General features: G+C 37.0%; 3 protein-coding genes and 1 long non-coding RNA gene across 4 annotated transcripts in view; all 4 read right to left on the bottom strand.

Moving 5' to 3' along the window:
• The window catches only part of LOC141431087 (uncharacterized), a 99,793-nt gene extending 43,249 nt beyond the window's left edge, over nt 1–56,544 (bottom strand). The window contains exons 1-2 of the mRNA XM_074092084.1: nt 55,992–56,544; nt 54,282–54,393 (exon numbers count right to left, since the gene is read on the bottom strand). Coding sequence (XP_073948185.1) covers nt 54,282–54,393; nt 55,992–56,363 — 484 coding nt within the window. The 5' untranslated portion in view covers nt 56,364–56,544. The remainder of the gene's footprint in view (nt 1–54,281; nt 54,394–55,991) is intronic.
• An 864-nt stretch (nt 56,545–57,408) lies between these two features.
• LOC141430799 (uncharacterized) lies at nt 57,409–58,816 on the bottom strand. Its single transcript, XR_012451660.1, has 2 exons — nt 58,525–58,816; nt 57,409–57,514 (listed from the first exon to the last, which is right to left on the bottom strand). It is a non-coding gene; the product is annotated as an uncharacterized lncRNA (long non-coding RNA).
• A 35,262-nt stretch (nt 58,817–94,078) lies between these two features.
• Nucleotides 94,079–94,952, bottom strand: LOC141430800 (3-oxoacyl-[acyl-carrier-protein] reductase FabG-like). The gene has a single exon (XM_074091654.1). It carries the CDS (start codon nt 94,914–94,916, stop codon nt 94,155–94,157), a length of 762 nt encoding a protein of 253 aa, XP_073947755.1. The 5' UTR covers nt 94,917–94,952; the 3' UTR covers nt 94,079–94,154.
• Nucleotides 94,953–115,665: 20,713 nt separating this feature from the next.
• On the bottom strand, nt 115,666–239,727 carry bi (T-box transcription factor bifid). The gene is given in 10 exon segments (XM_074092099.1): nt 115,666–118,755; nt 120,295–120,351; nt 120,354–120,430; nt 125,920–125,996; nt 126,797–126,955; nt 147,510–147,605; nt 191,092–191,245; nt 192,217–192,330; nt 193,852–193,965; nt 239,209–239,727. Coding segments are annotated over 10 exon segments (1,737 nt in total). The 5' UTR covers nt 239,529–239,727; the 3' UTR covers nt 115,666–118,186.
• Between the last annotated feature and the right edge of the window lie 26,522 nt (nt 239,728–266,249).

Raw genomic sequence — 266,249 nt, forward strand, 5'->3', positions numbered from 1 at the left:
AGCTAGTAGAAATAATTAGATGTCAAGTACCTCTGATATATGAGTTTAGTTAATTATATTAAATGATATTGTAACGGATAACTCACGTCTTAAACCGAGTTTAGCTCGACATGTTTAATTAATTCATTATTCATAGACGTGATCATGTATACGACGAACTGATTTTGATGTTAGTTACCCTGGTGATTATGCTTAATCATATCAGATGGCAAATCCGAAATAGTTTGGGGTGATGAATTTTAATGTGAACTAATAGTACTTGGGGAGCATAGTTAATTGGGTAACTCATACTCCCAGTACGGTAATAGACAGTAATAGATATTTTCGAATGTATCTGTTGGAAGACTGTGTGATATTGCATGGACGGAAAACGCCCCTTATTTTAAACTATATATTGGCTATTAATACTATATACGAGGTGTTAATTATTGAACAGCTGAAAACATCAAACAACCTATCCTTTTTATTTTAGGTTAGTTTGATGCATATACTTACAAATGCCTTAATTATTTCAAAAAATATTAATTTGTTTTGCTATGTCAGTATTCTACTTGACTTCTGATTCTACACCGTAATTTGTACTAGTCGTCGCGCTTAGCAGTTTTTTTCAAGTGATTGAAAACAAAATAACATAATACAAATACTCTTCATTCAATTAAATGTATTCAGATCAAAACGTAAACATATTTTTGAGGTTCTCCTTTGATAGCCCGATTTTTTTTATCCTATTTTCAATACCCCTAATTTCACTAGCCCTAAAATCAAAAGCCGAATTTTTAATTTTTTCTTAACTATTAATTAGCCCTAATTTTAGCATTCTGAATTTACGTTGTACGTAATTTCACTAGCCCTAACATCAAACAGCCGAAACAATAATTTCCGTCAAATGTACTTATTGGAATACCTTAAATTAGCAATATATTAAATGGCATCCAACCTACTTTCTTAGTGGGAGTTATCCTGGCTGCTATAAAAAAGAGCCTTACATCTTTCTGAATCCAAAAGTATCCAAGTCGCTTCTGCTCTCGAACCATCTTGCTCGCTTGATTCGCTCGCTCGCACAAATTTTGAAGTAAAACTTTGCAATATAAAATATGCCCAAATATTATTTGACAATTTGTTACTTGCCTAAGCCAATCATTTGCTATATAATTATTTTCCACATACAACTTAGGGCTATTAGGTCTAATAATCATTCATTAAGAACAAAATGTTTCAATTATTTTGTTTTATTTAAGTCTGATAGGGACCCAAACGACCGGAATCAATGTCGACGGAGCTTCGCTGAGCGGAGCTCCTATTCCGCGTAAGTAAGGCGCTTCGCGTCTTGTCAAAAGTCTAACCTAACCTAACCCATGTGGGTACAATTTACCTAATTCAGTATTTGTTTTTATGTGTAATTATTAGGACTTATGGCTATTAGGTCTATTAATCATTGGGAATAATCATTATTAGTTTAAGTAATATTAAAGCATTTAATATTTAGTACAAGTAAACATTAGGGTTAATAACTTTAGGTCTATTAATCATTAGGAATAATCATTATTAGTTTTAGTAATATTAGAGCATTTAATGTTTAGTACAAATAAACAGTAGGATGTAAAACTTTAGGTCTAGTTATAAATTCGGACATACAAGTTTAGCGGTCATTTTATAAGGGCTAACGAAAATTATATCTAACGTTGGTATGCCTCGAGAAATTAGCTTTTATGATAATCGGTCTAGTGAGTGAGGGTGAAGCATTTTTGGTTTAATTTTACCGATGAAACTCAAGTGGTTCTTATTTTATTTCAATTAGTATATTACATGTTATATCAATAGAGTTGAAATGATGATCGTACGTAATCATCAAGGAGCGGAAATTCTTATAGCAAAAATCAAACGTCAAAGGAATTGAACATAAGTTTTATCGACTATCGATAAATATTTCAGCAATTAATAAAACAGAAAATAGTAGGTACTTTTAAAATAGCACTTTTTAAGTTAGTTACAATTAAAATATAAAGAGCTTGAGCTGCTTCAAATTAAATAAAAATTAAGAATATTCATTGTAAATAAGTAAGGGATGTTTTTTATCCATTTGTCGATCGTTTTTCTTTTAGGATTAACTATTTTAAAAACACGGGAATGACTGAGAAAAACTCAAGCGACATAAATGTCATAAGTAATATGTGATATTTTTTTTTTTTATGTAGCCTGTATTATGTCCCACTGCTGGGCAAAGGCCTCCCCTTTTCTCCGCCACTCTTCCCTGTCCTGGGCATGCACCTGCCAATCGAGCTGAAAAGCGCTCAGGTCGTCCCGCCATCTCCTCTTGGGTCTGCCTCTGCTCCTATGCCCATCCCTCGGATCCAATTCGGTTGCGATCCGTGCCCATCGGTCCGGGTGCATGCGGCAGACATGTCCGGCCCAGTCCCACTTCAGCTTGACGGTCTTGACACCCACATCTGTGATTCGAGTTTTAGAGCGCAGTATCGTGTTTCTGATTCGATCAGTTCTTCGAACACCCAGAATACTGCGCTCCATTGCTCGTTGGCAAACCCTGAGCCTGGACTTTTGAGCTTCAGTCAATGACCAAATCTGTGCGCCGTAGGTTAAAATGGGAAGAATACACATGTCGACGAGTTTACGCTTAAGTGACAGAGGAAGTTTGCCCTTCATTAGCGTCTTCATGGACCAGAAGCTCTTCCAGGCATATATGTGATATTGACGCGATTTATTTTATTTTTATATGGAGATGAAAGTCGCTTATCAAAGAGGTCAAATGTTACAAAATATTGTTAAAGGCGATAACAAGCGAAGAGTCGATTCGTTAACATCGATAACTGGAATAGTCGATAAAACTTATGTTCAATCCCTTTGATATTTGATTTTTGCTATGAGAAATTCCGCTCCTTGGTAATCATTTTTGGCACACGTACAGTACATAATTCGCATATCCGTCTACGTATGCAAATGCCTTTGTCTGGGATGATAGGGGAGCTAGTTACGCGTCGACATACGAAGTCGTCGCCGCTTAATGCACTGCGACGCTATGTAGGTTAGTATATATAGTTAGTATATAGATGCTGGGATGGCTATATGACTATGACTATGATTTTGACATGAAAAACCTGATTCAGGGTTCCGTACTCGAAGGGTGACAAACGGAACTCTATTTCACATCAAAAAATATAACATTTATTTATTACAGCTGTAAGTACTTATAACTAAATTAACCAAAAAAAAAGTTGGGAAACCCCCGACATTGTCACTTCAAAGTTCGATATCTCAAAAACAGCTGAAACGATTTTGATAAAACATGTCTAAGAACCATCGCTAGAAAACCTGTTTTCAAATAAAAAAACCGCATTCAAATCGGCGCACCCGTTTAAGAGCTACGGCTGCTACGGTGCCACAGACAGACACACATAGCGGTCAAACTTATAACACCCCTCTTTTGCGTCGGGGATTAAAAAATGGGTCTCAAAAACCCAAAATGCAATAATCTCACACTGCATACATTTTACCTATACTTAGAAGCAGGGCTTTGCTAACACCGGATTTTTATAGATACGGACGTTTATAGCGTATATTTTGATATATCTAACAAGTACGAAACCTTCGGTGCGCGAGTCCGACTCGCACTTGCCAATTTTTCAAGTTATAGAAAATCGAGAGTCCGATGTTAAATGTAGGTATACCTACCTTGAAAGAGCATTACAACGTTTTTAGGCTATATGCAAATAGGTGACCGGAGAGAAAATATTGAAATTTAGTAAAAAAACATTACCTACTATCCAAGAAGTCTACAGTCATCGACATTTATGTATAGACTGCATGTTTCTTACATCAAAACAGCACACAAAATTTGTTCACAGCGCGGATTTGTGAACCTTTAATTATAATTTGTTGACGTCCGTGCCAGCGGTTGTGTGAAAGTAATATTGATGATTGATGCGCCGCGCGTTTTGTTCCAAACAGCCAGTCTAGTCCCGTAAGTACATAGATGTCAATGTCTACAGTCAACGCTATACCATAGCGTAGACTGTATGTAGATTGTACAGATTTTATAGATATGTACGAGTAAATAGACATTTTACACTCTATATGTCACATCAGGAACATTAATGTGTGTTACATACATGCATAGGCATTGTATGAATGCTTGTGTAAGAGTACGTACACATATGTGATGCAAATGCTAACGTCTGGGCTGGGGGAGCCACGCGTCGATATACTGAGTGACAGTCACTTAGTGCGCCGCAATATTTAATTGGACGCTTAAGCTGAGCTTGCACTGGTATAGTAGAGGAAACTGAATCTCGTAACAGGGTGGAACTTTTTCATAATCCATTTTGTTATGATTTCTTTACATGACATTAGTAGCACAAAGATTTCACAAACGTTCTTGACTGTATATCAGATATTGCATGAGAATGGTTCTTAGGATTCATTGAGAGGCAAATTGCAAGGGTAAGGGTACAATAGCAGATCATTAAGACATTTACAGTAAAAGTTTGTAAAAAAGTATTTATATCATGTTGAAGTTCAATAGAAACAAAACATAACTTAGAAAAACTGAAAAACCCCCGATATTGTAATATAAAAGTTAAATATCTCAAAAACGGCTGAACCAATTTCAGTTAACCATAGCTATGAGCCAACGCAAGAAAACTCCCTTTCAAAAAAACCGCATCTAAATCGGTGCATCCGTTTGAAAGCTACGATACCTCTGATTGCGTCGGGGGTTATAAAGGCATGTATGTACCTATTTACAAATGAACCCTATAAAGAAGGTGTTAAAATTAACACTACAAAGCAGAAACATTGAACTTTGGGCGGATATAATAAATATAAAAAGTTTAACATCTTATAACTGTAACCATTACAGCTATTCTAGGCCATTCCAATCATTCAGTTACTTATTAAATTAAAAAAAAACATATTCACTCGTTTTAACTATGGTGACATTTGTCAGACGAAAAATACCGGCAGAGAACATCGACAAATACCTCCACCGCATCAAGTCAGAGCTACGACGCGCGCAATATTTTCAAGCACGTGTACATGACAAGGTACATAGAGGTATAACTGACGACATCTTTTGTTGGCGTCACTTGTCCCGCTGGAGTGCCGTTCGTAATCCTCGCGGGCTGGAGTGTTCCACATCGCTCTTCATTCGTCGCTGTGCCGCGTCACACTTCAGCTGAAGGTCGGGACTGGGTGCCACAAGCAGAGTCGTCAACTATTTAGACATCAAACCTATAACGTATCTTTGTACTATCACCAGCACCAATATAGTCTTGAAAACAATAAGGTTACTGTTTCAGCTAGCATAAACGCTCAAGCACTGTCTCACTTCTTTTAGCTTTGCAATAGCTACAGGTGTATTGGATTCAAACCAACGATGCCAATGCCACTGACAGACACAAACAAATGGATAGGCAGAATGAGACACCAAACCTATAACGTCTCTTTGTACTATCACCAGCACCAATATCTGACACAACAAGCGTGTATAAATATCTGATACAACTCTATTTCTATGGCCGGTAGGACGTGTCAGATATTTTCGCACGCTCCGCTGTGGCAGATATTAATGAGTGACTGTACAAACGAGCATTTTAGCGAAAATCATGGTTTTTATACGGTGTATTACAATGACTACTTATATTATTGTACGGGAATAAAGTTTAGTTCCTTCTTTATTACTTCGCATCGGGGATTACTAAATCAGTGCCTTGCACGCAATACTTTCAAGCATGTGTACATCACATTAGGAACATAAGTAACGACATCTTTTGTTGGCATCACTTGCCTGCTGGAGTACCGTTCGTAATACTCGGGGGCTGGAGTGTTCCACATCGCTCTTCATTCGTCGCTGGGCCCCGTCACACCTCAGCCGAAGGTCGGGACTGGGTGCCGTAAGCGAAGCAATAACTTTTTTAACGTTTAAAAAACAATTTCAGCATTTTTTAACGTAATAATTATAGCTACATGCATATTTTTATCATTGAAACATCAATAGCGATTCTTCCTTATTTTATCTGACCTACGAGTATTGTCCTTGAAGAGTCCTAGTTGCATTTGTTTGTCGGGAAATACAATCAACAGATTTAACGGATGTCTTTGTGTAAGATAATGTAATATCGACGACGTGGTTCAATTAATATGTAACTATGTATAAACCACGCTGCTTCTCGTACCGTGGCAGCACCCTGCAACTCGGCGTATCGTCGCCGTAATTGGCGCTCAAGTGGCAATTAGTCGGCTCTCGGCTGTGTCGCTCCCGCGAGCGCTTTCTCTTGTTCGAATGCTGAACACAGACCGATGTGCGCAGTAGTATAGTCGAGAATACAGAGACGAGACGAGAATACTGTACGTTGTTTTTTGTATAGATTGTTACTCTGTATGAAAATTTACTTCAACCCTTGATATCAAGTTCGAATTTATGTCGCCTAGACACAGCTTAATCAAAATATAGGCCTGTGTGAGTACTCATTAATAAATTTTATGTGACGGATAAATGTGATGCCGTCTCTGTTTGTTGTATCCGAATAAAAAGAGATCTGTCACAAGGGTTACAGTATCTGAGGGTCGTAAAAAAAACTAAATTCAGTAAGTGTGAAGATTCTTGGTATTTCTAGAAACTTTGGCATAAGTAGAGTCTATGTTTACATGCTTTTAATTTGTAATGTTTGACTTCGAGATTCCATGTCAATGCGATAAGTTTAGATGAAAAATGTAATACAGGTAATAAAAAGTACGGTTAGCAAAATGCTGACATTTTTAAATAACCTTGTGCGTATTTGTGGTTGGTTGTACTACTGTTCCTATTTTTGCCTTATGCAGGTTTTCTGATACCTAAACCACTACTTGTGCCAAGCTGCAGGTGCCTTATTTACTTTATTTAGAGTTAAAAAGTTTGTTTGAATTATACGGTTCCACCTTGTTTACAGTAGGGACACTTCTCAACTTCATCGTTTTTACAAGCTTTTATTTAGTTTCACCTGTCCCGCTGTCTGTCTGTAATCAAATCTTGCCAATAATTAGTTGGATTGACTTGAAATGTTGTGATGAAACGTCTTGGTAACGTACCTACATATATTTAACCTACCTACCTACATATACAGCCCTCGACTGTACACTAATAGCTTGCCACACAATTATTTGCAGTAGGTAGCACTGAGAATTCCATATTCGAAACTTGTACGAGTAGTTTTCTACGTCGTTTTTGTTTATATGATGTGAGATTTATGTATGGAATTGTGTACATGGATTTATGTATGGTATAAAATTGAGTTCGATAAATTCGGACTACTTTGTGGCCCTTTTATAGCAAACAACATAACTTATAAGTGAAACTAAACACGTAGAGGGGTCTACGACGCGGTGTAGCGTCGCCAAGGTTAGGACATACTAGTAAATACCTATATTTAGATACAGTTATATGAAATCATAGTACTGTTAATTAAATTACATAAAAGGAAATGCTTTTAAATACACACTGACACGGGAACATGGCAACATATACAACTGTGAAAATAGTCTTTCGTACTGATCATATCTATACGTATAATGTTAAAGGTAAAAAAATCTTGTTTTAATTTGAACAAATAGCATATTTGTACCTAATTTAAAAATATCTTAACGTGTCGACCACATTGCTGTCTATCCCACATCGTCATTATTGTCTACCCTGAATCTAAGTGTTTATATTATAAGTTTTTTGTACTGCTTTATGGTGTGCAATAAAGAATATTTGTTTTGTATTGTATTGTATCTAGGTATCTTTAAGGCTAGTGTGAAAGCCTTTACTCTATGAAGAGGTCTTTGAAAATTTATTAAAAGAAAAGCATGTTTAAAAAAAAAAATGAATCTATAAATATATATATATATATATATATATATATATGAATTATAAATTGTGCATGCTCATAAATCTAAATTATTATTATGAATTTAAATTGTATTAAGGAAATAAAAGGGCTTTATTATTATTATTATTTATTATTATTATTGTATTGTATTGTATTGCTGCAGTCGTGGTCACGAGTAGACGTGAACAAGTGAACAGTTAGGTAGGGCGTATGAATTATGACGGCAAATAGTTAAAGTTTAAAACATTTTTTTTATCTCTTTCAGTTAGAAAGAGACGTATATAAATAAGTGGCCGGTACTGCAATAGCGATAATCATCACCCACTCGTTAACGCCCAGAAAGTGACGTAAGTACCTATTTAAAAAGCGAACCACAGATTCGCGCAATGGTAACAACCTGCCACTCCTCATCGCCCACAGTCCAGTTTCCTAGCAACCGGGTAATTATGGTGCTTTTAGCGTGACTGATATTTTAGAAGACATCTCGAAATAGAAGGGTAAGTTAGGTTTCCGTTATAGTAGCTATGTTTTATAACGTCTATTTATATAAAGTAAAGAACTTTTGTAATCATTATACATATACAGCACCTGCAGTAATATCTGCTACAGCGGAGTGCACAAATATCAGATATTAATGCACGTTTTTTTGTGTCAGATATTGGTGCTGGTGATTGTACCTATCAAAACCACCAATAAAATTATAGTAAAATCACAATTAATATACCTACAGTCTATTATAAATCCATGTTTGCACTGCACTAATGTCGACCTTAACTCAGCTCAACGTCTTACGAAAAGAAGATTTAATAATTAGCTATTTTGGTAATCTGTTTTTTTATAATTTTACACCTTGGCCGTTATGCTATACAGAATAATTGTTTTATTCTAGAGTACATTGTGGACGTTAATCTGCCTAAACAGAATAAGTATCATAGGAAAGGCCTAACATCTCGCTAGTTTGTGGATTTTCGTAGCTGTAATTTTTGCTATACCTATAGACGATTCAGTAGTGAGACCTATTATTCGAGACGGGTTTTGTCCTCAAATTAACGTATTTCTATTTGATACCTTGTTCAAACCGGGCACTGCCTTTTCAGAACGTAACGTTTGGCAACCTGTTTCATTTCGCAACTTTTCATTTCGCAAACTCTAAAACTGTAAATATTTCAGGATTTATTTCAGGGCCATCGTGTGGAACTCTTTAGATTAGGTTATGTTAGTTTTATAAAAATCCTGAAATATTTACAGTTTCAGACATATTAAACAGTCGGAAAATAAAAAGGTGCGACATGAAACAGGTTGCCAAACATTATTCGCCGAAACATTAGTAAACCGTTCAAACATCTAGAAACGATCAATAAATTACTCATTAAATAAACATATTCTTAACCCCCGACACAAAAAGAGGGGTGTTATAATTTTCACGCCAATATCTGACTATCCGTAGCTCTAAAATAGATGGACCGGTTTTGATCCGGTTTTTCACATGAAAGTGTTTTCCTTGCCGTGGTTCTAAGCTTTGTTTCATGAAAATCGGTTCAGCCGTTTTGAGTTACTGAACTTTAAAATGACAGGCCGGGTTTTAAATTTTTCTATGTTGGTTAGATTAGGTTATTAGCTATTATTTGTTTTGTGATTAAAACTAAAACTATGGCCACTATTTATAATAAGCAATGGGCAGCCGATGAATGCAATGTGGTGTAGAAAGCATAAAATGGATAAGATTTTTTTCGGATAATAATTTTTGTGTAATATTTTTTTTGAAGCCGTGGTGGCCTAGTGGTTTGACCTATCGTCTCTCAAGCAGAGGGTCGTGGGTTCGAACCCCGGCTCGCACCTCTGAGTTTTTCGAAATACATGTGCGGAATTACATTTGAAATTTACCACGGGCTTTGCGGTGAAGGAAAACATCGTGAGGAAACCTGCACAAACCTGCGAAGCGATTCAATGGTGCGTGCGAAGTTCCCAATCCGCACTGGGCCCGCGTGGGAACTATGGCCCAAGCCCTCTTGTTCTGAGAGGAGGCCTGTGCCCAGCAGTGGGACGTATATAGGCTGGGATGGTGTAATATTTATGTATAAAACGTATATGCATTTTTTATATTTTGACGTAATTTGTATCCATCGGCGCCCATTCATTATAAGACTTCGTCATAAATTGAACTTCGAGATCGTCCAAACTTCAAGACTTAACAATTGCTTAGCATTTAGCAAGAAACGGTCGAAACTTATCATTAATATTCAATCGGAGTCGGATACGAGTACACAAAACAATATCCGAATTCAATTTGGCACCCTCCTAGTTATTAAACCCTCTGCCGGGGACATGACATCGACCACACAATTGGACAATGCTCGGCGAAACTCGCCGAGCATTTTAGTACCCTGTCGCATTAATATCACAGGTATTTACTCCCATATAATAAAAAATATATTTTTAATTCCAAGTTAAGTAACGCCGGCTTCGACTGCGAAGATTAATTATAAAATAAATCATTAGACTAAGACGATTTGTGATTTTTTATTATAAGATTATGCTATAATGTTGTAGGTTTATATGTGATGTTTCCAAGCAAAACTAAATGTTCCTAACAATAAAAGTTATTTTTGTAAGTAAGCAACGCAGTTGTTGTTTTTTCCCACGATTCCTTGAATAAACATCAACAAAATAAAGAAGTAGCCAGAAAACATCGCTGCAAATGACTGTTACATATACTTTAAATAGTAGTGAACAAAAATCGACACATGAAGGGTAAAAAACAACAATCATTTAATTTCTGAAAAAAAATATCTGCAGATGTTTCCAAAAAGGTCCTTAAATAAAATAAAGGCCCTTAAGAGTATATCTATCTAGACTATAACACTCATCATAAAAATGGTAAACTTATGTAATATAAATAAAATGAAATAAATAAATATAGAAATAAATCTCTGGAAATAATAAACCGATTTAAAAATAAGTTTTTGTGAAAAAAAAACATAATTAATTCAAGTTCTTTTGCTGACTATCCTTTTTGTTTACTAGACCTGGAATGTCATCCAAGCTAATTAGTCGCACCGAGTTTCAAGTCAATACCATAAACCGTTGAAGAGTTCCGTCCTGCAGAAACGATTGCGGCTAGACCACCAGTACCATGAGTTTACAGTGACCGTACTCGATAGCGACGGCGTAAATTATTTGTATGGAGAATTGTACAGTGCCTCTACAAATAATTTACGCCGTCGCTATCGAGTACGGTCACTGTAAACTCATGGTAGTGGTACAGAACTTCACTACCAGATTATTGTATTATCACATGATTTACCAAAGCATACCAATACCACAGTATATAAGTATATAGTTTCAGCTCAATCGGATACAAGGAAGTGGTCGAGCAAATTTGAAACCACTACTTAAATATATAATACCTACAACGTTGCAAGTTATACTCGTATATTTCTAGCAGTTGAATTTAAATCCTTGGATTTTACTAAATTTAAGTCACATTTAGATCAAATAACAGAGAGTTTCAGAATTTTATGGTGGATTCTGCCCTTACTCAAATCGCATACAAAAAAATAGCTACATCAACTGCAGCATTTAATAATAATTGCGCATGTCCGCACCAGTCAAGATACAAAGGTATTGAACTGAGGACATGCCTAATAATAAAGCTGAATCGGAGCCGTCAATAATTGAATTTCCCGGGGAGGTACACTTTGGAGGCTCGACCCAAAGCCCTTCATTAATTGTTGGGATTAATTCGTCCCCTCGGTTTAAGGGGCGATCGCAGATCTAATAGGGCTATGTTTAGGATTTTATAACCGACTGCAGTAAAGCGAAGGGTCATGTTTAAATCGGCACCTTCATCTTTTGATTACTAAAATTCCAATAATGTAACTGAATACAAGATGTGATGGTCTGTTGGTCTGTCTGAAGCCTTATTGCCTATCACACTCGGAATTGTAACTTTTATCCACTTCTTTCCGACAAACGGTATAGGATGCGAGTGAAAAGAAACAGTGAATGCGACCGCTAGCACCAACCCGTTAGACAATACAGCCTCAGATCTGGATCTTAAATTTGTAACGCTACTGATAGCATAATAGTTATTAAGCAACAGATTCGACACTTGCGTATGGACCACTGAAAAAAAAAAAGATTTGCTAACAGCACCGAAAAAAAAGAGTGACTTCAAAACTTACAAAATCAGTTTTGCAATATTAGCACGATTTTGGTTCCTACTTAATTAGTAAATTTTGGCTTTTGGTAGTAAAGTAGCTAAACTAGTTCAGCTGTCCTTTTTTTCAGTGTAGCCGCTATACATATTCACAAGCTGAACAGTTTAATGCCGACGGTGTTAGTAGCATAGCAGTTACATAGAAGGTACAATTACAATTTTAAAAGACACTGCCGAAGATAATATTATATCACAACGTGTCTACAATAGTGGTGGGAAAGAGGTCTATTATATATGTAGACCACACGCATAATTAAACGTTGGAAAGATTGTGTGGAAGAAGATCTGAGAAAGGTGGAAAGTTTACCAATGAAGGCTATCTCGCATGAATTCGCCGCTAGAGTCGCTAGTGTATCGTGAGGTCTCCGAAATGTCAAATCTCATAGTTTTTGGGTGAGCTACGCAGGTTTATTTATAATTAGGATAATTTTGTGAATATTTTGCGTTACCTGAAATGAATTATGGCAATTATGCGTTACGGGGCAATGAATGTCTGTGTTTTGAGACAGTTTTGTCTTTCAGAAACTTTTGTCCTCCCTTTTCTTCCGAACAAAACGGGACTACGCAACACTGTGGTTGCTCGATATTTTTAACCGATTTCAAAACAGGAGGAGGTAATCAATTCGGTTGTATGTTTTTTTATGTTTATTACCTCAGAACTCTAACTTTGTTTTCACGCCCGTAATAACAGACTTTGAAAGCCACACTTAAAAATCGCACGGAACAGTGGCGCCATCTAGAAAGACAAAAAACGATAGCCCTCATTGGAAGAACGTCGGCAGGCACTGCGATAGCTGGAAGAAGATTGTACAGGCCAATATCTACAAAGGATTGTAGCGCCAGCGGAAGAAGAAGAAGATGGGGCGCCGGTGACGCCCTCAGGGCTAATATTTACCCGAAGTGATTTTTTATTACTACATCGTGAAGTTAATTAAATAAGAAAACTGGTTTTGAAACAATAAAGAAAAGATTTTATTCTTGCACAACGTAAATTCTGTATGACATAAAGATTGTAACAAAAGCTAAGCGACCGGAAACGGAAACTTCAGTCGAACATAGAGATGCCGACCTCTGACACAAAACTACAAACAAGCAAAGAGTATTTGCATTGCTATATATTATTCTAACACCCCTTCTCAATGCAAATACATTTTAAACAAATAACAACAAAAAATCTAACAATTTTACACTAATTAGTAGTAGTGCTCATAATACCACACTTATCTAAATGCTTAGAGACCAATTCTCTGCTTAAAGACTTTGTTAACATGTCTGCCGGTTGGTCATTAGTGCCAACATAATTAACACAAATTTTATTCCCCTTAATCAGCTCTTTCACAAAATGATATCGAATATCCACATGTTTCAAACGCTTTATGGTGTCTGTCTTAGCATTTATTATAGCTGATTGGTTGTCACACAGTATATTGACTGGACAAACTTTTTCACAATTAAAATAACTTAATAAATTTATAAGCCAACATGCATCACTAGCAGCCATGCTTAATGACACATATTCTGATTCTGTAGAAGACAGACTTACAGAAGCTTGCTTCTTAGAGCACCACAAAACTAAACAGTTTGACAACATAAACATATAGCCTGAGGTGGACTTCCTGTCCTTGAGATCACCTCCCCAGTCTGCATCACAATACCCTTGCAAAACAATATCATCACATTTATAAACTAATTTATAATTCAAACTGTGCTTTACATACCGTAACACCCTTTTTAATGCAGATAGCAACTCATGGTTTGCACATGTTTGGTATCTACTTAACATGGATACTGGAAAACATAAATCAGGTCTAGTACCTGATGCAGCATACATTAAAGACCCTATCATCTGCCTGCATAACTTCTCAATATTTTTATCTATAGGAGCAGTACTATTTGTAAATATTTTTGCATTAAAGTTAGGATCCATAGGAGTTAACATGTCCTTGCAATTCTCCATATCAAACCGTTTGAGAACATTTTCCAAGTAAACTTGTTGATCTAGTTCAGTAACTCTAGTTTCTAAATTTTGCTTTACACGAATGCCTAGAAAGTTTGAAATTAGTCCCATATCCTTCATTTCAAAGTCATTACTCAATATTCCTTTAAATTTTGAAACTTCTTTCTCATTTGTACCAAAAATCAAAATATCGTCAACATAGAGTAAAACATACATTTTATCTTTATCATTACACCTTTTAAATAAACATGAATCACAGTTTGACCTTATAAAGCCCTCTCTAGTCATAACAGAATTGAATTTAGTGTTCCAACACTTTGGTGAACTCTTTAATCCATATAAAGATTTTTTTAACTTAACAATGTTGTTCTCCCCAGAATAAGCCCCTTCTGGCAATCTAATATACACATCTCTATCAATATCTCCATACAAAAATGCCCCAGTAACGTCCATTTGATAAATGGGTAAATTCAATTTAGTTGCTATAGCTACAAAGACTCTAAAAGTTGATAATTTTGCCACAGGAGCATAAATTTCACCCAAATCAAAATCACTATTCTGCTCAAACCCTCTTGCAACTAGCCTGGCTTTATATTTAATATTGTTACCATTGCCTTTTAATTTAAATACCCACTTGCTACTAATAACTTCCTCACTTACCGGTGCACTACAGAAGTCCCACGTGTTATTGTCTTTTAAGGTCTGCAGTTCTCTATTAATCGCCTCACACCACTTACTTGCATCACTTCTTTTCATAGCCTCCTTATATGTGGTAGGCTCGCTCTGCTCACTTTCAACATTGTGACACTGGTAAAATGAAGTTTGTTTTCTTACCCGCTGGCTTCTTCTTTCATTAAGGACTGGTGGCTCATTTGCCTCTGATGATTCACCCTCGGAGGGTTCATATTCAGTCTGATACTCACTTTCGCCTGAACACGAGTCTAAATTGAGACTTCCATGAGTGTCATTCAGGATATTTGACCCTTCACCTTCAGCCTCTGTCACTGTTTCAGACATATCATGTACTGGTTGGCTATTCAAGTCCAAGGTGACAGTTGCTTCACTTACTGTCTCACTCTCTTCATTTCCCTCTTGAGTTAAGAAAACTATATCTCTTTTTGTATCAACACAATTCTTCTCTGGGTAGTATATTCTGTACCCTTTGACATTTTCACCATATCCAACCATCATTCCTTTTTCACCCTTCTGGTCCCACTTTCTTCTCTTCTCCTTCGGAATGTGAACATACACTGGTGAACCAAAAGCCTTTAGCTGATGTATGTCAAAAGTTTTATTAGTCCATATTTCATATGGCGATTTTCCCTCTTTGCCTTTCCCTGTTCTGTTCAAGACAAATGCAGCAGTGTTGACTGCTTCAGCCCACAATTTCTTGGGTAAATTCTTAGCATGTAGCATTGTCCTAGCTGCTTCGACAAGCGTTCTGTTTTCGCGTTCCGATTTTCCGTTCTGTTCTGGTGAATATATAACGGTGGTTTGATGTACTATCCCCCTTCTCGAGCATAGTTCCATCATTTCTTTGTTTATAAACTCTGATCCATTATCAGTTCTAAAAGTTTTCACACTGTTTCCGGTAACATTTTCTGACTTGTTAAAGAAATCCTCCAAACAGCTCTTTATTTCGTGTTTAGCTTTCACAAAATACACGGTTCTGAAGTTCGAATAGTCATCCTTCAGTACGACAAAATATCTCGACCCGCCGATCGATTCTTCCTCCATGGGCCCACACGTGTCCCCATGTATTATTTCGCACGTCTTGGTGCTTACAGTTTCACTCTTCTTAAACGGTAATCTGTGTATTTTTCCCTTTAAACAACTTTCACATTGAGACGCGGTTTGTTTTGTTTCAATGTTATTTTTCTTCAACACTTTCCTGACGTAATCGAAGTTTTGGTGCGCTAATTTTTCATGCCACTCATATAGATCGTTCTTTACTACTTTTGCAACACTCGCAGCTTCACATTTATATCGAAAAACCATATAATAAGAGTTTTCAACTCTATTTGCGATCGCACAAACAACGCCATTTTTCAAAAATTTGCACGAATTGTCATCTGTCACAATGACATATCCGCGGTCAGCCGCGCGATTCACAGACAATAAGTTTGTTTTTAAATCGGGAACGAACAAGACGTTGTCAATCGTCGTGTCAATCCATTCACTCCCATTGCTGACTTGCACTGACATCTGTCCACGTCCCAAAACACTAATCACGGCGCCATTTCCAACTACTACGGATTTTTGCGAGGCACTTGTAAATGATGAAAATAACGATCTGTCACAACACATATGTTCGCTGGCCCCCGAGTCTACGAGCCACTTCGTATGACAATGTTCCTCACACGAATTAGATACCACAAATGCATTATTTTTATTATCTTCTTTATTTTTCTTGAAACGACACTGCGACTTATTATGTCCAATTTTACTGCAATAATAGCACCTATTATCTGAACTTGATGTACTCGGACGATTGTTATTATTATTTGACCTGCTGTCACGATAGTTCGAAGTATTGCTTCTACACTCGTTCGCATAATGTCCGAATTTATTACACTTAAAACACTTAATGTTCCGTTTGTCTACTATTTTCTTCGCAACAAATGCTGCGGACGACTGCGATGGTCCGCCTTTCTCTTTCAATCTCTCTTCCTCCACTAAAAGTCTTGCCACGAGATTGTCATAAGTTTGTTTCTCGTCCGGAGCAGACTCCCAAGCTGACACAAAGTGCTTGTATTCTTCCGGAAGCGACATTAGTACTTTCGTGATTGTGAATTTATCGGAGATTTCTTCTCCCAGCTGCTTTAACTGGTTTTGCATTTCGTGAACTCTTGATAAAAATACTGACATTTCAACCCCTTCTTCATATTTATATTGAAAGAATCTTTGCTGTGCAATATGAATACTCGTCTCAGACTTCTGTTCATAGACGCTTAAAAGCTTTTTCCACATTTCAGCTGACGTTCTGCATGATATCAGATGCACCATGACATCTTCTGACATTCTTGTCACCATTAATGTCTGAGCCTTAGCGTCGTTAGCCTCCCAAATGGGTCTTGCCACTTTATCTTCGGGTATTAAAGTTCGTCCCTCTACGATGTCCAACCATCCCTGACCTCTCAGTAGTACTGTAGTTTGAAATTTCCAGATATTCCAGTTCCTGTTTCCTTCCAGTTTCATTACGTTGTTCGTATTTACTTCCATCTTCCTTTCCTGCCTTGCCAACCGCAAGTATTACCTTCTCGACGAAAATTTGTAATGGCCGCTCGCCGGCAAACCTAACCCACTCTCCGCCGATATTCAAAATGGTCGATGTTATTTGCTGCCCATAACCTGAAGTTAATTAAATAAGAAAACTGGTTTTGAAACAATAAAGAAAAGATTTTATTCTTGCACAACGTAAATTCTGTATGACATAAAGATTGTAACAAAAGCTAAGCGACCGGAAACGGAAACTTCAGTCGAACATAGAGATGCCGACCTCTGACACAAAACTACAAACAAGCAAAGAGTATTTGCATTGCTATATATTATTCTAACACATCGATGATGAATTTATGTTCTGCCGCCATTCTGCCACTGTTTTCGCAAGCTTTCAACTAAAATTGGATAGAGAACATGAACCTTTGAATTTACTTCGCTGGTGTGTACAGTAACGACAGTTTTCCGTCGCATACGTGCTTAAACAACTAAACCCTGAAATAACTAATTGCTAACGATCAATGTCAATGAGCGATCAAGGTGATATCATTTAGCAACTTTAATGCGACTTGCGTCATTGTATTTGCGTCACTGACACGTCTTCGATGACTGTCTGAAAGATAAAGATAGAGATAGATAGATAGATAGATAGAATAGTTTATTTCTGCTAAGAGTTACATTTTTAATTTACATTTGTTGTGCCAAACTACAGAGCAGGATACGATATACGGATACTTAACAACTGGCTACGTGGCTAGCAGAAGAGACAAAGCACAATAAAATACAATACACTCTTTATTGCACACCAACACAGTAAGCAGTACAGAAAACACAGGTATATACATCACCCACACGTCAATAATCCAAAATTTCCTCTTATAATATTAGTAAGATAAGATACCTGTGTGCTGTCGGGTTAGAAATTCATAAGTGCTTGTTATAGCCTAAGTATATTGAATAAAGATATTTTGATTTTGACTTTGACTTTGAATTACACCTCTCCATTTCTTCCGTGGATGTCGTAAGAGGCGACTACAGGCTAGCAACGTCACTGTTGTAGGTATTGTTTTTGTCAAACTTAAAACCTAAAATTGCTAAAAGTGGCTCCGAAGCTGTAACGTTTCGTGTGCTCTGCCTACCCCATTTGAGCATACAGGCGTGATGTGTGTGTGTGTGTGTGTGTGTGTGTAAGATAAGATAGGACAATCTACTCTTACTCTTATCGTACTTCTTCCGCTCTCTACGGATACTCTGAGCTTTATATTGAATTGACAAGATTTCATATTTCTAAGACTATAATTTGATTCGTTCTCTGTATTCTGGTTGGAAAGAGAAAGACGCTGATATTTTTAAAATTTCGCTACCATTATTAATTAATTTATAACATTTTTTTAAGATGTGCTTATTCTCAAAGGGCATAACTCCAAAACTACCACACAATAGATCCATTACTTTTGCCTAGTCTCTATTAAAAAAAATGATCACGTAAATAGCGTAAATCTGACGTAAAAGTTGTCAAAATTATGAGAGCTCCTTTTTCTGGTAAAAAGGCAAAGGAATCATATCTATTCTGTGGTAGTGTTGGCAAATTCAGATTTATTTTTTTATTTTTTTGTATTTTTTTAAATATGGAGAAATAAAGTATACTAAATATTTTCCCATGTTCAGGAGGCAAAACTCTTTCGATTCCTGTAGTGATTTACAGGTGTTCAAAAAATGAAATTTTGTCAATTGAATTGAATATTTGCCCTGCCCGTGGGTGGCATTGTTGAATGGGCACACATGGCTGGATTTTTAAAGCTCGCCTGGAAGCGATAGCCTTTAGCGATAAAGCCGCCTATTGCTTATCTTGTATTACTCAATGCAATTATTTTCTGAATTCTTCATTAGGTGCTGTTTAATATATATATAGTCATTGTATTTCAAGCTTGTGACATCAACCAAACATAAACTCAGCTGAAGTACTTTTCTCATTGAGCGTTGAGGCTCGACCCTCCGAGGGCGGGGAGGGTCTAATCGCAATCAGGGTTACCGTATGTATATTGACTTAAACCTTCGTGATTTTCACTATAGTTATTGCTAGCTTTAGCATGCGGCTTCGCGAGACACATGCGCTGTGAGAAATATTAACGAAGACTTCAGTCGGAAAAAGTTACGGTTTTTTTAAAAAGCACAACTTATACGCTATCTTGAAGCGCTGTATCGCTGTATGACAAAACCCGTGCAGAATTTCATATTTCTAAACTAAGGTTAAGATAATTTTGCAGCTATTCGAACGCAAAATTTTCCATCAGTTTCATCCATAGCACATATTTCGTATTATTTAGACTTCAGCCTTACTTCGTGTCTAATTTCAAAGGTTTTGATTCCTACCGTTCTCCTATTGAGTATTTGACATTCATTCCAATTTGATACCCCTACGCATTGAAAAAGGATACTACTGACAGACAGTTTGACAAGTAAGTGATCCTGTAATGTAAGGGTTAATCTTTTCCTTTTAAAATAGACGAATAAAAATAACTAAAATCCGATAATATTGTTTAAGTATTATAATTAGACCTTTTTAAAACTTGGTATGTACCATCAGCCAAATATGTGGTCTACCACCTTAGAGTTGATAATCGTTTGCATGTCATAAAACAATAATGCCAATAGATGTGTCTGTCAACTTGAAAGTTCGACTTTAGCGACATATTCATTTGATAGGAACTTGTTTAAAAATTGATAGACCACTTATTTGGCTGATGTAGCATAAGTAAATTACCTATAAGAAAATCTATGACATATCTATAGTACGGAAGCCCGCCATAATAATACTGACATTGTAGAATCTCGAAGCTTGATAACCCTAATCGCAATCGATATGGTACCCAATGACGCTGACTCCCGACTCCGATACCGGCGCAAGTATTCCATTCTTTCGTGGAATTTTTCGATATTGCAAGCCGAGCGCAGCGGTATTTACTATGGAGTAAAAAAGGGGGACGTAATGACATGTTTTTTAGACGTTAGATGGTGTAAGCCGTCAATATTAAAAGGCGGGATTAAATTCTGCCAACCAACACGACCAAACGACTGGAGGACTAAAAAATTAAATGTTGAATATATGTATTTAACAAGAAACTTTTTTTGTACTTATGTACAGAAGACTAATAAGTTACAAGATGTACAAAGGTTAATTTATCGCTTGCAACGATTTCTTCCAATTAACCTCGGAACGCCACCAGTTAGAGATTAAGAGACGTAAGGAAATTTAAAAGACCCGAAGTCCTAAATTTGGCTAATGTTTATTTTTGCTTACGATATTAGAATAGGTATTGCATTGCATTATCATCGGAAGCTCTATGCTTGCACCAAAATTCAAGTAATGTTAAAAGGCGGGATTAAATTCTGCCAACCTACACGACCAAACGACTGGAAGACTAAAGAATTAAATTTTGAATACAGCGTGTATTTTTGATACTACCTCAAAATGTAACCAGACGAAGATTTCAGTGCTGTGAACCGATATCAAAACAAATTGTTAATTTAAAATTAACTACCAGAGCGTATTTAATTTTTGAAATATTTTCGAGCAGCAATGTAATGCGTACAGTAATTTGATACGAGAGAGAAACGTTCTGTGACAGCTGTCACGTCAACAAGTGCGACGTTTTGAATAAGAATGACGTAGTGATACATTGCGTGCTAATTCATTTTGTAAGGAAAATAATAAGTCAATTTTTTTTACTAAAACATAATAAAATGTGATTCACTAAGTACCCTTAAAGTTTGAGGTAGTATCAAAAATACACAGAAACTTTTTTGTACTTATGTACAAAAGACTAACAAACAAGTTACAAGATGTAAAAAGGCTAATTTCTTCCAATTAACCTCGGAACGAAACCAGTTAGAGATTAAGAGATGTAAGGAAGTTTAAAAGAATCGAAGTTCAAAATTTGGCTAACGTTTATTTTTGCTGACTATATTAGAATAGGTATTGCATTGCATTATCATCGGAAGCTCTATGCTTGCACTAAATTTCAAGCTGATCGCCTTTAGAAGTGGATAATATGGACTTGTAAGAGTTGTGTAAGTTTTTTGACAGTTAGGTACTCTCTCTCTCTTCTTCTTCAACCTTGATCTACCCAATGCTGAGTAAAGGTCTCTTCCATTTTAGACCATTCACACACACACACACACAGACAGTGACAGTTAGGTACAAGTGATGCTAATTTAAATATGTCGACAAAGGTTATTTTATGCATGCATGAATGGATCATATAGTCTACGTTGGTATGCGACACACGAATCAACGGCCAAACTTTCAATTTAGAATTCAAATTCTAATTTAGAACTGTAAATTCCGTAGATTTTTCAAGCAGAAGTTCAATTAAAACCAAACTGGCCAGTTATAAACCGAGTCTAAAACCATAGGCAATATCACTTTCTCGTATCGCGTTGCATATCCATTTCACATACAGGGTCGCACAATCGCGACACGGAGGGTGTTTTACCCACACCCTACTGCCAGTTTCATACACCCTTCACACGTTCGCTTTGCGTTTGGCGAAGCGATCAACCGTTCCAAAATGCTCCTTATACCGCAGCCCTAAGTTTTCCGTGAATGACGAATTAGTTTTTCGGTTATCTTGGTAAGTTTGCGTTTATGTACATAGAGGGTGCGCCCCTCTGTCGCAGAATAAACATGGCGGGCTAACGAGGTTTTTGCGAGAGCTCGTGAGTAATTTCGCGCCTAATTTGGACGTTACGAATGCGATATTCTGTTTAGGTAAAGTATCACACGATACTGGGATACGGTTTAACTCCTAATGGAAAAAGTGGGAAAAGTTTGAAGCATTTTTTTCAGGGTGTGTGTGCTTCTTTTCCTTTATGTAGAAATCAGTACCTTTTGCCTTTATGTAGAAATCAGTACCTACCTAGTTAGTGGTTTGTTTACGCATGCTGTCGGTTCGTCGGCGTCTGTCAAATTTGTTGCGCAGTCCCTACTTTATAACCACCCATGCAAAAACAGAGGTGTCATGAGTTTGACACCAATGTCTGTGTGTCTGTCTGTAAGATCGTAGCTCTGAAACGGATGGACTGATTTCGATGCGGTTTATTACGTGAAAGAAAGTTTCCTTTAGTTGTGCTTAATTAAAATCGGTTCAATCGGTTTTGAGATATTGACCTTTAAAATGAATTGTCATTTAAAAACACGTAAACACGTACGACGTCGTGGGTGGATTTGCGGTCCGGGACGTCCGTTATTGTGCTGTAGTATGGGAATTGGCCACTTTTAGTGTTTAGCAGTAACACAATAGTTTACTGCTACATAAACGCATATTGCTTGTATCAGCGACAATCATAGTGTATATAACCTAAGTTTGATTTAATAAAGAGGCTCTCTTTGCACACCTACAGCTATCGTCTTATTGACCACCACGTACCATCACCTTTATATTATAGTCCCACCGAGTCAATTAATACTAAAAACTACTAATATAGTGTAAGATACGGTAATAAAAATATAATATACCTACTCTCTGCCATTTGATGATACCAATTCGATAATGTTTATTCATAAATTGCAAATTAATTCATGAAATCATGGTTAAACTTTTCGTTTTTGAAATAGTACATAATTAAATATCTGTTTAGGGTATATTAATTACACCGGTTTACTTTCCTGTACCACTGACTCAAAGGCTGGCTGGCAGAGAACCCTTAAATAATATAACATAATATTAAGTTCGTCTTTCATATCTTAACGTTTGTCAATTGTTTTTTTTTGATCAGTAAAGAGTTTACATTCATAGATAAATAATATTGATAGTCTAATCCGCCTCAATAATCGACCGGCTGGACACATCTGAAATAAACACTATTTGCACAAGCTTAACTTGTGAACAAGCATGATGTAAAACTGGTAATTCATACCATGAAGATCACCTAAAAAGGTATTCACAATATATAATAGTTCATATATAATATACTTGTATTTTCATCCAACCTACGAATGTATACCAAATTTCAATTCAATCTAACCACTAGACGCGAGACAAATAAAACTTGCAAGATTTGATAAGCGAAAGCTACTAAATAAAAGCTTGTAAAAATTAATGAAATATTAATATACCTACCTACACATTCGCAGAGCATCTCAAGCTTTACCACTAAAGAAGACAATATACAAGCCAAATACAGACAATATACAAGAATAACGTAGCGAACAAAACAAACAACATCTATATAATAAAGAGGTTCACAATCCAGCAATGAATAGGCACTAGAGGAAAGCACCCAGAGCTAATGACTTTAATGCCTAAGGATTTACTGACAACAAAAACTAACTTATCAAACGGAAGGAGTTCTTCAACAACCAACCAGGGTAAAATGATCCAGTACACCTTTACCATCACACTTCTGCTGCAAGCGAATGCAAAACGAACAAGGCTCTAGGAAGGTCTCCGTAGAGTGGGCGGTTAACACAAATAAAATCGTCAAGGAGGTACGTCAAAAGAGCATTGAGTTCTAACAAAACGTTATTAAATCTTATTTCAGTGAGGATAAAGATATTTTGAGACCTATTGTACGCATTGTGTCGGTTCTCGGGTGCCTTCGCGCCTTCATTCAGATAAATTTTGCTATTGGCAGCCATTTTAAAGAGATTTGTAAGTAGGTATTTTACTTTTATACGAAAAAAGCTTATGGGCTTGTCGTAAGGTCATACTTTTCTATTTATGGTGCAAGTATTATTTGCTTTGAATCTTCTACTTATAATTAGATTGTTTTGAAGACATTATCAATCATATCAAAGAAGATCTCTTTTATAAAATCAATTTGGAACGGGCCAAAATTTTTAGAGATCAAACAGAACATAGTTGAAGATTTAGGATAGGTACACGTAGTACAACGGTGTGCTAAAATACCTACCGGTAGTGTAGCCTGACATTGCACCACACTGGAAGATATTCAAGTCTAAATAAAAAGCAATAATCTAAATTACATTAAATTAAACTTTTAAAAACATGGATAACGGCGGCATGCTAAAAGACCTAGTCCATTAAATGAAAAGATACCTATCAAAATATTTGAAAGAAACGACACTGACTGAACCCACAGCTATTGCCTTCAACGTTTAAACGCACTATTAAAATCAGATAACAATATCATGAATCGTGGAATAATTTGCGACGGTCGGTTACACATCAAAACCATGCGACATCCCAACTCATTGTCGTAGCTCTTACAAACGATTAGCCTGGAGCTAACAATCCAGCAAAATAGGATGAAAATGTCAAAATACAATCTTTGACGACAATCTTTACTTTAACAAAATGAATGCAGAAACTTTTAAAGAAGAAACTGCACCGTATCCCAAAGAACCTAAGGACAATGAAAGTGAAAAAGTAATTGTAACAATTATATAGTCAGGGAGCCAAAGAGGGTAGATATTTGAGCGAAGAATTTACTAAAGCGCGACAGATTAATATACAGGGGGATACCTTGTAACCCGGTTAAGTCCTTCCACCAACTATGAGCCCCATATACATGGCGCCCGTCAAGGATAAAGGATCAGATTAGTAAAAAAAATTCATCATCTGAAATTCCCGAGCGCGTCAGATTAAGGTAGGATGAGTTAGTCACATACTAAAAACGTGTGTATTCCACTAATCTGACAATTTGAGAGTGACGTAAAGAAGGGGTAGGGCTAGAAAGTTGTAAAAAAAAAACGTCATCTCGACATTCTCGAGCGTGGTTAAAATTTTTTTTATTTTGAAGGGAATAATTCAAGAATTACGAAAAATATATAATCTGACGGTTTCCACAAGCCGAAATAACAAACATTCATCGATAAAGTTTTATTGCATTCAGCTACGTGATGCCTATATTCCCCTCTCCGCGTTTCTATTCCTCTCTCACTCTTTCTCTATCTATTACTCTCTCGCTCCGTCCCCACTCTGGTTTCTGTTGCCAAGACGCCATCACAGCTGATCACACAGACTCGTTCGTGGCATGATATTGTTTACAACGTATTTCCAACGTTTTTGCTACCCTTGGAGTGGCAAGCGTCCGGGTCCCGGCACATCCTTGTTTGGCAGGCGATCGGCTCCCGGCACGCTGTCAAAAACCCTAGAGTGGCAAGCGACCGGCTCCCGGTCGATGGCGGGTGTCGTATTTCACTAACAAATATAAACTGGTAGACCTATATCTCGCTTGCTTATTCTTGCAGAATGCGTTCATAAATAGACAAGGATGGCATTTATTAACGGCCGCGACAACACTACGGCAGAAATTTCGTTCTTATTGTTTACTCAAGTTTCACTGTGTGGCCGCTGCCGTGCGCTGGTATTTTTGGAATCGAGTCAGAGGAAGAAGATGATTCTACCGATGACGATGATAATTGAGAAAAAATACTCAAAAAAGTTCAATTTTTTATAATTATTTTCTTATAAATACAGTATTCTACTTAAAAAAACATACACTTTTTTATTTGCATGCTATTTCCTGAGCTTTTCAATAAATTAGTTCAATGATTTAAAAAAAAATAAGAAAAAAAAATTTTTAATTGTCAGTTTAGGCGAATCCCTCCAGATAATCGTCAGATTATGAGACAGCACGTCTAGGGCATGAAGATGAACCATATATATCTTAATCTGACGCGCTTGAGGATTTCAAAATGGCGAATTTTTTATGCACATTCTAATAATGGCTACGGAATTTGCGTCACATCCAAATCGTCAGATTATTATATAAGAGCCTTTTTTTAGGATCTCTTAACATTCCCCTTAGAAAATCTGACGCGCCCGATTACATTTTTTTTTTTTTTCATTTTCAATCCTTACGTACGACCACCCCCATCATGGAAACAATCAGATTAACATACGTACATTTTTAAAAATACGTAGGACATGGATGATATCAATATCTGACGCGCTCGAGTATGTCCATGCAACAGTTTTTTTTTACATTTTTGAAAATCTATAACAATTCCCCCCACGATGAAAAGGTATATATTATATGACATTTTTCTTCTTATGATCTAAGCTTCGCAACCCAATAGGTCTCTATGACGCTCGACTAAATCCCGATTTAGCATCGTGGGCTTCCCTACTATAAAGTGTCAATCATTGACACAATAGACGTAACACTAGAACTTGTGCCAATATTATTTACATTTTTTGTGCGGAAGAATGACATTGTATAGGGCTTTGTAATATAAGCATTGTTAGGAGCAGGAAGACAAGAGTTGTGTTACGTTTTGCGCAAACTTGAGTTTTCTTATCTTGTTAAGGTTTTTGAGAACAGGGACGTGATGGCAGTAGACATTTAGCAAATTTAATTTTGGTTGTACCTAATTACATATATCGAGATACAACAAACATAAACGTTCAGCGAGTGAATAACCACAAGTACAATGCTAATATTTTTACAAGCTATTTTGACCAAAAATTAAATGATCGGTACGTAAACGTCATTAAGAGATACTGTAAATTATTCATTAAATTCTACGACAGTTAAGGGCAGTTATTTTTTTTGCAGAAGGAAAGTTTTGTGCAAATATTTATAAGTGTATCGAGCCGATATAAATATAATTCGGAGTAACAACGGTTATTTTTGTTTATAGTATAAGTTTTATACCTCAACCACTCTTACATTAACTTACGATTTTTTTTTAAATCGATGTATAATATAAAAATACGTACGTAACTGAAATTTATTCTTTCTATGTTTTTAAAATGTTCTCAAATAAATAAATAAATATCATGGGACACTTGATACCTATTGATTACCTAGTCCCAAACTAAGCAAAGCTTGTTTAATGGATACTAGGCAAGGGATAAACATACTTATATAGATAAATACATACTTGAATACATATTAAACATCTAAGACCCGAGAACAAACATTCGTATTATTCATACAAATATCTGCCCCGGCCGGGAAACGAACCCGGGACCTCAAGCTTCGTAGTCAGGATCTCTAACCACTTGGCCATCCGGTCGTCTAAACAGAATAATACACTTTTAAATAAATTATCTGCTGAACTGCATGACAGTTTGTTGGCAGAAAAAAATATATCTATACACTCTTTTCTTAATCTAAATCCTTAAAACTAAATACATGCATGTATAAAGGCATGCAAGGGGGGTTTGTATGAAAAACGAACAACTTCAAGACAGAAACAAATCTAAAATAATTAGAGACTCCACACCTTTTCCAAGACGGCAGCGCGCCTCCGAAAAACCTCTTGCCTGTCTTACCCACAAATAAATTGGCCTACAACCTCCACTTGCCCGAAGGGATTTTCGGATTAAACTTTATTACATCTCGAAAAAACTATTCGACTAGCTTTTGTCATCGCGATGGCGGATTTTGGCATTGTATAAGAAACACGGTGGGGTTTATCGAGAGTCTTTGACAACTCTTCTGTAAGTCAGATTGTTGATCTTTTGAAATTGGCGTAGTTGTCGTAATAATTGAATAGAAGTGAAGATAGAGATTAGTTTGTTGATGTTAAAGGATTATGTAACATCTTACTTAAATAAATCGCATCATATAATGTAGTGTATGAACTGTTGATTTTTAGAGGCAAGATAAAAAAAAAACTGGATCAAAATTAATACTTTAAAAACGTTTAATCCACCAGGAACCACGTCTAAATATTGGCAATGGAACCATGTATCTATTTGCCTCTCTTTTCGTTACATGATCTAAATTCGAAAAGATTATCGTCATCATCATTTCGATCATACCTCCCGCTGCAGGGCACAGGCCTCCTCTCAGAATGAGAAAATTCGTAAAGATGATCGACTTAAAATCTCCATGGGATATTATGGGATGCGTTCTAATCATTTATTTCCAGCCATGATTAAGCATTTCACGTCACCGTCAGCCATTGTCGGTATTATAAGTCCCAAGGCACTCGACGTCATTGTGGAGCTGACGTGGATCACAACAAACGACGACGCCCCAACGTTTGTGCTCCTAAATAAATAACATCCACCCATTTTACATGAAACTTCAAAGACATGTGAGGTTGACACTAAGCGCTCGTGTGACATTCCCCTTTTGTCCCTTTTACAATATCTTAATTCACACCCCTGGCTATTTGAACGTACCACCCCATTTTCAACCGAGCCCCACTGCTTTTAGATTCTAAAGAGCTTGTATGGCAATTCAAAAGGTTCCCTTTCATATGCTAATTCATTTACGACGTTCGTTCTAACCTAGACTTTATCTTAACACAGCACGTTTTATTTTGTGATGGTGGAGTTTTGTATTTATTAAACGTGTACGTAGTTAAAAGCAGTGTTGGGAGCAGGGTTGTCGGTCCGCTTTGTAATTAATAAGTACATAGGGCACCATTGATATACCAGATTGCCAAACGGCTGACAAAGGATTCGGAGGGGCACTTGGAATTATTGTGACGCTTGTACAAGATTTTTATGCTAATTATCGGGCTTTGACGGTAAGATCGGATGGTCTAAGAGCTAGCTACGGAAATACATTTGCAATTTATAGAGCAACGAAATCCGAAGTTAGTGTGTCATAGTATCATTATTAAGATCCGGGCGCCTGGCAAGCTGTTCAGCAGTGGGTGTGACAGTGGTTGGGCATCAAAGAGGTTGTAAAATCAATTGAAGGCGTGCAATTTATAGAGTTCTGCGTTTGGTGTGATACTATAGCTAATTATGTTTTTGATTCGAATATAAAATTGCCAGACGTTTTAATTGGGGGGAAAGTAGTGCCAGGTAACGTCCAAGATGCACCGGAACTCTGTAATAAAACAATGTAACTATGCCGTGTCTGGGCTTCATGGAGTCGTTATGAGATGCACTTTGACTACAAATCACTAAAATGTGCGAAATAAAGAACGACGATTTAATTACATATATGAAAAAAAAAAATGTTTGGGTCGTTTTTTTTTATTCTTTATTTCTCACTTTTTAGTGATTTGTAGTCAAAGTGCATCTCACAGCGATTCCATTAAGTCCCATTGTTTTATTACAGAGTTTCGGCTGGCACTACTTTACCACTAATTAAAACGTATGGCAATGTTATATTCGAATTAAATACATAATTAGCTATAATATCACACCAAACTCGGAGGTCTATAAATTGCACGCCTTCAATTGATTTTACAACCCCTTTGATGCCCAACCACTGTCACACCCACCGCTGAACAGCTGACAGGCGCCCGGATCTATTAATACTATGACACACTAACTAGAGGGATTTCGTTGCTCTATAAATTGCAAACGTATTCACGTAGTTAGCTCTCCGGCTAGGAGATTAGAAGATAATATAAAATCATTCGGCTTTTTTTTGTTGTCAGATTCATGCGCAATCGTGTATGCCTGGCGGGCACATAATATGTAATACCTAAAAATATTTTTTGAGTAAAAGTGAATCTTAAGAACCACCACCAGAAATTGACCAGTTTAGAAAGGAATATGTTAAATACTGATCGAAAAGGACACAACAATTGATCACTTTTTGTACTTGTCAGTTGCACGTTGCCTTTCTTATCAGAAAATCATACTGACTGAAAAATGGCATTTATGTAATTATTTCAATAATATGCAACTTCGCTACAATATTTAATTGGCGTATGTTGCATTTGTAACTATTAGATTGGGCACAGTAAAAACGAGATTTAAATAAAAAAAATACACACAACCGTCTTTATGTATAATACCTAATCGATTCCACTCACGATTCTGAGCAAATTACTTTCACGTTTTCAATTATTTAATTAACACCTTCAATTAACAGCAGTAAAGACATGTTAGCATTATTGTGAGTAACCAGGGCAAAAAAAAACAATTCAGAATGAAAAACAAAAATAATGCACGCTTTTTTGTTGACTGTACTTGCACTATCCTACTAATATAATAAAACAATATAACAAACTTCAATCAATTCCACCAATGGAAGTGGCTTAAATTCAACTTCCAAGATTTGACCCCTGACTAACATGCAGCACGACGAGACATCACGTGATTCCAACTAGTACTTGCACCCTCTAAAAGATGGCGCTGTTTACGACGAAGGAACGAACGGTACCAATAAGCACTACGTAGTTCGATATTTATGTCATAGATGGCGTGAAAGTAAGTATTCTGTTACGGCAGGATGTCACATGTGAGTTTGTTTTGACTGATTCTATCTATTTCCTACGATGTCTACTTATCTATTCAGTCTTATTACTACACTAGCTTTTACCCGCGGCTTCGCACGCGTAAACTATTCGGTGTGGTAGCTGCAATTGAAATTTTCGGGATTTTATAAAATTCCCCTGGAAATTTCCAATATTATATCGTGGTCTTCATTGAGGTTGTGTTGTGAATAACTGTACAAAATTCAAGACTCTAAACCCAGTGCTGAAGTTTCAAAATTGTTCCCTATCCAAATTCAAATGCAAAATTCAAATTCAAATCATTTACTCAGTAAATAGGCCGCAATGGGCACTTTTAACACGTCATTTTTTATACTACCAGCGCTTTCGGAAAGACCATCATTGCCAAGAAGAAATGCGCCGCAAGAAACTTGGCAGAAAGTCATTTTTTCAAAATAAAATAATACAAATAAAATACTTAAAAAACTACATTATACCTGAGCACTACCTGTCATCTTACGTATGAATGTTATAGTTAGCTTATTTATGTGTTGTTATGGTATCTATCTACCTATCTATCTGTTTAGATTTGTGTGTATGTGTTGTATGTGTTAGTTTTATGTATTCTTGATACAGCTCTAATATACTGTAAATTGCACCACCTGCTAAAATGTATTCCTATTTCTGTCCATTGTAAAGGTTGCCTGGAAGAGATCGCTATGAAGCGATAAGGCCGCCTATTGCTTACCTTAGAAAATCTCTATGTATATACTTGTGTTTTCTGTACTGTTTACTGTATTGGTGTGCAATAAAGAGTTATTGTATTGTATTGTATACAATTAAAGAAAAAAATACGAAATAATAATAATAATAATACAGGGATGTATGGGGTCCCTTAGTTACAAAACTATACCGTGGGAATATCGGGATAAAAAGTAGCGTACTTATGTGTTATTCCAGATATACGGCTACCTACATCCAAATTTCATGCCTCTAAGCCTAGCGGTTGTTATTTCGAGATTTTATCCCTAGGTATCCCGTGGGAATATCGGGTCAAAAAGTCACCTATCTGTTATTCCAAACGTCTAGCTACTACATACGAAATTTCATGACTCTAAGCCCAGCGGTTATTATTTCAAGATTTTATCCCTATCCCGTCGGAATATCGGGGTAAAAAAATAGCCTATGTGTTATTCCAGAGGTCCAGCTACCTACATACAAAAATTCATGGCTCTAAACCCAGTGGTTGTTATTTCGAGATTTTATCCCTAGGTATCCCGTGGGAATATCGAGTCAAAAAGTCCCTTACGTGTTATTCCAGACGTCCAGTTACCTACATACTAAATTTCATGACTCTAAGCCCAGCGGTTATTATTTCAAGATTATATCCCTATCCCGGGGGAATATCGGGATAAAAATAAGTAGCCTATGTGTTATTCCAGAGGTCCAGCTACCTACATACTAAATTTCATGCTCTTAAGCCCTGCGGTTGTTATTTCAAGATTTTATCCCTAGGTATCCCGTGGGAATATCGGGTCAAAAAGTCACCTATCTGTTTTTTCCAAACGTCCAACTACCTACATATCAAATTTCATGACTCTAACCCAGAGGTTGTTATTTCGAGATTTTATCCCTATCCGTGGGAATACCGGATAAAAAAGTATCCTATGTTTTAATGCAGGTTATAAACTAAACTTTTCGCCAAATTTCATCCAAATCCGTCCAGCCGTTTCAGCGTGAAAAAGTAACAAACATACTCACTCACTCACTCACTCACTCACATACTCACTCACTCACAAACTTTCAACATTTATAATATTAGTAGGATTAGTAGGATTAGCAGTTGAATATTGTTTGTTTCTCAGGTGTTCTTTTAACGAAATAGTGTAACAAATGAATAATGGGTCACCAGCAACACTAGAGAAGATAACTTGTGTTTATATTTATTTTTCAGCTGGAATAATTAATCAAGTATATTTATGTGAAGTTTTAGACATGAATAAAAATAACGTGAAACGAAAACCACACGGCCTACGGCCTCGCGGTCTAAGGGGCCTCACGCCTCGAAAATGTCTTGTTTTTTTTTCTTGTTAGGGTTCCGTACCTCAAAAGGGATAAACAGAACCCTTATAGGATCACTTTGTTGTCCGTCTGTCTGTCTGGCAAGAGACCCTTTTTCTCAGGAACGCGTGGAGGTATCAAGCTGAAATTCATATCAAATACTCAGGTCTACTGTCCCTTGGAGCTGTGAAAAAATGGGTCCATATCGGCTCGCAAACTTATTGGAAGTCCGAATATTATGTTTGTCAGAACGATCGTTTGTCATAACTCTTTTTTCTCTGAATCCAATAATTGTTCAGAATTGTTATAAAACAAACCTAACCTAACTTTTAGTTTTCTATAGGATGACCATTTAAAAGAAATAAGAAAACTGTACGGTTTTAGTGGGAAAAAAATTATGACAAACGATGATTCAGACAAAAATTACGGCATGACTAGCGGAGAGTATGCGAACTTTGGCGCTCCCTGAAAAAATCAAACTTCTAAGCCAACGCAATCAAAAGATACAGACGTTTATGCTGCAAATTTCCGACACTCGCAAGGGAATCAAACCTACAGTATTTGGTACGAAGCAACATCTTATAGCACAGATAAAAGAAATATTGGGAAAAGCATAAATTTTTAGTTAAGTACATCATATAATTAAAATATTTGTACGGAACCCTCGGTGCGTGAGTCCGACTCGCACTTTGCCGGTTTTGTTTTGCTCATTTTAAAGTCCGTCATCTAATGCAGTGTTCCGCAAACTGTTTGTGTTCAAGGTACATCTAAGAAAACGAAAATTTTCGGAGGTACCTGCGCTGTTGGCTGACGGCAGCCAATGAGGGCTATCGCGTATGAATTCGCCGCTAGAGGCGCTAGTGTAGCGTGAGGTCTCCGAAATGTCAAATCTCATAGTTTTTGGGTGAGCTACGCGGGATTATTTATAATTAGAATAATTTTGTGAATATTTTGCATTACCTGAAATTAATTATGGCAATTATGCATTACGGGGCAATGAATGTCTGTGTTTTGAGACAGTATCGTCTTTCGGAAACTTTTGTCCTCCCTTTTTTCCGAACAAAACGGGATTACGCAAAAATGGTTACTCGATATTTTTATGGTACGGTTTTAAGGTGTATTAAATGTGATTTTAATCTAAACTTTGTTCTCACGCCTGTAATAACAGACTTTCAAAGCCACACTTAAAAACCTCACGCAACAGTGGCGCCATCTAGAAAGACAAAAAACGATAGCCCGCATTAGATAGAATATTAGTTTTTAATGTATTGTCTGTGGACAAATATAATTTTGATTTAGAACACGTCAGTATTGAAAGCGAAATTGTTCTCAAAAATAATAGGTACGAAATAAATAGTTAAGTTCCGACAAAGAAAGAAAGTTAAGTTGCGCTGTTTCCTTCATTAACATTGTGGCGACCGTGAAAATATGGAAATATATCTTCGGACAAGAAAACAGTTGCGGCAATAACAATAAGAATAACCCTTGCACCATAAATGAAAACTATGTTTTTAAGTAACAATATTATGTGCAAGTATTCCGTCTGTCTATTTAGCTTTATGAGTTAACCTTATTTTTCCGAGGCACACCAAGTAATGACCACTGTACACCAGTGTGCCGCTGCACACACTTTGCAGAACACTGATCTAATGTGTGGTGTGCCATCATAGGGCCTCGCAAATCTATCTTGCCCACGTCAGAAAACCACGCAAGCACGCAAGCTGAGACGGGACCATTTCGCCATTTCGGGCACATAGTTATACTTTTTTACCCGACTGCGAAGAAGGAGGGTTATGTGTTTGACGCGTATGTATGTATGTATGTACTTATGTATATATGTATGTCTATTCCTATGTCCTCTCGTAACTACACAACGGCTGAACCGATTTTGATAAATGTTTCATCATTAATTTTGTTTGTGTATTGGTCAATCCAGAGCCGCAATGTACCTAATTGCAGGCTTTAATTTCCTTTTAATTTTTTTTCTGCCTCAACAAGTCTCCTTTTACGAAACGGATATGGCCAGAACGACTTGCAGAACACAAATCGTGGATATTATAGAAAACATACATTGTAGAAATTAGACATTATTGGAAAAACAAATAAAATACAATATAGGAAAGAGACGTTTGTTTGAAGAAAAGTAGTTCTGCTACTCAACAATAGATGGCGCCACTATGCACTGTTCCAACAAACTTACTTTTCTCTTCTCGCTACGACGCTGACGAGTGATTTGTTTACATTATTTTAATAAGTAGTCTATAATTATTATGTTATGTAAAAAATTTGAGAAGGAACCTTTTAAAGTCAAAACAAAAAGATAATCAACAAAAAATAAAACAATTTAAGTGCTGAAAGTCATTAGAATTCGAGGGTGAACCTCCTAATAGCCATTATAACGACCATAATGATCAGGATTTAAAAACAATACTTCATTAAATTTATGTTCCACGCATTTTAATACTATTTCAAAGTAACACGTCAAACCGATCATTCGAATCCACAATTTAAAACGAAATACCGAATAAAAAACATTAAGGTAACATCAATAAATCATGATTCGGTAATATTCGTTCCAAACCCCGTCCCATATTTGCATTAACGACCGTCCCAAAGCCAATTTAAAAATAAAAAAAACGACAAAGACAATACTAATTCCTATTTCGTAAACCGATCTGAATCGAGTCACGAACGTCTAAACGCCATCACATTAATAAATTGACGTGCTCAAAACTGTAAAATTACCATTCCGAATATGATTCTAGAAAAAAATCGTTTAAAAAAAGACAAATAGGCTCATTGCAATGAACGATTAGGGGCGTTAACGCCGCTGCGCACGAATGCGGTTAAAAAAAGTTACTATCTCGATACCTCCTACGTATACTGGTACAAGTGACAAATTTTCTGGTTTTTAGTTTTTTGCAATTTTGTGATTAAATATTCCTTATTTACCTACCACAAAAAATTGGACGGATATTCCTATTAGTTTTGGAATAAAGTGACGTATATGAATGCATCTAACACCGTTTTGCTAATCGGTACAACGTATACTGAGGCAACCGACATGCAGCCACTATACGCGGCACCGATATTGTCGTGGGGCCGGGGAAGTCGAGTGTAAACTGGCAGTTGCCTCAGTGTACGCGCTAGCCGTCGCTGCGTGCGGACCGTTTAAACTGTTCTACGAGCACATAATTTAATAGTATATATAAAAAAAAACATGTTTTGGTTTGGCAAGACCACAATAGCCGTATTTCTCATAGACAGTCATGGAAACTAAATCCAATGTGAAACCTTTTCGTGATCTATTTCGCTATGATTTCTTTGGCAAATGTATGGGATGTCAACATAACATTGGTAGTACAACGGTTCCATCCCCGTACCAGTACGTGATTCAGTTTCCTCGGCTATACTACATGTACGCGTGCTAGAATATAACATTGCAGTAATTACATTGCATTTTGGTAGTTAAGCATCCCAAAAAGAAGGCGAAGGCATGCATGCTTTAATTAAAATGAGAACAGTAAATTTCAATATACCTACAGGTTGATAAAAAAAATCCTGTACTATACTGTAACCCATATTAGGGCTACTGATTACTAATACGATATAAGTGGGAAAACATCGAAATTAGAAAGTCTTCTTGCGACTCCACTTCCATACAAAACTTTTTTTTTCGAATCAACAGTATTTTTCAACTTGGATCATATTAGTAATTAGTAGCCCTAATGTGGTTTAAAGTATAGTACAGGGTTTTTTAATACACCCTATACACATTTTTTTATACACACCTAAGAAATGGTACCTGGCTATGTATATGGCGAAAACGGGTAAACCGTATGAAGTTATAGAAGTTTCCAAGACTCAGAAACAGACACAAAATTTAAATCTATTGTCAAGAAGACATTAATATATAAGGCGTATTATTAAAATTAATGATTATATCATGGATAGGGAAATTTTGAAATAATTCCGATCCGCATTGGCGAGTGCTTACTCCAAATAGCGAATTGAGAACTGTTTAAATATGTAGTTGTGTTAAATACTTGTGACGTATAGAATCACTAAAATATGATTGTAAATCTGTTTACAAAATATACCTAGGTTTATTGCCAGACTCTTCTCAACAGAGGTTTTTACGAACCGGTGGTAAATTTTTTGACATTCATAAGTGCTTGTTACAATCTAATTGAATAAAGATATTTGACTTTGACTCAATATTTCATGTCAAGCTTGTCTTAAGCAAAGTGCCAATCAGACTCGCGCACGAAGGGTTCCGTACCATCTATACAACTTCATTAGGATTAGCAAAAAATGGCAAAAAAAAAACATTTGTTGTATGGGGGCCCCTTAAATATTTATTCTGATCTATTTTATGTTATATATATATTATATCGACTACAGTTATACATAATCTGTGAAAATTTCAACTGTCTAACTATCATGGTTCATGAGATACAGCCTGGTGACAGACGAACGGACAGCGAAGTAGTATAAAGTAGTAGGGTTTCCGTTTATACCTTTGGGTACGGAACCCTGAAGAGGCACAAAAAGCTAAACGTTATGTGGATACAAATGGGTGCGATGCGATATATGTATCACATGAGGAACCTTTCACAATAAAATACGAGTACACATTTGAACAGGAATACGAATCCATTGAATGTGCTTCCATTAATTTAAAGCACTTAATACAATTACTTTTCTTAATAAAACCATTTTTATTTCAAGTGAGGTTTTTTATAAAGGTATATTTCTGTATTTTGTATAGCACGTTTAAAACATTACTAGCGGTATATTGGTACAAGTGGCATGCTAATGTTAGCGTATATTGATGCAAGTGATAAAAACGTTTATAAATCAATAGATGAAGGTAAAGAGCATCTGTTTATTGTTCATTGCAAGCCATATAAGTATTTCATCTAAAAATTCATATACAATATAAAAATCGTTAGATCAGTAATTACGCATTACGCCGATACTGGAGCAAGTGGTAATTAGCTCAGTATACCGCACAACTACAAGATGTAAAATACGCGTATAGTAGTGTATCTGCAATTTTCTCAAAAACTATAAGAAATTCAAATTCCATGAATACAGGTAGAAAGCAAATATTTTCTTTGAACCAATGCAAAATTTTGAAAAGTTATATCATCAAATGAGAAAGTTACAGGTTTGGAACCTTTGAAACAGCTCTCCTGTAAATTTATGATTATGCACTTGTACAGAATACGTAGGAGGTGTCTATCTATTAGTAACAGAAAAGAAAACAACACTAAACTTTTTTGCCGTAGCAATAACGACATGGCCATAAATAAAAAATAAAGAACGTTCGAAAATCGAATTACCTACACCGAATCTTCAAACTGGCTGGTAACTGGAATTGCCACAAATAAGATGGCTAATAATTTAGCAAAAACAAAACCCGAGGTAGGAAACTTAACGAAAAGTTATGGATCACGCGACACGTCAGTTTATTTACGACTAAACCAATAGGTTTAAATCGAATTTAACTGTTCAGTTTCACTTTATAGAATCAGTATTGGGATCTTATACGATACACGCGATTATCGTGTTGTACCGCGGTGTCACATTGAATTTATCGTCATTATTCGTAAATCCTGCTGCACGGCATTTACAGCTGAAATAACGTTGTATTTTTATTACCAGTTAGCTCAATAATACAGACAATTACTAAACGGAGGTGAATCGCTGTACTTTTTTATTGCCGAGTTTTTACTAGATGGAAATCGCTAGGAAAAATCGAATAGGAATAGGAGACTAGATGTAAACTCAAGATAACAATCGAAAGTTCAAAAGATTATACGTTTTACCAGTTATCGATAAAACAGAATCGAGAAACCGGAACGGAGGTGAATTACGATAATGGAAAAGTAAACTACGAATTGATCGGATCGGGTCGTAATCGAGGTTTTTATTTTTGTTGGAAAGTAAATGGGTGTTTAAATATTCCAAATTTGCCTACCCCTTTTTTGTCACGGCAGAGACTTCCGTGCGACTTGCTACTAATCGATGTGCGACTGATAACAGTGCGCCCTTTTTTAATATATTTATTTTAGATATAGGAATACCAAAACCCAAACAGCGAAGAAACGTGTGTCAATCAAAAGATGTTTAAATAGACAAAACCAATACACGAGCTAATAATAGAACACGTTAATTCGAATAATAAAAAAATAAAACGTGATCAAAAAGTCCGTAGCGGAAACTGTATATTTTAAGCACCTTTTATTCTATCTATAACTTTCTTTATAGTTTCGTACGAGACTAAAAGAACGAACGAAAGAACGAAGTTATAGAAAGTATAAAAGGTACGCCTGGTAAAAAAGGGCAAATACTCAAAATCACCATTTCCTAGATAATGAATTCGATACAGCTACATGTAGTTCAAGTTGGCACAGTCGAGGGAACCGAATCGTGTAGGTTAGGTGCCAGGGTGGAACCGTCTCATAATCAATTTAATTTTCATTTATTTGGCAAATGTATGGGATGTCAATATGACATTAGTAGCACAAAAGTTCCAAGTTCCCTGGTACGCGATTCAGTTTATTTGACTTTACATATACAAACAACCTCGTTAAAATATTGCTTCAAAATCATAACACGATTTTCTATAGCTTTCCATAGCGATAAATAGAAATTGAAAACAAAAATATTAAAACTTTAGAAATAAACTGCGACCAAGGATACACTGCCCAGCAGTGGGCGCCGTAGATTTATTTAGAAACAACGCCCATTTCATTGTAATGCATACAATAACAAGTATCGTAACTGCATGACAAAGTTCGACATGGAACATAAAAACCCGAACCATTAGCATGTGCGCATGTAAATCCGCTGGCCCGCGTCCTTGCTTCACTTTGACAAGGGACAATGCAAAACATTTAATGAAACCAACATAGAACCCTGTACTAGTCATTGCAAAGTGCAATTCAGAACATGAGGCATGTTGTTTTATAAACGAGGACGCTTGCCTCTTGGTCAAAATGGTTTTACTGAAAAAGAAAGCAGTGTTGAACTAAGAACCGTGTTTCTGTTTAGTTCGTGTCGTCTATTACTAAGATTTGAACATGATCTCAAGGTTTCTACACACTTCACCGTATCAGACCATGGCCGTAATAGGAACGTACCAGGAATGGAATGTAACGCGACACGGACTACAACATGTCAACGGCGTGTCATAGCGTTTTTGACACTTCGTGCATGGCACGCGACGGCGACGGTTGGTTAAGAGAAGTTTCCCTGCCGGCCGCGCGGCCGCGTTAGGTATTCGTTTGGGATATTGCTGTCTTTATCGCTCGTGACATAAGCGCTCGCAGCCGTCCCCCCCATGCTCCCCCATGCCTTCCGCAACGACGTCCGTAATTTATATCGATATAGCTGCAGGTTTTTTCAAGATTTGGGCGGTTGAATTTTGGGTTTCGTTGTCCTCATATTATACGCACAGAAATCAATGATATTTTACAATCAAGATATTCATTATATTTTCTATGCCTGTGGTTTTACCGATTTTTGAAAAAATGCTTAATTAATTTTCGTGCAAATTTGACATCTGTTTTTTGTCGACTTTTGAGCTCCTGTTATTCTGATATTACACACACACACACACATATATATATATATATATTAAACATCCAAGACCCGAGAACAAACATTCGTATGATGCATACAAATATCTGCCCGGCCAGGATTCGAACCCGGGACCTCAAGCTTCGTAGTGAGGTTCTCTAACCACTTGGCCATCCGGTCGTCAATATGAAAATCTGAAAAACCACAGGCATAGATAATTACGTCTAGTCCATACTTACAAAATTTCATCTATTTCTGTTGCCTAGTTTTCAAATGAGACCGGGACTACGTTTGTATGGAGAATGGAACGAAGAGACTTCTCTTAAGAAACGTACTTAGTGGGCATAGTCTCATATACATTTCAATACAAAGAATATATTTTGCCCACCACGTTACTATACGGTCATATGAAACTGTGGTCATACGGCTGTTATGATGATGATGATGAAGCGATCCAGCTTATCATAGCCTTAAGCCCATTAATGTATCCTTTACGGTATTATGTGCAACTTGAGGAAACAAGAAAACCACAGCAGTAGCCGTGTCGCATGCAGGTGCCCAATCGATTGCCTCCCTCATCTCCCCAACTATCGGAAGCGTTGTGAACCGTCGCGGTGTATAAATTCGTATGCAAATGTACCGAAGAGCGGTAATAAGCGCCCGGGGTCGTAAATAACGTTTATAACCCTTGGAATTAGCGACGGTGCCAGGGTGCAGGGTGGATTTGAGGGCATCTTACTGCGGTGCAACGGTTAAACCTTTTACATTCTTAATCAATTAGAAGGTTAAGGCAGAGTTAAGTAGGTTAGGCTAAGTCAAGTCAAGTCAAAGACACAATATCTTTTTTCCATTTAGGCAATTTTTTCAATTTATAACAAGCACAAAAGCGTTTATACCGGCTAAGCTGGCAACGTTGCATTTTTGTTAGTTTTTCTCGATTATTCCATAAAAATTGAATGAAAATTAAAAATGTTTTTTTTGATAGAACACTTCTTAATATATAAGTTAATAGACACATTAACTTTTATATTCCTTAAAAACGAATTAATGTTTATGACCGGTTTTTAAAGAAAATAAAAGTCTATAACGAATAATTATTGGAGTAGAGACATTAACTTATATATCAAGAAGTGTTCTATCAGACAACATTATTAATTTTCATTCAATTTTTGTGGAATAATCGAGAAAAACTAACAAAAATGCAACGTTGCCAGCTCAGCAGGTATAAACGCTCTTAAGAATGTCAAAAAAAACTATTACCGGTTCGGAAAACCTCTATTGAGAAGAATTCGGCAAGAAACTCAACGAGGTATATTTATAATAATAAATGCCAATGTGTAGGGAGCTTCTAATTGGAAGATTTAAGGTACTACGAGTAGCAGCAGATGGATGATGCTCCTCTGCTATGCGGTTTAAGAGGCTAGAGGCTATGCTATGCTAGCCTAGAGGGTTTCATATTCATATTAATTTATTGCGATCATGTTCATTTGTACAATTACTGTAGATCTTAAACTAAACATGAAAGTAGATAAATGATACCCTGTTACTCCGTATGTGCGCAACTTGGGAATTAACTGGCGCCTAAGTAAGAGAGTAAGGGGCTGTTTCACCATCTATTTATTAGTGCTAACTGACGGTTAAATGTGATGCCGTCTCCGTCTATTCGAACAAAACAAATAGAGACGGCATCACATTTAACCTTCAGTTAACACTAATCAATGGATGGTGAAACAGCCCCTAAGTGTCTATGGGTGGCGGTAAAATCAGGTGAAACACATGCCCGTTTTTAGGGTTCCGTAGTCAATTAGGAACCCTTATAGTTTCGCCATGTCTGTCCGTCTGTCTGTCTGTCCGCGACTATGACTATGCTCAGAGACCGTTAGTAATAGAAAGCTGTAATTTGGCATGAATATAGATATCAGTCACGCCGACAGTGGTAAAATAAAAAAAATAAAAAAAAATATTTACGGTACCTCCCATAGACGTAAAGTGGGAGTGATTTTTTATTCTCGACCATCCCTATAGTGTTGGGTATCGTTGGATAGGTATTTAAAACCATTGGGGGGTTGTTAAGACGATTTTTTTATTCAGTGATTTGTTTGCAAAATAATCAACTTTAAAGTGCAAATTTTCATTAAAATCGAGCGTAACTCTAAAATCTAAACTGTTGGGTTGAATGGGAAAACTCAGAATGGTAGTAAATATATCAAATTTACAAGGAAAATAATAGCGGCTAAGATTGCTTGAGAATTATTAGTAGTTTAAGAGTAAAATAACAGCCTAAGGTATAAAATACCTAAACTTGGAAGATTTCGTACACAATACGAAATCCTTAGAAAAATATTACTTGATTTTTTCGTAATGGCTACGGAACCCTATCCTGGGATGTCCGACACGCTCTTGGCCAGTTTTTTTCTGCTTTTATATAGATGAAAGGTCTTGACAGACCGATAGACGGACGGACGGACGCATGGACGGATAACAAAGTGATCATAGGATCACTATAGGATAGGATAGGATGGATAACGGTTTCGTTTTTTCTTTGTAGGTACGGAACCCTAAAAACAAGGAATATTTAGTTCAGTTATATATTATTGAGGACTTGATTTTACAAGATTTTTAAAATAATTCAGAGTAAGAAACTTGAAAACTTTCTCGTATAGGTAGAAATTTCCTTAACTTGTGAATGTTAATGTACTCGTTGGCATAATTTAAGGCATACATTTTTTTTAGGCATACATTTAACAGAAACTGAATTTTTTTTTAACTCGCATCAACGTGTGGCACATAGTTCGACAGCTCTTTTGAAAAGATAGTAAGGTTTCTCAAAAACTTATTGATTAAGTGAAGATTTCCGGAAATAATCGCTCCCAAAGGAGCAAAAATTGTGTCCCCCCCCTCTATCTTGTAAACCGTTTGTCCAAAAAATATGCAAAAAATATTGAAAGGTAACACTTAATAAATAGTTCTTGCCGAAAAACTGCGCTTCTGAACAAAAGGACGTAAGTGCCGTGAAGATACGCTCTTTTTCTGGTAATACATTTTAAGACTGTAGTAAGTGTTTTAATTGTGTTATAACGCGCATAATATTACTTGATTTTTTTCGTAATGGCTACGGAACCCTATCTTGGGCGTGTCCGACACGCTCTTGGCCGTTTTTTTACATTAACTGACCGTGATTGACCCCTATCTCACCTGATGTTAAGTGCAGATGAGGCCAAAAGTGTATCTCACTGGTTCAGTAACAGCCTATTCATTCTAGCCTTGAAGAGCCCTATAGGTTGTATTTATCTGGAAATACAGAAAAATATGGTACGTACGGTTCACATTTTACTCCTCGTACAATCGAGTGATCTCTATCCTACATAAATCCATAGACATGCTTTAAATTTTAATGCCAATTAACTCAATTTTCATAGGTTGATTTGCCCGTATCAGTCGGTTTCAATCTTTCTTAACGCAGTTAAATTAGCTGTTTGAAAAGAAATCCAATTGCTTTTAGTTAGCGTCTTACTGCAAAGGTTAAAATAATTATTTTTTGTGTTAAGTTTGTATATTTGCGTTAAGTTGGTAAGACTAAAAATGGTAAATGTGTATATATATCTAACATCAAAATGTTCATCATTATTTACGTTTTGAGCCTACTTTGGCTTTGCACTAAAGAAAATATCTTATTCTTGGCTGTAGAACTACTTGGACGTTCTAGACTTAAAAATTAAATCGTTACAAGTTTTTTTTAGTCATTGCTATCATTACAATCGTTTATCACAACACGCTACGTCGGGACGCGTTGCGGATGCCAAATTCTAATTCAATTTAGCAAAGGGTTGCCATCTACGCGGAACGAAAAAAAACGGGGTAAAAGGCTAGGGAGAGATTGGAGAGAAGAATCACTAAACGCAAAAATGGGGCCAAGTTTTCTGTGCTTCAAGCAACTCTTACAAACGATATAAAATAAGTTAAAAGCTTTTTTTAAAGTTAGGTTATTCTGAATTGTCATTATATTGCCTTCAAAGTTAATAAATACCTATTAGAGGTTGTGACAACATAACTACATTTGGCTCAAGTAGTGTCAAATCATTATTCGCCATAACCAATAAATCTCGCACTGCCGTGCAGTCATATAATACAATACGACTGACGACATACTTCTTTAGCAGAACATAAAATTAGAGAAAAAGAAAATAGAGAAACTTTCTTTGTTCCCCTGCAAAGTAACGCCTAAATCTATATATTCATATATCTATAAAAACGTATATGTAACGTGATTGACAGACAAAGCACTAATTAAACCACAAAGCTACGAGCAGAGACTTAAAATTTGCAATACAAATATCTTGAAGATTATAGAGGTGTATTAAGTTAGGCATTTTTTTCCTTGGGATTGAAGCCGCGGAATAAATCTATACTTAATGCTATAAAACGGTTTCAAATTTATTTTTTACTGATCATAGCTGGCCTTAGTTAAGACTAGTTTTTGTCATGTATGACTAGTTCCGCTAAATATGCCGTAGTACCTAACGAAGTTCTACTTCTCGAACTTGGCAATCACACTTCATCGTCTACGATGGCTTCAAAGACGTGTCTAGGGGTGGCGCGTCACGTCGCGTGCGGTTTTCGGGACGTCCGGGGTAATTGATGCGTTCCCGATTAAGATAGCTTTTTTTATGTCGTGAAAGACATGCTCGAGGATATTTGATAGCGAGGAGAGTTAATTTTCCTACCTGAAAAATAGTGAGTTTGACGAAATGATGGTTTTTTCGCAGCTCTGGCAATTTTTTTTTGTCGTCTGTGCTTTTATTTAATTTGAAAACGTTCGCATGTGGTTGTCTGTAAGTATTAAAGTTGTGGTTACCAAATTTGCAAAACCTAACCGCTACCTGGTAGATCGAGCTGGTATACCTACATTTGTAAATCACTTCTGGAAATTCTGGTGGTTGGTGGTGGTGGTGGAAGCCAGGATCGTTTCGAAAGGACAGAACTCTTTGGTACGGATATGTAGCTAGTTTGGATGACAACGCACAGGTGTAGTTAACAAAAAGTACAGTCAGCAAAAAGCTCGTTTTAAAACTCAATGTTTTTAACGACAGCTTTTCTAATACCGACATTTAAATTGAAATCATTGTGCAAGCGCGTACTATCTAAGGTAAAATTTTAAATAGAAAAGCTGACTTTACAGTTCACTTGGGCCATCAGTTCGTGTTTGTCTTTTATCTTTACGTCATAATAAAGTTCAAGTTGCATTAAGCACGTCCAAAGTCAGTGGAAAGTTTGAAACGTGCAGTCAAACTTCGTCCACGATAGACTCGTCAAAATAGCTGACACAGGGAAAATTGGGCGGGAAATAATCGTGACCAATTTACTGCGCCAATTTAAAAAAGAACGTATGTCCGTAGAAGTTTTGAAAGGAATATTTTTTTTGTTTTGGCAACACAATGCTAGTGCTGTCACCCGCCAAAACCATATGTTTTCTGAATGCCATTTCTCACCAGCCAGTTAAAAAAGTTGTCCAAAAGGCGACGAAGTTTAATTAAAGTCACTGTCTGCTACAATGGTTTTTGTTGTTGCTTTGTAAGTTTGAAAGCTGGTGGAAGAGAAGCATGTTGGGTTTGCATCGAGAGTGAATAAAGTGTTTTGATGCTTATAATCACAAATTACAATTAGGTAAACAATCCGAAAGTTTTTGATTCAGAATTAGAAGAGATCCCTGTGATTTGACGGCAGAATTGACATTAGATAGAGTTAAAGTAATTTGGACCAACTCAGTAAAGCTTATTTTATTTGTTACTGACTGACTAAAGTATATATATTCACGAATGAAATTGGTGCGTTTTCTAGCAATCTTCTTTGTAATTGTGAATCTCTTTTTGCTGATAAAGGCGGGAAATTAAATATATTGGATACTACAAAAAAGTTACACAAATTAAACGGTTCCACTCACGATCAGGCCAGGAACGGTCTGACAAGTTTCGATCTTCTCGGAAGGCCTTCGGTGAGTACGTGCGTACAAGTAAATATAGTAGTATTGGATCCTTTTAAAACTTTTAACTTTTAAGTTAAATTGAATTACCCAATATTGAAAACTGCAGAACCTCGCTGTACAACGCCATTCAATGCCAACAAGGAATGGAATTTGCACCAACAGCCATGTTCTATAATCCTTGGTCAGACTCCATTACTTTTTACTGTATTGGCGATTAGTATTGTATGGAACAAGCAAAAACTAAGCAGTTTTGAGGGTGCGAAGCAATTACGATGTTTTTACGAGATTTACGTATTCATCGATACGTAATTTTAAATTATAAACAGGTTAATTTGCACGCAAGGTAAGATTAATTGGTTTTTATGGTTCCGTAGTCAAAATGGAAAACACTGGACTAAAACACCCGACTGCAGGTACGCGGCTTAGCAGTCTCTGATTTTGTTACTAGAAAGCTGTAATTTGTCAAAGGTACATACGATAATGTTATCGACATATGAGGAATATCAGCACTGTATTGATTTCAACTTTTCTAACTTCCCATTCATTAAAAACACTCTTTAAACGAGAGCTAAACCTATACCATAATATTATTTTTAGTTGTTAGCTTAGTTACTCTTAAGCTTCCAGTTTAGGAGCATACAACGTTATTTTATTACTTTTAAGTTGTTTTGTTATTTTTACCAATGTTATTTTGTGCATGCGGTGTCCTTCTATAATTAATAAGATATTTAGCCGTAAGCTGCTCATGTAAAATAACACATGTACGAGTATACTTATTATTGACGGTCTAATAAGTAAAATAAAAATAAATAAAATAAAGCAGTAGAACATTTTTTGATGAAATTTAAGAAACCTCCGCTACATTATGTTAAGCGTCATCCATGGGGTTCATTATATATAATAGGACTTTCTAAGATTTATAGGGTTACAAAAACTATTTTTATTGTGTCTGTCTGTGTTCGTCAGTAATCGATCTAAAATCATCCCACACTGCGTATATTTTGCTTAGGAGCAGGGCTCTGCTAATACTAGATATTCATTATTCATAGATACCTACAAATATGTACAGAACTCTCGTTGCGCGAGTCCGACTCGTACTTGACCGGTTTATTTTATCAGTGTCGCGTCTTGGAATTATAGTTTAATGGTGTGAAGTAGCCTATTTGAATACTTACTGTTTCTATTACAGAAAGTATTTAAAAAATCAGTTCAGTTCTTCTAGAGACTATCCCTTGTACAGTCAGCATCAAAAGTAGCTATACACTTTCGTACTTTGCCGTTTAACAGCCACGGTACTAATCGGCATGCAAGATTGTCAAGGTGTCAATTCGACAGAGTAAAAAAGTAAAGCGCTACTTTTGATGCCGACAATACGTATAAACAAACGCACAAAACTAACCCTTTTGTTGTATTCCTATAGAAGAATAGATTCTTTGCATATTGGTACGGAACCCTTCAATACGAGCCCGAAACGCACTTAGCCGGTACTTCTATTTTTTAAACTGCCTATTGTTTCTTATTTATGGTCAATTGTTTTTAAAGCTAGCTGAAAAAAAAACATGTTCGACACTTGACGACGCATAAATAAGTAAAGATGTTTTATATATAAGGTGTAATTGTAGGCGAATGCCTACGCAGAAAACATGATAGTACATGACAGGAACATGAGCATCTAACAGTGCGTGCTAAATTGAGTAGAAAGGTCAGCTCGAAATGTAAATTTTGAACCGTTAAGTCTTAATATGTGTCACAAGCTACATAAGTTAAAAAATAAAATAAAAAAATTGGTCAAGTGTGAGTCGGATTCGTACATGAAGGGTTCCGTAAACAGTTCAATAAAAGTTTATCTTCAAATTCTTCTAATATAAGTTTTTTGCTGTACTTTATGCCCCTGGTTACCAAAGTACTCGTCAAGACGACAAACGAGTCCAAACTCGATGTGGTCCTGTCGTTTATCACAGAGTTCCCATGGTCACCCGCTAGCTTTATCATCAGATCAACTCCATGTTATAATTATATTGCATTGTCATCGGATTTATACATGCGTGTAAAATTTCAGCTCAATCGGTTGAAGATATCCACTTCAAATTTGAGTTGAAAGATTCACCCGAGCAAACATAGTTACATTACACTGCAAATAAATATAATTCTTGTAATAAGTTTTTATTCAAAATTTCATATTAGTGTATCCCACTAATCCCAATAATGTTATAAATGCGAAAGTTTGTAAGTCAAGTTTGTTTGTTACTTCATCACGTCTAAACGGCTGAACCGATTTAAATGAAATTCGTTATACAGATACTTTGAGTTCCGAGGAAGGACAGGATAGTTTTTAGCCCGGAAAATTGCATGGTTATAACCGAACTCTACGCGGACGGAGTCGCGGGTAACTGCTAGTCATAACATAATGGTAGGTCTTTAGAAATGAATAAGAGATTACCTTCTTAGCAACTTTTGCTGGGAACTATGACTGCTGGCCTTCATCAAAATAATAGAATTACTAGACTTTTATCCGCGGCTACGCACGCACGCGTACCTAAACCATTGGATCCAGCAGTTCGGTAAATTCCGTGAGTATTTCCAAAAATTACATCGGGGATATAGTCGAAACATTGAACTGAGATCATTTATGTAGTCTTAAGTGGATGAGCTCAGTTCAAAATGTTTTAACTATACCATTACCATTTTGATTATAAGACATTCGAGCCAACGTATACTTGAAACGTTTAGATAATTAACTAAATGTAAACAAATTTTAGCTGCCAAATTTGGTAAATTTATGGATTTTAAACTTTCATCATCATCATCATCATCAGCCCGAAGACGTCCACTGCTGGACAAAGGCCTCCCCCTTAGAACGCCACAATGAACGACAACTCGCCACTTGCATCCACCGGTTTCCCGCTACTCTCACGATGTCGTCAGTCCACCTGGTGGGAGGCCTGCCAACGCTTCGTTTTAAACTTTACTCATCTATTATTGTAATACAAACTAGACTAGTGCATTTTAATACAGAAATGTAAATGTTTAGATAGTTTAATGGTGGAACTTCAATTGACACCAATTGACGTTTTTTTGTTTACATTTAGTTAAATACTTATTCAAACCAAGTATTTCAAGTCGAAATTTCGAGATTTTATCCCTATTATTGCATATTTGCATATGCATTTGCATATTTAGCCGGTTATCATCGGTTATTGCATACCTATATTTTAGCTAAAATCTTGCGATAATGCATATTTCGACTAAATTTTCAATATTTCTCGGTAGGATAGTTAATGATCCATAGCCAGAAGCAATAAATGCTGTAGCACTCAAATTCAAATATACCTGCCCTGTTAACTCAGTGGATGTGGAACGTTATTTTTCCACTTTTAGAATATTTTTTGGAACAGCATCTTGTTGTTAAAATAGAAATATTTATTTGTCAGTGTCGAAATTTAGTTTTTAAAATGAATAAAAACTAAGGATTTTCTTAATTTATTTAATTTATTAATGTTGCATATTTTAACAGTTTTCATGCATATTCCTAGCATATGCATATTTGAAGCTTTTTATGTCGCATATAATCCGGTCTCTAATAATTATTAATAAGATTCATGTTTTTAGAGGGCTTATTTTTCGTTTAAGCTTGGCCTACAAATACAAGATTGTATAATCATACTGTGTTGTGAAAGTAAACGAACTTTTTAGCAAAGTTCCGAAACCATCAAAAAGAAACATTTTCGGTAACGATAGATTTAGTCGTACAATAACAAAATTTATCGTACTCTGAAATTTGCACAATTTGGCATTGGCAAAAGGAAGTCTCACAAAAGTAAGAAGGGTGAAATATTGCTTCATTTTAAACTTTTTTATCAACTTTTTTGACCTTGAAAGCTAAGCATAATTACTTATTAATTTTCTTCTTAATTTTGCTTTTTAATTTTCTTCTTATAAGTGGCCAGTTCCAGAAACTTTCAGTATGCCCTAAGTATTACTTATTTTTTGTGTTGAAATATGACTATACAGTGAACTGAAAATGGACAACTTTTTGAGAAATAGTCATATAACGTTATAAAACATTTGTTTTAAACATTTTATAACAAATTATAACAAATGTTACACATTGTTATCATGTTATATAACTTTTAAAATGTTGTACAACAAATTGTTAATGCAATTTTTTATAGTGTTATATAACATTTTATACCAATGTGGGAGCGTTTAAAACATCTAACAAGTTGTATCAAAAGTTATAATATGTTAGACAATATTTTATCGTGTTTTATAACGTTATATATATAACATTTATAACAGCCAATGTGAGGTGGGAGCACCATTATATACGCGTAAATATTAAAACCCGCCAAGCGCGAGTCAGACCTGCGCACTGAGGGTTCCGTTACATCTGTAAAAAGTCGGACTGTCTGTTTAAGTTCATACAGCCGTAAAAATACGGTTCTTATTGGGATGCCCGTTATATCTTTGTCAAAGTTGAACATACATGCCTCAAAATTGGAATCATAACAAAGGTAAACACAGTGCCTAGCAAGAAATAAATACGAGTAATAACAACCGTTCAAGCGTGAGTCAGTCTTCTTTAAGTTTAATTTTTGTTTTATTTAGTTTTGTGGAGCGGCAACAAAAATACACATTATGTGTAAATTTCAGCTAACTGTCTATTACGGTTCTCTAGATACAGCGCAGAGACTCACAGACGGATAGCGAAGCGACTAGTATTCCGTTTGTAAACCTTCTGGGGGGCTACTACGAAATTCGAAAATCGAAATTCTCTCACTCTCGTATTAAATAGTATTAAACGTCAGCGGGACGGCAAGATACGAAGTTCGACTTTTGCACTTCGTAGTATAGGGCCTGGAACGGAACCCTAAAAACAGAAGAAGGAAACCTGGGAAATGAGAGATGGATGCGGGCCCTATATTTGGTAAATACCTGTTTCTTCTAATTTGGATGAATAGTCGCATCCCTGAACTGTATGAGCATCTACATGGCGTAAAAAAATCCTGTAGGTACCTACAATAATTTAATCCACATTAAGAAGTGGAAAAAAAAATATTCGAAAAAATAAATTTAAGTTTTGTATGGAACTTGAGTTACATGAAGACTTTATCACCATACAAAACATTTTTTTTTAATTGGCTATAAAGTGTTCTTGTGACTGAACTTCCATACAAAAAATATTTTTCCGATTTTTTTTTCCACTTGTATCGTATTAATAATCAGTAGTCTTAGGGGCTGTTTCACCATCCATTGATTAGTGTTAGCTGACGGTTAAATGTGATGCCGTCTCCGTCTATTCGAACAAAACAAATAGAGACGGCATCACACCTAACCGCCAGTTAACACTAAACAATGGATGGTGGAACAACCCCTATATGTGGGTAATAATTGTAGAGGATTTTATATGATAACCCTTTTCCGGGTCCCGCGAATATTAATATATACGCTACCTACCACAAAATGAATCATATTATTACTCGTATATTGATTACATTGGGATTCATTTCAAAATGAATAATTTTTTAAACGACTTGGTCGAATATTTCTGTTCATTTAATATAAATAAATAGATATGTGGTCGCTATATGCACTAACGAAATAATTCCGATCCGCATTAGCGATCCCTTCAAATAGCGAACCTACTGTGTTAAAAATAAAGTTGTGTTAAATACTTGTGATGTACCTATAGATATCATTTAATAATATTGTAAATCTGTTTAAAAAAAATATACCTCGTTGAGTTACTTGCCGGATTCTTCTCAACTGAGGTTTTTCCGAACCGGTGGTAGATTTTTTTTTGACATTCATAAGTGCTTGTTATAGCCTAAATTGAATAAAGATATTTTGACTTTAACGTTTTGACTTTGAACTATGCCTGGGAAAAGGTTTCACTAAAAATGGGTCCAGTTATTATACTTACATCCCAAAATAGTCACGCGAATGCCGAGACGTGACGTAATATACCGAGTTAGAGAACTTCTTGCGAAATATTTTACTGTACGCTGTTCGAGTGCAGTTTGGTGTAAAACTTCATTTTGAGTGCGGTTCATTTGTATAAGTTCGTATCTGAATATTTTTAACCTCCGGCGCAAAAAGAGGGGTTTTAAGTTTGACGCCAATGTCTATCTATCTGTGGCATCGTAGTTCTCAAACGGAGGTCCATGAGGGAGGCCTACGTCCGACAGTGGACGTCTTCGTTACGTACATACCTATCTACTACTGAGTAAAAGGAACAAATAGAACTTAACGTATTACACTCTGGCTGCGGTACGTGACGTATAACCAACCACAAACCTATGCGCACACAAAGGATTATACATTCTAGTAAACAATGATAATATTTAAGTCACTCGTTCTAATAAGCAACTATAATAGTGAGCTTGAATGGGTCCCTAGTGACGGATACCGTAATAGAGGCAAACCGAAGAGGAGATGGAGGGACGACTTAGATGCCTATAATGTGGGATGGCGGGAGCTCGCCTTTGATAGGCAGGAGTGGAGCAAGAGAGGAGAGGCCTTTGCCCAGCAGTGGGACACAAAAATAGGCTAATCAAAAAAAAATAGTGAGCTTAAGTGTGTAAATTATAAGGTTGTCACCAAACTAGTGTCTATCCATACCAATTACTATATGACACTATTAACCAAGAATTCTGCGATACAGGTCAAATAAGTAAAAAAGTTACGCGTGAGTCCGACTCGCACACCGAGGGTTCCATACTAACAGAACCACCCTACTTGCAAAATGTACACAGACTGGGGTCATTTTATATTGTTTGGTCGGGACTCTATTTATAAATTCATTTAATTTTTATTATTTACTTATCTAGCGGAAAAAGATATAAGTACACGTGTATATTTCAGATGTCGTGAGATACAGCCCTGGCCCTATACTACGAAGTACAAAATTCGAACTTCGTATCTTGCCGTCCCGATGACGCTAATATTATTTAATACGAGAGTGAGAGGGACGGTACGATGCGAACTTCGATTTTCGAATTTCGTAGTAGCCCCCCTGCAACGCACAGACAGTGTAGCGACATTATAAACGAAACCCTAAGAACGAATTAATTGTAACCCGGCAATTTTAAATTATCTAAGTAATGAAATTAATTTTTTATTGGCTTCAAATAAATATTAGTTAATCTCTATGTATATACTTGTGTTTTCTGTACTGCTTACTATGGTGTGCAATAAAGAGTTTTTTTTTGTTGATATGGCGTTTGCTGCGAGGCACCAATAAAGAGTTATTGTATTGTATTAGTTAGTGAATTGAGCTGGCTAACAATGTGACGTTACAGTTCAGCATAACCATAGAAAATCTATGGAGGAGTCGCGTTTTGACAGCTCTAAAGAAGTAGGTATGCCACTGTTTAGTAATTTCAAATAGCCTAATCTAAAATCAAACTAAAATTAAAACAAATCTCAATAAAATTTTATTCAAACTTTTTTAATCCTCTCTAAAATGTTAGTTCCGCTCTTATCCGCGCAAATAAAGGTTGCATTGCATGCCACGAATATATTCAGTATTGGTGAAGCGCAATTTTCGTGTTAGGCTGTTGGCGATGGTCGTGCGACAACCGCTTTATGATTTATGCGGGGGTAACGGCATGTTTGGCTTCCGGCCTGGCGCATCACGCGACCACTTGTCTTTGGTTGGTCTCTGTTTAAAAAAAAATGTATTTTGAATTTCGAATTTCGACAATCGAAAATTTGGAGCGTGTCAGCATAAGAGCCTGTTCGCACGGAGACATCCGATTCTTTACGGGAACTGTTTATTTGTAAGATCCGGTTTAATGGAAACCATATTTTAATGCACGCGTTCATACAAGCACACGGTTGCAGGGTCCAACATATCTCTCAGGGGCTCTAACATATGACTACCTGATAACTTATTGGTTTGATAACCCCAACTCTGGTACTAGGGGTCCAGTTTTCGAATCCTGAGGCTGTATAGCCTACAGCGCGGGTTCACCATCCCGTTCTGACCTCGTCATATATCATTTGATAGAAAGAAATCATGAATGCGATTGTAATTCCGAGTGTGTCAAACAAGATAGCCTCAGGCAGGGCAGGCAGGATCCCATAGTTAAAGTTTTGTTTAATTTAGCATTAAATTGATGCAGACTCTTAATTTCCATACAAAAATGCATGTATTATAATTACAAATGTAAAAAAAATTGTACTAGCCGAAAACAGCTGCAGCATTTCAAATTCGCAGGAAAGTTTTTTGTTCTGTTCCACATAGTAAATTATGACCGGAAAAAATTACATGAAAAACTTACTTCTTTGGTTCTGCTGCCATGCCAGCGCTGAACACAGGAGGGCCAGGGTCTTCCCTGATCCTGTAGGACTCTCCAACAAGCAGTTCTGCCCTTTGTTGATTGCTGTTATCACCTAAACACAAATATATATAAACATAATGGGAGAGGCATATGTCCAATAGTGGATGTCCTATGGCTGATATGATAATGATGATATAGCTACTTTCCTATGGCCTGCTGGTAATATAGACATCAGCAAACTTGAAATAGGTAGGGGTAGCCTCAAAGCACAAGACTACCTGGTCCTCTAATGCAGTGTTTTTCAATTTGTGGGTCACGACCGGGGGGTCGCGTATTAAGTATTTTTAAAATACTCCCACCATTATTGTGTATCATTATTCAACGTTTGTATTATCAACATAAAATAAAACAACTAACTGTACTTAAGTGGAGGTAAGCAGGGGGTCGCCGAATATTTTTCATACCAAGAGGGGCCACGACATGAAGATTGAAAAACTGTTCTTGCTCTAATGTCCTTACCTACTGTAATATAGCATAATACATGGTAGGGTAGCGTAATACATGGTAGTTCCCAATCCGCACTGGGCCCGCGTGGGAACTATGGCCCAAGCCCTCTTGTTCTGAGAGGAGGCCTGTGCCCAGCAGTGGGACGTATATAGGCTGGAATGATGATGATGATGATGACATGGTAGGGAGGTCAGAGATCGACAGTATCTCAACAAAAAAATGCTATAAATACATACCTAAACCTGATTGATGTGATTTTATACATATAAGTAGTGAAATCTCATAAACAACCAAGCCTAGGGTGTGGATATAAGAAAACACCAGTAACAATTTTGGGAACCTAGCAATATTATAATAATATCTTATTATATAGCGGTCTTCCAAGGTATGTTCGTTTGGCAACTTTTGTCAGATACAGTGAAATTGTGGAAACAACTTCCATCAGCAGTGTTTCCAGACAATTATGACATTGGGGCATTCACGAAAAAGGTTTATACTTCTTTTAAAGGCTGGCAACACACCAGTGATTCTCCTTGAGTTGTTGGTAATCATGAGCCATGGTGATTGTTTCCCATCTGATAATCCTCTGGCATGTTTGCCTCCTCACATAATAAAAAAAAGAAAAGAAAATATGAATGATGATGATTATGAGTGCATAACCATACCAAGCCAAGCGGCACACTGAACTGTGAAATACTCTTTAACCAGACAACTTCTTTTAATTCATTAAGTTAAATACCCTTTTTAACTCCCAACGCAAAAAGAGGGGTGTTATAAGTTTGACCGCTGTCTGGCTGTGTGTATCTGTTTGTCTATCTGTGGCAACATAGCTCTTAAACAGGTGGATCAAATTGAATGTATTTTTTTTTATTGAAAGCAGGTATTCTAGTGATGGTTCTTAGACATGTTTTATCAAAATCGATTTAGCCGTTTTTGAGATATTGAACTTTGAAGTGACAAAGTCGGGGGTTTTCCTTAGAACAAAAAACTACATTTTTGTTATTTTTAACAAGCCACATCTAAAGAGAAAGGATTGCTAAACTTATGTTTATAACATGCCCGTAATCCCTAATCCCGCCTTATTATAACAATCTCTCAATAGTGGCATGAGAGAGACTGTTGGGACTTGTCCCGGCATTAAAATAAATCTAAGTCTGACAGCCATTAAAAAAATTGATAGTAGGAAAACAATAGATCACTAACTTTGAACATCAGTGCCATTTGACTGCCGTACGGCTCCACCGGTATGTGTACTTTAACACCTGCTATCATCTTCTCAAACCCTAGTATCTTTGGCTTGTCAATATTCGTCGCAGGGATTTGCTTCCGTACATTTGTGGCAGTGGGAAACATTTTACTTATGACAGCGGTTTTTTTACTATTCATTTTGACTTCGGGAAGATAAATTTCCTCATCTGATGTCAAATTTGTGTCGCTGTAGTCTAAGGTCTTATCTGAGTCAACATCGCTGGACAAGTCCACTGTGACGTGGTCACCGGATCTCGTAACACGCTTGGAGGGTACAGGCACTTCAAAACTATCGTCATCATCAGAGATCTCTACCGGCGACGACATTTCGCGGCAATTATTCACCCGAAGTGACTCACGTTTGCAAGTTTATTCCTTAAATAACGCCTCAACGATTAATTGAGCATAGGAAATAATGTTAAAAAATTACAGAAGTCAAGTATCACTTTAGCTTTTGATGCCGTCTTTTTGTTTTTTACTTCACAACAGTTTATCAAAACAATCGCACGCTTACTGGTATACTGGTAAACATATGAATTTGACATTGACGTCTGTCTACTCTTCCTCAGCTGTCAACAAGTGCGTTTCGTTTACAACGTGCGTTTAATGTTTTTGGTCTGTCACATTCCAAATTTAGTTTAAATCTATCTTCTTCTAAAAAATGAATCGTCTATACCAGACGCAAAGATGTATCTCTTTTGAAAGTTCTTTCGCGCCTAGAAGGATCCCCCGGTTCAACTATCAACGCGTAGCTTCGTTCGGGTAAAATAACGCGTTTTATGCAATTGCTGCGCATTCTACTAATTTTCACACATGATACAGAACGCGGAATGTACGTACGCGCAATAATGTACGACGTGATAATCCGAAGCATTAATGCTTCCGATTATCATGCCGTACATTATCATGGTCGCGCATTATCAGGGCGTACAAAATATTGCGCGCGCTGTAATGTATGTATGGTGATAATGTACGACGTGATAATCTGAATCCAATCGATTCGAATGAATAGACATTTTTCGCCACGGATCGAGCGAGCGCAGCGAGCGAGATCGATATAGTAGGTGCTCTAAGTAACTACGAGTTTCGTAGTAGCCCTGCTGATCCGACCCGGCCGGGTTAGGTATTTTTTTCATTTCAATCACGGAAATGGTAAGGCATGATAATCGGAAGACAAAATGCTACGAATTATCATGTCGTAACTAGGTACATTATTGCGCGTGCATTATTGGTTCCCTGCTAGTTCGGTACGGGGTGATAATGCACGGCATGATAATTCGTGCACACAAGCACAGATTATCAGGCCGTGCATTATTTAATTTTGCATTAACAAGTCGTACATTAACTACCTACACCCAAATAAAATACCGAATAAATTAAAACATTACTTTATTAATAATGGGCATTAATTGGACAACACAAGGGTAGGTTGGTCTTGCAAATCGGTTCTGCTCTGCTCCACATTTTTATCCATTCGTCTGTAAATAACATTAAATAAACATTTGAAATATTTGTCCATAATTAAGTTTAGGATAGGATGTTAAGTTAAATCAGCATGCTGGTAACTGGCATGTTGTGAAGCCACTGGCTGGCACACCAGTTTTATACATCAGGAGAATCTTCCTCTCCACTTCCCCACCACAGTACAGAAAAAAGGAGCAGATAACGTCTCGGCAGCGTCCTCGGCTCGGTACACAAACGCGCGATAGGGCTGCCTACTCAACTGACACACTTCAGTTATGTAGGTATTTGATTTGATAAGGATTAACATGAAATTTAAAGTAGGGAAAGGATTAGGAGCTTTAGGAAATTATGGAAGCAATGGACTAAGTTAGTGTTTAACAAAAATGCATTTTACGTTATTTTATTAAACCACAAAACAAAACGTATAATGTTTTAAACGGTTTTATTTGGCTTCATTTCTTTCCTACAAATTAGCTACACCTACGGAAAAGTATTTGCGCCTCTTCTGGGATGTGCAAAAAGCTTTATTGTTGAATTTAAGAGTACGAAGTCCGATTTTCGAATTTCGTAGTAGTCGTACAGCAGGGCTACTACGAAACTCGAAACTAGAAGTTCGTGTCGTGCGGTCCCTCTGACACTTATACTATTTAATACGACAGCGATAGGGACGGTACGATACGAACTTCGAGTTTCGAGTTTCGTAGTAGCCCTGCTGCTACGGGCAGACTTTCGATACACATGCCAGTGGCTCGTTGTTACCAGTAACTGGCATGCTTTTATGCGAGTAACTAGCATGTGTTTTCTAGGCTTAACTCTTGACAAGTCTTTAGGCAGGTACAGTCAACGTCACAAATTATAATCGATGTCTTAAATAATTGATCACTTTCCGACTTTGTCGTTTTAACGTCATGTTTGAAAAACCATACGAAATTGTGTACCGACTGAAAGCGACAAGGTACAAAAGTGATCACCTTATTTATGACGTTGACTGCAACTTACAATATTATATATTTCTGGCTAATACCTGCGAGCTCTCTGCGTGTGTCCAATAGATCCCGGAATATTCAATTGCCGATAATAAGTTTTGATTAACCTAAATAATAAAATTACAGCTTTAGAAAATATTAATCTAATGTCTCTTTCATGTCGGCTTCTGCGTTTGTGGCGTCATGAATATGTACGATAACAAGGAAAACATTGCGGCCCAGCCTAACCAACACATTTTATTGGTTAACTGGTGTTTTTTTAGATTTTATTAATTTTTTTGTGTTTGGTTTTGCAGAGCAGAGCTTGACATTTAGCAAATATTCCGTCAAAAAAATTGTACCTAGGTATAGAGAAAAAATATTTCATGCCAGCACGAAATCCTTTCGAAAATTAAACCTTTTTACACTGAGAAAAAATGATCGAGTTTTATAAAGTGGCATTATGATAACCGGCTTGTAACATAATGTGAAGAAATACAATTTTTATTTTTATTGATAAACAGAGTGGGAGAGCTTAATTTATTACAACAACCAAAACATGTTGCTGCACTCGGAAATTCTAATGATTAAATGACAAAAACGTATAAAATGTGTTTTATCGTTCATCCTCCATTAACGCAGTCGCGTTAGTCGACTGGCTGTATGGCGTAGTGTTGTCATTGCCTCGCTGCAGCGCTTTCCCGCCAAAACGCGGTGCCATTACACGAGTGAGTTGTCAACGGAGGTTATGGCGCGTTATAATTTAGTTTATAACCCGACACTGCGCTGTTTAGCAGATGCAATTAACGCGATGAGATGTCGCAGTCACTTGGCAGACTCTAATGCTTTGTTATGTTTATTTTTCTTTCATTAAAAAAACTTGTATGGTCCTCTTAACCAGATTTTTATTGATTAAAAGTCATTATCTTAAGTAATTATTTTTCGTTTTCGCTTTCGTTACTGAACTACAATATTTTACCTTACAGCTAGCCGCTTTGAATGCGGCAGCGCAAGGAAAAAATATGGTACTTACCTAGTTCATCCATATGGACCTCCGCAGAGCACCTGAATCAATCAGCTTTCATTATGTTGCCTTTGAAGCAGTGTGGATGAAACTCAACTCTTAATTCTATGTAAACTTCATCAAAACAAGCATAAAATACGTTTCTGTCTTTAAGTAATTAAATATTACTTACAATGTAACAAAATAACACGAATATTTACACAAAATAAATGTACATAAGTACCTATGACAAGTTGTCAGACAAAACCGTGTTAACAAAACGGTGCATCTTTATTCAAGGATGTCACCCCATTTTTCGGGCCATTCAACAGTTTACGTCCGCCTTTTAATACGATTCCTACAAATTGGTATACGTCATAAATTACAGTGCGAAGACGCAGCCCTAGCTCCCCTCGGTTAGCTGTTCACATTCAAATACTTGAATCATTGTTTTTTTTTGTTTGGTCGAATGTTAATTACAAGTTACAACCTAGTTTTTATTACTGATTCGTCTTTCAAAGTTAACAGAAACCAAGAAACACATAGTGCATAAACATATTTTAAAATAATTATAAGAGAAAACCAATCAAGAATATCCAATGGACACTAATTACGAGGTTTTGCGTCCAAAGACTGCCTTACCCGCGCTTTTCTCACTTGCCTGGTTGCCAACTCAAAAATCTCACCCGTTGCCACTGTAAGTACTGCCTTTACTTTAACACCCAGTAGTATTTCAGTGTGGACACACCAGCTCTCGCGGCCAAACAGTGGCGCGTCCCTACCAATTATTGACATGGTTTATTGCGTTTCCTCTATCTAGCGCGCTTTTATCAGCGTATGTCGCTCCACACGACACCGCTACCCCGATGGAGATGCACCCCAGACACAGTAAAACTAACCTTCAGGCCTTTGCTCCAAGGAGTTGGGAAACGAAAGTTTTGATGGCGCTGTCCGTTTCGCATTTCTACTTAATTTGATGGCAAAAGTTTTGGTATCGAACTCATTCATACGGCTTATTATAGAACAAGTTTTTCTTATTTATAATGCTGCACATACATTGCGTTGCATATTGATATATTCGTATTTTACGTACGTATTCTATTTATGACCCAAGAACTTTACAAGACTAATCAGGATTTAGCGGTAGGTATTAATTAATCACCTATTAATAATTATAGCCAATTACCTAAATATTGAAAAACTTTTTCCATACAAAATCATACCCATCTTAGCATGTCGCCATCTCTTTTTATCTTTATCTTATACCGTGTGACAGAAAGAAGTGGTGAAAACGATTATAGAATAAGGTTTCATAATGTTTTGGATTGATTATTTTCGTATTTTTAAAGCCAGACCAGAAATATATGACTATTTGCCATGTTGCGGAATTTCATTGGAACTAATTTCTTACACTGGCAATAATTTGAATGATTGTCAGATTTGTCAGTGTCACTGTGGCGGTTTCTTTGAACAATAACAAAAAGTGCCCAAAACGATTAATAGTCAACAACGGATCATTGCAAAAAATATTTATAATAAACTACTGAAAAAGAAATACCCTTGGAGAATGAAACTATTTCACTACAAAACCTTTCCAAATTAACATCAGAGCTATCAGGTAAACGCAAAGGTAAACGTTGTAGACAAGTCAAGATGTCATTGTTCCGACTATACTGAACTATTGCCATATAAATAAGAACAATAGCGCCCTCTTGACAATAGTCATATATTTTTGGTTTACCTTTAAATTGGAAACATTCTTTGGAAACATTGATGTGACAGCCCTTGCGAACTTGTATATTGCCATAAAAAAACAACCTTATTGGTTTCCGTCAAGTTTCCGTGATCGAATGTTGCCAGTCCTAAAAATACAGATAAGAAACACCCCTGCTAGATTACATTGCAATTCGTAAGGTCATTGCTTCTTTGATCATTATCTCTGAGTAAATAATTCTGCTGTCGCAGTTTGACACTTCTATATTGCATTCGTTAACTCGGCAGTTAATCTCCGAATGAGCAACAGATAAAACAACAATTAAAAGAAATAACGGCGAATAAACTTCGTATCTAATGTTGCCACTTGTAATTTGAGTTACTTCCTGAATGAGTAGATTTATTAGGGCATTTCATATATGTGTTTTTATTACAAACCTATTTCAAACAGCTAATTAACGGACTGATTAGGTACTAACCGTGGTGGCCTAGTAGTTTGACCTATGACCTCTCAAGCATAGGATCGTGGGTTCAAACCCCGGCTCGCACCTCTGAGTTTTTCAAAATTCATGCGAGAAATTACATTTGAAATTTACCACGAGCTTTACAATGAAGGACAAACATTGTGAGGAAACCAGCACAAACCAGAGAAGCAATTCAATGGTGTGTGTGAAGTTCCCAATCCGCACTGGGCCCGCGTGGGAACTACGGCCAAGCCCTCTCATTCTGAGAGGAGGCCTGTGCCCAGTAGTGGGACGTATTATAGGCTGGGATGGAATTAACGGACTGTTAGCTATTCACGGACAAAACTACCAACCGCGATTAATTTTGTAATGTACTTAATTTTAAAAACAGAGAAATGTTAAGAACGATTTCTTAACTATAATTTTAGCAACAACAACCAAAGATAAAGCGATGTGTTTGAGTTGACTACACTGATTTTACTATATACTATACACATGAACATGATTATTTTTACCTACCTGACAAACTCTGGTATTAAATTTATAAGTACCTATATAGTACCTAATCCATACTTCAAATTATTCCCAGAAACTATAAAGTTGTCAATAAAACTCACCAACCAACATTTTTCAAGCTCACAAAAGAAAACAAAGTAATCTATTGACATCCAAAACACCTCCAGTGTTGCCAGTTGAACCGACGTCTTCACACCCGTCAGTAGCCGCGATCACTCCATTCAGTTTGACCACTCGTGCGTGGCAACCCCAGTGTGACCCGCCTAATTTCTTTGTTACTTTGTGGATTTTTAGTCTAAGTTTTCGGACCATAGGGGTTCCGTTTGATTTTGCCATGGTTGTGGAGAGATAAAAGGATTATAGGTACAGTTAGCAGCAGATTAAAACTATATTTTAATCAATATGTAACAATGAACTCAACAATTACTTTGCTCACCTGCGACCTTATGATAACTATGTCTTGTCTATGCAACAAATGTGTGTTCATACACCTCTTCTACCTAAATTTTGTAAGAACACATAAACCCAACTATCAAACAAACATGAAACAGTGTGCAGATGGAGTTGCATGAACACAATTTTTTGCATAACACCACAGCTATCATAGGGTCATAAGACTTTATGATAGCTGTGTAAAAGGGTTTCGGGTATGCCAGACTGGATTCGAACGCGTATCCGTATGTACAGTCGAGTTCATAAACTTGTGAGCAAACATTTGATCAAAAATATCTGAACACGACTCTATTGTTAACGGCGTAGAAGCGTGTTCAGATATATTTGATCAAATTTTTGCTCACAAGCTTATGAGCTCGACCGTACCTACGTATCCTAACTGGTCCACTGGGGCTCCCGGCCAGTTTCCCAAAAATCTAAATCGTTGCAAATAGTGGCGAGTGGCGAGGGTGCCATCATAAACTTACGTTTGATGGTTACTTTATTGCACTATGTCTACAGTTAAAACTTTTTTAGCCGTTTTTAGGGCACCAATTATTCAGCCTCAAGTTAAAATATTAACTACAAGCCTGTTGCCCGCGACTCCGTCCGCGTAGTATTCGTTCATCGCTATCCCGCGGGAAATATGAAATTTTCCGGAGTAAAAACTATCCTATGTCCTTCCCCGGGACTCAAACTATTTGTATGCCGTATTTCATCTAAATCGGTTCAGCGGTTTTGACGTGATTGAGTAACAAACATCCAAACATCTTCACAAACTTTCACATTTAAGTAAGTATAATATTAGTAGGAAGAATAGGATAGGATTAGTAGGATGTAAGAACACGAGTGAGTATACATAAATTGCTTAGGTACTGTGCTACTTAGGTTAGGATCTGTCGGAACTATCACGAGTCACGTTCGACTTCTATACATTCTAGTAACTTAAAAAGATAATATTTCCTATTCCTTTTATTGTTAGTTCTGTGATTGCGCTCACGTTTCGCATGGGTGCCTCGCGGCCATCTTAGGCTAAATTAAGTCGCAGTCACATTCACGCGGCCTTCTCGGACGCCCAGCTATTAGGGCTTGGCCCCTGCTGTCTCTGTGGGCGACATATGTCGGCCGCACCGACCTCTAACGAAACGTGAGTAATTCCGACGACTCGATATAGTGGGAGGAATTACATGTGCTTTATTGTAAGGGTTGCGCAGAGACGGCGTAGAAAAGGTGATAGCATGGAAAAAACAAAACAATTAGAAACAAGTTTATTTTGCAAGGAATACTTGTTGCAATTCATGCGGTACATTATCAGACTCCAAACTAGGCTGAGCCTGTATCTTGGTAGCCTGCGAGTGTCATAACAAGATTACAATAATGAATGACAGTAAGTCGCGCGACCGTATTTTAAAATACAGAGGATTGTCTGCGAGGAGAGGACGGTGATCATAAGAAAGATTACTAAATGGAAATTAATGAGTGATTCTTAAACAGACATTACATTCATATAATTGTATTTACAGCACAATAGTTGGTTTGGTAATAAACCGAGTAACGACAAAGAATAAGGTTCTTTTAACAGTATGATAGAGTTATTATTTGCACATTGCCGGTCTTCAATTCAAAACAGCCGACATTTCCCACACTTTTAGTCGTCTTCTCTTCTTTGCTCAGTAAAATTAAAGCATAGAGTATAGAGCATAGGACATAGAGCAATATTTTTGAATTTACTTCGGACCCGGGACAAAAAGAAACACCGGTTTGGTTGACATGGCAGCGACTTGAAGCTCGGTACAGACATGTAGTTTGAATGGTAGTACAATCAGCAAAAAAGGAAAGAGTAGAAAAGTTTAATTAAAACGTAATCTTGTAGGTAGTACGGTATGAACAGGGCCGTATTGAAATCGCGTAAGTGCGTATTTAGATACTTTTCAGCTCCTAAATGTGACCGATGTTTACAATGGCGACTATACTTTATTTTTTATAGCATCTTTTAAATGAACAATGAGTTGCCAGCTTGCAATTAAAAAAAATGTTGTCGCCGGCCAGTTGTAACGGCACGCGTTTCTAAGTACCCGCTAATGCGATGGAGCTATGTCGCGAGGCTCAAAGTATGTTGTTACCGACATTCTTATGGAAAATACACCCGCGTATCCTCTAAAGCTGAACCGAAGACAAGGACAACGTAATGCTAACTGTATAAGTTCGTCTCGCTCACGCAATAGCGAAGTGTATTTTTATGATAGTTCGGGTACACCTGCCGCTCCCCTGTAGGTCCCAGCGCGATTCCAATCGAAATAATATTTTTAATTAGGATTTTAACAATCTTTATTTGATCATCCCGTCGCTTGGCTTTGTGAACAGTTTTATAGTTCAACGAGACTTATTTTGGATGTTCTTAATTAAAAGTTTTTTTTTAAGAACAAGAGATAGGTATAATTATTGTATTTCAATCCAATTTATAAAAAAGTGTAAACAAAGACGCCATTAACCCGACCACAGGCAACAAAACTAGAACCTATTATAAAATAATTAATCTGTTCAGTAAATCGATTGATTTTTGCAGGTGGTAGGACCTTGTGCAAGGTCCGCCCGGATTGCTACCACCATCTTGCTCGCTAATCCTGCCGTGAAGCAGCAGTGCTTTTGTCTATTTTATTATTTACAATACTTAATTTAATTCCAAAAACTTATTCAATTACAAAAGCAGTAACATTTTTTTTAGTTTTAAGGTAAGTAAATATAAACGCTTATTCAATCGAGCATTAATGGTTTTTTTTTTAATTATTTTTTTAAACCCGTTTAATCAAATCAATCATCGTACAAATTTGTCACATTAACCCATAGGGCAAAACATTAAATAACAAGAAAACAAATTATGTACATGTCACAATTGACGATTAACTAACATCTTGTCACATCAGCCAACCTGAAAAGCATTAACACCATGTCTGAGGCCGGCTAAGCTAAAATACCCACAAATATTCCTGTGTCATACTCGCTCAGGTTGGCTGCTGAAACCAACGCCTCCCACGCAGCACGATTCCAAACACATTCCTCTGAAGGGAAATGCCCCTGGGCATCTTCTGTACTACCGCATAATTCACACTCACCAATTTTCAAGTCTGAGTTCGGTTTCAACCAAGTCTCAGAGACTTACGCTATGTCTACTTTTTCTTGTGCCAGTAATGTAACAAATTCCACGAACTTTGGTCGAAGACTTTGCGAGTTCCGTTGTATAATACTAAGCATAGATATTCTTTGCGAATGTACGGCCATAGTAAACCAGATAACAAGTTCTTTAGCATATCTCCATCTCTCAACATCTTAAAAACATAAACACATAGTTCTTCAACAACCATTTTGCATAAAACTTTAACGTTATCTTCCAAATTTCCCTACGATTTCAAAATATTCCTTACCTTCCTGAAAAAATATTGAAATGAAAACTTTTTACCTATCACGTATGTCCTGCTCTTTCCCCGAATTAAAATCTAAATCTATAGTATCCTTTGCATTATTCGAAGATTTCACTTTTGACTGCCTTCTCTTCGCTTGTTTTTTATGTCTTTTTCTTAGCTGGCTTTGTCTTGAGATTGAAATTGAGGAGTCAGATGCTACTTGCTTAAATTGATCTTCTGTTTCATTTATGAAGGAAGGACTCACCTGTCCTAGGGGGATCGGAGTCTCAGTTACTGTAGACATATTAGTGCTTTTTAATGCATCACTGTAAGAGTAGGTATAAACCTTTTCCTATTCTTATGCGGCTGGAACGTTCAGGTTTGCTGTAAGAGTGGTCATTTTTAACATAATTATGCTCATTCTTCTTTTCACTGTGTAAAAAAACAGCCTTCGGGCCCCCTTGCAATTTACACATTTAAATGTCAAATTTCCGCAATTTCCATGTCCCTGCCCACATTTAGGACAAATAATCTTCTTTGTGGGACAGAATTTAATTAAATGTCCAAATTTCCAGCAGGCCGAACACTGCGATACTGGGAATGTATAGGTTTCAACTTTGAACCTGCATCCATAGCCGTAAACATATTATGAAGGCAGAGAAGAGCTTTTAAAATAAAGACGAATTGTCCCGCAATCCACCCATTTTCCATCTTCGGACTACCGTCATAAACGTATCGCCGATATAATGTCAGCATCTGCCGTGAAAATAGATGGAATGTCTTTGACATCAACATCTAAATCTATCTGTTTGAGGATGCCAAAGCACTTATCTTCTTCGGTAAATTCACATCTGTATCCCAGTTCAGTCATTTTTTTAGAATCAATCAGCTTTTGGGCATTCTCTTTGCAATCAAAGACTAACAAAACTTTGAGAGAGCTTTGATATTTCATCTTAAGAATACGGCCAAGTTTTGCTAACGCTAGTTGCTTCGGTAACGCCATTGACCTAAACACCTATGGGCTGGAAATAACTACAAAATACGCGTGCATACCTAAACATGGCGCATAAAATCCTCATCGTTGTCGTGATTCACTTGTCCGCTATAGATCTTCGGCTGATTCTTGAAGCCCCCAGAAGTATGGCTTAGAAACTCATCATCATCGAAGTTACGTTGAGATACCTCAACTTCTACCACGCTACTTACGCTCATGGATGACGATAGCTAAGTAAAACTTCGCTCGTTCATCCCGTAGATCACATAAATTTACAATAGAATATACATCTAGTCGTTATTAAAAATATAACGTATCTTAAATATAGGTAACTGACACCGTTGACTTGACAGCCCTGCAGCACTGTATCGTAATGTGTGCTATTTCTTGGATCGATTTTTAAAATGTCAAATTTTCCACTATATCTACTCTAGTCTATGCTATATAGATTATACAAATTATGTTTCATTCAAGAAATAACGTCAGATTTTTAAGTTAAGTTAAATATTGTAAGCAAGTGAATTTTGGTGAAAAAAGTGATTTGACGTCTGGTTAAAAGACACGAATTATAGATAAATGTGTTATTAATTCGATCCAGTGGGTGTTTAAACAAGATTTTTTATGAAATCTGTTTGTTTACACTTTTTATAAATTCTATTGATATACCGTACCTATAATAATATGTTTACGATTGTCATTGATTATGTTTTATTTATTTGACTGTAATTGGTCTTCCTTCCATTTTTTAAATATAATAAAAACTTCTTGTTCTAGAATCGACTAGAAATACTACTTTTAATAACTAGAAAAATAATGATCATCATCAACGTGTAACAATGCACCACACGTTTTTATCCTTCTCTTTTGATATTAAATTGTATTAATTAGTTCTTGGATCTTAATCGTCAGTCTTTTTATAGTTTAATTGCTCTCATTTGCAGCTTTAAGGGATTAAAAAAAGGTTTAATTGTAATTTTATTCATCAACTGCGAATTTCAATCCTCGTAAAGTTACGCATGAATATTTATAGGGCACCCTTGAGCGGGAAGTAGTACCTACTTACAGGTATTTAAAAATTGTCTTTGAATTAAAAAATGCTTCCTTACACATTCGTTTTTATTAAATTTTGTTCCCAGAAAAACACTGGGGCATTACCTACCTACAGTAATAAAAAATACAACTCTACTTAGTTGTCCCAATGTTTCTAGGCCAACCTTGGTTTTTCGGTGATACTTGGTGATTCGGTGATATTGTTTTATAAACTAACGCTTTATAAGCTCACAGTGGTGAAATCTAAGTAATTTAATCGCTGCAAACCCGTTTGCAAGTATGAAAACTGACAGCTGCCATCGATTTTTAACAGACTTAAAAAAAGGAGGAGGTTATCAATTCGGTTGTATTTTTTTTTCATGTTTGTTACCTCAGAACTCCGTCATTTATGAACCGATTAGAAAAAAAAAATGCGTTCGTCTAGGAATGTCTTTAATTAGGTCCCATAAGCACCAAATTAGGATGTGATGCTTGGACCTTAAGGAAATCGAGGGCACTCTTCAAATGTTGTAGAGACACCTTTAGTAAATTGGATATATTTAGTAGTGACTCGTGCATTTGCTCTTGAAAATCTTCATTTGGTGAAGTGGAACTGATGATCAATAACAATTTATTTCACGGGTTGAATTTTAATTACTTTGACACAGTTGTTAAGCAATTTATGCTCCTCGTAATGCATATGGTAAAACGGATGGTGAAGCACCAGGACTCCTCAATAATGAACGTCTCTGCATCGGAAAATGCAATTTTTCGTAAAAGGTAACGAGCAGTTGATATTAAACTATTGTATTTTAATTTTTTTACACTAAAAAACGTGATAAAAATATAACAAAAAATTGAACCGACTACAAAAAACCATGAAAATAATTTTCTACCATTCTGAAGTCGGTCGGTGCCTCAGCACGAGCCAGCATGAATGATTGAAGCCCAATATTAATATAAGTGCGTAGGTGAGGTAGATGACTAAGTATAGGTCCACTCCTGCTGGCTCGTTCTGAGGCACCGACCGACTTCAGACTGGTAGAAAATTATTTTCATGGTTTTTTGTAGTCGGTTCAATTTTTTACTATAAAATTTTATAGCTTGCATTTCCTCATAGCGAGATTTGTGTAAGATAAAAAAGTAATATCACCGAATAATCAAATATCACCGATAGGCCAAGGTTTACCCTACTCGTATGTACTTTTTTAAGTTTTATAAGTTTGGTTGTGTGAATAGTTCTAGCTGGCCCGCAACGCAATTCCATGTGGCTCATCTATGAACAATATATTAATCGATTTTCCGAGGGCGTTCAAAACTCATTGTTTAACGCTTTAAAACTAACTCAATTACTAGTGTTGCCGTTTTAGAGCCGTATCGTAGAATATCGATACTTTTCTAATCTCACTTATATTATAAAAAATGTTTGTTACTTCTTTAAGCCGAAACTGCTGAACGAATTTGCATGAAATTTGGAACAGAAATAGTTTATGCGTTAAATTAGCACAAACCGATTACTGCATTTAAAAAATATTGCATACCCCATTGTCATCGGCGCTTTTCTACTCTGACGTTATGGGAGCGCTAGGTCTATCTTGGGTGTTGTGTTACCAATGTTGGTAGTTGTGGGAATGAATAGATATCGTTCCAACGTAGAGTTGCACCTCGGATGGTATCTAATATAATGTTGAAATATACAGTGAAAAACCTAAAATCAGAGCCATTATCGCAAGTGTATTCGCATTGTCAAATTGTGGAGAACCAAATAAAAAGACTCTTTTCTGCACATGAGATATTTTTATTTTTTATATAATAACGAATTACATGTCTGCACTCGCTAATGAACAGACGACGTAAGGGCCTGTCACTGAGCTGTCAGCTGTCAAATTAAAAGTAAATAAATTTTGTATGTATCTGTTTTGTACACGAATCACTGTATCGATATTAACCTTGCAAAATGAGCAATGGCGTCAATTTTTGTCCAAGATATCGTAAATAACGTAGTACCTACAAGTGTCGTAACCAGTATTCTCGATCCAAAATCCATTTTGTTACTTTATTTACGACGACCACTATCGATACTAAGACTGTCGGTATTTCAGCATCACTATCGATTCCCAAACCCACTGTCCACTATGTTCAGTAATACTTGCATTGTCCAGTAATGTATGGAAGCTATTCGTTACTATCGGAACTGTTAAATGCATTGAACGGCCTGTCCAAACTGTTCGATTATTGAATAATTTATGTTTATATGGTTGGTAGTTGCACTCTTTTGTTAGGGTGAGTATAAAGTTAGGGTAATTTAATTTCGAATGGTGTATTTAACGTCATCTAGTAGTTGTCGTGTAGAGTTTTTCTGTGGTTATTGTGGCTGTAGGTATGAACTTGTACACGTTCTCGTTTTATATATGTATAAATATTTAACGTAAAACGTACGAATATGCATCATATTGTATTTAAAAAAAAATACCCCAAGGGTGGGGAAAAAAGTTAAAAAAGAACCGCCGAAAAAACTGAAAAGCAAAAATAATAAAGTTAAATACTTAGGTATATGTAAGTAAAGTATACCTAGGTACCAGTTTGAAGTCGGTGCCTCAGCACTACTCAGGAGGAGTGGACCTACATACGTCTACCTGATGGGCTTATATCACTCCTCCTGGCTCGTGCTGAGGCACCGACTTCAAACTGGTACCTAGGTATACTTTATATACCTAAGTATTTAACTTTATTATTTTTTGCTTTTCAGTTTTTTCGGCGAGAGAGAGAGAGAGAGAGAGAGAGAATCAATTTATACACATATTCGATACACATAAAATACATTACATTACAGGGAAAGATTAAAAAAAAATATATATTAACATCGAATAGTATCCCACTCAGCATATTGTTACCGCTATATATATTGAGATGTTGAGATTTTATCCCTAATCCGTGGGAATATCGGGATAAAAAGCAGCCTATGTTATTCCAGATCTCCAACTAGCTACACACCAAATTTCATGTAAAGCCGTCCAGTCGTTTTAACGTGAAAGAAAAAGAAACATGCACATACACATAATCGCAAACATTTGCATACATACTCAGCAGCACATTTAACCCACTAGGTACATAAAAAATTAGGTAACTACTTACTACTGCATACAATTTTGAGGGCCAGATGTTTTGCCGCTCAGTGTATTAGTAGGAAGAATATTGTTTATTAATTTCCACAATCAACAAATGGCACCGTGAACACGTAAACAAGTTATTTTGTAGTAATCAAACAAACCTGATAAGGGGGAAGTTCACAAAAAAGTCTAAATAGTCGCGTGTGACGACACGCTTAGTATAATGAGGCTGTGATAGTTTTTGGGGATCCGCGAACATAATTATAAAAAAAAAGAAAAATAGTTCCACGTCCGTATCGCTCATCATCATCATCATATCAGCCGTATGACGTCCACTGTTATGTAATCTTACTGATATTTATATATTACTAGCTTTTGCCCGCGGTTTAGCACGCGTGGAGTTCGAATATCGCGCGCTGCCCCCTCGGAAACTGTGCATTTTTCCGGGATAAAAAGTAGCCTATGTCACTCTCTGGCCCATAAACTATCTCTATGCCAAAAATAACGTTGATCCGTCGCTCCGTTTCGACGTGAAAGACGGACAAACACACAAACACACACACTTTCGCATTTATAATATTAGTATGGATGGATTGCTAGTATTTAGTCCGCTCTTCCCATTATCTCCATTCACCTCGGTTTTATTTGAAAAGTAATATTAAAAATTTAACATACTTTTAGATATTAATAACTTATGCTACACCATCATTCCGCCCTTCAATTCTTCCTTCCTTATGCCTGCACTAAAATAGAGTAGGTACGAGTATATCCCGTCGCTATCGTTCAGATGTAGTAAGTAAGTAATGATTTGATTCTCCTTGGCACTTGTTATTCGAAATTGCAGTCTTTGACAAGCACCGTCAAAGATATTATCCGTTTTTGTTGAGTCGGTTAGTAGGGGAATTATTAGCGATCATCAAAAACCAGTGTTAAAATGGGTGTCAAAAACAAGTGTCAAAAATGAATGTCAGAAACAAGTGGCGACTGATATAAATCTTTGATACTATTCTAAACGTAAGAAAATGTGCGGAACCCGTCTAAACTTTTCACCGTCGTCATTAGCCGACTAAAACTTCTTCCACATGCTCATTAAGGATAGTTCCAAAAAAATTGAAAGCGATTATTCAAAGGAGGGTAAAGTTGTGAAAAATTCGTGTCAGGGGGTAACGAGCCGTCAGTCAGTGTCGCGGAGCGCCATTACGATAATGCGGTCGACTGTACGCGGCCGCACGCAAAAATATAAGTCAGATTATAGAATACTAAACTCTACCCGCGGCTTCGCACTGGTAACGGTAAAACTACCTATATAGATTCTGGGCAACAGAACAAATTTGGCCATAGTTCCACGCAAGTGCGGATTGGGAACTTCCATTGAATTGCTTCGCATTTTTGCAGGTTTCCTGATATTTTCCTCGGCGGCTCGCAAAAATAATACAGTCAGAACTAGAGAGGCTCTAACCGCGGCTTCGCACGGGTAAAACTTTTAGTTAGATACGGCAGTTGAATTGAATTCTTGGATTTTTCCAAATTGTCATGCGGATTCCCATGGATTCATATGATGATACATTAAAAACAGCCATTTCAATAATGCAGTTGACTGTACACGGCCGCACGCAAAAATATAAGTACCTAAGCTTATATAATACTAGATTAGATACCCGATATTCTTCGTCATGCGGATTAATTCTATCAGATACAACAGTTCAATAATGCAATAAAATATAATAATAATTATATAATACTAGATTGCCAGAATACACAGAACATAAATACAAGATATTGGTGTATTCCTGGCCTTTTCCAAATTCTCATGGGGATTCCCATGGTTTTAATTTACAATGCATTAAAGACAACCATTATGATTATGCGGTTGATTCTACGCGGCCGCACGCAAAAATACAAGTTAGTTTATTAGAATACCCGACTTTACCCGTATTTTTACATGCGTAAAGCATTAGATCTAGCAGTTGAATTGGATTCCGGGATTTGTCTACGTACCTGGGAATTTACGTATGAAATTCTGGTTATTCACAATAAGGTAATTTTTAATATAATAAGGTAATAAGGCGTTTCTGGTACTATGCGTCTGAAGGTCTTATTAGACCCCTCTTTTTGCGTCGGGGGTGGAAAAGTCTTTCCCGTTTTTCATAAGTTTCAGACAGTAGGTAGATACCTAGTTACATACAACTCCAACACTCTCCAAACTTGTGAATAAAGGCCAGATAACCCCAGCCCAAAGTGAAAGTGTGGAGCAAACATTCTGTAGTTGAAGTAGCACCAAGTTTCCGATGCGGGCGCCTTCCGAAGTTCTTGGTATTATAGGGTAAGTATATATTATGTAATATACGTATTTTGTTATGACTCTAGGGATACGAATAACGGCGAATATTTACTCATTTTGTAGCTTGTTTCTCTATTTAGGTGCGTGATAATAATTCGAGAGCGGCGTGACTGACTACAAAGCAAGCAAAAACGGCCTAGATATAGGGGTTATTTACTTGTGAACCTTTTTATAAAACTAAGCTAAAAATTAGAGTTACAATCATTTTTTAACTCTCTGTAGTTGTTCGACTCAAAGAAACTGCGACTTAAAAACACCTTCTATATACAAGGAGGTTTAAATTAATCCGGAATAGGGAATATACTGCAATTTTCTGCCGTAAACAGTTTTTTGAGTATCTGAAAGGCAAAAAAAAAGGAGAAGGGAAGGGAAAGGTAAAAAATTACTACTGATCCTGGCTCCGTGACCTGACCTGGAAGACTGGTCTTTGTTTAGGCTTTGGTCTCCTATTTTATGCTATAGGTGATAGCGTCGGCGGTCACTACGTCTACCAATAAATAACTCGTCTATTTCTTTATAAAAATACGCCATTATATATGTCGGCGGCCGATCGTAATATCCGCCAAATCACAAAATTCCTAGGCATATCGTGAAATGGCGCCATTTCATGAATTGACTAAGGGACATCCGCCATATCGTTCAAAACTCAACGTTTAACGATTTGCCTAGTGACGTTTAAGCAAATCATGAAATTCCTAGACTTATCATGAAATGCCGCCATTTCATGATTTGGCCAGTTTAGGCAGATCATGAAATTCCTAGGAATATCATGAAACGCCGCCATATCGTTTCTGGCACTTCGCCGGCCGCTGCCGCGGCACGCTGGATTCGCTCGCTTGGCGCCATTTCATGATATGCCTAAGAATTTCGTGATCTGGCGGATTTTACGATCGGCCGCCGACATAGATAAACGACGACGTGACGTTGCAATGGTTCGAAATAACTAGAGATGCGACGCAAAGAGATTGATTGAATGCCGCGTAGGACTTCAAGACGCCAACGTCCACTTGTGAAAGAGACCACCAACAGTACCTCCATCTCTATAGAAGGCAAGCATTGTGACGCAGCGTGCGACGTGAGGTTTGCCGGACACGTTCTAAATTCCTTTGGCATCTTATAGAGTGCGCTAGGACGCCGTCCGGCCCGGTCCGCTCAATGTGAATCGTACTTTAGGGTTGAGTTGATTAAAAACTCCTATAAGGTTCAACCACAATCATTACTTAACGCGTCAGACGTGGGTGATAATCGCATAGCCATTACCGATACCATGTCCCGCGTTATGGGTTCTGTCACGGAATACAACAGATAAGTTGGTTCTAGTTGCCTGCCACTTTATATCAGGAAACCCATAATAAGATTAAATTTAGAACGAAACTGCTTCCTAAAACACAGGTCGATAATATTAGTCTGTTTTTTGTACTGCATCTATAGTTCCTATACTTTATCTTCTACTTTACTATATTATACTTTATTCTATACTACTATACTAAATATTAATTGTTCATTAGAGAGTCGTTGTATTGTCAATGTGAAATACAGTTTTCATCAAATCAAACAGTCACCTAAGTAAACTATGTTCAAGTAGGTACGTATGTTAGATACTTACTTTTTGGTCCTTCGAGATTAAGTTTTGTCTATTTTTCAGGCGAAGTGTGTCTGAAAAGTGGAGCGAAGAAGGTAGGTAGGTACATCCTCGTAAGTCCTGACTTTTTTATCATACATAGTTCTACAGACCAAGCCGAGAATTCTAAGCTTAGTGATTTTGGAAATTTAAAGTTCATATTTAATTTAAAAATTTGTATGTATCCACCAAGTACATGTGGCAGTTATTCGTCCCTAAGTAAAGGTGAATGAGTACCAATTTAGCACTATAAAGAGTTGTAAGGACATTGTAAGGATCGCTAAATACTATTAGGCATCAGGTGTTGATGCAGACGTGAAACCATTATTTTTTAGGTGAAGTACTATTATTTACTAAGATTGGTTCACATGAAACTGACGTTAGAAAATGTAACTATCACTTGTGCGAGTAAAATAAGGCTGTTTTGCAAAACAAATGCGTTTTTGGTGTGTCACTGATATTGTATGTATAGTCCGACAAGTGAGTCATATCATTGGCAAAGCATCATATTTCACGGATAAAAAATATCTGTCACAAATACTAACATGGGGTACTCACATGCGCGCAAACATTCGTACAGTAGTCAAATGTTTGCACGCAAACAAAAGTGGGAATCGAAGCCAATCGAAAGCATTGTTAAAGGTTCGAGGTTTGTAGGCTTTAATAAACGCCAAATGTCGCCGTTGATCGTTTGAAAATATCCTCTTACAAAGCCTTATTGGTTCGCTTATTTTTGCAAATGTGAATATCCAGCTTTACATTTTCACAGTTCAAAAAAAGACTGCTTGCCTGGACTGATTAACATTGCTTGTCAGACTCTATACTTTTATGTTGAGGACTTTCTGGCAATGGTAGTATACCTGGAGCCGTATTGTCTAACGTCCGAGCTCCCATCTCTTTCTACCTTCATCTTATACCGTATTGAGAGAAAGAAGTGTTGAAAACAATTGTGATCCATAGTGCATTAGACAATAGGCCTCAGGTCTTGTGCAAAAATCTTTTTGAATTAATCTGCAACGGAAAAATGAGCAAGATCGAAGCAATGGCAAAGATGCGTCAATCAGGGAAGCGGTCTTCAGGGTTCGGAGAATTACGTAATCTTATTGTTGGAGTTTTCACACACCGCCTAGCCTCGCAGCTCCTGTGGATGAGCAGCCTCAGGGGAACGGTTGACTTGCTGCCTTCTTTTTATGTATTAGTATGTACGTAAATATATTATGAGAATTCAGCTATACATGATTATAATTCAAAAGTACTGTTACGTCACTTAAATTAACTCGTATTAATCGTCTAAAAGAAAGTACCCATGTCAGGAACACTTTAATACTTCATTCATGTAAGCCGACGCGAAGTGACACTCGCAGTGACCAGGTGTTGTAACACCATTAATATCAATCGAGCACTGACCGTCTGCCACTCAATAACCAGCTCAACTTGACCTTCCCCACCCCTACAACAACCTCTACCATCGACCAACAAGAGATGTCCACGTACAACAATAGGTCCCATCTAAAACTGGTCGAGAAATATTTTATGAGCCGATTTCCGTTTAAAGAGTAATGCCATTTTGTGTAACTCCCTTCCGTTTTTTTTGGCGATGTATTTTACGCTCGTGCCATGTGTTAATGACATGAAATATTAACTTACTAACGTCAAATTGGTTTAAGAAATACGACTTCTAAATTTTTGTATGGCGTGCCATTTATCTCATGGATTGTATGGATAAAGTTGGTAGCTCAAGTTGAATATCTTCCAGAAAAGTTTCGCGTTTGAAGACTCAATGCAGTGGCAATGCAATAGCAATTAAGACGATGATGTGGTCACATGTTTAAAGTACTAAACACGAAAAACGAATGAAATAAAGTAGGCTAGCTATTCGTAGTTCGTATATTTCTTTGTTTGTTGTATGTTTAAGTTGTGTTTTTCAAACCATTTTCAAGCACATTGTTTATCCAAATTCGCATTGCAGTGAAATTCTGGTGGTCAGGCCAGGATAATCTTCGCAGGACGGAACTCTTCAAGTGTCAATGGCATCGACTTCAAACTTGGTACGAATATGTATGTAGTTTGGGTAAAAATGCAAGTACAATTAGCAAAAAGTACAGTCAGCAAAAAAAGCTTGTATTGAGTTGAACAAAACGTCAGGCAACCCGAAGAATGTGAGGCATATTTGTTGGGTATATCTATGCATGCATCTCTCCTTTGCTAATGTATACAAACTTTACTGTACTTGTCATCACTAACGCTTAGTAAAAATATATGTGGTATGAATCGACTTGTCTCACATCATTACCATCATTATCATCATATCTGCCGCAGGACGTCCACTGTTAACATAGGCTCGCCCAAAGAGCCACTTTAGGTAGTTAAATAAGCATGTGCATATACCTTAATACTTAAAGAAAGAAGAAAGAAAGAAAGAAGACATTTATTCACTAATTCGGAACACACACAAAAAACAAAAAAAACACTAACTTCAAACTAAACTAACTTCTAACATCTAAACTTGAGTAATTTTGAAAGTATTCACCTCGTAGAACTAATTGCTTGAGTATTTTCAAAGTATTCACCTCGTAGAAAACAGATGCCCGTGCATTTTTTTATTAATCTCTTATTTTTATTAGACAATTACGAAGCACAATGGGCAATTAATTTCACTACCCGTTGTGCCTTTTTTGGGCGAGAACACGAAATGTCAATGTCTAACAACTATTACAAAAAAACTGGATTTCAATAACATACATTGCGCTTATCATTAAAAAGTACGTATCATTCCCATACACATTAAGAGCATCAAACCAACTGGAGCTACCTCTGCCAAAAGTATATGACCAGCGGTCGTACCCTTTATTTCATGAAACTGCGACGTGAGTAAAATTTAAATAGGTTATTTCGTGTACATTTTAACGTAAATATTATAAATATGTTCAAATGTGTATCTTAAAAAAGTTTTAAAATCAATCAGGAATATGTCAGCAGGTGGTTGACTTGGTAGGTATATTATGAGTGAACACTAATTTAACGTAAAGTTAAGGATTTTTAATTTGGTTGACAAACGTTTCCATCATCATCTTTGAAACCAAAATTTCGATGACTCTGTTCAAACAAGCTGTGTTACGTTTAAAACAACTTGTTTACGTGTAAATCTGATTGTGTATACAAAGCTTACGTCAGTATTCGACAAGTTAGTAGTTTATGTCGGCCATTCTCATTTATCTGTCTGTACACTCAGTGTACGAGTAATTACCATGTCACTACCTATATAAGCGGCACGGTAATTGGACTGGTGCACAGATAAAGGAGAATGGCCGAAGTGCATAGAGACAGGAAAATTTGTGTTGACATTTCCTATATAGATCTACATACACTGTCTCGCTTTCAATCTAAAATTTCTTAGATATAATTTATTTGTTAGTTATGTTGTGTATGAGGAGAAATTTAAGTTAAATATTGTATTTTGTTATTTTGTACCGAAATAAAATTTCCATCAATGATATTTATTGAATCAGGTGTTACTTTGCGGAGGTCCATATCAATGAAAAAACATGATGGTGAGCGAGGAAAACGAACTTAAATATAAAAAAATATATAAGTGCGCTTGTCGTCTCCGTTCAGCTAAACGCTCTAAGCACACGAAGCCATTTAAAATAAAAGAAACAATAATCATCATACAATTTATTGCGATCGATGGTGTCTTTATAGCCTGTAATCGATTCCCATGACATGTGGCGATGACAATGCAACAATGGTTTTAAAAACGTCATTATTCCGTTCAAAGCTCTATTCAAATTTGAATCGTATTTGCTGGTCAACAAAGTTGAAGTTGTCTTCAGTGGAGAATGTAGTTAATGCGTTTTGTAGGTCCAATTGTAATAGTGGGGTAAATTTTACGCCACGGCCGGCGCATACGCAGTCGTACGGAAACGTATGAATTAGCTGTTGGAATATTTTGTTGAATGTAGAGCCGTTGGCGCATGCTTTTGTAATAAAAAATAGTATTTTTGATCTGTTAGTGTGAAGATAATTATCTACATCTTTAAATTAATTATGTATTTGATAATTTCGATTAGACTTTCATAACCACATTACTAGTATAGTAAAGAGTGCAAGCAAAACCTTAGGCTTCGGAATGCGTACGGCCCCGCAATTTACTGGCACCACGATACCAACCGTACTATATAAGTATATAACGCGTACGTGCGGAGTAAACTTGAATATAATTCTCTGATATGGGATCCGGTCGAAGAGAACTACAGGTTGCTAGTTGAGAGAGTACAGCGGAAATTCGCTCGGTGGATTTACAAAAAACAGTACGGGTATTATCCACTTCTGTACCCATCACTTTTTGTAGCCGGTATGGTCGGACTTGAAACACGTCATTGTAGACGTAAGGTTCATCTCGCCGTCCATTACAGTCTCCTGCTAAGCGGCCAAATCGACAATCCTGTTGCGTTGGAAGGCATCCGGTTGTTCGTTCCCTCCCAGTACTCGCGCGCGGGCGGGCGCCACCGCGGCTTGTTCGCGGTGGTGGCGGCGGCCCGTCGCACGCGCCGCGCCGGTAACGCGCCTGGTGCCCGTGTGCCAGCAATACTCAACGCTATCGTGCTGAGCCAGAATGCCGACGTTTTTGCCGATAGCTGGCACAATCTGATAGCTAAAATAACTGCATTGTGTAATAAATATTTATAACCAATACAATTTATGATCACACACTGCGTACATTTTACTTACATGCGCAGGTCTCTGCTAAAACTGGATTTTTCTAAATACCTTACATATATTTTGACATACCTTCAAATTGATGTGGAGCCTTCGGTACGCGAGTCCGACTCGCACTTGACCGGTTATTAAGTATATCTTGACAAGTTCGTATGTGTCACTTGGTAGAACCCTGTCGCAGGGAGCCTCTGCTGCTTTTATGAAGATTTTTTTATAAGTGCGGCAAATGCTGACTGCAACAGGGCTTTACAGTGTCACATACGAACTTGCATGTTTGTAAACACTTTATTGTGCAGAAATAGAGAAACATACATACCCTTTACCTTTTTTTTTCATTTTATTTTTATTTCATTACTTGTCTTAGTATAGCATACCCTGTTAAGTCACAGCCAGACCAGATTGATTGATGCTACACTGCATCAAATTGTCGGCTACAGTGGATCAAGGCGGGACATTTAAAACAATGATAAGATCAGCGTCCGGCCTGATCCTGGAATCAATACGGGGATCAATGGGGATTGGATTGGCTACTCTGAGTATTTACTTAGAGGGGGTAAATACCCCAGTCATGGAGAAGGTAAATGTGATAGTGATAGTGGTGGAGTTCACCCACAGGCCAGACAAGAGAAGTTGAAGATGTTGGTGCAGAACCGCCTTGGTGTCGTTTCTGTCTCTTGTCTTGTCGCTCTCGCATCGGTCTAGTCAGCCACCAAAGATGTTGTGCACAGGCAACACGCCAAAATTCGTCCACTGTTGGACATAGGCCTCCCCGATTTAACAACGTATTAGAAACAATTATCTACTTTGCTCACCCGACCCTTATGCTAACTACGTCTTGTAACAAATGTGTGTCATGCAGCTCCTCCACCTCCAGATTGCAAGAACACACGCGAACTAATGAAATCCAACTGTCACCACATTGATGCGTTTCAAACTCAATCAGAGTTTATCCTCAGAGCAATCTGGTAGCATTGTGAATTGTTGGGTTGCTCTGAGGAAACTCTGGTTGAGTTCGGAACTCGAGCATTGTGGTGGTGGTGGTGGTGGAGGTACTGCATGAACACACATTTGTTTCATAGGCGTAACTATCGTAAGGTAGCAGGTGAGCAAAGTAATAATTTAAGTTTTTTTTTAATTCTAGGGTGGTTTTATTTGCACTATATACTGTCCTTATCCACCCCCGCAAGGAATCTGTCTCGGAGATAAATATGTAATCTTAATATAATTGCCGTCCGCAAACAGATCGCCGGCCGCCCTTATTGACTCTGCGCTTACGCACAGATGCAAGCAGAGGAGTCACTTTTATAGATTTTACTAGCTGTTGCCTGCGACTCCGTCCGCATTGAAGTTTGAAAAATAGTTTACGTCCTATTCTCAGACCTATTGAATATACACAAAAATTATAAAAAAGTCGGTCAAGCCGTTTCGGAAGAGTTTGGTCACAAACATTGTGACACGAGAATTTTATATTTTACACTAGCTGTTGCTCGCGACTCCGTCTGCGTTAAAGTATGAGAAATAGTTTACATCCTATTCTCAAACCTACCGAATATAGTTATACAAAAAAAAATACATAAAAATCGGTCAATACGTTTCGAAGGTGTTTGGTCACAAACATGTTTGTCCCGTGAATTTTATATAAGTATTAGAAAGAAGATATTTTTTATAAAGATTTTATTTGTAATTTATTTATATATTGAGCCGATATAAGTCGTGTTACATTAGTATCATTTAAAATTAAAATAATTAAAAGAGAAATTGTAATCCTCCAGCTCTAAAAATAACTATCACAATCCCAGTACACTTTTTAAAACTTATTTTTGAATAGGCTGTCTTGTCAATCTGTGATGTGAACGACACGCATGGAAGTGATGGCGAGGGTTGCTTGTGTCGGAGCGTCTGCGACCGGCGGCGCCGACTGTAAGGGTCACATGCTACATCGCGGCACAGCAGTCATTTGTTTTTGAAATGTAACTCATTTGTGACCAAGATTCATTCCTTTTACCTATTGGTTTCATAACAAGTGTATTATCGATAGATGGCGTTAGTATCGAGAGGTCCATTTGTCGTTACTCGTCACAGTCCTGCTTGTGATTGGCTTATTTAGTTATTCCACTAATGAGAAATGTGACAAATGTGAAAGTTGTCATGATATGAGGTTCTATCATAATACTAGCGCCAACTAGCAGCCCTCTGCCAACTAGCAGGCCTTTGCTAGTTGGCGCTAGTTGGCATAGAAACCCTCATTGACTCATGATACCTTGGTAGACAGACGATCAAACTGATGAAACATTTTTAAGATTGGTTTTTGGAATCTTTTTTGATTGGTATTTTTTATTTCAATTCAAAATTTTTACTTTTACGGTCATCCCGTAAAACCTAAATTGAAGATACAAACTGAAATATAGATGCACAGAAAAACCAGAAAAATAAGACCAGCACTGGGAATCGAACCCAGGTCCTCGGTATTCCGTACCGCGTGCTTACCGCTACAGCTTGATTGTTTCTTATTTAGCCACTTAAGCAGTGACGCTAGCGACATCTATACCGTAGCCCTCATCGAGAAACTTTCGGCACTCCATTGGAACCAACCGCTGTTTAGCTGTCATTCAAGTACTCGTAGCAGCATCGTGCATCGCTGCCAGAGACAGGTCGACTCGACATCGTCTATTTCTTAATTGTCAGCATTAATTTGTCCATCTATTCTATACCTACTATTTTGTATACGTCTTATACGCTGGAATTTATAAAAAAAATGTCTAAGCTTCTAAAGGTGTTAATATTAATAGCAGATCGCTGCTTTGCTCGCGTGGAATAATAAAAAATTGGTTGGCACTTCATCCTGATAGAATAACAAAAAATATATATTAATGCACCTTTAAGAGCCTGAAAGAATATGTCGTGTCGTTAGCTCCAATTTCTTTGGTTGTGCTTTGTCTGTCAGTCAACATCTCAGCTTCTATTGGGTTTTGGTTTAAATATGTGCAGAACGAAAGTTACTTAGAAAACGAATATAATATATCAAGATGTTTTCGTGGTTCATTGTTAACCTACCCTAATTAATTAGAACACCCTTTACAGGAAATCGTCCATACTAAGAACTAGGGACAAGTACAAAATGACAGGTGTATCAGCCACAGAGTGTGACCGAGGTGTCGTTGCGCCGGTCATGGTGTGTTATTTAACTAACTAGTTTAACTAATATACGATTTGACGCAATTACGCCATTCAGTCATTATCAGCGGAAACGTTTAGATTTAGGTCGTTGGCCTGCATGTGGGAATAAAAAAACTTTGCTTGCTGCACTGCCGAGCACACTGTACCAATTATTAAATTAAATGTAACTACGGCTGATGCCGACACTAGAGGTCCTTTTTAGGGTTCCGTAGCCAAATGGCAAAAAACGGAACCCTTATGGATTCGTCATGTCTGTCTGTCCGTCCGTATGTCACAGCCACTTTTTTCCGAAACTATAAGAACTATATTGTTGAAACTTGGTAAGTAGATGTATTCTGTGAACCGCATTAAGATATTCACACAAAACTAGAAAACAAAACAATAAATTTTGGGGGTTCCCCATACTTAGATGTTAAACTCAAAAATTTTTTTTTCATCGAACCCATACATGGATAGATCTTCAAAAATGATATTGAGGTTTCTAATATATATTTTTTCTAAACTGAATAGTTCGCGCGAGAGACATTTCCAAACTGGTAAAATGTGTCCCCCCCCTGTAACTTCTAAAATAAGAGAATGATAAAACAAAAAATGATGTACATTACCATGCAAACTTCCACCGAAAATTGGTTTGAACTAGATCTAGTTAGTACTTTTTTTTAATACGTATAATAATAGTATAGTAAAGGAAACTTTTATATTATGTTACTTGCTGCTACGGAACCCTTCATGGGCGAGTCCGACTCGCACCTGGCCGCTTTTTAATTTACGCCCTATACATGTCATGTCGCCCGATGCTGGGCACAGGCCTCCTCTTAGAATACGATGGCTTAGGGTTGTAGTCCTAGTGCAGATCGCGTACTTCATACGTACTCGTACACACCTTTGTTTTGCAGCTCTCACACTTTATACACATTAAATTTTGGTTTGTGTGTTTTGGGTGTGTTCTTACAGTGAGAAGATGGAGTTATCTTGTTCTATAAACGTAGGTATTGTAAGGTCGTAAGGGTCGTAAGGGTGAACAAAATAATTGTTTTTAGTTCATTGATCCGCAAAGTAACGCTTGATTCAACAAATTTAAACAAATCCCAAAACTCGCTTTGCTATAAACAATAAATAAAATGTATATTTGAACAAAAAAAAAATTATAACAAAAATTTAACCGAAATTTTTCCTATTTGTATTGTATTGTATAACTCTTTATTGTTCATAAAACACATGAAAAAAACATAACACAGGATAATAAGATGTACAAAGGCGAACTTATCCCTTAAAGGGATCTCTTCCAGTTAACCTTTGAACGATTGACAGGATATCAGACACAAGAGTAGACACTACAAGTACAATGAAAAGGTAAAAGAACCGAAATTTAAATTAACTCAAAAAAAAAACATTTCAAATACACATACATATATAAGTACACAAACTAATACATAATAATAATACATAATATTTTTTTCACGCTTTTTAGTTTAAATAATCTGAGATACAATAGTTTAATATCAACTGTTCGTCACCTTTCACGAAAGGTTGCTTTTCCGATGCAGAGACGTTCATTATTGAGGAGTCCTGGTGCTTCACCACCCGTTTTACCATATGCATAAAGAAAAACAAATCGGTTCATAAATAACGGAGTCCTGAGGTAACAAACATAAAAATAAATACAACCAAATTGATAACCTCCTTTTTTGAAGTCGGTTAAAAAATGCTTGTAGGTACACATTCCCTGTTCAGTTAGACAGCACTTATAAAGTAGCTTAGTACAACACTAGCTATAGTTAGTAAGGACAAAAGATAATTTCAAATCGCCATATAATGGTCGAACAAAACGTAACAATTTAATAATAAGCACAAAAGATGGTGGCACACAGGAAGCGATATTTATTTATTGGCGACTGATTTATGCGGCCGCCGTCAATGGTGCAAAGGCGCGGCGGGTCGCGCTCCGCCACCCGCGCAGCTATGGCTCTAGAAGCGACAAGTTTGAAACATTTTCAACAACATACTTTAGGCAGTAGTCCCACCACCAGCGAGTAGCGAGGAGAGTTTTTAGTATGACAAATGTGTCGCTCGGTGATAAAAGCGATAAAATTATGATATTAAATCACTCACTACTAGCTACTCGCTGGTGCTGGGACTAGTGCCTTAAGGCCGGCCACAGACCTACCGATTCTGTTCTGTTATACATAGAATAGCAATGCAATGGCAATGGGCAGGCCATATAGTACGGAGAACAGACGGCTGCTGGGGCCCAAAAGTTCTCAAATGGAGACCCAGATCCGCGTAGCGTAGGACGTCCACCAATGACACAACGGAAGTAACAGAGTTCTATAGAGGATGCGCCTATGTCCAACAGTGGACGTCCTACGACTGATATGATGATGATAATAGTCAGAATGCCGACTCGGGTCGGCAAGAATGCTCACTCAGTAAGCAATCTGCATCATCGAACGAACAAAACGTTCTAGTTAGCTAGCCGCCGCGTGTGTAACGACAACAAGGATACTGTTATGTTCTTGTAGACCATCTTTTTTGAGGCGAATGTTATGCTTAGAACAAATATTCAAAAGACCCCGACCCCTGCACTAGTCTCTTCCAGTAACTCTGCGAAGCTCGCGTCAGTTTTCACGCGCCGCTGCAACTATTAATATTCAAATTGGTGCGATCTGTCGCCGGCCCCGGTGTGGCCGCGGCCTATAATTTGTGAATCCGGCCTGGCTGTTGCATTGTCGTGTGTGGAATACGTTAAACGTTCTACAATATTCGATTTAAATCGTCAATATCATCATTACAGAGTAGTGCATAATGGTCTTCCGTCTTATTTCATCGGAAAAGTTCGTTCGTGCTCTCTTAATTAGCTTCAGTACCCATTGTATCGGCGTCTTGAAATTTGACACTGAATAATAAAGTTCCACCAGCAGGCAGCAGGTGGTAGGACCTTGTGTGGCTACCACCATCTTGCTCGCTAATCCTGCTGTGAAGCAGCAGTGCTTGCATTGTTGTGTTTCGGCGTGGAGAGTACGACAGCCGGTGAAATTACTGGCACTTGAGGTATCCCATCTTAAGCCTCTAGGTTGGCAACGCATCTGCATACCGGTATTGCAGATGTTTATGGGCGGTGGTGATCTCTTACCATCAGGAGACCCACTTGCTCGTTTGCCAACCGGTCGAATAAAAAAAAAATTCCATATTAGGGTGAACCAATAAAGTTTTTTTCCGTTAACCCAAATTTTAAGAAACGACCCAACTTTTTTAAACTAATAAGAGTATAATAAGTTCGTAGCTATCATAAGGTCGCGGGTGAGCAAAGTAATTGTTTTAATAGGTTTTAGTTCATTAATTTGGACCTCCGCAAATTAACGCCTGATTCAATAAATTATTTAATAACAGTAATGTTCAGATAACTGTTGATCATAAGTATAGTAACATGAATGCTAGGCTATGAAGCATTGAGTCCTTGTTGTCGGTTACTGGGTACCACTGTGCTTATCATGTCCATGACTGCTGCCGTCACCCTAATGGATATAAAAATGACACTGAGGGGCTGTTTCACCATCCATTGATTAGTGTTAACTGACGGTTAAATGTGATGCCGTCTCTATTTGTTTTGTTCGAATAGACGAAGACGGCATCACATTTAACCGTCAGTTAACACTAATCAATGGATGGTGAAACAGCCCCTTATTTAATTTGCATTTCTATTGAAAGGCGACTTTTTCCGATGCCGATGGAAATACACTATCTACATCTGTAATTATTTGTGTGTAACATACCTACGTAACTTATTTATTAAGATCTACTAGTGACGCGCCCCAGCTTCGCACGCGTGCAATAAAAAAAACCGGCCAAGAGCGAGTCGGACTCGCGCACGAAAGGCTCCGTACCATTATATCTATACAACATTAGACATTTGCAAAAAAAAACTGCTACATTAAATCAAGTTTGTTGCATGGAAGCCCCCTTAAATACTTTATTTCAATTTAATTATTTATTTTTAAAGCGATTATGCAACTAAAGATTCTGTGAATATTTTAGGCGTCTACCGGTTGCCTTTTTTATCAAGCAAAAAACGGCAAAACAATCACGTTTGTTGTATGGGAGTCCCCCCTTAAATATTTATTTTATTCTGTTTTTAATATTTGTCGTTATAGCACAGTAATACATAATCTGTGAAAATTTCAAGTGTAGCTATTACGACTCAATGAGGGCTATCGTTTTTTGTCTCACTAGATGCCACACTGTTGCGTGAGGTTTTTAAGTATGGCTTTCAAAGTCTGTTATTACGGGCGTGAAAACGAAGTTTAGATTAAAATCATATTTAATACACCTTAAAACCGTACCATAAAAATATCGAGCATGCCACACTGTTGCATAGTCCCCGTTTTGTTCGGAAAAAAGGGAGGACAAAGGTTTCTGAAAGACAAAAGTGTCTCAAAACACAGACATTCATTGCCAGGGAACGCATATTTGCCATAATTAATTTCAGATATTGCAAAATATTCACAAAATCATTGTAATTATAAATAAACCCGCGTAGCGCACCCAAAAACTATGAGATTTGACATTTCGGAGACCTCACGCTACACTAGCGCCTCTAGTGGCGCATTCATACGCGATAGCCCTCATTCATACAAATATCTGCCTCTACCGGGAAACGGACCCGGAACCTCAAGCTTCATAATCAGGTTCTCTAACCACTTGCCTATCCGGTCGTTTATAAGTACTTACTACTGCTCGTATTACTATGTAAAGATAAAGATACAGTGCTTTCGACCACCGCTGAGTATTGTAGTTAGTTGCGAGGGCTAAAAAGAGTAGACTGAAAGAAAACATTGAGTTACTTTTGGGCCTGGCCACATCAACACAGCGCGGTGTAAAAACTTGCAATGGAAATAGTGACGTATTACGAAATTAATAAGGTTCAGTTCCCAACTCAATGCAAATGGTCGCTAAATCGTCTCTACCTACCTTATAAACCTGCGCTCGATTGACCACTTCAAACTCGTTCCCTTTACGACCTCGCGATGTAATACAACTTGCACGATTTTTCTTGCAAGTCCAAACTGGGCTTTAGTCTTCCTATTAGAAATCTCCATACTAACTAACATGTAATTTAAAAAAAAATCCTCAACCGAGTAATCCCTTTTAATACCACTGTTATCAAATTTCATTACTTTTCATCACCTTTTTAGGGGTCCCTGTTGAGGCCTCCCAGGGTCCATGGACGTTTACCAGCGACAGTGGTGGGCAGTAATAACAGTGTATCAGCATAATGCGGGAACCGACTGCTGTGCGAACTCGACGCTTTGAAGGGTTTGGGGTCCACCTACCGTAACTCACTGGTAACTCGCTTTACCTGTCATTTAGTTTAATCCACTTTTGATAGAATCAGGATTGAGTCAGAATTTTAGGGCTAGGTGTGAAATTAAACTACATTGTAACTAATTTGTAAACAAATAATACTTATGTGATTCTGTTTTAACTATTTAGCATTATTTTTTTGTGAAAATCTAATCTGAGAACAATGCAATAGTTAAAAACGTTAAAAATTAAAAGAAAAATACAATTATCATGGTTTTTAACGATATGAATATGCCAGCCGAAAGACGTCCACTGCCTCCCCCAAGGCTCTCCACTCAAAACGATAACGAACGAACTTTAACGATATTGAACCATATAAATAAACCGAAACTCGTGCACCATGTATACGTACTTGTGTACACATTTTCATTTTCAGAGAGTGAAGTGATTTAAGATTTGTATTCATTCTTTTTAATATATACCTATTGATGGAATTTCATAAAAAACAATAAATCTATTAAGTATAGATTAATTTTTGTGTCAGGAATATTTTATTTTCAGTACGCGTTTTTATTAATAAAACTAGTGCTTTTGTTCACTTTTCTAATTATTTTTAAACATACTTACACACAAAAAAATTTGACGATTAAAAAAATGTGCTTTTGTTGTATAATTCCTGCGTGAGTTTTACACACGCTAAGTACCTAGTCAGCTCCCTTAGTAGCGCAGTAGGTTTTTGTTGATCCCCATTTAACGCTAACCGACAGAGAGAACGTTTTATAACCTCTAATTGTACTGTATTTATTGCCCTCGAGTGGAACATGGCACTCTATGGAGAGGAAGAACTGAAATTAAAAAAATAAAATAAATGAACTTTCTTGGCTCCACTTATTTTCTTGTTTTGGGTTTAGTTCTAGGTAAACCATTAAAGTGAAAAAGTGAAAAATAACCTTAAGGGGGCTAAAAATAACATTGATGAGTGATTTGCAACAAACTTTACTAATTTATCTTGCTTTTCCGCTAAAACCATTAAAGTTTGAACCTCCAAAAATACCGTAAGGCGTAGATCGATCAGTATGGGAAAGTCTGAAACTATAAGACATACGAAAATCTGTTCTTAGGAACCATGACATCGATTTTAGTAACAAAAAAAAACTGCATTCATACATTAGAAAAAAACATGTACTCAGTTTCGGAATCGAACCCGGTCATTTAAAAAAAATCCCGGACTGAGAGCAAGTTTTTTAAATGTGCGAATGCATTTTTTCTTGTTAATAAAATCGATGACATGGTTCCTAAGAACAGATCTTTTGTCTTACAGTTTCAGACTTTCCCATACTGACCGATCTAAATGAGCCACTCTGTATAACGAGCCTAGGTACTCCTTTCTCAAATAGCTGGAAACGCATGGCCGTAACCCAACTTATGTCATGAGTCTGCTCATTTCCCCCCTGCCCCTGCCCCCCATCATATAATAAGAGACATATTTATTAAACAGATACAAGGGCTACTTACGTATTGATAGTCGGTATTCTTTTATTTAATTATGAAACGGGTAGTATTAATAGCCCTTAAACCGCTATCAGTGTCAGGCCCTGTGTTCTACGAAGTGCAAAATTCGAACTTTGTATCTTGCCTTGCCTTGCGCTTTGTTTAGTTTAGTTTATTTATTCATTCAATATGTAATATATCATAAATTACAAAAATGTCAGTTACAAGTATCTGTATTGACGTCGTCAATGGTAATATTAAACAGGATTATCACTAATATAAAAAAATGCTAAGAATGTCAAGTATTAAGATAAAAAAAAAAAGATAAAAAGATCCGATTTATTCTCCACGAGGGATCGTCATACCAAAAAATAGTAAAATTATAATTAAAAACAATTATAATTATTATTTAATACGAGAGTGAGAGCAATGGAACGACACGAACTTCGATTTTCGAATTTCGTAGTAGCCACACCGAGAGGAAAATTTTTATAAAATTATTTTATAAGCTTGGACTCATATTTAAGATAGTTTTATTGCTTTGTTAGGTTAATAATACTAAGCTTATAAAATAACCTTTTAAAATTAGGAAACTAAAACCTTTCTACTATTTAATCTCGTACTATATGGGAGTGTTTGATGTCAAAGATGGATATTTCTCTTAAAAAAAAAGTTAATGATGTCGTTTTACTCATTAGGTAACGTACTTCGATATCAGTTCACAGTTTTTTGATATCTGTATTAGTTACGGCAGTGTTTTTCAACCTTTTTCATGACACGACCCCTTTAGTATGAAGAAATATTTCGCGACCCCCTTACCCGTCGCTTTATTTTATTGTATTTTATTTTGTGACAAATATTACTATTTAACATTTTCTTAATAAATATTTTTATGCATATTTTTTTTTACTGAAGTGTTTTCCTAGCAATTAATAGGGGCTTCGAGACCCCCTAAAGTTGAAAAACACTGAGTTACGGAATAACCGCCTGCGGGCACACTTAACGATAACAGCCTGTATATGCGACAGGTAACTGATAGCAGTAGGAATGCCAGTAGAACTACCCAAACATTAATTTGGGCGATTTCAATGAAAAAAAAAAAAGAATTGAGAATCTTTTACAAGTTTATTCAGTTCATCCAATCAAATTGCTGGCTTAATGTACATGTACATAAGTACAGTGCTATGTCTTGTATGCCGATGTTGTGTCTTGTACGGTGACAGTTAAATATAGATGAATCGAGCTTTGTTCGTATGCGCGGGCGCTGTAAATCCGTCACTCTCCCACGGCGGGACTTAGGGCCTGTCTTACCACTCTTTGATAAGTCCCTGACACTTTATGTGGCAGATTTCTGTGATGCCGTCTCACTTTATTTCGTACGAAATAATAAAGACAGCATCATACAGGTGGTTAAACAGAACCTTAGAGGATTTACACACCAATAATAAAGGATAATTTTATAAATAAACCTTTAACTAGTGGCAGGAGAAGAATAGTTTAAATTGATGCATATGTGCGATTTACGTTATTATGAAGAATAACTGTTGCAGTTGTTTTCAACGTTTATTTTTCCAAACCAACCTATATTACAGGATAAGTACCTAAGTGGTGAACAAAAATTATAGTTTCTAAGGCAGCATTTCTAGGCAAATTCAATTCAGTGTATTAGTTTAAAGCAAACAATTAAGCTTTAATTAACGAACGTTATTTCGTATGGTCACTCTATTCTACATGATTACGTTCGAAGGTTAAAGTACAGTCGAGGGCATACATATCTATAAACATCGACCTTATGGTTAATGGCACAAAGGTGTATAGATACGAGTATTCACGGAAATCATGGTAAGGTATGGGCATGGTGGGGTATGGTGGTGTGTACGTTAGTACACATATTTAAGATTATGATCCTGACTAAGCATAGGTACCTACTCAGATTTGACATAGCCAATGTCAGTTTTTTTATGTTTCCAGCCAGCAAATACGAAGAGGTTGATTAAAAACATGCTGTGTCTATGACCGTTCAACGTAAGAAGTAAAATCGTCAAATAAGATTTACATAAGTTTTTTCTCTGTTGATATTTTTTTAATTCAATATTATACTACAGCTCTATCGCTTCGCATCACAAAGTAACACTAATGTGGTAAAAACGTGGAACTGTCTGTATCAATGGCCATTAGTACAATTTGCCGTACTGACAATTGCGATTGCGCCGCGATTGTTAACACATTACCACACGGCATTGACATGATGCGTAATGTAATGACGTGTAAACTTTATGCCAGACTAGTCTTTACCTTATTACTTACCTTTACAGTTGAATGAAATAAGTTTTTGTTAAAAATTTCATTTTGAATACAAGCTTATTTTGCTGACTGTACTTTTTGTCGATTGTATTTGCATTTTGATCTAAACTACATTTTCCTATCAAATTTCAAATCGATGCCATTAACCGTTGAGGAGTTCCGTCCTGCGGAGACTATCCTGGCTTGAACTCCAGGATGTCACTACCAGATTATTACATTGTCACCAAATTTACATAAGTCAAATTCAACTTGCAAGATTTGACCCGCACGCACATACATACATCATCATCATCCCAGCCTATATAATGTCACTGCTGGGCACAGGCCTCCTCTCAGAACAAGAGGGCTTGAGCCATAGTTCCCACGCGGGCCCAGTGCGGATTGGGAACTTCACACGCACCATTGAACTGCTTCGCAGGTTGTGCAGGTTTCCTCACGATGTTTTCCTTCACCGCAAAGCTCGTACATACATAGCATAGCATAAGTTAAATAAAATCTCGTAATAACTTGTAAAACTCGCTTTTGCCAATTCCCATGGTAATTCTTCATCTTAATCGTGGTCTTCATTTCCTATATGAAGAACAGCAGATATACAGCTGCTGTCAAAGCTACATAGGAGCTCTCTTCTTCTAAGTCTCTAATCTTGACGGAGTGGCCGTGGCCGTCGGTAGTGAACCTTTCATGACGACTAACTTGAGAAAGTGCTGTGGTGGTTTCTCCATGCCTTTCACACCGCAATCCGGAGTTCGTAGTTGGCAGTAGAGAGCGCTGCTGCCCATTCTCAAATCAGGTACTTACTTATACTTGGTTTGAATAAGTATTTAACTAAATGTAAACAAACTTCAGCTGCCAGATTTGGTGCATTTAAGGATTTTTCATCACACTTGCTCGTAAACAGTGTCATAACATGCAGGCTACCTTGGTTGCAACCCCCCAAATAAAACCCTCGACCTTAATGTGCTTGTCATGAAACCCGTGGTCGGTAAATGAGTCATTGTGCGTACAAATTTTCTTGTCTTGAAGCCCAAGGTCGGTAAATGAGTCCGTGCCCGTACTGATGGTGCTGCGCGCGCTGCTGCAGGACCACATGCACACGCGGCTCAGGCACATGCTGAGGGAGGGGGAGGGCATGCAGCGCTGCCAAGAGCGCAGCCTAAGGTATCGCCAATATTTGGAACAATTATATTTTTTCTTTTAGAAATAAAAAAATTACTCGCAAATGTGATGAAAAACATTGTATGTCGCACGGGCGGTACTAGAATTATGAACATCGACTCACTTCGGGCTTCTAATAGACTCTCGTTCGTAATTCCTTATTTACCACCCTTAAGACACAATGTACTATTAAACATTTTACTTATCTATCATTGTAATACATACTAGTGTATTTCAATATAGAAATGTAAATGTTTAGATAGTTCAATGGGGGAATTTCAATATTTAAGACACCGATTGACGTTTTGTTTACATTTAGTTAAATACCTATCTGAACCAAGTATAGGTACGGTGGCGGAATGAAAAGGTTGACCAGTTTTCAAATAAATTCGTTTATACGTGGCATGTACATGTTACCTTTTTGAATGACATTATGAAGGAATATGTCATACTCGGTCGATAAAGTAGTTATACTGAGCAAGCAAAAACAGACCTTAAGGTGGTCAACCTTTTAATTCCGCGACTTTACCTTTGTCGCCTTTTACGACACCCGTGGGAAGCGACGGATCCGTCCTATTCTAAAACCGGGTACGGAGAGAGGAGTTAAGAGACTTCAAATTTGGCAGACATAATTTTTGAGGCCATAAAAGTACACAAAGACTAAGAAGCTTTTTTTTAATTCCCAAGGGATCGAAAACTATCTAATTAAATTCTTTTACGGGAGCAAAGCAGCGGATAAAGCTAATTTAATATTCAGGACTATGATGCAGTGATGTAGTTAAGACAAGATAAGCACTGGACCTAAATAGTAGGTAGCACATTGATAATAATTTCAATTCAGGTACAAATGTTTAAGTATTTTTATTAATATGTATTATATTATTATATATAATTTTAATGTACCTACCTATTTTTATTTTATTTTAGTAGGTAACCGTTGTCAATAAGATAGTTAGAACCAGTGACGCTCTTTGCTTTATCACTGGCAAGGAATAAGATTACTCCTGCTATCTCCTCATCAGTGGCCATGTAACCAAGAGCCGTGCCGTCTATCAATCCTTGTTTGTACTTGTCGACAGCACCAAAGCCGCTGTGATCCAGAAAAGCATTATCGACTGGTCCAGGATTTACGCTGTTCACTCTGACTCCGGAAGATGCTAATTCTAAGGCTGCACATCGCGTGAAGTGATCCAAAGCAGCCTTAGACACGTAGTATGAAATCAATGTAGGCGTTCGACAAGTTGTAAAAGCGGCTGCGCTGGACACATTCACCACGTTACCTTTGGTCTTGATGAGGTGTGGTGCGGCTAGCATAGCTAGTTGGAGCACTGCTCTAACATTAGTCTTCATTACTTCATCATAAGCTTGTAACACTTTGCCGTTCAGAATGGAGCCCTCGACAGCTATTCCAGCATTGTTGATTAATATATTTAGCTGTCCAAAGTGATTTACAGTTTGTGAAACTACTGAAGATACTTCGTCTTCCTTGGATAGGTCTGCTTTGATGATGAGGGGTGTCTTGCCATATTCTTGAATTTGTTTAGCAACTGCTTCCAACTTGCTTTGGTTGCGGGCGACGATGGCCACGTCAGCCCCTTCCTTGGCGAAGAGAACTGCTGTAGCGGCGCCGATGCCGGAGCTAGCTCCCGTTACGATCACTACTTTGTTAGTTAAACTCATACTTTTTAAGCGCCTCAAACAAGCGAGAATATCGTAAAGACTGAGCAAAGACTGTTTTATCAGTATCTATAGAAACGATATCAATGATTTGATTAGATATCGTGAATCTAATGAACTATTAAGTTTTACATTCAACAATATTTTTATTACTCGTAAAGCGACAATGTTATTTTAGGTTTTTAAAACAGATTTACAATATTATTAATTCAATTATTAACTAACTTAATACCTAGGTAGCTTTATTTTATAAGGCAAACACATCGTCAAGAGACGTCACTGGCATGGACCCCAGAACGCAGGACGCATTACCTCTTTTTGTATATATATAGCTATCCCTATTCTTTGCGCGAGATAACCGCCAGCTCTAGAGACCCCCGAGGCCAAAACTAACCTCCTAGACAAGTATTTTAAAACTTTTTTGTCTGTTGACCACGGCCCCATCGTTTCAAAAGCAAGCGCCCCAAATTCATGGTAGTCAGTCAAACCAGAATATTTGCGGCGCTTGCTTACCTAAAATAAAGATTATTTATAAAGTTGTTGCTTCCTTTCATTAACATTGAACTTTGTTTTTATGACTAGTCTTCTTGGGTTCTTCAACTGCTAGCATTATCTTTTCACTTATAATGCCGTCATCCTTCATTAGGATCAATTTATTCCACTTGTTGTCATGATCTGCGTTTATTAGGACCACCGTGATGTCTTCGGATTCTTTGAACTGATTTGTGATGATGAGATCCGAGTCTTTTGGCCGAATAAGATTGATGGCTGGGTCCAGCTTGGGTGTTTTGACTACCTATAAAGCTTGAGGGGCCATCTTTAATTAAAGGTATAGCCCAGGAGGCGCCAAAACCGGTGCTCGCTCCCTTAGTGACAGCTTTATTATCAAAAGTCATGTTTTTTGGAAGACTACCTCTTTTAAATACTTTTTTTACTTCTCATGCTCTTAAAATGTTACTTTAGTCTCTGCATATCGGGACTAAAGCTCCTTTTTATTCTCTAGGGCTCAAAGTAGTTTTTTTTTCAATTTACGTTGGAAACCCCTAAACAGCCAATACGGTGCTTATGAATGGAGGATTTTTAGGGCGTGGAAATAACCTCAAAATGTCAACTGTGCAAAAATATAAAAAAAACACGATTTTCGTCAAACACAATAAATGATTACGAATATAAATCTATTAAATTATTAATATACTATAATATAATATAATAGGATTAATTCATTTTATTATACATAGTCCAATTAGTTTTGAAATAGTTTTCATTTTTTAAGCTGTTGGCTAAATATGCAAGCATTTAAAACGTCACTTTATAAGCAATAAAAGAAAAGAAAAAAAACGCGCTACAATTTTATTTTCTATTTGAATTTTGAACAGATGGCCTGTCCATTAGTCGAGCGTACGTTTTTAAAAAGTAATATTTCTATCTTCCAATGTACTATCACATTTATCGTTACTATCTTTTGGTGATAAGCAGACTACCTACACTTAAAAGCGTGCCAAAGTTTAGATTGCGATTCTTTCTCGAATGGATAACTCGAAAAGAGTAAAGATAAAATTCTACCTCCAGATTGTTGGTAAAAAAAAAATTGTGGGTAAATGACCATTTCGCCCGCTTTACGAATGTCAATTTAGTTTTTGTAAAGTGTATGGTGGCAACCATTGCCGAGATTTACGTTTCACTAATTCATGGCAGTTTCAGGAAGATATTGAGGTTTATTTGATAGTACATATTTATAACAATATTAAGAAAAAAAAATAACAATAACAAAGAAAGTAAGAAAGGACTTATAGCTAAAAACTTGAAAAAGAGTGTATTTTTTCAAGAAAAGACAAAAATTCTTAGCGTCTGTAATATTATGGTTTCACTTTTACTAAACGTAAATTGACGTTTTTAGAGATCAGATAAAATAAATATCACGGGACAATTCACACCAATAGACCTAGTCCCAAAGTAAGCTTAGCAAAGCTTGTGTTATGGGTACTAAGCAACGGATAAATATAATTATATAGATAGATACATACTTAAATACATATTAAACATCTAAGATCTGAGAACAAACATTCGTATTTTTCATACAAATATCTGCCCCGACACGGGAATCGAACCCGGGACCTCAAGCTTTGTAGTCAGGTTCTCTAACCACTATGCCATCTGGTCGTCAAAAGATACTTAGGGGCTGTTTCACCACCCATTGATTAGTGTCAACTGACGATTAAATGTGATGCCGTCTCCGTCTATTCGAACGAAACAAATAGAGACGGCATCACATTTAACCGTCAGTTAACACTAATCAATGGGTGGTGAAACAGCCCTTAGAGTCAGAGACTATCTGCTATTTACCTAGAAGACTTAATTCCAATCCGTCTCCAGAATCAACGAGTATGTTTTTAAGTTCGTATTCTGCACATTCCTATTTCAATACTAGCCACTAAGCATTGCTTCTACATCATTGTCGCGAAAACCCTAATAGATCGGTCGTCAATGAAGTGTCGGTGGGAGCGACGCCTGCGCCACTGGTGCGTGAAACCGTCGCATTGTCGCGCGGCGCCGGCGCGTGACCGGCCGCGCCTCGCGGTTCACCTCTACGAAGATGAGTCCATATTAATATTATTGTTTCATAATTATTGTTAAAAATAGCCTTCGTCGTTTTGTAGTGATTTCAACAATCAGTCAGGGGGCGCTTTGCCGTATTGAAATTTTGTCGGAGCTTCACGATTGGGGAAGTTTCCCAGACAAAAAATATGTTATTCTATTTAGTTGAATACGTGCGCCATACGTAATTGAAGGAAATATATACCATTTTTTTTACTGTCATTTTGACGGGTTCCCTTTATCTTGCATAATATCGATTCTCCGAAATACACTTCACATGACCGGTATCACATAATGTTTTTTAGCCGAATGATACTTTTGCATAATCATTAGGTACTTTGCATAATTATCAGTTCGAATAACAGTCATTTGTCAGAATATTAAATGGCAGAACATTGTTATTGCCGAATATACTTCTGTAGAATATTAAAAAGCAGAACAATAGTATCGCCGATTTTTATATGGCATAATGGCATAGCAAAATAGTAGTCTGGACAATACAATAGTATTGTCATGGAATTTCAAATAGTACTGACCTTAACATGACATAATGACATGTTTAAAGGAAGGAACAGGTACAATAAAAATGGGTTAAGGTTAAAATAAGGCCAGCAAAGTAAGCGTGCTGTAACAGCAGCAGGCGTAGCGCCAAAACAGAACAGCAGCTCCATAAGTAGGTTGGGTTAGGTTCATCGACTTTATAATGGTTAGGTTAGAACTGCGGCCACAACAGCGCGCGAGCTGAGCGAGCTAGAAATCTTAGGTAGGTACTGCTCCCAATAAATGTTTAGTAAGTTTTTATTCTGCTTTGTATTCTTATGCAAACTAATTACTATGAGAAATATCTTTCTGCGTAAAAACTATTAGGGCATAAATATTATTTTCATCGATATTATGCCATGTTAATATTCTGCTTTCCAAAATTATGAGAAATGATAGTATGCAAAAAAATATACTTATGCAAAAAGCATTTCAGTGATATGATGATTCTGGTAAAGGTTGTTATGTGAAACGAAATTATGACATTCGATTTTCCGCAACATATTAGTGAGCCCATTTTGACATTCGTTAAGAAATTTACACTTTATACTATTTACTACTTACTATTTATTCTGTGGTTGCGATTGAAGCTTGTTTAGTTTGTATGAAAGTAAGGTAAGCATCCCAGTGCTTGACACGCTAATGCCCAATAGACGACACCCTGCTGTCATCTCTATTGCTAATGACATAAGATTAAAGATGCCAACTATTGGGACAGTTACGAGCACTCGTAAATTTACCGAATGTTTGTAAAGATGAAGCGATTCAAAGTTCGAAAGTGGGGCCCGTGACGTCACGCCGTGCGACACTTTTTTTGTGAGACGCGGAACATTATCATAATTATTTTTTGTTTAGTTGGCAAAAGAAAAAATACGTGTTCAATATTTTGTGGTAGGTACTTAGGGGCTGTTTCATCATCCATTGATTAATTTAATTTGACGGATAAATTTAATCAATGGAAGGTGAAACGGGGGGTTAATCTAACCGACGGACTAGGTAATTAGAACTTTTTAAGGGCCCATTCGTTTAGAAATACATTTGTGATTCTTGTACCTACTATTATTTATTCTGTAATTGTGATTGAAGCTTGTCTAGTTTCGATTAAAGTAAATATGTTTGTATATTTCCTTCAATTACGTATGGCGACCAGCTTCCATCTTTCGAGTCATTCCAGCCTATATACGTCCCACTGCTGGACACAGGCCTCCTCTCAGAATTAGAGGGCTTGGGCAGTAGTTCCCACGCGGGCCCATTGCGGATTAGGAACTTCACACACACCATTGAATTACTTCGCAGGTTCGTCCAGGTTTCCTCACGGTGTCCGTTAAGCTCGTGGTAAATTTCAAATGTAATGAATTTCGAAAAACTCAGAGGTGCGAGCCGGGGTTTGAACCCACGATCGACGATCATCTTTGAAGTAATAGCAAAATATTTCCGTAGCGAATTTGGTTTTCCCGTCTCCCGAACTTATTACAAGCTTAAGTGTCAATCGCGAAAAGCACTGCACTTCTAGTTGGCCTTCTCCCCTCCAGATATTTAATTTTGATATGAAACCCACCGTGACGCCTCCAATAAATCTTATCCGGCATCTACTAGCCAATATAACCGCGAAATATTAGCCGTTGCGAATGCTAACATACAGAATTGTCCACTTGGGCTGCAATTCATCCACTGGCAACCCAAAGGCAAGGGAAGAGAATCCATTTTGGATAACCGAAAAGTAGGTGTCTATGAATTTGCGGTAGGGAAAAGTATCCCCTATAGTGGTAGAGTAAGATTTGAGTTTAGCTCTTTCGGTTCCGCAGTCAGGAAGTTTGAATTATTTTGCAATACTTGCTTCGGTTTTAGCAGCTTTATGTAGGGTCCTAAAGGTTCACATTCAAACTGGAGTTGGGGGTGATATTGCTTGACCCATCTCCAGGGATTTACTAAGGCTCTTTAGTTACGGTTTTATTTGAATTTACCAAAATGCTTTGTGACAAATATTTGTACGTTTATAGCGATTGCGGGTGGTGTGGAATATTAAACGTTGTTTTTATTTGATAGCGGACTGTGATTGGTCATGGTCGGTGCTGGATTTGGGTGAATTGATTGGGTTGATATCATTTTGATGCCCCTGCTTTAGGACGATACCTTGTGGTTAAGTGGTCATTATATTCTCTAGATCTTCTATTTAGTGCCGGTCATTTGATCTCTATGATTTAAGGAAATTATTAAGACGGTGAAGTACCAAGACCTCCTAACTGATAAATCTTGAACATGCAACTTAGGAGGTTTAGCTAGGGGGTGCTAAGGTCCTCAATCGCATGTCAAAGGTCACTCAGTTAGGAGGTGTTGGTACTACGCCGTCGATTACTATTTTATAATCATTCTGTTTAAAATGTGAAAATTAAAAGGTTTTAAGAGATCTATATATAATATATAAGTATGTTTATCCGTTGCCTAGTATCCATAGTACAAGCTTTGGTTAGTTTGGAACTAGGTCAATTGGTGTCAAGTGTCCCATGATATAAAAAAAAATAGATTTGGGCGTTAATCCTGATTTATCTATACATTTTGACATTATACATATTAAACGGATAATAAAACTAAATATAAATCTATTTTTCCAACTTGTGGTCATATGATATATATCGTGGTATATTTGACACAGTTTTGTAAAATATTTCGAACTGGCTAGCTTTACTTCCTTTTTAAGAGAACACTTGTCAGCGATGTTGCAGAGTAGTGTTTTCATGTGGCTAAACTAGCAAATTACAGATAAGTAATTGCAGGTCTCCAACCGACAGAACGCTACAAAGTCAGTTTGTAATTTGCTCTCGGAATACGGTTAAATTTTATAACCAGCGCTGGCTTATTTGCCAAATAAACGGTTAGGTTCAAGGCACTAGCGGAGAAGCGAAGGCGTTGGTGGCGTGACAATTTTATGGCCGTCCCGCGCCTGCGCGACGCCGTCTTCCCAGGCCGTCAGCCAAAACGAGCAAAACAGTGACAATTGGTGCATATCCCCGACGAATTATCCCCCTTCGGCGCCTTTGTCCAATTGAAGCTTCCTTTATTTCACCATTTTTGCCCTTTTTCCATTCTCATTTGGTTATTTATCTCGTCTTTTTAGGCGCGGACAATGAGTCGGCCTCGCCTCATTATATCGCTACTGGTTTAGCACTCCTGGCGGTAGTAAATCTCCCGTGGAATTCTAGCGAATTACCCCGATGGGCAAGGCCGTTTTTTCTGGTGATTGATCGGAGTAAAAATTACTTTCTGTTTTTTCGCCGACACGGAGTCGTCGTGCTGTCGCCGCGTGTGATAAATCGAACTTTGATCCTCCATTTGTTTAAAGAACGATTTCGCATGAACGTCTTTCTTGAAGCCATCGTGCAGTACAGTACAGATTTCACATAGTGCATTTGGATAAATAACGGCAGCTTTTATAAATGTGATGCCGTAAATGTCATAATTTTTTTTCTACATCTGGCAAACTGGAAAAGAGGGTTGTACTAGAATATGTGAGCGTTTAGCATATCTATAGTAGGTATCTAATAGAGTTAAAATGTTTTTTTAATATTGTGAATATTAAAGAACCATCTGGTTTTCAAATTAAATATGGTTTATCTCTATCTACAAAGGGCAAAGTGGCGTGAAAATAAAAATGTGTGCTGATTTGATTGATGGATTATCTCTACACGGTTGTATAACTTGTCGTAATGATCTACAGTTGCAATTGGTTTATCCCAAACCGAGTTTTCTTCCATAAAACATTTGTTTAACTATCTTTACTCGCTTCGGTCGGGTGAACCAATGAGGTCTGGCAGTTGAAATGAAATTTCACCATTCTCTTTCTAAATTCCCGCGGGAATTCTCAATAATTTATTTCATATCGTTCAAGATATTCCATACTATAGCCTGATTCCGTAAGAATAGTAAGATAATAAGAAACCTATGTTCCTATAATTTCGTGAGATTCAGCTATCTACATTCTGATTTTCATTTCAATCCATTTTAGCAAACAAATTAACACACACCACACACGGACGCACACACATACACACACAAACTTTGGTTTTAAACTAATGAGCAGGATTTAGATCTATTGGATTATTATTGGACTTACATTATACTCGTTACTAGTAGAGATTTATGCGACTGAATCTCAATCTATCGTTTAATTCCATTTTAACCTGCTAACAGTTTCTATCGATATTTTTACCGTTATCTAGTCCTTAGTAATTTAAAGACGCACTAACATATTAAAGCAGTGCCATCAATCCAGTGAGCTATCATGGCGTATAATCTTGAAGACAGAAGCTCGGCTGTTCTCGGAAGTAGTCGGGATTGCTCGGAAATAGATCATGCCACCCGCGCGTCCACTCTCACGCATGGTGCTTAACAAAGTTGCTTCTTTAACTTTGTTACTTCTCAACTTTCTTACTTCGCAGTTATCGTTCAGTTTTTTATTCTACGTACTAAGGAATCCGCGTTGTTTATCGTTCAGTTTTTTTTAGTCTACGTACTGAGGTATCCACGTTGTATCACTTGTTCTTGATTCTATGCAGCGCAGGCTGACAATCCTGGGAAGAAATGGCGGATTATAAATTTCTATGTATGTCAAAATAAACGCTATATTAAAAGTATGAATGGCCGTATCTACAAAAATCTAGTGTTAGCAGAGCCCTGTTTCTACGTAAAATAAAATAAACGTGTTATTTTATATACCTATCCCAATGACCCCACATCAATATAATTGTTTGATTTTTGACCACAATCATGCGACTGGCAACATCACCATTAGACACTTTAGGAGTCAGAATGCGGTCTGCATATTTCTTAAGTGGATCACCCCACTTAGGTTTAGGTTAGAATTAATTTTGGTAGTACCTAATTAACACAAGTAGCAGTTTTACCTTTACATAATTTCAACTCCTAACTTATCAATGACACAGCTGTCCAAAACTAAAGTCCTGCCAGAAAAACCCCGTAAGTTACATTACATTGCACGCTCGATTGACCACTTCAGATTCTTTCGCCTTACTACGCCGCAATGTAAAGCAATTCGCACAATTTTTCTTGCAGATCTAAAGTTAGCATAAGAGCTCGAGATTCCGCCGGTGGTCGTATTTCTTCTTATTTCCCAAAAACCAATAAATAATGCATGTTGCATCAACTATTGTTCTCACAGGATGTCTATCTAAATTACGCACCGATTAGATTCCAAGTACCTGTTTGATATGCGATTGTGCAACACAATTTGGGAGACAAAAAATATGCAATTCTTTGAAGTAAGCGGAATCATGAAGCTTGTCAGGATGTAAATATTTGAGTAGAATTTTCATACATTTGTGACCTTACCTTGCCACAAAAAATTAATCGTCCTAGACCTGCTTTAAACGTTTGTTCAACGAGTCATCGTTTTTCCACAATTATGCCTCTTGTAACGTTTTCTAGAATTATTAACGACATGTTTTAAAGATTTTATTACACATTGGTAATTGCTAATACCTAATCCTCCGATGGGCAGAACCATTTTTAAACTGACTAAAAACAGTGACGTGGAGTGAACCATTTTCTAGCATCGCGGGGAGTGAGAGGAACGCTACTATGGTATGTCTTCAAAAGCAACAACTAAAATTATGTCGCATTCTCCTGTGTTGTAGATGGTCGTAGTCACAGGGGATAGTCTTGCACCCGTTTGACAAGGAAGACTGGCGTTCGTAATATTTAGGTACATGTCCTACGGCCATTTTTGGCAGATGGGAAAGTGCACTATGTGCTTTGTGACTATACCAAACAGTTTGTAACTCGCTTACTGGGTAATTTAAGATAGGATCGTCCCTTCCCACTGCATACCAAGTTTGTCGAGGATGCTTTAATAACTTCTTAGCGTTAAAAAAGTCGTGACTGCCCGAAGCGGTGAGGTGCTAGCGAGTTATCCGAGTTGTCACTCGTACGCCGACCAGATGTACCTATGTACCTTGAGTCAATAAAAAAGGTTGTATTGTAATTGTAGTCAGATTTGATTTCTTGTTATTGTTTTCGACTAGATATAGTTACACCTTACTTACGCTTTGTCTGAGTCTGGCAAAGACACCTAAACATTCAGTATAATCTAACATCGTTTTATGCATGTAGCTTTATGATGTGAGATCGCACCCATCGGCTCGGCTCGTCACGTGCGTCGTGACGACGTCGTCACGATCCCCGGACGGACGTGACGTGAGCTATCTCGCGAGATGACATCTGGGTGAGATTGTGCGGTTTCGAAAGGGATTTAGTTTTGAATGGGTGCTGTATGAACAATGTAAAAGGAAACTAATAAATTTATAATAAATTTTGCGGGATGATTTTTAATCTACGTACTATTTTACTACTCGCCATTGCACCGAATTTTTTTCTTACCATATCTATACTAGTTTTAGTCAAATGAAAAAAAAATGTTGAGTACTCTACTCACCAGCAGCAGCAGCAGCTGCTGGGGTAGCAGTTTACATTTTTATAGATGATCCGGAAAATGAGAAAAGCGTGTCTGTAAGTTTTATAAAATGTATGACGTCATGCAAAAAAATTTAGGCAACCCGGTATGGGAATCGACTTGTTACGGTGCCATCACGATCACGACCTATATTATTTAGGCAATTAATATTTATTTGTTATTCCACTAACTTTTTACAACTGAAAATCATCTATGGTTTTAAGGCGGTCTGGTCATCCACCAGAGATTTAAGCGAAGCTTACTCGTACTATCACTTAGACTTACACACAGATCTAGTGCAGGCAAAGCCTGCCTTATAGATGTAGGTAAAGGAGTTTATTTATTTACAAGAAGATTAGTTTTAAGAATTTCTCGGCCAAAGAAGTTTATGTAGGTATATTTCGTGTTTTGTTTCTACTTGACTCATTCAGAAAAACGACAATATCATTCCGTTCAACATCATCCACCGGCAAATGACCCGTAAATGATAAAAACCCGAGCGGCAAAAACCCGACACCTGGCCCTATAGGTACTATGGCCAGCAAAAGTCGATGGACAATTCCCAAACATAATCGTCTGACACGTGAAACGGCGCCATCTATGTGTTTGAAGTGTATTAGCGGTATTTACTTATTTACTAACTTAGTTAGTTTATTAAGATGCCACTAGATGGCGCTGGCGCTGACCTTAAAAAAATATTTTATATTCATGTTAGAAATTTGATATTTCACTGCCGTAGTAACTAAATTATGTCCCTGCCTGCGAAGCGCGTAACGACATTTTCTGTCTCTTTCGTACTTGTCGTAAGAGAAGGAGAATATTATTCGCATTACTATCATTTCTTGTCCTTCAAATATTCCAACGATAAATTCTTTGGTGTGTGTGAAGTTCCCAATCCGCACTGGGCCTGCGTGGGAACTACGGCCAAGCCCTCTCATTCTGAGAGAAGGCCTGTGACCAGCAGTGGGACGTGTATCTATAGGCTGGGATGCTGATGATAGATAAATTCTTTATTTACGAAGACTCATGTTGCGAATTAGTGTCAACTTTAGTAGTAATCTCCAAATCTAGCAGTAAATTTACAAAAACACAAACTCAATATTATCGCCTGGTGGGATTTGAACTTGTGACATACGAACGAAGAACGAAGTTCACAACCACTTGACCATCGTACTGTTATCTTAAGCGATGAAAATCGGATCTATATCGGGTCGTCTTAAAATTAATCGGTAAGTCATGCGTGTTTAACGAAACTTAAAGAGGGTAGACTGAAGATCTTCAAACTACCAGGCTAAGTTTTTATTACAAAGATTTTGCTACTTGTTCAGCTGCTTGCAACATCGTTTGATCGTCTCTTTCAAGTTGAATCTGCTTATTATCGTAATTATTCTTTAAAATGAGTTCTCATCGCAATATTGAAATGGTTAAAACATGTGAAATTATTAATTTATATGAAGAAGGAAAAAATATGTCGGAAATTTCTAGAGAAATTGGAGTTAATAATGTGAGTTTTTTTTGTTTACGTTCATCCTACCAACTTCTTCATTAAAATTATATCTACGTTATATTATTTTATGTTTATTTATATTGTTACAGATAAAAACAGTTATATTATGGGTACGACGATATCAAGACGAAGGATCTTTGCTGCATCGTCAAAGATCGGGTAGACCACGACTCATAGATGCCCCGCTATGATGTTGCCCACTGTTAGAATTGTCTATCCAGAAGAACAAGTGCCGTGCATAACGTTCGTGCAAGATAACTGCCCAATACACGGGTCGCGTATTGTGCAAGACTGGTTTGATCAACACAAAAATAATATTAAAGTCGTTCCTTGGCCTGCCAGATCACCGGATTTAAATCCCATTGAAAATGTATGGGGTGTTATAACCATGTCCAACGTTGGGATAACCAAAATAAGCGAACTCTGTTACGTTAGAAGCCCACTGTGTAAAAATAAGGGACAGTTATTCGCGGCTCTAATATGTGTGAAAATCTAGTTGCATCGATGCGATTCTTTTTGCAAGCAGTTATCGACAATCATGGTGGTTACACCAGTTATTAAAATAAAATTGATAGTTACGTGTAGACCGGTTATATACTGAAACAATTATGTTATAATAAATATATAAGGTGCAGATATTTTCAGGGTATGTAATTAATAACCTAAGAATCATAATTGACGCATAAATTATTTAAGTATTGTGTGGTAATATTTTTTTGCTTCATACAAAAATACCATTCCGTCCAAAAATAATCATCCTCGCATTAACATTAACTGTATTTTTTTAATTTAATTTAAGTAATTGAAACCAATTAACGACGATGCAAATAATCGATCCTCAAAATATCCGCATCTGATTTTCTAGCACACTGTATTATATCAAAATATTTATCTTTATTTATGATCCTGTAGGTATCACTTTGTTATGAAAAGTAATTATTTTATTATTATAAACAAAACATTTAATTATACCTTGATAGTTTTGTTTACTTATTTATATGAGATAAGTGTGAAAGTGCAATACTGTAATCTTATTATAACTGTCAGTAAAATATTACACACTACAGTGGATCTACGCCATCAACTATTGATAAGTAAATGTTTAAAACTGGAAAACTTCAATTATTATAATTTATAACGCTTTCGAGTCTTATGATAACCCGATCTCAGGTATAATACTTTCAAATACTATTTTTTTATTGTGGTTCAGCTTCAATCCTCTTTCCAGAATCGGAAATGAATACTTAAGCTAATACCTCAATAAAATGTTAAAATACAACTTTTGGTCAGGTGCTAATAAATAACTGAAAACCTCACACGACACCCAGTAAATATTTTTTCATTTTATTTTAAGTTAGTTGTTTGCGTTTATTTTCGAATACCTTCATTATTTCCTAAAGTAATTGTATGTTTTACGTAATCAGTAAGTAATTCTATTTCATTTCTAACTTTACAGTTGTAATTTTTAATGCCAGATTTAGAAGAAAGCGAAACTGACGCAAAACGGCCAGTAGGTAGGTATTAAATTATCTAAGGGGTATGAAACATCCCTAAAACATTTAATTGGTGTATGCATTCGTAATATTTAGACTGGGCACAATAAAAAAAGGATTTAAAACTCAAAAACAACCTGATTTAAAACATAGTGTAATCGATTCTACTCTGGATTCTGAACAAACTACTTTCTGGTTTCAGTTATTTAATTAAATATAGTATAACATTAATAACTGCGTCAATATTTAATGAATAGAAATATTGTTTTAGGAATAAAATTTTTATGTTTTAAACTTCAAAACGTGTATTATTTCTGTTACAACGTTATCCTTTTTTCAGAGTATTTTTTTTTAATTTCCATATCAGTTATCTACAAAATTAAAATATAAACTTATAAAATATAAAAATAAGAACAAAAAAAACAATTCTGATATGTAGGATACGAACTCATGATCATTAACGAGTTTATCTAAGCAGCCGATCAACTCAGCTATCAACACATTACTGTTACGGGATAAAATATCGATCATATCATAATAACTGTTTAACAGCGCCATCTAGTTCATTTCTTGTGAACACTTAACAAAATCGCCAACTCTCGTGTTCAAGCGATTATAGAACGTAAGGTGTCCATCCACTTATGCAGGCCATTGTACATACACTACGAAGTGCTAAATTCGAATTTCGTATCTTGCCGTCTCCCTGACGCTAATATTATTTAACACGAGAGTGAGAGGGACGGTACGATACGAACATCGTTTTTCGAATTTCATAGTAGCTCCCCTGACGTCATTCGACGTCAATGAACATTCGTTAAAATTCTACGGCGCCTCGACTGGCGACGAAAATGCCCAAAAATTTATAAGTTTTTGCGTAATTCGTTGTGCCAAAACGTTCAAATAACTGTCATTTTTTTGCAGGAGCCGCAATTGAACCGGAGCGAGAGGCTGGCTTATTCTGGAAAATTAGGTACGACGAACGTGCGAATCGAGGAGTGTTAGGTACAATTGCAATTACAACGAGACAATGCCGCGGCAGCGGGTGGTGAAGCGCCAGAACCTACTTAATTTTGGAAATCATTTGGCTCTACCAGAGCTGGTTATGTACCGGGAATCATCATCCCAGCCTTTATACGTCCCACTGCTGGACACAGGCCTCCTCTCAGAATGAGAGGGCTTGGGCCGTAGTTCCCACGCGGGCCCAGTGCGGATTGAGAACTTGACACAAACCATTGAATTGCTTCGCAGGTTTGTGCAGGTTTCCTCACGAAGTTTTCCTTAACCGTAAAGCTTGTGGTAAATTATGTATGTACCGGGAATAAGGTTTTTTTGCTATCCGCAAGCGATGGTTTTGACTTTCCGCGATCTTTTTTCTTTTTTTTCCGTTCATCGACTGAACTGCAGTATTCAACAACACTTCGCTCTCCTGGACGAGGTCGCCAGCTAAGATCAGAACCTCACGGCAAAGTTACAGCACATCAAACTCTTCAGAATAAGACGCCCGTGGTAAAAACGCAACATACGAGACACTACCTGATATATTGAGGAGGAACTTCTGTTATCAGTCGCGGAGGTATTCTGAGTTTCTTTCGTTTCCTTCAGCGATTCGACTTTATTTCGGCAATTAGACGGGTGCTGTTAAATTATGCTCGAGTTTACAGTTTTTGCGAGCCTGGGACCTTACCTTTGGGAATCAATTGTCTGTCGATAGAAATAAAGTAGCTTACTTTTAGCTCCTTTTTTTGCGCACATTTAAAACTACCTCACTGGTTTAGGTAATTAATTAAAGCAACGGGGTGATACATTTTAAAAAAGCATTTTTCTTTTTTTCTGCGTCTTTTTTTTAAATTCCTACTGAAGTTTTTGCGCATAACCTCAATCTGTCAATTCAATCAAAATTATTTGTCTTGTGTGTGAGCTTGATGAAAAACAATTATGATAATTTAAAAAGTGAACAGAGTATTTCCCTTTATCATAACTAGTTACTCACGATCGCTAAAAATAGCAAAACATAAAAATTCGCCAAATTCACAAAATTCAAAATCAATTCCGCCGCAGTCGGTCTCATTGTCTCAAGTGATTTGTGTGATGACTATGCTCAGGGAAAAAGGGACTTCTATATAACTCACTAAGCGTTAAACAGAGACAGGAAGATAAACTAAGTCAAACCAATTAATATAATGGATTCTATAGCTTGTTAGACGATTCTTTTTCCCTTTTGCGCGGCGTGGTCGGGATGCCGCGAATTCGAGTTCACGCTGAATTTTAAATTGACAACTGAGTTAAGTCGTAAATAAGGAGCTGGCGACAAATTCTTAAAGGTATTTGGGAAAATAATACGGCGTATAATTGGATTGGTTTTGTAGTCCAGGAGAGGGGGAGTTTGAGCGTTTGGTAAATAAATTACTGCGAAATGTGACCAGATATAGCCGAACTGTGTCTTGTTAAGCAGATAGTGGTGAGTTCAAACCCAAGCTCGTACCTCTGAAGCTTGCAAAATTTATGCGCGAAAACCTATTTTGAAATTTAACACAAGAGGTGAAGGAAAACCATAAAAGTAAACCCGCCCTTAATTAATACATGGTATGAGCAAACCATACATTTCGCTGTACTACGCTATACCTACTACACTGATGGCGCCGCTTGCAAAAGAACCTTACCCTTTATACCTTTACCCTACCCTTACCCTACCTTTACCCTTAGCATTGGAGTGCAAGGGTAAGCAGCGTTAGCAGTAGTACTGTACGCTCACGCACTCGCCACCAGCAGCAGCAGGCCAGGCAGTACTACCGCTGCCTACCCTCACTACACACCTTAGCTCTACTTACCTTTACCCTATTTAACCCATATTTATACCCTTGTTTACGTTGCTCATTGTTAACGTTCTTTTCAAATATCGAATTCGTCAGCCACCTAACTAAAGACTAAACATCCAGCCCCCAAAAATATTTTAAAAATACCTTGACTCAAGTCACTGTAGCTGAAAACGGTGAGCGGTGAAAATTATTATTAGGTATAGCTGTGAAAATATGCAAGTTGAAGGTGGCAATGAGCGGGCCACATCGCTCGAAGAACAGATACTTAACCGTCGAGGGAGAAAAGTCCTCGGATGGCAACCACAAAGAGGGAGACAAAGCGTTAGCAGGCCCCCCCGCTAGGTGGACTGACAACAACGTGAGATTTGTGGGCAAACCGTGGATGCAAGTGGGGAGTCATCACTGAGGGGGAGGCCTTTGTCCAGCAGAGAACGTCTTTTGCTGATGATGATCATGATGATGATTATTAAGGTAGTAAGCTCGGATTACGGCTGACATCATTTTAAAATAACATCTCTAGTAGTGATACTCAGGTCGCGGTAGTAAGTCAAACTGTAGCATATATACCTACTAGCTTATGCCCGCGACTTCGTCGGCGCGGACCTAGGTTATCGCGCGGTGGCGCCTTCTACCGGCATAAAAAGTATCCTATGTTGATCCTTGGAGCTTAAGCTATCTCTATACCAAATTTCATCAAAATTTCGACGTCAAAGCGTAACAGACAGACAGACAGACAGAGTTACTTTCGCATTTATAATATTAGTAGGGATTTCACGGCAAACTCGTGCCCATATTCATTTGTTTGCATTGATCAGTGTCAGCCGGCTAGGCGGCTGTTGTTACTGTAGGGCGCGCGATCCAGTGGCGAAGCTAAGCTTTTAACTTAATAAATCCACGGAATATAAAATACACAAGTAGTTGCAATGAGCGTGACGTAAACGGTAAGTAGTCGTACATTTTATCTCGATCCTGTGGGAATATCGGGGTAAAAAGTAGCCTATGTGTTATTGAAGATGTTCTGCTATCTGCATACCTACCAAATTTCATCCAAGTCCGTTCAAGTTTTGGCGTGAAGGAGTAACAAAGAAGTTAGTCAGTTTTAGCTCGCACTACGGTTAAACGCGAGCGGTTTTAGCGCACCGTCTCTAGCGATGATCTGAATAAGGATGGTGCGTTAAAACCGCTCGTCAACGCAGTGCGTGCTAAGCTTTAGTCAGCCAGTATCGTTGTAGCTTAGCTCAGTACTGGACGACAGCTCACCAGCTGACTGACAATAACAGATGGCACATGCCGCCGCGCTGCAGGTCTCAAGATTAAGCTACTTTTTAACCTCCACTGCAGGCGCAGGTTTTTCAATTGTCAGCTGTCAATTGTTTTTGAGCAGACAATTATTGAGAGGGAGGAGTAATTGTGATAAATGGCAGGTAAATTTAAATCGTTGAAAAGTAAGAAAATATTATAATTAGGTACCTAATTTGTTTTAGAGAGTTATTACAGAATATACCTCAGCAGTTAGTTATATACATATATTGTTATTTAATAGTTAGTTATTTATATGATAGGGGGCAAACAAGCAGGTGGATCACTTGATGAAAGGCAATCACCGCTACCCATGGCCATCCAAAACACCTACCTACTAGTATATATGTTGAATTATAGATGCGTTGAGAGTAAGATTTAAATAAATAAATAAGCCCTCTTGCTCTGAGAGGAGGCTTCTGCCCAGCAGTGGGACGTATATAGGCTGGGATGGAAATAAATAAATATCATGGGACACTTGACACCAGTTAACCTAGTCCCATACTAAGCAAAGCTTGTACTATAGATACTAGGCAACAGATAAACATACTTATAAAGATAAATACTACATACTTAAACGTATTACACATCTAAGACCCGAGAACAAACATTCGTATTATTCATACAAATATCTGCCCCGGCCGGGAATCGAACCCGGAACCTTAAGCTTCGTAGTCAGGTTCTCTAACCACTTGGCCATCCGCATCGTCATTTGATTTCGATTTTTGTTTTATAGCCAGTAAGTGCTGGGTCTATACTAGTACAATTACCCGCATTAATATCTACCACAGCAAAGCGTGCAAAAATATCTGGCACGTCCTACCAGCCCCAGAAATAGAGTCGTATCAGATAATTCTACAGTATTTTTACTTGTCTATTTCTAATAACATGACACTTGAAATATGTTTAAGTGCCTAATCTGTTAAACACACTCTTAGGGTCCCGAGATGCAGGCTCCTGCCTAGTTCGGGGTCCGCCGGATATCTCACTGTGCGAATATTTTCAATGATGGATTATAAATACATTTAGGGCCTGTTTCACCATCCATTGATTAGTGTTAACTGGCGGTTAGGTGTGATGCCGTCTCTATTTGTTTTGAACATGAAACTACCGTGAGACTCACTCATATTAAATTATATTGTAATGGATAACTCACGTCTTAAACCGAGTTTAGCTCGACATGTTTCGGGCTATTTCGTAGCCCATCTTCTCAGGAGCACGCGAACGCGACTCGGCGGCTGCCTCAACACGCACACTACGCGCCACCGCTCTGCCCGCGCGACTGCCCGACGAAGCTAACACCGGCGCACAACTACCCGCATTTTTATCGTCATTTTTATTGTCAATGTCTAATGTAGGGTAGCACACAAAACTAACAACATCGCTCCGTAAAGGCACGTTCACACCAACCGATGACGTAGCAAGAGTATTTAAAACTGTTTTCCAACTCGGAGGTACCGACCAACCGCAATCCGCAATTTGTTTTGTTCGAGTAGACGGAGACGGCATCACATTTAACCGTCGTCGGTTAACGCTAATCAATGGATGGTGAAACAGCCCCTTATTCTTATTCTATTCTTAATTATGTACGCTTTGTTGCTGCAAATATTGGTGATATTGACTGTACGAAACTGTAGTGCAACCATACAGCAACTTTAATTGGTGCTAACAGTTTGCCGGATTGGTGAGCTCACTATCTTGGAGTCGCATTCCGCGAAAGATGTCCGATAAGCCGGTGTCGCGGTGGTGCTAGCGTGATTAAGTGCGCTGATACCGGCGGCCATTCATACGGGGCCTGGGTGTGGAATGAGATTGACCTGCCTGACCCAAGGTTGAAGATTTGTTAAGGTCTCCCCACATCTATCAACGCGGAAATCGCGGATTTGGCTTAAGCCGACCAAAAAACGCTTTATGTCCTCGCAATAAGAGCGAAAAAGACTTATCGAAAATACAAACTGAGACATGGATGCACAGAAAAACCAGAAAAAAGAGACCAGCTCTGGGAATCGAACCCAGGTCCTCAGCAATCCGTGCTGCGTGCTATAACCGAGTCTAGACACGAATTTCTGCTATGCACACATATCTGAATAAAGAAGTTTAAACATTGTGCAAATATTTTCATAATTGCATAACTGGTAACTCTCATCTCAGTCTCGAGCACTACATCTGTTAGAAATCTCTATTTTTTTAACACAGACGACATGTCTCTGTACAATGTAGTTGTGTCCACATCCCATAGTAATTGCTCGCGCTGCCACTGATAGCATCAGCGGAGGTGTCACGTACGTAATTGCCACCACTATCTGATGAGCGTTACTCACCCACTTCGTTTATGCTAAACTAGTTTTTGTGACGACTAGGATGGTGTAGTTGCTTTTTATTCTTATCTGGCCATACGAACAGCTTCATTGTCTATTGGAGATGGAAATGAGCGAAAATAGTTGTTTTAGAGAAGGGCGAAAACATGTTTTTTGAAATCAATGTCCCAGCTTGTTGCTGATTATTTTTAGAAAACCAAAATATCTAATTATTTGGCGTATGTAGGAGCTGAAATAAGCATATTTATGATATTAATAATGTTTTCAGCCCTTACTGTTTGTTAAAAGGAGAGGTAAATGTCAAGAAAACAAGATTATTTCTTCAATAGATTTATCTATTATATTTTAATGAATAATTTCTCAATTACAGCTGTAATTACAAACTGCGCTTGCAGCTCAGCAAGCTTGTTTTGTAGAAAAATTGCAAAATTAATAGATTGTATTGCAATTCAAATCTTTGCACTCTTGTTATAATAATTTACAGAATTCAAACTCGAAAAAATAAATCACAGTACATGTAGTGGTTGCTGAGTGAGATGGGAAATGTAACGAAGCCATGTGATTGGTTGTAGATCATAGCTTTGAATTTCCTGATTGGTCAACTACGTAGTAATGTAAAAATACAGTACAGCTTTTCGTCGCCTCGCTTCACATCATTACAGTGATTTATTTCAACAGTCTAGAAGTAGGTATAGAAAGAAAACAGCTGTCTCCAAATAAAACTCTTAATGCTTAATTGTAATGAATTCCATGGAAAATTATGTTCATTTATAGATAATATATTTTGTATTTTAATTAACTACAATAGTTATCAACTATATATTACAAACTTTCTTAACTTACAAGTTTAGATTTTATCAATCGTTTTTGCGAGCGTTCAATTGTTGAAGGCCGGAGACAATTATTAATTCTTACTTACAACAAGTAATAAACAACAAATTTATTTATCTAAAAGGTGGCCAAAAGACAATTCGAATAAATAACACATTTCGACTGACAAGTTTTAGTAGCTACCGTTGCATACAACATACAACGCTTAAAATGTTGTAAATTTATTAATGTGGACATATCATTGCAAAATATCTTTGTACCTTCATCTTTTGTACAGATTTTGGTATAACCCAACTAACATTCAAGCCACATTAGAAGCTGGTAAGAGTAACGTGTACGCGCATCTACTAAACAATATATGGGTACTAAAAATATGTCCTAAAATTAACCCGAAATATTTCAACTGGTGGATCCGAGTTTGACTGAACACCGCGTAAATGTTTTTAAGGATTATTTTTAACTATTGATTTATATTATATTGATTCATATGGTCCAAGTATAACGCGTCAACGGCGTGACCATATTTTGAATCAAATATGAATCCCGATGGAAACTTTAAAAGGGGTGTTCAATCAAACGGACGTATTTATGCAAACAGGAACCAACCTACACCTCCCCCCAAAATTGAGGTAAGTATGCAACAAGTTACTAAAATGCACTCTATCGAGTTGATAGAAGGTGCATTTTATTAACTACTTGCACACTTATCTGAACTTTGGGGGGAGGTGTGGGTTGGTTCCTGTTTGCATAACTACGTCCACTAACCAAACTGTCTGCAGAAATTATCCGGCCTAATTTTAGGACACCTTGATGTATCGTGTAAAGGCTTTCTAAGTAATTAATTTGCTAGTTGGGGTGTCTAGCACGTGGTTATTAAAAAGTTACAAATAGAATTAAAAAAAAATAAGTGCAATAATGACATTCCTTTTAGTACAGCATTACAAGTTAGTGATGTCGTGTATACATTATAATTTCTCATTTTGCAACAATTAAACACAAGCTAATCTCACAGCACAATTGACAAACATATTTTCAAAATATGTCTATTAGTAAACACGCATATATACCTTACAAATTGTATTTACAAAATAAAGCGATGTTTTTAATATTAATCTACATTAGGGTGAGTTTAATGAACCGATGACCTGCGATATTATAGACTGCGTTGTGACCTTTATACAGAAAGAAGTAGTTTTATAGTGATACAATGCAGTAAATTAAATATCTATTATTTTGACGTTACATAAATGAAATATAAAAAAAAAGCCTGTTACAACGCTCATTGATAAATTTCGATGTAACGATAAATGTGATACCGTCTTTATCTATTTGAAGAAAACAAACAGAGGCGGCACCAACCACAGATATCTGTCGCATAAAATGTATCAATAAGTGGTGAAACAGGGGTACATGATTTAAGTAAGTCAAGTGTTAAACTTGGAATCACATTTTTAACAGTTAATCGCGTGCATGTTTCGCGCGTCTCCTGGGTAACATTTATAGTTGGTGCTAGTACCGAGAGGACTGTTTGAAATTTTTGACATTTGTGTCACTTTTGGTTTTGGTTTAAAACGGACATCACTATACTAATACCATCTAAACATATTTTTAGACTCGGCAAAGATAACGGCACGGCCAAAGTTACAAAAATATGTATACACGACTTTATGCACTTGACATTAAGGCCGTGTATACATATTTTTGCAACTTTGGCCGTGTCGATATCTTTGCCCTTGACTGTACAAGCTTTTGCTGACTGTATGTATACTTTTGTTGACTGGCATTGTCATTCATCCAAACTATATTTGTACCAATTTTTAAGTCAATCAGATCAATAAAGTGTCAGAAAAATCATTTGCAAATTTTAAACATTATAAGTTAAGTATATAAAAGCTTGTAATAGTTATATAAAAATTTGGAGTCACAATCGACAGTTCGATCTTATCGCGAAAATGTATATAATTATAACCTATTGCTATTGCAGTGGAAAAACTATTAGTGATTACTATTGTGTCGCCGTATAAACTACGTGTGGTGTTCGATGTTAAATGTATGAAACATAAATAATTATGTATGCTTCTAAGATACCTATAACAATAACTAAGAAACACATACCTATACATAAAGCAAAAAGTCAAGTAGGTATGTGTCGTACAGACGTAACTGTCTTGGGCGTTTAGTTGTGAAAGGTCAAAGGGGTAGTACATTGATATGAAGACATTTTGATTCCTTTTTTTTCATAAGTACATTATGCTTCAGAAAAAATTGTGCATGAGAGATACTTAATTTAAGGAAAAAAAAGATTATTTTTGTAATTTTTTTGTTCTTTTACATTTCTTTACTAGTATAGCGGAGTAAGTATTAAATACGACCCCGTCGATTCATCATATCTGTGATTCATTAGTCATGTCATGACATGTAGTATCGTCTCTCGGTAGTAAAAATTGGACTAAGTATCTTGATCTTATTACAACAGTGTTTTCAAATGTTTAGATAAATTTATTCATCGAAAATATACTCTGAGATTTACAAAGAATTTTGACTCAGTTTTAGTATCTCGTCATAAAAAAGTCTTGTCTCTAGTAGAATAATATATAACGTAATAACGCTGGACTATAAATATTATTTTGAGAACTTTTACAAGCGTATTGCACTTTGTTTTTAATAATAAATTCAGTTTAAGTGTCCTTAGAGTTACAGCTATCTTAGAAGCACACTCAATGATCACTCAGTTCACGTTGAACTGCCTTACAGGAGTCTAACAAACCTCAGGACCTAACTTAACTATTTACAATTAGTATACGAATATCGGCCCGATAAGAACGACAGAAAAAAATAGGAACGATACAAAATTTACCCGCCAATTCCGCGAACACTTGGTCAACCACTGGTGCTCTCAGATTTAACAATTATAATTAACTATTATTAGATCATTCAATTTCTTCATTACATCAAAATTAAATCAGCTTAGCTGACAACTTGCCATTTCAGTTATCTGCTGGCATGCCCATTGCAAATGCGAAGGTAATACCAACCGGTGTTGCAAAAATGAAATTTGGGTAAATAATTTGTTACCGTGTCTGCATTGTTTTAAAACTGTCAGGTAAAGTTACGTTATAACCTCAAATAAATGTGCTGTTTTAGTACTTTCTACCCATTAAATGGGTCAAAAGTTGCAGTAGTTTCAACGCATTTGCATCAAGACAGCAGCATCAATTGCATAAACTTTTATGCCAAAGTAAATAAATACAAAACTTATTGTTTCAAGGACGTACGTATTGCACTATAACACGACAAAGTTGCCAGCTTTGTCTTGAAACATTTGTAGTGGTAGAGCACGACTGGCGGCATGCACGGAAAGGCGGCTAACATCGATATAAATACACGGTATTTACAACGCTACGCGAGTCAGTCCTGCGTCTCCACGTCCAAGCCGTTGACCATGCGCTCGATGCTCTTCAGGTCAGAAGGGGGGGTGGGGGCCGTGGCCGCCGACGTGGGAGGGTCCGGAGGAGGGTCCGCGGAAGCTGCCCTCGCAGGCGGCGACCCCACTCTAACCCTCGCTGGCGAAGAACTCAAACTCCTCGCTCTAGGAGCAACTTGCTCAAACGCAGACCCTAACCCTGGCAACGCGTATGGAGCGAACCTATGCGTCTTACCCAGAGGCGACGGGGCCGGCAACGACGGAGGAGGAGGCAGCGCGTACTGCTGCAGTAGTGGATGGAGATTAAAGAGGAGACCTGGCGGCATTTGATGCGGCGGGAAGAAAGGTGGTGGGTATAGTGATGGCGGGTAGAGGTAAGGTAGTAAGGGAGGGTGGACGGGCGGACCAAGGGAGACGTCGGGCGCGGGGGAGGGGCGCGACGGGCCCGGGGGAGGGGAGGAGGCGCGCGCGCCACCCGAGCATGATGAGTCTGAGCCCGCCTCGATGCCTTCTTCGGCGCCTGAGTCGCCGCCACCGCCAGAACTGAACCAAGCTGAAACAAAAGAACATATTTCATAGTCTATTCATTAACGTGGTGCAAATGATATAATCATTGACACAGTGAGACTTCTGCTTGTCTATAAGGTATTATGAACATGCTAATACATAAATGCTCGATTTCAACGCTGCTGCTCGACCTTTGCATGGCTGATATGTTATGGTCCCTGTCTTATAGCCTAGCTTCTTTATATGAAAATGGTAAATGATTATCTAAGGATAGTGGCACAAACTAATGCTTTCTTTTTCGAAAATTTCTCAACAAATTAGTACGATAAAGTGGCAACGGGCAGGTCATATGAGCTACAGAACTGATGGCGGTTGGGGTAGGTAGACTGGTTATTGAGTGGAGAACATGTGTCGGTGGACATAGTGTAGGTCGCCCTGTAGCGAGGAGGAGCAATGATATTCGTAAAGTATTATTGGACAGGGATTAGAGGAGTGGAACAGAAGATAAAAGTAGAAAAAAAGCAGCATAAAAGTAGAGGCTTATAGGTCCAGATGTGAACTGACACGAGCTAACGATGAGCCTAAGAATGAGAATATCTTCGTATCATTCAGTTCATGTTTTTTCAGAATCAATGCCTCACTGCTAAATATCGTGATGCCACCGAAAAACTTTTTTAAATATCATCTTTCCACTTATCCCCATAGGTTGCTCTGTGGGAACATTGTTCAAAGGGATATGCAGATGACTGGATACATGTCCACACCATCAGATTGGACTTCTATCCCTTGATAATGTCAAGCATGTTTGGTTTTCTATAGCTATAAACCCAGTTTAGACGTGCAAGAAAAATCGTGCATGTTGCATTACATTGCGGAGCTCGATTGACCACTACAGATTCGTTGGCGTTACGTCCTCGAAATGTAATACAACTTGCTCGTTTTTTGCATGTCTAAACAAAGTTTTAAGTCTCTTCAAGTTAACAGGGTCCTAAAGCTTAGTTTAGACTTATAAGAAACAAGTTGTATTACGTTGCGAGGCCGTACAGTGAACGAGTTTAAATTGCTCATTCGCACGCCGCAATGTAATGTAATTCGGACGACTTTTCTTGCAGGTCTAAACTAAGCTTTACAAACACAGATATCCTATAATACCTGATTACCTGCCTATGATTTCTTAACTATTCCATAATGCGTTTCCCAAGTATCCATTTTCCGCGTCGTTTATAACTTGCAAAATGGCTAAGGGCAACATTTTAAGCCCAAGTCCAGTCAATAAAAAAAAAGCGGGTTCTGCCTTTTCGCAAAATGATTGTTTGCCAAATGTTTTATTGTTCAAACTATTCTATTTCCCAACTCTCAATTTTCTCCTAAACCAATTTTTCTCAGTGTATTTTCTTATGGTTTTATAAAACACAGTAGGTTAAAGTTTGTTTTAAGATAGTTCCAAAAATAATATGCTGTCAGAAAAAATCGTGAGTTGGGAAATTAAACATTTGGGAATCATATTTTGGCAAAAAGTCAGAATACGAGTGGCACTTTGAGAAGAAGAAGCTGCGGTAACAGTTGTGTTAATGGTGTTACTCACAAGTATTGGTGTGGTGCGTGCTGGAGGGCGGCGCGGGGGGGCTGGAAGGGCCCCCACGTCCAGCGGCCGCTCGTCGTCGTCGTCCCGGGGCTCCGAGCGCGCCGTCAGCAGCGCCTGCCTGCGGTACACGGACAAACTACTCGTGTTATCATTGCGAATTTTACTAACATATATGTGGGATTGGCGTGCATTGGGTCGATACCAGGGTAGGAATTTTGTAGTTGGCACCGCAGCAGCGCTCCACCAGCACTAGTACTTACTCAATGCACGCCATAGGGTTGGTAGGAACAACCTCACAAAAAGTCACAAAGAAATACTATTTAAACATAATTGCAACAAAGGTTATTTTATTTTTATGGTTCGCTCTGATACTGAAAACGATATGAAAATCTTAAATCTTGGTTTAAATTACATCCATAATTAAACTAATGTACTTATTTAAAGTCAAATTAATTAACTATTATTATTGCTACATAATACGCTGGTAATTAATTAATTAATTATTATGACTGCTTATTTTTTTGTAAGTCATTCATTTCGAATCTAAATATTCATTTACAAAAAAAAAACAACATTTCAACCTATTTCAACAGTCTTATGGTAACTATTCTTGGATTAAATGTAAAATCTTCAGTTAAAATATGTAGGGCGACTGTAGGAACAACATATAATTTTTCAAAGACCTAAGCCTCGCAAGATAAAGGAATACGTAACCTGTCCGTTAATGTTCCAAAAAAACAATAAACTAAAACCTTAATGCATTTTAATTTAATAAAAAGTCTTCCTTAACCCTAAAGAGCGTAAAGGGCAAATTGATAGGCGCGTTTGGGTCAAATTTCGTCGGTATCATTAGGAGATGATTAACCTTTCAGCGGTCGGGGGCCGTTGCGGCCCATTATCCCAAATGTCAACCGTTTGACACCCGCGCAAAGTGCAAACACTGTCATTTTAATTTTAATGTGGTGTTTAGTGATGCGCGTAAGTTTTATGTTCACCTCGTCGTAGTGCTGGCACTTTGCTTTCACATATTCACCGAAATATTTGCATGTATGAAACAGATGTTTCGTACATGTAAATTTATATTTCGGTGAACATTGTCTAGCAATATGCCTACCTACTATTTCATTTCTACCATGAGCGATGGAGATATCAATAGTTCAATGCGAATACACAACGCTAGTGCCACCATACGAGTAAAACCCGCGTCAAAGTTCGAGTACCTATCGTAACTGAAACTTAAAATCAATCAGGAAAAAGTTGATATTGTCGGACGTTTTTTTCTAAATTTGGTACGCTGGGTATTATCGGCGGTTACTCTCCTACAGATATGTATTCAAAGGATGATTTTTTTGAGGATAGTTGGTTACGAAAAGAATACTTCAGCAAAACACAAAACAAGTTAAATTGTCCTACTGAAATTCAAAATGTCAAATTTATTATGTAGTGTTCACAGAAACTATTTTTCCTTGATGATAAAATATTTAATTTCATTTGTAATGTTGACATCAGATATTCACTTTTTTGAATTTTTAAAGTAGGTAAGTAAATTGGATTTTTTATAATAACAAAACGTAACAACAAAACATTGAACTCACTTATTCAAATTTAACTTGCAAATTTTGAACTACCTAAACATACACACCTTTCTATACGACCTACATGTGAATCAAACAAAAGCTTTGCGGAAAAACTTCGGTAAAACCGGGTTCAAATGAATAAAACAGATTCTTTCAAACAAATTGTCATTTTAAAGCATTCTGCATGACAATGCACGCAGTTATTTGCCGGCAGTTGGGCAAAGGTTCACATGGTTTTAGGGGCCGTGGTTCCGCGGTAAATTATATTAAATCATCTCATTGTCGGCTGATAGAATTTAATTTGTGCCACCCTTAGCGTGTAGGGTTGGCGACGATCTAATATTTTAATTGGATTAAAATTCGTAGTTTTTATTTTGTTTATTTTGGGTCGGCGAGTCCTTATTGAGATTGTTATTGAAAAGTTGCGGAATCAAATTGTCGTTGGGATTCGGTATAGTAGGAAAGAAAGAAATCACATTTACTCACAACGACACAAAGCACAACAATATTATTAGAAATATTAGTAGTAGTAGTAGTAGTTGTAGTACTTTATATAGGAAACATGTAAAAAAACGAAAACGAAAACCCCATTGCGACCAGGTCAGTAGTATATTTGGTTAAAAAGAAAACTTCTTTTCTTAAGCCGTAATAAAAAGCCAGAACTAGGTATTAGTAGGCGAGAACCAGCATTTCGAATACTGTTTTTTTTATTCATTATTGTGTGGCAACCCTAAGTTAAACTGACAGCATTAGGGTGTTCGCGTTACAATGTAAACTCCACTCTGGCAGGGGTGGCTCGCCTTGTAATTTCACCGAATTTTTATCCCCGTTTAGTTCCCCTCTCTTTTTATTGATGCTCTGTAGTTCATCCCTAAAGCTCGGATGATGAATTTAAGGGATTCGATTATCTGTGGTTAGTAGAGTTGGGAATCAGGGGATCTTGAGATTTCATCCTGGCTGGAAAGTTCGTTGTTCAATTATTTAAAAAAACTTAGGGTTAGGTACTAAAGTCAGTAAACATGAAAACGTGTGCGTTGAGTTCTAATGATCCTAGAATAAACGAATCACTCAAGTAACTAACGGTTTGCAAACCTAAATTTGGTCTAAACCGAAATGGGAGGAAGGATAAATGAATGCTTACATTATATAGACGTACGTACCGTAAACTATATGCATACTAAATAGATCAGTCTGCTAACAGGAAGGTGATTATGTAAATATCAATTACTAGATTTGATCCACCACAAAAGAAAACACCCAAACATGGAAAATTAAATAAAAACATGTAAAAAGACTTCTGTTGGGTGGACCAGCCAGAGCACGTAACAAAAAAATATGACGAAAGTACCAAAATTTATTCAGCCAGCTCAAACATCATTTCACGTTAACGCATCCATTTTAATCCACACCGCGTATTCCACATGTGGAGCAAAATCTTTAATTCCCTCGCAAAACATTAAATTTTGCACCGGACGCGCTCGCCGCAGCCTCCGAATTAGAACGGATGAGCTAGATGCCGGAAGTTCTTTTTTCCAAAATGGCCGCTCCGGAAACGCGGGAAACGTGAGCGTTTTGACAAACGCCGCGCTCCGGGAAGGACACATGCCGCGCATATTTCATCATCCCTTTGTGTCTGTGGTCGCCGTGACGCGTTACGCTAACGGGCCGTGAACGGCCTTTGCCAAGATGTTGGTAATTAGGGACTGGATTCGAGCTTTGGATTTGTTGACGTGAGAATCATGAGGTGGACTTTCACTTGATTCTATTAAGGAACGACGCCATAAAAAACAGCATCTATTAATACAAAACATGTTTAATAAGTCGGGAATAAATATCAAGTCTCAAATAGTATAGGTACTTAACTAATTTCTCTGTCTAATAAAGTGCAATTAAGTTACCTTCTCAAACTATGTAGGTATCAATATCTGTTTTCAACTAATTGAACAGAATATGCTCTACCTAATTAGAAGATTTCTGGTGCTATATACTTTTGTCAGTATCCTGTAAGTGTAATGTGACTTGTGAAAAGTCTTTAACAGTCGAGTAGTACTATTTAACGTCTCGAAAACAGAGGATATTATAAAGTCTTTGCTACGATATGGATGGCTCTGGTCCTTCCCATAGGTAACGCACAAGGTAACTGAGGCCTGTTGTGAGAGGGCATCAAAACGTTGTCAACTACGAAATTCGGTTTCTAGCACCGCGATAACGAAGGCAAAGGGAATAAGCCACTATTCGCAAGTCGTCTAGTTTTACTGTCAATCCTCATACCACGTTCCACTCAGTCAGTTATAGGCATGCTATAAATCTGTGGCTGCATGGCCGCAGATTAGCAATATAATTTGTTCTAGTTCATTGATATGGACCACCGAGAAGTAAGGTCGCTTACCGCGGTGTGAAAGGCAAAGAGAAGCTACCACACTATTCGTAAGTCGTTGTAAAATTTCGCTGCCAATTGTCTACCCACGATCGCGAAACTCAATGTAGCGACGTATAGACTCTTGCACTAGTAATAGTCAATTTGTGCTGTATGGCCGATTAGCAGCAATATAATTTGTTTATAGTTCATTGATATGGACCTCCGAGTAGTAAGCTGGATTTCATAAATTTGTTACCTAGTTATTTCACTTAATATGTATGGCTGACTAGGGAAAATTGTCGTCTTGGTTGGTTTACGTGGGTGGGTGGTACCTACAGTGAGTTACTAAGTTTACCAACAGGTTTAGTCGCAAGCTTATAAACTTTAACCACCTCCCGCGTGCTATCGTAATTTGCGAGACAATGTTTGCAGCGAATTTAATAATTAGACTTAGAGTTAGTGCGGTAAACGTGAGCAAATCTGAACTTTTTGAAGTATTTCATACGGATATCGAATTGTTGCCAGTATTTTATGCTTCACCGTATTTAGAAATGTTTCAGACGTGGATTTGTTGTCTTTAGAATAACCAATAAGTTACAAAAAGTAGACTACGACGAACCGTTGCAAATCTTAAAGCTTGTTATAATTTTAGTTTAGGCACAAAAGTAAAATATTTAAGCATAACATTTGACATTATCATGCAGAAACGGCCACTTATGTATAATTAAGTAAATGAATCATTTTAATTCGCCATTCAATCATTATTTTTAAATACTGTAACTTAATAAAATATTTGTTAACGACTCATTGACATCAAACCAGAGACGTTATAATTAAAACAGCTTCAATTGTTATCAATGGCTCAATAAGTCCCGTTCACCAGATCCGCAAGCCAAAGAACCCATAATTCGATTTACCTATTCATCAAAAGAGCGGTTAATCGAGTTCGCTCGAATTTAAAATACGTTCGCGGAAGCAACCTATCCTACGGCGAGTAAATTACACCGTGAAAAAAAGCAGAGCTGATTTTATCGCGGAAATCCAATTTTCTCCCTTGCACGCTAAAGACGGAAAAAAAGCGCCAAGTCGAATGACTCCACCATTTTGAGCCGTTACCCGCTATGTTTAAACTCGGTACACGAATAAGGAGGCGCCGGATTGGTTTAATTTGAATTTCGAACGGCGCCGGGCGTGTTGGCGGCGCAGCGTTCGGAAATGGCGGCACTCTTGCTCTAATTAATTCGAGAGATTCCCGGATAGGACGCTAATTTCGTTAGTGTTAACTTTAGTTTAACAGCCGGCGGTTTTTGCCTTCATTAATCTTACACTTGGCTTTTAGTTGCGGGCGCCACCTACCGAGTGAATTATAATTGAATTGCTATTACGGTAAATGTGTTTTCTAATTCGGAGCCCCTCGTTTAGTATCTAATCTATGCGTGGCGTATATCTTTATCTTATAAATTATCCTATTTACTCTTTTTCACGACCAACAGTCGTCTATAGTGGCTTAGCGTGATTATGTCAGTCTCATCAAAAAGGTTCTTCTTTTTCTAAATTTTTTTGTTTGTTAATTATAATAAAATAATGGAACGGAGTGGTTGATCATCCACCTTTTGCAACGTTATTTTTATAATTGTATTGTATTAAATTATATTAGTTAATTACAAGAAGTTAGGGTTAGATACTTACTTTTTCTCTCGTTTCCCCGCTCCAGTATCCCTGAAGCCTTTGGCAAACGGGTTGTTGTCGATTTTCAACTGCGTTATCTGAAAATAATTAATTATTTAAAGCACAATGAAGTGCAGTATTTACAACTTAAAACTTAACTTATACATTAGTAAAATGTTAATGTCGCTCGGTTTTCTTCGTTTTCCTGAACATTCAAATCAGAAAGAAGAAAAAGAAAACCGTTATTTTGTTTCGAGTGCCGAACGACATATTAGCAAACTAGTTTAAGGTAGGTACTTAGTAAATGTAGAATATAATAAATGATTGTCCGAATTGCCTGGGTGGTAAAGGAAGTTGAGTGAATTCACAATTTCACATTCAGTTCATAAACTTGACTTAAAAGTTCTTAAACTATCAATTCGATTGATTTTTAATATCACATCACTCGAAAATACCATTCCAAAATAGCGTGGTAGCACACGCAATGAACACATAAAATGTTCGCCACGCTTCTGACCGCCTTACAGTCCGCTTGCATCACAGATGTTTGCCATTTTTCCATGTATTGTTGAGTAATTTAGTTTCAAAAACATGTACTCAAATCAGTTTTATTTCAGAAAAGTGTTTTTTGTTAGTGATAACTTATTCGATGTTAGTTACGATCAATAATAGAAAACTATATTGAACAGTTAATACAAACTTCATTAGGTGACTAAGACTAACATGCTTCTCTTCTCTCCGTTTCGCCAGAGATATGCGGAGCGAAGCTCAGAACATGTATGATATCCACTATCCACCAGTTGAAATCTTTTATTTTCATAGCTTAACTTGGATTTGGTGGTTTATCTACTTTGCATATCTCTGGAGAAAGGTCTTATGCATCTTTTAACGAACTAACCTTTTCATTCTGATAGGCAGTGACAGCGATGAACTCCGTCTCTTTGAACACGTAGGTCCTGAAGGTGGAGTACGGCAGCTTCAAGATGTCGTTGGCACGGACCAGATGGAACCGCGGCTGGTACTTGTGCATCGAGTTCAGGATCGTCTGCGTGACACACTTCAAACAGCTTAGGAACTTGATCGGAAGCCTTATGATCGCCAGCTTTTGGTGGCATTAGGGAAGTTGGTGTTAAAAGAGTAAGGTGAAAGCAATGAATGGAACAATACAAAGTTATATGTATTGTGTAAATACAATGTTCCCCAGTTTATGTAAAATGGAGAAAAAAGTTTGTATCGTGGGTGATTTTGTGTGAAGTATAAGTTAGCACTTAGTAATTTTAGCGTTTATTACATTATCCAATTTTTAGAATTTCTAACTTGGAACAGTTAGGATCCTAAATTGGTAGCTAGTGATCATATCACACTAAATTGAATCCTAAATCGTATAAAATCTGTACGTACTATAGACGATGCAGTGTTGAAAAAGTATCGTATTGGGATGCACGTTTTGATCAATGGTTTTTAGGTTGTCAAATTTTTTTCTTTAATGTTTTCAGAGTTGCGTTAGTATCGTATTTTTTATATATTTTTAATAATACTTTAAATCCCTCATCCCGCATGGGCTTGTTAAAATATTTTTTATCACTTTTGTTGCATAGATAAGGCATTTCTCGGTACATTTCTATAATCTGTATTAATATTAATAGCAATGTTATTGCTTCTTTCTCGGTGGACAATGCTGCCGCTTCCAAAATAGACGGCAATTTGTAGGACGCACCGCGCGTAGATCTGACGTCCACCTCGTTCAAAGCGGTGGTGCCGACTGGGTATTGTTCTGAAATTGCAGTGCCGCGATTACACTATCCTAAATCGTAAACAATTTAGGAAGCAGAGAGATTGGAATCTCAATTTTAGGTAAATCGGATCCGATCTGTTCTAACTGTGATTACATCTTCCTATGTCCTAATTAGAGTTCCTAAAAATCGGATAGTGTAATAAGCCCTTTATATATAGTTAAATTGATACGATTTTGATCAGGTCAGTTTAGAGGTACTCGTAATGTCTTATACTTAAAATAATAATGTTATCACGAAAGCCATAGTGGCTTCTTAATGCACATCCGAATAAAAAAAAATTGAGGTTTTCTCGTCAAGACGGCATCGCAATAACACTCGAAAACCCAATCGCTCCAAAATAAGCTGTTTCTGTGTGGCATACTTGCATCATAGGATTCGAAATATCAAGATGAAAAGTTGTCTTATTAACATGCATTCATTCAATTTATAAAATTAAAGATATCCTCCAATTACGGCTTGTGATTGATTGCTCGCACAAGAAGTTAAAGCTGTGCCATTAACCGGTGACCGGTATGGCAGAGGGCGTGTACTGTAATTGCCATACAACCTGTTTGCAGGTCTCTATATACTATAAGTATATAAGGTGCTCACAAATTAGGTACCAATATTTTTACAGCTGATAGTACTCGTCTCTAGGAGTAGACTTAAGTATAAAATATGTAAAAGTTTATGTTACTTTTTTAAAATAATTAGAGAATCAACTTTACTGCGTAAAAACACCCTGTTAATGAGATAATTAATAGTCAGTGTATAAAACTTCTTTGACTGTCTTGACTGTCACGAGTAACTGGCCACTTCACTTAGATACATAAATGTCAAAGTCACGTAATGCTTACTATAAGTTTTCCCGCCAATCGTTGACGGTTATGACAAACGACGGTTCACTTGACAGAATGTGTTCTAATATCTTCTTTGATCTAATTTAACGTCTCTTAAAATATTGGTAAGTACTTAATTTGCTAGCACCCTGTATAACCAAGTTTATTGGCAATGGCGGGTCAAGACGCAAATTAGACAGCAAGATCGATTTAACTTGGATCTCTTCTCGCACCTGGCATGAAAGATCATTGGGAAAGACAAATTAAAACAGTACTTAAATGTTTTATTTGGTGACGCCGTAGGTATAATTCGCATCGCTCTCTTTCGGTTACTTTCATTAGCTAATATACCTACCTCAAGAAAATAATTGTGAATTTAGTTTATTGTCACCATCGATAGTCAAAGAACCCAGGGTGGAACCTTTTCGCTACAAATGCTGTGTTGATGTTCTATACATCTGCCATAGAAATCATCGCGATTATGATTGTAAAAAAGATTGTGAACACAGTCTTCTTAATCGCTTATTAATTACTGTTAATTATTTTTCTCATTATTGTGTTTACTTTTAGTGTGCTGTTCTTACTGTGTTGGTGTGCAATAAAGAGTTATTGTATTGTATTGACAGCAGGAAAACTTAAAAAAAGGACGCAAGAAGCGATCTAATTTGAATACTGAATACAATATTATGTGATGAGTACTGATCTACCGCGTGACCTTGAATCGTTGAACAACTCAAGTCTGCACCTACTTAGTTGTTATTAGAACAAGTGACGATAATACTTAGTTATTGTCCTCAGCAAAAACCCGAAGAGGGTAAGAGGGTGACAAAAAATCGAAACCGTCGAACAAAAAAGTGAGAAACGATGTGTTAACCGAACAAAAACGATGTGTTGAAGTACTGTGTTCTATTAAACCTTTCAATTTTTATCGACTGCCTATCAATAAAAAACGAAAGAGCAACAGTCGCTGTTAACATGACGACTCTATCCACACGCTCTACTGGACTGCACATGAAAAAAATGCGAAAAAAGCCAACTCCACACCTTTTTCAAGTGCACAATTACACGATACTTTTTTTAAATTAATTACAGTGTTTAAGGCCGGCCATTCATCATGGAAAGGTGAAGGGAGGACCAATTATTTTGACGTACGGCGTAATCGGCGGTGTCAGGGAATGGCAGGGTGGTAATTGAAATATCGTGGTTAATTTGGTTTTGCTGTTCTTTACATTGATGGTATTGTCATGAGAGAATTATTCGGGGTTCTGAGCATTTTTTTGCATCCTCCTAAGTCTTGGCTTTTATTAATCAGGATATAGAGTATTTAAACTATCTGATCAATACAAAAAAAGGGATTGCTTAAAAACAGTTTTTTTATTTAGAAAATTTTTAGACTGTTATTTCCATAGTTTAGTTAGAGCTAAACAATTTCAGACACACATGCATTAAAAAAAAACCAGATCGCCAACTGCTAGGCACCCCGCACCCACCCCACATTATCATTAAAGGTCATTATCGCGTACCCTGTTGAATGTTACATGAGCCGATCGCGATCTCATTGCAATGCAGCGTTCATAGGAAACTAGCCCTAATTGCCTCATAACAACTGCAATTTGCTATCGAATTACTTGAATTTCTAATTTTATTGATCGAGTTTTATTGTCACTTTTTTCTATGGATGCCTTTAATTTGTGCTAAAGCTATGTTTTTTGCACATTGAGGGCAAAAACTCATCTAATTCAACAACTTTTTAGAAAAGTTTTTCATTAACATTGTTAGGTTAGGGTAGAGTTGCGTCAATTTAATTTACTTAGAATAGGAGCTCCGCGAAGTGAAGCTCCGTCGGCTCACACTCATAACCGGTGGTTTACTAACTTTTTTTGATCATTACCATCCCATCATAACGTATTAAAATACCGCTTAACCTCAAACTTTTCTTATAAAATATTCAACCCTAGGTAAGAATATGAAAGAAATTGTCCAAACTCCCTGGTTTTCGTGGTAATGATCGGGAAGGGTCACAATTGCCGAATATTAGCCGACCCCGGGAAATTAGGGTTCACGTAATCCTTGTCATGTATATGTTATGATATCGTGCGGTTTTAGGGTTACCCAATGCAAGGGTGAGAGGACTTAAGTTGGGCAGTTTTTTAACAAGCTTTTATTTAACTTGTGTAAGTTTGCTTGTTTGCATAGTAAAACTGCACCTGGATAGATTTTTTTGAAAAAAAAATGCTTCTATTAGCATAAAATACCTGCCTAAAATTTACGGCTGTCCCTATCTCTTAAGTAAAAACACAAATCGACCGTTAAGCCTTTCAACTTTTTTTTTGAGAATTATTTACTAGTGGGTACATATTCTACCCAAATTCCAAAGAAATTACTTGGCAAAATAATTACAGCCAGGGCTAGTTTTACTATAGTAGACCAATCAGACCCTTTGTAAACTATATTTTGACCAACTCCTGTTATCGAATTAAGCTGTAATTAGTAGTAAAAATCTGGTAGCCTGTTTTTCTACCCTTGAATATTTTTCTTGTGTCCGGATGATTTAGTCTTAATATTTCGTATAACTTTGCAATCAAAATCTCAAATTCAAAAGTCCACCATGGCTCATAAACCTAGTCCATATATTTCAACAAACCAGTCCACATTGTACGAACCAACATTCGAATACAATCCCTATCTAGAACATCTAGACACATTGTAGTCCTAGGTCTCTCGCATTCTTGTTGCAAAAATGCGTTTGTATGCAAAATATATATTAATATTCAGTTACGCTTCCTCTCGTGCATAACAAGTAAAACTATCCTAATTGTTTTGCATGAGGTCGTGATAAATCAATATTCAGCAAGCTTTTCATTTTGTTGCACATTATATAGAATTAATTAGGTTAGTTTTAGGTAAAAGATACTCATACTCGTACGTTTTAGTACTAAATATTTGTACTAATCTCACATTTACTATACCTACATCGTTAAATATGGTTATGCAAAAGAATTATAAGTTTTTGTTAAAAATTAGATTTTGAACACGTTTTCTGCTGACTGTACTTATGTTGACTGTAGGTACTTGCATTGTCATCTTACCTACATAATTATTCGCTATCTATCAAACTTAGTCACGAAATTCGACTTAGAAGGTTTTAAATACAAAAGTTCGTAACATTGCAGATTAATAGAAGCTTGTATATTTAGAAAAATATTCTAAATAAATTCAGATTTGTGTTCTAATTTAAAATTAACTGAAGCTTCAGAAGGTCAATTTAATATGCGTTTGAAAGGAGAGCCAAAGTGATTGTAACTAAACAAATGTTTTATTGACTAATTGTATCTCCCCCATACAAATCACGGCGCTTGATTACTTTAAATTGTTTTTAATTTTGTTAAATGATTTGATTACGGCTTCCTGTAATTTGAGTCGCTTATATTTTTTCAGCATGTGTTTGGAATAGAGCGTTTCTAGCCACTGATAAAACACGAATTTTGAATGGACCCATACAGATTGTGAGTGCAGATCCTTTCTATCAATTGAAGGTTTCCTATGTGCTTTGCGGGAACATCAAAACAAGTGACTAAAGAGAGTTGAAAAACCACTACCTTTTTAGTTAGAATTGGATCCTAACTTTTGGCCGAAAATATTTTCCCCAAATTATTCTTTTCCAGCTATTTCCTATGGAGGAACGATTTTTATTCTTAAACCAACTAAAAGAGCACATTGCAGATTTAGAAGTAGGTACCTACTTTAAGGTTGATATTACAAAAAAACGAGAGATATTTAAAGAAAGAAAGAAACAAACTTTACATCTCTACAGCGACGAAAAGCCTCATGTCTATTTTATATTATCACAGATAATCAAACATAAACACGTTATAATAACTCTATCGGACACGAAACACGTCACAACACCATAGACCACCGTCTAAATGACATAACTTTTTTTTTCACTAACGAAGCGGCGAGACTCTGACGATACCATTCCAGCCAGTTACATTAAAATATAAATAATTACAGTTGTATCGAGTCGAGTTTAATTGTTGGACTTTTATTCATCCGTCCAATTTCTTTATTTTACGGCAAGACAACATATTAAAATGTAAATCGGACGGTGTGGTGGTCCGGCGGCGTTATCGATGCTAGTGTATCGATTAATTAAAAAAACATTCGATACTTGCGGATAACGGACTGGGTCTTGTTGATTAACAGTGTTTGTTGATTAATGATTTATCACATTAGCTGTTTTCGAAGTTTCACTAACTTAACTTCGCCGATAAACTAAGGTTACCAACATAGCTCGAAGAATATGCATTTTGAAGTGGCAATGAGCGGGCCATATCACTTGATGAGCAGACCCTTGGGGGCGAAAGATTCTCGTGTGACGACCTCGAACCGGAAAGCGAGGCGGGCGTGGTAGTAGGTGGACTGACGATAATCCGAGAGTTGAGTCGTCCATTGTGGCGTTCTAAGGGGGAGGCATTTGTTTAACAGTAGAAGCTTCCTGCTGATGATGATGATGGTGGTGGTGGTGGTCACCGTTGCAAATAAATTATAGAGATAAATGAAGAAAAAAATAATTCTGACAGTTTTTCCAGTTAGCCGCTTTTCGCAATTATCAACATAACCTAAAATCCTTATACTTCTTCTAATGGTTGATATCGATAGCAAATCTCGACACCCTTCCAGCCCTACGCCCATTAGTTAGATTACAATAACAAGCGAGAGATGGCGCCAGTCGGCGCTTCACTCGCCGATACTTTCGATACGCTCGGTCCATAAACGAATTAGAAGTTTTTTTTTTAATTAAGATGACGTGAGGTAAGTCAGATGTTCTGATGAGATCAGCTTCTCTAGAATAAAGTTGATGTGGGATTAAAAATTGCTTCTTTTTACTGAAGAAGTTAGTACTTAATTAAAGTCTTGCAAAAAATACATCATTGTTTTCTTACAATCAGTCTGTTTGTTTCTGTGACACGTTTAATATTTCTATGAAGTGTGTGCTCTTGTAGTTTTAATTTATTCGGTGGGTATGTTCACAGTAAAGCTTCTAAGGTGATATTCCAATTCCGCGAAATTTCGATATACCTACGAGGTCAGAAACCTATCGGAATTCCTGTTTAAAGTCAGTAATTGCACATTATGTCAACTAAAAACCTCCGAAACACTTGTACATAAGCTTTAGACATTTAAGTTTTTGAAAAAATCATTTTACTTTCTTTAAAAGTTGGTCACAAGTTTTTAAATATTTCATTACTTCTTTACTAGTCCCCGTTAGTTCCGCTATCGCCCGATAGATGGCGCTACTCGTCTTGAAAGTCTTGTCTTGAAAGATCGCAAATTTCTAGTAGCACTGTTCGAGTATACCTATAATCATCCCCCATTTAATCTAATTAAAAGCTTTGTCAGCGTCGAAATTCATACTCCTCGACTAGCAGTCGCACCACACTATCAGTTCAGCGTTAAATACATCCAAAGAATTGCAAAATTTCTGATTTAAATGTCATGCTGACACCCCATTAAAATACATATAATCATCTCCCCCCCCCTTAATCTAATTAAAGCTTTGTCGGCGTAGAAAATCGCACTCAAGTGCGGTATCAGATCTGACTTGAGTGTGCCTATGAACAACCGATCGCCACCGATACACGCGCCGCCCCACATTCGCTAATTCTCGCCATAACTTCATATCTCGGCGGCGGTCCCGACGGAAATGCAACCCTCTCGCTCTCACCTAGAGAAACCACTGTTTGTTTTTCCTTTTAGATCCTTTCAAATCTTATTTTGGATTTATTCCATGGGCGGGGTGCAGTTGTCGCATGCTCTCTCTCCCACTTGCACTTGCAGCGCACCGCTTGCTTTTTTAAATTTAATTCGCGGAACAGCATCGAAACGTGATTCGAGTGTGTAGGAAAAGTTTTTATTGCAATTGAGAATTCGGAGAAGCTACGACAGGATTTTAGCAAAGCGAGGTCGAAATTCGAATCGAATTCGAATATGAGCAATTGTAATGGCGCTCCGGAGCGTCTGTTTCGAAGTTTAAAAGAAACGGCTTGTAAAGAATCCGCTCTTATTGGAATCAGTTTATTTTCTACTAAGTAAAGCACAGAATGCAGGAGTATTTGAAGTTGTTTTTATGACTTCTAACTGGACCCTGTTATGCAATAGTGTGTCAACCCTGATTAATTCTGCAATACAATGTCAACCCTTAGAAAATAATTTTATCAGTTGACATTGTATTTCAAAATGACAGTGGGTTGATTCAGTACTTATTGCAAAACAACGTCCACTGTAGTTTAACAATAGTGCGAAATTTGATTATCGAAATGAAACATAGATGGCGCCTCTATCCTTAGATAGGTACCGGTCGGTACCGATACCGATGTTTTGTTTGTCTTATAAACTTTTTGTAAAACATTGTATCTCTGATTAACTTGTACTGCAAATTATTGCAAAAATTATTTTATCTTAATATACCTGGGACTTCGTCACGAAGATTTATTAGTTTAATTAGTTCAGAGCCTTCGGATACGGAACTCTAAAAACACACGGCCCTAGAGTAAAATTAAAAACAATAAATAAAACAGAGGAAGCCGCCGTTAGCCTACTTCAGTTAAAGTGTAAAAGAACAAAAACCAGTGAGCCGTTTGCCGACAGATTACGTTGGGCAGAGGAGCCGCTCGGCTAATATTTGCGCTCACTGTTGACACGCAAACCGCCTTAGCTGGAGTCAACAGAAGGGTTCACTAATGCCCTTTTTACCACAAAAAAGGTTAGGCAAATATTGGGGCAAAAGCGAGTCAAATCATCGACTCTTAATCAACGGTTTTAAATTGAAGAACACTATAATCCTGTCAAGCCCACAGAACTAATGAGAGAACTAAAAACTTCACACGAGATAAAATCGCGAGGCAACTACACTATATAGCTTAAAAGCCAGCTATTTATTTTCCTACCTCAGTTTGAAACAAAGTTGAAGAGAATCTACTTAAAAAATAATTACAACTGTACTGGCGAGTAAAATCTCTGCAAACATCAAATTTCATGGAAATTTCGCAAAATTTGCTCGTACTCCTTATCTACTTCATAAAGAGAGCTTTAATGTAACATTTCAGCGTCGGAAGGTTTGGGCTGAGCGTTGAAGAATTACTTAAACTAGGGAAATGCTTTAAGCTCAAACTGCTGTCAGCGATAAATAATACATTCCCTAGCTGGACAAAATCCTGCTAGCTTAAACGCTGCAACTCGAGTTAGATTATTTTGTTCAGATCATCTCAGACCTTACGCGCTACTCGCACAAACCTTACAACAGCTCACTTGACATAGCCAGATGCCGATTTACTTAGCAATATGTCCTTCATTTGGCTGTGAAAATAGTGTAGTTCATTGATGTAGATTCTGTAGTAACGCCTGAACCAATCAATTAGGTATGTACTTTATTTAGGAATAAGCAATACTTTTACCTCGTATTATACTGGAATCTTTTGAAATCTGTTTCTGTTTTTCTGTTTTGAAAAAACCTTAAATGTCATGCATAAATGTTGCACTTTCTTTCTTACAAATGTAAAAGATATCACAACCTTTAGGTACACGGATTTTTTTTACCTATTGACCGTTAAATTTCTAGAAAGTAACTATGACGTCACAAATTGTATCATCCATCTATCTAGTGACGTCACACCGCTGGAACAATCGCAAGTGCACAAACCATTAGCGATTAACGAGCGATCGGCCAGCGGGCGGGCACTAAATTAAAATAAATATTTGCAGCGCCCGCGCAGGCTTTTAAGTCGCCGACACAGGTGCCGCGGTACAGGCACGCACGACACTTTTAAATGCTGAGAAGATTTAGATGTACTCGTACTGTTATAATTTTCTAAGGTACACGTCAAAAAAAATCTATGAACTTGAGCTTGATGTGACTATGAGTTCATGGCACACTGTAGCAATTCTTGTTTACAAGAAGTTGGGCTTTATGAGGTTATAAAAGAGGATGATGGATAAGTCAATGAGTACCAGAAGAAGCAACACCAGAGAATGACAGATGCGTAAACCTAGATAGCTAACATGGAATACCTACGATATTTCACTAGCGGAGATAAGAGATAGATTATGATTACAGAGAATGAAATTTACGTGTGTGTGCTGCTCGAAGCGTTTGGCTACGTATGTTTTTCGCTCGTTTTGTGCGCATACGATGTATCCCTTTACTCATAAAATGATTGCGTGGAATTAATTTAATCATTTTTTAAGCTTAAAGTCACTCAGAGGGCTATGGAGAGGTCTATGCTCGGGGTTTCTCTGCGGTATAGAATCAGAAATGATGATATCCGCAGTAGAACTAAGGCTAACGACATAGCCTGAAGAATTGCGAAACTGAAGTGGCAGTGGGCGGGGCACTTTGCTCGCAGGACTGATGGCCGATGGGGTCAGAAGGTTCTCGAATGGCGTCCGCAGCCTGAGAGACGAGCTGTTGATAGGTCTTCAACAAGATGTTTATGATCGCGGGATCGCGTTGGATGCGGAAAGCACAAGACCGGTCTGAGTGGAGAGCCTTGGGGGAGGCCTATCCTATGTCCAACAGTGGAAGACGGCTGACATGATGATTATGATTATTCATTATTTTAAGCCCAGTAGTTGTATGGTGATGAGGGGTGGAGAAAGGTAAATTTTCGCTTATTTTCTTAAATAACTTAAACACTATTTATCTCATATTAATAAAAGAAAAAATATTTTAGATTATAACGAGCACTCTCATTTGATATGTCACACGATAGGTATAGCGATATTTTTTATATTTTAATTCTAATTTATCCTTCAAACGGACTCCACTTGATAAGTTAACGACAGGATATTAACATTAGCGTATCATAAGAATACTGTAACTTTTGGTGATGTGAAGTCAAATAGCTAAATGCTTGTCAACAGTTATTTTACTAGAAAGATTGAAGGAACCACCGAACCAACATGTCTTGATTAATAAGTATATATCCAATTTATATTGTACTAGATACAACAGTTAAAATCTTAAAAAAATTGAAATGCATGAAGTGTGATGCGCCTATTTCTACGCTTCACTGTACTGTCTGATATGACATAATAATTATGATACTACCCGTTTATCTATTTATAAATATGTGTTTCAACGTAAAGAAGCATGATTTAGATTAAGAGCAGATATTATTTGTTTAATAATATAATTTTCGCATCAGTTAACTTGATTTATAATGAGTGTAAACTCCCGCTTTACAAATGGAACACAATTGAAAATTGATTTAAGCGCCATCTCTCTTTTAGTTACCGAAACGTACGACTTTTATGCAATACTGTACAGGATTACGCGCGCAAATCGGAGTAATATCGATTTTATTACGATACCCAATCGGAAGTTACGATTGCGCTAAGCTCCTGCTAATGGTACGAGTTTGACAACTTTATGTGTTTTTATTTATAATTAAGCCCGCCCAAGCAATCCTCACTTAGATATGTGTTATAATGAACTTTAATTTATTGGATCGGACATTGCTTCGTGGAAGTTTGTTTCATAGTCAGTGACTTTTTCTTGCTGTTCTCTGCTTGGAAACTCAAATAAACTGCAGATATGCCGTAATCGAACGCGAATACGAAAGATTACGTTGTATAATATAAAAAAAATATGCAATGAAATGCAAAGGACGAGATTTTAACCACATTTGTTTATTTTTTATATTGGATCTATTATTTACTTAGACTGCACTTTCACATTTTTCGGCTCGTTATGAATGCACGGGTTTTTTTTTGTTTTGGCATTGGTTTCAATAAGTTACCTTTGCAATAACCCACTTTTTGAACATTGTCTTCGTTTTTGACCGAACTATGAAAATAAACACATAATGTCTTTTTAGTCTCGCGCTTTTAGCTCACTTGTTATTTCTATTCCTTTGGTTCTGTGGGCATACGCAGATAGCTTACTTAACTGACTATTCATTCCATTATTCCACTATTACTAGTAGTATATCCGAAGCTGCATAGTGTTAATTGGTTTTGTGTGTCGTTCAACTCGCACATATCAGTTTCAGTAACTCGAAGCTCGCCTACTGTTTGTTCAAGTCGCGGCCTATCGACACTTCTGTACAGAGTCTCGTTACCCGTACCTCAAACAGCTTTGTTTTAATTTACTCAGGTTTTTAATTTAATGGTGCTTTCCGGTATTTAGGTTTTGATTTTTTTATACATTTATAGGAAAGAGTAAACTTAAAAGCATTTTTTTCCATCACGAAGTACACAAACCTACATTTAGGTACACGAAATATGAAAAATACACTATTCTAGTGAATACGAAAACCGTATACCTATACATAGTCTGTGGAATGATTAAGTTTACAGAACTTTAGAATAAAACAATTTTTAACCCCCAACGCATAGAGGGGTGTTATGTATAAGTTTGACCGCTATGTCTGTCTGTCTGTCTGTGGCCCCGTTGCTCTTAAACGGGTGGACCGATTTGAATGCGGTTTTTTTTTATTTGAAATCAAGTTATCTAAGGATGGTTCTTAAACATGTTTAATCAAAATCAGTTCAGCCGTTTTTGAGATATTGAACTTTGCAGTGACAAAGTCGGGATTTTTCCAACTTTTTGCTGGTTACATTCTATAGGTAAGCCGCTAAAAGCTCTTTAACACGTCACTTGTTTATATACTGATTTCTAGCGTCAAATCGAAAATGAGTCAACCCTATAACTTGACTACCATTATCGGATATCGAGTCACACACTGCTCCGGTTCCCAAAAATAATAGAAATCGTCTTAATAGCCTCATTATTTACCCTTTTGTTTATGAAGTATCCTTCTTTATGACTTCCTGTTTTTTAACCTTAAGACTTTCACGAGCTTACCTTACCTGCATGAAGTTGAAGGTGAAAATAGAGTTTTACTCTGTGTTGAAGCTACCTTACATAAACCTTCATACGACTTGAAACATTTGAGATTGTTTATTAAAAAGAGAGATGGGGACCTAGATTTTAGTAGATAGTTAGTTGTGCAGGATAAAATGAGACAAAACGTTGCATAATTTATATATTTGGTATAGGGAGTTTGCCAGTTTGATCTCCATTTTTGCCTAAAAAGTGTAATTTCATGCTTAAATTAAACCGCGCAATGTAATTATGTAAACTATCGCGGAATTCGTATACATTGAAGCGACCGAGGACAAAAGTAGACTGAAGTGTGGGGTGTCAGTGTCACATCGTTTGCTAACACGACACACTTGCTGTTTTAGAGCTTGGTCTTGATTTTGTTTTGGCTTTACACTTACCGTTTGCGATGATAAGTAGGTGTGACAGGTATATTTGCGTAGTTAAGTGAGTAAAGGTGCGGCCAAACCGCTGCTTAAAAAAGCACGGAATCGCAGTGACGCACTGTATGCGCACCGTTTTTATCGCATGCTCCCATCCCATCCATCCATTGAGGTATCCCATCTTAGGCCTCTAGGTTGGCAACGCATCTGCAATACCCCTGGTATTGCAGATGTTTATGGGCGGTGGTGATCTCTTACCATCAGGCGTACCCACTTGCTCGTTTGCCATCCAGATGAATAAAAAAAAATGCTCTCCACACCGCTGCTTAAAATACGAAAGGTGACAATAGATAGTTACTTTCGGATTTTGTAATATTTGTAAGGATTACGGCCTTCGTCAATTCAAGTAGGTAACTAAAACAAAATGGCGTTGATGGCAGAGATTCCAAGGAGACAATTTGGAATGTAAAAATCCAACATGACTGTTAACAGTCCCTCGTAACTCATACAAGTAATTGTTAAGTGTGTGAGAAACATTTAATTAGTAGAAGATTCCATCCGAACCAATGCGGTTGCAAACACTTGTATTAACGCGTAATAAAGACCAATTTGTTTTAATCCAAGTGCACGGGAATTCAGTAATTACTCGTCCAGTTTTTGCGTTGTTACGCGCGAAAAGGTCTATTAAGACTTTTCTGAGGGAAAATGCGATGTGAGAGTTTTACTTAGAAAAATACGGCTGGAAGTGTAAAAAGATAATTTATAGTTCATTAAGTTAGGCGTTAATGATATCGAAATTATAAAAGATAAATATATATCGCTAGCTTTGAAAAAATCTAGTCTGAAAGCTTTTTCTTTAATATAAATTAATTAACTTAAAATTTATACGAAATTGCGATTGCTGAACCAAATCAGAATAAAACAGTCGATGTTATCAGTGAGTATCTACACGAAATATAGAGACAAAAATAAAATTTCCCCTTTTAAGGGTTAATAAAAAAAAACATAGGATGGTCTCAGTAGTAAACAGCACCAATATCTGACACAACAAAGCGTACACAATTATCTGATACGACTCTTTTTCTAGGGCCGGTAGGACGTGTCAGATATTTTTGCACGCTCCGCTGTGGCAGATATTAATGCAGGTGATCGTACAATTATAGCCTGACCAAAAACTGTTCAGGCTTTACCTATAAATACTTACACCTATTTATGAACCCAAGCAGACTATTTTTGAAATAAATCCATTATCTGTTAGAAGTAAGAAACAAACAATTTTCTATCAAAAAAACTCCAAGCCGGTTCTTATTGAAAAAAAAATTGAAAACTGCAAATATTCTCCCAACCAAGACTGCGGCTCAAGCTATTGCAATTTAGAATCTAACACGCAGTTTTTAAATGCATCATAGCTTGCTCTATCCTCCCCAGTAATTTCTCTAAGGGAAATCTTACTTATAGTAAAGTAATGGTTTTAAACTATAAAACCTTTTATCCTAGACGAACTTGAGTATAGCTCAAGTACTAAATCATCCTAGCATTATTACAACAACTATTCACATAGATCCCTCGGCACAAGTTATTTCTTTGAAAGAACGGATCTGTTATACTGGATATTGTTAGTGCCAACGTGCGCCATAATTACTGGTGGCGGCGCCACTATCTTTGTAAGCTTTGCTCTACATTTTAATGCGCGCTTCGTCCATCAATTCCATTATGAAGGCAAAATGTTTACATATATTTAAATGGATGAGGAAAGTATAAAGAAATTAAACGTCAAAGGAATTACATATTCTGACTTACCACAGGAAAGCTTGCAGGGGGCGCCACTGATGTGTTTTAAATAGCAATCTTTTGTGTTCAAGTGGCTTGTTGAACACATAGCTTTACTATTGATTCGTATACGTTCAATCTATCAGGTTACCTTTTTTTAAACATTACCCATATCAATAAGCTAATTAATTTTGGTTCCTTTGCTTACAACAATATTTTTTAGTTGAACAAGCTGTGAACGTAAATTGCCTTATAACTGGCGCCTCATCAATGCATTGCTACAATAAAAAATAGTTTCCTTTGTAGATCGTAATAGTTAATTTATACGACCTTTAACTAAGGGCCCATAAAACTTTACAAGCAGCGCCACCTGTTGCCGAATAGTTGAACTAAAGCTTATGCGTGCGCGCAAGAATAAATTAATAGTATCTTTAATTAATTAATTCTCATTTTCATTATTTAAATCTCTAAGTTATATTCAAATAGCTTATAATATGATCGGCACGTAACTAGTTTTAAGTAATGTTGTTTAGACAAGTGGCCACCAAGTTTCTTGCGGCATTTTGAGTTCTAAACTGTACTGGTTCTGCTCCGTCGCTTCATACAATGTACTTCCCCAGCGCTAACGTTGAAACGTAGTGATTCTAAAAACGATTATATTTCTACACTTAGGTACAGTCGCTATCACATATTTCGGATCGGCCAAGGTGATCAAAAATTTCGGCACATGCACCCTATTATTAAGGTATTAGAGTTCATGTTTCGATATTTTTGATCACTGGCCGCTCCGAAATAACTGATGGCGATTGTACATAACATCGGATATTTCAGTTTTGCAAGGGAACTCCCACGGGCGAAAGAGGAGGGAAGGGGGAGGTAATTGATTGGCATCATGATTGATAAGGTAGCTTTTAAGTATTTTATAGAGTTAGTAAAATACAACTAGAGTGAAATTTAAAAGGAGTCTTAAATTTAGAAGGAATTTTAAAGGTGACGCGTTTATAACCGAACTGTAAATGAAATAGATGAAACAATATTTGGACAAACTATATCTTACTTTTACTACGAGTGTATTACCTACATTTATGTGAAAATAAAAAGATACATAGGTACTTATAATAGTTATAATACTAGCGTGGCCGTACGAGTTTTTCTAACGTTAGATACCTTAAATCTCTTGCTAGTAATCATTTGCATCCCGAGGGAACTTTCCATTTTGCCCTTTCTTTTTAACCCCCGACGCAAAAAGAGGGCTGTTATAAGTTTGACCGCTATGTGTGTCTGTATTTGTGCCTGTCTGTGGCACCGTCGCTCTAAAACGGGTGGACCGATTTGAATGCGGTTTTTAATTTGAAATCAGGTTTTCTAGCGATGGTTCTTAGACATGTTTCATCAAAATCGGTTCAGAAGTTTTTGAGATATTGAACTTTGAAATGTCAAAGTCGGGGTTGTTCAACTTTTTGTTGGTAAGGTTATAATCGGCATAATTTATCAGAGAAACAAACGAACGCAGGAACAAATTTTACTTCTTTATTATTACACTAACTTACACCTGCAGGTGGTAGGACCTTGTGCAAGGTCCGCCCGGATTGCTACCACCATCTTGCTCGCTAATACTGCCGTGAAGCAGCAGTGCTTGCACTGTTGTGTTTCGGCGTGGGGAGTAAGACAGCCGGTGAAATTACTGGCACGTGAGGTATCCCATCTTAGGCCTCTAGGTTGGCAACGCGTCTGCAATACCCCTGGTGTTGTAGATGTTTATGGGCGGTGGTTATCTCTTACCATCAGGAGACCCATTTGCTCGTTTGCCGTCCAGTCAAATAAAAAAAAAAACCTGCGACTTCGTTCCAATGGAAAAATAAACAGCTAAGTTCTGTAAAAGACAACTTTGATTTCTCAGTTTCCAAAAAAATATATACAAACATAAAGTCTCTAGCAGTTATTTAGGCTGCAAATTATCAGTCAGTCAACCAGTCTTCTTATTTTTTTAACAGCTATAAAAGAGTAACTGGGAAAGAAGAACCGGATGTGAAAAGCACCGATCATTCTGAAATAGTTTTAGGTTACAATTTGTAGCCGAGACGTTACGCCGAATTATCAAAACAAAAAACTAACGATCACATATGTCATAATACTACAGAAATTATTTAAACAAACAGACGGTGATCATAGTACCCGCCAGCTGTCTAACGACAATATAACTATTTATTACCCTAATTAACAACAAACGCTTGTTAGTTTAGTTGAAACAAACCCCTAATCATAGCGTAATTAACTTAGTTTTTACGCTAATTCTCTCAACTTTTTCTCAACAGCTATGGCAACGAAAAACCAACCTTTATACAATCACAGACAGTCTATACATCTTTTTTTTTCATTAATCATATGGCGTGCTCCGCGATATTTGAAATGAAACTTATGACCGACGTTTTAAGGTGGTATTTGGTTGCGTTACGTGATTATCAAATATTTGGGTTTGTGAGGTGTTCCTCTGCCATATAATTAGGCTGCAGACACCTCGGTGTGATGGCCACTGGCGCCTTAGGCTGTATAGGGTGTCCAAGTTTGTCACTCAAATCGGGACTAATAAAGTTGAACCACAATTTTATATTTTTGTTTACAGTTTGTATTCTTTTATTGTTTTTTAGTTTGACGACCGGTTAAGCTAAAATAGTTTTATAGTCAACATTACTAACGATAGGCTCCTGGTGGTTGAAAAGCTGGCATATATAATACAAAGGTTTGTATGTACTATCGATCCAACTGAATCGTGACCCTCTGTGGAAAGTTTTCGTAGAAAAAGTTATGTCACTCGCATTGCTGGACAAGGGAAATCATTATGATACTTACTTAGGAGCGTTCAACGGTGGGTCAGGAATCTAATGGTTCGACTGTACCTGTGTCTATATTTACCGATTTTCTATGTATTTAAATATATAAGTAGGCATATTTTTTTGTTACATATGTACACTAGACTACATGTAAACTATTATATACGCAAACAAAAAAACACATCTCTTTTTAAAATGCATTCGAGTTTGCGATGAATTGTGGCAAGCAAAAATCCCAGAGGGGGGGGGGCTACAACGAAATCCGAAAATTGAAATTTGTATCGTACCATCTCTTTCTCTCTCGTATTTAATAATATTAGCATCAGCGGGACGGCAAGATACGAAGTTCGAATTTTGCACTGCTGTTATTTACATACGAAGACTACGATGTATTTTTGGCAATTTTATAGTAATTTAGTGAACTTCTGTAATTTCATCTTAACTACTGAATTTGCACGGGTAAAGCTTCGAGTAAGAGCTTGTATAGCAATATATCGAAGTGATACAAGTAAGTCCTGGGTGTAATTGTGCCTTTTTAAGATCAATGGGTATACCTACTCGTAATCTCGTAATATACAATTATCATCCACACATATAAGGGTAAATTACTTAGTAATTTAATTTGAGCAGATCTTATATCGACTCTACGCAAGCCTCTTGTCAAACATCACCTCAAATGGAGCCGGGAGTTTCAATAAATACATTTGAATTTATTCGATACGATACTTTAGAAAAACGACACAATCTATGAGCAAAATGCTTTTTTTAATGGGCATTAGGTATTCAGAATAAGCATAACGGAGCTGATTCTCATTTGTTTCGAATTTAAATAGATTTGACATCATAGTTACGGTTTTAAACAAACGAAAACGGTTTTAATCCCCCAAACGTAAACCGATTTTGACCAATTTTTATTATGTTATCAGTCAAAACAAAAATTCTTGGCAGGTGAAATAGCGCTAGATGGTGTTAGTATCATTAGGTCTATTTGACGTAACAGTCTTACTTGCGATTGGCACTTTTAAGCGCTGTTTGTTTTATGCGATAAACGCTGCGTTACACGCAATGCGTTTGACGCACAACAATTTGCACCAGTACCACTACCATGCGTTTACAGTGACCGTACTCGATAGCGACGGCGTAAATTATTTGTAGAGGCGCTGTACAATTCTCCATACAAATAATTTACGCCGTCGCTATCGAGTACGGTCACTGTAAACTCATGGTAGTGGTACTGATAATCTAATTACCAAACATTGCATTACGCGGCGAGCGCAGTGGCAAGCGCATGCATTATCTGATACAAAATCGATGTGCGTCAGACGCATTGCGTTTAACGTAGCGTTTATCGCAGAAAACCACCGAGCCCTTTAGTTATTTCCCAAACATAAACGTTACACAAATGTCAAAGCTGACAAATAAACCTTACAATACTATACTCCTTTTAATTTAAGGTTTGAATTAACGGTCAAATTGTAACACGCATTCTCGATATTTCGAACACAAATGGACTAAAAATACCTACATGTACATTTACTAGCGTTATTTAGTTTTTACTATAGAAGTGCACACAATTTTAAATGTTTTCGTTGTTTCATTTAAAAAAGTGTGCAAATTTAGTATAGCGAAGAAGCCGGCATTGCAAAAAATTAGATGGCAAAATTTAGGTACTGTTCCTTGCAGTATACTATCCATTATCCTTTAAAGTTAAATTTGTCTTCTTCTTTCTCTTCTAAGAACAAAATTAAGGAAGAATCGAATTCTAAGATCGATTGTATTTGCTATCAAATGTGTGAAATAAAGAGAAAACAAAAATCGAGTAGTTATTTTTATAACAGTATCATGGTAACCGTTTCAATTCCCAATTGCTGGGTTGGTATCTCTATCAATTATTTTTTACAGATTTTTATAGCTGGCCAGTTTGTTTGCCTAAGGCATAAGCAGGTGCTTAACAGGTTGGTAAACAAAAACTGTGCTTACTTCTCTTGTTTTCAAACTACTGTGAATTAGAAAAGCAATCATGAAATACTTTTCAAAATAATCGCTTTTAACTCTTAATGTAAGGACCATTTATGAAACTACATTCAGGGGATAATGGGTATAAACACGTACCTTTCTGAAGCGTTTATTTCTACAAAAACGCTATTTTGATCTCGTGGCTTTCGTAAGTATAAATGCCATAATTTTCTCTTATCGTTATCGTTAGTACCTAGTTTATCCAGGCACAGTAGATGATACAGACAGGTCTTTACTCTAAAAGTAAGCTGATTCAATTTTCGCTAAAATTTAAACGAAGCTTGTATATTTGTCGATAATTATCCAAAAATGGAATAAAATACGGATGGCCAACCTTTCGTTTACGGACGCGAGCATAAACAAGAAAAAAACGTAGACGAGCGGTCATAAATAATAGAATCATTAACATCTGCCGCTATGATTTGGATCATCAATTTTTTTCGAAGTGAAAAAGTTGTTGTTAACTTGGGGGCGTCTCCGGAAAACGACGTGTTTTGACGGTTATGCTGTAGCTATTATTTTTTAATTTCCTTTTGAGGTACAATAACTATTTATTTAATATTATTTTTGTCCATTTTGTGTGATAGAATAGAACAGCGAGTAGTGTATTTAGTGTCTGTTCAGTGTGTCAATAGGTATTGGACGGCGCGAATACTTCGTAGAGAAATAAATATCATGGGACATTTGACACCAATTGACCTAGTCCCAAACTAAGCAAAGCTTGTTCTATGGACACTAGGCAACGGATAAACATACTTTTATAGATAAATACATACTTAAATACATATTAAACATCCAAGACCCGAGAACAAACATTGTATTATTCATACAAATACCTGCCCCGGCCGGGATTCGAACCCGGAACCTTAAGCTTCGTAGTCAGGTTCTCTAACCACTTGGCCATCCGGTCGTCAACCTCAACTCGAGCTTTTTGTTAATTTGGTACACATGAAGTTTTCATTTTATTTTTTTGAAGAAAAATCTAAAAAATGGGTAAAAAAGCAAAAAAAATAAAAATTGCAAATTAAAGTCCTGTATCCGCGCCTGTGTACCTTACATGGAATGTTTAAAAAAATTGAAAAAGTTTAAAATAAAACAAAATGTCTACTAACCAAATGGTCTGAGTGGGGATCTCGTGGGGCACTAGGTGCTGGTATGGGCCACAGCAACTTTGACAACATCCGTTGACTTTGGTTATAGATGAGCTCCTACGAAAGGAGAAACAAGTACTTTAGTAGGAGTATTAGTACTAATCTAGGAAAAAGAATACCACTTGAAGGCGGTAGGAGTTCATATTGAGGGTGATTTAAATTAGGGGAAGTAACTGTATGTACGTACCCTACTAACTGTTTTGTTACGCGTATTTTTACCTCAGATTTTGTAGAGAACTACAATAAACACCTTAAATTGCTTAGGTTTTATTAAAATGATAATCCTTTCGATATTATTCTACTTTGCCTTGTTTGTTACTCTTTTACACTAAAACGGCTGGCCGTATTTAGATGAAATTGAGTATCTATTCAGCTGGATTTTGGAATAACACAAATGATAATTATATTTATTCCAATATTTTCACGGGATTGAGGAGTATGCATGAAAAACCAGAAATCTCAACCACTGTGTTTAGGACATGATATTTGCACATTAATTGTCCTTTATTCAACGTAAATGGTTGTCCGGAAAAGATCGCTTTCAAGCAATAATACCGCCTATTGTCTACCCTGCATTTTGTGTTTTTGTAAATTTATTTTGTTGATTTGCAGTGTTGAATTAAGATATAATTTTTGGAAATTCTCGTCAGAATTTAGTAAAATCCAGGAATTTCACTCCAAGTTGTATAACTACACCTACCGAGCAAAGCTACGAGTAAAGACTTGTTATACAATAAAAAAAACTAAATTGCTTATTAATAAAATTACAATAAAATGTAAATTTTCGCGCAGTTATTCCACAACGGGGGTCTCTTCCCTTTTCTAAGAACCAACGGCCCATATCGAGACGCCCGATACTGGATGTCGAAGTTGAATAAGGAGATTATTAATAATAATAACACGTTTTTACGAGCTGCGCCCGCGCCTCTGGCGTCAGCGTTGATATGGACGCGGGAACAACCTTTGGTCGACTATTTATAAGTTTTTTGGAGTTTTTTTACGGAATGTAGGTAATTTTGGTGACTTGTACTTGCATTGTCATCCAACCAAATTTCAAGTCAATCCGAGCACTGGAAGTGGGTTGTATTCGATTCAAATTTCAAAATTTGCCCCATACCCTACTAACAGAGCAACTGAAATGAAAGCTTGTGACAATCTACAAGAATTAACACGCTTTTTTTATAAAATTTAAGACAGTGATACTTAGAAAATAAATGTCGTTATTATAAATAATACTGCGGGATGTTAGTTGGATAACAATAACTTATTTGTGGGTATCTAGAATACCTATCAGTACGAGGATAACACTGCGCTAAAGTTGGAGGCTTACATTTTTTTTGTGGTAGAAACTGTATAAAGAACTCTTTAACTCGTTTTTTTCGGGCATTTGTTACTAAAGAATCTGCAATTTATTAGTAATAGCCTTGCACTAGTAGCGCTGTGTTAAACAGAGGCCTAATCGTCTAACGCACTCGGAATCACAATCATTTTCACCGCTTCTTTCTCCCACACGGTGTAAAATGAGGACAGAAAGAAATGCAAAATGCGATCACATTGGTTGTGATAGTTTGGCTGAACACATAAAAAGCAGAAATTGCTTAGGTAGGTTTCAGGATTAGAAATTTAAAATCAAAATTTAGTCGCGTTTTCAGCACTCTATCTCTGCTCCTGTCACCTGCACGAATTATGTACTTGCTTTTGTTTGCTCCGTCTTTTTTAATTCTTTATCTTCTCCAATAAACAAATTAATCAAGAACCAGAGTTTTTATCTATATCCCACGCAACTACCAACATTCTGTTTATGAAATAATGGCTATCTATCCTTTTTAAATTACCATCTTTCCGACTATACCTAACCTTTCAAACCCTGTTGTCTTATTTGAAATAGTTCGCAAATATACGCGTATTTCAACCTGACTACAAAAAATCCCTTCAGCCACGTGGTCCGACAACGTTGTTCGACATGTCGGACTATCAGGATTTTTTTATTCCACTTAGTTCGACCATCGGACGTAAAGGATATTTAAAATTCCACTTGTTTCGATCCGCGAACCACGAGGATTTTTAAAATTCTACTTGGTTCGCCTCTCGAACTACGAGTATTGCTATACATATAGCAATCCTATACATATAGTAATCCTTGTAGTTTGAGTTCGAGGGGCGAACCAAGTGGAATTTTGAAAATCCTCGTGGTTCGCGGATCGAAACCAGTGGAATTTTAAATATCCTCTTTGTCCGATGGTCGAACTAAGTGGAATATAAAAATCTTAATAATCCGACATGTCGGACAGCAAGGAATCAAAATTTCTCGTCGTCTGATATGTCGGACAACGTTGTCGGACCACGTGGCCGCAGGGCAAAAAATGAGGTTTTCAGTTCGTCGAAAATTTTTTTTCATTAGGCTGCGTATCTCCAGCATCAACCCAAAAATACACAAACGTTAGTTTTTACAGCGTTAATGAAGATGATCCAATTACAACAGCTATTTAACTCGTACAAGACGTATAATCAAAACGTATGTTGATAATTACAGCTCATAATAATGTAGATATAATTGCTGTATAAGTGCTTTTTCAATCCAACAGTACAGTATTTACTCAGCAAATGACCCTAAGTGATCACAATGATATAATTTCATACGTAAATTTGTTGCCATACGCCACAATTTGTTTTTTTAAGCGAAGAAAGTGTAATTCGAGGAAGTATCTGAAGAGGTTTTATAGCCAAAGTGTTGGCAACTACTGGCTGGCTGTTTAAAAAGTATAACGAGAACGTAATAATAGGTTGAGCAAAGTTCTGCTGCAAAACAAACAGTGTCGAGACTGTCGACAGAGCAAAAGAGAGTCAGAGAGTGCTGAATTTATTTAATAATTCTCTGGATGATTTCTACATTTACGAGTTTGGGATTGTGGGTTGCCATGATTTATGCGTTTTAGGATTAGATTTTGAGTTATGATTGTTTGAGTTTGTTTTGAAACGACGCTTTGGTTTATTGACGTTCGCCATTGTCTACGATAGCTTATTTGTTATTTTTAACATATTAAGTAATGATCTGTTCTCTATCGTTATTTTCAGAGCCATTTTTAACCCCCGACGCAAAAAGAGGGGTGTTATAAGTTTGACGCCAATGTCTATATCGTATCTAATGACATCGTAGCTCTCAAACAGATTGACCGATTTCGATGGGATTTCTTATGAGAAAACGAGTTTTTTTGTTGTAAGTAGTTCTCAGTTATTTTTCAGTAACATAGGTTGAGCCGTTATTGAGACATTGAACTTTACTTAAAATGTCAATATCGAGTGTTTTCAATGTTTTCTTAAGATGAATAGAATATTCTTAACGGTTTGGAAATACTTCTATATAACTTTTTTATTGAGCGTAGTTCCTTTTAGATCTCGATAAAATAAAAATCATAAATATCTAAACTATTTTATTTTAATTTCAATCTTTTGGCATATTAATAATTACTACATACAGTCAAAGATTCAATCAAGCAGAAATAATTCATACTTATAATGACTAACGAATTGATATATTTTTAATTAGAACATTAACACTGCAGCTACAGGTGGTAAATAAATTCCCAAAAAAGCACCTGCTGCTTAGCCCCTCGGAATTCTAGTGACCCACTTATTAACGGTCTTAGCAGCTATGTAGTTGTTTCAAATTGAATTTAGAAGTACTTGGTCGACCGAATGATTGCTTGGTGCCTTTTCACACTGTTAGCGAAAAGATTTACGCATTAAAATGAAAATATTTGCATAAAACATGATTTGTCTAAGTTGATGGAATGAACCTTAAGGCTTAAACCTTATGGTTTTCAGCGCAATCGCTAGTTTCAAAGTTACATAGAAATATTTTTCGTGTAAAAGTATCTACCTACATATTTTATGGACGCCTATGGACACCTATATTATTATGACATACGTAGAAGTAACCATTTAAAATGACCTCACACTTTGTTTACATATACATTTTGTTTAAGTAGAAGAGATGCTTCGCTAACATTGAATATTCATAGATACCTAAAAGTTTGTACGGAACCCTTGGTATGTAAATCTGATTTGAACTTGGCCTGTTTTTGAAGATCCTTATTAAGCCCTATTTAAGTTGGGTATAAACGGCACCTTTATTTTTCATACAGGGTTATTCGTGCGTTTGACCGGTCGGTAAAACGTCATTACCATCCCACGTTTATTAGCACAACAGAAGGACAAGTCGCAAGAATTTTGATCACACTAGGTTAAGCATAGGTTTATCTTTAGTTTTCATAAAAATGTTACCTTGAGCGTTACCTTCTTTCATAATATTTGTCAAAATGGTAAAGACGAAAAAAAAATTGCCGCAAAAACGCATGTAAAACCTTACAATGTCTTCCTGAATTATTATATTGATCTGTGACCCGAGAAATTACACCAATGATCGATGTAATCTGCATTAATACAGCTGTCAGTATAATACGCGCCTCATCGCGCCTGCGCAAACCAGTTCGAGATCCTCAATGAAAAGTATACTTAGTTATATGAAACGTTTATAAGGCGGAACGGGGCTGCATAGATCAAAAACAAATAGAAATGTCAAATTAAATGCGCACGGCGTCTATGTGGCTAAAAGCCATATTTTGACAGTTGGTCTGTAATTAATTTGATCATCATCATCATGTCAGACGAAAGACGTCCACTGCTGGACATAGGCCTCCCCCAAGGCTCTCCACTCAGACCGGTCTTGTGCTTTCCGCAACCACCGCGATCCCGCGATCGTACGTAAGTCGCTCCTTCTTGTTGGGGTAATGAAGTTAATTGATAAAAAAATGGATGAAGTGGATGAACAACACTAAAACCAGTGCAGTCGATCTTTTTGAAATTTTACTTACATCAATACACCTTTAATCTAAAACTTTATCGGGTCAAATAACAGTTCGAAGAACAGCTTAGCCTTAATTACCGTCTGCTATCTAGGTACAAGTCATTGTTATAAACTTTGCTACTTATTGCAAGAGAAAATTATCAAAAACCGCAAGCTTGTTCCACTCCCCTAATTCTACCGAGATGCCTTACAACTTAATTCTACGACATCAGAATTTAATTTACAACTCTGGGAGCAGCTTTTACCGGTAAATTGCTAGTTGGGTATAATGCCCGGTGAGCGAAAAATTCCGCTTCACAGTTATTGGATTGTTGAAATCTTAACCACAGATCAATCGTTGGGAATTTTAACTGTCTCGGTTTGCGATACTTATTTTGACTGTGACAGCTGTCAGCAACCAACTGTTGCTTACAACGAAAATGTTCACAAATTCATCATTTATCAAACAAGGTTACTTAACTACCAATTTTACAAGGAATCTGCTAAGTTTGCATTATCGAAAATACAAACTGAAACATAGATGCACAGAAAAACCAGAAAAGAGAGCAGCGCTGGGAATCGAACCCAGGTCCTCAGCATTCCGTGCTGCGTGCTATACCTCAACACCACCACTGGACAGGAGTACAGACACAAATTTCTCCTATGCACCATATATCTCAGCTTTTTTGTTTTCTTATTTAGTCACTTAAGCAGCGACACTAGCGACATCTATGTTGTAGCTCTCATCGAGAAACTTTCAGCACTCCATTGGAACTAACCACTTACCCGGATAAGAGATGTCGCTATTAAGCAATCAAATTAATATAACAAAATTTGGAGTTGAAATAAAAAATACAAAAAGACTCCAAAAACCAATATTACGTTTTCATTGTTCTTATTCCTAGCTACGATCTATACTTAATGCCTTGCCTAAAAGGTAAGATCGACTTATTATTTGTTCGTAGGTAAGATAACAATTAAATCAAAAATACATTTTCCTTTGACAAGACTAATATTCTGCCCTCTTAGGGCTGAAACGGTACATATCTAAAAAATGAGCTATTTATACCATCTGATGCAGAATGTCCTAAGCTAGGTACACAATGGTATAAATAACCCATGTGTTTTTATTTTAGATAAGTACCGCCTTTTGCCCTAAGAGGACGGTATTATACCTAGCTATTTTATTTTGCTCTTTATTTTGCGCTGTTTGTTTTTTTATTGTATATTTATTATTAAATCAATAAGTAATTTTTTCTCGGTCCTTTGGGATGTGGCATAATGTAACGTAAGTATAGCAAATGTTGTTATGGTAAGTGAAAATTATAACAAATTTATGGGAAGCGAAGTGGTTCGGGAAATTTTATTACAAATAAGTAGGTTTATTGACGAATTTATCTTTTGGTTTTTGGTAAATTGGTCACGTTCTATAGGAGCTGTCATCAAATAAATCACAACAAATACTAAGCTTGATTTACGATGAAATAATAATAATGTCAAGAACTTAATCGGGCCTCGTTCGGCAGAGCCGAGCCCGAAGCCGAAGCCCACAATTAGTGTCCAGTTGTACAAATATGAATGAGGCGCGCGCGCACGGCGCCGCCGGGGGCCTGGCGCCCCCATAAAGCCGAGGATACCCGAATACAGCACGAGGAATTACGATGTATGTATATTGTTGGAAACTTTGCAATTTCCGATCAATCCAAAGAGAAGGTAAATGTAATGTCGTACCTGGGGGGCTGCTACGAAATTCGAAATTCCAAGTTTGTATTGTACCGTCCTCCTCACTCTCGAATTGAATAATATTAGAGTATTTATCAAAAATTTGTCCCGTCATGAAATTGACAAGAAATCAGTTTTGTCAAGAAATTATTAACGCTAAGGACGAGATCATAAAACATAAACTACATAAAACATCCAAAATTTCTTGACGTCAGGAAAACGCGATTATCACGAAATCTTCTGAGGAAAAAAATCGTAATTTTGTAAGTACATCAAAACTTTCTATTGGATCCAACAACAAAGATTATCTGACTTTTTATCACTTTCACCACAAAGTTATGTATATATTTAAAAACAATATTACTTATTAGCCGTTACCCGCGACTCCGTCCGCGCAGAATTCGTTTATCGTTATCCCGCGGGAACTATGCAATTCTCCGGGATAAAAACTATCTTATGTCCTTCTCCGGGTGCTAAACTATCTGTATACCGAATTTCATCTAAATCAGTTCAGTGGCTTAGACGTGATGGAGTAACAAACAAACAGACTTACAAACTTTCGCATTTATAATATTAGTGAGATTTGTTGTGGTGAAATAGTATCAGGATTTTTTTTTAATAAGTGGACAAGTGAAAAATTTAAAAATGGACTACTTTTCGAGAAATGGTCATTAATGTCACTGGACGGCAAGATACGAAGTTCGAATTTTGCACTTCGTAGTAGAGGCCAGGAGCTCAAAACATTGGCAGAGAGGCGTACAGAATGACGATTACTCCACCGACAAGAGGCTCTTAAATATAATGATGATGATGAACATCATTGACTTGGTTAAAGCCGTGGGTTTACGGCGGATGCAGGCTGCTTCCAACCGAAGCAACTCGTGGTCTGTTATGGGAGATGTCTATGTCCAAAAGTGGACGTATGATAACGAGTGGTAGAAAGATGGTGATGAATTATTAATTAACTAGAGTTTACCCGCGGCTTCGCACGCGTGTATCATTAGATACAGCAGTTGAATTAAAATTCCCGTGGGAATTTCTAAAAATTACATCGTGGTTTTCATTGACATTGCGTTAAAAGGCACTATGTCAAATTTCGTGAGTCTAAGCCCAACGGTTGTTATTTCGAGATTTTAACCCTATCCCGTGGGAATATCGGGATATAGCGTGAAGGAGTAACAAAAATGCACACACACACACACACACACACACACACACACACACACACACACACACACACAAACTTCCGCATTTATAATATAAGCTCGGGTATTTTTCTTCCTGATTTTGGTATATTTTTCCTACTAGTATTAAAAATAAGTTCCTTTTTACCCGACAAGCCTTTAAGATAAAGAATTACTAACAATTACTCGAAGCTATTGTCAAGGCAATTTTATAGTCGCTAGGTTTCACGAGCCTAGAAATGTCTGCGATCTCCGCCAACAGAGACATATATGGCAAACCCTAGCCATTTCTGTATAAAAAAGAACACTCTAATTATGGGCTATAAAACCGAATACCGAAGCCTAAATCTCATTCCAGATAACATCAAACAAATTTGAGAAGGGCATGCTGGTGCTGCATTTAAGTCAGGCAACGGGGTGCGTTAGTGTACGACCTGTAATTATCGATCCGAAATGAACGACAATAACGTACTACTAAGACTACGTACAGTCACCTGTATTGATATCTGCCACAGCGAAGCGTGCAAAAATATCTGACACATCTTACCGGCCGGTAGAAATAGAGTTGTGTCAGATATTTATGCACGCTTCGTTGTATCAGATATTGGTGTTGGTGATTGTACTTGATAATTCGTGACCGTATGGTCCTCATATTATTGTACAGTCCGGGACAACAAATACTTGCTAGTACATTAATCGCACCCAGACAACGCACCTGTATTTCTACTTATTTGTTGCAGTTGGAATGCAGTCCGTCTGACTGGCCCTAAGGGGTACCTATAACGTTTGAATTTGAAGAGCCCAACTATTGAATGAAGGTATCAGCAGCTTGTGTCAAATGTCTAATCTAAACTTATCTGGAATGAAAATAAATCCATTGAAAAAAAACGTACGCCTCATACTCGCGTAATAGATTAATGATACAGGCTGTTGTTTAAACGAGCGGTGTTTAGAGCTCTCGCCACCCGCGCGGGAGAATGAGACGGCGTTATCCGAAGGAAAGAGACGCGAGAATAATCGATAGAGGCGCCACCGGAGCGCCGCGGGGCGGCGCCTGCGCAGGCCCCACGCGCACATCTTATTGAGAAATTCTTCATTCTTTTTGGTTTCCTGTGTGGTTATACTGCCTGTTAACAATATTACCATTGGAAGACGGACGCATATTTTAAGAGTCCAGCTAAATCCTGATTTATAGCGAATCGAGAATCGATTGTTTTTCGTTCTGAGCGTAAGAACCGCTCGAGCAAATTTTAAACTAACTCACTGTCATATAGACTCATTTTGATTCCTCACATCGTAGAACGTTCTAGCAGTAAGTTTCATGATACCTTTTGAATTTCTCCGTCAAGCAATCCGATGTCATGTGTAATTTTATTTCAGTTGGTGCTCTTCAGAATATTAGGAATAACTAATCACATTTCTTAATTATAACTATCTAGCCAGGTATAATTTAATTATGAAAATCCACGTGTTAAGGCTCCAGTAACAGGTGTAAAACTGACGCAAGAAGCTCCATGTCCAAGCTGGACGCTAAACAAAACACAGCGCAGCGAAAAATCCCCCGTTAAAATAGCAATCAGTTATCAGACAGTTATGCTAATAAGACATACTAATTTCAAAAACCAACAAGCATCGAAAAACAACACACGATCGCTCGGAGGCAAAAAAAAGAGTTGGGCCGTCGGGCGCCAGAGCCCAATTACGGATGGTGGCTGGTGGCCTATAGGCAAACCGCCGGAATCTGGACCCGCGGAACAACTTTGTCTCAACAAGCCATCTTCGCATTCATCAAGGAAGTCACTGGGGCATTTGTTGTGAAAAGGTTGTAGAGCCAGTTGGCCTTATGGTGGTTTATTTAACACTGAAGAATGCAGGTTTTCTAGAGTCTAGACTTCTGGGAAAGTAATGTGGCGTAAAAGCAGAGAAGCGGCAATTATTTGAGCGCGGGGTGTGATATTTTTATTTTTAATTTTTCGATTTTTATTTTTATAAGGTCGCGGGTGAGCAAAGTAATTGCTTTAGTTCATTGATATTAGTTATGTGTGTAATGAAACCTTGGAAGTCGATTTTAACCTACTTCTACCACTGACGACCAGATGGCCTAGTGGTTAGAGAACCTGACTACGAAGCTTGAGGTCCTGGGTTCGATTCCCGTGTCGGGGCAGATATTTGTATGAAGAATACGAATGTTTGTTCTCGGGTCTTGGGTGTTTAATATGTATTTAAGTATGTATCTATCTATTTAATTATATTTATTCGTTGCTTAGTACTCATAACACAAGCTTTGCTAAGCTTACTTTGGGACTAGGTCAATTGGTGTTAATTGTTGAATTGTAATTTGTGATTATTTGTTTATTATTCTAACTGTCGCATCGTGCTGAAACTTGACACTTATGCATAAGCTGATCTGATGATGGAGCCGGAAGCTAGATAATGGAATAACAAGACAGAAAAACTTAATCTAGCCGTGTTTGGGCTCATTGGAATGGTCTTAGGGTGTACTTCGACCAAGAATGGTATCCAGGGTCTGTTGATGGAGTAGTCAGTAAGATTTATCATTAAAGCGTAGTTTTAGTTTTACAAACTATTTAGTTAGGTTATCTTTGTAAACGTTAAGCACCACGTATTAATTGCATCTCGTTCTACTTAAATATTTACACACAGGTTGTTCTTAAATCACAAATTAAGCATTTGAGCAAACATAGGCGTGTTTTACAAATTGACTCTACATATTGTTTTTAATAAGTTAAAATTGGTTTGTGTGTCTGTGTGGTAATTTCAAGAATTTCGAAACTGATAAAAAAAACACTAATAATAAATAAGAAAGAAAAGAAAGGAAATACATTTATTTAACGCCATAAAACAAACATAGAACAAATAAAGACATACATGACGCTTAATAGGTCCCCACAGAATAATGCCACGGCAAGCCGCTAAATGTCGTTATCCTTTGATTAACTTGCTTTTAAATTCCGGCAAAGTGAAAGTCCTCATGGAACGGAACGCATACAAAGTTGCTGTCAAGAGCTAGTCAGTAATCAGACTAACTTTGCTTGTTTGTGTGTTTGCACGTGCAGGGTAATCCCAGGACTTTCAAAACCTATTAAGGACAAAATAAATGCTAGAAAACTTTACATTCCCTTACCGGAAAAGCTACAATGTATCCGCGGATCTCAAACAAAGTTGCAGGCAAGCATCCCACTAATATAATAAATGTAAAAGTTTGTAAGTCTGTATGTTTTTTTTTGTTACCTCTTCATGTCTAAGCCGCTTAACTGATTTAGATGAATTTTAGTATACAAATACCTACTTTGAGTCTCGGGAAAGGACATAGAATAAATTTTATCCCGAAAAAATGCAAAGTTCTCGCAGTATAGCGATAAACGAATTCTCCGCGGACGGAGTCGCAACAGCTAGTTGTTAGATAAAGATTGGTCACTTGATTCTAGTTATACATATTCGCACGTCCTGACCGGACCGGACGTATAGTTCCGGCGGGGCGTGACCTGTGGCGTCACGACCAATGGCGTGACACGTCGATAGCTAACCCGGGTTATTGAGTTATGCCAAGTCAATGACGAGAGAAATCCTTTGTATGTAGATTGTGTATCGGAAACATTGTTAGAGAATCCCGAGTATATGTATAATAATCATTAATTAAACCTTGATATGGATAAATGGACCTTCGCTTAGTGCAGGGCATTGATTAAAAAAACATATATGTAAAAGCTAGTAACTCCCGCGGCATCGCTTTTGTGAACAATAAGATTCTGCAGTTGAGTTGGAATTCTGTAATTTTTCTAAATTTCAGTGGGAATTTGAAATAACATTGTGTTCTTCATTAACGTTGCACTTATTTCACTTCTTTAGTTGCTTTGTCTTCTAAACTACCAAATGTGCCAACCGTGATGGGGTCAAGGAATGAAAACTTCAGGTTATGGATGGATTTTAAAGAAACCAATGCTCAGTAACATAGCACGATTTATATTATTTGAGGTAAAATCTAATAATTGGCACTATTACCTTATATCCTGTTAGTGAAATAGCTTAAAAATACGCATTCCACGAACGAGAGTGAAACTATATTTCTGATATTAAAACACCCTGTATAAATAAGCAAAATGTTGACACACATGACACAAGTAACTCGACAACAAACCGATATACATTGAACACTGAATAAAAATGTACAGTCAACAGCAGAAGTGGATGAGCGGTTACGGTGCTTAAAATGGTCTTATTATACAACACTCTCTCTACCTTGGCAGTAGAGTCGTGTGTAGATAGATCATTTTCAGCACTAACCGCTCCACTTCCACTGCTGACTGTACGTACCTCGGGACACCCTAATTCACGCTATTGCTGCTAATAATAAAATTCATATTCAAACGACAATTAGATAATAAAAAGTAGGGTGACATAACCAAGGGTGTGAACATAAAGGACGGGATTAACGGTAGTGTAAAAGGGGCTTAAGATATTACGTCACGCCTCGCGTGGCGGCCATTTTGTTTCTATTAAATATCCAGCTTTATGAGTACTTAGTGATGTTTATAATAATAATCCTTCAGGGGAAATGGATACGGTTTGGATTTATGTGAAGTTTTTTTTGCGTCTTCGAGCGAAATATTTATTTAAGTGGAATTTATATTTCGTCACCAAAACAATGTTTTAGCGTAGGTAATACTAAATAGTCCGACGAAAATATTTATTTTCAATTTCTAAAACAAATAACCTGGCAAACGTAAACAGTTGGAAAATACCTGTCTCGGTAATTTCAAGGTTTAATATCACAAAAACAGCTGAACCGATTTTAATGACATTTAAATAAGAACCACCGTAAAGAAACTCGTTTTCAACATGAAAATCGGTCCATCCGTTTGAGAGCTACGATGCCACAAGCACACATTGACGTTAAACTTAAAACACCCCTTTTTTGCGTCGGGGTTAAAAACTATAGTCAGTACATGTACAGAAACCGGTAAACTTATTACCGGTAAAGACGGAATTTAACCTCTCTTCGATGGTTAAGAAAGTATAGCGCGAACTCCCCACCGCGTTTTCCAATGCTTAAAGATACCGGCATTTGTACAAGACCACACGCAGCGTAACGAGGCATTCTCGAACGAAACTCACGGAATCATCACGGTCGTAGGTCGTAAATCGTCTATCGGCTAATCTCAAACAGGACGAAGCCTCAATTAACCTGAGCTGAGCAATTAAACGGTCAGATAACGCGCTTCTGGTGGTCCCGAGTGCTTTCGATCACGTCTAGAATGTTCCAGCTGATTGGGTGATTAAGTTATGAGATATGGTGGTTGGGCTGGAGATGACTAACTCAGATTTTGGCTCTGCTGCTGTCTTAAGGCAAAAGGCGGTACCTAAAAAAACAATCACTTTTGAGTTATTTTTACTATTGCTTAGTTGAAGACATTCTTCATCAGATGGTACAGTCTAGTAGATTGCACTGTGAAGAATTTAAAATAGGTTAGTCGTCGGAAATATCTGTGCACCTTGCTTACTAAAATACGGTTCCTTTGTGTACCGTTGACATCCCACTTCCAAAGCTCGGTTAAATCGTGAAATTAATCATGGCTATCTGCATTGATAAAATTACGTTAAGGTTTCGACCACATTATTTACATCCATTAAACTAAATAAAATTGACAAACTTTGAGATACATGTACAAAGGCGACTTTATCCCTTTTTTACATACCATGGATGCGAGAGGATCAATCAGTTAGGGTATATAGGGTATACGGTTGAAACTGATTACTTCTCCAGAATCACGATGGCCTTACACTACGAAGTTCTTTTGAACTTTGTATCGTGCCGTTCCTGTCACGCTAATAGTATTTAACAAATGAGTGAGAAGGATCGTGCAGTACAAACTTCGAAAATCGTAGTACGTAGCGCTCTATAATAATATTCTTTGAATCGATCCTAAGTGTTTGCGATAGTAATTAAAAATATTTCATTTATCTTAAGTAATAAATCGTGTCCGCTCCCACAACTTAACGATGTATTGACTAGTTTTATTGCTACCTTTTAATCACTTGACCAAAGATGATAAAACACTATATTTATGAGGTTTTACCTAAACCATTAAATCGTCGTTTTGTGGTTTAACATTTTTGTTTCATTAATAATCCGTTGAATTCACAGATGAATTTCAAGCAAAGAATTAGTTGAAATTTTTGGTAAAGTCAAATTTTAATGCAAGCTTATTGCTGTCTGTACTTTTTGTTGACTGTACTTGCATTGTGGTCTAGAATATCCATACCAAATGTCAAATTACTAAGAGGGAACTAAGAAAGATAGAAAATAATGTTTGCTTAGAATAGGTAGGTACGTATAGTCGACCAAGAAATTGGTTTACCACCCTAAGGTTTAATGTCATTTGTAGCGCTTAAAATGTCAAAGCCCATTTTCACTCATAAGCCATATCACAATCAGCGTTATTGCTTTATTTCTGAAGTAAGAACTGTCATTAAATTGTTAAAGCACTTTTCCCACTTACCGTTTGTTTTCCAGTATTCAGTCGGAGAAAACAATTAAGTGGGTAAACTACTGCTGCTAAAGCCCAAGCTTAATCTGAGAGGAGGCGTGCCCAGCAGTGGATACATACATTCAAAAGAGTAGCATTAAGATTGGTTATTATCATTATGCTCTCGTTTGCAACGAATTCGAGAAACTGCAGACAATTTTGCACCTACCAGAATTTTTTGGAAAAACTTTAAATTAATTTTTATGAAAACAAAATGGCATCGCATCATAATCGTCCTAAAAATAGCTCATAATGAATGAACCAGCCAACTATGCGGGCCCTCGAGCCATGCGGGCTCTGTCAACGGCGTCGGAGACTTGGCAAAGGATTCTAAGTTTATCAAGATTCTAAAATACTCGTACTTAAAATAATTAATAATATGTGATTTAGAAAATACTGCTAAAACATTTAGGTATCAAATGATTCTTTGATTGTCTGTTCATTGGGTAGCTTTCCAACAAATAATAAATATTAGTCTATCGGAAAGATTATCAGAAAATAATGAACACTTATTTTTTGTCAATCAAATAAAAAACGGCAAAGATCAAGGGCGCCAAATTTCGGAAGCATCCCCTTCTCGTTGCGATTTTTATCCTGAGAAAATGCAAAGTTCCCGCAGGACACAGACGAAGCTGCATGCAAAAGCTATTTCTTTTAATAACTTAAATATAAGTTAACATGATATCTAAGATTGTCTTCGTTTTATTTAAAAAAAGCAGCTCAAGTTCCGATCTCTATAAAAACTGCGCCAAAGCGACTCTACACATTCATAATTGAAACTATCATAAAAAATCATTGATTACTATTAAATTAATCGGCGAACTTCACTAAGGCAATTGAGCCCAGTACATCTGCCCCTACGAAAATGGCGAAGCGGAGCGGCTCGTTTGAACTCTCAAAGGAACCGATTTGTTAGGCATAAAGACCTCTTTATAGTCGTACGAGAATTACCCGTTGATATTGCGATTCAATTAAAAAAGAGGACAATTGACGGTCAAAACGGAATCCAAATTCATTCGGTCTCTCTTTCCCACTAGGTTTTAACACCACTGGGGGGTGAGGGACAGAAGTTGAAACGTTCGAGATGCGGTAGCGGAAGGTGAAATTTTCGAGTTAATGCTGAACTTAATTAAAGGTTTAGCCGGTCTTGATGAAACTTCGGCGGTTGGAAAGCGTGATTTTGTCATTAAGATTTCTTGTATAAAGTTTCTGAATTATGACAGTGGTATTCCGTTAGCAGTTTCACTTTAAAAGAGGTAAGCCATGTAACTGGATACACAATCTTCATAAAATATATCGCTGCCAATAAACAGGACGACGCGCCTAGAATGTGTTAAAACTGGACGATTAGAACGCTCGCGCTGCATGTTGGCAACTACAGAACTAAGAGCCTTCGCATATATTTTCAACGCAGACGATGCGCGTTCAAGTTCTCAAAAAGTCAATACAAAAGTGACTAAGTCTCGTTTATCTAATTTATCCTGCTTAGTCTATTAGGAAATTAACTGCTCAAGAAATGGGTGATAGTAGAGATGAACGAAATTTTATTAGTTAGTATCGTAATCTACTAAAACCAATGAAAATACGGAAAAACGTGTCTTCGTTGACAGATGGAGCGGCAAAAAACTGTCTATTTTCCGTTAAAAACTTACACCACAGGCATTTAACGTGTAAGAGAGAAAAATTATGAATTACTTGATAAGTAGTCCTTGTTCAATGTACACCTCAAGTCAAGATTAGTTAGATAAGTTTTAGCTTAGTTTAGTCCATTTTATTATGGATTACTACCATTTACTTTTATCGAGGAGCGGTGTCTCCAGAGGGGCTACTAAGAAATTCGAAAATCGAAGTGCCTATCGTACCGTCTCTCTCACTCTCGCACTTATTTAAATAATACAAGCGTCAGCGAGACGGCAACATACGAAGTTTAAATTGTACACTTCGTAGTATAGGGCCAGATACGAGTATACTTTTGTTTAGTAGGATGCTCCAACATGGTCAGTTGTTACCCAAATAAACTTGTTTTTTAGGGTTCCGTAGTCAAAATGGCAAAAACTGAACCCTTATAGTTTCGCCATGTGTCTGTTTGTCTGTCTGTCCGTCCGTCCGCGGCTTTGGTCACGGACTATCAATGCTAGAAAGCTGTAATTTTGCACGAATATAAACGAGTATGTAAACTATGACAGCAAAATGGTTCAATAAAAAATTCAAAAAACATTTTTTTTGAGTACCTTCCATAGACATAAACTGGGGTGATTTTTTTTCTCATCCAACCTTATAGTGTGGGGTATCGTTGGATAGGTCTTTTATTAGGGGGTTGCTAAAATGATTTTTCAGTTGCTAAAGTGATTTGTTTGCAAAATATTCAACTTTAAAGTGCAAACTTTCATTAAAATCGAGCGTTACTAGGAAAACTATAACGGTTAAGTTTTCTTGAGAATTATTAGTAGTTTATGAGTACCTATATATAAACTTGGAACATTCCGTACAAAAATATTAGTTAATTTTTTCGTAATGGCTACAGAACCCTATTTCGGGCGTGTCCGACACGCTCTTGGCCGATTTTTTCAATAAATTGAAATCGTTTTAAATTGCGACTTGGCAAACAAGCTGTGTAAGCTAGAACCCAATCATTATCATTACATAAAAGTTTATAAGCGATACTATCCAAATACGATTCCTGGTTTACCAATACAATAAAAGCCGGCAATGGCCGCCAGTAGCGGCTGCGCCGGCGCACGCATTAGCGCGGTGACAATACAAATGAGTGTTTTAACGCAATCGCGCAGCCTTCATCTTGCCGCGGGTCAGAACAGAAACAGGTATAGAGTCGTAGTTTAATGTTATTATATTTTACATATTCTTTCATCCACATAAATAAAAATAACTTGTAAAATTTATTTAAGGGCACCACTTCGAGCCGCTGCACCTATTTGGTAAGGTAATACTGTCTGTGTGTCTGTACTTTTGTATGTGTTTATTTTTTTGGTACAGTCAATTTTTCATACGTACATGTTTTGGTTGTAGGTATTTGTTCTTGCTAGAACAAGGTTTGTACCTATAAGAATTGGGAAATAAATTGTTTGAAAACATTTAAAAATGAAGTACCTTTACGGGAAATTGGGCGGACAAAATGATTACTAAGTAACAAGCTGAAAATTATATAAAATGGTTCGATAGTCCAAGATGCGAACAAATAAACATATTTTTTGTACTCAACTGTTTTATAATATATATGTGTGTGTGACTTCAAAAAAATGGCAAAACCTTTTCGTATTGAACCACTTTAAAAAAAAATGTAAAAGAGACTTTCTTTTAATTATAATATTGCATGAATGAAATTGCATGTAATTAAACTAGGCGGCGGTTTCTTTATTAACTATCGGCTAATTAAAATTGCTATCGCTTTATTTAATAGTGCATATTAATCGCTAGCGCGTAATTGAGAATCGGACTGGAAGAAAAATAAGTTGTTAAAAATATTTAATCGCAACGTAATCCACCAGAGCATAAGGATTTAGATCTAATTTTAAAATCGCTATAATATATATTTATATTTTAATACATAATAATGGTATAATATTTTAATACAATGACATTTTGAATACTATCTCAACTTCTTGAATCATGCACGATAGATGATTAGAGTAATAAATTTATATGACAAAAAATGGTCCAATATTTAATTCGTCTACTCTTTACAACCCGGTGTTCGCTCGAAGCCCACCAATAGCCTCCGATATGCCGATAACGTGTTTAAATTAGATTTTTTATTGGGCCTTATCAGTGGATTTAAGGGTCCCCACACACGCCGCTTTATTTGTTCCGAGCTATTTGTACACCCACACTTAAAACACTGGAAGCTTTTCATAAGTCGGTATGCGGATGATATCATGTACTTTTATACGTTTAAAAATAATAGTCCATTGAGCAGTTTCTTTTTTAATATGTGTAGGTAAATACATATTTTTATGCATATTTAGTGCAGATCGGAAACAAAAGGAAGGTTAGTGTCAAAGTAAAATAAGAGATATTATACTTTATGCAGCTTTGTAGATTCTTTGACTGAGATCAAAGAAGATTGGAAACGAAACTCTAGACATGTGTTCTGAATAATAAGAAAGTTCCTGCGTTGAAAAGAACGATTAAGGACTTATATTGCTAATTATAAATTAACATTTCCTTAATCACCAAGAAGAGAATAGTAGAAAGTAATATCGAAGCGATACAGAAGCAAAAATACGTGATATCCACTTACATTTCAACAGTCAATTTCCGAATTCAAAAGAATCTCGCCTAATTGAAAGTCCGCATTCTATTCCCAAATCGGTACTCTTTTTGTCGTCGATTGTAAACCATAAACAATAAATTGACGAACAAACTTTTTAATCGGACCACCGAGGCGGTGACACCAAGGCGTTCTGCCACCATATCTCGAGTCACTTTACCGCGTGCCCCGAAACACGGAACGCTACTTGGTTTAATTCGTTTTTTATAAGGGCTGTTAAAAACATTACAGCTCCAGTTTTATCTTAACGGGATTAAAGCGCTACCGGTCTTGGCTGACGAGCGGTCGTGATCTTTTAACGTCGATGCATTGGCGGCAAAAGGCAATATTCGAATTTAAATCACGTATATAATTTTGCATAATAATATCCTGCTGCAAACTACTGTGGATTGATACAATGGTGTAATTTCTGACAATTTTGACACTTCATACTCAAAACACGCTATTAGGACCAGTATTAGGACTGTCATGCAAGTTTTAGGTCTAAACTGGGCTTTAGTACTGATCAGGATTGCCCTTACAGCTGTACTCTCGCTCCGAAGGTTCATGTAAACTTGTATAGGTAAGGTAATGAATATCCAGTGTTAGCAGAGCCCCTCTCTTAAGGAAAATGTACGCAGCGTGGGGCCATTTTAAATGGATACTGATATAGATAGACAGACAAAAAAAAATTTTAAGGTTTTTATATTGGTACCTTCATACCAAACAAGCAATATTTTAATTACTATATCTTTCGATTGTCTTGACTTATGTAGACGTTTGTTTTTTTCACAGTTTCATGGGATATTTGGTAATTATTCTAGCTTGAAACGCATTCTTCTGAAAGGATCTTGACGGACGGACAACCAAACAGACAGGCCGAGTATATAACCTTGAGCCGTTACGCACTGTCGACTGGTCGCTGCCGCGCTGGCGACTCAATTCCTTGGCGACCGAAACGTGCGTCGCCACTACGCGGCGAGTCGCCGAGTCGCCTGGGCAACCGGTGACCAAGTGCGTAAACACTAATTTAAAACTATAGAGAGTCACAGTTGCCATCGACTGAGTCGCCGGCGACCAGTTGACAGTGCGTAATGGATCTAAAACAGGCATTAAGTGTCATTTATTATTTGTCAGAAGGTAGCCTAGTCTAGCTAGTTATTTACCGTAGATGATTGATTTTTAAGTTCTCTGTTTTGGCGCAAAGGCTGTAAAGTGTAGTAAAAAGTTTTTCCGTGGACAAAGATAAGCGAATGAAAACACTCGAGTTCACTCGCTTGTAAGGCAATAAAATATATAGTAGTGTTCCTTATTGTAGGAAGTTTTTACTGCGTGTCAAAACGCTATGTTTTACTATTATTATTTATGGGGGCTGTAACATTTATGGCCTGTAATGTGACAGAATTTGTTCCAACAGCGTCAGATGAGAGGTATCGTCTATGTCGAAGGAACCTGATTAACTTTATGCCTCCCATAGTCAAATGTAATAAGGAATCCTCCTGAGCAGGCATTAATTACTATAAAATTTTACTGCTAGTGTACGAAGCTAATGTTTTCTGCAGAGATTTTATGACGGTACTTTCTTATAGTTGTTAACAGTTTTCTTATAGTTAAGCCAGAGCCGGTAGTCAATTGAATGAAACTGACGACGGTTGTAGTAAATTTAATCTTATAGAGCATGATGTAGCGGCAAATCGTAAAATGTTATGTAAAGTCTGGATAGGTACTTGTGGTCATTCGTTTTGAACTGAAGCTGCTTAGTTCCAGTTACAACTCTATTTTTCAACGTTATCATCGTCGTTGGTCGTTCACAGTTGGACACACATAGGGGGAGGCTTTCCAGTAAAGACCCCAGTTGCTTCAGTTGGAAGCGGCCTGCGTCTACCGTGAATCCACGGCTTTAATGCCTGGTTCATTATTCCAATAAAACCGTTCCTGTAGCATGGCACTGCGGTGCTCGAGCGATTTTGTATAACTCGTTTGGATTGTGACCCCGCAATGTATTGCTACTGGCATAATTTTACTGGAATAATGTGAACCGGGCATAACCAGGTCATCCGTCTATTCTATCTTGTTGGTGGTCGTCCTACGCTACGCTTGCCAGTCCGTGGTCTCCGTTCCAAAACTATGCTATGTTAATGTTTCTGCTTTTTTCAATAATTCTAGCGATTCCACGGCCAAAAATTGTGGTATTTTTTACCATCAGGACAGCTCGATGAAAAGTGTTTGCTGGTAAAGTTATTTCAACATTTCTACCAAATCGCAGTGGCCTTGGTGTAAAAGTTACGAAAGTTACAAAAAGTGTGTGCGTATCATTTTTCAAATGTTCTACCGTTGATCCCTAAATTTATGGATGAAAACATTTAAATCTTAAATGAAACGTTCATAGCTCCAAATCTGAAACAGTGAACGAGAAGACCAATTAAGTATAAGTCGTTTTAAATGCGGTTGAGAAGCTATCTCGAAGACCCGAAAGGGTGCAAGCCCTTAATTAAATAGAACCGGTATCAATCACGCCCCTTCACCCGAAAAGGTCTTACGACTTAGGCCTTTTCGGCAATGAAATACTGTAGGGCATGACATAATTTGTCACCAGTCCCGTCCGCACGCCCTGGAGGCGGTACCGACATGGACATATTTCACGCGGAATGGGCTGAAGTTACAATGATATAGTCTAATGGGCTAATTTTGAGTCAGAACGCTATTTCCGCGTGGCGGAATTTCGGACTGTTAAGTTTTAGTCAAGTATCTCACTAATATTATAAATGTGAAAGTTTGTAAGTCTGTTTGTCTGTTTCCTCTTCACGTCTAAACCGCTGAATCGATTTACATGAAATTCGGTAAACAGATAGTTCGAGGCCCGGGAAAGGACATAGAAAGAAGAGAAAGAAAGAAAAAAAAACATTTATTCATGACATTATCACACAAAATACTATAGGTACTATAGGAATAGAATCAAACATAGGATAGTTTTTATCCCGGAAAATTGTATAGTTCCCGCGGGATAGCGATAAAAGAATTCTACGCAGACGGAGTCGCGGGCAACCGACTAGTATTTAATTAATTGTATGAGGCGTTACTTTGCGGAGGTCCATATCAATGACCTACAATTACTTTGCTCATCCGCAACCTAGCCTACCTAACCTAGTCGCGGTATCCGATAGTGTTTTGACTTTAGGCCTCTCAAGCAGGTTCGAGCCCGGCCTTACTTTGAGTTTTTGGAGATTTATGCGTGCGTTACCATGAGGGTAACTTTACGGTACTTTACAATGTTTACAAATAAATCACTTTGACTTTGACTTTTGACTTTACGGTGAAGAAAATGAGGGAAAAAAACGCACTTGCGAAGAAATTCAATGGTGCGTGAAGTTCCCAATCCGCACTAGGCCCGCGTAGGAAATACGGCTCAAGCCCTCTCATTATGAGAGGAGACCTGTGTCCTATAGTCCTACACTGGGCTTTTTGATGTTCAAAAACCAGTACTTTTTCAAAAACAAATACTCGTTTTTGAACAAATCCAAGTGAAGCTTTATCGTATTAAACCACAATCGTTGCCCTCGTATCAAATTGTCGCACAAAAACAACTTATTTTCACGCTCCTTTATATTTTATCGCAAAAAATGGCAACAGGAAAGCACAACGAAGTATGTTTGCAATGCCACTTTATAGGGTAAACATACCTAACTGTAGTTGCCCTCACACGTAGAAACATTCTGCAGACAGGTCGGGACAACTCGGCATATCAGATACAAGTATGCGGAAAATGTTAAAATTGACGTTTTCACGAGTGACAGAGCAAGGTGTGGAAAATACCGGCAGTTACCCAGCGTCATAAAAATAACGAATATAAAGAATTCCTTTTGTTTGACTGAGGAATATTAGGTTTGTGAAGTGAGAAATTCGGGCGATGCCGATTTTGAAATTGGAATTCTTTGGGTAATATTTTATTTCTTGAGATGACGCGTGTTTGTTTTTAAAACTTCACAAGCTTTTTTATCTTTTACAACTTGTAATTGTAATGTTTATTGACATGTTTTGTAAACTAAATAGTTTAGCAATTAAAATTTGACCCCGTTTCAGTGATCGTTTGAAATTTGGTAAGTACATAATACCGGGTGTGGCCTGTAATATGAGCAAATAATTTAAACATAGATCTTACTCCTCAAACTGAACAACATTAGTTCAGCGACTTTTAAAAATAATTAGATTTTTAATTTTTATTACGCTTGTAAGTTTATTCGAAGAAGCAATATAAAGCAAAATGCTTGATGTTTGTAGCAAGACAGGCGACGTCAGTTGTGTTCTAGGATGGCGTACATTGATAGCAGTATTTAATTTGTGTGAAAAAAGGAAAATTCAAAAACCATTATTTTTAAAAGTCGCTGATCTAATGTAACAACATGAACACATGAATGAACCCAGTTTGACGAGGACTATCCATATTTTAATTGTTTGCTCGTATTACAGGCCACACCCGGTATAATATATAATTTGAATGACAAAGTAATCAACAAATAAAATCTGGTTTTAAAATTGAAATTTCCACCAAAAATATTCATAAACTGATGAATTTGGAGATCTTGGAGACGGAAAATCAAAAGCAGTTACTACTTACTTGAAGAAAAGATCAACAAGAAACAAGATTTATGGAGAACACACTTCACTAGTGAACTACATATTTACAGTGATTTATTTCAACGTTAAGCTCATGGTAAATTTCAAATGTAATTTCGCATATAACCACCCAAAGGTGTGAGCATGGGCTTAAACCCACTGATTGAAGTCACAGATCAAACCAGTCCTTTGTTAAGTTGAAACTTTTCTTTTAGCGGCCCGTTATTACTGGCCTTTCATCAAAAGCTTAAGAGCAGTCCGTTCTAAAAAAAGTAATTCGAAAATCGGTCACCAGATCCTACAGTTTTTTTTTAGAGTTTACGGCTTTGTAACGAAACCTTAAACCAAATATCCTGCAAAGTTAAAGGGCTTACTAGTGATGTTTGTGTAACACACGATGCATAAACCATCGCATCGAGTGCACGCAAACTTGAAAATTTACGTCACTACCTGCCAACCCTAGGAACGTTGTCATATCGACTACTAGTATGTCAAGTGCGACAGTTTTACGATTTTCCTATGTAAATAAGGCGAGGAACGTTTGGCTGATGCTTGTCATACGTCAAGGATGACGCAAGCGCCAATTTTACCATAAAAGTAGGCCGATGAAATGTTGCTTGTAATAAAACGCGTTGGAGAATTGATTGGGACCACAGGACCTATCACAGGACTAATAATAATAAGAAGCATAGAAATATGCGTGAGACGCTAAACTAAAAAGCCACATTATTTGCCAAACGCAGTATGCAACGATTCCTCTAATACGATTGTAACTCCTTTACGCTTAAACGGCTAGATGGATTTGAATGAAATTTGGTATGTATGTAGATAGCTTGACGTGTTACGAGTTTAGCTCGACATGTTTCGGGCTAATCCACACAGAAACATACACAAAATGGTGAGCTAAACTCGATTTATCCGTGTTTAATTCACTAAATATTTTAATCTACATTAACAAGGTATTTGTATAGAAAGAGTTTATGAAACCATTTAGGTGCTGCAGTTCGTAAAAAAAATATATATAACAACACTGAATACCTCAACGCTATGACACGAGCTACGAATTTTCCCAGAACACAGCCTTCAGATTCCATTCGATCATCTCTTCCGCGAACTAAGCTAGTCGTTTACAATAAAGAAACATATAGTTTTTGGACGTTTGGCATTGCGAGGAAGGCTCGATTGGTATTGGATTGGGCTAAAAAAGCACAGTTTTTGAGATAGTTTCAATAAAAAAAAGGCGCTCGCATGATCCTTTTATTTCACTTTTTTAGCAAATGAAAGGACTAAGCAATCTTGACATAATATTCTTTTATATGGTAAAATCTTAAAAATGTATTACTTAAGAAACCATAACAATATGAATGTCTCTGTCACTTAGTTTGATTTGGTCTTACATAATTTACATAGGGTATGATTTTATTGATCACCTAATAAATGCGTTTTCGGCAACCTAATAAATAATATTTGTTCCTAAAATAGTAGATCTGTAACCTAAATTGAATCACCAAATAATATTAAAACGGTTACCTAAATATTACTTAAAAATCACTGGAAAATAATATTGATCAAATAATAAAAAATAAAAACAACAACAACAACAACAACAACAACAACAACAACAACAACAACAACAAAACAACAACAACAACAACAACAACAACAACAACAACAACAACAACAACAACAACAACAACAACAACAACAATAATATCTTACAAATTACACCAATTGACGAAGCCCCAAATTAAGCAGTTTGTTATATGGGTGTCACAGAACGGGTAGACATACATACTTAAATAGATACCAACATCCAAGACTCAAGTACCTACTACAAACATTTATATTCATCATACAACTATGTATTAGCAAAAAATGTTCGGTTCTGGCACTGGCTTCGCTCGCTCGGCTTGCACACTGAGAGTCGCAGTTCTACCTAAAACTCCTCCTTGCTTCGCTCGTCGTCGTACAGAACCCAGACCTGCCTTAGTAGAATAGGTAGAAGCATCGAATTAAGGAACTGATCTATTTATTAGGTGACAGATCTATTATTTTGGTGATCGACTTTTGATGATCAAACTATAATTTAGGATAGGTACAGGTTTACATTCATTTGATGAATCACACTTACACACAGATACAGATACACTTAGAGACAGATTTGATTAATTTGATGACCAATATATTTCTTAGGGATAGGTATAATAATTAGGATATCGCAGTCGCAGTTTAGTGACAGATCTAAATTTAAGTGACAGAAAATATATTTCCCATTTATATATAGCAGAAAAAGCGGAGACAAAGCAGAGTTCACATTTATCTGTAGTGTTGTGTCGTGACGCATCAGAACGGTGTCGCTTTCATACATTTTATATGGTTGCGTTCACATTTATCTGATGCAGTGTGTTAGACGGCTTGTGCTGTGTCGCATCAGAAGCTATAGAGAGAGATAGAGAGACAGAGAGCATCACAACACAACACGACACGACAGATCAATGTTAATGCGGCTTAACGCGCTGACGTTTGCGATCACATTCACCATCTCTTTCTACCCTCGTCTTATAACGTATAAAAGAAAGAAGTGCTGAAAACGATTGTGATTCCAAGTGTATAAGTACCTATTCGACAATAAGGCTTCTGGTGTGGATTGTTCAGTTATCATAAAACTTACTCAAAGCAGATAAAATCGGGCGCAGATTAAAAAAAACTGTCATCGATATTTGCTAGACTTGTTTACTCATTGCTGACCCCACTCATATACAAATAGCATTTTAATATTGTGTACACTGACAGTATGGTCCTCTTCCCACGGGAGGGATGGTATATCAAACAGGACACTGCACAATGGCATTTGTTGACATAAGTTCTAACTAACGTTCATTAGTGATATAATATGTGGTTGCAACCTGACTGGTGCAAATCAGTTAACGTTGATTTTGACTCACATATATTGTTATACATTATGTGGTTCCATGCAATAGCTTTATCCAACTTAGAAAAATACAGCCGAATTGATAACCATCTCTTTTTTTGAAGTGGATTAAAAGTAGAAAAAACCCCCGACATTATCATTTCGCGGCTTGGTAATGTATATTTTTAATACTTAACATGATTTAATATCGTTTAAAGATTGTAAAATTCTTTCCGATCCGATGTAGTGCGAGCCGTTTGGCGGACATTATCCTTAAGTGTACATTGCTCACTCAGTAAAAGTTTAGTGAGTTTGAAAATAATCAAGAACTCTCGCGGTGTGATGATGATGATGTAGCCTTGGTTTTGATCATATTTTGTGTGTCAATAAAGAAGTACAGAGACGGGAAACAATAGCACTTAATCCACTTAACCAATGTTTGTTCGACTCCCCGAAAGTGTCAAAAGATACTTACACCATTCGGCCTGACCGCTGTTTGCGCGCAAATATTTGCCTTTTGCACTTGCCGCTGTTAGTTCCTGTCTGATTTGTTGAATTAATCAATGGAGTTTGACATCTCACTGCACTCAGATATATCAATTAAAGTTGAGGATAAACCAGTAATTGTACTATTTTCAAATTTACCGAAACGCTATCCAAATAAAAAAAACCGGCCAAGAGCGTGTCGGATACGCCCGATAAGGTTCCGTAGCCATTACGAAAAAAATAAGTAATATTTTTCTAAGGATTTCGTATTTTATACGGAATCTTCCATAGTTTAGGTATATTTTATACCTTTGGCTGCTATTTACTCTTAAACTACTAATAATTCTCAAGCAAACTTAACCGTTATAGTTTTCCTTGAAAGTTTGATAAACTTACTACCATCCTGAATTTTTTCAAATTTTTCCACCCACCGGTTTAGATTTTAGAGGGCCCCTGACGGACGCTCGATTTTAATGAAAATTTGCACATTAAAGTTGAATATTTCGCAAACATATCACTGAATCGAAAAATTGTCTGAGAAAACCCCTAATGGATTTAAAAGACCTATCCAACGATACCCCACACTATAGGGTTGGATAAGAAAAAAAAAAACACCCCTACTTTACGTCTATGGGAGGTACCCTAAAAAAAATCTTTTTTAAATTTTCTATTGTACCATTTTGTCGGCATAGCTTACATATATATCCGTGCAAAATTAAAGCTTTGTAGCATTGATAGTCCCTGAGCAAAGCCGCGGACGGACGGACAGACAGACAGACAGACATGGCGAAACTATAAGGGTTCCGTTTTTGCCATTTTGGCTCCGGAACCCTAAAAATACGGTTGCGTTATATGCGTCAGAAAAGTAAGAAAGAAAGAAAGAAAGAAAGGTTTATTTTGGCTCCAAAAGTACCACCTAAAACTATGACTAGAACTAGCACTAAAACTATGTTACTTGGTGACACGGCAGTATACCAAAAAGGGTCTCCACTCAGCATGTGTTGCCGCACATTATGTGCAGTAACGCTGGTTTGTGTAAGTGTTTTTTTCCCGCCATATTTCATATTCAGTTTGGTGTATTGCAATGATGATTATTATTTATCCTAATTATTGTAAACAAGGCAGTTTGTAGAGATGTTTTTGTTACTAAATAATGCAATAACTCTCGATCATTATTATCAGCGAATAATTAAGGCTATATTTTATCCCTGCCCTGACACATCGTTCCCAAGGGATACAGATGAAGTTGCAAGCAATGAACAGCAAGTGCGAAATAATAATAATAGCTGTTAGTTTAGTGTATGTTTGGTGGCCATAAATGACTTCTTTCTTTCTTTAACGTACCTACTTATAGAGAGACTAACGAATTCCACATTAATTGATATTTCCAAGGACGGTGGTAAAAAATATAAACCGCCTTCAAACCGGACAAATGTACGTTGAACTCCCGCCGTAACGTTTCCGTGCAATTGCGCAACACACAGGTTAGTACATAATTTTCACAGGTGCATAAATTCGTATTATTTATAGTATAATAATTATAATTAAATTAATTGAAAACCTGATTTCATAGAAATAAAAGGGATGCAATTAAATTAGAAACTTGTTTTATACACTATTTACGTAGAAGAACTAGGGTAACGAATTAGCCCGTTCAAGTAGTAATCGACAGGTCCTCCTGAGTCCTAACTTTTTTAAACAAACGTAGTACCTACTTAAAACCTAGACTTGGTTCACGCTTTGTTATTTTGGATATTATTTTAAAATTCTTGAAATTCTTTATTCAATGAACAATTTGTACTTTATAAAGTACATTCGGCCGTTACTCTTAGTGTTAATTGGATACCTTAAGTTTTCTGGGATGATCCATATTATACTTTTTATCGATAGTAGACTTATAATGGAGCTCACTCCTGTAGATATCTTTTTTCGCTTGCCGTTTATTTGTAAAAATAAATTGAAACTTTATTTCGTCAAACCACACGTTTCGTGGAATTAATAGGTTTTGTGCCTTGGTCTGTTTGATTAAAAAAAAGTGGTATTGACAGCTGTCAGTTGTTAAATGTCGCCGTAGAATGACACATACGTACACATACGTGAACATTTATTAATGTAGTTAGTTTTGTCGGGTGCGTGTTTGGGGCGCTATAGTCGACACCTGAGGTTAGTCGGAGTGTCGAAATGGCAGTATATTACCAACGGAGACAGAGACGGATTGAGTCAAATAAGCGTTTTAATTGTACGCCGATAATAAAGATGGAAAAAAACTATAAAAAATAGCTGTCGGGGTGAGCTCTTGTTTATATTTTCATAGTTACCTAATATCACAGAATTAGGACTAATATTTAAAACGCCACGTTATATTGAAGTGAATTTTTATGTATTTTACTATTACAAATTTTACAACCTAATTTATATGAACAATGGGGTAGTTGGCAACATAAAGTGAATTTCGATTTTTGGCTACTTTAAAAAAATATTAGCCAAGTTGACAAATGAGTGCTGTTACAAATCTTTCGGGGAACCGTGTCTTGGGAGCTCATAAAAAATCATAAAATGTATGTAAATTGATTGGTGGCGTGGCCTCGAATACTCTATTGTTGACAATCATAAAATAATGTAACAGAAATAAAAAAGAACAGAAACAAGAGTTGGCGTCCTCCTCCACGCTTAGGTACTTTACAAATTTGCGCAAATAGTTTGTGGAAAAAATCTAACGCCATCTACATGAATGTACAAATCTTGAGTGTGACCGAAACACTGGCAGCTAACACAGCCATCGGTCTCGATATTCCAAATTCAAAATCCGGCACCCTCGCGTGCGTTCCATGCGTGTCGCGCCGAGCCCTAACTGCCGCCATTTTCGGCCAGAAAATTGGAAAAACAACACTCCAAGTATAACCTCCAAATGTATGCAAACGACCAGTGTCTCACGACGGTTCCTAAGGAAGCATTCAAAAATAAGGGCATATAATGGAACAGAACGCAACTAATAATGAACTGACTTTATGGTAGACGTCAGGAAAGTTCGAGGTTTGATGTGTCTATTAAATACTTTTTGGTCGAGGTATTTTTGCGTTCTTGGAAACTATTTTGATGGCCAGCGATAACTATTGTATTTTAATAGCTATTTATTTTACGACGTGATGAGTATCTTATTTATCGGAATTATGATAATTTTGGATTGAAATTTGATACAGGCAAATAAATATCCTGTCTTACCTCTAAGAATATTCCTCAAAATGTTTACCTACTAGCTTTTGCGCGCTGTTCCCTAGAAAACTGTGCATTTTTCCGGGATAAAAAGTAGCCTATGTCACTCTCTGGCCCATAAACTATCTGTATATCAAATATCACGTCGATCCGTCGCTCCGTTTCGACATGAAAGATGGACAAACATACAAACACTCACACTTTCGCATTTATAATATTAGTATGGATGGATACTACAAATACCTACCATGAACTATATTCCTCGTACGATTATTTATTTTTTACGGGATCTAAGAAACGATTTCGATGACACTTGCTATGTGGGGGGTTTTTTGGGGCAAGCAATCGATCTAGTTATGTCTTATATTTATTCTTATTTCCTACACACCATATTATATAATGTGTAGTGAAATACAGAAGTATTTTTTATTTTATTTTGTTTTTAGGGTTCTAATGCGTGCCGATAGCTCTTCATTACGCAACTTATCTAGATATGCTGAGAAAGTACCTTTAATAATAAAACTTTTTCAGCCCACTTGTAAAGCGTAAATAAAGCAAACTTAAACCACTCCAAGTTTACTTTTATTTTACCTTAAGTGCCTATAAAAGCGTCACTGTGAACGTACTTCCTTGCCGAACCTCACAACTCAACAAAAACTGCCGGAGTGTGACAATAAAAATGGTCGAATACAAGTGGCGCCGGGAGGAGCAAACCAGGATGGGCTCCGAACACGCATGTACCCAAAATCACCAGAGTTCATAGACCTTCGGCAACCATAAAATTCTCTCGCGCATCTTATAATCCTGGAGCTCAAGTTAAACTGGCGCGAAGGCAGAGGGGGGAAAATCACCTATTATTAAACAGGGGTGCCAAACTAATGGTTTCACGTGTTGTTCCTTTTTATGTGTTCCGTTGTACGCTTGATATAAAGTGTTAGAAGCTATGTAGGTCATGTGAATTGGATTTTTGACGACTTTGCTTTATGTTTGTTTATCAGAGATTGGTAAGATTAGGTTTGGCCTTAATTCGTGGGTACAAAAACAATCGAGCAGCGTTGTAGATGTACCAGTGAGTTTTAATGATACTTTTTAAATTCATTCACTTTTCAGTGTATTGTAATTTAATGCTGACGTTCAATTTATAATATAAAAGTACATAATCCTCATGAGTCCTCACGTACTTTATTAAGAATAAATTAACACTAAGAATAACGATCGAATGTCGTAGATTGTACTTTGAATGTACATACTTTATTAAACACGAATTGTTCATTCCTTAAAGATTCTTTAATAATATCCGAAATAACAAAGCTAGTCTGGCTACTAGCTACTAACGCTTATGTCTTAAGTAATACATCTGTTAAAGGAAGTTGGGACTCAGGAGGATATATCATTTTAACCCTGATTAACATTGTAGTAAGTATATTGTATTATTTTATATACAGCGATGTTTATACTTCACTAACCAGCTGCGAAAACGTTCTTTCAAAATAGGGAAAATTTGGTCAGTTATCTAACTAAGTAACTACAATTTTAAAACCATTTCAAGTTTATGATCGTTTACTAGGTTTCTGTTTCCTTCTCGAAACGTGCTTTAAAAGTTTTGTCCCTCTCAAACTTATACCTGTATTTGGCCTCTGAAAAGTATCTATTATTTATGGAAACTTAATGAAGAAATCCTTAATAACTTTGACTGACAAAGTATCCCGCTCTAGATTTATTTATTGGTGAAATTTTGTACTTGCTATATATAGGTCATAAGCTCTTACGTAAATCGGGTGATGAATTACGTAGTTTGTGTTGTCCATAGTTATAATAAAATTAGATTTACATCTCAGATAATGTAAAAAAAAGTGATAGTAAATCAGCAGACCATTGTGTAGTTCTTTTTTAAGAACATAAGCAGTTTGCACCGGCGCTTATAGTTAAAAAAAATAGCTGTAACCAGGCAGTCAAGTACGTAAAAGGATTAAATTTACGCTACAACTGTTCGTACTCGTAAGCAGCCTCTGCCGACAAAGCTCTATTGTCTGTTGTAGCTCTTATTCTTACGATATATTAGCTTTTGTGTTTGAAAGGATTGAGCTTTTGGAAGCTGGCTGTTCGTACTTTAAGCTAATAAATTATTAATAGAAATATTGAATTTCTTACGCTTTTCCTACTAACTTAGAACGCAGGAGTCGCGTCTTCTGATTGTTGCAACATATGGCATCACATCACTATTGGCATATGCAAGCTATTATGATTTTCGGCTTCTTGGTCGGATTTCCAATAGTCCACTTGGTATGATGCCTTTGGCGCTTTAAGGTACATAAACTGGTTCGAATCCTGTCATTTTCGTTTTAAAAAAAATCTTAGATTTTGTTAAGCAAGCGTATAACTAAAGTAATAAAAACGAATGATATTGAAATGTTACAAATATTGCTCAACATTTTTGAAATGTTTTATAATTAAGCAAAGGGCGCATAATATATCTTTCAAAACCTATCCAGCAAGCAACAAAGCCTTTTTCATTAAAAAAAATCTAATCACGTATTTTTCGTACATCATTAACATACATTACATTATTACGAAATAAAGTGGCTTTATTGTTTGAGTTATTGAATAAATTAATTACAAACACAAAATACAAATTGCATTAGGTACATTAAGCTAAGTTAAAATTATTACTAAAAGCAAGATCCCCCGCGGCATGGACCCAAAGATGCTGGCAGCATTTCCTGCTGTAGCCTAGGTGCAGCAGTGACAGATTACAATTTCTTCGTGCAAAAACCTAATCTCACTCTCTTCTCCAAGTAACTTGAACATTACCCAATGAATCGTGAGCCCCCATTCTCCCTTCAGCCTGATAATTAATCCAAGAAGATGGCCTGATGGTTTTATCACCCCATCGCAACCCCGTCCGCGCAGGACGCTCCGGTGCCTTCCAAAAGGACATCTTTGATCAATAACTGTACACAAATTATGGAGCATATGCCTTTTCTTGCTCGAACGGCCGCATCGGTTCGCTGGGCTTCGCCTTTATGTATTTATTTACTGTTACCTGCATACGTTTGTAGATAATAAAAAAACCGGCCAAGTCCGAGTCCGAGGGTTCCGTACAAACCTGTAGGTAGTAACTTTAAAATTATTAAAAATATTTTTATTATGATGTAACTAAAAATTTAATTCGCAATTTGTCCTTTACTTGTGCTATAACTTGCTATAAGACGTTGCTTCGTACCAAATTTCAAGATTCTGAGTTCACGGGAAGTACCCTGTAGGTTTTGATTCTCTTGCGAGTTTCGAAAATTTGCGGCATAAACGGCTGTATCTTTTGATTGCGTTGGCTTAGAAGTTTGATTTTTTCACAGCTCCAAGGAACAGTAGACTTGAGTATTTGATATAAATTTCAGCTTGAAACCTTTACGCGTTCCTGAGAAAAAGGGTCTTGACAGACGGACGGACGGACGGACAAAAAATGATCCTATAAGGGTTCCGTTTTCTCATTTCGAGGTACGGAACCCTAAAAATAAATATATCGAGATAACTTTTGAACTTGTTTCGTATGAAAACACGTACGACGCTTAGTACGTCCACAAACTAGATGGTCGGATGACCTGGTTAGAAGCCGCGGGTTCATGGTGGACGCAGGCCGCTACTTTACGCTACGCTACGCTTCCAATCTAAGCAACTGGAGGTCTATGGGGGATGCCTGTATCCTACAGTGAACGTCGTACGTCTGATATGATGATGATGATGATATGATGGAAATTTTGTTTGCGTGAACTTAAGGCAATTTTTTGACCCCGACGCAAAAAGAGGGGTGTTATAAATTTGACCGCTATGTGTGTCTGTGTGTCTGTGTGTGTGTGTCTGTCTGTGGCACCGTAGCTCTTAAACGGGTGGACCGATTTGAATGCGGTTTTTCTAATTTAAAGCAGGTTTTCTAGCAATGGTTTTTAGATATGTTTTATCAAAATCGGTTCAGCCGTTTTTGAGATATTGAACTTTGAAGTGACAAAGTCGGGGGTTTTATATCTTTTTGTTGGTTAGGTAAGGTTATTTTACGGATCCTAGAGACCATAGCCTTCCCAGCCAGCACAAACCTTCTGAGTAAGTTTTTATAATAGCAGTCACAGAAACGAATTGCTGAATAAGACTACCGTAATTAGCTGATTTGGCGCTTACTCAGACGTTACTCAAGCAATTTGGGCACAAAATTATACGCTAATAGCTGAGTAATAGCAATATAACACATGAATAAGTTTTGAATAATTGTACGACAAGCTGAGTATCTTCTGCATAAAAGCATTTTGTTCTTTTATGCAAGTATTACAGCTCTGTTATCCAGAAGATGAATGAATGATGAATGAACTATATGCTTAGTCCTTCAAAGCTCAGATATTCAGATGATACACAGCTTTAAGCTTATTTCAGAACATTTATCAAGAATTTATTCGAATTGAATTTAAAGTTGACATAATCGAACACAAAAATAAATTAAAAGTGCACGCGTTGTTTGGAGAGTGACAGCAGCAGAAAATAAATGGCCAAATTTTAATGTCCTAGCGGTAAATAATTTTATACGCTTATTTGTGCTAGAAATAATAAATTGTAGGTGCGCATGCAACTTTACCGTGTATTCATATATACATTTCGTGCAAAATTTTTACGCGCTACCTGATAAGCCAGGTTTTTGAGAAATAAACAACATTTCGTCGTTGGTTTGTTTTTACGAGTGAAATATTTTTTATGTTCTTATACCATTTGAGGGTTCAAAAGTAACCTTGTGATACTTTTTACAAGAATATTATACCGATTTCGTTATCATAATTGAGTTTTCGAGTATAAAATTTCTCATCATTTAATAGGTTATGTTATTCATTATGGCGACGCTCATTCTGAATAAAGTCTGCTTGCACAGCGGCTCCTCGTCTAATGTCTGCATAACAGACCTTATGTGTCCACTTATTCAGATGTTCTCTGGTTAAAAGTGGTCTGCCCACAACATATTTTCGATAACTGTTCTATAATCATACACACTCGTAATATAAATCAAACAATAAGGATTCAGTCATAAAATAGATGAAAACCCACAGTATATTTTTAGCATTTTTTTTGATAGGCGGCATTTACACAACACACTTTAATATTAAGTATAAGCGCGCGCACGAAATCGAAATGTCAAACTACTAGCCGCATAAATGCTGACAAATATTGCAAAATAGTTCTGCTAGCTTAAAAAATGTCTACTTTTCGTGAATACTCAGCCAACTTCTGCATAAGAATCTGTTACTTTTGCTTTTACCCCAGTTAGCTGCACATGAAAGTAATTTCGTACTTAAAGCGGCATAAAGTAGTTATAACAGCTACCTTAAACTCTGTTAACTAACTATATGCTTCATAACAGGAACCACACCCTACTTTATACAGCAGCTGTGTAACTGTCAAGATGTGGTGTGTAATACAGCTAAAAGAGAACAGAACCTCAATTATTCAGTACTCTGCTGGATAATAGAATCTTATACCAGCCAGTGTGATACAAAAGGTTACACAAACTCTTGAGTAACAGGTCTATTTATGATGACTATTCAGCTTTAAGAAATAAAATCGGCAAATTACAGAACTAACTCAGCTAATAGCATTATCATAACAAAAAACAACTTTAATACAGAACTTGGCAATACACACAGCTTCTATACATATATAATAAAGCTTAACCCTGCATAAGGCTAAATTGTTGGCCAGTTATATGACTTGTGTGCTGCCTGGGTTATGCTGTTCACACTTCCACGGGTTCCAATAAAGAATGATCTTAATAAGCAGATAATAAATAGTCAATAAACTGATCCTGTAAAAGTTTTTTTTTCTTTTGAGGCATGGAAGGCTAAAAACGCAAAAGAACAAGGCAAGTCCATATAACTTTTCTTACGCCATATTTTATTTATATTTGGGGAACTCTTGAAGCCATTGGTATTACCGCTTGTTTGATACGAAAAAGCATTGACAAAGAAGTTTCAAAAACTTTTTATGCTTCTGTTGGATTGTGTAATTGGTTGATAGCGAAAGGTCAGGCTGTATGAGTGTTTTGTTGTTGAGCAAAATTTTATGAGTACAGTCACCTGCAATGACCTGCATATCTGTCACAGCGGACGTGCAAATATATCTGACACGTGGTAAGACGTAAGTAACCTCTGCATGCTTTTTTTTCTTTTTTTTATTCGACTGGATGGCAAACGAGCAAGTGGGTCTCCTGATGGTAAGAGATCACCACTGCCCATAAACATCTGCAACACCAGGGGTATTTGCCAACCTAGAGGCCTAAGATGGGATACCTCAAGTGCCAGTAATTTCACCGGCTGTCTTACTCTCCAGGCCGAAACACAACAGTGCAAGCACTGCTGCTTCACGGCAGGATTAGCGAGCAAGATGGTGGTAGCAATCCGGGCGGACCTTGCACAAGGTCCTACCACCTGCAAAAACACAGAATATCTGAATATTCTGTGCTTTTTGTGTCAGATATAGTAACTGTATAAGAAAAGCTGGCTGAAGCGGCCGAATATAACAAACCAGCAGCAAAATAGTCTAGCCGGTTCGACACACAATTTTATACCTGTCAGCTTTGCGACTCTGGGGTCCATGGGACTTGCAATGGGATGGGATTTGCAAAAGCGCCCGGTTGACACAACTGGAGATCAGAGGGGCTACTACGAAATACGAAAATCGAAGTTCGTGTCGTCCTTCTCCCTCTCATATTAAATAATATAAGCGTCAGCGGGACGGCAAGATACGAAGTCCGAATTTTGCAGTTCGTAGCATAGGGCCAGCGGGGCTACTACGAAATTCGAAAATCGAAGTTTGTGTCGTTTGGTCCCTCTGACACTTATACAAGTACTATTTAATACGAGAGCGAGAGGGACGGTGCGATACGAACGATAAGGCCCTCATTCCCGGCAGCTAGCAATTCAAAGAGGAAACGCTGCCGCGGCAAACGGGCACGGGGATAATTTCTAAATTTAGCTTTAAGAACCTAGTTTTTATTTTAGTTTTAATTTAGTTAATTAAATATTTTCTTCGTTATTATGTAACATAATTATTTCTAAAATATAACAACAAACAGAAAAATAGTTGCCATCTGCTACTGAATCTTTTAAATAAATGCGCAAAACGTAATGTTCAAACTCCACACTTCACTGTATTCGACGTTTTTGCCTGCAGCTGTATTCTGCAGTCGACTCGACCTATTGTTCGAGTCGATCCGAATCAGGCGCTCGGATTAGCCCTTCACAATTAAAACGGTGCTTTCGCCATCTTTGACGCATTAAAAATTGTGTAAGCTTACACTGCGCACGAATTTATAGTTAATTATTGAGCTATAAAAAATTGATTTAAAAGTAGATTCTTTCGAATTAAAACAGGCACTAAGATTCTTGTACTTTTTTGAAGTGCCTTATTTATTACAGGTTCTAACGGATTCAATAAAATATGCTAAGAGGGAGTTTTTGGGGGCGAACAATCGATTCAGCTTGGTCTTAGCTCTGAAAAAACGCGTGTTTCTCTTTTACATAAATTCACTTATTTATCGTGCCATTTCACATGAGTCCGTGAAAAAGTATAGAAAACACTAAACATTTAAATACTTAATTGATTAATTATTATACCACCTATGCGAAAGTCGAAGGGTATCAATGAACTAAAAGTTAAAAAAACTAATAGTAGCGGCATCAAGCTAAAAGTTAGCTCAGTAATAATTTAACAACGCATACTGTCTTTCTCTTCAACCAATAATAAGTAGGTAATAATTAATAAATATTATGGGGCAATTGACAACAATTTACCTTATCCCAAACAAAGCTTGTATTATGGGTAGGTCTTAGGCAACGGATAAACATACTTATATAGATAAATACATACTTAAATACATATCCAACACCCAACACTCGAGCAAACATTCGTATTAAGTATTCATCATATATCTGCCCCGACCGTGGATCGAACCCGGGACCTCAAGCTTCATAGTTTCTCCAACCACAATAATTTGTTGTTTTTAGAAAGTCGGGGGTTTTCCAACTTTACTAAGTTGGTTAGGTTATTTAAGTATTAAGTAGCTGGCTAGCTCTGGCTAGCACTAGTCAGCTGTGTAACCCTACCGTGCCGTGTCCCGGCAGCCCCTCTCAAGATGTTTCGGTAAACCGACGATTACGCCGGTCCGGTTCTTCAGTGCGATTTCACGCTTCGTATCGCCTGTTTGTAATTGATACTAAACTTGATGTCTTTATGGGTAAGGTCAGTTTTGAACTTAACATTTCTCGAATGTTCTGAGGCCCTTATTGTCTAACGTCTCCGACACTCGCGATCACAATCAAATGGCAGTTTTTGTATGCGGAAACTGTCATTTGATTGCGATCGCGAACGCCAGAAACGTTACGCAATAGACCCTTTGGAAGAAAAATCGTGCAAGTTGCATTAAAAAGTCAACGTGTACTTAGTGGTCAATCGAGCGCCGCAGCGAAATGCAACTTGCACTATTTGCTTGCAGATCTAAACTTAACTGGGTTTTAAAATAAAAGGGCCGACGACGCCTCAAAAATAATGTCCACTGCGTGTAAAATTGTTTTTTTTTTTTTCTATTTTGATGAAAGTCATCATTCGGGTATGCGTACCTACTTATGCCATTCTGAATTAGAAAATAATAATATGTTTTTTGAAGATTATCCAAATAAATAAAAAATAGTAGATTGTACAACAAGAGCATAAAACGAGCCATTTTACCCAAGACGTTCATATAGCTATATATAGACACGTCGAGGGGAAAATGGATTCAATGCTCGAGTTTTACACTGCTTTTCACTTCGATGGCGAGGAAATGAAATAGCAACAGTGAAAACAATTGTTCACTCACTACGTAAATTTTATTTTTCATGCATTACTATATAATTATATTTTTTTTAGTTTTAGTGATTTATTTTAATTGATTTGATTGATTTTTAGTTTTATATAAATAAAAAATGTATTAAAAAATATAAAGAAACTTCTTTGTTTATGGCTGTTGACACCTAATTAACTTGGTCTTAGACGAGGATTTTATTTTATGCACTAGTGCATAAAAAGTCATTTTATGTCGCCTAGATCCAGCATAAACACCAACTTTACGAGCGTGAGAAGTGAAAAATAATTATGATATTCAAGGGACGTTTTTATAGGTATCAAAAATAATTTAGGCCTCCTTACCAGCTTTTTTAGATTTGATCTGTTTACCTACCTCTTAATGATTGCGATAGCGAACATAATAACCACGATTTAAAACAAGGATTCTAATACAAATTTACGGCAGCATAAAGCGGCGTCCACACTAATATTGCTTTGGCGACAGCGACACGCCAATCCGCCATTAACATGTCCATAAACCACGGCGTTGTAAATAACGAGGTATATATCGCCAATTGATCAACCGGGTCCATACCAGCCTAACTGGATGCTTTCTGGCGTTCTGCAGCTAGGGCATAGGGGGGGGGATTTATTGAATTTGACAGTTGAAATTTTCAGTTACACGAACTCTAACTACCTATTAAGTGAGTTTACTTACATTTTTTTTTTAATTTGTATCATCCTACCATCTAATCACTAAGCTTTAACATCAAACAAAATGTATTTATTTTAAGATTTAAAATTTGTTATAAATTGTACTAATTTAAATCTCAAAAATAAAAAAATCTTTACTGAGAGTTAGCAACTCTATGGCCAAATTTACTTCTATACCTAGTAACAGGCGCTAACTGGTGCCATGGTGGCCGGAGGATGAACTAAATCTACAATAACACGCACACGCAATCACACAACAAGATTACTGACGATTGCGAACAGATTTGAGAACACAAAAAGCTTCAATTTAGGTTTTGCTCTTAATACTACTCGTAGCAATAGTTTCAATGAGGCTGCAGAAGACAATTCGGTTGGCCTGAACCCGTTTCGCACTCTACAACGCCGTGTGATTCAAGACCGTCGGTTTTTATACAATTTTTAGTGTCTACTCACGGCCTCATTAGACGGAGCCTTTATTTCAATCGTTAAATTAACTTGGAACGGATGGATTGCTTTGATATGCCCGGTTTCGTTAAAAATATCGGTGACTAACCAAGCGGTGTTATTAACGCTAACGTTCGTTATCTGTATAGTTTTTGGTATATTATACCTAGTGTCTTATAGACGAAATTGTTAACATATTAATACATCGTAATATTTATTTATTATAATATTTCAAAGCGAGGGAAATAAAAAGTGATAATTATTAACAAATATTTGATACGGAAAAAACGAAAAAAAAACAGTAGGTATATTTGAAAAAAAAAAAAAAAAACTTCAACTGTAGGTATGTATTATTAGAGAGCAGTGTCTGTAACTTTTTTTCGCGTGGACTTAGATTTATTTCAGCCGGTTATATCCACTGTTTTGACTGCAGAAATCGATACCTAAGTAACGTATGAGTATGCAGCAGTTTAAAAAAGGCACTTGCCGATACCTGTGACATACGGACAGACAGACAAACAAACAGACGGACAGGATGATACTATTTATAAGGATTCTGTCTATACTCGTATCTTGGCTACGGTACCTCAAGAAGTCAAAGTACCTCCCTATTTATTTAATAACAGTGGGTATAGTAACGGAAACTTTTACAGTTAATTGGTTTGAGCTGTCCAAGTTTTATAGTTTACACTTTTTACGTTTGTTTTGACTTCATGTCTGAACTTTTGTATGAAATTGGCATTGGTCTCAAAAAAACAATGTATATTTTTCTATAAAGATTTTTCATAAAATAGGCGAATTTAAGACACCTATTTAAAGAATTTTGGTTTTAGTTGCGTTTTAAATTTTTTACCCTATTTAGAAGTAACCGTAATTATAGCTAACCATAGTTGTCATGGCGTTAATAAACCTATTCCTCGAAGTGGTTTTGGAATTAGACCACATTGTAAAAAGTGGTCGATGCCAATTGTCAGATGAAATAGTGACAAGGTACTAAAATGTACCGAGCCGTGGTGGCCTAGTGGTTTGACCTATTGCATCTCAAGCAGAGGGTCGTGGGTTCAAACCCCGGCTCGCACCTCTGAGTTTTTCGAAATTCATGTGCGGAATTAGATTTGAAATTTACCACGAGCTTTGCGGTGAAGGAAAACATCGTGAGGAAACCTGCACAAACTTGCGAAGCAATTCAATGGTGCGTGTGAAGTTCCCAATCCGCACTGGGCCCGCGTGGGAACTACGGCCCAAGCCCTCTTGTTCTGAGAGGAGGCCTGTGCCCAGCAGTGGGACGTATATAGACTGGGATGATGATGATGACTAAAATGTAAAGATACTTTGACTGTAGGTACAATAAGTAAGAGCCTAACCTTGTGGCCCTAGAAAGCTGAGTTTTTCCAACTAAAGTAAACCGTACAGTTAACGATATAGACAAGTAATAAGATAAATTTTCGAAAATCCCACAGCATGACATCTATTACTAGATCAGTTTATCAACTCTTGTGCAAGTATTTATGCCCTCTAGTGGCAGTCTCATCAAAACAATTACAAAACAAGCGCCTGAACCATTAAGTTATTAAACAAAACAAATCTTTTAATCAACATCATAATTCGTTTCGGTCGTGGTGTTATTAATAGAATGTCACGGTTTGTTTGTGTCAACGTATTGAAGATAATTTAATCACTTTTCTTTGAAAAAGGTGGTTTAAACCACGGTTTAAACAAAAAAATAAATATAGGATATTTGGAATAGAGTTGTACTATACAAAAGCTTAGCGATATTTCCAAGGTAGGTAATATTTAAGCAAATCAAATATGTCAAATTGTTCGTTTGTTTATACTCTTTATCGGGCCCAAGCCTTTAAGGCCACCATCAAGGGGAATAATAATAATACTCTTTATTGAAAAAAAAGGAAACACAAAATGGTTACAAAAAAAAGTGTTAAGTACAAAGGTGGATTTAAACCTGAAGGGATCTCTGCCAGTCAACCTTTGAGTGATAGAGAAGAGCGATCAAAATAAGGATCGAGAATCGTGTTTAGTAGCCTACCCATAGAGAAAAGTTTACACAAATTTATACGGCAGTCATAATTTCCTGTTATAATGCCTTTGATTGAAATAAAAGTACTCAAGATAACAAAAAAAACTATTAAAAATATCGTCAGAAATGTACACAGTTTCAAAACAAAATATTAAAATTAATCGTCACTAACAAGCCACGGTGTTGGATGAAAAATAGTTCCAAAATCGGCATGCACGTATAAAAAACGTCTTATCTTCCTGTAGGATCACGTCTGTCCGTCTACCTGTCCCTATGTCAAACTTATGAATATTAAAGTTGCACATGTCTTTATGACCATTACGTATAAGTAGTTGCGATTATTGAAACTGATAGCTTTATTTGTCATTGGAAAAACGCATGCTGTAGAAATAGTAAAAATAGGTATCGTATTAAACAAAACGTCGATCCAGTCTTTACTAAATATTTATGTGTTGGAACCTATTGTCTCTCAATATTCAATAGACAGTTAAGCATCTATGCGTTGAATATCCATTTGAACTATTATTCATTAAATATTTATTATTAAATAAAATTAATAACCCATATAAAAAACTAAAAATATGGCATCCCGCCGTATCAAGTCAGCTGTTGTCAAAATTCTACGCATACCTCGCGGCGACCGTCGTTATTTCAATTACCCCCGGCCCTCGTCAAAGACAAAAGATCTGACACGGAAAAAAAGAAACAAACGCCCGTAGAAAAAAAACAATCGTCTTATCTATGATTGAATCGCGGTCGTGTAAATGCGCTCAAGTGTATTATGTATCTTAAAGGACCGCTTTCTTCGGTAGCGTCTTCGAAATCGAAACGACTTTTGCATTTTTTTTTCGACAATCAGAATGGGTTTTCGGGTGGGTCTCGCCTGGTCCAGTTTTTGGCGTATCTTAATTACGCGTACGTGCTTTAAATCTCGAAACTTGACGAGAATCTACGACACAAAGACGTTTCTTCCTTTACAAATATTTATACCAAAAAAACGTAGATTATAAGTTGAAGTAGTCCCAATTTGTAACGGCTGTTGAAATATGCGTTCAACACTGATCTATCGGCATTGAAGTTTACTAAAGAGCCGGGTTGATGGGTGCCCAAAGTAAATAGCCGTAATAACCGTAAAGGGCACAATGATCCCCCGCTGATCGACGACAGGGGTTCTACCCACGATCCGCTTTTTAATTATAATATCACCCACATTATAAACTTTTTGCCCCCAACAAAAAAAAACCTCTCGACCGACTGCTACTTTTTGGGACGTTTTTTGCAGAATTTAAGTTTTGATCGCCATTATTGAACCTTAAGGTTTTGTTGATCATAATAACAAAAGCAATGACAAGGATAATGCATTACACAATACAAAAGCGGTAGGTTTTGGTATCGGTGAGATCTTTATGGTTTTTGAAGTAGAAAGAGAATCTAAGATTAAAACGTAACCGTAAGGGTTAAAGCTTCCTGTGACTAAACTAATGACTGGAGCCGACTTTACGACAGCAAATAACACCACTGAATTCGAAACTACATAACATAGAAAATACCAATCATAGTTTTGTATAAAGTTTACAGGTCGTGATAGTCTAACAATGCATTTTAAAACACACTATCCAGTTTATCACTTTAGTCACAAGTGCTGTAACCAAAAAAATCTTTGCAGAACTTCACCAATACCAGAACCGTTAAGAAAAATCGGTACTCACGAATCCGTGTTTGTCGCTTATGTTGTTGGTGAGCTTCAGTTTGTGGAAGGACACCACTTTCTGCATCCACTGCTCGCCCGTCGACGGGGAGTCGGGGTGGATGTACATCCTCTTAGGCATTTCAGGGTCAGCTTTACCAGCGACCATCCACCGACTCCGGAAACAAAGATACTAGTTAAAGATACACCCTAAGATGGTGTTTCAAATTTCAATGCATCGATTCCAATGCCAGCAAGATTTGTAGTAAAAAACTAAGCAAATTATTACAAGGTAATGAATACTGACAGGTTCTTGGATGAGGTTAATAATTTCATTCAATTGATTTACTGTTTATTAGAAGGGAACACCGTCTATGAATAAGAGAGCATGCAAGCTTAAGAAAGGCGGGCAATTTAAATGTCAATAATAGGCACGTTACGATTACGACTTGGAATAATCGACATATTGCTAAAATTAAATACCTAGCTCCTAGGCACACGTTATGAAGCATAAACTGTATTTTAAAATTGCCGTAAAATAAAGAAGTTTTCAATCCAACACCCCATGCAGTAATATGTTTACTTAAAAACGGTATAATTGACACGCATATGCCTTGCCCCGCAAACCCTGATAATGCGGTTATTAAATGGCAATAAACAAGCAGCCAACTAACATAATGGTACAACAATAAACAATGCATGAAACATAATGTGAGTGAAAAGAGATCTGCGTACAAATGGGACAAAAAATTGACCAAAACAAAGTAAGTTTGCGGTGGAAAGCAGCAGATTGTTAAATATGACGGAGTTGTTGAAGTGATAAGGGCCATAATTTGGGGTGCGCTGAGTCTCAAACGCAAACTTCCTTTGGTAAAGAGTCCACCTTGTTCACGAATCAATGAACGAATTTTGGAACGGCGGAGCCTTCCCGGTGCCTCGGTGAGGCACGGATAATAGGTGCAGGAAACCGCGCAGATCCCCCATCGTTTCACATCAGTACATAAATACGCATGCTTCTTGCCTTTTGTTTTCAATATTACGAATTACATTAAAATAAGAACAGCTAACGCGACCGATAAGCGGCGTCCCACAATCACTACCAGTTACTCTTATTTTAATTTAATTCCTTCAGTTCTTTTATTTATACCTGTTGTGGAATTTGTATCTGCAATCGTCGGCAGCTACGATGTCCATTAGCAAAATGTACTTTGCTTTTTTATCAAGACCAGAAACGCGAACTTTGTAGGCAGGAAACATACGTCTGCAAGCAATACGAGAGAAAAACATGGATTGGGACTCGTTCTTTGCGACAACGATTTGACATCACGTCGATTGTTTGACATGCTGCTGGACTAGTTTCACTTTTTACGCCCATTTAGTACTGAGAAACAAGCGGACCATATTAGCTTGTGATCTTGTCGCGCTAATTACGCTTTAGTATATTCGATTGAATATTTACTTAAAGCGGCTCGCGAAGCCCTACTTAACTCGGGATTTAATCTACACACTGAACAAAGCGCAATCTTTCGTTCTATATTTGGCTTTTCTGGTATCGGTGCGAGTCTAATCAGCCGCACGAAATGAGGTGTCACCAAGTATTTGCTACAAACAAAAAGGCCGTGTTTCCGCCACAGAGGGCCAAAGATGGCGAGGTACGCGCCCATTGTGCGGTTTTATGCCGACGCGAAACATCGTGACCAACGGACGTGAGTTAATGCCGTGTTGAACGAAAACTCAGCGATAACTCAAAACAAGGCACTCAAACGTTGGGCTCTAGTAAAAAACTTGTCTCCTGATGCGAATGGAGTGAAGACTTGGAGAAACATACATGCAGTGATCCGTAATGTTCAGTTAATCGATGAGCCTCACAGATTTCTGATAATTTATGAGCATATTAGCCGAGTTAGGCAGCTGGAGGCTTTTGTCGGCGCCGATATCGGTTTACGGCTGAATCACAGTCGCATATTCGGCCGGAATGCCCGGGTCGTATTAATTAACGGATATTAAATCTGAGTTTATCGGACGAATCTCGATGTTGCCAAACCTGCGTGTCGGCGGTTTTGATATTGGACGTCGATTGGCGGCCGGACATAAAACGGACGACCGTCCTTATCGCCTCTCGTCATCGGGAATTAAACAATGTACACGATCATTTACGATGATTATCGATATCTGGCGCTCGGGTGCGCCTCCGCGGATGCGTCCCGAGTGACATAGAACCGTACCCCGGAAGATTCGGCTTAAATTTTTTTACTAACGAGATCTTTCGGCGCGATTGTCGCCGCGCGTTTAGTCCCAATTTCGATTAATTTAGTAGAACACTACGAGTCGCGTCGGTATTTCTCACCTCTGGTGTCGGCTGGTTCGCTTTTTACTTCACCGCCGCGGTGTTTAAGACAAAGATATTTTAATGATATTACCCATAAGATGCGAGTTGAATCCTTAATCGTCGGACGATTTGGAGCGGTGTTCTGTTGTCGTACATGTCGTTGCCCTTAAAATTGAGCGTGCTTCGTAACAAATTGTTCGTATGCAATTAAGAAACGCATCGAAATTGGTGATTAAGTGGGAACTAGTGCGTGGCGTGGGGATCACAAGCTAAATGAAAACAAGCTGTAAAATTAGGGAGTCTCCAATCGACGTTGACGTCTGTTCTTAGCTCCGACAAGCTGGCGTCAATAATTATGACGCCAGATTTTCGGTGGCTTACATCGGTGGATTGAGAGGATGAAGTTATGATGGTCATGAGCTCCAGCAGGCAATGGATGACCAGGCAATCTACCTGTTGTGGAACTTATATCTGTAGTCGTCGGCTGCGACGATGTCCAGAAGTAGGATGTATTTGGCCTTCGCGTCCAATCCGGATACGCGGAACTTCATTTGAGGGAACATTTGTCTGCAAATTGGAATGATTCCTATAGAATCGACAGCTGACCTATGATATCAACTACAAGTCTCAAAAAACTTTAGTACCTTATTCAAACAAAACGTACTACGCTTAACTTTTCAATAGTTTGAACGAAAAAGTAAAGATAGCTAAATGAGTTTTGTAGTTGATCACAATTAACTGGAATTTCATGAATTAAAAAACAAACCATCGCAGCTTTGTGTGTGATATTGCATTGAATCTTCATACAGAAATTTGCTTCCATGTAAATAAGCAAAGCAGATTTAAGCTACCTTACTTTCCATAATAGACACGCATTTTACTCGCAAATGCGAAACGGTAAAGCATGAATCTAAGCAAATCGACTGCTTTCTATAGCAGGTAAGTAATCGTGCTTGGGTGCAATCTGTCATGTCATCGGTAGTTGCACTAGGTACATTGTTACGCCACTTACTCTTCCTTGTTTGCACAATATTAATTGCGCTACACTTTTACTAAAGCACCATGTACTGTAAGAGAGCTTTCATTATCTATTTGTTACAAAAAACGTGAAGTCTTTTTATACTGACTTATTTATTATGGAGCAATGTAGTTTATTTCGTAGCGTTTTTTTATGGTTAGTCTGCACTACTATACACTATTTGTGTATAAATTTCCATATTTAAATTTATGGTGGAATTGTCACTCAGGTATGGCTGTTGCCACGTTACGTTGTAGTTACGTTATCTCACGATCCGAGATCACAGTGGCGTTGAGTGAACATTTTCGTTAGGTAATCTTCGGATGTTAGTATAATATCTTCTAAAAAATGTAAGCAACCCAGTGGGAGTCAAGTTATTATGATGCCACGCCACTGCCAGGGTATAAACTAAATAGCTGTTCGTAAATAGAAGTTTTTGCGTGAAATAGTAACAAACGCAAACATATAAAAATTATCGCATTTATAGTTAATAATAGTACCTTAATTTGTGTGTTGTTATAGTTATGATGGCTTCAAAGATATAGCTAAAATAAATATTCCTTCCTCGTTGTTTCACACGACATAAATCAGCCAATAGCGGCAGTCGATCCATGTGTATGTCACGTAAGCGCCATAAATAAAATACCTAATGAGCCTTTAGGCGTGTTTGCATTCATAGAATATAGCAACACTCAAGAAACGAGGGGAGAATAATGCGTAAGGCAGCTTGATAGGCAACATAAAATGACTTGGAATAACCCCCCAACTCATACATTTTATAAAGATTTTAAGAATACAAGCGCAAAGCGCGCAGGCAGGCGACAACGGAATCAACGTCAAGATACTTTACCTGTTGTAACTGTTAATAGAGTCAAAAAACTGTTAAAAAAACTGTTAATATATTAAGAACTCTAGCCACATTTTGTCTTTTTGCCAAGGTTCAAAAGAGGTTTTTAGCAAGTTAGGAACTTTTTCAAAACCACAAAATACTTTATTTCTAGGGTTTCGTAACTCAAAAGGAAAAAGGAGCCCTTTTAGGTTCACTTTGTTGTCCGTCTGTCTGTCAAAACCCTTTCTCTTTAAATCGCGTGGAGGAAACAAAGCATGCTTAAATTAATATGAAACACTACAGGGCTATGGTACCTTAAAATTGTAAGAAAAAGTGTTTCTTAATGGAACCTTTTGAAAATTTGTTACAACGAGTATGCAAAAATCATGAGGATAAAAATCTCCAGCACACCCACTTCCCTTTAGAGTTACGAAATTTGGCAACAAATAGTGCTTGACTACACAATTAAAGGCCAAGAAGTCCGAAAATTACTAATTTTTGTTGTTCATAGTTCATCATTATTATTATTTATTTATTATTATATATAGAAATATTATCATATCAAGTTTAAACTTATTATTTGAAAAATAAACCCGGATAACTCACGTTTTAAATCGAGTTAGTGAGCAGCCGCCTTATCGCATGCTCCCAGAGGAAGGGCTACGAATTAGCACGAAACATGTCGAGGTAAACTCGATTTAAGACGTGAGTTTATATCATTAAATATAAGTGAGTCTCACGGGGGGGGATCGCGGTGGATGCGGACAGCACAAAACCGGTCCGAATGGAGAGCCTTGGAGGAGGCCTATGTCCAGCAGTGGACGTCTACGTCTTTCACAGTTACAAACTTATTTTTTGTTGGGCCATAAATTTCTATAATACGGAACCTTCAGTGTGTGAGTCCAACTCGCAATTGGCTAGTTTTCGATGTATTCTGTGACTCAAAGACAACCAGGATGAACATGATCTAACAGCTTTGTATTCGCCTCCCGTAGTCCACGACACGACATATATCAGTAACTGTCCGTGTGTGTGTCACGTACTAACTATAAATAAGATGGCTAATGAGCAGACAAGGCTCGGTTTCTTAATAATTGCGAAATATTTTAAGGAATTGTCAAAAAGGCACGGTAGGTCATGAACATGAGCAACAAATAAAGACGGCTTGTTAAAATTAAATCTTTGTCAACAAGAAATACTGACCTTAAACTAAGCTGCCTATTAATTTCAGTGTTTTAGTCGCATAATATTCTTGTAAACATAGAAACATTTTGACAATATTGTCAATACCTGGAAAACTGTAGTTTCGAGCAGCGTGCTATGAGAGCATTATTACCCCTCTTAGCTTTACCGTTGGTTTGAGGAACACCTGTGTATATTTGCTTACGATCATCGTTACTTTTCAGTTTAATGTCATTGTATAAAACGGCGACTGACGGTGAGGAAACCTAGACTCCAGCGAAGTCTGTTTTAAGTAACAACTTTTAGCCGCTAATACGACTTTCCCTAGAGAAAAACTACAAACTGCGAGTTTTCTGTGCAGAGTTCAAACCACGGCCACAATTTGTATGTTTTTTTATGGTTTTATAATGTCATCCATTAGTGTAACTTTTATTGTGAGACCATAAAAGCAGATTTATTTGTATAACATTAGCACGATTTAAATTTGTTTTTATGAGCTTGAATTTCTACTTACAACCGTAGTGATTAAAATTAGGAAACGCTTCGGTTTTATTGTATTTAAATCAAATTGAACCCGTGAGAGTCATAATAAAAATAACATAAACAGAAAAAGAACTTGAGACAGCGTGAAATACGTTTCGAAGTTTTCAAGAAGGTAGAAAAGATGTCACGCTAATAATATTCTAGATACATGTACTTTAACACCCTTCTTTCCGCGTCGGGGGTTAAAAATATGACTAAGTATAAAAGATTTTTTAACTAAGACCACTTTGTACAAATACAAACTCTTCATCATTCATAATCTTTATCAAACAAGTATTATTACTTACAGCATTAGCTATCTTTAGATTAGCTATTTCTGCTTTAAAAAGATGATAGGTACCTTCACTATTCATTCCCACAAATAAGTTTTTTTTAATTTTACCTTTTACCGCTTTAAACTAGTAAGGTACCTGGCCTAATTAATCATCTAACTTATCTAGTCCAAATTGAATACGACACTGCAGCAAAACATGCCCTTTAAAAGGTCCGTAGCAGCTATTTATATCTAAAACTTACAGCGCAGTAAAACCTTATAAACTCTGTCCTTGATGGATAATAGGTACTGTTGCGAACCAAGCTAACCGCAAGGTGTCAGCAATGTAATATGATAAATTAATAATGATATACAGATGCCACATTAAATTGACTTTCAATACATGACGAAGTTGTTTTTGTCAAGAGTATAAGAGGTTTTTGAGACCATACCATTTATCTACTTTTTCAACTATGATTATTATATAGCATCTTTAAAGAGTATTGACATATATTTTTGGGGATTAATACTAACAGATATTTTTTTAAGTCAGTAAAGGTACTTAATGCAAAGAAATCACGTGCAGTGAAATTCATACCTGCTTACTTGCGATTTCGGGATGGATAGAACAATTTGTCTATGTTACGTACGTTAAATATTGTATCTATACGTTACATACTCAATCAAAGAGACAGAAATAGTCGCAGACAATGTTCATTATCGTAAAATCATTGTTAATCTAGTCAAATCAAAAGAGATTCGTCGTAATTAACATTCTTTAATTGAAATTGGTTGACTGTCTTGCGATCTTAAAATAGCGGTGTAAGTCTCAAACAAAACAATATATCTTTTGTCTCTTTTGCTTATAAGGTAATTTACATATACGTACATTTCAAGAAAATAGGCAATAAGTAAAGAAATTTGTCTACTAGTAGTGCTCAGATAGAGAGTTGTAAGACTACTTTGATCTTAACAACTTCCCTTCCCTCTCCAAAGAGTCATAAATGATATGATTCACAAAAATATTTTGGTATACTTAAGCTGAAGAGCCTTATGTGACTCGTCTTTGAAGGAAAACTTGTACTATTTTCTTAGTTGAACGTGGTTCAATGCCTCAGATTTAGCAGCATGAACGTATAGAAAAAAATCTTACCTAACATGAAAAGTGAACGTGGGGTAGGTAGTTCAAAAAGGCATTGTAAAGGGGAACAGTGAAGTTGTTAAAGTTATCTCATTGGCGCCAAAGTCTAGCTCAGTCTTAGGTTTTATCTCTAAATATTATCTAAACGAGGCATTTTGTGAAATATACTGTCAATCAAAAGACAATGCGAGCGTTTACACTGAAGGCGTCTTTGTTACAGTAAGTATAAAACCTAATTACTCTGATAGCCACTACAGCAAGCGACTGTTAGTAATTAATTGGAATGATTGACCGTCTTTTAGTTTTGACATGTTATCAGTGCAGTAAGATTTATGGACGACTTGCTTTTGCAATGTCAATATCAATCCGTTTGTCTAAAGATTGTCAACCAGTAGAAGGAAATTTTTCGAATGAACATGAAACATTACTTTGAGAAACTAATGAAGGTCGTAGGGGACTGTTAAAGTGTGTACGAGTAGTGTATTATGAATAAGGTTTACTTGGAAGAAAAATTCAAGGATTCGGATAATAAAGAACAAATCCTTTTGAGAGAAACGAATGAAGTGGGAAACAGCGGTGACATCTAGATAAAGATTTTTAATAAAGGAACGTCAGGATCAATCGTTGCCATAGAAGCTTGAGATAGCCAAACACAAATTTAACACAAAAAAACCGGCCAAGAGCGTGTCGGACACGCCCGTAACAGGGTTCCGTAGCCATTACGAAAAAATTAAGTCATATCTTTATAAGGATTTCGTATGTTGTATTTATATATGTACTCTGTGTATGGAATATTCCAAGTTTAGGTAGTACTCTTAAACTACTAATAATTCTCAAGGAAACTTAACCGTTATAGTTTTCCTTTGAAGTTTGCTTACTACCATCCTGAATTTAAAAAAAAAATTCCACCTACCGGTTTAGATTTTAGAGGTGGGACGCTCGGTTTTAATGAAAATTTGCACTTTAAAGTTGAATATTTTGCAAACTTACCACTGAATCGAAAAATCGTTTTAGCAACCCCATAATGGTTTTAAGAGACCTATCCAACGATACCCCACACTACAAGATTGGATGAGAAAAAAAAACACCCCCACATTACGTCTATGGGAGGTACTTTAAAAAAAAATATATTTTTATATGTACTATTTTGTCGACATAGTTCACATATATTTTCGTGCAAAATTACAGCTTTCTAGCATAGTCCCGGAGCAAAGCCGCGGACGGACAGACAGACAGACAGACATGGCGAAAGTATAAGGGTTCCGTTTTTGCCATTTTAGCTTGGCGGAACCCTAAAAACACTGATTCATTATTAGACGTTCCAATAGTAAGGTTTCACTGTAAAAACATACCTACAAAAAAAACAGAATAATTACTTTAAAAGGCTTATACTAGGCGAATACTAGGAGAATACTAGGAGTGAACTTAACACGATATATAAAAGTCGTGCATTCAGATCCTGAGTCAGTTTATGTTGTTAGCTTTGCGGCATTTTCTTAGGAATACTTTGTTTTATTGCTACCATATTTCAAGTTGGAGGGTTACATTTTATAGTTTTAAGTTCGCGTTTCTTTATTTATTTACTTCTGAAGTTATACGTGTCTGAGGACAAAGTTGAGCAATTAGTTGCATCTTCTGTAGGGTGGTGTTTAATAACGATCTTTTCTTAATACCCTTATTCTTAGTCCCTATTCGCTGTAAAGTTTGTGTCATTTTGATATAGCTTCAAAACAGTCCTTTGAGATTCGCGCCAATTGACAAGTTGAAGTAAAGTTTATGAAGTTTTAAACTATCTTTTTTTATCGAAAACGTGAAATTTTAAAACCTACCCCCCTTACACGTAAAAAGGTGACGTTTTTTTTTCGCCATCACTTTTAGTGTTGAATACCGTTTATATTTGGTCTTTTAAAAACATCAAGTACAGGTTTTTGAAGATCATTTTTCGATTTAGGGATGCGTTTGCGAAATTGTAAGCAGTAAAGCCCCGCTGAGTGGAGACCATTTCGGCTACACATCATTATTATTTAGTTTGTTCTTGTATTCTATATCGTTTTTTAAATGTTTTTTTTGTCATGATGTTTTGGCTGAATAAACTTATTTCAATTCTATTCTATTCTATTCTATAAAGTGCTAATTTTAGAGTGTCCACAAGTCCTTCTAGAACTTAAACCGTTAGCTGAAAAAAATCGTGAATTTACTCGTAGTAATAGTCACAGATATGATATGAACAATAAGATAAGATATGATATGATATGATATGAAGAAGTCCGTGGTAATAGTAGTAGTATAACGAACTTGAAAGAAAAACTATCATGGCTAAGTAGGCTTTTAAATTACCGAGATATAGTCGGTCAAAATATAATATTGTTATTTGCCGCTTCTCAGTACGGAACTGCATGTGGCCAGACACGCACTTGGTTTTTGAAGTTAAAAATTAACCAAAAGGCACTAAGCAGTCATCAATTATCACCTAATTGGAGGGTCAACGTGGAAATTCGCTTAAAGTGGTGACGGGAAGAGGGGGGGTGATTAAACGAGGGTGGGGGCGCATCTGCTCGCACGTTGACGCATTCTTGCGGCTTCAAGGCTGGTTGTACTGGTTTTTAACCATCGAATAAAAAGTTTTATTTAGAATAACTGTTGCACTCAAAGCCAATTAATATTTAAACGTGAAAGGCTTTGGCTCCTGCTAAAATCTATTCCTCATCTCTATCTATTGGTAAAAGTAGCCTGGAAGAGATTGTTCTGAAGCGATAAGGCCGCCTATAGCTTACCTTGGAAAATCTCTACATATCTTTGTTTTCTGTACTGCTTACTATTATGTTGGTGTTCAATAAAGAGTAATACCATGGTATTGTATTGTATTGGTGTCTCTAGAATTTTCATCGCGTTTATCGTGTGTGGTTTTAATGTTAAGCATATAGTTTTATCTGCGGCTTTAATTACGGTATTAAAGTCATTACCACTTGTATTGTCTGTATCCCGTGGTGTTATATCAAGTCGCAGCATGCATGCGTATGCGTCGACGCAGATGAAGGGTTTTTAATATTTTGATTCACACTTTTTAACTGCATTTACGATTGTACGTGCAGAGTAGGCATATTAGATATCAGAGCAGAATATCTTACATGCTGTTTCAAATCTGATACATAATTTTTAAGTTTAGTTACCTAGTTTATAATACGGTTGAGCTTTAGAGTTAGATGTTAAATTATTCCTTCACGTCACTTACGGTAAACGGTTCGCTGTCGGGCACAGGTCTCCAATCAGATCAAGAGGGCACATAAAATCCGAAAAGTTTCGAGACGCAATCTGAGCTGATAGATCAAACGACTATAGGCTATACCATCCGTTGCCGATTACGGCATGGATAGCTATTATTATGTTTGTGTGTATGTTTGTCCGTCTTTCACGTCGAAACGGAGCGACAGATCGACGTGATTTTTGGCATAGAGATAGTTTATAGGCCCGAGAGCGACATAGGCTACTTTTTATACAGCGCGCGATAACCGAATTCCACGCGGACGAAGCCGCGGGCCAAAGCTAGTTACTAAATAAATTAGTTAACGCTCGATAAAAAAACACGCGTGTTCTGCATTTCCTTTCGCAAAAAAAAATTAGCGTTAGTTAGGTAAGTAAAGCATTAAAAACAAGTTTTTTAAAGTTCAATTAACCACGGGTTAACTATTTGTTCCACCGGGCGTCAGTCATCGACACAGCTCGCCTTTCACGCGAATCAGCCGCCAACCCTATAGGTACCCTATATCTAGACAAGCCTGGCGTTGAACTCTCGATAAATCTAGGTTTTTGTAAAATTTGTTGGTGATAATTTATGTTTTAAACTTTCACGATTCTCACTCATCTTGACCTGACTCACTGACTCATCAACGCCCAGCCTAAATCTTTGGACCGAAAAAGCTTTTTTTTACAGGTTTTGTTTTTAAAACGCAAACAAGGCAAAAAGTTATGTTCGCGTAAGTTAGCTCTGAGTTTTGCTAAATTCATGTGGTAAATTACCTACTCTTGAAATTTATGATGAGCTTTGCTATAAAGGAAAACTTCGCGAGGAATCCTGTACAAACCTGCGAAGCAATTTAATGCTATGTGTATGTAAAGTTTCCAATCCGCACTGCCCGCGTGAGAACTGTGACCCAAGCCCTCTCATGCTGGGAGGAAGCCTATGCCCAACAGTGGGACGTACATAGTGAAGGTGGCGATGTCAAACCCGATAATATTTAAATATTTACTTAATCATATACCTTACGTTTGGCCACAATCACGCCTGATGGAAAGCGAGGATGAGGCCTACGATGGAGCACGCTTGCCTAGTAAATGCTCATTCACCCTGGACTGAACTTAAAAGCGGCCAAATTGTATTGTTCAGGAAACACAGCCGCAGGCAGAGACGTCCACTCTTTTGAACTAACCGGTTGATGGATGGAAGAGCAAAAACGCTTTGGAGACGGATTTTTTTAACTACTGACAACGTAAGGGTGGAGACCCCGCCTACTTCAGGTCGATACATTGATATGTTAATTTGTATGATACATTGATATTTAATTTGTATGAAAAAGGTAAAATCTAAAGACCATTATTTTCAAAAGTCGCTAAACTAATGTTTGACAGTTTGATTCTCGTATTACAGGCCACACCCGGTATAGTATCGCTATGTAGCAACAGCAACGTATGACATTGGCAACACAACTTTATCGTTCGCTTAGTAAACTAGATAATTAATGACACGCCAATACAATTCTAAACAACTGCTAATAACATGTCAAGAGTAATTAACGAGTTGGCACTTCTACTGTTACACCACACGCTATTCAACTTAGCACTTTAACTACACTACTTAAAGTTTCCACGTAAATGGCAAAGGATCGTGAAACAAAATAAATGATCAGTGATTATATGGAAGTGACCGTTAGGCCGTCTGCACGAGCGGACAGCGGAGCGGCGAGCGTGCTTTGTATCTATGCGCGGCCTAGACGCTTGCTGCACAGTGTGTTACCTTGTAACACACGCAATGCACAGAGATAACGTCCCGCTGCTCGCTGGCGTCTAGTGGCATGTTTTAAACGGTAGGTGATAATCTAATGGTGATTTTCCACCGGCGAGGCGAGACGAGACGAGGCGAGACGAGAATTGAAATTTGTATGCATTCTCGCGCGCCCGCCGCGAGCCGCCGCGGCCCGCCGCGGGCGCTGCCATACAAATTTCAATTCTCGTCTCGCCTCGTTTCGCTCGCCTCGCCGGTGGAAAACCACCTTAAGACCCCCGTGTAAAATACTGCACTTACCTATACATAGGTATGATCGAAATATGAATAAAGAAAAGGCCACCTCCATAGTACTTAATATTATAAATGCGAAAATGTGTGTGTTTTTGTGTTTGTATGTTTGTCCGTCTTTCACGTCGAAATGGAGCGATGGATTGAGGTGATTTTTGGCATAGAGATAGTTTATAGGCCAGAGAGTGACATAGGCTACTTTTAATCAAGGAAAAATGCATAGTTCCCGAAGGAACAGCGCACGATAACCGAATTCCACGCGGGCAAAAGCTAGTAGAGTCATACAATACAACAGCTCTGGATTTTATAGCTATGATTATTACTTCTGAGTTTTTCAGAATTCATGTGCGAAATTAATTTGAAATTTATCAACATAGGTAAACTCCAATCGTGACACAAAACGAATCTCGGTGTATACTATCTGTGTGCACGCACACAAAGCAGTTTGCTTCCGCATTGGTCATTGGCGCATCACGCACACAAACGCATTGCTCAGCTTAGGTATTTTGCTGTGTAATTTTGTAATTGAGGTGTTATGGCGAAGGTGAGGTCAATCTATTCACACTACAATGCAAATTTACAGTTTAAGCTGTTTGCGTTGTTGTAAATGAGTGTGTATTGTAATTGTCACTTCTAGATAAATACATGTGCACGTACAGTTAAGTATAGGTCATCTGGTATGATTGCGTGCTATTAAAGGATAGCTAATAATGCCGCCATATCCGTCTGTAGTTTTGCACTGATGGAAAAATGTGTAGATGAATTTAAAAAATATTTTTTTGTTTTATATTTTAATTTGGCGCAGAGAACCTTGTTCAAAATACTTTAAATCTCGTCTGGCGCCTCCAATAAGTTTTTTCATTAAAAAATCTTAAGTTTATTTAATTTTATTGACGTGTTTGTAGATACGCATGAGTGTGTGAAAACGTGTAGGTACGTGTCGTACAGACGTAGCTTTATTGCACGTGTGGTAGCAAGTAATCCGAGATAGAAGGTCTCAGTCAAAATATTTTTCTAAATTTAGACTATCGGTAAAACTTCTGTTGATAAAAATGCGACAAAACCCAACTTGGGTATTTTTTTTCCAAAACAAATCTAAAATTTTATGATGATTTACACCATAAGTATTTAACGCGTCTTCATTTTTTAACACAGAAGATACGCCATCATTGAAGTCAGGCATCGCTAATGCAGATCGAAATTATTTCCTAAACATGTTGCACGTACGTACAGGTTGTTCATTGATATGGAACTATGCAAATTACCCTGATCGATATATTTTTATTTTACACAAGAACATCAGAAGAGTTTTTCGCACCCCTCTGATACGAACTCTTTCTGATACCACTACGTTTTTCGATAGATAGAGATGATTGTTGGATAGAGGGGTTTCTCCCTGCATATGACTTCATCGCGCTGGACCCTTGAGACCTTTTTATGGATTGATTTGTTTTTTTTTTTGCAAACATACTTATACATAACAATTAGCAGCGTGTCTGACAGAGGCAAATGTCAAAGTGACAGATAAACAGAAACGAATGTTAAGTCAACACAAAGTTTAAGGGTGTACTTCAATAGAAGCGGGGATTTGATCAATCATATTAAGTAGTTGAAATCTACGTCACGTTGTAACATTACAAAGTATACCGGGTGGGGCCAGTAATACGAGCAAAAAATTTAACCGTAGATCGTCCCCGTCAAAGTGAATAACATTAGTTCAGCGATTTTTAAAAATAATTAGTTTTTTAATTTTTACACTTTAAAATTTATTCGAAAAAGCAATGTAAAGCAGAATGGTTGATGTTAGTAGCGTGACAGGTGACGTCAGTTGTGTTCTAGGATGGCGTACATTGATTGTAGTACTTAATTTGTATGAAAAAATGAAAATTTAAAGACTTCGTTATTTTTAAAAGTCGCTGAACTAATGTTGTTTAGTTTGACGAGTACGGTCTATGTTTTAATTATTTGTTCGTATTACAGGCCACACCCGGTATATGCAGCTTAGCTGTTAATGCCATGAAGTTAAAATTTTAGTCGGGCAACCCCGAGAATGGAACATTAACTTAGGTAATACATGTCTTCGAATAAAACTTGTGGGTGCTAAGTGTACACGAGCTTTGTCATCACTGACATTATGTAAAAATTTGGGCAATTCGGTGGGAATCGATGTCGCCACACTACTGGGAATAATTTAACTATCACCTTACTAAAACCTAACAGTTTCAACAATGTACATTTAACGTTAATAAAGTAACTGGTGCTCGATGCCTAAATTATGTCGCCGGGACTTTGACGCTGCGTCAACACATTATCCTAATAGTTATTGGGATAGTTTTGATACAAAATACATCTGTGATATGAGCTATATAGCATACTATATTTGTAATTATCCAAATTGTATATTCGTACGTTTTAAGTCAATCTGAGGACTGGAGAATCCGATTTGTTTGACAACGGATGTTTGGGTCGTTATTTGATTGAGTACGAGTGTTCCGTATGATTTTCGCGGGGACGTTTTTGCTGACATGGTAGAAGATTCTATTACAGTTTCTAGGTTACCTAGAGAGTACAGCTTAGGGCATATAAAAAATAATCGAAAATGTCATCAAATTTTACAGACCATTCATAAAAAAAAATGACGACCGGATGACGAAGTGGAAGAACCTGACTACGAAGCTTGTGTCCCGGGTTCGATTCCCGGCCGGGGCAGATATTTGTATGAATAATAGGTACGAATGTTTGTTCTCGGGTCTTGGATGTTTAATACGTATTAAAGTATATAAGTATGTTTATCCGTTGCCTAGTATCCATAGTACAAGCTTTGCTTAGTTTGGGACTAGGTCAATTGGTGTGAAGTGTCCCATTATATTTATTTATTTTATTTAAAATGTAACCACTATAATGAGTTGGTTTAAACGCTCGAATAATGGTCATTATCAAGTCGTTTGCTTGTTGTAGTTTAGCTTGGTGTTTATGAAAGATGTGGAAGAGAGGAGCGGGTTCTGCAGGTCGGCATGTCACTATGTGTGTCGCACAGACAGTTGCGGTGCACGGTTTGTAGCAGAAAAGCAAGGAAATATAGGGTAGGTAGTTTATTTACTCGTAAATTAAAAATCAACCGTTGGTAAAAATAACAGTGGCTTTCCGTTAACAAGAAAAAAATACAATTTCTTTCTCAAATTAGGTAAACTAAGTAGATTTTCTTGAACCACAGATAGCATCACTCCCAGGTCACCAACCGTCCTAGCACATGCACTAGCAGAATATACAGAACTGTGTCAAACAAACGAAACGACCATCTGAATAAAACCTCTACAAAATTCTCGACGCCGTCAGTTCAAATTCAGGTTACCTAACTCACCATGTACAGTCAGTAAAACTGTAGACATCGTTTTATAAGGTACGAGTGCTCGTCACTGGCCCAATAGATGACATCTTAAATTTTATGTCATTAGCAGTAGAAGATTTGTTTATGGAATAGGGGGCAAACGAACAAACGGATCGTCTGATGGTAAACGATTACCGTCGCCCATGGACACGTGCAACACCAGAAGAGTCACAAGTGAGTTTCCAATCTTAGCTACGCTTAGGGCTTAGGTTGTAGGTGACAGGGTGTCATCTATAGGCATAAGCGTGTCGAACATTCGGACGTTTAACTTATTTACTAGACTTTACCTGTGACTTCACATACGTAAACTATTTAGATCCCGCACTGTATTTGAATTTTCGGAATTCCCATGGGAATCTCTAAAAATTACATCATTACGTATAGTTGTTATAAAACACCCGCGCCACGTCTCTAACCCCAGCGGTTGAAATTTGAAGGTTTCATCCTTATTCTGTGGGAATATTATGACAAAAAGTAGCCTATGTGTAATTCCAGGGCCTCTAGATAGGAATTAGAATGATAATTAATATATAATAGTTACATAAAATGTTAAGATTGGTTTTTTGGAATCTTTTTGTATTTTTTATTTCAATTCCAAATTTTTTGTTACTTTTACGGTCATCCCGTAAAACCTATATCGAAAATACAAACTGAAATATAGATGCACAGAAAAACCAGAAAAATAAGACCAGCGCTGGGAATCGAACCCAGGTCCTCGGCATTCCGTGCCGTGTGCTATACCGCTACACCACCGCTGGACAACGATACAGACACGAATTTCTCCTATGCACCTCATATCTCAGCTTGTGTTGTTTCTTATTTAGCCACTTAAGCAGCGACACTAGCGACATCTATGCCGTAGCCCTCATCGAGAAACTTTTCGGCACTCCATCGGAACTAACCGCTCACCCGGACATTGGTTTTTGGAATCTTTTTGTATTTTTTATTTCAATTCCAAATATATATTTTTTGACATAAAAAGTTGTTATTACTTTTCGAGCCGCATCAATAAAACATCATTTTTGTCGTTGGACATAGGCCTCCCCATAAACCGTAGTAGCTTCGGTTGGAGGCGGCCTTTATCCACTGAACCCGCGGCTTATCTTCAAAATGCTAGGCTATAACTAACTGAGTTGGTTAAAGTTGGACCCGTTCAAGTCTCCACAATAGCCTTCTAAACTAAAAACAGTCGAAACTGTTCAGGTGTTGCTATCTGTACTCGAATAAAGTATAATGACAAGTAGACAGGCATTCCCACTGTTGGAGCGTCAAATGTAACACGGAATGCAGTTTAACAGCATTTTATTTTTATAATTCTTTCAGTAGAGAAATATGGGACGCGAGTTGTTTTGATTCAGACGGTTGGTAGTGCTGTAGACAATACTGTCATATTTGATAAATGCGATGGCGACTGAATTGAGTGTTTGTTAGTCTTTCACGTTAAAAGAGTTTGACCAATTCAGATGAAAATTGATGTATCGAAAATAAAAACTGAAATATAGATGCACAGAAAAACCAGAAAAATAAGACCAGCGCTGGGAATCGAACCCAGGTCCGAAGTAACAAAAAATTTGGAATTGAAATAAAAAATACAAAAAGATTCCAAAAAACCAATCTTAACCTGAAAATTGATGTATATAGTTAAAACTCCAAGACGGAACAATGTTTGGCTACATTGAAAAAACAAACATTCCTAATATCTTCAAAATCATTGTCAAAAGTAAAATTGTAAAAAATGCAACTTGATGTCCTCGTCAAGTTGTCACTTGTCAGTTGAAGTGACACATAAGAGATACATACATAAAAACACATTTTATAACCTTCTTTTGCTAAATATGTGTGAATTAAAAACACTTTAGTTAGGTATGGACTTTAAAACAACGTCAAAAACCGACACCTAAAACATCGTTTTACAACCATCTTATTACTGGAAGTGGGTCAAACAAATGAATTTGCAATTTCTGTGAAAAAAAAAGTCAAAATAAGTACTTACATAAGTAAACAAAATAATATCGAATACTATAATACAAAGTTAAGTAAAATTAAATCCTTTAAAAACAAAATACGGCGCCAATAAAAAAGACCGTAACATTAAAGTGTCACTAAAAAGGTATTTTCCGTAAGTTAAAGGCGCCGTCTCTAATGTGATTTAACGTTCGTCGGTTTGTGTGTAAAAGTAAGTATAAATATAAATCTATTAACAAAAAGCGGCGTCATCCCGCCTCGCTTATCTCTGACCGGTGGTCTTGACGGTAGCCCGAATAAGAAACAGAAAACTATAGAGACGAAATGTAATATAAAAAATGTAAAAAATAACTTAGTAGTTAAGATTAATGAGGTAATAATTATTTATTGAAAATAAATAAACAGTTAACTACTACTTAGTTGTTATTTTTTTTCTTAAAAAAAACAGAATAAACTCTAAATGACATTGGGAATTACTCTTTCCTTTTTTTAGTTGTGTTAACGCGTGTCACGGAATGGCAAGAAACTGAATTTGATTCCCAACCTCAGATTTATTTTTTCAATGTTTTTTCCTTACAGTAAAATTAATTATTCTACAACTTTTTTAACGGCATAATTCTTATAATATAAATATGTACTCATATATCCATGCAAATTACAGCTTTCTAGCACTAATAGTCCCTAAGCTAAGCCACGGACGGACAGACAGACATGACGAAACTATACGGGTTCTGTTTTTGCCATTTTAGCTACGGAACCCTAAAAACGCTTGTGCTACCGGTCCTGATGGAGATAAGGACAACGTGACGTAAGCTTGCTCTTGACGCCACCTTTGAGCGGGCGGCATCCTATCCCCCACTTATCCGGCACCTCACATTTTGCGTAATTGGTTAATCGTATCGGATCAACGGTAAGTTTATTTGAGGGATTTATGTTTTTTTTTAGAATGATGTAGCTAAAGGCAAAGGACGGGTACTCCATGCGTTGCAAAAACGAGCTCGATCGAACCAGCAATGATGTCTAACTTGCCGATACCGCGGAATAAGTATTAGTCCAAGTGCCAGTATATTATACGTTATGTCAATCAAATTTATAGAAAGAGTAAACAAAGACGCCGTTAACCTGACCACAGACATTTAATGATGTGAAAACCTAGAACCTATTGCAAAATAATTAATCTGTCCAGTAAATCGATTAATTTATTAATTGAATAGATCAAAGTATTTTTGTCTATTTTACATACTTGATTTAATTCCAAAGACGGTTTATCCAATAATAAAAGAAGTTACTTTTTTTTAAATTTTAAGGTAAATAAATAATAATCGCTTATTCAACCGAGTATTAATCGATTTATAAAATGACAAATTTTCCGCCATCTACGCTAGTCTGTGCTACTACAGGATTATACACGAGTTTCATTCAAGAAATAATGTCAGATTTTGACGAAGATTTTTGAAATGAAAATTAAATATTGAAATCAAGTGCATTTTGGTGAAAAAATCGATCAGACGTCTAGTTAAAAGACACTAATTATAGATAAATGTGATATTGATTCGATCCAGTGGGTGTTTATACAAGAATTTTGATGAAATCGATTTGTTATACTTTCCATAAATAGGATTGACAAAACGTATGTGATGTGATATCAAAGTCTACGTAAGGTAATTATGCACAAAAGACACCAGATAATTGTATGGCTCTTTGTTTGCAACTAATCAATGTAGTGCAGATTGTAAAATCTTGGATTGGTTTGGTTACAATGGCGTGGTTCTGTAACCACTCGATTAGCGATAGGTAGCGATAAGTATGTCATTGTCCAGATTGTGTACACTGCGAGAACCAGTACACTGTGTAACAAACCAGCGCTACAATTTTTTTGTTTGGGAATAAAAACAATCTTGACTATTCTTTTAAGTGAAAAAAACTTTCGTAAATAATTTATTATAACAAATATTCTATAGGGTGAGCAAACCTTTTATAGGTGATACTTGATAAAATCGATGGCAGCTGTCAGTTTTGATGCTTGCAATCGAGTTGGCAGCAATTTAATTGCTTGAATTTCACCATTGTAAGCTCAGATTAAGATATGTAGTACCTATCACGAATTACCGAATATCACCGATAAGTCAGGGTTTGCCCAAATTACCTAGTAATTTATAGAATCACACACACTGTCCATTAACTTTTAAAGCCTTTTTCAGTAAAAGGACATGTGATGTTTATTTCTATTGCTAATAAAAAAACAAATAGGTACATTTAAAAATACATGTTCTGTGAATAAATCAATAGCTAGCACTAGAGTTAAAGTGTGCTTTCTGTTGTTTTGACTGTACCTTTTGTTTTGTTTGCACCGATCTAGTTTGAAGCTAGTGGGTGTTTGAATTTATACTGTCGTCAAATCACGATGTCGCTGCAGGAAATTTCAACAGGTTATAAATTGTTGATAATAGCTCCTAAACTTAATATTATTGTCCTCAGACATCATATAAGTCAAAGTAATAATATCTCGCTCAATTCTCTTTTGGAAGCGAACATGCTGTTTTATCCCTTAATAGTGGAGCGTTTGGTATCTTTTTGAGGGGCGCCAGCGTTGAATCGACGGTGACATACCAAAGTTGTATGTGGGTTGCGAAATACGATCAAATTAAATATTTTTTTAATCAAACGTCGAAATACAATGCCATCAATTACGACACGAGCGTCATCGCTCGTTTTGTAAAAAATGATCAAAAGCGGAACTTTTGATGGAACGGCAATACTTTAGGGTTACCAAGCGCAAGGCTTACACTGATTATTTTTCAATGTAAAAGTGTTACTAAATATTACACACTAAATACTTACATCTTAAACTAACATTCGTATTATTCATACAAATATCTGGGGATCGAACCCTGGACCTCAAGCTTCAGGTTCTCTAGCCACTGGTTCATATGGTCGCCACTTTAAATCGGATACTATTGTACACACATTGTAAAATATTGTATAGACCCGGGCATTACTTTGCGAAGATTCATATTTAAAATAAAATAGATATCATTTGATTTGTTCTTCCGCGAAATAAGTATTTCGCAAATCTTTTAAGACGTAAAATAATAATAAATAAATCACAGACAGGTCGGTTAAGTTTAAAAAAATACAAACAATCATAACTTCGAAGAGCCATTCGCTTCACGATCACAAGTTCCAATGTTTAAAATCCTTTCGTTCAAAAATCTCCAATCTGTCAACCCTACAGCGACTTGTCGCCAGTCCGACAAGGTGTCGATTAGTGTTCGGCGACAAAAAGTCGACAGTAACATCTTGTCGTTGTCATGTCGCTTCGTTTCCAGAGATCGGGTGATAGCGGATGAATAATTATTCAAAATGTTCTAACTCATTCGATGAAGATGGTTATGATAGTGGTGTGTTTACTGAATGCATCAATAGAGTACCTACTACCAAGTCAAGAGGTCATCGACAGAGTCCACTGGTAAAAAGTTCTTCCGTTTCCCCGATTTTTTAGAAATAATAATATCGTTTTCCATAATTAAAGTAGCCATTTATCTTGTAAAATGCTTTGTTTCTGTCTAACTAAGTATAATATCGGTAATTATAACACCTTAACCCGTCGAACGCCCTGCGCGGCACAGTGGTGCGTATTCGTGATTAGTCAATTTTTGTTACTAGTTTCGATCACCCTTTAACATAGGGTACTAGTCCAAAATTACCCAAAAAATTCGTTGGTCGCGCGACGGGTTAAACGAGCAATTCTCGTATATATTAACTATTTATATATTTTGGGGACATTGGAAACGGCTCTAATGATTTCGGTGAAATTTGCTTTATGGAGGTTTTCGGTTTTAATCGCAGGGAAGGTCTATTGCTCGATTACTTAACCCTAAACTTGACAAAATTTTGAAAAGGTCATGATTCAAACCTCATTGTTACTTTGTAAAGCCTTAATTTTTTTTTACAAAAAACATGAAAGGTTGTCTTACATCATTACCATTTTTAAGGGCCTGCCTGCTTGATTTATGCTAATAAATTTTTGGACTGAACAATTTTTGGTCTAACGCGCGTGCGCAATTGCATTCCCCATCTCTCTCTACCCTCGCCTTTACCGTGTGACAGAAAAGAGTGGTGAAAACAATAGTTATTCCAAGTGTGTTAGACAAAGGCCTCTGATCGACCATTTGAATGTTCCTGAATGACATATGAATATGAGTCTAACTAGCTAAGGCTTTTAAAAAATGATTCCGTGATCTTGGTATTCTATAGGTACCGGGTGTGGCCTGTAATACGAGCAAAAAATTTAAACATCGATCGTCCTCGTCAAACTAAACAACATTAGTTCAGCGATTTTCAAAATAATGGAGTCTTTGAATTTTCCTTTTTTCATACAAATTAAATACTGCTATCAATGTACCTACGCCATTCTAGAACACAACTGATATCGCCTGTCATGCTAAAAACAACAAACATTTTGCTTTACATTGCTTCTTCGAATAATCTTAAAAGTGTAATAAATATTAAAAAACTAATTATTTTTAAAAATTGCTGAACTAATGTTGTTTAGTTTGAGATCTATGTTTTAATTATTTGCTCATATTACAGGCCACACCCGGTATATTGCTAAATATATGCCCAGGGTAACGGATCATATGGCTAGCCGGATATAAGCTAACGTTACCATGCCAGCGTTTAACTTAAAAATAGAAATCATCCTCACACACCGCATGTGGAATACTGATGTAACCAAACTTACCATTTAGCATGCAGCCGACGTCTCCATGAGAACGGGGGTTCAGTTAATCCTTCAATAGCAATTAATCAACAATCAATTAGAGCGTAGCAAACAATTAGCCAAAATGCGGTGATACACATTCGTCGGCTGAGTGTTCTATTTACGTGAGAAGTTTCTCAAGTTCTGTGGGAAACTTTAGTACGTGGAGGAATTTTGAATTATAGGTGAATCACCGCTGCTTTGGAGGATAGAAGAGACGTGTATACGAAAGCCGAACTTTCGATCCTTCCATGTGGACTCGCAGATTGAAGACAAACGTAGCCGCGTTAAAGAGTAATGAAGTACCAGTTGGCGTGACGTTTTAACTGTTCATACTAACTACGAGTACGGGCGGAATGGAGACCAGGACATAGAACCCCCGGCCAGTCCATCAGCAGCCTCGCTAACAAGATGTTTGATCGTGCGAATAGTTGGTGCTTTCGCCATTTGTTTCGGCTTGCGTGCTAACACGACGACCGACAAGGAGCCTGCCGCGCGACATCAATTAAGCCATCTGGCCTCATATAGACAACTACCTTAAAACGACGAGTAAAGAAAGGGCGAGTAAGAGAAGCACGGGTTAGGTTAGGTTAGGGTCTTAGAGCCTTAGAGCGTCAATGAAGACGGAAACATCATGCTCTCAGTACCGCTCTGCTTGCAGAAGAGGAAATCAGTGCATAAAAGTAACGTACTATGTACGTCCCACAAAGACACAGGTCTCCTCTTAGGATGAGAGGGCTTGGGCCGTAGTTTCCACGTGGGCCCAGTACGGATTATTATTTTATTAATTTTGATTTTTTATATTTTTTTTAATTGTTTAATTTTAACGTAATTACAATACCTAAATTATATATCCTTATGCTTTCGGATTTCTTCACAGATGTGTGCAAAATTCCTTAAGATGTCTTCCTTCACCGTAAAGCTCATGGTAAATTTCAAATGGCCTAAAAGTAGCGAGGTATAAATAAAATAATAGTTGAGGTATAAGTGTGTTTTAAAAGTAACTTAAGCTAGGACTTGAACGATAAAATTTACTAATACTAAAACCTTTCTACGCCTCAGCCTTACGATTTTACTTTACGTGCCACAAACCATGATTAAGGTGAATAAACTTGAATTGTTTCACAGCGAACAAAATTGTACCTACAGTTGTAACTTATATTACAACATGACTAATATCTACTCGTGTTTCTTTTGCGAGTATTCAGTGCTTAATTCCTTACATCGAGAGGGGAAAAAAATAGTATACAAACTGTATAAAATTATAATACTTTTTCTGATACTGAAATTAACCTACATACATAATTATAATATTAATGCTTTGATGTAGGTACAGTCGAGGTCAAAGTTATCTTTACACTTGGCTTTTGAAGTTAGTTAACCTTTTGAGCGCCACGGTCGGCAAAACGCGACAGCTGAAAATCGTGCCATAGGCCACCATGTCTGCATTGCATTACGTGGCGCCTATAGAGCGATTTTCCGATTTTTTTTACCCTTTTTCTCAGAAACGCGTGGAGGTATCAAGCTAAAATTTATATCAAATACTCAGGTCTACTGTCCCTTGGAGCTGTGAAAAAATCAAACTTCTAAGCCAACGCAATCAAATGATACAGCTGTTTATGCCGTAAATGTCCGCAAATTTTCGAAACTCGCAAGGGAATCAAAACCTACAGGGTACTTCCCGTGAACTCAGAATCTTGAAATTTGAAGCAACTATCAGATAAAGGAAAAATTGCGAAAACCGTAAGTTTTTAGTTACATTATATAATAAAAATATTTATACGGAATCCTCGGTGCGCGAGTCCGACTCGCACTTGGCCGGTTTTTATTTATTTAAAAGGCAGATCTTAACGCGAGCAAAGCCGCTGGTGAAGGCTAGTTATATAATAAAGAATATACTCCAGATTTATAATTAGAAAGCCTTAAACCTAAACAGCCTAGTTCTACGTAAAGCAGCGAAACGTCAAACGTCGCGAGCCAAAAATAAAAAGAAAATGGCGGATGGCGGCGTATGCTCGGTGCGACGAAATGCGGGGAATGTCCACGTGGACCCAAAGTTCCAGTCGATTAGGGTTATCAGATGAAGAAGCAAAAAGACCCGACAAAATTGAATAGCCGGGTAGGATTGCCTACACTGCATGTTTTTTTTAAATAAACTATCTGCCAAACTGCATGACAGTCTGTTGGCGGAAAAAATGCTTGCTAACACTCTGTTCATAATCTAAATCCTTTAAACTACATAAATATGTAGATGAATAAAGGCATGGAAGAGGGCATGTCATCAGTCATGACAATTTATGCAAATTTTTTTGAGCACTAACTGCGAATTGTTGCATCCAAAGACTTGTTGTTGCTGGAAGCTACTTTGTTTAGATATAATCCTGACCCAAAGGAAATTATACGCTACTAACACCGTTGGCGGTGAACTGGCTGGCAGCCTTATATAGCAGTTGCCATGGGTAAGTTTAATTCCTCTTATATACGAGTAGTACCTATAACTATGTAAACAATACCGTTGTTTATGGGTCACGTAAGAGCCCTATCATTTAGCTTACAGCGATTATTAAAATATCTAATGAAATCGTTACATTTCCACATAGATGCCAAAAATACCCGATTTGTCAGGGAAATTCTGCGACTGGCAACCCCACGCGGAACGTAAAGGCTCCCGGTCCTGCTTTATTTTGGATGTCTCCCATTTGTTATACATAATACATGTCGGGTCCCTATCGCGGGATCGCGAGGGAATTTTGGGACGGCGCCACCGAGCACAGGCCATATACGGGGTGATGGCACCTTTCATTTTCTCTGTTGATCAAATATTTTTTTAAATAATCTCTCCTAGTGCAAATGTAGTCGTAGCTTTGTGTTTAAGCTAAAGGTACTTTGTTTTGTAGTCTTATCGTAATCATCATTCGTACCAAATTGCAAGTAAAATAGTACATACTAGCACACAAGAGGGAAATTAAACAACTATCTTATAACAGGATACTAAAAGTTGGTAAAATATACATATGGCTAGACCATTAATAACTTAAACGGTTATTAAAACGATTAGAAAAACTGCTTAACAATCATTGATGATTTTAAGACGATCTATGTAACAGTTAACCGTTAACAGATTGCATGGAGAAAATAATGCTTTGTAACGTAAGGAATTGTTAAGTATATAAGCTCTTTTATTAATTTGTAAACAACATTCTTAACATTAGTAGATATTGCGATTAGATACATCGACATACATAACGACTGGCTAAAAACCGTGACGCAATCTGCACTCTGCCCTGTGCAGAGTAGCGTGCCTACGCCTGACTTGTGCGAAGTCCTAAAAAACATCACCCTGTATGTAGCAGATATAGAAGATCGAACTGGGCCCAAAGAATGCGTCGAGACATGAACTTATGAGTTACATCCACCGAGTTTTTTGTGACACCGAAGCCTGCCGAATCGGAAAATTGACCTTTAAGGACTAAATACCAAATTATTTGAAAAAAAAGGTCTGCTTATTTGACAGGTTTTCTTGTATGTAAATAGCCGTTGGTTTTTAACTAATTGAGGCGGCGTGAGGTTTGTTGCCAATTGGATTTTCGACATCATTATCCAACAATTCAGAGATTCTAAGAAGAGAAAATTGAGAACTCCTGCAGGGGTTCTTTATTGTAATATGACTATTGAGTTTCTCTACTACTCGTATAGCTTTACTAATTATGGACCCTAATTTGCGTCATTTGGCACTACAACTATTCTTTTCCTTCTTCTGTATAGAAATAATTCTTCTTTTTAAGTAAGATTATCTTTCAGTTGCTCGTACCATTGTTTCATTTTTATTTAATGCCTTTTTGCTGTGCCAAATGTCACCACTTAAAATTATTCTTTCTTTCTTTCTTACAGGCTGTCTCCAGCTTTTACTACATTTTGATGGGCATAAGTAGGGCTCCACTCAGAGATAATTTTACACGGATCCCATTTTTATTTTGTTTACTATAAGAGAAAGGCTAACGAGCAAGCGTACGTCATACAATAATCGACCTCAGCCCTGTAATAGCGGTCAATATTCTCCTAAAAATATTAAGCTCTCAGCTTCACTTCTTAACGATTTTTGAAATTTATCCCTTGCAGATTTACATTTACTCCTTATAAGCGCATTATTATTATAAGCGCAGTGTCACTCTTCCGTCGCGTATACCCCCTGAAATCCAGTTTTACACCTATACACCCCTGCTCCCCTCTACTCCTAACTTCGGAACCAAGGACTTAGACGATACGAAAGATGTCACACTAATTACTGTACATTGCGGGCCCTCGCGGTGATGAAAGTATAAGTGATTGACTATCGACAGCAATGTACCGCAACTCTCATTCATTCATTCATTTATTTATTTGCATTAAATGTGGTCAACAGAAGGTATTATAAACCGATACTTCACCCCGATACTCACCACGATATTTCACCATCAAAATGAGACTTAATACATCAGTCAAGGTTACTTAATAGCCAAGTTCTCACGCATCGAAAAAAACGAAGGCGTTGATTGTTGATAATCCATCAACCAAAGCCTAAACCTACTTAGTATGCAGACGCCATCCAGAATAAATCCAACATTTGTACGAAAAAAACAATTATAAATCATTCTATTTCTGTAACATCAAATCACCTTGAAACACCACTAATTTGGAATATACCAGTCACCAGTATCGTTTTTGTCCCTGTCTCTCGTATAACCGATTTATTGTATGTGAGAGAGAGAGGGTAAGTTAAGCTCGCCGGGTTTGGAGAACTTAGGTTCCGTTCACGAAACTACTGTTCCTCGTAAGGAGTCATCACTGGCTGGCTGTGAATACAAAGTGATGTGTGAGAAAAACCCAATAAAGGGGCAAGTGCGAACCAACTCTGTGGCTAGGGTTCCGACTTTAGACAGGATTTTGGATTGACAATTGATAATTGTTAGTTGCCTGAACTTTGTATATAATCAAATAATTAAAAAAAAAATTGTTCGCGATACGAGCCGCTAGAGGCGCTGCCAATTTGCTAATAGCAATCGAAATGTTAAACCCAAACGCATTCGAGTCAGTTGTATTGAAATTTACAAAACATATAACCAACATCCCCAATTTATGTCAAAATTTACAAATAAAAATAGTCACATCACAAAATTAAATTTATCAAATTCAGTCTATACTGTTATATGTAATGAAGAGTCTTACTATCGAAAGACTAGCTTTTAGCCACGATGCTGTCTGCGAATAATAACTTTCTGGGATATAAACTATCCTATGTCCTTCATAGGGTATGCAACTATCTATATGCTAAATTTTAGCTACATCAGTTCACCGGTTTGAGCGTGAAGACGTAAAATACAGACAGACATACAGTCAGAGTTAGGTTCTTCCACATTATAATATTAGTAAAGATTTGTGGGACCCTAAAAACAATTATGCGTGCTACTCACGCACTATCTTCGTTATATGAGGTAAGATAAGGAGAATTAGCGTAAAATTTGTTTTAATAGGGCATTGTGGCTAAACACTGTAAACTCAAATACTTAGACGGGATTTTAGTGTTACGAGTAGGTACGACCTTGTGCGTAGGTACCTATGCAAAGATCCCCCGAATGGCTAAAAAAAACAGTCTTTCCAAGAACCACTTGTACAGATGTACTTATACGTACTTTTCCGATAAAATTCAATGCAAAACCATTATGCATCATAAGTATCTGTACTATTGCTGTCGTACCAGCTGTCTTAAGCCAGCTCCAGCCAGGATCGTCTCCGCAGGACGGAACTCTTCAACGGTTAATAGCATCGACTTGAAATTTGGTATGCAAATGTAGTTTGGGTAACAATGTAAGTACAGTCAACAAAAAGTACAGTAAGCAAAAAAAGCTTGTATTAAAAATGAAATTGTTACTAGGATTTTTATAGGTGAAAAGGAGAAAAAGTAAATTTATCTAATGCTACGTTTGAAGTATGTTTCGATGTTAGGTAAGTACTCAATTTAGTTGAGACACCGCCATGCCGTTAGAAGTATGTGAATCTTTGCTTTTAGCTTAGCGAAAATTGTAATTTTAATCAAGATACCACCTTTGTAACGTAAACACAACCTAGGGCTTGTCAACTTGTGCCAAGATCTTATCCTCTGTAGAACGCTCTCTCTTTCCCATTAGCTTAGTTAAAAAGGGACGCACGATGCAAAACCTGTCGAAGTTATTCGCTAAAAGAGAACAGTATTGGCAAATAATTACCGACGGAATTATGAGTTATGATTTTGATATGAATAATTTATTGTCCAAGAGTGCTTGTGGCGGAATAAATGAATTGGGAATGTTTTCTGAATACATTATGGTGGTGATGTTGATTATGACATTGATTATGTGGATGTAATAATATCATATATAATATTGACTTTTTGTTACAGCTTTGATTATTAGTGATTACTAGTTTTGTAAAAAAATATATAGGGTCTTTATGCACGTGGCGACTTATTTGGAAAAAAAACAACATTTTTGACTTTATATTATTTTAATAAAACCACCTCCGCCACTGCTAAGAAATTGCCGTTAAAAACCTAGTTATTTATAGTTTTACACGAGTAACAAAAAGAGTCCTTACTGACTAATCAATACCGAGCCCTTTGACCTAGGAAATTGATATTTACCTTCATGATTTAAAAAAATATCTGCAAAATCCCAAGGGATAGGGAGTTCTATGACTAAGGCAAGGGCACGAGCATGAGCTGGTGGTTTCAATGCCAGTACGCACTAGTAATTTTTCTAGGAAATCTACACAATGTGGTAAAAAAAGTAGACCGACGCAGAACTAGTCACAGCTAGTTTTCATTCTGATCACGTATGTCACACCGATGCATCTACGCGCTAGGTGCCGCGGTTAGATAAAACCTACTTAGAGTAGATAATGCCCGGGCGTTTATTCCGTATGATTTTCGTGGGCACTTTTTTTGACTTGGGATTTTATACGGGCCGTAAGGAATAATGACTTGATTTGTATTTACGTAGACCCAGAAAAAATATTATTTTTAAATATGTCTCACCTGGAATCATTCATTTTGAGACGGCATATTATGTTTTGGTCTCGATTCAAACTACATTCACTTACTGCGTAGTGAATTTTACTATAAATTTACATTAGACCAAATTCCATTCGCACTTCATTATTAGACAACGAAAAAATTTGTTTCTTAATATTTACTTATCAGCACGATTGCATTTTGACAATATTCACTTTGGTTGGACGGTAGTAACTTTGATCTAAATTCAAAATAATCAATTCATGTGGATGATTTTATATTTGTACTAAATGACAAAAAAAAGATAAAAATGTCTTTTTTTTCAGAAAATGATAAAGCTCAAATGTGAAAATAATATAATTAAGCTGCTTTGCTCCCGCAAAGCAAAACATAATTGCTTGTACTTTGATATTCCACTCGTAAAACCAACAAACTCGAACGTTTTTCACATAATTTTATTACGCATAATATTTAACGCGGCAATAAAAAGCGAGCCCGCCCGAAAATCTATACAAAAAAATGTTGAAAATTATATACTCTCAAATAACTCACAACATTATCTTGTCCGTAAATCATAAAAATTTAACTACCTTTTAAGTGAACATTATCTCAACTGATTAGGAGATACAAAGATTCCTTTTCTCGGGGCATGAAAGAACTCTTTGAGAGCGACCTAAGGTTATTTGATAATTTATAAATTATTATAGATAAATTACTATTTCAAGTTAATTTATGACAAATGGGTCACGGGTTGCGATTGTTTTTCAACTGCCGGCGACATTAGCGGGATGATTTATTATGGGAAAAAAATATTATGGTTATTTAGGAATACACAACTCTAAATTAGACTAAAGCACAGTTTAAACAAGTATAGTATCCACAATTTTTAATATCATCGCGGTGAATCTGCGCTCGCACTGAAACACGTTAGAATTGCTCGTTTAAAGGTATTAGATATATAATCAGAATCTCGGAAACGGCTCCAATGATTTCGATGAAATTTGGTGTGTAGGGATTTTCGGGGACGACAAATCGATCTAGCTTGGTCTTATCTCTGGAAAAACGCTTATTATCGAGTTTTAGCCCGAGCAGAGCTCGGTCGCCCAGGTACTATTGTTAGTGACCCGTGAGCACATTGCAGTAATAAAAATGGCGTATGTCAATCTGGAATAGTTTAGCTCTCTATAGCAAAAGATTTTTTTAAATTAAAACAGTATGTTGTTCTAGAGATTACGGTATCCCTACACCTTGATGCGTTGTGTATGCACGACGCGTGTGGTCTGCCTACATTAGAGTTTAGAGACCTAAATGGCTTTACGAGTAACAGTGTAACAGGTCTGGTTTGATCTTTACTTAAATGTTACTGTCTATAGTCAGATCTTGCAAGCCAAATTTAACCCTAATTCCAATGGTTGGATTGATTTTAAATACAATACGTTTATCGCACCTCACATACCGGGTATGGCCTGTAATACGAGCAAAAAATTAAAACATATAGATCCTCCTGGTCGAACTGAACAACATTAGTTCAGCGACTTTTAAAAATAATGAAGTTTTTGAATCTTCCTTTTTTCATACAAATTAAATACTGCTATCAATGTACGCCACCCTAGAACACAACTGACGTCGCCTATCACGCTACAAACATCAAGCATTTTGCTTTACACTGCTTCTTCGAATAAATTAAAAAGTGTAATAAAAATTAAAAAACTAACAATTTTTTAAAATCGCTGAACTAATGTTGTTCAGTTTGACGAGTATGATCTATGTTTTAATTATTTGCTCATATTACAGGCCATACCCGGTATAGGTTAATTGATTTTCGCTGGATTCTTAACTATAGTACGCTCTTATGCCCATGTTCTACTATAAGCGAAGCGGACTCCATGCGGCGTTCAAAGGCGTACCGGTATTGAAGCACATCTAAGCGGTACTACCGCACATCTGTGCTTCAATTGAAAAAAAAAAACACATAAGTACCTACACCTTTTTAGAGGAAGGCGGGTATTAACGTATCTACTATCACCGGCATTATTATCTGCCACAGCACAGTATACAAAAATATCTGAAACGGCCGGTAGGCCCTAGAACTAGAGTCATATCAGATATTGTGTACCTATTTGTGATTATAAGCATAGACGTGTGGTATACGTGTAGAATTATGTTTAATGAGTTCAAGTTTCAACTAATGCGATTAATAGATTCTGCACGTTTCCGCTGAAGGAACGCGCACCCTAAGGGGAGACGGACAGTCAATCACCTTCTCGCTCTCTTGACTTGCATTACCAAATTCGACAACGACGAAATTTGAAGACTCTTCACCTTTCACTTCCCTTTTACTGTGGGTAATATTTCTCAATTTGCTTCTTTTCACATTTCTTATGCGCCAGTTTCTTTTGCTAGAATTAATAGTAGATAGTTGGTACAGGTGTGCAAAACGCGACATTTAATCTGATACATTTGTCCACCCAAGCCACAGGCGAGTGTGGGTAGTTAAGTCAAGAGTATAATGGGTTTTATGAACGACTTGCGCTCTGGTTTTCACTTCGATTCGAAATTAAACAATAAAAAAAATAAGATTGTAAATTGATTGAATGGTTGTAGATTGTTGCAAGGTTGTACGATTGTTTTTATTTTATTTGTTTGAATAAACGATTAGTTTCAAAGGTGTGGCCAGAGTTCTCTTTTCGTTCTACGGCCAACACGTTCGGGGCCCAAAAGTAACCCAATGAACAAAGAAGACTCTGCATGTCGCGCACGGTCGTGGCCAAGCCGTAAGGCTACATACACGCTATTCGGCAAACCGCACGGTTTTAGCGTGCTGTCTCTTTCTCAAACGATACTTTGAAGAGCGACGGCGCGCTAAAACCGCGCGATTAGCTGCATAGTGCGTACGTAGCCTAAAGCCGCGAGGACGCCGGCGGGCAACGAAGCGGAGAGCGTTTTTTCTATTCATTGCGCGGGCTACCGACCAGGTGGCACCGGGCAAAAAATATGAAAACGCCTATACTGTACCTATGCGTTACCGGCATTGTATTAAAGACAACCGATTCAAGATCTAGAACATGTCTTACCAATTAAAACAACTACGTGCAACTACAGTATAAATTATCACAGCTTAATTATTCAGCGGAGACAGTCGATCGTGTCGTACTAATTAAGACTCTCGTAAAACGGCCCGTCGTCAATCACTACTGAGTTATAGACGGCGTGTTTGTGAGAAGTGGATGCGCTGTTCGCTGTGCGAAAAAAATAAACGCATTTAAAATATACGCTATAAAGCCCTATCGAAATCCAGTGTGCCCTGCTTTCGAACTATAGAATGTATGCAGTTTTTTTTTATTCGACTGGATGGAAAACGAGCAAGTGGGTCTCCTGATGGTAAGAGATCACCACCGCCCATAAACATCTGCAACACCAGGGGTATTGCAGATGCGTTGCCAACCTAGAGGAATAAGATGGGATAGAATACAATACAATGCAAAAACTCTTTATTGTACACCAGACATAGTAAGCGATACAGAAAACAGATACACAGAATACCTCAAGTGCCAGTAATTTCACCGGCTGTCTTACTCTCCACGCCGAAACACAACAGTGCAAGCACTGCTGCTTCACGGCAGGATTAGCGAGCAAGATGGTGGTAGCAATCCGGGCGGACGTTGCACAAGGTCCTACCACCTGCAAGAATGACCTACTACCAAATTATCAATTTACTGTATAATCGCTTGCATTAATTTTAGTTATTCGCTTGCTATACGGACCAACGTCTCTTACAATAACAAAACGTTGGAAACGGGGGTTTTAAAGTTGGAAAACCCCCGACATTGTCACTTTAAAGTTCAATATCTCAAAAACGGCTGAACCGATTTTGATAAAACATGTAAGAACCATCGTTAAAACACCTGCTTTCAAATAAAAAAACCGCATTTAAATCGGTCCACCCGTTTAAGAGATACGGTGCCACAAACAGACACACAAACACACATAGTGGTCAAACTTTTAACACCCCTCTTTTTGCGTCAGGGGTTAAAAAACAAAACCAACTGTAAAATTATCAAACTGTTGTGGTAGACAAACAGCTAGTGGTCTTTTGGCCGACTAATTGCCGACTATTTGTCGAGTAATCGTCGACTAATTCGCCGTCTATAAATGTGGCCGGATAGTCTGCTTTCCCAATTACTCTGTACATCTCTCGTCTCTTTTACCTCAATGGTGATAGAGTACCTATAAATGAGAGATAAATATGAAAACCGGCCAAGAGCGTGTCGGTCACGCCCAAATAGGGTTCCGTAGCCATTACGAAAAATTAAGTAATATTTTTCTAAGGACTTCGTATTTTATACGGAATCTTCCAAGTTTAGGTATATTTTATACCTTAGGCTGCTATTTACTCTTAAAATACTAATAATTCTCAAGCAAACTTAGCCGTTATAGTTTTCCTTACGCTTGATTTTAATGAAAATTTGCACTTTAAAGTTGAATATTTCGCAAGAAAGCAATGAATCGGAAAATTGACTTAGCAAACCCCTTATGGTTTTACAAGACCTATCCAACGATACCCCACACTATAGGGTTGGATGAGAGAAAATAATCACCCCCAATTTACGTCTATAGAAGGTACCCAATTTTTTTTTTATTGTACCATTTTGTCGGCATAGTTTACATATAAATCCGTGCAAAATTACAGCTTTCTAGCATTGATAGTCCATGAGCAAAGCCGCGGACGGACGGACAGACAGACAGACAGACATGGCGAAACTACAGGGGTTCCGTTTTTGCCATTTTGGCTTCGGAACCCTAAAAACGACATCGGACTAACCATAACTACCCGTAGGCATACAGTCACACTTAAAAGCCTTGGCTTTTTGAGTCCATTAAGAGACTTCGTCTTGGCGTTTCGGCATGTTTATGAACAAGCAGCTAATTAAAAATTAAATATTTTTATGCACTCAAATTAATGGAGTTTTTAAAATTAAAATTACTGACGCTCAGTGGAGTGTAAATTTTTTATCAGAGCTTAAGCGAGTACGTGTTTTATAGCTTGTAGTGTTTTAGTAGGTATATTAAGGGGCTGTTTCACCATCCATTGATTAGTGTAAACTGACGGTTAAATGTGATGCCGTCTCTATTTGTTTTGTTTGAATAGACGGAGACAGCATCAAAGAAAGATAGAAAGAAAGAAAGAAAGAAAAGATGTGTGAAACCTTCAACTGTCTAGCTATCACGGTTCATTAGCTACAGCCTGGTGACAGATGGACGGACAGCGGGCTTAGTAATAGGGTCCCATTTTTATCCTTTGCATACGGAACCCTAGAAAGAAGAAATACAATTCGGCCATTTTGAAAATAACCTGCGCTTGTCAAATTGAAGTTCGCAAATGTCACCGAACCCGGTTTGAAGGTTAAATGAATTGTCATTGTTGTATGCAGATCGAGGATCGATTCATTTGTGAGCTGAACAAGGACAAATGCATTGAATTGTCATTGGGAATACACTTAGGTAGGTAGATACCACTAGTTTATGTACGTGAGCAGGTCAAACATGCAAGTTAGTGCACAAAATAGTGTACACTTTTAGTTTTGAAAATTATTTATGAGTACCTAACTAACGTTCATTTTCAGAAAAATAATAAAATTTCCTTAAGTTACTTGATTTAACTTAGTTTTAAACAAGTAATGTTAATTTTTCTTTAGTTAGCCTTGATTATTTTTGTTAATTATAATATTATTTTTCTATAATAAATGTAGTTTTTTTGACAATTTTATTTATTCATTGCAGTCATGTGTTTTCAAAACGAAATCTGAGAAAAAAATATATAGGATTTTATTTAGGATGTTTAGGACTCAAACCATATTATGAAAATAGCATTTTGTTTTCTATTTCAAACTTTAATCTTCCAAATACTTTATTTCGGACGTCAAGCACAAAACGGAGGTCAAAACATTTAAAAATAAAACATCATCTTATTTTTTTACTGCTAAACCGTTACCCAACTTCTCAAAAACGCGTACACGTTGTGCCCTTTAAAAGTATACGCAACAAAATGCCAGTACACTTTCAGTTAGTTTACACTTGTAACGAAGCCCCAATCAATAAGAAGCCAGGACGTGCAGCGAATATAGAATGACCAATAACCTGCTCTAATTCAGTTACTTTTTATGTACCCTTTATTTGTCCCGCATTTACACTGTTGTTACATCAATGTATGTTTGAGTAATTAAGATGTCTGGCATTGTTTCCGCTTTTGGTTGCGAGTTGTATCATTTTGGCGGAATAAATGTGTTTTTAATTTCGTTATAATTAAAGTTAGGTCGAAATTGTATCAAAAACCACAAATAAATGTGTCATGCTTGCTTAGATAAACTATTTCTAAAAGTCTTCACTTTGTCGAGTACGATCTAAGTATGTTTTAATTGTTTGCTCCAGTTATAGGGCCGACCCGGTATAAGTTATCAAAACCTTATCAAACGCGCTCTTAAAAGTGTCAAACAAACAATAACAACCAACTGCTATACATACTTAAAATAATAACCAACATTAATAACCTTTCAATAACTACAAAGTATCAAACAATTACCTCAAACAGGGTCGTCAAAATGTATCCGCAAATTCTCATGGACCCGTACACTTCTGTAATTAAAGGTAGGGATGCACAGCCCTAATTGGTACCCTCACAGAATTAGGGGTTCAAATGGCAAATCTTTAAACCGTAACCGTTTCATTTACTGTGGAATTTAATTGGCATTCAATTTAAGATCTGAAATTTAGTGGATATTAATTTGAGTATAATAATATTAAGTTGCATTAATTTTAAGTAGTTATTTATAAGGGATGCGTGTTATTTCAAAGTACAATAAAAACACTGAAGAAACGTGGTAGAATTAGAAAAGAAATACTAAAGGTGCTGTTACACATGCTCGTTACTAGCATGCTAATATGCTTATAAGCATGCTAGTACCAGCAGTACCTGCATTACCACTAAAAAAGCTTGCTTAATCGAAGCACGTGTCCTATACACGCATACTAGTAGGTAGCATTTGCTCAATAGTAGCATGCTTTCGTACTAGTAACTATATAGCATGTGTAGCAGTAACTTTATATTTAATTTTGAACCTATAAGTAATCAACATTTTCAAAAAAGGAAAAAGTTTTGTACAGACGGGATGACTCGTGTATTATTATTTAGTCGTGGTATGGTGGACATGTTTCGAATCAATCCGTGGTTCCTTTTCAAGGTGAGCTCGAACGTCAGCCGCGAAATCTTTTTAATAATTATGTCTACTGTCACGGTAGTTTTGTTGATTGTACTTACCTGCTTTGTCATTTTATGTACAAATTTAAAGTCAATTCGATCAAATAGATGTGCGTGAAATTCTATTTCAAATATTGTAATACAAATTGCATGTAGGTACTCGTATGTAAGTTAAATAAAAGCTTGTAACAATAAAACAACCGGCTAAGTCCGAGTCGGATTCGCACACACATATATGTAGATATCTTCAAATGTGTAAATGGAGTCAAATATAGAATTGAGCCCTTTTCAAAGTCAGTTAAAAATAGGGTTCAACATCAACATATTATATAAATAATGTTGGCCATATTTTAACTCTATCGCAATGGGAAAAATGTGAGTATGCCTTCAGTAGGTCTAGCATAACAATTAAACTTCCATATGCATAATTTTCACATAAAACAGAATCGTAATTCTAAAAGACATAATAATAACCTTTCAACGCATTAACAGTCATGTATTGAAACGAACCCTTTCGTATAATATGATTATGAATATTTATTAATGGTATAAAGACGTAGAATCGACCTCATTACGTACCTTGATAGTTTTTTTTTTCAGATAATTTGTAGGAAGCCAAGCTTACCTTAAGTGCTCTGTTCCCTATTGCTTGACAACCGTTATGCAAATGGTACTAATTCTAGTAAACCTGTTGTAATTACAAGTCTATTTACATTCAAAACTTTTCAAATCCAAAAATTGGGTTTTCCGTTAGAAGAAGATTACCTAATTCTTGTCACCATTCCAAGATTATCTTAAAGAGATCTTTCAGGGATAAGCTCACCTTTATACATCTATTTATCCTGTAATCTGATAATTTCATACGTATCCAAATGTGTTGTACCTATGTATATTTTGACACATATTTTTATATAATTTTTTGAATCAGTAAAAAAGGAACGGATTCGAAGTTTTTAACAAACAAATCCGAATAGTTTTCATTGCTCTTGCCTTCAATCATGTAAAAGTTCTTTAAACCACTTTAAACCCATTGCTCCAAAGAAAAACCGAAAAATTCACACAAGATATAACAATAAAACACCTCCCGTCTTCCCGATTAACTTTTTTCTCTGCGGTGCTTTTTTAAATATTTGACAGCGCCGCCCGAAGGCGTCGCGGTCTCCGCAAACGCTCACTTACCTATTCTCCTTGACTAGCCTACCACGGGACGCGTTTACGAAGCGAGCTACATTTACTTTTTAACTTTGACTTGTGCCACTTTATTTTCCAAGTCCCAAAAGCCAATGCGTCAAAGTTTGCTTCTTTCGCTTGGCCGACAAAAACCTTTTAATTTCAATTTCAACTAAAAGCAGTCTCAAACTAAGCACCAAGCTCTAGTTCATAAAGCAGCTTTTACTCTGCTCTGATTCCAGTTAGATTTTGATTGGTTTCCTTGTAACTTTGTCAAAATAAGATAATTTTAATTTTATTCGACCATCCTCGTTGCCCAGGACGAAATTTATCGTGGTTTTCTTATCAGGTGTCGCATTAACATTTAAACCTCTTGTGAAACCTAACCTGGATAGACTGATAGACATGGACTGGATGGGTCCATTCATTCATTATACAATTTGACGATCATTTATCCACTGGGATCGAGCCCAGGACCTCGAGCTTCGTAGCCAGGTTTTTTAACAACTGTGTCTGTGTCGGGGTGTGTCCGGTCGGGGAAGATATTTTTATGAAAAAATACGAATGTTTGTTCTCAATGCTTGGGTGTTTTATATATGTAGTTAAATATCTATCTATCTATTTAAGAATGTTTATCCATTGTCTAGTACCCATAACACTATAGCTTTGCTTACTTTGAGACTATAGGTCAATTGGTGTCAAATGGACCCTGATATTTATTTATTAATTCTGCAGTAGAGTACTAGTGGCGTTTCTTATCCAATATTTGAAACTCCTTATCCAGTCTGTCTCATTTTACAAGTTTTGTTTATTTTACATGAATAACAACATATTCCATGTTCCTCACTGCCTTATCCGCTTGCTTTTTTGATCCTTACGGCCCTCCACAGAGCAATGACTGAATCAATCAGTTTTACTATTTATTTTATATAGCACTTAAAGATTCTGACCTACACAGTTTCATTGGCTACTTTCCACAATAACAAACTGGTTGCAAAAAGAGTGATGGTAAAAACCACACTGTCTAAACGCACCTTTTTTGTCATAAGCCTTAAATGTACATAGAGTTCAGATACGTGTGTACACGCAGTTAACAATAATGTCGGATAGGTGGCAAGTAAAATGATTGATTTATTGCATTCGCGTGTGGAAACCGTATATCAACGGAATTGCAGTTATTGAAAGTTACATTACAGCAAAAACACCGCATACCAGAATCATGTACATGTCGTGTAAGTGAGAAATGGTCGAGTGTCGTCGGGTAAATTGCATGTCACAATTTTGCAGGCAAATTTTCGTTTACTTAAATGTTCATTATCTGCAGTCAAGGGCATAAATATATGTACATTACCTAGATATCAAAAATATCTATACACCAATATAAGCCAGTAATCATAAGGTCGATGTTTACATTATATTTGACGCTATGGCTGTACCTATAGTTACTTATGTTATTGTATTTATGCCAGATTTTATACTATATTGAACATGAAACTACCGTGAGACTCACTCAAATTAAATGATAAATGATGATGTGCTCCTGTGAAGAAGGGCTACGAAATAGCCCGAAACATGTCGAGCTAAACTCGATTTAAGAGGTGACTTATCCGTTACAATATCATTTAATATTATTTTATAGTAAGTTAATATTAAACATATATACCAAAAATCGTCTCTAGTACTGTATAATACAGACTGTATTTGTACCTATACATAGTGCAACACTAGGGAGTAGTACAGAGTAGCGAGCGGCGGCGCAAGGCTTTGGTTATCATTTGCAGTCATTACATTTTCCGTTATCCATTATTTACATGATGGCATAAGTATCTGTCGGTAGTCTCGGCAATGCTGTTGACACACGATTTGGTCGTTTGCGCGTCAAAGATTTGATATAATTTGAACTAAAGTGAAGGCAGCATGCTAGGCCCATTTTATAAAAATTGCGGTGACGTGTAAAATATACACATACATTATAGAATATTATGAAGTCAGTAGTTTTTTGTGATATTTTTTTTGCATGTTTTTTTTTTACCTTAATAAGTTAGTCAAGTCATAGCGTCTGTCGGTAGGTGCCTACCTAATTAAATCTTGGGAGTCTGATATGACCCTGTTCTAATGGTCAGATTGATTTGAAATTTGCCATACATTATGTAGTTTATGACTATGACAATGCAAGTACAGTCGCGGAATGAACATGTTGACCTTAAGGTCTGTTTTTGCTTGCTCAGTAGTACAACTGCTTTATCGACCGAGTATGGCATATTCCGTCATAATGTCATTCAAAAAGGTAACATGTGCTTACAACGTGTAAACGAACTTATTTGAAAACAGGTCAACCTTTTCATTCCGCCACTGTACCTATAGCCACAAAAAGAACTTGTATTAAAAATATTTTTTTTTACAAAAAATATTGCTTTGTCATACATGGGTCACAGTATACCTCCAAACGTAACGCATCTCCAACAGACACTGCTACAAATCTAGCAGGCTATTAAGCGGGCTAAGCTAGCATGCTGAGAGCCAATTACTTAGTTTGATAGCAGCAATGGGCATTTCACGCGTGACCACACGTTACGCATCCAAGACGTTGCCATATACATTGCTGTTGCATGTTGAATTAATTGAGGTTTGCCAGTAATGTACACTGTACAATCACCAGCACCAATTTCCGACACAATAAAGCGTGCATAAGTATCTGGTGCGACTCTATTTCTGGAGCCAGATATTTTAGCACGCCGCTGTGGCAGATATTAATGCAGGTGACGGTACAGCAGTGGCAAAGCGTCCATAGAACTCTGTTCCCACCGGCTTGCCCAATATTTACAAAATAGAACAACAAGACATACAGAAATTCTGAAAGATCTAAGCGATCTTTGCTTCGGCTTACTAAGGAATCTGACGTCACGCCACTGCTGTACAGTGATTGTACTGTGTCTTAAAACTTATCAGGATAATTTCAACAGGTAGTTCGAACTCCTCGATAGTCACAGTGGTTACGAAGTAAGTCCTGAGACATTGCATCACTATGAAGTTTCGGAATATTGACAATGTGAAGCATTGAAAATAAAATGCTATAGGTGACTTAACTTACTATTGTGTCTCACGCAACAAGTAAGCACTGCATTTTTTTGTGTTTGGTTTTGTAAGGCTAGTCTTAAGCTTTGATGAATTATACCTGGTTTTAGGTATATTTTGACCAAAGGTAGTTTCCATGGTCTGATGATGGAGCAATGAGGCAAGCACTATAAAAATGTTTTTATAGGGGAGAACTATGTCCAACAGGATGTCTTACGGCTGATTATGATGATGATTATGTGTTTTTAACCTTTTTTAATCATAATTTATTATATTAATGAAGATGGTAATTAGCGTATTTTCAGGTATTCTAACCCTGCCGTTGTTATATGTTTTTGAAATAATTATGTATGTTAGGAAGAACGTATGTGATTTTCCCACTAACGTCGATAAGCGAAAGGCTATTAGAAACACATGGAAGCTTAAAGTTCCATCTTACAGACTGGCTAAAACCAAAAAGTCGTTTCTGGGAAATTGCATACGTTTTTATAATATAATAAAATTCCAAAAAAAAAATTACCGTTGAAACGGATACAAAAATCAAATCTATTCTCAAGAAGACATTGATATCTAAGGCGTATTATAAAAATAACATTTAATAATATTGTAAATCTGTTTAAAAAATTATACCTCGTTGAGTTTCTTGCCGGATTCTTCTCAACAGAGGTATTTCCGAATCGGTTGAAGATTTTTTTTTACATTCATAAGTGCTTGTTATGGTCTAAATTGTATAAAGATATTTTTACTTTGACTTTGACTTGATGCTTGTCGCGTTTGGTGCATTTTTACACCATCAGGATCATTGCACTTCGTATTATCACTGTACGGCGTCTGACAAGAAAAGAAAAGAAAATATGGGAGCAAAAATTTAAGTTTAGTGTTGTCACTTTATTGGGAAGTGTATCGGGTACCTGGACTTCGACGTGCAAGACATTTAAACAAAATACAGAATTGGAGCATAGTTACCCAGTAGAGGGCAAAGTAGCCTCATTTTACGGTAGTTACAAAATAAAGACAAAGAAAATAGTTTGATACCTAAATAGTTAAAAATAAACAAGATCATGATCTTTTTTCCAGCGTGCCAATTTTACGTGGTAGTACTGTCTCCAGAGTGACCACCTAGGCCTTATTAGCGCTAATTTGATCGGCCATCTTGTGGGCGCGGCCTGTAACACGATATGTCAACAAACTGTAACGACATCGAACACAGTATCATTTTAGTGTCGAGGAGTCTCCAGAAACAAAATGTAAATTCGTTTTGTTTGTTACTTATTTCCTGCGGAAACTACTTATCCCACGAGAAACTGTTTCTTTTCTGACCGAGTCGTACAACTAACTTTCTTGCAACTCTGCTAAGTCTAATATTAACCACTTCCATCAGCTGGATTGCCTTTAATTTTATGTAGGTACGCGTTGATTGGACTACGCAAGTACCTACATGTAAAGAAAAATTACTATCAATGTTTTTTTAAGCCCTTTGCGACTTTGCAAAGTAACTAGGTAAAAGCTTAGGTAAGTATAGACACAGTTTATTGTCCACCGCAAAATAATGCCTAAATTAATTAATTACAAACTTTGGTCCACGAAGCTCTAATGCCTATTCAATAAATCTGGTATCGTTAGGAAAAAAGACATTCATCATCATCCCAGCCTATATACGTCCCACTGCTGGGCACAGGCCTCCTCTCAGAACAAGAGGGCTTGGGCCATAGTTCCCACGCGGGCCCAGTGCGGATTGGGAACTTCACACACACCATTGAATTGCTTCGCAGGTTTGTGCTGGTTTCCTCACGATGTTTTCCTTCACCGCAAAGCTCGTGGTAAATTTCAAATGTAATTCCGCACATGATTAAGACATTGAGAGCTCAATAAAACTTTTGTATGTTAAGACTCAAAAATTTTAAGTACTTAAATAGGTATAGCCACCAGCACCGAGCTTGCATAAATATCTGACATACTTGACGACCCCCGAAATAGAGTCGTATCAGATATTTATGCACGCTTTCTTTTGTCAGATATGAATGCTGGTGATTGTACTCGAAATATCTACTCGTTTTTACCAGGAACACCTATGTTGGCGTGACAGAATGTTATCTCCATGTGTTAATGAGACATAACTAACAGTGATAACAGGCCGCCAGTGACGTGTTCAAAAATAATGGCCGCGAATATGACACGTTATTAGGCTCTGTTTAGTAATATATTTTATAGCGAGAAAAAAAATCATCAGTCATTTTTGATGCGAGATTTTGTCGAGAGAGGAAATCAAATGAACAGTGCCCATGAATACCAATAAATCCAGAAGAATTACTGATCTGTCGGTCTATGAAGGAAGTTTCAGCCCTTATCTTGAAAGCCCCGATGTCATAAGTACTGCTGTTGTCTGGAAACACTGCTGGGGTGTCGGTAGATCGTGACTACCTTTATTCATCACCATTCATCAGCTGGAAGACGTCCACGGCTAAACAACAGTCTCCCCACAGAATGCCGCAATGAACGGCATCTCGCCACTTGCATCTACCAGTTGGCCACAACTCTCGCGGGACACGACTCTCAACTAGTGGGAGTGCGATCGCTTTCTACCCCAACGCGACGCCATTAGTTTTTCGATTACTTCTATCTTGCTAATGCTAAAATCAACGAAACATACTTAATAGGTACAGGATACGCGCCTAAAACTTTTTCCTTTATAAAAGTCTTTAATTTCGCTAAGGAAAATTGAGTCTAGGCTGATTCATTTATCGTTTTGTTACTAAATCGACTTATGTTATTTTGTAATCCTAGTATCAGAGCAAAGAGTAGGTACATCAACTGTATTAATACGAATAGTTATATTATGCCTTAATGTATGATATAAATAATTGTGATAAGTATCTGTAAGCAACTTGGTAATTGCTAGGAATCCGTTTATGACTTCGTGCTAGCGCTGTATATAGGATATTTGATTTATTCGCATTTTAATGCCTTTCAATTCATCCCGTTATAGCGCTGATATATAACTGTCTATTTATGGCATATATTAATTAATTTACTTATAAAGACAGCAAAAAATGGAATCGATTTTGATCAAACGTGGTAATAATTATAAGAAGTATAAAATACAAATAAGGCCCAATTGCATAACAAATTACAAGCAAATAGTATTAGTGAATTTCAATATAAAATCGCTAATACTTAGCTTGTAATTTCTTATGCTATTGGGCCCAGGATGTTGATGTCGCTCGGGACTCGTCTGTTTTCTTCGTTTTCCTGAACATTCAAATGAGAAAGAAAAAGAAAAACGATTTTCAGTTTCGAGTTCCGAAAACATTAGCAAACTAGACTAAGGGGCTGTTTCACCATCCATTGATTAGTGTTAACTGACGGTTAAATGTGATGCCGTCTCCGTCTATTCGAACAAAACAAATAGAGACGGCATCACATTTAACCGTCACTTAACACTAATCAATGGATGGTGAAACAGCCCCTAAGTGTACAATATTTTATATGTATGTACAGGCTGAGCTATTTAAATGAGTCTGTGCATGGAGGTAATTTGAACTATTTGAATTTGATTCTAAGAAGTCATAGTGTCGGAACTTGCCTGTCGTTGTTATATCACAAAAATAAATTAATAAATGCAAAGTATTTTTTTGCATTTAGCGGTACAGTCAACGTTTATGCCTAAGAATAGATTTAAGTAGATATGTCTTTGCTAAAGATTTTTAGTTATATTTTCTCGCTTGTTTCTACTTTATTGCAAGGGACGGACTTATGAAGTCCCTAAGACATAATTACATGTAAATTTTTCAATTACCCTACGTATCGCCTAGTCTACTTTTCAACATGTCGGTACCTATTGCCTTGTACCTACTCTAGAAACTATCAAGTAAATCATGATAACTATAGGGTAATTTAAATTGATAAGTATAAAGCAAATATTAATTTTAATGTCTTAATACCGCAAGTTATGAACTTTGTACAAGTGGTTCTCAAGGTAAGGCATGTACATACATACAAATTATGAATTATATGAAACTTGTAACGTGTCTTTCATCAGTAAATAAATGAATAAATTACTGAATCGTTATTTGCATTGAACAGTTTTATCAAAGCACACTATTATAGGTACTTTTCTTATAAGACAATAGTATTTTCTAATTGGAAAATAGTTAGAATATATTAGTTTACTTTGAAGTAAAAAACGATTTTAATGCTTTTGCCATCTAAATCCCTATGTAAATTGGGTTTAGACCTCCTTAGGTGCGATAGAACTTTAGGTAAGTGTAAAGTAAATTCGTTTTTATAAACATCTTTTTCCATCTAATTACATACCATTCAAATCTATTCGTAATTTACAAAATACGCGTGAAAATTGTTCAAATAAAAGTTACAAACACTTCCAAAGTGTCATTTTTAAGGAAAGTGAAACCCTTTACACTTTTTTTTCTTTTCTCAACTTTTCCTTTTTCAAATCACACCTTTTATGTTACCCTCCGAATTTGGCACCGTCTCCCCTTGAAGTGTTTATGCTCTTAATATCTACTTTGATATCAAATGCAAATTTATTGGGTGAAATAGATGCTGCGTGAATTTATTTTGAAGCTTTAAAAGATTTTGTTGTAATATCGTCGAGGTTTTCTTTTATATTAGGGTTTTAATAAAAAAAAATATAAGTTGAATGATTTTTTCTAAACTTTAAAGATAACTTTCGGAATCAAAAACAAGAAATCTCTGTCAAGCAATTTTCAAAAAATACATAGGTTCCTACCTAATTTTTATAGGTATTAAGTAGGTACAACTCCCGAAATATTTTGAGAAAATCTAGGGTCTACGCAAAATACTAACTTGTCCAATATGAACACCTAAACAAACTTTTTAGAATTTTTAGCCATGTAAAAGAAAAATAAGTAATGCTAATGGATAGAAGGACATCAACATTCTCTTTACATAATTTTACGAGGCAAGGAGTGCGTGAGGCCTATTTTGTTTGCCTACGCTAATAAAATAGAGAACACACGTGGCTTTATTATTGAACAAATAATAAATTTTATTCACGAATAACGTTATTTCTTGTTCACATAAAAATAAACACGCTGTATAGGTGGACGTTATGGTTATTTGTTTTTTTAGGAGTTATGCGGAAACAGCTAGAATATATAGAATTGGAAGATTGAACTACGGGTAATGCAGTAATTCGTTATACACCATACACTACTTGGCAGGTAGTAGATAGCAGTAGAAACGTTTTAAAAATAATAACAATACAATACAATAAAATAAGTAATAAGTTAAATTAAATACATAATATTTACCTTAATAGGAACCTATGACTCTACCTACAGTCGTTATGAATGTTAAATAAAAAGTTGTTTCCTACTTCAAATAGGTGATTATGCTACTCTAGAAATTAATTATTAATTTTCATTTTTAGATATAAACTTTTTTTACCAAAGGGTCAACGCAAATAACAAGGTAAATAAAAGTCTTGACATTTCGAAATCTTAATTTAGTCATTTTATTTCGCTTACTTTTCATAACGTTGATAATTTGCTTTTTATAAAATGCGATGATAAATATACGTATTATATTTTCTTTCACACCCCTAGCCTTACTAGTACCTACCCTTTTATTAGTTTACAATACCTACCTAAATTGACTTACCTAAATATCAACGTAGGAAGTTCTTATTTTGATGTAAACTAGTTATTAATTATTATACCTATTTTGCATAGTGCAATGACCGAGCTATTTACGTTTACGTCTATTTAAATAACTTCTATTTTTAAGATAGTATTCATATGACAATTAAAAGTCCACTTTAAAATAAACAGCTAGTTATTATAAGCTGCTAATAAGTAAAATAGAGTTCTATTAAACTTAATGTAATATGGTGTACGTAACTCTACAATGCCTACACAAAATGTAGCAGTCTTTTTAATGGCCATAGGTACAATCTTATTTCATTAAAATATCTGCCAAACCATTTGAAACTACTTCTAGTTAAGGTAGTATCACCCTACTCTGCTGCTTTAAATATGGAGAACGCAAATAAATATTTATAATAATTTATAATAAAGACTTAAATCATAACAATTCTAAAGAGAAAAGTTGCTTTGTTTCTTAAATTATTTTAGAATACCATAAACCATAATTTAGAAAAAAAAATGATAACTTTTCAAAGTTATTGACAAATATGCCTTTAATTGCATAATTTAGGATTTACTAAAAATAAAGCCCAAGTTTCATAATTTTTAAAGTAAGTAATTAATGCCAGTGCACGTCCCGACGGGTGCAGTGTTTGGCGAAAAAATGCGCCTACTCTATGCACTGCCTCGGGCGTAATGTGAAATAGGAATTATTGGAATAATAATTCCATTGCAAAAATAAACACATCCTGTATTGTAAAAAAAGTTTCGGTTTAGTTCTAAAAAAGTTTTGAAATAAATATTTAATGTAAAGTTTGAAAGAAGTAGTTTTTTAAACATCTAAACATCTCAATGTTTTGAGAAAAGACTACATACCGACATATTTTCGAAATTAGCATTTAAAATGTGATCCACTTGTTTGTAATAAATACCAACTTGACGGTACTCAAGTTTTCGGCTGATTTAATGTGGAAATATATTCATAAACAATTATTGATACACTTTAGTAACTTTAAAAATTCATTGACAGCCGTGTTTAGTTCTAGCTTTTAGCTCTACCTAGAGCATTGTCACGTTGTTTAGGCAGTAATTAGCATACTACTTAGCTAGTAAACAAATGCCGTTGCGAAGACGCCTTCTCAACTCGTAACGGATCATAACAAAACAATCGCCGTCCCTAGTTCCTTACTTACCCTACGCCGATACACGGAATACGCACGGTACGATTCATTAGCAATATCACACACAGCACTAATACACGGTCACAGCGGTAGCACGTCGTACTGACCTGCCGCTCTTGGTGATCACCATCTCAGTGCCGAGCTTGTGGAACTTCTCCCAGAGGTCCTTGCCTTCTAGAGTAACTTTGGGGTCGTCGACGACACCGTCGTCGTCCGGCGGCAGTGGCGCGTACGGTGGCGGCGGCGGCTTGAGCAGCGGGCAGGGCGCGGACAGCGCGGCGGCCGCGGCCAGGGCGGCCGGCAGGTACGGCGGCGGCGGCAGCGCGCCCGCCGTCAGCAACGCCGACACCGAGAAGTCGCTCGGGCGCGGCGCCAGCAGCGGGTGGAACGCGACGGCGTCGCGCCGTTCGGCGCCCTCGAAGCGCATGCCCGCGCCGCCTGGGAACCACGGCGCGCGCTCCAGGCCGGCGTCGGCACCAGCGGTCGCGCTCGCTCATGCAACGTCCATCACGCGCGTGCACTCTCGTGGCACCCCGTGGCACCCGCTCGCGCGGCAGGCGTCAAACGACTGGCCGCCGGCGGCGCCGCGCGCGACACCCCTCCCGCCTCGCCCAATGACGAGGCGCCCCGCGCGCCCGCTCGGCGGGCGGGGCCGGCGCCGCCGGCGTTGTTTTTTCGTCGCGGGCGAGGTGTCCGCCGCCGCCACACCTCGCGCCCGGCGCCCGCGCCCCGCGCCGCTAATCTCGTTAATGCGGCGCGCGGGGGCGACACTACACGAGCCGCCGTCTCCTTCTAATTGGACACGTTTCCGCTGGTTCATCAATTGAGCTCGTTACTCGCTATATCTTTTGTGCGACGGCCCTGGCTCTAGTATTGTCTCAAGAAAACAACCGAAACTGTCTTTGATCTACGCAATCATAGTAAAACTGGCGGCCCGAATATAGGTAAATTAATTATTGCATACGATGTCATTAAAAGCGGTACGATCAAACAGTCAAATTCATTAAAGTAAAGGACGCTACATTAATGAACAATATGTAAATAAAATATGACCTAGTTAGAGTTGTCGAGTAGGTAGGCATATACCTATTTTTTATATCTCTTTATTTACTATATTACATATATTATAACGAAGTAAATTATATAGAGAGGTTTTTTGAGAAGTTTTTGGTCACTTGTTTAGCATACCTACTTCTATGAAAAAAGTAAACATTTTGGGACGTTAACTTGGAAAACGTCGAGTCTGGCACTCAGCAAGCTCTCAAATAATAACTTCGTAAAACGGTTAACATGATAAAAACAAAGAGCTCAGTAATTCAGTAAATTGACAGCTTATTTTTAGATGTAAATTGATGCGTTAGGTATGCACCTAAGTTACTAAGGTAAGTAATGGAGGGTAACAGGTGGGGGTAAGAATTGAATACCTATTCGTTTTATTCTAACTTGCAATATAAATTGCTGAAGGCAATAAATAAGATGCAAGAAAGCAATTGTTTACATAAATTTTATAAACCATACGCAATGTAAAAACTCTACATTTTTTAATTATAATTAAATGGGTAGGCCTGTTTATTAATAAAAACTCATCCAAAATATACAATATAATATTAATTAGGCCGTGTTCGATTTACTATGCACTCAAACATAACATATAAATTCAAAAGTTAGTAACGGTTAATAAAAAAAAACAGTAAAAGTGTAAAATGTAGAGATAAAAAAGAACCTACAAGTTCATTACCTCTGGTATGCTTAAACGCGGATCCGCGTCAAATTGCTATCTTTTTGTATTTGTATTAAAATCAGCAGAATTTGTGCTGGTACCTACTTATATACTTAAGTAAAGTTATTGTTACCCAGCCCCGTTGTCTATATAGGTAGGTATTTTAGTTATGGTCAGTCTTAAAATGGTAGGTGATTAGGAATTGATAAATGATGATAAGAGGTACAAAGTAAGTACTTACCTATCGTCCAATAACGGAAAATTCTGTTCTTATAAACATCTAGCTTAGCTCTAAAATATCGTGTGTTAGGTACTTTTAAGACGAATTCGATTTTGTTGTGTTTTTATTCATTTATTTCAGACGATGATACTAATTTAATATCAACAATCGATTATTTTTATCTATAACTTTATGAAAACAAACTAACTTACGATTTACTTTTACACCTCGGCTAAACAATGGACACGGCCAGCGAAATATAAAATTCTACAAAACTTATCAGACACGGAGTTCTATCGATGATTTTTAGCGCCATCTATGGACGGATAGCGGATAACTTCTACTTTAATAATGATTTCACTTGACTTCGACTGTTTGCAAGTGGTTGTTATAAATACAAGAGTTAATTAAATACAAAATACGGAGGCTGTAGCTGTTATAGAGACTCGGTAGGTACTTGACAGATATCTTTGAGGGTCATAGAGGTGCAATAAGAAGAGATTTTTGGGATTTCCCGCGAGATAGAAAATGGGAGTTGTCCATACATTTTAGGTACTTCTCTGTGGACGAAGTCGAGGGTTAAATCGAGGTCAAGTGGCATAATTATGTAATTCTGTAGATGATTTACTGATTGATTAATTTCAACTATGGTGTTTTTACTGAATCCATTTGTAATGCAAAAAAACGTAGCATTTTCTGATAGCTAGTCTAGACTTTTAAGATAAAAACATAAAGATTATATGTAGTGAAAAATGGTTTTAACAGCTTAGCTATAATAAAGGGTGTCCCAAAAAGGACGCAAGATTTGAAATTGATGAAAAACACTTTTTTTTTTCGTTATAATTTATTTATATATAAAATCTTAAATTCATAAAATAGTGTTATTTGTGGAATAATACGTCAGGCATATGTCCTCCTAGGCTTTGCTGGCACACACTCTTTTGTCAAAATTTTCTATGACCATTTTGCATAGATGCGGCTGAATTTATCCAATGCAGCGTTGAATTTCCTCTTTTAAAGTATTGCCATTTGAACGGCTTGTTTTTGGACGACCAGTGGAACGAACATCATGAATTGATCCACTCTCCCTTAATTTTGCAACCACTCTGCTCACAGTTGATGAAGTCAAGTCAATATTCCGACCATATTTTGCACGAAATTTTCGAACTTTTTGAAATATTGTTCAATAATAAAAACGCGTAGATCCTTCGTATAACCCGCCATTTTTACAAACCCTAAACATTCAGCTGTCAAATAGTTTTTTTAGGGTTGCCAGCACTAAAATACAAAAATGGCGACTAATTGAAATCTTGCGTCCTTTTTGGGACACCCGATATTAGTAGGTACCTACCGAACAAACGGACTCCTTCTGATTGCCTAGCTACTAAAAAAAGGTAGGTTTAGCGTAGCGCATAGTTTATCTATATTATGATAGGTAAAGAGACTGATTAACCGACTGATGCAGCCAACGAACAGCCTATACCACTGGAGCTAGACACTTCAAATTGGGCAAACATATTCCTTAAGGATCTTACAGCTGCACTTAGGTATAATTCATTTTTTTTTTCATTAAAAAGAATTTAAGCGATCTTGACGTGTCTTTTTATTGAAAACACTTGAAAAATAAGTAACAGCAAATATATTGACGACCAGATGGCCTAGTGGTTAGAGAACCTGACTACGAAGCTTGAGGTCTCGGGTTCGAGTCCCGTGTCGGGGCAGATATTTGTATGAAAAATACGAATGTTTGTTCTCGGCTCTTGGGTGTTTAATATGTATTTGAGTATGTATCTACCTATATAATTATATTTATCTGTTGCTTAGTACACATAACACAAGTTTTGCTAAGCTTACTTTGGGACTAAACTCCAATTCAATAGAATCTGACAATCCTGTAGACATTCCAGCCTACTAATATAAACACCGGGCTGCCTAAGGCTTTGTGATGTGACTATTATTATTTTATGATTCCTTTTAGATGATAATTGCAACAACAGGGACATATATAATCAAGTGTGCCCACGATAGGGTATCTTAAATATGTAGAAAATTGACAGATTCTATTGAATTGTACTTTAGGTCAATTAGTGTGAATTGTCCCGTGATATTTATTTTATTGATTTATTTATTTATATAACAATTGGCAAGGGCATACGATCATTTACATTATTTTGGTATCATTAGTAATAGTTACTGTTTTTTTTTAAAGAATTTTCAATAAAAAAACTCGTCAAGACTGTCCACTCTTTTTCTAATGCTAAAAAAACGAAGTATAGAGAGGATCACCCATTCGGATAGAGCAGACGTTTTCTACCGCTGCGCCGCGGCACACCAGTATGCCGCGTATACTTTCAGGTGCCGCGAAGTGTACGCTACATTGAAATCATGAATAGCTATTTTGTGTGTGCGATTAATAAGCCTCCGCTGTCCATTATGTTATACATAATATTATGGATATACTGTACGGAACCTTGGCTATTTTTCACTGGTGTGCCCTTAAACTTTGATGAACGAAAAGTGTCCCGCTGAATTAAATTATGTCTGCTTTTGAACCGTAATTGCGACAAAAACCAGATTTGTACTCGCATGCTACGTTAGACTTAATTTATTGATTCAGGTGTTACGTGCCTTGTCGACGAACACACCTGTAATTACAGTAATTCGACAATAATGGGGATATTAACGGCCTTAATTAATTCTTGGGAACGTAGCTGTGGCTCTCTTCTATGTTATTCTAAAATAAAGCGATGGATACATGTACGAGTACACGTAGTTTGTAATGTGATGGCGTGGATTCATGGTATTTGGTCTATGAAGTACCTACAGACGTGCAAATTTTCCCGTCCCTAGACTTTATATCTAGCGGTTGTGATTTTGTTGTTGTTATTTTTTAAATATGGCTCTGTCCATTGGCGGACAATTTTGCCAGTGTCTAATAGGTTTTGCCATTGTACGGTAAAAAAAATCTAGAAAACAAAATATGAGAGGTAATGGTGGATGAACGATGTCAGCGCGAATCTCCATTTGGTAGTTTTATCTAAGAAATAATTGAATTAACAAAAGAAAAAGTAGTTACGTGTCCAATGTTTTCTGATAATCTAACTGAAGTTCTAATTACCTATATTTTTATTGAGCTTTGCAATTTCACAAGAAAAGAAAGAAAGGAAAATTGCAGCAACGGCCATCTTGGTTATTGGGTAACACGTCCTTTGCAGCAATTTTCGTTCAATTTTTAACGCACTATCACTTCTAGCTTAGACCCTGAAAGCTTTTGCAGCTTAGTGAGAGAATGAAAGAAAATAAATAAAGAAAGAAGATAATTTATTTATAACAGCAGTGACACATACACAGGTTAGAAAAATATATAGTTGTAGTTATAAAAATATCTCGGCTCAGCATATCGCTGGTTGAAAAACAGTTTTAAAACAGACACAAAAATCCACGATATCATGGCCACAGCCGAAATAACTAAACTACTCATAAAGACCTTTTGAACCTTGCCGAACACTACCTATGTCATATACGAGTAGAGTCTATGAGTACTATCACATCTCGTGACAGCCCACAAAATCGTGCTTATAATATTCCCAAAGAGAGTAGAGACCATAATATAACTCGTGACTCAGTGTTAGAGGCATCACATAACAGTTTTGTGTTCTGTCACGATGTCTCCATTAAGTGGACGTGCCAACGATACAGTACCACACATCTGTAAGTCAGTTTACGTATGATGACTGGTGAAATGCATATGGATTCTCACACTGAGGGTTCCGTCACGAAATTAAACGTGTATTTATTAGCTCGACATAAACTTATAGTCGTCAAAAGTGCCTTAAAGTTTTTATTCCTATAGTGCCCGGGCGCTAAGAAGTCAATCCTAACACATTGCACAACTATGATGTTCCTGATTATTGTTAATGTCAACCATTGGGAAAAATGCCAGGTATATTTACTAATCTGTCGCACGCAACAAGTACCTAACCATTGCATTTTGTCTATGATTCATATTGTTAATATTCAGAAACTTCATAGTTTTGCAATGTGTCAGGATTTACATCATAACGGCCGTTGACTAGGTATAGACAGTTTTGGAAATTTCGAATTTAAAATAAGGCACACCTACCCAAGAATTACTATTCAGTCAAAACATCAAACTTGTCGAGGGATAGTTAGAACCCAACCCAAGACTTTTTTGATAGCTACCGGATAGCTTTGTGGTTAGAGAGTCGGACTGCGAAGCTTAAGGGCACTTTACTCGTAGGTATACATGTATGTATGTTTATCCACTGTCTATTAAATATCGATTGCACAAGCTTTTCCTTGTTTGGGATAAAGTTAGACGGTGTCAATAACTTACTAACAACTAACTATTGCCCGCGAATCCGTCTGCGAAGAATTCTTTTATCGCTATCCCTCGGGAATAATGCAATATTTCGGTATCAAAACTTCTGTCTTCTGTACTATGTGTTGTACTTTTCAAGAGTTTCGAACTATTTCATAGCAAATAACTGTCGCTCCGAAGAATTTGTTTATCATACGCCCATAGAGTCTCCCTATATAGACACATCGCGATCGATTGAGTAGTACCTTTTTTTATTCGACTGGATGGCAAACGAGCATGTGGGTCTCCTGATGGTAAGAGATTACTACCGCCCATAAACATCTGCAACACCAGGGGACAACCTAGAGGCCTAAGATGGGAAACCTCAAGTGCCAGTAATTTCACCGGCTGTCTTACTCTCCACGCCGAAATACAACATTACCTACCTAAAGAGTGAAATGAAGACACCCAAACATACCTACTCACTTTAGCATTTATAACATTAGGATACACAGTAAACACAAAATATTCAATTAAAACATCATCTCCTAAACGCACCTTCTCCGTTCCGTTGTGGTTAAAATAAAACTTCTAGAAACAAAACTAAAACTAAATCCTAGACTCCTAGGTGCATTAAGGTGTTTCCCCCCTCATGGGGTCTCAAGCACCTACTGAGAACCACCCGTGCGTGTCGAGGCTGAGCGGGGGTACTATATACCTGTATATCTACGCCCAGGTATATGCTAATTGTGTACGCTTTCTTAGAAAATGTCTTAGAGGAAAAAGACTTTGGTGTTAGGTGGGTACAGTACAATACGAGTGCGAGTCCAGATTTGAACCCACGATCCTCTGCTTGAGAGGCCATAATTAGGCCACGACGGCTACCCGTCTAAAATTTGACGTGTCTTGACTAGCATCGCGAGAGTTGTGAGCAACCGGTGGATGAAAGTGGCGAGTTGTCGTTCATTCTAGTGTTCTAAAGAGAAGGCTTTTGTTCAACAGTGGACGTCTTTCGGGTGATGATAAATGATGATGAATCAGTTAATCATGTACCTAATTAGTATTTAGATCATAAAATATAGAGGAGCGTGGTAATTGTTTTGTATTTTAACCTTTATTGTACATAAAACATGTGAAAATTAGGTACAATTAACAAGATAAAGAGATGTACAAAGGCGAACTTATCCCTTAAAGAGATCTCTTCCAATTAACCTTTGAACGATTGAAAGGACAACAGAAACAAGAGTAGACACTACAATGGAAAGATAAAAGGCCCGAAAAATTTTAATTTACCTAAACAATACATCAAAAATAAATAAATAAATACCTACACTTACATATATGGGTAGGTACACACTAATACAAACAATAAATAAACAAAAAACTAATACATACCAATATCAATAGACTACATATAAACTAATATTAAATATATTGACCCGGATAACTCACGTCGTCACGTCGTCGTCGTCGTCGTTCGGGGTCAATATATTTAATATAAGTGAGTCTCACGGTAGTTTCATGTTCAAAATTACATATAAACTACATGTAAATAAACATACCTACGCATATACAAAAAACAGAGAACACAATATTAACATCTATTTCAAAAGGAACTACCTATCAAGCCAGTACGCCCTTAAGCAACTCCGCAGGGTAATTAGTTTTAGGTTATAAAATATACATTAAAATTAACTCCCTATCAGTATTTTGCTACTGGAATGCAGTCTTTTATAAACCACAAACTTTCATATATTGAAATGCCAAAATTAGGTATGAAAATGAAGCTACAAAAATCATTTTAATTAACCAACAGCACTAAAAGAGATTCGTAATTAAATATTTTCACTTAGGTAGTTTTGTTCAATTGGTCATGTCAACCACAAAAAAACCACTTAGCTACTCTTAAAATGGCTAATTTAATATTGTCAAAACAATAAACCTGTTTCGTATAGGTACTTATTGTGAATACGGCATTAATAATGCACGCATAAAATTATCTTTATAACGTGCTAATGAGGACTTTACCAACGAAGTTGTACTGCTAGCGCCATCTGTTGGGGAGTGGCGCGGGTAACGTCAACTAAATGAAGCGATACCAGATACCATAGATCGCACGAAATGATCAGTTAGGTAAGTTTCAGCTCACTAATTTGAGTGCATTTCACGTTTCCGGGACAAAATATAGCCTAAGTTACTCGCTGATAGCTTTTTGTAGTTTTAAGATTTTTTTTAATCGATTCAGTAATTTATCACAAATAAACAAGCACGCTATTCTTTCTATCTATCTTCTCGTTACCTACCTATAAGTAAACTTACAGTAGGTATACATACCTCTTACTATTCTGTAATTGTAATAAATTTATAGAAATACCAAAACCCCTTTTTCCACTCAGACCAACTAAACTGATCAACTTTTTTTTTCATAACAGCTCAACTATTTGGTTGGTCTAAACTTTCTCCGAAAATCAATTTGAGATGTCTAGACGAAAATTCCGCAACACTGTCAACTTCATCAAGAAACAAAAAAAAGTATGAAAAGGGTTTCGGCGACTCAAACCGGCCGCCTAACCCGAGTTAGTCGTCTAAACGCGGCTAAAAAACGATCTATTCGACACAAATATTGCACACGACGACACGGCGGCGGTACAATCAAACAAATAAAAAAAATGCTTGACATTCTATTTTTCTCTCGAAGCTTGCGCGCATTGTGCCTGGGCGCACGTCGAAAACGAACAAAACCGAACGCCGCCGAGTCGAAGCGACCGAGCGAACCAACCATTCACGACAGTTACGCACGAGACCGAGACAGGTATAGTATGGGCGTTCCATCATCAAATTTCTCATCCAATTAATGCTCAGTGGGCTTCCAAGTGGGCGTGGCGAGAACGATCCAGGCTAATAGGGATCGAGCGAAATGATCTATAGATCGCTGCACTGCAGACTGTATTGTTGTTAGTTTCATGGATTTATTTTATATCTACGTTTGATGGCTGAATAAATTTCCATGTGCGGGTTTTATGAATTTTTAATCGGTTTAAAATAGTTCTGTTTTATTTCTCAGTTTATAAGTACTTAGTTGAAATAATTTAAGCTCCTGTTTAGCTACAAAAATAAAATTTAAATAAAAATTACTCTTTCTCTGACTGACTCATCCTCGTTTAGACCAAACCTTTGAACTATTAAAGTTAGGTATATAGATAAATATAAATAGCTAAGTGGGCACCTAAAAAGGTATAGAAAAGAAATCATAGGTTCCTATCTGGGGTCTGGCTCACGAGCGTTTTGCCCGCCCGTTCCACTGTGTTATGAATATTGATGCATAGGTACGATAACTATTTGTATTTGCGTCAACATTCATCCTTATATTAGTAGAAACGGGCCATCGTTTGTATGCATCAATATTCATAACACACTGGAACGGGCGGGCAAAACGCTTGTGAGCCGCACCCATCTAAAGCGAATGCTTCTCAGATTTCGAACCTCTTAAGATAGGTATTACCTACCTTATCTACAAATTGTTTAATGAATAAAGATTTAAACACATAATATGTTCAACACAATTTCAAAATTACAAAACTGGCGGCTACTCTCTTACAAAAACTGGAGTCAAAAGTTTACATAACCTTGTTATTGCATATCTGTAGGTAGGTATAACTGGTTTAGGTAGGTAGGTAGGTATCGATGTTCCAAATTTAAACTGCCACCGCATTAAATGCCGAAATGTCGAAATATAACACTGGATTATGGACGCCACCCTGAAGCCGTAAATATGAATAATCCAGCTTAATCTATCTAACCTCGATTAATGTCCCCCAAAAATCCATTGACAAACCAAACCATACGCAATACAGCCTAGTTTCAAACAAAACAACTTATTAAATATTGATAAACCGACAAACTCATTTCTTAGTAGGTACAATATTTCAAAAACGACTGATCCGATTTTTCTAACTCTAATTAAACTAAGTGCGGTTAAACTAGCTTTATTTTAAACACAACCACGTTAAAATCTATCTAGTATGATATCAGTTTGAGACCTAGACGCGTCAAATATATACGATGCTCATGTTAAATTGTACACCCCTCTATTTTGCGTCGTGGGTTAGTAAAAGAATGATTTTGGAACGCAACTGTCATACGATAAGCACCCCGTATTTCCGATCGCCATTGTTGAAAACTTTTGAAAAAGGAACGGTGACATCGTCCATAGAATCGTCTGGCAGATGTTTAATTCGAATTTCGAAGTCTATGTTGTCATTCACGGAAAGGAAATAGGGGTGTTTTTTTTATTTAATTGTGGCTTGAGCGTGTCTGTCTTTCCACTTTGGTTTTGATTTATCTGTGATATAATTTATAGAAACCTGCAATTTATAAATAGAAAATTATCAATGTAGCGCGTTTACGCGGTTTTTTCCCATTAGGTTCTCAACATTACTGTGTAAAGAAAACTCTCGTTTTTTTTTAGTTATGGACAAGACATGGTGTGAATGTTTCTATTGAACAGACTCTTTGGCAAATAATTTCTTAAAGTATCTTCGAACTATTACCTACCTGTAGGTAGATTTAAATGCTAAGAAAAATACCGTAATAGGCAGTGTTCTATTGCGCCAATTAGCAATCGTTCCTCAACAAATTTGAAACGCTTAGATCAAAATGACGAGACAAATGCCAACAGACAGCTACACTTGTGCTTTTACTAAAATACATTTAATGTCAATTAACTGTCATTTAGTTAGCGGTAGTACCTAATTCAAACTAGGTTTGCAGAGTCACCAAGCAAAAAACTTGCCAGAATTAAGTTGTCTATGTCTTTGACGTGTAATTAAAAAGTATGTATTGACTGCCATAGAAAGTTCCGAATGTAGAGGTAGGTAGGTAGATATCATTTCTCATAATTATAATTTCCCATAAAGTGATTTATTTATACAACTGGGACATGATAAAACTTACCTAACCTAAATTGCTGCACTGCATTCAAAAGGATTAACCACAAAGCTCATGGTAAATTTCAAATGTAATTTCGCACATAAATTTCGAAAAACTCATAGGTGCGAACCCGGGCTCGAACTTACCACCCTCTGCTTGAGAGGCCATAGGTCAACCACTAGGTTAAGCCTTAAATCGAGATTTTAACTTTTTTTATTCCTTAACACATTGTTCAGTAATTACACACACACACACACACACACACACACAACACACACACACACACACAAAACAGTTGGGATATTAGTATTTATGCGAAAATTTGGGAGCCCAATTTATTTTTTGTAATGTAGGCAGCCAGTCGTGTCCTAAGTAAAAACTAAATAAGTAATTAAAGTTAGGCTAGGCTTTAACACCCTAATATCAATTCAACATTTCAAATGCAGTTTTGCTGACAACTTTTTTCACTCACCTGTCAGTTTTAGAGTGGCCAGCTGTAAAAATTCTAACTTAATGCCGGATCAAAAAACAAAACTTTCTCGAAACAATCTTAAAATTTACATACTTAACAGCCGGTAACCAGTACAAAGCTCTCCTAAAAACCTCACCTATTATTTATTGCCGTGTTCTATAACTTTTGGTTGTAGGTACTATAGGGGTCTTAATTGTATTGTCAGGAGCTGGTCGTCCCGCTCCCGTGCCTCATAATTAGGGTAATTTGACACTTTGCCTAGCCACAGGAACGTATTATTTACCGTGTGGGCAGGAAAAGTGCTTTGTTGGTTGGACTCAGGTACACCAGACGTCGGTTATACTCAATATAAGTACGCTAACATTTACGTGTGTCTTTGCTGGCGTATATCATTTAATTACTTTAATTAATTCACATGAGAATTGCCGAATAACCTAACCAACACAGTTGGGAAACCTTTGGGACTTGGTCACTTTAAAGTCAAAATCGGTTCACCCGTTTAAAAGCTACGGTGCCACACACACACACACACACACACACACACACACACACACACACACACACACACACACACACACATACAGACGCACATAGAGGTCAAAATTATAACACCCCTCTTTTGGCGTTGGAAGTTAAAAATAGGAAGTGTGAGGGTGAATGCATGCAGCTTCCAACCGAAGTAACTGGAGGGTTATGGGGGAGGCTTATGACCAACAGTGGACGTTTTACGGTTGATATAATGATGATGTTGAGGAAGAGTTTTCTGTTAATAGGATCTAATGAACTACACTAATTTACCTACATTACTTCTTCGGTAAAAACAGTGGATAAGGGTAATTTTTCTAGCGTTTATTTCTTATGATTTTTGTGGCCACATTTTTATTGGTATGGCTGAATATTCTGTTACAGTTTCCAGGTTATCTATTAGGAGTACCCCTGTCCTCTGAACTTCTAAAAAATAATCGAAAATGTCATCAAATTCGACAGTCCCTTCGAAGAATGTGGAATCATTATTTAATAATAAAGGTTTAGTGACCTTAAGTAGGGATAGTAACGTGAGGTACGTTTGATAAATTTTGTGTCACAAATTGAATAGTTAAATCAGCCAATCGCAAGTAAGACTGTAACGTCAAACGGTAACAGTACTAATGCCAGCATCTACCGATATTTTACCTGTCAAGAAATAAAACCTCTTTTACCCAACTTTTTAAATCTACCCACTGACTGACTGATTGTACATCTTAACCCTATAGGTATAGGATGTGGGTATAAAAATCAGCCCAGGTCTTATTTCTGAACTTAAACTATCTGCATACCAAATTTCATCCAAATACGTCCGGCCACACGTGAAAGATTGCAAGCACGAACATTCCCGCTAAATTTAATTATCTCTTTCGGAAACATTTGAGACTTTGACACAAGCTTGCTAGCTTATACCTACTCTATCAAAAGTCAAACTCTACATACGAGCAGTACCTAGTTAATGTAGTTAACATCAACCATCGCGCTTGCCGTCATCCAGATCAGTGGTTACCACGCTACAACAGCTTCAGGCTTTCAAAATACCTCTTATACCGCTACAATACGGCCTATTTCAAAATTATCTACACGCAAATCGAAGTAATCCTTACAGTTGCGATTACATTTAGCTCTTGTTTATTGCCACTGGTAAACACAGCTCCAGTTTGAAAATGGTCTTTAAACAGTCGTTATAAGAGCTCCAATGCGCTTCTATATGACTAAAAGTCAGCAGCACTTTCATGGAACTATGGTTCTTTACACCACTTGCTTTAATTGATTCGTATTTAAAGTCTAATTACAAGATGGTCATATGAATTATAGCAAGACAATTGAGACCATGGTCTTAAGGGGCAATTTGTTACCCGGTAACGATGCGTAGAGTTTTAAATGGAGAGCAGAGGCCTTATTGTCTAACTCTAACTAAAGTATAAGATGAGGGTAGAAAGAGATAGCGGATGGCGATCGCGAGCGCTCGCGTATTAGACAATTACCTACGGCCTTTGGTATCGCTCTTTGCGAGTATTGTAGATTGTAGTGTACAAAATGGAGCCACCATAGAACTTAACTAGGTATCGCCAGCGATTTTGTCGGTGAAGAATAAGTTCACCGTTATCCGCGGAAACTACGCAAATTTTTGTTATTCTTGTATTATTTATTTTGTGACGTCACGTCAAGTAGGTACGGCAAATAATGTACAACTACGTGGCGTTGCATCCACAGAAATATTAAGATTAACAAGACACAACATAACAACAAGGTAAAAATAATAACGTTTCTTTCACATCCAGATTGCCAAACGATAATGTGCTCTCCACGCTACTGCCATACATATTTTATCTACACAGGTCAGTGTGGTTACTACCAACTCGCACATGAAAAAATAGAAATATTTATGTCTAATAAATAAGAAAAAGTATAGGTAGGTACAGCTGCAAAACTATAATGAAGGTACATAGTACGCGTATATTGTCGGCGGCCGACAGTAAAATCCGCCAGATCACGAAATTCCTAACCATATCGTGAAATGGCGCCATTTCATAAATTGGCGAAGGGACATCCGCCATATCGTTCAAAACTCGCCGTTTAACGATTTGCCTAGTGACGTTTAGGCAGATCATGAAATTCCTAGGCATATCATGAAACGCCGCCATTTAATGATTTGGCCAGTTTAGACAGATCATGAAATTCCTGTAACATTAAACGCCGCCATATCGTTGTGGTCACAATTCATACTAACCACTCCTCGCTTCGCTCGTTGTAATGGGTCGTTGCTCGTTATAGTAAGAGGTAGTGCCTTTTAAGGTTCCGCAAAAGGTAAAAGGTGCCCCAAAAGAAACTATTATTAGATCTTCTTAAGGCATCGCTCTGTTATTATAAAATAAAATAAAATAAAATTGTGTCATTTGACAAAACCTACAAAGGACAAAATTCACGAAAAATAACTTTCTTTCAATTTTGTATGCAACTTTCAATGCACGACCCGACTCGCTCTTTTCGATTTTACTCACTTTTTTAAATCGTTCTACCTACTCTGTCACAACCTCTCACTTTTTCCCAAAAAACTATACAAAAACTAAAGAAAACGTTCCCAAAACTAAAAAATCGCCTGCCAACCGCAACTGTCAAAATTTCACAAATCGATTAATGCGTCTTAGGCCTTCCTGTCTTTTAAAACGAGGGTACGAGTAACAGACAATAGGGAAGGAAACGGCGACCGCAAGACAAAAATTACCCCAGCACATCCATAATTACATGATTTTACTATAATTTTGCGGCCTGTACCCACTTAAAAATCACCACCTTCTTTATGACTGTCCGTAACTACTAATCAAATAAAGTGAACAGACTGTAGCCCTTTGTGTCTTGTAAAAACGGTGGTTTTCGGTAACAAACGAGTGGAAATTAAGGAAACTTGGCGGCTCGTTGACCGAGTGTTGGTATCCTGCTTATTATGTCGGTTTAGTGACCTCTTTCTGGATGTTTTTACTCGTCCGTTACATCCACAAACTAATAATAAAAAAAAATAAGTGGTTCAATAAAGGATTTCTAGGTGGCGCTAGTATCGTAAGATCTGTTTGACAATGAGGGCTATCGTTTTTTGTCTCACTAGATGGCGCACTGTTGCGTGAGGTTTTTAAGTATGGCTTTCAAAGTCTGTTTTTACGGGTGTGAAAACAAAGTTTATTATTAAAATCATATTTAATACACCTTAAAACCGTACCATAAAAATATCGAGCATGCCACAGTGTTGCATAGTCCCCGTTTTGTTCGGAAAAAAGGGAGGACAAAGGTTTCCGAAAGACAAAACTTTCTCAAAACACAGACATTCATTGCCCCGGAACGCATATTTGCCATAATTAATTTCAGATATTGCAAAATATTCACAAAATTATTCTAATTATAAATAAACCCGCGTAGCTCACCCAAAAACTATGAGATTTGACATTTCGGAGACCTCACGCTACACTAGCGCCTCTAGTGGCGAATTCATACGCGATAGCCCTCATTTTGACATTTGCATCATGTTTGTGATTAGTGAAATAACTGAATCAGCCAATCACAAGCAAGACTTTAACGTCAAACGGACTTCTCGATACTAACGCCATCTAGCGATATATCTGTTAAGAAATTATCGTTGTTTTTTATTACTGTTAAGATTACTTTTTGGAGTCTTTTTATATTTTTTATTTCAACTCCAAATTTTGTTACTTTTACGGTCATCCCGTGAAATCTACCTGGAGCGAATAGTTCCAAGGGAGTGCTTGATGTATCTCGATGAGAACTAAAACATAGATGGCGTTAGTGTCGCTGCTTAAGTGACTAATGAAAAAAGCACGTTAAAATGTTGGTGCATAGGAGAAATTCGTGTCTAGACACCTGTCCAGTGGTGGTGTAGCACGGATGGCTGCGATTCCCAGCGCTGGTCTATTTTTCTGGTTTTTCAGTGCCATGTTTTTCAATCCATATTTCAGCTTGTATTTTCGTGTGAAATATATTTAATACTGTTGTTTGTAGCGTTCTTTGTTGCGAATACTGAGAAGAGAGTGTTTTAGTACCTAGGTATAAAACATTTGACGCAACGCCGCCTCGTTACAAACTAAATCGTTATAAAAAATGCTTTTTAGCCATAATATACCTAGACGTCTCGCACTGTAAGCTCACTTGTTATTAGTTACTTTAAAAAAACGCTATAAGTTTTTTTTTCAAAAACACCATTTGGCGCCAAGAATCCGCCATTTCGATTTTTGAAAAATATCATTTACCCAGTGTCACTTGCGTCATCAAGACAAATCCAATGACGTGTCATTTATCAAAATCGGTTCAGCCGTTGAGTAGTTACAAGAGGACATAGGAATAGACATACATACGTGTCAAACACATAACCCTCCTTCTTCCCAGTCGGGTAAAAAAACCTTGGTGGCCTAATGGTTTGACCTCTGGCCTCTCAAGTAGAGGATCGTGGGTTCAAACCCGAGCTCGCAACTCTGGGGTCTGTCATTCATGTGCGAAATTACATTTTAAATTTACCACGACCTTTATGGTCGAGGACAACATCGCGACGAACCCTCACAAACATGCGAAGCCCTCACATTCTGAAAGGAGGCCTGTGCCCAGCTGTGGGACGTATATAAGCTGGGACAATGATGATGATAATATTATACCTTGTTATTCGTTTTGTGGTTACGCTACGCATTATTTATTAACAGACACTTTCCAAACATGTCGGCTCACATTCAATGATAACGACATAAGTGTAACTAAATACAGTTGTTAGAAAGGTTTATGACATGTAACACGACACGGTGTTTTAGGGTTTACAGCTCAGTGTTACCACAACAGGAAAAATACAGTATAACTACAATAGTTATTTGTGTCACAAGGGAGCAAAATGGTGTATTTACGGCGAGGGCGTACATTGAATCCAGAATGTAGCGAAGAATTCTACAATAGAATCCTGAGCGTAGCGAGGGATTACAGTGTTAACGCCCAAGATGGCTCATACAACTTTTCACATCGAGCATTAAGAAACTTGAAAAAAAAAATCTAAATCTTATTAAAGAACAACCAGCATAGAAAATGGCGTGGCTACACATTTATCAAATTCAAAAAAGCCTTGAACAGAAAAGTTGCACTTTGCTCCCTCTCGTCAGGGAGGAAAAGTTACTTTTCTGAAGGAGAGGTGTGAAAAAATAATTAAAGATAGGTACGTGATTAAACCCCGCGTATAATAATGACAAATGAAAATTGCAGAAATTTGAAAAACAGTTTGAAATTTGGGCACAGGCTCCTCTTAGATTTAGAGGGCTGGACTGTACTGTGTTTTTTTTTTATTCGACTGGATGGCAAACGAGCAGGTCGGTCTCCTGATGGTAAGAGATCACCACCGCGCATAAACATCTGCCACACCAGGGGTATTGCAGACGCGTTGTCAACCTAAAGGCCTAAGATGGGATACCTCACGTGCCAGTAATTTCACCGGCTGTCTTACTCTAAGCGCCGAAACACAACAGTGCAAGCACTGCTGCTTCACGGCAGGATTAGCGAGCAAGATGGTGGTAGCAATCCGGGCGGACCTTGCACAAGGTCCTGCCACCTGCACTTTTGGTTACGAATGACTGTTTAAACAAAACATAATTAGTTACACTAGCGCTTAAAATCCGTAGTTTTTCATACGGATTTTATCGTAGGACTGGCAACTCTGAAAGTATTAGGTAAGTCGCTGTGTTGATCAATAGTTTTTTTATTAAAAAAATAAACAAGTTTGACACTGGTATGTTTTCTAACCATGCTAACTCTAACTAGTTGTTCACAAGTTTTAGGGTGTGGTTTCATTACTGCATGCTGGTTTCACTTACTAGGAATCAAATGATTGAAACCTTAGCTTATTTTTTTTTCTTTAGACCTCTGTTTTCTGGCTGCTTAATAATAATAATTATGGTGTTCAATAAAGAGTCTTGAATAGTGTACCTACTCCGGTGACTTTTGATAATTTGCATTTGATCATTGTAAGAAGATCAAAATCAAATGCGAAAATTGCTAACAAATGTTCACATAACTTTTCGTAAGTAGATATATTATTATTTCTGTTTTTCTCCGCAAACTTAATTATAATTTTAGATAAAGGAGATGAACACGTATAGGTAAGTTTTTTTTACACATCCTTACGAAAGGTTATCAAAACCAAATATACTCGAACATTTAATAAGAGCGTTTTATGAGGGGGAAGGTCAGCCTATCGTCAATTAATATTTAGTTGGAATCTGTGGGATTCCGCGCCGCTGTCCGAATTTATAGCGGCGGGCGCCACCCAAGCCGTGGGGCAACGCGAGTCGTAGAGTCGCCATTATTTTAAACTTTTTGTATTGTACAGAATAATGTCTTTGGACGATAAAATACAATGATTCTTTACTTAACACCATAACATAGTAAGCTTTACGTATTACATTGTTTACACTATTCGATGTTAATTTAAGTATATCTATTCTTTACTTGTAATATATTTTTCTGGTTATCTAATATGTATAATGTTTCTCTCTTTTCGCTTATTGAAGAAAACACAGGTACATAGAGAAAAAATTCCAAGGATAGCAATATTTCTTATCACTTCAGACCGATCCAGGCTACCTTTATAGTACAATAGAAGGAAGTAATGATAAAAATTGACAGGGTTGGCTTAGGTACGACAGATTAGAGCAATAGCAAATAGGTAGGATGCAAGAGCAAATCGGACGGCCTACTCTGTGAGGGCTAATTGGCGGTGTGCCGGTGAATGTTTGCTCTCGGGTCTTGAATGTTTAATGTTATGTATTTAAGTATGTAGTATGTTTATCCGTTGCCTAGTATCCATAGTACAAGCTTTGCTTAATTTGAGACTTAGGGGCTGTTTCACCATCCATTGATTAGTGTTAACTGGCGGTTAGGTGTGATGCCGTCTCTATTTGTTTTGTTCGAATAGACGGAGACGACATCACATTTAACCGTCGGTTAACGCTAATCAATGGATGGTGAAATAGCCCCTAAGTCAATAAAATTGGTGTCAGTAATATCCCATGATAATGTATTTATTTATAACTTATATCTATACTTAATCTACGCCTCCACCTCCACACAAATCAATACCATGCAAGTGCAGACCCAACATTAACAAAACGTAGTATGTGGTGAGAAAATGTTTTTCAATAGTGTAACTTTTCTTGTTTATACCCGTGTTTTTCTACTACTTTTGTCGAACTGTTTTCTTTTCAGTAGCTAGCGTAGCTAAGTTTTCAATGTGGTGTAAAACTATTTCTTATCATTTTCCATTTGCTTAACATAACAATAGCCAGTCCTTCGTCATTTTTCTATGTTCATAGACACTTATTAACACTATCCTTAACGTAACGTTTTCTTTACCAGACTCAGATAAAACATATTTTTTGCGATGTTTATATAACTTAACCAAAGATCTATATGTTCTAGCCTAATTAGGTTCTAAGTGGAATGCAATTGTTCGAGTCAATAAGAGCTTTAATAATAATAATAATTAATATTTTTTTCAATAAAAAGGCACAAGTATCTTAGACTAATATATGTGTACTAAACAAAATCTAATCTATGCAAAAGTTATAAAATTGAAAATTAAATTAACGCACCCTTGTGTTGCGATTGCTTCCCATCAGGTGACCCTCGTGCTCGTTTGCCCTCTTACATTAAAAACTGGAATTCTCTTGTCAGTCTGCAGCACTCGACACAAAAAATCAGAACTTACGAGAATAAAACAAAAACAAATGACCAGGCCGTCTCCACCGCTCTCCCGTTCCTCGCGGCGCCTAGGACGCAGCGAGCGGCGCGTTATGCGGCCATGCTCCATTATTTATCCAACACAACATAACGTCCAACATAACATAATGTTCAACATAACACAATGTTCAACCTATGAACGTGCGGGCTCCACTTGGAGGCACTACCAACCAGCTATTGCTTTTTATTGTTGCTTTAATGATTTTCGCGTGTGATCGTGAGGTAATGTTGGCGGGTTTTTGTGCCGAGTTTCATTGTAGCTGTAGCCTAGTAATTTAAACTGTGGCATGTCAAGCAGAGGCTTATGTTTTTGAAATAATCATGTATGTTAGGAAGAACATATGTGATTTTCCCACTAACGTCGATAAGCCAAAGGCTACTAGAAACACAGGGAAGCTTAAAGTTCCATCTTAGACTGGCTAAACCAAAAAGTCTTTTCTGGGAAATTGCATACGTTTTTATAATAAAATTCCAAAAAATATTATAAATGAAACGGATACAAAATTCAGATCTATTGTCAAGAAGACATTAATATCAAAGGCGTATTATAAAGTTAATGATTATATCATGGACAGGGATATTTGGAAATAATTCCGATCCGCATTAGCGATCCCTTCAAATATCGCTATTGGGACCTACTGTGTTAAAAAAAAGTTGTGTTAAATACTTGTGATGTATTACATATCATTAAATAATATTGTAAATCTGTTTTAAAAAAAATATATATATACCTCGTTGAGTTTCTTGCCGGATTCTTCTCAGCAGAGGTTTTTCCGAACCGTGGTAGATTTTTTTTGACATTCATAAGTGCTTGTTATAGCCTAAATTGAATAAAAGATATTTTGACTTTGACTTTGACTTTGAGGGCCGTGGGTTCGAACCTGGACTGGCACCTCTGAGTTATTGAAGTTGGGAGACACCACCAATCGACTGACGTATTTCATTTTTATGAGCTGTCAAGACACGCTTTTTCCATAAAATTTGTATGATAAGAGCTAGCTATGATGTCACTAAAAGACTAATTATGAAGTTAGTTAAAAATTAATCTAGTTTTAGGGCTCTAATAAAGTGTTTTTTTAATTGAGTCGCGTTTTGGAATTATTGTGTAATTAATGGCGTCATTTAACTTGTTTATAAATATGTAAAATTATACCTAGGTACTTCAAATTCACTAAGAGCCTATGAAGCAGTTCGATGCTCTGTGTAAAATTCCTTATCCGCACTGAACCCATGTGAAAGTTACAACCCAAGCCCTCTCACTCGGAGTGGACGCCTATGGGCCTGCAGTGGCAAGAGAGAGTTTAGTAGAGCTCGTAAATTACAACCTGTTTGAAGTGTAGTCAAGAGCAAAGAAATGTTCATATTATTATTCTACACAGTTACTTATACAAAGTTCTTATTTGTCAGTTTTTATTACTCTCTAGACAAAAACCTATCCGTACATCGCACCTTAAACCTAAGCGTAGTTTTTGTATTAGGTAAGTTTATGTATTTTAGATTGGGATATTTTTATTTATCTTTGCCATAATTTCATCCGATTCTCTAGGCATAAACTGGTTTGTGACGAGTTTGTCTCATGCCATGAAATCCAAAAAAAAAAACCTTCGTCTGTACCTTACGAGGGTATGCAAATTTGATTATTGAAATAAATATTAATGTTCAAGGTACGTACGATATCGTGGTTCGTTGTAAGAGTTCGCACGGAAGTCAGAGAGGCAACCGTCAATGAGGGCTATCGTTTTTTGTCTTTCTAGATGGCGCCACTGTTTTGTTGAGTGTGAGGTTTTTACCCGACTGCCCGAAGGAGGGTTATGTTTTTAGAGCGTATTTATGCATGTATGTAGGTATGTATGTAAGTATGTATGTGGGTATGTATTTCCATTTCTTTGGTCCTCGCTGCAGCCTAAACAGCCAGACGGTTTTTAACATAGGAGGTATCATTGGATTCGTCATAACTGTCGAAGTGACATAAGTAGGCTATATAATAATTCAATATGGCGTCTGCGAAAAAAATAAGGCGGAGAAATAAAATAAAAAAATATTGTTACAATATGGGTATCAAATGAAAGCTAATAATTAGCCCATTCTAAATATATATATATAGGTAGTAATACTTTTGATCTTCCGTTTTCACATAAATATCAAAAAAGTGTAAAATAAAACATTAAAATAAAAAAATAAAAAAACCCGACTGCCAATACTAAAAGGAAGAAAATAAGCATAATGGTCTAGAACTCTGTTAAGTAGCTAATGTAAAGTTCAACAGTCGGGACCCATTTAAATCGTGACGCTTAAAAACTCTTAGTAATGGGTTCCGACTTTAAATTAGCTACTTAACAGAGTTCTAGACCATTAGGGTTAATTTCTTCCTTTTAGTTTTGGCAGTCGGGTTTTTTGATTTTTAAATTTAATGTTTAAGTGTGGCTTTCAAAGTCTGTTATTACGGGCGTGAAAACAAAGTTTAGATTAAAATCATATTTAATACACCTTAAAACCATACCATAAAAATATCCAGCAACTACAGTGTTGCGTAGTCCCGTTTTGTTCGGAAAAAAAGGAAGAAAAAAGCTTCCGAAAGACAAAACTGTCTCAAAACACGGACATTCATTGCCCCTTATCGCATAAGTGCCATACCTCATTAATTTCAGGTAATGCAAAATATTCACAAAATTATTCTAATTATAAATAAACCCGCGTAGCTCACCCAAAAACTATGAGATTTGACATTTCGGAGACCTCACGCTACACTAGCGCCTCTAGCGGCGAATTCATATGCGATAGCCCTCATTGCGCGACAGCATTCTCGCAGCCCGCGCTAGTCGGCGCGGCCATTGGAGGCAAAATGTCGGGAATACCTCTCGACTATTAATAGATACGTCAGTGACCCGTGCATCTTATTTGAATAATTACTTATGCCTTCTGTCTCATTGTTTATTCATTATTAGACTTCACCCGCGTCTTCACGCATTATATAACCATTAGATCCGGCTGTTGAATAGAAGTTCCGACATTTTACTATATTTCGGTGAGAATTTTCAAAAATTACATCAGTGATAACGTTGTAGGTATGTATGTAAAATTTCACGTCTCTAACCCTGGCGGTTGAGATTTCGAGATTTGATCCTGCTGATCTCGTGGGAATATCTGGTACAGCTACCGTATTAATATTCGGCAAATGCTCAGTAATATATGTATGACCTAAGTTTTGATCGCGCATTAGGTACTCGTTAACTAGGTATTAAGGCTTTCATATCTGCGATTATTTCCCCACTTAAGTTTAAACTTAAAGAAGATATCTATCCTACTTTTTTTACTTAAAAAAATTGTAGTAGGTACCTAGGTACCACTTTTCCAGCGTGATTATTATAAACCTGCACCAAACTTTACCTTTCTACTAATCCAAGAGTCTCTGAGCTAAGTTGCAGACGGACAGACTGATATGGTGAATCTGTAACGTAAAGGTTATGTTTTTGTCATTTGACTTTGGAACACTAAAAATTAAATGTGGTCTTGATTTAAAACAAATAGGTAAGTAAAAAAGATATCACAATAAGTAAACAAAAAACGTCGCTACTTCTTTAAAAAACTACCTCAATATCTGTAAAAAACTACCTATCTCACTATCTGACTACTAATATAGGTACATGTACCCGAATAGACATGGCCTAAAAAATAGATACCCTTTTTATACTAGTGACAAACCCTTGTCTCGAACATGTTTCATTTCCACTGTAACGTGAGAACTGCCCGGTTAGACATTAGATAGGTACCAGAAAAAAAAGAAATTGCTCACCGGCGCGTTAACATTGACAGCTCTGCTCTGTGGCGGTAAAAAAATAAAAAAAACAATCGATTCCTCTTTAAGCTGTTGGATTAAGGTTTAAAATAGTTTTGTTTTTGTATGTACCTATCTAATATCTAACTGGCCAGTTCTAACTTCTACATGAAGCCATGTCGTCAATGGTAGAGTCAATGAAATGAAGTTGATTAAGTAACTATTGTAGCCAGTTTTTTGTTATTTTGGTATTTTGTGTACCTAATTTAAAATGAAAACAGGACTTTATCTACATTATTCATGAAGGTATCTAACATAAAAGTTGATAATAGGGTAGTACTAAGCTCAATAGGTAGTAATTTTTGTCTACATTAAAAATAAAACCCCAATAGGTACCTATATCTGTTAACAATTAGCTAAAAGAATTTCTTTGCTCACCCGCTACCTTATGATAGCTAAGTTTATGCAAGATATGCGTGTTCATGCAGTTCCTCCACCTCCACACTGTAAGAACAAACCCATCTAATCACCACCACCACCCATACACTGACGCTTTGATAGATGGGTTTGTGTGATTTGTGTGTGTTCTTACAGTGTTGAGGTGGAGCATAAACTTAGCTATAGGTAATAAGGTTGCGGGTGAGCAAAGAAATTCTTTTAGTTCATTGATATGGAGCTCCGCAAAGTAACGCCTGATTCAATAAATTGTTAACAAGTCTTATGGAATATTGGGAAAATGTTCTGCTTATGTGATGTTACGTTTCTTTATAAATACCTACTAATATCTTATTAAATATCATAGGGCACTCTACGTAAAGTCTTAGATTATTCTTGTCTCAATGACTTCACCGATCGCCATCATTATGGGGTGTTTCAATTTTAGGACTAAAATACAAAACCAGGAAAAAAACGATTTGTAAGATTTGTTTATTGATACAGATATTAGATATCTTAAAAGCGAAAGTTACTTAGAATATTTTAAAAACAAATATCATCTTGTGGCTTAGTTTTGAGAGTGGCTTACGTAAATAGTTTATTGAATCAGGCGTTACTTTGCGGAGGTCCATATCAATGAACTAAAATAATTTCCTTGCTCACCCGCGACCTTACGATACCTAAGCTTATGCAAACACAACAACAACACAGTTTAAAAGCCACACACCACAGCAGTACACACACCACACACAGTAACAGTTTAGATACGACAGTATGGGGTCTATTATTAATCAGCAGGTAAATTTAGTTTCGCATCTCACTTGCTACGGCTTGGATCCAATTTCAGCAATGGTAGTTAATAAAACATGCCTTGACAGTAAATAAATAAAAATCAAGGTAGTTTTGAAGGACGGTTAACAATTACTATTAACAATTTGTGGGTAGTTTTGTTTTATTTCATAAAATATATGTGGTACTTGGGATTACATTGACGAATTAAAACGGTGGTTGTTCATTATCTAACAATGGTAGCATGGTGTAAGGTGTGTCATCTGAAGATGAGCTCTGGTTGATTTCGAAACGCGTCAGTGTAGTGTGGTGGTGGTGATAGATGGGTTGTGTGATTTGTGTGTGTTCTTACAGTGTGGAGGTGGAGGAACTGCGTGAACACGCATATTTTGCATAAGCTTAGCTATCGTAAGGTCGCGGGTGAGCAAGGAAATTATTTTAGTTAATTTACGTAAATAGTAGCGTAGTTAACATAGCTAGTTTTTTTTCGTCAATATAAATATTAGTCAAATACAAAAACAGAAAACTAGCACCCTGTAACTGGGCTCAATATTTACTCTACACTACAATAACATTTCTTAGAAGGAGCTATAATAACTAATTTATCATGTATCATCTACTAAATTTAAATATCGACACAATCCCACCAATGGTAACAAGGCCAACAAACAACGCTTTCTAGGTGTTAACTTTGACACCTAACCTTCCATACAAAACTGTTCTTTAAGCCAACTGAACACCGTATACAGCTGCGTGCTATACGCAAATACAATAAATCTTATAAACGAACAAACTACCACAAGCGAAACTAAACCGTATTTGAATTTCTTACGATTCAATACAGCTGTGGGTTGATACCGCCGCGTTTAGCTATAGGCGTCAATTTTCACACCTACCACCCTCAATCCAATCCAAACCCTATGGCGCTCTCTTTAAAACTTAACTTGGTGTTTGCTGTTTGTTTCAGTTAATTCATTTTTCGTTTGTTACAGGAAAAGGTGTCGTATTTCTCGCCTCTGGTGTGAAGGGTCGCAATACTGGACGCCGATTGGTGGGTTGTCTTGACGTTTCATTCGCTAGGTGCTGATTATCACATCTACCACAGATTATGCTAAAGTACCAACAAATTACAGTGGCACCACCGTCTATAGAAATTTATAGACGTACCAAAAATGTAGTTCCATTTTTGATAAATATTTTGTATCTGTGGTTGTCATTGTATCTACCTACGAATAAAAGGTAAAAGGAATGGAACGAATGGTAAATCTGAGTGTCTATTGCGTAATGTTTCTGACAATCGCGATCACAATTAAATGACAGTTTTCGCATACAAAAACTGTCATTTGATCGTGATAGCGAGTGTCAAAAACGTTACGCCATTGTCCCTCTGGTTATTGTTTAAGTTTAGGTCAACAACATGTCTAAGAAATGTCAGACCTTTTATGCCTAGACGATGGAAACTAATTTAAAATTTAAAAAGTACCTTAACATTAGAAATATACTTAGATAAGTACAGTCAGCATCAAAAATAGCTAATTACTTTTGTACTTTGTCGTTTTACAGCCACGTACTTAGCGCCATACAAAATTGACAAATGTGTTAATGTCACAGAGTAAAAAAGTAACCAGCTAAGTACTTTTAATGCTGACCGTACCTACATGGGTAGGTATCTAACCATATTTTTTATTTTTTGAAATCATAGAACATTACTTAAGTAAGTACCTAATTTAATTTTTAAAAGAACATGTTACTTCTGAGCAAAACTTATTATTACTTAAGATTACGTTTCTTCTTCTATTATTTATAAAACACCTAGAAGTCGTTAAGCTCTTTCGATTCTAATAATACGAACAGCCATCAAATTGTACGCTCTCTTAGTACAGTCAACGTCATAAATAAGTGATCACTTTTGTACCTTGTCACTCTAACGTGATGTGATGTTTGAAAAGCCATACAAAATTGTGTAACGACTGAAAGCGACAAAGTACAGAAATTGACATTTATTTATGACGTTAACGTTAATATAGGTACGAATTTTTCCACTTTTACATGTATCTCACTTTTTTATACTTATAAGAATCTCAAAGGCGAAAAATATTTTTTTGAATAATAAATAATTCAAATATTAAATTCTCTGTCCATTAAACTTGCATCAGAAATAGTGTTCTATTCTGAAGCGCTCGATT

Source organism: Choristoneura fumiferana, chromosome 9 (assembly GCF_025370935.1).
Source record: "Choristoneura fumiferana chromosome 9, NRCan_CFum_1, whole genome shotgun sequence".
NCBI classification, from domain to species: domain Eukaryota; kingdom Metazoa; phylum Arthropoda; class Insecta; order Lepidoptera; family Tortricidae; genus Choristoneura; species Choristoneura fumiferana.

What these genes read in the sequence shown, in the direction of transcription:
- LOC141430800 (XM_074091654.1), bottom strand. Translation starts at nt 94,916, where the DNA reads ATGAGTTTAACTAACAAAGTAGTGATCGTAACGGGAGCTAGCTCCGGC.